The sequence below is a fragment of the Copadichromis virginalis genome, linkage group LG15 (genome assembly GCF_057382275.1).
Source record: "Copadichromis virginalis isolate Kocher_CV1m ecotype Utaka linkage group LG15, C_Virginalis_male_GT1.1, whole genome shotgun sequence".
Lineage (NCBI taxonomy): Eukaryota > Metazoa > Chordata > Actinopteri > Cichliformes > Cichlidae > Copadichromis > Copadichromis virginalis.
Window position 1 is genome coordinate 12,018,849 of NC_140632.1, and position 237,911 is coordinate 12,256,759.

General features: G+C 41.6%; 8 protein-coding genes and 3 non-coding genes across 15 annotated transcripts; 5 read left to right on the forward strand and 6 right to left on the reverse strand.

The window, feature by feature from the left end:
• Positions 1 to 912: 912 nt before the first annotated feature.
• Positions 913 to 54,814, forward strand: akap12b (A kinase (PRKA) anchor protein 12b). Of its 2 annotated transcripts, XM_085431925.1 has the most exons (4): positions 913 to 1,246; positions 31,292 to 31,367; positions 47,285 to 51,613; positions 52,460 to 54,814. In XM_085431925.1, the coding sequence occupies exons 1-3, from the start codon at positions 1,112 to 1,114 to the stop codon at positions 51,607 to 51,609; spliced, it is 4,536 nt and encodes a 1,511-aa protein (XP_085288051.1). In that variant the 5' UTR covers positions 913 to 1,111; the 3' UTR covers positions 51,610 to 51,613; positions 52,460 to 54,814. The 2 variants fall into 2 exon arrangements, with proteins under 2 accessions (XP_085288051.1, XP_085288052.1); XM_085431926.1 differs by lacking the exons at positions 913 to 1,246; positions 31,292 to 31,367 and adding an exon at positions 43,283 to 43,562.
• Positions 54,815 to 55,699: 885 nt separating this feature from the next.
• On the reverse strand, positions 55,700 to 55,992 carry LOC146691899 (signal recognition particle RNA). The gene has a single exon (XR_014915418.1).
• A 438-nt stretch (positions 55,993 to 56,430) lies between these two features.
• On the reverse strand, positions 56,431 to 59,176 carry LOC146691900 (uncharacterized). The gene has a single exon (XM_085431927.1). It carries the CDS (start codon positions 58,971 to 58,973, stop codon positions 56,736 to 56,738), a length of 2,238 nt encoding a protein of 745 aa, XP_085288053.1. The 5' UTR covers positions 58,974 to 59,176; the 3' UTR covers positions 56,431 to 56,735.
• A 2,197-nt stretch (positions 59,177 to 61,373) lies between these two features.
• On the reverse strand, positions 61,374 to 68,649 carry LOC146691901 (uncharacterized). The gene is made up of 2 exons (XM_085431929.1): positions 66,762 to 68,649; positions 61,374 to 63,445 (listed from the first exon to the last, which is right to left on the reverse strand). The coding sequence occupies exons 1-2, from the start codon at positions 68,364 to 68,366 to the stop codon at positions 61,679 to 61,681; spliced, it is 3,372 nt and encodes a 1,123-aa protein (XP_085288055.1). The 5' UTR covers positions 68,367 to 68,649; the 3' UTR covers positions 61,374 to 61,678.
• A 1,883-nt stretch (positions 68,650 to 70,532) lies between these two features.
• On the forward strand, positions 70,533 to 70,604 carry trnaq-uug (transfer RNA glutamine (anticodon UUG)). Its single transcript has one exon. It is a non-coding gene; the product is annotated as a tRNA-Gln (tRNA).
• Positions 70,605 to 74,145: 3,541 nt separating this feature from the next.
• On the reverse strand, positions 74,146 to 74,217 carry trnaq-cug (transfer RNA glutamine (anticodon CUG)). The gene has a single exon. It is a non-coding gene; the product is annotated as a tRNA-Gln (tRNA).
• A 1,454-nt stretch (positions 74,218 to 75,671) lies between these two features.
• Positions 75,672 to 84,135, reverse strand: zbtb2b (zinc finger and BTB domain containing 2b). Its single transcript, XM_085431935.1, has 3 exons — positions 83,580 to 84,135; positions 80,332 to 80,512; positions 75,672 to 80,046 (listed from the first exon to the last, which is right to left on the reverse strand). The coding sequence occupies exons 2-3, from the start codon at positions 80,502 to 80,504 to the stop codon at positions 78,636 to 78,638; spliced, it is 1,584 nt and encodes a 527-aa protein (XP_085288061.1). The 5' UTR covers positions 80,505 to 80,512; positions 83,580 to 84,135; the 3' UTR covers positions 75,672 to 78,635.
• A 4,528-nt stretch (positions 84,136 to 88,663) lies between these two features.
• dcph1 (damage control phosphatase 1) lies at positions 88,664 to 92,415 on the forward strand. Its single transcript, XM_085431936.1, has 5 exons — positions 88,664 to 89,043; positions 89,418 to 89,523; positions 89,617 to 89,858; positions 90,375 to 90,540; positions 90,889 to 92,415. Exons 1-5 carry the CDS (start codon positions 88,985 to 88,987, stop codon positions 91,666 to 91,668), a joined length of 1,353 nt encoding a protein of 450 aa, XP_085288062.1. The 5' UTR covers positions 88,664 to 88,984; the 3' UTR covers positions 91,669 to 92,415.
• Positions 90,951 to 104,984, forward strand: esr1 (estrogen receptor 1). Of its 4 annotated transcripts, XM_085431933.1 has the most exons (12): positions 90,951 to 91,014; positions 95,567 to 95,992; positions 96,856 to 97,064; positions 97,877 to 97,993; positions 98,458 to 98,645; positions 98,737 to 98,890; positions 100,290 to 100,428; positions 101,424 to 101,557; positions 102,790 to 102,973; positions 103,151 to 103,489; positions 104,266 to 104,289; positions 104,360 to 104,397. In XM_085431933.1, the coding sequence occupies exons 1-10, from the start codon at positions 91,001 to 91,003 to the stop codon at positions 103,485 to 103,487; spliced, it is 1,902 nt and encodes a 633-aa protein (XP_085288059.1). In that variant the 5' UTR covers positions 90,951 to 91,000; the 3' UTR covers positions 103,488 to 103,489; positions 104,266 to 104,289; positions 104,360 to 104,397. The 4 variants fall into 4 exon arrangements, with proteins under 4 accessions (XP_085288059.1, XP_085288058.1, XP_085288057.1 ...); XM_085431932.1 differs by having other exon boundaries at positions 104,266 to 104,984; XM_085431931.1 differs by lacking the exons at positions 104,266 to 104,289; positions 104,360 to 104,397 and having other exon boundaries at positions 103,151 to 103,573.
• Positions 104,985 to 106,697: 1,713 nt separating this feature from the next.
• On the reverse strand, positions 106,698 to 237,319 carry syne1a (spectrin repeat containing, nuclear envelope 1a). The gene is made up of 147 exons (XM_085431938.1): positions 237,203 to 237,319; positions 234,957 to 235,018; positions 229,102 to 229,197; positions 228,429 to 228,512; positions 225,955 to 225,975; positions 224,551 to 224,643; positions 223,415 to 223,596; positions 223,121 to 223,317; positions 220,846 to 220,958; positions 219,152 to 219,259; positions 218,634 to 218,771; positions 218,062 to 218,226; positions 217,823 to 217,935; positions 217,439 to 217,607; positions 217,108 to 217,204; positions 215,696 to 215,901; positions 215,116 to 215,280; positions 214,836 to 214,988; positions 211,299 to 211,442; positions 211,037 to 211,213; positions 209,976 to 210,134; positions 209,601 to 209,765; positions 209,291 to 209,425; positions 208,855 to 209,016; positions 208,510 to 208,718; positions 208,325 to 208,433; positions 208,069 to 208,233; positions 207,819 to 207,986; positions 207,482 to 207,646; positions 206,954 to 207,094; positions 206,701 to 206,861; positions 206,259 to 206,415; positions 205,478 to 205,705; positions 205,295 to 205,393; positions 204,964 to 205,151; positions 203,314 to 203,437; positions 203,061 to 203,227; positions 202,760 to 202,913; positions 201,965 to 202,620; positions 201,480 to 201,659; positions 201,215 to 201,368; positions 199,555 to 199,713; positions 198,770 to 198,952; positions 198,577 to 198,678; positions 197,188 to 197,391; positions 196,519 to 196,726; positions 195,749 to 195,861; positions 195,247 to 195,452; positions 194,972 to 195,133; positions 194,596 to 194,875; positions 194,261 to 194,433; positions 192,741 to 193,050; positions 192,460 to 192,624; positions 190,733 to 191,092; positions 189,155 to 189,291; positions 183,902 to 184,079; positions 181,577 to 181,759; positions 181,243 to 181,386; positions 179,860 to 180,015; positions 178,772 to 178,936; positions 177,791 to 177,963; positions 177,468 to 177,621; positions 177,156 to 177,299; positions 176,720 to 176,884; positions 176,203 to 176,520; positions 174,947 to 175,102; positions 172,006 to 172,176; positions 168,699 to 169,025; positions 168,197 to 168,349; positions 167,758 to 167,925; positions 166,680 to 166,856; positions 165,408 to 165,554; positions 164,293 to 164,418; positions 164,008 to 164,184; positions 163,593 to 163,858; positions 163,240 to 163,396; positions 162,732 to 163,130; positions 160,936 to 162,540; positions 160,173 to 160,510; positions 159,907 to 160,051; positions 159,526 to 159,744; positions 157,688 to 157,974; positions 157,253 to 157,418; positions 149,740 to 149,895; positions 149,253 to 149,405; positions 148,527 to 148,709; positions 148,260 to 148,397; positions 147,781 to 147,966; positions 146,936 to 147,058; positions 146,618 to 146,800; positions 145,454 to 145,597; positions 142,909 to 143,139; positions 140,570 to 140,710; positions 138,954 to 139,067; positions 138,582 to 138,743; positions 136,030 to 136,218; positions 135,726 to 135,899; positions 133,772 to 133,963; positions 132,967 to 133,098; positions 132,701 to 132,801; positions 132,404 to 132,554; positions 132,080 to 132,208; positions 131,770 to 131,943; positions 131,387 to 131,602; positions 131,177 to 131,278; positions 130,935 to 131,054; positions 130,649 to 130,849; positions 130,374 to 130,547; positions 130,116 to 130,247; positions 129,826 to 130,022; positions 129,577 to 129,709; positions 128,980 to 129,162; positions 128,742 to 128,891; positions 128,478 to 128,654; positions 128,242 to 128,397; positions 127,995 to 128,150; positions 127,736 to 127,906; positions 127,524 to 127,657; positions 127,220 to 127,424; positions 126,299 to 126,481; positions 126,049 to 126,195; positions 125,792 to 125,946; positions 124,716 to 124,863; positions 124,500 to 124,594; positions 124,164 to 124,398; positions 123,716 to 123,910; positions 122,414 to 122,539; positions 121,069 to 121,224; positions 120,678 to 120,836; positions 120,298 to 120,464; positions 117,435 to 117,597; positions 116,647 to 116,834; positions 116,302 to 116,452; positions 115,581 to 115,763; positions 115,301 to 115,438; positions 114,965 to 115,156; positions 114,132 to 114,450; positions 113,539 to 113,607; positions 113,050 to 113,183; positions 112,428 to 112,554; positions 112,139 to 112,350; positions 111,676 to 111,882; positions 111,148 to 111,276; positions 110,575 to 110,829; positions 110,336 to 110,410; positions 109,758 to 109,816; positions 106,698 to 108,188 (listed from the first exon to the last, which is right to left on the reverse strand). The coding sequence occupies exons 1-147, from the start codon at positions 237,285 to 237,287 to the stop codon at positions 107,912 to 107,914; spliced, it is 26,547 nt and encodes an 8,848-aa protein (XP_085288064.1). The 5' UTR covers positions 237,288 to 237,319; the 3' UTR covers positions 106,698 to 107,911.
• Positions 152,430 to 155,053, forward strand: LOC146691908 (uncharacterized). Its single transcript, XM_085431930.1, has one exon. The coding sequence runs from the start codon at positions 152,616 to 152,618 to the stop codon at positions 154,746 to 154,748; it is 2,133 nt and encodes a 710-aa protein (XP_085288056.1). The 5' UTR covers positions 152,430 to 152,615; the 3' UTR covers positions 154,749 to 155,053.
• Positions 237,320 to 237,911: the final 592 nt, after the last annotated feature.

Below are 237,911 nucleotides of genomic sequence, written 5' to 3' on the forward strand. Positions count from 1 at the left end.
AGCCAGTTCCTCTGCAGCCATACATTTACTTTCCTTCACCATGTATGACCGATCACAAGCTGTCCTCTTTCCCTCTCTATACTTGTCTCTTCCTATCATTCTGGTGCAAGAATAAAGATCAGTGTATGTTGCTTTAAAGCACATTTATATATCTATATCTATCTATATCTATCTATCTATCTATCTATCTATCTATCTATCTATCTATCTATCTATCTATCTATCTATCTATCTATCTATCTATCTATCTATCTATCTATCTATCTATCTATCTATCTATCTATCTATCTATCTATCTATCTATCTATCTATCTATCTATCTATCTATCTATCTATCTATCTATATATCTATATATATATATATATTTGGCAAAGTCAAATCGTGTTCTAGAGTGTAACCAGTGGTTTGCACCTCTTAACCACCTTTTGTTATCTTCTTTTCTCATGTTAGATATTCCAGTGAAAAGATACTAAATGCAAGTTCAAAATTCTGAATGAACCGCATCTTTGATTAAATTTGTCATGACAACAAGGGAAGAGGTCTTAGCTGCACCTCTGAAAATCGGGCTCTATGCATAAAAATGTCTTTAATTCCTAAAAAAAATGAATGCATTTTTGTTGTTAAACCACTTGAATTATAAGTCTGCACTTATGATGTTTGCCACTTCTGCTCAAACTTGTCGGATTTCTGCCCTCGTGTCATTGCTGTGTTTTTAAAATTGCTCAAATTTAATTTACAGGAACAGAACAAAACTAACGGATTAATGCGGCGTGTGAATAAAAGGCCCTTTATCCTTTTAATTACTTGCCCTCCTCTTCCCTCGTTTGTTTATCCTCCATCAGCACCGGCTCTGCTCCTGCAAGGCGTGCCGCTGCACACCGGAGCCCCCCATGTGATACTGACGGGAGATGCAGGAGGTGGGGGCGTCCTGAAAGAGTTTGCCAGTCCCGACGCTTCATCACTCCAGATCCAGGCCACCCCGCGGCGGAGCTGCATCGTACATCGGACGCTTTGGATATTTGCTCCCTAAACACAGTAGTTCTGCTCTGGCTGCGTTTATTGCGGAGGCTTTTTTAGACCGTAAGTAGCCAAAGACGAAAAGAGTTGGCCATGGGAGCACAGAACTCAGCGCAGCAGGACGGGAAGAGCCAGGAGGATGCCTCAGCCTCAGCTTCAGCCTCCGCCGGGGATCTCAGCGCAGAAGTGAAGGCGCACCAGGAGGGAGACAGCGTCCTGGACAGCAAGGTACAGCCGACACTTGCGCCTTTTTAGCTCTGTCACAGTAAACAAGACCCCCCCAGCCCTGCACGGTGAGCAGAGACAGACCCGGTTGCGGGGGGCTGTATCTGCGTCTGCTTCCAGCTGTAAAAGCTGTCGTTTTGTGCATTTATTGTGAGTTTACCTACATGTTTGCAAACATACCTGTCGCCCCCCATCCCGCCTCCCCAGCCTCAAATCATGTGCTTCGCTGTGTGCATGAGTAATGTGCTGCAGCGCACCAGCTCCATGTGCGCCTGACGCTGTTTTTGCTGAGTAATGGCTCGAGTCTGCAGTCCCGCAGTAATAAAACGCCAGCAGCAGCTCAGCTTGGTCCAGGTTTACAGCCACACAGGCCATCGTTTAGTCCCGGATAACGAGCATATTTTTCTTTATAGAATAGGAACTGATTGATTTGACTGTTTTCGGCCAGCTTTTACCGGGAGAAATGACGGATGTGATTCTCACAGGGACCGATGATTGCATAATTAATGTTCCTTTACAGCAAAAATTGTCAAAAGTTATTTTTATACTTCATCATAAACTATTAATCCCAATGTTCTTTGTAATTCCCACATCTTTTTAAAGATGGCAGAAAAACGTAAAAAACAAACAAACAAACAAACCCCCAAACAATTAAAACTAAGAAAATGAAATGTGTTAATAAACAGAAATCTGATAGATACTCAGATTTTCATTCCATAATTTTAAAACTACATGCATTTCAAGAGGTTTTTGGTGATGTTGTTAGTTCAATGTCAATGTTGATGTTAGAGCACTGAAGAAGCACCTGTTTTTATTTTATCTTTGCAAGACAGGAAATAGTTAAAATGCCTGTTATAATGTCTCAAAGCCCAAGGTGCCACCACTTTAACAGTCTTAGACACAAAGATGAAAACATTCAGTTTTTATCTAGCACCAAATCCTCTCAGAGGAAATCAGAGAAGGTTTGGCATTTGTGCTTGAGAAATGATTGATGCGGGAAAATAAACAGGCCCACTGATCAGCTAATTATTTAAACCTTTCCCTTCAAATCAAATCCAATCAAATCAAGCACTTTGATCTCGTGACTCAGCTGTTAGGAGTAAACAGCATTAAAGTGCTTTACATTTCCCATATGCCGGGCAGTTTTCTAACTCTAGTGTCACATTTAAGTCAGATGACACTTCCCGAGTCCCTCTGAAAGTGCAAGACGCTGCCTGCGCAGACAGCAGAGAATTTAAAGATAATGAATGTATTTTTATTTCTTTATTTTTTTAAACTTTTGTTTTGTTTTTTTCCACATTTGAAATTAAAATTATATAAAATATCCCTATTCCAAAAAGCTAATATGCTGTTTTCACTGCTTTAGCCCTGGACCATGCTGGGGTCCAGCTGCCACCACCTGAGGTATCCTGCAAACACTGCACTCTTACCAATGTGTCAGTTGCTCAGTATTGTGTGAATGCATATTTGGAAAGTGCCTACTAAGAACTATTTATGTCTTCACCTTCTGCTCTGTTCACGCCTCACATAACCCATCGGATTTATTGAGTGTTTTATAGATTAGAGGGCAACAGGTTACATTTCGTGGCTCATCTCAGTCTCTTTAAGGTCAGCAGAAAGGTCACATGATACTTTGGGTGGGAGGTGTTGGTGGGGGTGGTGGTGATGGGGGGGAAAGGGGCGGGGGTACATTAAGAATCTAATCCAGATTTGAATCACGGTCGTTGCTTCTTGTTTATTTCCAAAGAACGTCTGTGTGGCGGTTGGACATTTTAGCCTCAAGCCTCGAGCTCTTATCTCAGGCGTCATCATGGATTGCAGTGTTTTCACTTTTATTTCCAAGTAACTGTGGGGACTTTGTCATATGCAATATTTCAAACGTCCCGGGGTGTTTTAGGTACATCTTTTATTCTCTGTGATTTCAACCATGACAGGTTGGAACAGGTTGGAACAGTTTGTGATTCCCACTGACAGTAAATTTCCAGTCATGCTGTTTTGCTGTTTCTACATCAGTAATTACCAGCTAGTATCAAATATTAGTTATTTGTGGAAAAATATGAGAATTTGTAGGACAGACCTTTATTTCTAATTGGAGCAGAGTCACGGATCTTTAAGAAGACTTTTTCCCCCCTCGAAAAAAAGTGAAATTTACTTCCACTGAAAAGAAAACCCATCACATGTCTAAAATGAGAAAAGGAAACATTTTGAGAAAAGTATCAGTTCATTCAATTTCTTCATTCGTTCTTTTGCCAAGAGTTTGTTGGGGAGACCTGGGTGTAGGATGGGTATCGAAAACCGGTTCATGTTGAGAACCGGTTCCCACTGTTTCAATTCCTTGGAATTGTTTGCCATTTTTGCAAACGATTCCCTTATCAATTCCAGTCGCCCCGAATGACGTCAACACGTCATGGCTGATTGGGACCATCATTTACCTGGCAGGAAACATGGCGCCTAAGCGGCTCAAACGCTCAAAAGTTTGATTATACTTTACGAGAACGGATGACAACTTGCAATACTTACAAAGTAGATATTTCATTTAAGGGAGGAAACACTACGAATATGCAAAAGCTCACAAAACACGCGATGACCTTAAATGAATGTCATGTTTTTAATTCCGCTCCGGATTCGTGAATCTCAACCCAGCAGCAGCGGTAACGTTTGCACGTCCTCTCCCGTTAATGCGGCAGGTATTATGTTAGCGCGATCTGCCTTATTACAAAACCTGCCATTACTGTGCATTTAGGTGACCATGATGAGAGAGACAGACAGAGGCTGGCTCAGATGCTGGCAGTTCTCGCTGCAGTCTACTGGTAGCGTCTCCTTTCAGGCCATGATAGACGAATGTCACCGAGCAGTGACTAAGTTTGTGGTCAAAGGCTTGCACAGCAGATGCTCCGATTTTCGGTAAGTGAATGTGTTTAATTGTAGGCAGGGACATTACTGGATATTCTTGTGTAATTGTTACAGAATAATTTATGTTATACTTTGTTATTGCTACAGAAGAATATTTATGTTATTATTTTACATTTACATTTTTTTTCCTGGGGACCCGGTGACACCCCATTGAAGAGCCGTAGGCTGGATCTCTTAAGATCTCACTGTTGGGTTTGTAAGGCCATGTTACTCCTAAATTTCTATCTTGTTCAAAGAGAAGATATAAAATAAAGTTCTAAGCTATTCGACCTTAGTGTTCTCCTTTTTTAAAAATAAGAATCGATAAGAGAATCGATAAAGAATCGAATCGTTAAACAGAATCGAAAATAAGATAAGATAAGATAAGATAAGATAGAACTTTATTAATCCCTCAGGTGGGTTCCTCTGGGAAATTCGATTTCCAAAAAAGCACAGCACCGACAGAAGTCACAGAGTTACAGAATATTATATATATATATATACACACACACACACACACACACACACACATAAATACAGAGACAATATAAATAAAATATACGAAGGGGATAAATAGAATAAATAGGAATAAAAAATAAAAATACAAGTGAATTGCACATTTCAAGTATTGAGGTCTATTGCACTGTTGACTGTTTACAAAAGTATTGCACAAAAGGTATTGCACAGTGAGGTGAAGAGGCACTACAGCTTAGTTGTTCCCCCCTCCTTTGTCCTCCTGTTTCCCCTCCCTCTCCCCTCCAGAGAGGAGTGGGGATCAGAATCGTGAAAATCTTATCAATACCCATCCCTACCTGGGTGGGAGCATATGTTGCTTTAAATCCTTTGTATGCCTTTCAGTACTGATGGTGCCTTTCCAGATGTGCAAGCTGCCCATTCTATAGGCACTACCACACCCCCATATCATCAGAGATTTAAGCTTTTGAGTGCTGATGACACGCTCTTTAATGTGTAGAAGATGTTGCTGTGTTCACGTTTTCCTAAAAGAATTTCACATTTCGATTTGTCTGAGCACAGAACAGCCTAAATGAACTGAAGCCATCTTTCTGTGATATTATATACCATAGATGATGAGATGATCAAAGTCTTCACAATTGTTGAACCTCTGCCAATCTTCAACTCTGAGAAGCTCAGCCTCTACAAGATGCTCTTTTGTTATGTCCATTCATTTTGCTCACCTGTTGCCAAATTAACCCGTTTTTTCTCAAAATAGTTCATTTTCTCAGTTTAAACCTTTGACATGTTTTCTGGTTTCTGTTGTTTTCTTCATTCCCTGATCTGTTACTTTTTTAATAATGTCTTTAAAAAAACTCCTCAAACTAAAACCTTCCTAAAGTTTTTTTTTTTTTTTTTTTTTTAATGAATCACTTGTTTGTCCAGCAAATAAAAATCTCAACAACGGGCACACATAATCTAATTAAAAGAAGCCAGAAGCTAGAGCTTTGGCTGTGTTTTGTATGAAAGTGAGATTTTAAAGACTAAACAAATACTTCCACGTCAGTTAAACTGACAGGTATTTGACCTCTAGTCGGGACTTCAGACGTTTTCTTGCTGTTTTCCTTTTAAACCTGTGTGTCGTCCAGCACAGAGGAGAACCATGACCTTGTCTGTGGCTCCCAAGTATTTTATACTTGAACCAAAAGAAAGGAGTCGCTGGAAAACTGCTGTTTTCTCTGTAAGTGATACACGTCTATCTAAGATGAAAACAGATATTTTAAATCCATTTATTCAGAACAAACATCAGAGTTAGACAAAGCATGTAATCTTTAAGGGTCTATTTTCACGTACATTTGTATAATATGTTGTATTTTAGGGCGAGAGCGGGAAGCGTGTGTGTGCTTTGTTGGTTGTAGCGGTTGGAGCCTTCGTGCTTGATACGCAGTCAATAAATATCCTCCTGACTCCACAGAGGAATGTTAGAAATGTCTCCCTCTCCACCAGCGCCACGGCCCGCCTTGCTCATACCTCTCTGTCTCCTCGACCTCACCAGTGGTATCAAAACGATCACATTACGCTTGTAATTTAAGTAGGTGTTTCCGAGACTTTTTTCTTTTTAACGCAAAAATGTTTTTCTTTAACCCAGCTCTGCTGGCTTTGCTGCTGTTTACATGACATACTCTGTGAACTTAGAGGCTCAAAATAAGAAAATAAACAAGTTTGGCCAACACAAATGAAAAAAATAGTTAAAATGAAGAATCAAAGAATTTAGATTTCACAGTACTACAACTCCTTCTTCTTGTCTCTCTATAATGCTTTTATACATAATATAGCTAGAATGTAGTCTATAGATATAGAATCTGCTGCACTGGATTCTGTTCGGAGCACAACATGTAACCTCCTCTTGTGAAAAACTCCTAAAATATTAAGCCTGAATTTTTAAGAATAAAGATATAAAACCTTGCAAAATTTGGGAATACTTGCTACCTGATGGTCAGTGCATACATTTATGATTAATACATAGAAGCAAATTGTTTAAAGCAAAGGTCTTCTTAGCTCTCTGATTATTTAATATTGATTAGAGTGATTCAGCAATGCCTGGAAAAGTTTCCAGGGGTCATCACCTGGGTCGGGATGGTCATGAGCATCAGATCTTTGCAGGGAAGGATTTCTACAGAGAAAGACCCCTGCAATTTTGCAAACATTATTACTTTTTTCCATGAGTATTTACTCATGGAAAAAAGTAATAATGTTTGCAAAAGTATGAAAAGAAATATAAGTTATGAAATATTAGCATAGCTGAAGTTTAATGTGATGGTACTGTGAGGATTATTCCTAATCGCTATTCTGCAGCTCTGATCTGAAAAGCTATCGAGCTATCGAGCGTGCTGCCATTTAACTTAACTGTGTGATTGTAAGCACCCTGATAGTGGCTGAGGTAACATGTGACCATGATGTGACACCTTTGGGTTTTTGAGGTGTGAGGCACTGTGAAAAACTAAGTGCATCCTTACTGCCTCTGTAGAAATTAAGAGGATAAGTAAAATCCAGGTGCTGATTATCGAATACATGTGTGAGCACCTGCAAAAAAGCAGGATTTCTGGAAATTTGCTGGTCTGGACTAATCAGTTGTGTGTTAACATAATGACATTAGCTTCTCAGGAGCGGATGTCCAAGCAGATCCATCTCAAATTCAGACTGTGCAATACTCAGAGAAACTGCAAAATAAACCCCGTAAGGCTGGGCCAATATTTTAGGCTTGTTTTGAAGAGACAGTACCTGGACACCTCGCACTCACTGAGCTGACCATGTACCAACGTGTCCCAGAGTCCAAATGTGAAGCCGTCTGTCTGACAACAAAATGTTTAGCCGTGCAAAAGGAAAATGATGCCAAGCACAAAAGAATGACTCCAAAAGAAAAGACTCATGACATTGCAATCGCCCAGACAAAGTAAAGACTGCAAACTGATTGAAATGCTGTGGTGGGACCTCAAGAGAGCTGCCAACAAACCTCAATGAACTGAAGTAATGTTGTAAAGAAGTGTGAACCAAAATTCCTCCACTACAGTGTGAGATCCTGATAAAGTCATACAGAAAATGATTCTACAAGCTACTAAACCATACTGACTGTAAGGTGATGATCAGTGGCACTGTAGGCCTCCTCCGTTTAGTGGTGGCTGTTACAGTCTGATGTAGGTTTATTTTACTCCTCTTGGAGTGAAATGATATCTTTTACAGATTAAATCTTTATCATGTATTCCCGAGCTGAACATTCACAAGTATTTGTTAGGCACTTTTCACGGGCACCTTCCATTCAGAGCTCCTGCTTACATGGAAAGTTAATTATGGCACTGTGACCTTCATTTTAGGTTAATGTACAGCCTGACAGTGGTGTCTGCAGAAGACAGTGTTTCCTTGTTATGAGTGTATATCATGGAAACAGTACGGACATTGTTCATAAGGAGAAGGTTTCAGTCTTATGATGATTTATGGGTATGGATTTTAGAGGCCTTTGGACTCGTGAAATTAATGTTGCACTGCGGGATCTCAGTTCTTTGAGCACACTGGAAGATTTCGGTGTTTGTAGGGTTGCTGCTTCAGCTTTAGGACGTTACTGGGCTTGGAGTGCAAAGGGATGCAGGGATCCTGCAGTCAGAATGTATCACAGTGCATGTGTTCTCTTTAGTTTCCTTTTTTGCAGCCCAGTTAAATTGGAGTTGGATGGGAGGTGTCTCTCAATGCAGTGTCAGAGTTGCAAAAGTAAATTCTTATTGTTTTAAGTCGCATGCACAGAGACTTTGAGATTAAACAGAGCAAGCGCACTGCAAATACCCACCTAGACACGAGGCCTAGGATGGGAGTCAGATCCTCCTCCCCTCGCAGAGGCAGCGGCAGGTGACTCCAATGATCCAACGTCATGTTATGTAATGTAATGTGCGCTGATTAAAGCTCGTACGTTCCTGTGTAATGAGCTGCGGCTGATCAGACGCTGCTCTGGCTCTGATTATCCTGTTTGGAGGGAGAGATGAGAGGGAGGCAGAAGGGGGTCAGACAGAAGATCCATTGAGGATGGGCCGGCATGGAGACAAGTGAGGAGCCCCTCTGTGCACCAGGGGAGGGGGGTGAAGAAATGCATTTTGGGTGGACAATGAGAAGAGGGGGCGAGCATGGAGCACAGGGAGAAAAAAGTTTGAGAAAGAGAGAGTTACATGGGGGGCCTGCCAGTGTGACACAAAGCCAGATGAATCAGTCAATTGTGTTCTCAGTCCTCCCTTTGGCCTGATTTTAAAAGGACACTGATGATAGAGGTTGAATGAAAATAGGCTCAGGTAAAAAGAAAGAAAGAAAGAAACGTGCTAAAGACTGTTACTGCCATCACAGGATAATGTGAGTGAATGAACATTGATTTACTTTCCACTCTGCAGTTACAGCTACCTGCTTCATTCAGCAGTTTTATCAACTTTATATTAAGGAAGAAAACAAAGGCACACAAACATTTCAAATTTAGAAGCTTCATCGAGGCAGAAAAAGTTTCAGCACAAACAGACGTTTCACCTCCCCGCCCCGGTGATGACGCCCTTTTAAACACCTGTAACATGTAATGATTGAGATTTTAGTGAGTTAACAACCCTCAGGAACAGTTTCTAGTCCCCACTACCTGGGGATGTCCACCAGTTGGATGTTGGTTTTACTTCAGACATACTTGTTGGTTAAATTCAGATGTAAATAGACTGTGATGGACTGGCAACCTATACAGGGTGTACCCCAACTCTTTCCTAATTACAGCTGAGATACGCTCATGTAACCCTAAACAGAATCAGTGATTAATATAAACAATGCAACAATCATACAGCTTATATATGACATGTGCCTTATATGTCATATGAAGGGTTAGCAATCTACTATCTAAAGAACCATTTTGAGCAAATTTTGATTTAAAATAAAATTCTATAGAGCCATAAAACATCAGTGAGTTTTATCATAAAGGTGATGCACACCATTAAAATTATGCAAGGCATGATTTTATACCACGTTTTTGTGCATATGAGTCAAATAAAAGCCTTCTTAGTGACCTTTTTTTGTAAACACCTGTTCGTACCACAGCTTTGGAGGTTGAGCAGAATAATGAGGATGAGGCTACAGGTGATAGACACAGGTTATCCTACGGTTTATCACATTTTTACAACTGAGGAATCTGCAGAATTACAACAATGACAATGAATTAAAATATTCAAAAACAGCCATTTTTTTACTTCCACGTTAATATTTTGGTAGTTTTTGTTTGTCACAGCCACTGGGGGCTAAATGCACTAAATAGCTTCAGTGTGTTTGGTTGATTAGATATTTGTGTTAAGGAGTATACCTAATGAAGTGACTGATAAGTATTTTATATTACTTTATTATAATATAGGTGCAAGCACAATTAAACTACAACAAATAATGAACCTCCCATGGTTTTTTTTTTCTAAAAGGGAAATCAAATTTAGAAAGTTTTTTTTCCTGCTCTTGTTGAGGTAAACAGGAAGTGTCTCACTTCTAATTGGTCTGTTCTAATTGCTCACACATCTCTCAGATACACTGCCAGATCCATAAAAACAGGCGTGGGTGTTTGAGGATGTGAAAAACCAGGGGTCTTTTGTTCCTCTTTACCCATCAGCACTTGGGGGAAAAAACTGCATTGAAACATTATATAATATTTTTTTTCTGTTTTTTAGTTTGTTTTTCTTTTACTGGCGTCTTTTGTGTTTCCGCCTCTTTTTTCCACCTAATTATCCAATAAGCTGTTTACCCTGCATATCATTAAGCATTTACATCAAGAAATGATTCAAATGAACTGAAACAAATTCTATTAAAATGCAGTTAGTGTCTGCTTCTTCTCATAATACTGAAAACTGTATATTTTTCCCTACAAATCTGCAGTGTACGTGTATGTGAATGTGATGCAGCTAGAAGTAAAATCCACCGAAAGAAGAGAAAGAAAAGTTTTTTGTTTCTTGAAAATGAGATTATTTCTTGATGTGTTCTGCAGTTGCTGACAAATAAAGATACTTTCTACGGGTTCCAACAGCAGGGAGCTCTGCATTTTTAAGCAAAAATATACACCTTCCTGCTGTAACCCTAAATGCGATTTGTATGGAAGCCCATTTCCGCTACTAAAAAACAAACAAACAAAAGTTTCCATAACAGTTAGCAGCGCTGAATCGAAATTTTTAGTTATTTTCTCGAAATTTCGACTTATTAACTTGAAATTTTGAGAAAAGTAACTTAAAATTTCGAGTTAGAGCTGCCAATCAGTAATCCACGTGAATGACATCATTTCCTTGTTACCCGGAAGCTGAAGCACTCAGCTACAAATGCTACAGCTAAGCTACCAGCCAGTCATGAATGCACAAATTGCTGAGTATTTTCAGCGTGGCTTCACAAATGATCACATCTTTTTGTTATTAGCTGAATCACATGCCGTTACTATGAGCAAACGTACTCTCCAAAGCGCCAATTTGTTGCAGTACGGTTTTGAGTGTGCATTGCGCTATATCCTCCCAGGTAGCAAGAAAATGACATCATTCACGTAGATTACTGATTGGCAGAGCTAACTCAAAATGTCGAGTTACTTTTCTCAAAGTTAATAAGTTGAAATTTCGAGAAAAATACGGATACTTTTTTTAGTGGCGGAAATGGGCTTCCATAGATTTGTCTCTAACTGGAATCAAACCAGTGACCTTTTGTTTGCCAATAACCAGAGCAGATAACCACTACATTATGGAGCCTTCTGCAGCTGGGGATAAGCAATAGACTACTTTAGACACTGGAAGCCTTTAGCTCCTCATACTGAAGAACACTTACATTTTAAGTTGATCATAACTAGTACACACCTTGAAACTGCGGCTTTTGCAGTAATTTTAAGACACAAGCAGCTCCCTTATTTCCCAGAGCAGATTCATCCACATGTTTGATTTGACTCAGATTTTATGGCACATGGTCCTCCTGATAAAACCTTCCCTTTTATCCTGGGATTGACTCTAGGAGTACATTACTTTATGCCCCGTGAGGCTTGGGGATCCCCTGGAACTGGGGATGTTTTACATGTGAGATGACCTCTAACCTTTAGGCCATGTTGAACTTAAGGCCACTGCGATTTTTTTGTATATACCCTTATAGTATCAGTTTGAAAAACCTACGTGACTTCCTCCTCGAGTTATCACATTCACGAGATTTTCAGAAAACTTGACCTCTGACCCCATGCGTGTATAATGACACCGCCCATTTATTATTGTAACCATTATAAACACAGAAAAAAGAGACATGGAGCTAATCAGGTGTTGGACATGTTTGCTATTTTGTTAGTGATGTAATTTAAGTGCGTCACCAGAAATAAGAAAATTATTTTATTCACTTTAGACGTTACACTGTTTTTCTTTTCTCCTTTTCTGTGGAGATGGTGGGAGGAGGTTTTGAGAACTGGGAACTGTTGTCTTGTGGTGATGATACGTTATTGAATATCTCAGGTTTGCCCTGCCAGACTTGTCTTGTCCACTGTCCCGCAGGGACCGTTATAGCTACTCTGTCCAAATCAATCATTTTGATTGGACTGATTCTCCCACATCAGCATCCCTAATATGTGCAGCCTTTCAACACTGCTTTGCCCAGTTTTGTGTCTTCATGTGGAAGCAAAGATAAAGCAGAGTGGAAAGCCTCAAGAGTTATTGTCCCCTGAATGCCTAGTGTGTTATATTTGATATATAAATTTTTGAGCCTTCTACATCACCAGAGTGATTTTGTTTTCCTCCAGAAAAATCTAAATAAATTGCAAAAATAAATAAATAAATAAAAATAAATAATGCCAGATGTAGCAAACATGTTGCAAATTAAAACTCATATATGCAATTTAATATTTATTTCATTTAAAAAAACTCCAGATGGTTCAATAATCACTTCATTTTAATGGTTTCAAAATGTTATTTGCACAGTACATTAAATTGATGACTATGCACAACCTTTCACAGTTAGGTTACGATCGTACACATAATATGATTAAAGTATAATTGCTTTACAGGGCCACGCCTATCCAACAATTCTGTTTGCATGACCCAGGGAATGTGATTTGAGGAGTTTTAGTTAAGGCGTTTGCTCTTCTAGCAGTGTCCTTCGTGTGGTGCTCATCGGGCATGAGTCATGTGGTTTTTGCACAGTTTGAAGTCCCTCAATTCAGTTAACATCCCACCTCAACTCCATTAAGAGCTTGCTGGATTCGCTTGTCAGCCTTGCCTCTGCTTTCTTCTTTCGCAGCTTCGTGAGTCATCATTTTATCTTTCCCCACACCTCTGAGCTCATGCTCTGCACAGCGTGGACTTACAGTCGCTTTCTGTATTTTGCTGTCTGCCTCTCAGCCTGTTTGTTGAAACAGAGTGGGGCACAATGGGCAAAAAGGGTGGAAATAGCCCTAAAAGACTATTCCCTTTGATTTTATAACCAAGCAATTATGTTGAAATTCCACAGACATGATCATGTGTAGTCATACACATGTGATCATAGCTCCCCCCCACACACCCTCTCTTGCACTCACTCACCTCGCTCGCTGCCTTCCTTTCTGTTGCTCTTTTTAACACATCCATTTTTCATCAGCTTCGGTCCTGATGCAGCACTAGCTGAATCACGGAGCGCAGTGGAAGACGTATGAGGTCATGTTTTGTGTGTGTATGTGTGTTTCCGGTACCGGTGTGTGTTTGTGTGTTCTGGTGAGAGTCGGGGCATTTGAAGGACAAACAGTGAGTCATAGCCTGTGCACAGCTGCTTTTTCGGAGATGCTCGTGTGGGGCAGTGTGGTCACTGTAATCCTCACAGCTGAGGTGTGCTTACTGTATTAACTCCTATCTTTATTGTAGTCTTATAACACCTCTGCCTCAATCAGATTTAACGTGCTAAATCTGTCAAATGCTCATAATATTTATAGAACAGCCTAATTTTTCATACCAAGATTCGACAAGGTGCTGGAAACATTACTCTGAGACCACATCATCAGATGTGGTGACTGTGGTTTTGAGTAACTCATTGTTATGTTCAAGAAAGCAATTTGAGGTAAAATTCTCACCCTACCAAATGTTGCAGAAATTGAGGCTTTTTTCAGAGCAGGCCTAATTTTTCCGATTATCTTTTATCCATTTTTGAAGCACTCGTGTGATATGTAGTCTTTCCTGTTCTTAGACGTAAGTGGCACCTGGTGTGATCTGTTGCTGTAGCCCATCTGCTTTAAGGTTTGACCTATTCTGCATTCATTTTAAGTTACTATTAAAGTTACTCCTATTTAAGTTACTGTTACCTTCCTATTAGCTCAAAGCTGTCATTCTACTCTAACTTCTAGTCAAGCCATTTTCTCCCAGAGAACTGCCGCTCACTGGATAGTTTCTCTTTTTGTGGGAAAATAGACAGTCCAGCCTAACAATTTAAGACTTCACTTGCACTTATTTAAATTTAAGTCAAGGCAATTCATTTTTATTTATATACCGCCAAATCACAACAACAGTACCTTCAAGGTGCTTTATATCTTAAGATAAACACCCTATAAAGAGAATCAGATGACCCCTATGAGGAAATGACTTGGCGACAGTGGGAAGGAAAAAAACCCTTTTAACAGGAAAAAGCCTGGGAGGTAGGGGAGGCAGCCATCTGCTGTGACCAGTTGGGGGTGAGAGGACAAAGAAAAACAATTTTGTAGCCTATGTCACAAACTAAGGATAATGAAACAGTCCAGCTCCAATGTAGGCGACCCTATTTGCCTAACTAAAGGTGCTGTTAGCCCAAACCATATGCTGAGTACATTAAACTGCCTTACCTTGGCTCTAAATGGGATCTTGACACACAAATGCTGTTACTAAATGATTAGAAACATATAGCAGAAGGTTTTGCTTGAAACCTCTCAAAGTGTTACTATGTAACCACAAACAACCATTCACAGCTTCACTGAGTTGAGGATTGAAATATATCCGTGATAAATGAACGTAACAAGATGAGGAGACCAACACTGAGGTGGTTGTTTTCTTGCCAGAGTCCACCCTCAGTGCTCATCTCGTCATATAATTTCTCTCACATGTGTGTTTTCATTGCATTTAAATCAAATGGCACACTGCAATATGTTAGGAAACTTCATTTAAAAGACCCAAATAAGAATTTTTCTGTCAAGTCAAGCTAATGGGTTAATATCCCTATTAGTGTTAAAGCCGTAATAAATCAGTCAATTGGCTGTAATGTGGAAGGTGTTAGCTCGCAATTACAAGCCCACAACTGTCACTCGTTCATCTTTAAAGCTCAGTGTTTTAAATGACCTGGTCTTTAAAACCGTATCTTATGACCTCATGACAAAGAAGTGGCTCGCTGGAGAACCTTGTGGATAATGTAGCTGCTCTGTGAAGTTTCGCCCTCAAGATATCCATGTCAAATGCAGTCGGACTTGTTGTGGATCTGTGGTCCATACTGGCTCAGCTGTCAGCCGTACAGTGAGCGCTGCTGTTAAAAATGTGTTGCCTCTTGGAGAAAGGAATTGCTATAGGGAAAGAGTCAGAACATGACTACAAGTAACTGGAATTTATCTATTTTATGACAGTACATGGATATTTGGAGATTTTATTTATAGATCGGTAGGTAGGTAATTTGTTTCAAACAAATAAATGAAATTGTAGTAGTCTGAAAGGGACTAGAACAGTAGACGTTTAATACATAAAACCCCCGAAACAAACACAAAGTAAACTTTATACAGACTTCCTATCTCCTCATTGGCTATAGAACTGTTGACATAACAGGTTTTCATTTCCTCTGTACTGATATTCCTCAGTGTTTTAAAGTGATTTTACAGGCTAAACAAAAGAGCAGTTGGACTAAAGCAGTTTTTTAATTATAAATTATAAACTGTAAATGCAAACGTCCTGTTAGCAGGTTTGTGGTGTTAAATAAAAACACTTCATCATATTAAGAAACAACCAAACAGCTTTTCATATTACAATACTGTTCTGTCTGCATGATTTTTTGTGCTTTAATGAATAATAAATGAAGATATTGCCATAGTTTTCACCATTTTATCTTATTTTTTGCAGATTTATGTTTTAAGGAGAAGTTTGTGCTCCTTCTCAGTGACACCCTGTATGAAAAAGTCTGGCCCTTCAGAAAAAGTCTGGCCCTTCAGCCCCCCACTGATGATGTGACCTTGAATGTTGTTTCTGAGCCAAAACCTGGATCAAACTTATAGATATTAACTGGGCAATAATGTAGGAGTAATTTGAGGCCCAAAGCCATAAAAAAACAGTCTGCTTTAAGTGCCTCGCTAATTAAAACCATGTTATGCTTCTTAGTCGTCCTCTCTTCTCATACAGGACTCTGAAGCTCAAATTCTTATCGGACGTGAGACGAGGAGGGTCAGCAAAGAGGCTGGATTTGTTATTTCAACCCATTTAGAGAGGCAGGCCCCTGGGGTCAAACACTGGCCAGTGTGGCCTGATTATGATCGTGTCCTGGGGGGTCTTAACTGCGGCCAGGCTGTTGTTGTTGTTTGGCTCCGTTTGCTGTTCAAGTGTAGCAAGCTGCACAGATGAGGGGGTGGGGATGATGAAAAACAGACAATTTGTGGGAGGTATAGAGACGTGGGGTTAAAAGGTTAGCGATGCACTGATGTAGGTAGAGGAGGGCATCCCGCCCTCGTGTGTTGTCCTGAAACGGCAGCTAACAGGTGTGCGTGTCTCTGCAGCTTTGGTGTCACTCATCGGTTTTTCTTCGCTTTCATCTCCTTCCCATGTCTCTCTCTGTCTGTTACACACAAGCATGCATGGACACACTGAAAAGATTGTGTTCTGGGGGTTTATTTTTATCCCTTTCTTGTTTAATTAATCGAATTCAATGTCCCCGTGGTCCCTCCTCTCACATCATGTATGTGAACCGGAAATTGAATACAGCTGACAGTCACACAGAGAGACTAATGAGGTTTTCAGGGCTGACTGGCAACGGGCAGCATATGCAACAGAGATGTGGTCTTATTATGGCTCTGCAGTTAATCAAATTTAAATTTCAGGCATAATTTTGTCTTTTAATCTTAAAACGTCTTATGTTTATTCCAGTTCATAGTCTAATTCTTTTTTCTTTTTTAAATTTTGTTTATTTTGTTAAAGTTCAAAGAAGAGTTGTTTGTTTGTTTTAATCCAATAATTTCATATAGTCCATCAGTAATCATGTTAAGTAATCATGGTCAACAATAGTTAGAGTTTTTAAGTCATCAGTACCACCGAGCTTAGGCGACGGTGAAGCGTCCATCTGGGATCTGTACCTCCACGTTTCCCAGGAGTCCCCGCTCCCTCCGGAGTGTTGGTCAGATTTGAGGGAGATTTGCACAATAATAATCACTTATTAGATCTTCATCTGAACTGAGCTCTAGGTCAAGGCCATATTTCTTGATTTACAGCCACTTTTCGATCGTGGCTCAAGAGTTGGGAGTTTGTCTTGTAATCGGAAGGTTGCCGGTTCGAGCCCCGGCTCTGACAGTCTCAGTCGTTGTGTCCTTGGGCAAGACACTTCACCCGTTGCCTACTGGTGGTGGTCAGAGGACCCGGTGGCGCCAGTGTCTGGCAGCCTCGCCTCTGTCAGTGCGCCCCAGGGCAGCTGCGGCTACAATGTAGCTTGCCATCACCAGTGTGTGAATGTGTGTATGGATGACTGAATGTTGTGTAAAGCGCTTTGGGGTCCTTAGGGACTACGTAAAGCGCTGTACAAATACAGGCCATTTACCATTTTTCATTTTTACGAGAAGAATTACTCCTCCTCCTTGGGTATTAGTCAGATTTTAGTGAAATGAGATTCATTTGTCCTGGATTTGTCTGTTTGAGAGCCTCCGGGAGGCTTAGTTTGTGCAATACAGCCAGCTAATCACAACAAAACTTAGAACCGTCTTTCTGTACTAAACACAGCCTCTGAATTGTGCCGCATCATGAACTGAATGAGCTGCTTATGTCACTGCTGGTCTGGTTGTCATTCGTTTTAGCTCCTAGAAACCAACAGAGATAGTTTAAATATTTTACAAATTGCAGGTCATTCACATCTCTGACTCCAGGACCACACCCTTCTTTGAAAATATTGCATGTTTGCACAACAGATAAAGGAGTGTTTCAAATAAATTGCAGATTAAAATGAATGAGCACGATAGCATGAAGAAGGGAGCATCCTCTGTGAAGCCTTTATTATGTCCTCATGGTCCAGCCACACCCAAATCCTCAGAGTATTGAGTTCTGTAGCCACAGAGGGACAGGCGGTATAAGCACCTGTCAAAGCCTCGAAAATTGCCTTTGTGGTATAATTTCTGCTACAGTAGGTGTCTTCATCTCCACGTTTTACCCTGATTACAAGATGCTTGTCCTCTTACTCACCCACTCTGCAGTGTTTGCAACACAGAGGACTCACTCGAGGATAAGTGGAGCCAGCTGTTGATACATTTCAGACAATCGTCGGTTGTAACAACGACAGTTGAGTTGTGGAAATTCTTTATTTTCTCTGTTACGTAAACAAACAGTGGATTTTTTTTTTTACCACAGTGAGGTCAGGGACACCACAGCCTTGCTGTGTTTTTGGTAAAGTGGGGCCTGCAAGCTGTAAGTGACATATTTCTCCCTCGACACTAAAATGCAAAAAATTTTGGCCACACATAACTTTATTTACAAAGTACAGAGCATGATGGAGGACTGCAGCTTTATCTGTACTATTATTACTCTAATAAGCTGATTGTGGATTAATGTCATCAGACAAATAAAAATAAGCATTAGATAGTGTTTAATTAATTTTAAATCTTGCTGCTTAGAGCAGGAGGCAAGCCACTGCTGGGTAAGAAATCAGCACTTCAAAAGGGCTGATTTTCTGTATGGTTATCACAGATTTTTAATGTATTTGTTATAGTTGCTGGGTTTCGTCTTATTTTTAATGCCGGAGTCTTAATTTGTCTCTTTGTCACTTCCTGTTTTACTTTGAAGGTTGTTTCCTGTGTGAATTGTTCTAGTTTTACTTCCCCCGTCTTCTACCTTCTTTATTGTCTATGCAACACTTATTACTTTCTCCTGTGTCTCATCCCCCTGTGTATTTATAGTTTATTCCTCTTGTCAAGTCATCCATTTATGCACCCCGTGTTTCTTGTGATTTGGAATACCGCTTTTTTTTTTTTTTTAAATCTCTTGTATGGTTCCTCATGCTTCATTCCTAGTTCCCAGTTTAGTTTATCTGTCTTGGACTTTGACTTTTTTGTCAAATTAAAAGCAGTTCAGTTATTTCCCTCACATGCTTTTGAATCCTGCAACAGGGTCCTCTGACCACCAGACTTAAGGCTGGCCACAGATGACTAAAGAACAATACAAACAGACCAAGACCCCAAAAGTGAAGAAAGTACCAGCCTGGCTGCCGGAGCTCCCAAACACTCGTTTTCTGTCATACAATTTCTGCTCATTGTGCTGAAATTTTGTATAAATTTCCATGAAATGTCAGGGATCCGATTTTTTTCTAACACAGAGTGATTTTCTTTGTACATGTCAAACCTCACTAACTGCTAGCCCAGTAGTACAAAGACTTGATAAAATGTGGGGCAAACTATGGTGAAGGTTTGTATTCAGAGTGAGAGTTGTCCCTCTGAGCTGCAGCTCGCATGTTTCAAAAGAAACAGCTTTTACTTTGAAGGCAAATTGTCGCATTTCCAGGTTGTGATGCACTTTTCACAGTTTCACTACACCTCGGGGAGCAGATGACCAGTGTTTGTAGACAAGTCTGCCACTAACGTGCAAACTGCAGGCGTCCGCAGCAATAAAGTAGCAACCAAATCAATCACAAGGTTTGTGCCAGAAACCAGTCGGTTACTCCCATTTCTCCATTATGACCCAAATGACTTATGAACTGTGTGACTCCCACCCCAATCATTTTCTCAGCAACTCCCATCAACCACCAGCAACCAGTTGAGGAATACTCATTTTCCCCCCGTGACCTGTGATTGCCAGATTGTAACAGGTTGATCTTTAAACCTGGAGCTTTAATCCACTTGATCCTACATTGTCACCGTGATTATCACATCCAAAGTGGCTGACAGGTTAATGTCACATGGTTAGCAGTCACGTGTCTGCAAAACTTCCATACACTAAACCAGGCTGGACCAACTCCAGGCCTCGAGGAACGGTGTCCTGCTGTTTTAGATCTCACCCTGGGTCAACACACCTGAATTAAATGATTAGTTCATTACCAGGCATGTGAGGAGGTAATTTAGCCATTTGAATCAGCTGTGATGGATCAAGGACACATTTAAAACCTGCAGGACACCGGCCCTCGAGACCTGGGTTTGGACACCACTACACTAAACCAACAAAAAAAAGCATTAGCTTGCAGAATTTAAATTAAGTCTAACATTCACATTTTCACTCAAGTTTGACCTGAATGCACTCATTTGTTCTCACACTGTGAGGTGATGAAATCCAAAGCAAGTTTTAAAAGCATATTACTGAGTTTGACTAACTTAATTCTGAACGTCTAAATTATATTTTTTGCAATTTGCAGGTCTTTACCAAACTTAATTTAGACTTTCAGCCAAACACAAGACTGAATGTGACCCTCCTCCATTAAAGATAAAAGAGTAAAAACATTTGGCAGCTACACCATCGCACATAAAAACACACTGGGCCTCTTACAAACATGAGGAGCAGGGAATTATTTCCTTATACAGCTTGTGCCTGTGTGTTTGCTGGGGGGAAAAGTTGACAGATTCATGGTAACGGATGGGTTCCCGAAAGCTGCATTAAATATACTCCAAGTGGCAAACCTGCTCTGTTTATAGAGCAGAAGTGGATGAGATAGCTGGAGTGAAAGAGGGCAGAAAAACCTTTCCACCTTGTAATCCCCAGAAACATTCGACTTACTTAGTGCTTTGCTAGTTCACCTCAAACCACACAGAGGCGCAGGTGTTGAGTTTGAGCACCTGAGCAGAGTTAATGGGATGTGGAATCAGCGAGAGTGTTCGTCTGGGGATCTTGTCAGGCTTTGATCTTTGGTATGTACTGAATGTGGGGGTCAGGGATAATAGTTTGGGGGCTGGCAGGGGTGAAGAAACATGAAGAGAGAAGGAGGACGTAAGCGACGGCAGACATGATGGTGTCATGGCACCCCAGGAACCTCCTGGTGGGAACTGATAGAAATGTCACAAAAAGTACTGGAAATTTTTAAACCCCTGTCTTTATCTTTCCTGTCTCCGTGTTTCCCAGTCACCCCTTCTGCCCGTGTCATCCCCCTTTCGTTTGCTCAGAGACCCTTTCCACACCTCGGAGGTCAGAGGTTGTCGCGTTAACTATCCCGGGCAAAATACGAGTCCACTGGGAGCCTTTAAGCCTGTTATCTCATTCGCCCAGTTTGCTTTTGTGTGCATGTGTCCTTCTGAGAATAATCCTGACATCCCAGCTAGTGTTACTAAACTTCAGCACAGCCATTTACACAGACAGTTAGAAGACTTCTTAATATTTGGGCTATTTAATATTTCCTCTTTACTGCATAATTCCCATTATAATGGCAACAAAATGACCATAAAGGCTGGATGGAGTAAATTTACTGCCATTTCTGCTTTATCCTTACTGTGTGTTATGATTGACGTTTATAGGTACTTTCCTGGCGAGACTGAAAATATTAGCCTACTGTATCTGTTTATTTCTGCAAGGATTTCAAAATGTATTCAGTCCAATAAAAGCTATTTTCATCCATTGCTCGGCTGTATGAGCTGGGTTTTAAGCCGACTTGATATTAACTTGTTGCATAAATTGCAATAGAGCAGTGGTTCCCAAACTTTTTTTGCTGGGCCCCCCTTTGTTTTACAAGAAAAATGTCCGCGCCCCTCCCCCGCACACACGCACGCACAAACACATCCTCCAACCACACACACCCATATTTTGCTACATTGCGGTTTATGTCACACCTCAAACATTTAGTAAATAATTAAGCAAATACAAGTAATCTGCAATAAATTACAGGTAGTAATAAAATAAACTACTAACTCTTTTACGCTACGTCCACACCTACATGGATGATTTTGAAAACGCAGCTGTTTCATCCACATGTAAATGGCGTTTGGAATCACCGAAAACGCAGTTTTTTAAAACTCCTTTTTTGTGTTTACGTGTGGACGAGGAATACAGAGTTCGTCACACAACGTCAAAGGTATGTGCCTTTTTTCACGTCACGCTGTGTGTATTGTTTACACGTGGCTCAAGAGTTGGGAGTTCGCCTTGTAATCGGAAGGTTGCCGGTTCGAGCCCCGGCTCGGACAGTCTCGGTCGTTGTGTCCTTGGGCAAGACACTTCACCCGTTGCCTACTGGTGGTGGTCAGAGGGCCCGGTGGCGCCAGTGTCCGGCAGCCTCGCCTCTGTCAGTGCGCCCCAGGGTGGCTGTGGCTACAATGTAGCTTGCCATCACCAGTGTGTGATTGTGTGTGTGAATGGGTGGATGACTGGATATGTAAAGCGCTTTGGGGTCCTTAGGGACTAGTAAGGCGCTATATAAATACAGGCCATTTACCATTTACATGAGATGAATTGCAGAATGGCAGATAGAGACAAAATACTATGACTATCTTCAGTTTTTACACGCTTACATACACACACGCAGTTACTGTCCCTCCATTTCAGTGGCGTGTCTAGAAAATTTTTGTTGGGGGGGCCAGGTAGGGGCACAGATTTGGAGAAGGGTGGCAGATGTAATTGGCAGATAATGTTAAAAAAAATCTACCAACCATTAACCATAATTCAATAACCCTATAAACCTAATAACCGAATGCGCTTTTAACTCTTATTAGAATGAGATTTTAACCACTACGGTGCAAAGTTTTTAGATACTGCGTTGATAAAGTACAAGAGATACAATCAGTGCTTTGTCAGTGTTTATTCAGCATTCAAGGACAGCAATATTTGCATGGTATTTTTACTGACATATAGTGCACATATGTTTTGGGCAAAACATTTTTGAATATTAAAATACGAACATTTTTAGCCAGTGCCAATGCAAAACTTTATCTGCGTATTAAAAAAAGAAGATAATCTTCTCACAAACTGGTGTTTGATTTTGAAACAGGAAAAAAGTGGGGAAACAAATGAAAAGACTAACATTTGAATGAAACCTGAAAGCAAGTAAATACTTTCTATGCTGCCGTATGGTAAACTTTGGTAATATTGATAAAGAACAACACTGGCTGATGATGAAATACAGTCAGCTGGCATGGGGACACTGCCAGTATTAACCTGCAGGGCTGGACTGGGACAGAAATCGGGCACAGTTACCAGCTGTCAGCTACTTAGAAAAGGATCCTGGTGTTATTTGTCTCTCAGAACCTGTTTCTCCATCACCTGTTCAGCTCTGATGATTCAGTAAGGACATCTCCTGGTTTCATCTTCATGTTTCCCTCTCACCACAAATCCAAACCGAAATCATGACCAGCAGTTTTTACAGCTGTGGCTCCAGCAAACATCAGCTGATACTAGAAATTAATGTTAAATAAATTCTAACAACAGCTGATCAAGCTTAAACGTGCTGCTGTTGTTTACCGCGACATCCGCTGGGTTCCTCTTTCTGCGCCAGAAAGAGGAACCCAGCCGATCAGAAAAGCCGATCAGCTGATCATTGATCAGTTTCATGATTGAAGTAGGAACAGGAGAGGGAGGGGGAGAGAATGAGAGAAGCAGAGGCAGCTGTGCAGCAATAACTCCAGCTTTGTGTCTTTTTTTCATTATAGCGAAAGTACGGGACAAACTGTGTCTCTTCTCAGCTCAATACGAAACGCGTAATATTGTCTCTGAATGAGGGACCATTCCATTTTTAAGGAGCCATTGGCAACTCTACTAACTAAACTTATGAATAAAATAAAGTTCACTATCAGTAACATCATAGCACCCACCCAGCTGTATAGAAACTCTGTCATGCTAGCTAGTACGAATTACTGTAACTGACTGTAAAAAGTCAGCACAACGAAAATAAACTACCCCTAAACTTGGTTTATATCTGACCCAGATAGACTGCAGGTCATAACTTCTTACCTGAAGTTCAGTTCACCTGACACTCGGACTGGCGGCTGCCTCGGGTCTCTCCTCCTGCCTCCCCTTCCCTCATCCACCTGCTGGCCTCTGTGGAAGCTCCGCCATAGCCACCACCAAACAACTGAGTTATTTTTACACATCGGCCAGCATCTGGCCAATCCACCACTCTCATTGTTCATGCCGTTACAAAAAAAAAAAAGTCATCAGCCCACGGGCAAATGCCCGGTATGCCCGATGGCCAGTCCAGCTAGGTTAACCTGCAACCAAATCTGCAGCTCCATACAGCTATGTTACGACTTGGATTATATCTTATAACTCATAACTCTTATGCTAGCTCCCCCCAGTAGCCTACTGTCTGAAATATTCGATGGTTGCAATAATTCTTTAAGTGTTATTTTTTCCTTGGTATTCTAATTTCACCGAAGTTTACTAAACTCAACAAACTTAATATTAATTACAGGGACATTTATTCTCTCCTCATTTTCTTTCGCCGAAAAATTGTTTTCTGCGGTGCTGTCTTTCGTGCTTGGCTCTCCGAGTCCTACCTTTGCTAACCTTATGCTCATAGTGCAGAAGCTGATGCTGTATTCACTTACACTCGGATATCTGAGCTTCACTGTGAAAACATAATCGTACATTTGATATTTGATTGAATTTTATTGTTTTAGCTTCGGGGTGGCACCTGGGGTGGCCAGTCTGGTAGGGGGGGTGGCCTGATCATCATCACCCCAGGCCACCCCGCTGGACACGCCACTGCTCCATTTAGAAAGGCAGAGGCGTCACCGTGTAATTATTTTACATGTAGTTGTTTTTTTTCCTGTGTAATAATATTCAACATAGCTATCAATACATTTTTCAAAAAATGCCTCTCTGTGCAAAATGGGTTTAAAAACATAAACAGCTGTAGGAGTCTGTGATTTGAACCGGGGGAACAAATCGTGGCAGGATCAGCCTGATATTATTTGTATCCCACTGTAACTTTACTGTATAAAGAGCTAACATCTCCAAAATGTCAGGAGTAGTTAGTCATTACAACAAGTGTTTGTGAACTAAAAATCAAGAATGTGGGCTACTGTTTGTCCCTGATTTGAAGAGCCCAGCGTGTGCTCCCAACAAAGGGAAAACCAGTTCTGCAGGGGAGGCCTACCTTGGCACTTGTGCAGGTGAAACCAAAGGGCAGACATGCTTCACCATATTTTCTAGTCTTTGGCTTAGAATGAAGTTGGTTTGGAAACATATTCAGCTATGCTTCATCTCCTGCTTTGCGTTTGTGTGGGCGCCCCGTGCTAGCAGTGTTCAAGCGTTGGTTTTTTTTCCCCTTTCATACCGCGCCCCCCCTGCAATGGCTCTGCGCCCCCCCTAGGGGGCGGGCCCCACACTTTGGGAAGGTCTGCGATAGAGCTTCAAAAGAACAGGTGTTTTCGATTAGACTGTAACAAATCCAGACTATAAACCCAAAAGATTCTGCTGTTTTTCTACATGTGAGCTCCTAAATCAATTTCACCAACAATTCAAGGGTCATTTAACTGTAGACTTTTAGATAACATCCTAAAGACATCCCTGGACTATTTTATCTAGAGATTTAAAGGAAAAAGGAGGGTCATCAAACTTTATTTACAGAACTTAATATCTTAGACTACATGCTTGGTTTTAAGAAGTAACATGCCATTGGTGGCACCCTCTTTTTTTCCCCATTAGCTCCATTCTCCTGCTTTCTGTATAAAGGATATAAATCTCCTCTGTTGCCCTTTGTGAAGTGATTTAGAAGACAGCAGGTTGTCTCTATGCTGGAGCCGATGAGCAAAGGCGCAGCCAAGAAGTAAATGAAAGAGCCAGATAAGAGGTATAGGAAAAAAATAGATAAAATGAAGATAAAAGTGAAAGCACAAAGAAAATCTATTCTGAATCCTTTTGCTTTCACAGACTAATTACAATTTAAATAATTCCTTTAAGCAAACAATATTCAAAATGTTATTCCAAGAGCTTTCCAGGTGTTGGTATGAGAGTGTTGGAGCTGTAATTTGACCCAGCAAACTGTTTTCATTTGTTTCCTGTCTTTGTGCAAGAAAAAACCTCAAGCCAATTTAGAAATATTAAATACCAAGCTAGTTTTGCTGGTGAATTGAACAAACCAGAGTTTGTTGATGCTACTGAGCCAATTTTTTTAAGTTAATTACATGCTCCTTTTTTTTATTCTTAGTGATTCATTAAAAATCGGATAGTAATGATGTAAAATTTGGGTTTGAGTCAACTAACCTAATGGCCTCTTTGCTCAATAGCCTCTCATTAAATTAAATTAACATCAAATTCACCACACTGAAGTAATTATTTTACAAAGCAAACAGTGACCAAATCTTGAAAATAGCTACAGTAATTTTTTAGTACTCAGAAAAAGAGAAAATACACCAAAATCACAGCAATAATTTACTGGGTTGTTTTTTTTTTAAAGTGGCTTTTCTTACTTGTTTTTTGTAACATGGACGAGTGTGTTAACAGAGTTAACAACACACAGCCGGGTTCACAGGACTCTTATCTGAGGATCTGAGCATTGACAGTTTTTCTGGCTGCCACCAACTCTGACTGACAGGTGGACAATTGCAGGCAGGCCCAAGCTTTTGTCCTTCCCAGCCTGGGGAAAAGGAACCAGAGCCTCCCCACTGAGGTGCTAATATAACTAATGGACAAGTCGGGCTCTATTCCCGATTTCTCTAGGAAAGCCCTGAAAAATGACACCACGAAGGAAACAATCTGCTTGGGACAGGTCAGAGGGATGAACTAAAAAAAAATGGGACCAGATTAGGAGAGTGCAGGGAGACTCAATCATCACCTGGAGGGATGACCGACATGGTGGTGTAACCACTTGGTGTACAAGGACAAATGGAAAGGATGAGGACAACAAGACAGGAAAAACAGATTAACAGATTAATTCTTTTAGATTTAATTAATTCTTTTAGATTTGAAATAATGAAGCTGAAGTTTGATCAGAGAAATTTCCTGCAATGTTAAAGATCAGCCAATAGATCCTTGGCTGACATGGTTTATATTTATGGTTTTATTTGATCTGTGATCTTTTAAAGTACTAATCTTTTCTTTTCTGTTAGCAAGAACACCAACTTATGACATATGGCTTCATTATACAGAAGATCTAGATGTACAAAAGTCTCATAATTGCCTCTGAACTCTGTCAATACTGCAACCATGAACATTTCAGTACACTGAACTTTGTTGAATTGGTCAAATATCTTACTTGTTTGTACTGGCTTATAATGAGCTGTGAAATCAGTCATCTGAAAACATGTTTACTTGAAAAGCACAATGCAGTCTAAGTTTTAATCATCGCCCAGCTCGTACAGCAAAGTTCAGTACCTCATCGTGAAGTCATGAAAAATTTGATTCTTCTTTCACTCGTACTAAAACGTTCATCCATCCAGGAATGTGATACTCGAGTGAAAATTTGCCAACCGCTTGTTTGACTTCTCAATTTTCTATACTAGAAGAAAGAAAATTTCTAATCCTTATCTGATTCAAAGGCTGGTCTGATCTATTGAAAAGAGAAATAAATGACTCAAAGCCAACAAATGTGAGTTGTTTTTGGAACTGTGAGGCCTGTTTCACAATATGTGCATCATGCAAGCTGCAATTTGCTGCAAGACATCATTTTTTCCTTTAATTTTGACATCTTTCACCGATTAAAACCCTAACTACAACCAGTGCATGAGCTTTCAAACACAGCTCTCAAAAGTTCCTGGAGTTTCTGAGCAACAATGTCTGTAGGATCCCACCGTCTAGATCTGTGTCTAAGGTTCGCTCGCAAAACAGGGTAAAAAGAGCATTTATACCCCATTCATGTAAAATGAAATCTTCACTCAGTCAAATGCTTGCATGCAGGGGAGGGTGGGGCTGTCATTTTTGTCCTTTTCAAGCCATCAGGACCTGTGATCACATTTAGCACGTGAGCCATCAACTCTCCTCCAACCCTGCGACATTCCCAGGATTCCTTGTCCCCTTCACCAAAATTCCACAGGTCCACTAACACCTGACTCCACCTTCTCCAAATGTTCACGTCCCTTACCCGAACATGGTGGGCAAGGGAAAGTATCCCTAAGAATTTATGCATATTTGGAAAGAATTTGCATCTCATAATTTTGAAATGCAATGAGGGTGGTGGTTGTGGGTGCAGCGTTTCTGGTCATCACACAGGATTAACCTTGCAATTAATGTCTGGATGTCTTTTTATTATCACGTTTCTCTTTTGTTTTTATTTCTAATCACAAACGGTTCAGTTCAGTTTTTACCAAAAACTGCTAATGCTGTCTATCCTTAACTAAAAATAAGAAAGTAAAGTTGATTCATAAAGTGTTTTTCACAGACATATATCCACAAACTTATTATCAAAGTAATAAAAAGTGAGAACAGTCAAGACCCCACAGTTTAGAAAAATAGTGTTAGAGGAGAACTCAGGCTAACAAATAAATTCCTGCCAGATAAATATGTGGAAAAGCTGTTTAATGCCGAGCCAGAGATACCAGCCCTTAAGCCTATTAAGTGACATAGTATGGTCAAAGGCCAACCTGATACCATTAAAAGATCGTCACAGACCTTTAAAAGGGAAGTCTCAGTGGAATTGATGAGGATAAAAAATTGTAATTTACACAATAAGCATCTGAACTGAATTTTTCCAATAATTTGCTAATAAATAGGCTTATTATTACCACCAGAGCTGGCTTCAAGATGAGGTTTATACTGTAGTTCAGCAAAATATTTAAGAAAATTCAATTAAAAAAGTTTGCATTTGATATAATATCTAAAATATTCAAATATTGAAATTTTTCTCTGGTTGGGTATATATACACATGAATGGATGGGCATGTAAAATTTGGGAACATGTAGATTTAATGCAAACAAATGCAAATTCCTATAGAAACCGCAGCGACACTTAACAATCAATTTTAAACTTGGGTTGTCTTTAGATTGGAATTTCATCTACTTTACAAATCTCTGACCTGAACCACATGAGCAAACAGATGATATCTTAGGTTTATTTTGCATCAAATTAGTCTCAATTTTGCTGTTTATGCCTTTTTTAAATCTTACCCAACAATGATGCTAAGCAAGGATAGGGTTTCTTTTTGTCAAGGTTTTTAATGTCATATGAAAGGCAATACTATCTATGTGCATCAGCATGTGACCAGGTAAGGATAGACATTCAGTAATGTCATATTATGTCATATATACATTCTTGAAGATTGAAAATTTTCTTGGTATTAAAGGAATTTTTCTTGCATTTTATTATTGCATTGAACTGAAAGTGAACCGGCCCAAACACTGAAAAGTGGTGTGACGCCTGAGTAACTCTGAATTTCTTTTCGAGTGTTTGGACGCAATCAGTCACCGTTTCACTGCCAGTTGTGCATTTTTTGATGTCTGTCTGGTCAGCATGGTGTGCCACAAAGATCTAAAGACAGACTTCCTGCTCGGGAAAAAAAGTGCACAAGGAATGGCCACATAACGAAATGTCTGCTTATGAAAACAACAGCATGGAAAAAGTAATCTCCTCTTGTTTTTTTCCATGCTGTTGTTTTCTCTTGTCTTGTCTCCTGTGTAATATGATCAGATTTAATTTAGCCCAATGAAAAACATTTGAGAAGTCACATTTCTGTCTATGAATAGATTTGATTATTTTTGCTGTCTAGAATGAGACCGCATAAACTGACAAAACAGCAAGATAAGACACAGCACACATGAATGCATATGTTTACTTGTAGTATTCATGCGGTAGGGTAGCACAGAGTCAGAGAGAGCGAGTAGTAGTAAACACCTCCTTCCTCTCTTACAGCCCCTTTCACCACTTCTAACATGTTCCTGTCTCATGTTCATTTATCCCAAGCAGCCTAGCACTCACAGAGTGATTTCATCTTCCCCTTCCTTTTCTTCAGCCTCTTCCACTTGAGGGATTACACATGCATTAAGCACTTTTTTGTAGCACTTACCAAACCTGCTGAGTCACCATTTACACTTGCAAAAAAAAGCTGCAGTTTATTTGAATTGACCTGCACTGGCAGATGGGCATGATGTCTAACATATCAGAAACCAAAGTAGAGATCTGGTGACTGTGGAGGTCATTTGAGTACAGTGAACTCACTCTCATGCTGAAGAAAGCAGTTTGAGATCATTTAAGCTTTGTGACTGAAGTCAGGCAACCGTTTTCTATTCTTTTCTTGCCCAAATTTGGTGAGCCCATGCAAACAGAGGACAAAGGAGGGGGGAACAACTAAGCTGTAGTGCCTCTTCACCTCACTGTACAATACCTTTTGTGCAATACTTTTTGTAAATAGTCAACAGTGCAATAGACTCAATACTTGAAATGTGCAATTCACTTGTATCTTTATTTTTTATTCCTATTTATTCTATTTATCCCCTTTGTATATTTTATTTATATTTGTTTCTGTATTTATATATATGTGTGTGTGTGTGTGTGTGTGTGTGTGTGTGTGTGTGTGTGTGTGTATATATAACAATTCTGTAACTGTAACTTCGGTCGTTGCTGTGCTTTTTTTGGAAATCGAATTTCCCAGAGGAACCCACCCGAGGGATTAATAAAGTTCTATCTTATCTTATCTTATCTCTTAACTACAGCCTCGGTTTCCTGTTCTTAGCTGACAGAAGTGGTGTGGTCTTCTGCTGCTGTAGCACATCTGCGTCAAGGTTTGATATGTTGTGTCTTTAGAGCTGGCTTTCTGCATACCTTCACGGTAATTTTGAGTTACTTTTGCCATCAACAAGTCACTTCTACCCAGAAAGCTCCTGCTCATGGGATATTTTCTCGTTTTCAGACCATTCTCTATAAATCCATGAGGTTTAGTGCACCTTCATTAATCTATAAACAAACTGTTACAGTCTGTGGTTTTATAGGGAGTTTAACAAATGTTGTGGGTGGTCAGACAGCCTGCTGCCAAGGAATACTTCCAGCAAGCAATTTCTATTGCTAAGCCAGTTGTTGTTTTACATTTCTTCCCATTTACAGATTAAACAAACACTATAACGCTTGATAATTAGAAAGCTTTCGAGGTTTTGGTGGTGTGTCTTTGAGCTTCTCCTCATGCCCAATTATTCCCAGTCTCTATGCTAAGCTACAGAAAGCTAAACGAGTCTCTTGCTGCCCTAGCTTCACAGTGACCACAGACAAAACATAAGCAACATTAAAGAATCTGTAAAGTTTCTTTAAGTTAAGTTTGATTGTGTTACTTGTTGAGTAAATGCTTCCCCTTCTTCCAGTTTTTATGTTAGCTTGTGCTAAGCTAAGCTGCTATATCCGATGCTAGCTTTATGCTTAGCAAACGGAAAACAGATATCTTAAAGATATCATTCTTGTATTTTGCTCGTTTGTGTTGTTGTGTTTGCACATCTCTGTTGCTTGTGGGGCTCGCACACAAGAATTTCACTCGCATGTGCTGTGCCAGTGTGCCTGCACATGTGATGTGACAATAAAAGTGATTTGATTTGATTTGATTTGATTTTAAAGTCGGGAAATATATGTGTATCCACATATGTTAAACTTTCCCTTTAAAGAGAATTAACAGCACTATGCTATATGTGTGAAATGTATTTATTTGTTTTTCTTTGCTGTTCTTTTCAGTCTTTGCAGAAGAATGGACAAATCTCCAGCATGACTAGCCTGAACGGACACTCGGAGGACAACACGCTAGCAGAAGGTGTGTATGCGTGTGTGTTTCTGTATTGCTTGGAGTGTTTATTTACTCTGTGTGTGACTTTGGGAGCTGTTTCTTTGGTGAATGTGGTTAAGCGGTGACCATGTGTGTGGGTGTTTGTGTCTGGGGTTTTGTCCTATGTCTTAAGCAGCAGCAGAAGGTAAGCTTGTTTGTGTGAGGTCTGCTTTCAGTGTGTGTGCGTGAAGAATTCTTGTGTGCAAATGTCTTCATGGCTTTGCATGATCTAGTTGATACTAACCTAATCCCTTTGTCAACACACAAGGGACAGTTACATGAGCTTTTCTCACTGGAGCCGCACACACTCGCTCTTACATGCCCACATACCAAGATACTCCTTTACTCTCTTTTTTCATCTTTAGCTTAGCAGTTTACTGGATTCGAACTGAACTTGCATTCGCTTCTTTTGTGAATATACATATATCTCTTGAAAAATGGCAGAAATCTAACTATTTTGTTCAATAAAATTAAGAGTAACATTTATTTCCCAAAAGAAAATATAAAAATATTGATTGGTAGAAGATTCTTTATACAGAAGTAAGCCTCATTTGTTATTTTCTGACAAATGAGACCTACTAAAGAGAAATGGTTTATTTTGAAAGATATTCTAAGGAAATTGTAAATCAGTTATCTTTTAAAAGCATTAAACAGTAATAAACTGTGTAAATTAGTTTTAACATGTGCATCAACCTGCTCTGTTCATCTCCTGCAGCGCCTGTCCATCACTAAAGCTGCGTTTGTTTATTTTTAATGCTATCTCTATCGTGTCCCGCTCAGTCTGGGATGGCTGCAAGGGCACGTACGGCCTCCTTAAATATTTATCAGGCCATGACCCAGGGCCCAGCACAAAGCAACCTGTGCACTTCATAATATGTTATGGCCCAGGGGAAGGAGTAACCCTACACTACTTAAAACACAGAGATATGTCACATACTACTCTGTCAAATAACTTATTTAATAAGGTATTTAATGAAGCAAATCTGTCCATCCATAGAGTAACCCAATACTCTTCTCAGTGCCGAAGTACAGATTGTATGAGTTGATGTGGCATGTAGACTTGAGCGAGTAATTCTGTTGGGAAAGTAGTTGCTTCTGTGGCCCTGTACTCTAATTTAATCACTATTTGGAAATTTATAGAGCAGAAAAGAGGGTATTCAGATGTTTACCTTATTAGATGTACTTGGGTCGTATGCACAAATAGAAACTGCTGATTAGTTAATTTATTTGTAGAAAACCAAATAATTTAATTTAGGTTAAAATAATTAAATTTTTTGAACACAAGTGACTCGTTTGTTTCTGAAGACCTGATTTTCTAACCCTTGATCTTAGACTTTTGGCTGTAGTCAGTTTAAAATCATCTGTGATAAATGAGGGGTGTCTCTAACAATATACCCTGATTTTTCTTCTTTTTCAAGATTTTTTTTTATTAATTAAGTCTTTAAACTAGCGATTAAGACCATGACCATCAGGAAGGGTACATACTGAAGGTCGCAGATCAAGTGAAAAACTTGGTAATTTTATCCTTAACCTCTTTAAATTTGGGCTTTTTTTAAAGCCAGAGGAGTCACCTTGTGCTGGCCGTTACACAAATTTGCTTTAAAGCACTGCCTTCACCCAGGCTTAAGATCCGTGGTCCATCCTGCTAATTGTTCCAAATTGGAAAGTTAAAAATTTACATGGAGATTCACTTGAACCCAATGCATATATATAATATTTCTTAAAAAAAAGAAATCAAATTTGTCTTTTGTTTGACTTTGACAAAAAAAAACAATGTCTTATTTGACCCCATTCCACCTGATGTTCTCAGTAAGCCGGACCTAAACAAAAAAGACAAAAAACTGAAAACATCAGAGGTTCTGAAGAACTTTCAAGGCTACAGATTAGAAGAGTACAGGGGAGTGAAAGGAAGAGAGTTACACAATACACAGAGAGAGAAGATAGAGGAGCAAAAGGTATGGAAGAATTTCACATCCCAGCAGCGCTCTTCCTCTTGCGCAGCCTGATAAAGGCAGCAATGCATTATGGGAGACAGGAAGAGAAACAGAATCTTTCCGATAACAGCAAAAAACAACAAAAGACTGGATGTAGATCAAAAGACCCGACACACATGCAAACCCACAACCATAATCTCTCTCTATCAGGTAAAACAGAGTGTTTATAGTTAGGAGGCCAGCCCAGGCATGAAACTCCCCAAACACATAACACACAAGCCAGTAGTGTAGTGGCCTCGTTGAAGATGCCTCCTAATATGATAAAAATCCATATGTAGGTGATCAAGAAGCAAAACATATATGTTGGATATATGTTTAGAAATGATATGTTTAGCATATATGTCAAACTCAATTTCCAGTACCTTTGTCAGCAGTCAACACGCATAAACCAGCCACTAACTAAAGTAGTATATAAATAAATAGCATATAAATAACTGAATTCAACCTAGTACCAATTTACTCAAAACTTAGCACAGTATTTGTGAAAGAGCAAATGTGTGGTCTAGTGTAGATTTTATAGGGCCATTATATTTTTATCAAAATGTGATAGGAAATTCTCTACATTTCTATTTGAAAATCTTTCCTTAACCTCCTAAGACCCAAACTCCTCCGTGGCATTCGTTTTTAATTGCTCTTTGATATTTGGGCTGACTGGGACCTGATGAATGTAAAAACAAAGAATTACCCGATTCTTTTTTTTTTTTTTTTTTTACCAAAATTTTGTTTCTGAGAAAAATAAGAGCCACATATGAGGATATTGGTCTAAAATTCCAATAGCACAGTGGCAGTATAACATCCTCGTAAGTGGATATCAGGCCCTTGTAGAGCAAAATTTCGTATTTTGGTCTAAACAACCCAAAATGTGATGTCCACATATGTGGACGCCAGGTCCTAGGAGGTTAAGGCTGCCAGAGGCTTTGAAATTAAGGGTTTTATGACACTATCCCAGGTAGACAGAGAGGAGTTCAATAAATATTGCATGTTTGTAAAGTTCTGAAGAGGCACTCTGAATTTTTGGAGGCAGGAAGATTAAAAATAGGTAAAGAGAGGAAACAACATAAATGATGCAGCTACCGATTACGTAACCCAGTGCAAGGCCTCGACCCTACAAAACTAGCTCCAAATGCATCAACATCACTTCATTTTTTTGTCTCCCCTATCGCTTTTTGTGTACACTTTTTAATTATATTAGCAACAGGATAGATTTTTATGTGCTCTGTTTTCCATTTAGATGTGCATAAAAGCCTGCATGTGTGATTCAGGGGCGTGGATGAGTTAGGGGTGTAATGGGAGCCTAAAGAATGACATGAAGGCTGAGGTAATTCACTGGCCAGAGCATTGAGAGACCCTCCCAGATGGCTCACAGACTCAAAAAAAGAGGACAGATTAAGTTTTGTGGAAGCCTTCAGAAGGAAGATACTGCTGACTGTGTGAGTGTGTGAATGCGTTCGGACATGCCTGTTTATCTGCAGTGCGACCGGACATCATTCGCTGGTCAAATCATCCGTGTTTGTTTGTTACATTCCACCCACGGGACTGGTGGGTGCGGTTCACCAAACTGAAGTCAATTTAAAGAACGCATTCATTAACGTGTGTGTGCGTATCAGTTTTAGATACTTTAAGAAATGTAACTGGATTTAAAGCTTTCTGTCATTCACTTCAGAAATGCTGCTTCAGAAATTATGTTGAAATGTGTTTATAATCATTAGGCTGAGTCACTTCTGGGTTTATAGGTTGTTTAGAAAGACATCACTCTGAGCTTAAGCCATTTGCTTGTTCTGACGTCTTATAGACTAAACAATAAAAGTAGTGGACATGCTAATAAATACCGACAGCTCCTCGTCAGAGCTTAGTGATTGTCGCACAAGGAAAAGTAAAGTAAGCAAAGGTTTTTCAAGTGCTGCTGGTCCCTGCTAGTTCCCTTGTGTCTTCCTGTACTTCGTTTTTTTTTATTACTTTTTTGGTTGCAGGTGTAAACTTTAACATTGTGTTGCAGTCTGGTAGGCATGTGTGTGATCGTGTTTAATGTGAAGCCATGATTTCATCCCAGGATGGGCTTGCTCGGGCTTGGCTCCGGGGAATACATGACTGCGTTGCCAAAATGTTCATCATGCCTGTGGAAGGGACCTCTCCCTCCACTTAAGCTCTGTCTGATCTCTGCCAGTAAAGCTTCGAGTTCCTAACACAATCCAGCCGCTGGATTTCTCCTCTTGGATTCCTGCCCCATATTACTTTTACATTCCAACTGACAATACTCATTACAGTCGACAGTTGTGGTTCAGATGTTTTGTGCATCTTTTTCTACTGCCCTTACAGTACTGGAAGGAATACGTGCGCTCTTGATTTGTACTGTGAGTGCGAGGAGGCTGCAATCCATTAACTTGCCTTGAGATGTCAAAAGGATTTCTCCAGCTACAAATAAAGGAAGATGTCCCACAGGAAAGTGTTAGAGAGGCTGAGTTGTGCAGTTATGACTGCAATTATGTCCATTTGTGCTGCATGTTTTATTTAGTCTTTAGGTATGAAGTGGGTGCTTCAGGGTAGGAGATAATAAGAGAACTCTATTAGAAAGCTGTCAGCTGCTGATCAGGCAGGAGGCTTTTCCCCTCCTAGTCAAGCATAGCTTGCAGCTCATAGGGGTAACAAAATGTTTAATGTTGCAGCTGTTTAACTCTTGCTCAGTTTTAAAAAGTCCACATGATCAGCAATAGAGGAACAGACAGCAATACCCCGCTGAGCACCAATCTACCGATGTTTGTTGGATTTTGGGTGGGTACGTTCAGAATTCAATTCAAAGCTCTGATTTCCTATACCTGCTTTCAGTCATGTCAGCGGCAGGCCTTATTATTGATTCCTAGACTAAAACCTTCATCTTATGACCTTTGAGATGTGAGCAGCTGAATACTCGCCACTTTAAGTTGACATTTCTGTGACATTTTTCTGTGTTCCTGTTTTTGCTTTGTTTTGTTTCTCTCTAACATCCTTAAGCCTGTAAGATAAAGCAGGATTTTCTTGATTTTCATTCCCTTCTTGCCAGGTCACATCACCATGGTAGCTTATGCTGTAAACCTAACCTGGTCTGGAGTTGATTATATTCTAGATTAGAGATTAGCCACCTACTGCCTAATCAGTTCTCTGGAAAATATCATCACCATTGCTGGAAGATCCCGCGGACTCCTGTGTGCAAATTAAAGGAGTGTCTAAAGTTCTTCGGTAATAAATAATGTCTGTGTTTCCCTGTTCATGAGGAAGAAATATAAATTCTTAAATGTAACATTATTTTTCCCCCAATGGCTCCCACCAACAATTCTAATGTTCTATAAGCACAAATATCTGATTCGAAAACTCAGCACCTATTTGAATTCTGCTGGCTTTGTTTGATAACAGCATCAAGGTACCTTTATCAATGCTTAAAAAGCATTGATAAACATGACAAATATGTTTTATTTTAAATTTTCACTGTGTTTACATTTCTACAGCTTATTGCAAAAGTCACACAAAGAGGAAATGTATTATTTATCATTACTTTTGGCTGTTTAAAAAATGATGGTGTAATATGCAGCTGACAGGAAAGTGACCAGCGTCTGGGCTATCTACCAAAGCAGTTTATTAGTCTAATATATATTTTCCATCTACTCTTTTTAGCATCTAAATGCTCAGATATGTGTGCTGGCTATTCCCTGCTGTTGTTTGCTTCCTGCTGAGTGGATAGTGCACAGCTATTTTCATGTTTTTCATTAAAACATGTTTGTGCTATAGCTGGAAGCAGGGTTTATGTTACTACGTTAAAACAAATCTAAAGAGTTACAGAAAAGAGGCTAAAGAACTTAGTGGAGCTGATCGGGGATTCAGTTTGGACTGCTAATTATCAGTATGGTGAAACTGTGAATGCCTAATTTAACATTCAACAAAGATATTTTAATCTGTGATTAAATTAATGTAAAAATGATTTATTAAAGTAGCCTTAATGTACCTTGCAGATGAGTAGAAAATGAGAAAGAATCTTTTTTGCCTCAAAGGTAACCCTCGCTGCACACTTTTAACTCTTAAAATTCCTGATCATTTATTAAAATTCATACAAGAAAACAATCGTAATCGTGTTGTTTTCAAAATCCACCATATTCAAAAACTAGAGCTTTTGAGCCAAACCACAGCATATGAAATGACTAAATTAGGTTGTCAGCTCAGCAGCTTTTAAGTAATAGTCCTCAGTGCACCGGACCTAACAGTTCAGTAATAATTAGATATTTATGGTAGGCTCCCATCAGAGCTTTCAGACCCCCACAGGACCTGCTCGTCTCCATGGGCACTCCTCTCTCATCTTCTCCGGCATCAGGGAACCTAATCTCCCTCTCCCTCCCTAACCTTCTTCTGAAAATGGGCCCAAAATATGTTTGACCCCTCCTCCCCTCCTTCTTTAATGAAATTATCGAGACTCTTCCTAAGCAGTATGTATCCATAAATTATCATTAGTCATTTGTACCTTAAAATTGAGAACAAAATGCTTCTTAAAAAGGTACCAGGAATTAGCCAGTGAGACGAGGTTTTTCACGTGTTTTGGCAGACATTTAGCATAACCGTCTTGGTGCAGGATACCTGATACTTGTACAACTGAGACTACCAGCAGTTGTATCAACAAAAGTCACAAATAATCCAAATTGTTGTGGAATTATTTCCCTCTGTGAGCCGTCTCAAGAAAACTTTGATTTGAACGATCAGTTGAAAGTAAATGTAGGGTTCGGATCAGCATTTTTATACATCAGTCACAGGTAAATGAATATTTGCCAAAAGCTAATGTTAAACAGACACTGGAGTAAGAAAGGAGGATGAGCAACGAGAAAGATCATAAAGGAACCTGAACATGTGAGCCACCTTTGGGTTGAGCAACATTTAGTAATCAGCATTGTGCTTTTTTTGTGGGGGGGTTGGTACACAGCTTTTATCTGGAGTTAGTTTCAATGCACACATTCATTTGAAATGCAGATTAAAGTGAAGCAAAACACACATGAAAGCCTGCATTCTTGTTAAACTGGCAGCTGACGTAAAGGAACACCATTCATCTCCATTCATTTGTAAATGTTGACAGGTTTCAACCTCTAGGAGGAGATCTTAAGATCTCCACTTCTCCGTTTATACATTCCAGTCTGTACTGCAAGACAAGATGATGCATAACAACAACTGGAATGCCAAATTGCTGGGCCAGATATTTCAGGAATGCAGAGGAAAGTGTAGATCAGATGGCAGCTGTTGGCTAAACATACTACTTTGTGAGAACTGTCTCTCCTCGCCCAGATTTATAACCCCCTTTTTGTCTTTATAAAACTTAAGAAAGACCAGCAGTACAGGAAGTGAGCTTAATTGTCTCAAATGTGATATTAGCCAGTTGCGTGCAAGTCAATATTCAATTTAGTGGAGCCAGAAGCTTCTCCCTGATTACTGAAAGCTGTAAACATGACTGTCCCATTGTTTTACAGCAAAACTAAACAAAAACATGGGAGGCATCACAGTCACGGTGTACGCTTCATCACACGACATCACGTAATGTACGGTCTCAGTAAGAAAACGGAAAGCTTGCTGGACAGAATGTGCAGAGGACAGAATGACTGTAACTCGAGGAAATGGGAAGAGGAAACTGTGATGTCAAGAAGTGACTATTTCCTGTCCAACATTCTTATCCATCCCTCTGGCCCACACACAAACTGGGGAAGGGGTGGGATGGGGTTTAAAGTGGATAGAAGAGACTGAGGCGAAACTAGTGGGGTAGGATTAAAGGGGATTGCGGTGTGGATTTGGGGAATAAACTACAGTCTGAAAAGGAGAAAGAAGAATTAAAAAATGTGGAAGGCAGGAAAGTCACTGAATGAAAAAATCTCTCAGATCTTGAGGGCAGTTTCACACACTTGTTGGCCTCGTTTCCCTTTCCTCCAATTATTTCAATATCACCCAATCCAGCCCTTGGAGGAGTATGAGGCACTTTCTTCTGTGCTATCTAATGATGTCACTCACTTATTTACAGTCACCAAAAAGCCCCTCCACCCAGCACCCTAAACCCCCACCCGCCCAACCACTCAGAACCCCTCCTCAAACATTCCTGAACTCCAGCACGTTTTCCGATTTATCGAGATATGCGAGGCATGTACTGCACAGCATAACGTAACAACACAACTGGTCTTTGTTTGTAGTAAAAAATAGAAGTTTTAATTAAAGGAAAAGACACTTGTTGTTTCACCCAACATTAAAGCTATACAACATTTGCATTTCATGAAATATTCAACCCTAACACAGCATATAAACACTGCACCATTTAAATACAGTGCTGTGAAAAAGTAACTGTTCCTCTGACTCTATTGTAAAATCAAAAGTTAACTATGATTGACCACATTTTCTTAAAAAAAAAAGTGAAGCAGAGTAAAAGATATCAAAAAGTAACGATTTAAAGAAACTCAGGAAACAAAAAGTCAGTCTGGAAAGGGATACAAAGTTATTTCTAAGGCTTTGAGACTCGAGTGAACCACAGTGAGAGCCATTAACCACAAATGGAGAAAAGTCGTAACAGCGGTGAACCTTCTCAGGAGTGGCCAGCCTAGGAAAATCACTCCTAGAGCGCATCAACAACATCTAAAGAACCGCAGCCTTCACTTACCTCAGTTAAAGTCAGAGTTCATGATTCAACAGTAAGAAAGAGACTGGGCGAAAATAGCATTCATGGGAGAGATCCAAGGAGAAAACCACTGCTGACCAAAGAGAGCACAAAGACTCGTCGCACATTTACCCCACAAAAAAACACCTTGAAGATCCCTCAACAGTTTTAGGAAAGTATTCTGTGGACTGACGAGACAAAAGTTGGAAGGTTTTAGTCACGTTACATGTTAGAGTAAAACTAACACAGCATTTGATAAAAGAACGTCACACGAAGACTCAAACACGGTGGTGGTAGTGTGATGGTCTGTGGCTGCTTTGTTGCTTTACAACCTGGATGACTTGCTGTAATTGATCCAACCACGAATTCTTCTCTCAACTGGAAAATGTCCAGCTATACGTTTATGTTCTAAAGCTCAAGCAGTTACTTTTTCAGACAGAGGCAGGTAGGATTTAATAAATTCAATCAGAAATTAAAAACTCAGGTTACCTTTGTCTAATATTAAACATTTATTGAATGATCTAAAACATGTAATTGATCTTTTTATACTCCTTTTTATACTTTCCTTTCAAGTTCAAATAAGCAATGTAAAACAATCAGATCCGGGCTTCCCAAATGTAAATACTTTATGGTTTTCTTTGTATGAAAAAACAAACAAAATAATCAAATTCTGTGTATTTGAAGGATTTCTGGCTCCAAACTTGCAGATTTCTTGCTGTTTGTAATTATTGGCCAACGGCAGCTCAGCTGGATTCAAAATTGTAATTACTTTGTGCTCTTAAGTTTATATTAAGGCAAACATAATAGTGCAAATATGTAGTACATTTGAATTGCAGTAGTATCAAGTCAGGCCAGGCCAGCATATTTTGTAGACATCTTTGGCAGCAGGACAAATTTAGAGTTGATTGTTCTCTGCTCTGTTTTTAATAATGGTCATTTTAAAGGGGATAGGGATCTTTCCTTTATTGTCTTCAGTGTTTCCCATACAGTGTAGTCTAAATACAATACGTCTCAGCATGTATGGAAGTCCAGGAATGTGATTGATGTGGATGAGTCACATGAAGGAAGCTGGCAGGGAAAAGGAAGACGTGGTTTGACCTACTGGAGGCACTCTATCTAAATTCCCTTCGGTCTGACTCAGTGTTCACTCAGCACAGTATCCTGTCAAAGCGGTCACTTTGTACGGGACGGATAGTGAAATAACTCTTTAATGAGTCAGTAACCGAATAACTTGGATGATTCAAATAAAGAAAGACTCACTGGTGTGTCTGAATGAAATTCTTTTTAGGTGATCAGCATCAGAATAATTAATCTGTAATGACAAGATTTTCTCACTCTAAACCTGTTATTGCACAGATGGATTAAAGTTATATTCTTAGTTAGAGTTAAAATAAGTCTCTATATTACTATAACCAGATCATGGATATAGCATTCATCAGCAAAAATCTGAAGGTTTAATCCATAACGTGATAATAGTGTAATGCTTTATAACTCTATTTAAGTAAATAAAAGAGAATCAAATGACTAAAGTAAAACTGAGAAATTCTGGAAACCATCTCCTCATATTGAGCTTGATGACAGGTACTTTCCAGCCTTCTTGTGACTGTATTGTTTCTTATTAGGTGTTGGGGAACTTTGGAGGCAAATTTCCAAAATAAATGTTTTCTCATTCTTGCTTGGTAATAGATTTGACGGTTCAGAAAGCTGCAATAGTTGGTGCAAAGGTTCTGAGCTGCAAGTAGGCAGGGCTCTTTTACTGCCTTCCCTTTAAAATATGTTGTCTATATGGCAGTGTATTTGGCAATCTAATAAAAATCATACTGGTCCCTTTACACGTTTTTTTTTTCTTTGTTGCAAAGATGAACTCTGTTGCTGAGCCTATGCAATGATTTCTACAGCTCAAGCATGTCTCTTTTTTAAGATCACAGTTTTCCAGTGTTGATTTCTTGTCTTTTTTTTTTACAATTTGATTGTCTGCAAGCCCAATAACTCCTTCACAACTGACTCAGTTTAGTAAAGCTGATAAAAAACTCACAGGAAGTGGTGTTAGATAAGGAGAAAATAATATTTCTCTTGCCCATGTTCCTTGGTTTGCCTTGGTTTTTTTTTAGCCTGACATTCTGGAGGTTTAAAAGCTATAAGAAATGTTTTTTTCATAGCATATACTGAAAAATCGGAGCCGACTCTTCAATCGTCTCACTTCTGGAGCCGACACTTACCTTGATTGCTTCGGCTAGACTCTATGTCGATTAACTTCCTCTATGTGAATGCTTTTTCTCACACTTTAAACCTCAAGCACATAAACATTTTCGGCGGCCGCTTTCAGACGGTGCTTGATTACTGTTATCACCCATTTGGGGGGCCGGCTAAGGTGGAGTTCACACATTCCTGTGGGACAATGTTAAAGTGTGACAGATCTGATTATGTTGGTATTTACCTGAGGATTTATCTGCATTCCTTGTCGTCTCTCTTGCCCCACAGACAAAAGCCGAATTAAATGTGTCTGTATTGGAGCAACTGAGCCCCATTAACATTCACAGGGGGCAGGCTGGAACTTGATGGCAGTTCCCATTCATGATTTTGGTGCTTTAAATGAGAACATACTTGAGGTCAGTGTACTAAGATGTCTCAATTTCCATACAGTGCAGTTAGCATCCATATTAAATCCTGGATTTCCCTCTGGGTTTCCTCCATCAACATTCCTCTACATGATTGGTGACGTGAGCCACGACACACTGCACGGAAAGCCTGGTGGCCTCCTTAAGAAGTGGAGTAGAGGGGATTCAGGGGGGATGGGGGCGCTCAAGACTGTTTTACAGTTGCTATTTTAGAAATAACATAGCCATGAATACCCACGTCTTTCCTTAAAAGACAGTCATGGGTATTCAAAGGCCGGAGAGGACACCTGTAGAGCGCCCATCCGAGGAAACAATGTGTGTAAAGTTTGCGTCTACGTGACAGTGGGGAGAATAGATGGGACTGGGGTGGGGGTCGCTGGTGGTTTGTACATGTACAATAGTTTTTTGAAGAAGTGGACGACAAAAGCTTCCTCAAAAGGTCACACGATGAGCTCAACTTGTTCAGGCTGGACGCTCAGGTCTGAGGGAGTGTGAGCGGATAAAGGATGAGGAGGAGGAAGAGGTGGGGGTGGTGTGTGTGTGTGTGGGGGGGGGGGTTCATTCAGAACAGCTGAAGAAAGGGAGGTGGGAGGGAGGTAGGGGTGGTCCTAGCATGACATGTGTGTGGGACTATTGAAATGTGTGTGGAGCCCTGATTTCTGTTCATACTGACTGAGAACCACTGGAGGAAAGAGAGAGAGACACACACAGCTTCTGCCCTCTGAGTTAATAATAAGGACGGAGCCAAGTGAAAGAGAGTTAACCTAGTCCGCAGTGAAAGAAATCAACGCTAAAAGGCTACATAGTGTAGGATTTTATAGTTTTGAACTCCAGGTTTTTTTTTTTTTGCATCTTTATTTATTTTTAAAAGTTTTTTGGGAGAAAGGATTTTTTGGACTTCTACCAATGCTTGGAACAATTACGTTAACAGGTAAGGAGAAGGATTGAGTGGAATATAAGCAATTGCATGTGGACACATTCGGTCTTTTTCAGTACAAGATGCAATTATATCAACTTAAACGTGTAAATAAATAGAGGTGTGGCTGCTGGTTTACTGTGCTTGCATGAGATAATGTTTAAAAGTTAAATGTTGTGATTTATGCTTTTGCTTTACTTTGTTATTTGAGGGAATTTCGAAACCTAAAGCATGTTTTTCTTGTACTGTATGAGGGAGTATGGCCAGAGGCATTGTTGTCCTGAGGGTGTGGTTAAGTGAGTATTGTGGTTTGTAGCTTTCCCGACACAGATGAGTGATTTCACTTTGGGTGCTTCCATTGATCACTATACAGTAGAGCCTTGTTTTTTATTAAGTAAAGTAATCCTGTTACACTGTTACAGTCCTTCTAACAAATATTCTAAGTGTTAAAATACTGACCTACTTCCCCTCATCCCAGAGAATACATCCCTCACCAGCTGCCAAACTTCTTAGTGAGGAAATAATTCACACAGACAGCTGACGATTAGAGATGTATAACGATGCATGCACAGATATGTTTTGAAACCTTGCTTTTAATGTGTGTCGTCATCTCAGCCAGCTGCGCTCCGTGCATCCCATCATGTGAAGTGTTTCATTAGATCAGAGTGGGATCCCAATTCCCAGTGGGGTTATTTAACTTAGCCACAGAGGATATAGGGAGGGAGGAGACAAGGGGCCTATGGAATTAATTACATGCCAGGACTGTTCCTTCTTCTGGGACATCTAACCAGGAGATGTTTCAGGCTGGGCAGGGTTGGACTGTTTTGCTTCATGGTGACCCATGGTTTTGGTTTCTATTGTGCGCTGCTGGTTAATTCAGCTTAATTTTGGTTTGTCCTGAGAGGCAATTATGCAGCTGTTGATGTGCCCCACCCCCCTTTGGAGACACTGAGACACTCTGACCACACCTTTCATACAGACGCAGGGTGCAAGACAGAGTCTGTTAGTCTCCTCTCTGTTGGGAGGACAGGGGGCGGGGTTGTCCCTACCTTGGGTTTAACTGACTTCTTTTGTTTTAAGGCTTCAGGTCCAGACTAGGAATTATAACAAGGATTTGCATATATTTTATAATGTTTTACATACTGTATAGAAAGAATAGCTGCTATTCATCCTCCCAACTGACACACCCACCCCCTGCAGAGTGGAGTACATGAACAACAACCAGTTTTTTGCAGTAGTGACAATATTTAATACAAGTGCCTCGCCTCGCCACATGCTCTCACACTCACACATAAACAAAGCCTGTCTCCAGTGGAGAGAAGCATTTCAGCTATGAATGTGTGTGTTTGAGATATGTGACACCCTCTAAAGTGAATTAGAGGGTTGGATGCACCCCCCCCCCCCTCTCTCTCTCTCACACACACACACACACACACACACACACACACACACACACACACACACACACACACACACACACACACACTTCTGCCCCTTCATCTCTTAACTGTCTCCTCCTCACCCCTTGTAGCCACCTCACCCTTCGCTCTCACATTCTTTCTAGTACAGTCGTTACTTTAAACACCCTCCTCTTCCTCCTCCCCCCCAGATAAGAGTTGTGTGTCTAGAGGGGAAAAAAAGAAATAAGAAAAATTATGGGCTGGAAAACAGAGATCAAAAAGAGGGGAGAGATGCCAGTAGTCTGTTAAGTCAGCATGGTTCCTGTTTTATTATCAACGTAGATGCACACTACTGTTGCTGGCCTGGCTTACCAACTGTCTGACCCCTCCTCTATACACATTTACTCGGAAAAGTCTTTACTACATCATTATGCGCTCTATTACTGATTTTCTGTTGCTAGCATATGTAAATTGAATTTGCAAAACGTTTAACATGGGTGGGGTTTTTTTTTCTGCTGGTCTGTTTTGATGTTTTTTGGTGTTGCCTTTCCAGTTTAACAAGGGTGTGATCGGACCCTGAAAATCACACCTACGTGAGAAAGAGAGAGCCCACTGCCATGTGACACTGATGTAATTAAGAAACCACTCAGGCTTGTTTTTTTCTCCCTGTTTCATTCGTGTTTACATCAGCTGGGTAAAGTTCGCAAAATCCTAATAATTTTCAAACTTCCTCGGGGCTCCAGTGTCTCTTGATAAGAGGAAAGCTGACCAACCCCCTTCCTTTATTTTCGGAGGCCAGAGAGGGTTAGAAGACTATTGTGTTTGAATGCGTATGTGCCTTGGGAAGGGGGTGGGTCCCCATCCATCCTGCTGTGGTGGAATTTGGGTCAAGGGGATTGGGACTTATTCTAAGGGGGGGTAGTAGAGGACTGTATTGTTTGTTTTGTGTATGCTATATGGGCACAGGCAAGACACAGTTTAGCTGAGAAAAAAACAAACAAATAAGCATTCTTGAAATCTGCTGGGATTTAAGTTCTAGTTATGTTTAGCGTATCCTAAATTCTTTTCCTAAACATATGGTGAACCGCGTAGCTCACATTCCTCTCAAGTCAAATTCATGCATAAGATATGGGCGTGCCCTCGTTAACAAGTTGGCATACAAAAAAACACAAACTGTTTGGGTTTTTTAAAACCAAAAAACATTCAAGGAATTTGATGACTTGAAATTCATGCCTATAATTTAGAAAAAGGGATGTAGGCGCAGGGAGAGTTGTACATTTTTGTGTGAAATGGGAAAACTGAATTCTGCTTGGAAGTAAATCGTTGATCTGTGAAATATGATTTTTCATGTTTCAAAGGTTTTCCTTCCATATTTTAAAGTCTGCCTTGTTGGTGACTTGCAAGCAAAGGGCATATTTCCCACAGTGTGTGTAGATTGTGGAATGCATATCTGCCCTCCTGTGTAATCATGTAACCTGATATCCAGGCATTAAAGTTCTGGGAATTTGTTTTGAGAGTCTAGGGGTGTTAGATGTGAGGTTTCCCAGACTGCACTGAGATCTGAGGACTCCCTGGCAGGTCGTCGTCACCCCCCACCCGCCACGCCTTCTTCTGTCAAAACACAGAGATGTGGCAGGCGTGTATGCGTATGTGTGTGTTGCATGTGTGGTTTTCATTTCTTACATCATCATGCACCATTTGCCTAGCAAGTGTATCGCTACCAAGAAATCACTCGTGATAATGGAAAGCGTTGACCATCAAAGGCAACTAGATGCTATTTACACGTTGCACAATAGCAGAGTTGCTTTGTAGACTTCTGGACAATAATCTGCAAATTGTTGAAGGATTGCTTGCATAACACTTCCAATCAATTTCCATTTGGGGATCACTGTTCTTTATATTTCTACGTCAAACCTTTTCCTTTTTACGTCAATGCCATTTCTTTGGCATGTTTACGTAGCGAAGGATTAGTGGGAGCAGATTGCAATTTAGTAGTAAAACATGATCTCTGCAAATGCTTTCTGTTTAACTTCTTTTTTCTGCAGATGGGGGTGAGAGTTTTGTTGAAGATATAAAACTTTTTATTGTTTTTACTGGGTCATCTCCTCAGAGATTTTTATGGAATGCTGAATAATTTATGCTGTCTCAGCCAATAATTTGATTTCCTCAACATAACCTGAATTTGTTAAATTGAATATTGCCTATTGTAGCTTTATATCAATGTCATGGGAATGTTATTTGTGATTTTTTTCTGTAGACAGAGACAAGTAGTAAAGTCCAGTGAGAGATTTGATCAACATCTTACAGAAAGTTCTTTCTCTTCTCTTGTGCTCTCAGTTGGCCAGCCAGATGGGGTGTCTGTGGGTCAGAAGGAGGACGCTACTGAGACCATGGACACCATCCAGGATGAAGTGACCCCTCAAGTAAATGGAGAAAAAGTTGATAAAGAGGCCCCCGATGCAAATGATATTTCAGCTGCTGAGGAGAAGGCTCCGGAGGAACAACCTGATGATGCAAGTGAAGTTGGTTTCAAGAAGATCTTCCGCTTTGTGGGCTTTAAGTTCACCCTCAAGAAGGACAAGAGTGAGGAGAAAGACCCTGTGAAGCTCCTGACAGTCAAAGATAAAGAAGGAGAAGAGGGCAGTGGGACAGATGAGCCTGCGAAGGAAGAGGAGGAGAAGGAGAAAGAGAAGGCTCCTGCTGTTGATGAGAAAAGCACGGCTGAAGAAAAGGAGGCTGATGCAGAGGCAGCTGCTGTTGAGGTCACTACAGAAACTGTAAAAGTTGAAACCACTGAAGCCACGCCTGAAGGTGCTGCTGCTGCTGAAGCTGTTGACGAAGCAGTCAAGGAGGAAGGAGCTGAGAAGGAAGGTGAGAGCACTTCACCACCTCAGGAGGCTGCCATGTCCCCTTTCAGGAAGTTCTTCAGTGGAGGTCTTTTCTCTAACCTGCGAAAGAAAGCGAGCATAAAGAAGCCAAAAGAGGAGGAGGTCAACGAGGTGGCTACTGAGGAGGAGACTGCTAAGACCGAGGAAACTGTTACTGCTGTCGAAGAAAAGGAGGTCAAAGATGTGACAGAAAAGGAAACCGAGGAGGAAGTGTTGGAGGCTGCTGTTGAGGAAAAATCTGAGCCCAAGGAAGAGGCAGCGATTACCCCACAGGAAACAAAATCAGAAGATCATCCAGAGCCCGAGGTCACAGCTGAAACCCCTGCTGTTGCAGAAACAACTAATGATGAGGTAAAACAAGAAGAGCAAAAAGCTGAACCTCCCACAGGAGTGGAGGCAAAAGCTCCAACTGAAGTGACATCTGAGGCTGAGCTGCTGTCATCTCAGGAGAAGGCAAAGCCTCAAGGAAGCCCCCTGAAAAAACTCTTCACTGGAGCTGGCCTAAAGAAGCTCTCAACTAAGAAACCGAAAACCAAGAAAGATACTGAGGCCAAGCTCACAGAGTCTGGGGAGCAGGCGGCTGAGCAGCTCCAGGCCTCCACAGAGCCAGCAGAAGCTCCTAAAACTGATAGTGGGCCCTCATCTCCAGAGGAGTCGGGAGAGCATGTTATTGCTGTGGAGGTGACCCAGAATGAGTCTAGCCAAGAGACTGAAGGTGAAGTTGGATCTGATGGAGAAAAGAAAAAGGAGGGCATCATGGCCTGGTCCTCATTCAAGAAACTGGTGACGCCAAAGAAGCGTGTAAAGAGATCATCAGAGAGTGAAGATGAAGCAGCTGCGGAGAAGCCAGCCAAGTCGGCCACCCTGTCCTCTTCTGAGAGTGCTGCATTAGCAGATAAGAGTGTTGAGGAAGAAGCTAAAGAAGATAAGCCCTCTGAGGAAGAGCCAAAGACTGAAACCACTGAGAAGCTGCTCAGCAGCACCGAAGAGCCCAAAAAGAAAATGGACACCTCTGTTTCCTGGGAGGCTCTAATGTGTATGGGTGGACCCAAGAAGAGGGGCAGGAAGACCTCTGATTCCGATGATGATGAGACCAAGATTGAAGAGGAAACACCAGCAACAGCAGAAGTAGAAAAGGAGGGTAAAACAGAGGCTGCAACTGACACTGAAGGTGAACCAGTTTCTTCACCAGAACCTTTGCCCAGCCCCCCTGAAAGAGAGTCTACCTGGGGTACCCTAAAACGCATGGTTATGCCAAAGAACAAGGCCAAAAGTGAGGAAAAGCCTGATGAGTCTGCAGAGCAAGTCCAGTCTGACAGTGAAGCACCAAAAGATGAGTCATCCTTCTCTCTGAGAAAATTCTTCCCAGGACGCAAGAAGAAGAAGGTTGAAAAACAATCTTCCACTGACCAGAGCTCAGGAGAGGAGGACTCTGAAACTCCAGCTGTGGTTCCGCTTTCAGAGTACGATGCACAAGTCGAAGCTGAACCCGAGGCACAGGCAGAACCAGCTCCTGTCCAGATTAAGGTGTCATCTGAAGACAGATCCCCTTCTTGGATCCCAGCCGATGTTGAAGACGCTGCTGATAAACACGATCAGCTGAGTGATATCCCAGAGGAAGCAGAGAATGCTGCTACACCAAAGTCTATAGATACTGACATCGCAGAGGATGAAACTGAGGACCCAGCCATGCTACCTAAACCCCCGGGACGCACAGGTCGCCGACTCTCTGTCGCTGAGGTCAAGCCTGTCGATCCAGCTCCAGCTGCTGAAACCACCCCTGTTCCTCAGACACCCAAGTCAGAGAACGCAGAAGAGGTTATGCAGGGTGTTGAGTCCCAAATCAGTGAAATCCCGTCCCAGACATGTGTGGCTGTAGAAGATGTACGATTAGAGGTAGCTGCTGAAAAGACGGAGCCTGAACCACCGATTGACAGTGCCAAGGCCACAACAAATACCATCCTCGAGCCACATACTCACGATGACGCCATGGCTATCTGCACTGGCCTCGGCACCAAGGAAATCGCCAAAGTAGCTCTGGAGAAGCCTGCACAGCCTCTGGTAGAGACTGTGGCGGTGATCCGTGATTCTCTGTGCTCTGAGGTGTCAGTGGAAGAGTTGGACCCACCTACAGTGGAAGCAGTATTCACAGAAGACCCAGTGTTGACGGCCCAAGTGCAGCTACTAGAACCCACTGAACTTCAAGTTGCTGTTGAAAGTTCAGGGAGTGATGGAACTATTCAAGTTGCCAGCTTGTGTCAAGAACCGGAGATTGAGAAGGTTGGAGTCGTGAACACTGTCACAGAGGAGTCTGAGGTCCTTCAGCCCACCACAGTAAGCGAGAACTCCCCTAAAACTGTGCTAGTCAGTCCCATTGCTCCGACCTCCGAAGCGGTTATCTGCACCCAAAGTGTTGAAGTCTCTGAGGTAACTGTAGAGACCAAGGAAATGGAGCACTTTGCTGCCACTGAAGAAAATATCCCTGTACAAGAGGTGTTTCAGGCTACAGCTGCAGAGATGTCATCAGACATATGTGAAACCACAAAGACCACCATCACAGAAGAGACTGACCCGCCCATTCCTGTAGTTCTTCCAAGTGAGGCGGTTCCTGTTATCATAAATACAGTCGTCCTTGTGGCTCCAGTCAGTGTGGAAGCAGAGAAGGCGGCGGCCACAGAAAGTGCCTCAGAGTCTAAAGTAGCCGATGTTGAACAGTTCAACTCGCAGGAAACCACGAAGGAGGTTGCAAAGACCGCAGAGGCTGCTGCCACCCCAATAGTAGAGACAGTGATCAGTTCACTTGTCTCTAGCGAGAAGACTAGCAAGGCCAGTCTTCTCGCTGGCCTTGCTAAGCAGGCCAGCGAGAAGACAGAGGAAATCAAGGAGGAAGCCCAACAGGTCAGTGAAATTGAGGTTCAGAGCATGGCGATTGCTCAGACTGTCATTCAGGATGCTGTAGATAAAGTTTCAGAAGATGTACCTGAGCCAAAGAAGCCTCCCACTCCATCAGCTGCCATCCCAACACCAGTCCAGGCAATAGCAACAACAGAAAACGAGATCGACATCGCAGCCGACGCACCAGTTGTCACTGAGACCCCTGTTCCCATCGTCTGTGTAAAACCAGTAACAAAGTCACCTCAGCCACTCAACGTTGCCATTCAGGTCATTGATGCTATCCCAATCGAGGTCACTGAGAATCTTGAAGAGGTGGAAAAGAAACCAGAAGAGGGTCAGAAGCAAGATGCAGAGATTAAAGTAAGTGAGGAAACGCTTAAAACAGAAGAAGCAGGACAGGTAAAGGAAGAGAGTCAGGAAAGTGAAGAGCCTGCACAGGTCAAGGAGGTACAGAGCAAAGATCAGGAAGAAGCTCCTGAAAAGGTGGAATCACAATCAGAGGAAACCAAGCCTGAAGCTTCCTCAGAGGAAAAGAAAGAGAAAGTGCTTGAAGTCCACATGCCCATCCAGGTGGTCCTGCAGACAGCGCTTGTGGTTGAGGAACCATCAATCGAAGAAGAGGCCGTTGAAGAGTTCGACAGCAACGGTCCTGCAGCTCAAGACACCAACGCACCACCCAAGAGCAGTGGAAGCGAGAAGCTCCCGGTGCTGGAGGAAGAACCTCAAGCGATAAATGCAGTGGAGGATGCAGCTGGCACATCGGAGGCCGAGAAAACACCGTCAAAGTGTGCAGAAGTGATGGCGCAGGTGATTGAGGTGATCGAGGAGGCTGTGAAGGAGATCGAGCCTGTGTCCACAGAGATCACAGCAGCATCATGAGCAGGTGAGGCTAATCTTTCAGCACTGTTATATTGTCTGTTTGACTGTCTCAGAACTTTAAGTAGCTTCTGTACTAATAGTATCTCAAAACTTGAGATTTTTTCTTTTTAAGCGTAGTTATTTACAAAATTCCTGTGTTGGCCTATCAAACAATCTTCTCATAGTGTTTTTTTTTTTTTTTAAAAACATCAATGGGTCCTGCTTTTATTAGGGAGTAGGGGAGGGGATTTGCACTCTCACCAGATGAAAAAGCTTTTGTTCAGGCTATGAGTAACCAGGGGACCTTTGATATCAAAGCAGGAATGCCGCCATTGACCCCTTCTTTGTAGGCCGGGGTCTTAAAGGGAAGTGGTGTGTGTGTGAGGGGCAGATGAACTTGTGCTGAAAGGCTGATTATGATTCCTCCGCTCCCTCCTTCTGTTTTTCTTCTATCACAGGCTCAGTATGGAGTCAAGAAACCATGTCGGAGTATGCATTTACTAGACTCAATTACAAAGCTTCAAAGAGCAGGCATTTTTCTTTTCAGTTTTAACTGAATTATCCTCTTATAGTGAGCACAGTTTTCGAAATACAGTGTGATGTTACCTGATACGACCAGATACGAGGACAAGGGGGAAACTGGGCGTAGTTCGCTTAAATATGTATTAAGCAATGCAATGAGAGGCTGGACAGGAACAGAAACGGGAGATAAACACAGTAATTCAATATGATGCTAATGCTAATTCAGCCACATTTAACACAGCTTTAAGATGAGATTCGGAAGATTTTATTTCCTAATGTAATATAACAGAAGACAAGATCCAGCCATTTCTTCTTCCTAATATATGTTTTATGTGCTTCTCCACTGCAGCAGAAAGGAGGCGACTGATGCCTGGGAGACGCACTGTCTGGACCAGGACATGAGTGATGAGGGAGAGAAAGAGAGAGACAGTAAGAGACAAAAAGAAGCTGCTCTGGGAGAACATGTTGAGAACGACCTCGGCCATTCCGCCCAGAGAGAAGAGCAACAGCACCGCCATTCTCTCCAGCTGCCCTCCCACCTGTATTCCAACCCCGTCCTGCAGCCCTGTCACCGCAACGTGACGACCCACTGTTGCACCCTCACCCCACCCACTCACTCACACTTTTCACAAACACACACTCATGCATGTCTTCTGCCCCAGAAGCATCCCATCTGGCTTGTAGTCAGTGCAGTGTATCTACAGTGTCCCAGTGACTTTCCATTGCCCTTGTTGCACACCGCAAGAGTCAGCAACCCGGCTGAGTGTGTTTCTGTGCATATGTGCGTGTGTGCGTGTATGTGAAAAGAAGGAAGAGTAAGATGGTCTTAGAAAGTGACGAGATGGATTAATATCCTGTAAATTGTATTTATATCTTGATTATTCTTACTTTCACTCCTAGGTCTTTATTTTTTTCTTTATTTTGCTCTGTTTTGTTATTGTATGGACTTTGTTGCCTGTTTTTTTAATTTCTAATATTAAGCTGTGATATAACAGGTATTTTTGAGCAACATAAGAAAGCAGACTTTAAAGTTAGATGCCCACGTCTACAGTATTTCTTACTAAATGTATCTGGATGATCAGAATTTACCAAAACAAATGTGAAAGTGTTACATAAAAAGTGCTTAGTGTATCACAGCTTTAACTGTCATTTTCAAAGGTTATTAGGATTTGTAGCAAGCCATGGTACAAGTGTTATTCCTCTGGCAGAGAAAACAAGCAGTAGGGGCAGAGAGTATGATGATACTTTTCAGAAATGCATCACGTTTGACTTTTGCCACATTCTCTTGTCACAGTTTGTCCTTCGCCACTCGACACCCCGATCAAAATGCAGCTCAAAGTCGATAAGAAAACAATCACTGCCTGGTTTACTGTAAAAACACATTGTTACTCATTGTTTCATGTAATAATACAATAAAATACTATTAAAACCACCTCATCTGATACTGTGACACAGGCATGCAGTAAACAGTGCAAAGAATATTGATGGCACTTTTGCGCATTCATGAAACACTTGCACTTGTCTGCAGTGTTTAATGACCCTGTTTTCTGACTTTCTCTGTGAAATATGTCTAATTGATGTGAAGCAGTTTAACACTTTCTCTGCTGCACTATATTTACATTTGAAATGAAATTTTAACGCCCTCTGCTGCCTACAAAAAGCACTGCAGCCCATTAGTCTTCACTCATTGGTGTCATTTTCTTTTGAACTTCAGCTATATGTTAACTAAAAGTTAGTAAAATGTGAGATCATCATCGTCCAGTTTTGACTTGATCTGCGCTTGTTCACCACGCATGGTCGCTCAGGGTCAACAAATTGGCACAAGGGAGGATGTGGACCAAGAGGTTGATCAATAAAGCGTGGTACCATAAATTAAAAACAATAGCTCATTTTACTCTTAATTTAAAAGCCAAATCAAGTTAGGATAAATCAGGGAGTCGTGGTTTCCATTGCTCACAGGATAGGAAATCAGTTGCATCCAATTAGATTCCCAAAGCCTCTACTCAGCTACTTTGATTTGGGCATCAAAACTCAAAACCGAGTCAAAAGTCGGGGCCTCTTTTGGAGATTTATTGGCAGATGATTTCTGAATATCTGCGTCATCCCTGTGATGCAGTTTCACCACCAAAGTAATCGCTTTCCTATTGGTCACAACTCCTGAACAATGAATTAAAAGTAAAACGAGGAACCTCTTCAGATGTGAGTTCTATTATCCAATCAGTTTAATTTAGTGGGTGATGCTAGTAGCTCTGAAGGCTCCCCTTTCACTCAGCTTTATTGCCAAACAAGTCAAGGATCAGGAAGTCTGGACCATTATCTAGGTCACCACTTCACTTTGCTTTGACCCCAGAGGGCCTGTTACATTAGTGATATTTGCTTTATTTAAAATAAGTGATTTAAAAAGAAAAAGGCAGACTAAAGACTTTTGCTATTGCAGCATATTGTATATTAAGCATTTAGGGGCACCCGCCCACCTTCAGTCCTCCCTGCTTTTTGTAACACTCTTAACTGTGAACCTGTTAACATTTGTACAGATTGTATACCTACTGTATGTACTTAAATCATATTGTTGTAATATTAACGATTAACCTGCAGGCATTTAGCATAATATTCATGTAGCATGTCTGTTATATTTCCCAAGCTGTTAATAGTAAGGATTCAGAAACTTCTATATTTCATTCAATAAAGTTAGAGAAAAACGGTGTGTAACGTGAATACTTTAAATCATGATGACTCACCATCAGGTAACAACAATATTTAGTGATTATGAAGAGTGCATAAATACACTTTGGTATAATAATGTGCAAAAGTCTTAAGCCACCCCTTATTTCTTTAGATTTTGCTTCCAAGGAGCTGTGTTTTTTAAAGTGGTCTTGAGCAATACTTCTCGAAGCTACTTGAGGTACATTACACCAAGGAAGCACTACTGAAAAAAAAAGGTATGACTACCAGATTGTTGCACTGTGACAGCACCATACCAGACTGAACCCAGAAAAAAATTGTGGGATAAAATAAGACAGATTATAGTTACTAAATGACTACAAATCACTTTAAATTTGAAAAAGGAAAGAAAATTAAAAGTAAAAAACAGAAATAAATGAATACATAAGAGGACAAAAGAAAAGAAAGACTCATAAGAGGGAGAAATTGATTGAAATGATCAAAAACCTCACCTTATGATAGTTCTTGTTTTAAATACAATATTTGAGCGAGCTGACTGGAATTTTCTCGATACTGTTAGATAATAATCACATATTGTTATATTTGTGCCTTTAAAAAAGATAATTCCTCAGTGGACAGTTAACTCCTGATAAACCTTTTTACAAGACAGTCATTCAAATCTGTGGTTATAAGATGCAAATATGAAACCAAAAATTCACCTGAATAAATGTCCTACTTTGAGTTTGTCTCCACCTGCTGGGCGGTGGCATGTTTAGGGTGGAGGATGTAGTTGCAGCTGTCCTGCAGGTGGAGGTGGTGCAGGACAAGCAGAGCAGCAGATTTGTGAGTGTTTTGGACTTGAATTAAAAAGACCAAGACGTGCTGATGAGGCTGCTGTGTGAGGTAGAGACAGGTATAAGGATGTGTATAAAGATTGGGTCTCGCTGTATTGCTCAGGCTGCTCTACAAAATCTATTCACAGGTGCAATCCCACTACTGAGCAGCATGGGGGCTTTGACCTGCTCCGTCTCCGACCTGGGCACCCCTCCTTAGGTGACCTGGTGGTTCCAGGCTCCCCCAGGATCACCATATCGATGCCGAACTTAGTGCGGACACCCAATCGACATAGCCTGCTGCAGCTCAGAGCTCGTGAGCTCAAACGATCCTCCAACCTCAGCCTCCCGGTAGCTTGGATTACAGGCACGCGCCACCGCACCCGGCAAGAAGCAGCTACGTTAACAGGGCTTTTAACTATGTCTGAGGTGACATCATGACACTAACCTGCTGCCCATCATTAGCAAAGTTGTAATGATGGGCAGCAAAGATGAGGAATGAATGGTGCACAATTGTTATATGCAAGTTTTTAGAAAGCTCGTGGTTAACCCAAGGGTATTTTGTCACAATATCAAGAAGAGTAAAGCTTCAATGTCAAGAATAGATAGGAATATAGGGAATTATATATTTTTATTTAAAGACAGGACTCACATGTTTTCATTTCTAGTCTTTAAAACCTGTCTCTATCCATCTAGTATTAAATCTTTCTGGGAAACAAGTATGTATATTATGCACACACACAAACACACATGCAGCTATTACCTATTTCTTGTTTTTATACCTAAGATGAATTATTGTTGAATGAAGACATTTTTCAAACAAATGTAAAATGTGGGCAATTGTGTTTATTGGGTAAAGGAAAAGGCAGAAGGGGGGGAAAGGATAGAAAGAATGAAAGAGAGAGATGAGAGAAAACCCCAACAATCCCCTCTGAGCAAGCAGCAGGCGACAGTGGATAGGAAAAACTCCTTTTAAAGTGAAAGACACCTAAAGGAGAAACCTATGGCAGAACCAGGCTCAGGAGGGGGCAGTCAACTGCCGGGACTGGTCGGGGGGTGAGGGTGAAAAAAGAAAAAGGAGGGAGGGGAAGGGGGGAAATGAAGATGGAATAGAGGTGGAGGAAGACGAGGTTACATCAGGTGAGAAGCAGCAGTGCCCCTCCTCCAGAACCAGTGGAAGCGTTTTTTCTTCTTTTTCAGATACTCTTCCACCAGCACTTTTTTCTCAATGATGAGGGTTTTCAGCTCATCGATTGTTTCTGCGTTTTCTTTCTCAAGTTTGTTGCATCTTTTCACCATGTCTTCTAATTGTTCTTGTTTTTCTTTAAGCTTGTCTTTCAGTTCTTTAACTGTTGCCTCCTCTATTCGCTTTGCCTTGTGCACATCTGTGTGCATGTCTTCCAGCTGCTGGTTTCTCTTCTGGATTTCTTGAAGTCTACACTGCAGGTCTTTATGTGTTTTCTGTTGTTCTTGCTTTTGCGCCTGGATTTCAGTGTTTTTGTACTTCAAGGTCTTAGAAAGTTCCTCAAGTTCGGTATTTTTTCTCAGCATCTCATTGATGCTACTCTGCATCGCTGAGCATTGTTTTTCCAGCTTTTTCTTTTCTTCTTCCAGTACAGTTGATTTGTACTTTGTTTCGTTATACAATTCTTGGAGTGCTTGATTTTTCCTCTGGAGATGAAGTTTTTCTTCTTCCTGTTGTATTTTCTGTTGGTCTTTTTCTTGAAGAAGCTCTTTATTTCCGTGCACTTTTTTATCAAGCCTGATTTGGAGCGATCTGTGTTTTTCCTCCATCTCGTCAAGCTTGGAGTCCATTTCTTTCTGTTTCATTTCCAGTTTCTTCTTGTCTTGAAGCAACTGTTGACTTTTGTGCAGAGTTTTGTCATGTTTCACCTGCAGCGCTTTGTATTTTTCCTCCATGGCTTGGAGTTTGCTCTGCAGGTCTCTCTGCTCTACGGGCTCTTGTTTCTTTTCTTGGAGGTTCTCCTTATTTCTCTCCAGAGCTTCATCAAGCATTACTCGCAAGCCTTCATTTTGTTTCTCAATGTTCCTCAGCTTGCAATCCATTTCTTCCTTTTTTATTTTCTGTTGGTCTATCTTGTGAAGAAACTCTTTATTTCTCTCCAGAGCTTCATCAAGCATCACTTGCAAGCCTTCATTCTGTTTCTTGATGTGCCTCAGCTTGCAATCCATTTCTTCCTTTTTTATTTTCTGTTGGTCTTTCTCGTGCAGAAACTCTTTATTTCTCTCCAGAGCTTCATCAAGCATTACTCGCAAGCCTTCATTTTGTTTCTCGATGTTCCTCAGCTTGCAATCCATTTCTTCCTGATGTATTTTCTGTTGGTCTTTTTCTTGAAGCAGCTCTTTATTTTTGAGCAGTGTTTCCTCAAGAGTTAGTTGCAGCATTTTCAGTTTTTCCTCCAAGACTTCAAGCTGGGAGTCTGTTTCTTTCTCCAGCATTTCTTGTTGCTCTCTCTCTTGAATGAACTCTTTATTTCTGTGCACTGTTTTCTCAAGCTTGATTTGGAGCGATCTGTGTTTTTCCTCCATCTCGTCAAGCTTGGAGTCCATTTCCTTCTGTTTCATTTCCATTTGCTTCTTGTCTTGAAGCAACTGTTGACTTTTGTGCAGAGTTTTGTCATGTTTCACCTGCAGCGCTTTGTATTTTTCCTCCATGGCTTGGAGTTTGCTCTGCATGTCTCTCTGCTGTGTGGACTGTTGCTTCTCTTCTTGGTGGATTTCCTTCAGTTTTTCCAGAGCTTCGTCAAGCTTCTCTTGGAGCTCCTGATTCTTCTTGACCATGTTTTCCTGTTTTATGCTCTCTTTTTTCTCCTTTTGGAGCAGATCTTTATTTTTTTCCAGAGCTCCATCAAGCTTTTCTTGGAGCTCCTGATTCTTCTTGAGCATTTTATCCCCTTTAATGCTCTCTTTTTTCTCATTTTGGAGCAGATCTTGAATTTTTTCTAGAGCTTCATCAAGCTTTTCTTGGAGCTCGTGATTCTTCTTATCTTGGAGAGCCCATTGTTTCTCCTCAATAATACCTTCCCTTTCCTGAAGCTGGTAGGATAATTTTTCTAATTCAGCGCTCTTTCTCTCATTTTCTTCTGTCAGGATCTTAATCTTTTCTCTGTTCATGAGATTTTCCTTCTCCATTTCTTCCAATCGCTTTTCCTCTAATTCCACCTGTTCATCCCAAGGAAGAGAGCTGATGTAAGGGTCTAGGGACTCATACCATGGAATAGAGCTGGGGTCAGCTTCTTGTCTTTCTTGCTCTTTCTGAGACATGTTGGAGTCTGTATACCGTGAGTACGAAAAGTATCCAGATGTTTGAAAATGCTTTACTGGTGAACGTTTGAATGCTGCTAACATAAGTGCTGCAAATAACGGACTGAAAGTTGTACCTCCTCACCCCTATTTATGGATTCAGAAGCCTGTGACATCACAATTCCATAAGCCAATGAGGTTGTCACATGACATTCTAGAATGAGGTCATGTTTTTGTATGAATTTTTTAAATAACATCAACATTCCGTAAGCCAATGAGGTTCTTACATGACTTTTGAATGAGGATAATTATTTTGTGTTAATCGACATAGCCTGCTGCAGCTCAGAGCTCGTGAGCTCAAACGATCCTCCAACCTCAGCTTCCCAGTAGCTTGGATTACAGGCACGCGCCACCGCACCCGGCGAGAAGCAGCTACGTTAACAGGGCTTTTAACTATGTCTGAGGTGACATCATGACACTAACCTGCTGCCCATCATTAGCAAAGTTGTAATGATGGGCAGCAAAGATGAGGAATGAATGGTGCACAATTGTTATATGCAAGTTTTTAGAAAGCTCGTGGTTAACCCAAGAGTATTTTGTCACAATATCAAGAAGAGTAAAGCTTCAATGTCAAGAATAGATAGGAATATAGGGAATTATATATTTTTATTTAAAGACAGGACTCACATGTTTTCATTTCTAGTCTTTAAAACCTGTCTCTATCAGGGACGTGCAGAGAGGTTTAAAGGGGCGGGTGGTCAAAGTTAAAAAGGGGTACATTGAACCATGCTGAATAACAACAACACACATTCATCAAGAATCTAATATGGGAAGGGCAGGGCTGTGTTGATCTGAGACTGTAGACATTAAAAAGTCCACAGGAGAGATGGTAGCTGATTAAACAAGTTTCATGAGATAATAACAAAATGCAAAGATTGGTGACAGCGCTTGGAACCATAAGGCAACGAAAAACTGTGACATAAACTCGGCTCTGCCTGTGAATCACTCTTTGCTTCTCTTCTTCCTTCCTTCCCATCATTTCATATATCACTCTCCACTTGCTGTCTATCTGAGAACAAGGCACAACTTGCTATTGCAATAAACTATAATCTAATTATCCACACCTAACAACTCTTGCACTTAATCTATAATAAAATGATGACAGCAAAATGTTATAGCCCTGCCTTTAGTAGCCTCATACAGCTCCTACTGTTTCCTCCTCATGTCCTTACCAGCCATGTCTGCACAATGTTATATCATGAGTAATATTTTTTTTAAATCCAGCTAAATAAAACACACACATGCACACACAGTGACATTTTAGACCTTCTTCAGAATACTGTATATACTATGGGCATCCTTACATTATTATTTATTACTAGAGCTACAATAATAAAGCAATGAGGAGGGGGAAGTAATAAATATGAAATAATGTATTTATGATGATTCCATTTGTTTCACTATCCACTCTGTGCAGGGCAAAGCTTATTACATTTTTAAACTGTAGAGATACAATCATTTTACTGCTGTAAAATCCAACTTTTGTCTTATTTAAAATATAAATCTAATATAATCTGCTTCTTAATGTATGTTCTTTAAAATACAGCGTGTGTTTTTTAATATATTATAATTATAATAATTATTATGTGGACATGCATATTAGATCGTTTTTTAGTGAAATATAATCCCTCCAGAAAGGCAGGAAATGCCCAGAAACTTACTTTAAAACTAAATATGTTCCCTAAAACGGTGACAGAGCTACAGACCCATGACAGCCTTACACAGGTAGCCAGCAGCTATGACCAGCACTACTTGTGCAGTTAATAAAAGGACAGGTAATGTTTGTCACGCTGTTGCACACACAGCACGCTCGTTTGTTTCAGTTCGTCAGTTGCAACAAGACAGCTTACCAACGTGTATGTAATAAGCTAATACTCCTGTGTGCTACACACTACAGTGTGCGCTGTACACCTACTTACTGGGTTTGTCGCATCAGTCTGTGTCTCTGAGTTAACTTGTGTTTCTCCTACAGCTCCGGACCGCAACAAATGCGCGTGCTCTTTGTGAGCTCGTTCCCGGCTCGTAACCAGCGCGTTCTGCCGTCGAGGGCGATCATTGGTTAAATGTGATCATGTGACTGATGCAAGCCAGATCCTTTTATTTAGCAAAACTATGATTAATAGTTAAATATTATTGTTGAGGGGCACAGACAGGACTCCGCACGCACACACACATAAAATAAATAAATAAATAAATAAAAAAAATTTAAAAGTTGCCTCAACAAAAGGGCACTTTGGGCACTCATCAGGAAAGGGGCGGGTGCTCAAGCCCCTCTAGCCCCCCCCTCTGCACGTCCCTGGTCTCTATCCATCTAGTATTAAATCTTTCTGGGAAACAAGTATGTATATTATGCACACACACAAACACACATGCAGCTATTACCTATTTCTTGTTTTTATACCTAAGATGAATTATTGTTGAATGAAGACATTTTTCAAACAAATGTAAAATGTGGGCAATTGTGTTTATTGGGTAAAGGAAAAGGCAGAAGGGGGGGAAAGGATAGAAAGAATGAAAGAGAGAGATGAGAGAAAACCCCAACAATCCCCTCTGAGCAAGCAGCAGGCGACAGTGGATAGGAAAAACTCCTTTTAAAGTGAAAGACACCTAAAGGAGAAACCTATGGCAGAACCAGGCTCAGGAGGGGGCAGTCAACTGCCGGGACTGGTCGGGGGGTGAGGGTGAAAAAAGAAAAAGGAGGGAGGGGAAGGGGGGAAATGAAGATGGAATAGAGGTGGAGGAAGACGAGGTTACATCAGGTGAGAAGCAGCAGTGCCCCTCCTCCAGAACCAGTGGAAGCGTTTTTTCTTCTTTTTCAGATACTCTTCCACCAGCACTTTTTTCTCAATGATGAGGGTTTTCAGCTCATCGATTGTTTCTGCGTTTTCTTTCTCAAGTTTGTTGCATCTTTTCACCATGTCTTCTAATTGTTCTTGTTTTTCTTTAAGCTTGTCTTTCAGTTCTTTAACTGTTGCCTCCTCTATTCGCTTTGCCTTGTGCACATCTGTGTGCATGTCTTCCAGCTGCTGGTTTCTCTTCTGGATTTCTTGAAGTCTACACTGCAGGTCTTTATGTGTTTTCTGTTGTTCTTGCTTTTGCGCCTGGATTTCAGTGTTTTTGTACTTCAAGGTCTTAGAAAGTTCCTCAAGTTCGGTATTTTTTCTCAGCATCTCATTGATGCTACTCTGCATCGCTGAGCATTGTTTTTCCAGCTTTTTCTTTTCTTCTTCCAGTACAGTTGATTTGTACTTTGTTTCGTTATACAATTCTTGGAGTGCTTGATTTTTCCTCTGGAGATGAAGTTTTTCTTCTTCCTGTTGTATTTTCTGTTGGTCTTTTTCTTGAAGAAGCTCTTTATTTCCGTGCACTTTTTTATCAAGCCTGATTTGGAGCGATCTGTGTTTTTCCTCCATCTCGTCAAGCTTGGAGTCCATTTCTTTCTGTTTCATTTCCAGTTTCTTCTTGTCTTGAAGCAACTGTTGACTTTTGTGCAGAGTTTTGTCATGTTTCACCTGCAGCGCTTTGTATTTTTCCTCCATGGCTTGGAGTTTGCTCTGCAGGTCTCTCTGCTCTACGGGCTCTTGTTTCTTTTCTTGGAGGATCTCCTTATTTCTCTCCAGAGCTTCATCAAGCATTACTCGCAAGCCTTCATTTTGTTTCTCAATGTTCCTCAGCTTGCAATCCATTTCTTCCTTTTTTATTTTCTGTTGGTCTATCTTGTGAAGAAACTCTTTATTTCTCTCCAGAGCTTCATCAAGCATCACTTGCAAGCCTTCATTCTGTTTCTTGATGTGCCTCAGCTTGCAATCCATTTCTTCCTTTTTTATTTTCTGTTGGTCTTTCTCGTGCAGAAACTCTTTATTTCTCTCCAGAGCTTCATCAAGCATCACTTGCAAGCCTTCATTTTGTTTCTCGATGTTCCTCAGCTTGCAATCCATTTCTTCCTGATGTATTTTCTGTTGGTCTTTTTCTTGAAGCAGCTCTTTATTTTTGAGCAGTGTTTCCTCAAGAGTTAGTTGCAGCATTTTCAGTTTTTCCTCCAAGACTTCAAGCTGGGAGTCTGTTTCTTTCTCCAGCATTTCTTGTTGCTCTCTCTCTTGAATGAACTCTTTATTTCTGTGCACTGTTTTCTCAAGCTTGATTTGGAGCGATCTGTGTTTTTCCTCCATCTCGTCAAGCTTGGAGTCCATTTCCTTCTGTTTCATTTCCATTTGCTTCTTGTCTTGAAGCAACTGTTGACTTTTGTGCAGAGTTTTGTCATGTTTCACCTGCAGCGCTTTGTATTTTTCCTCCATGGCTTGGAGTTTGCTCTGCATGTCTCTCTGCTGTGTGGACTGTTGCTTCTCTTCTTGGTGGATTTCCTTCAGTTTTTCCAGAGCTTCGTCAAGCTTCTCTTGGAGCTCCTGGTTCTTCTTGACCATGTTTTCCTGTTTTATGCTCTCTTTCTTCTCCTTTTGGAGCAGATCTTGAATTTTTTCTAGAGCTTCATCAAGCTTTTCTTGGAGCTCGTGATTCTTCTTATCTTGGAGAGCCCATTGTTTCTCCTCAATAATACCTTCCCTTTCCTGAAGCTGGTAGGATAATTTTTCTAATTCAGCGCTCTTTCTCTCATTTTCTTCTGTCAGGATCTTAATCTTTTCTCTGTTCATGAGATTTTCCTTCTCCATTTCTTCCAATCGCTTTTCCTCTAATTCCACCTGTTCATCCCAAGGAAGAGAGCTGATGTAAGGGTCTAGGGACTCATACCATGGAATAGAGCTGGGGTCAGCTTCTTGTCTTTCTTGCTCTTTCTGAGACATGTTGGAGTCTGTATACCGTGAGTACGAAAAGTATCCAGATGTTTGAAAATGCTTTACTGGTGAACGTTTGAATGCTGCTAACATAAGTGCTGCAAATAACGGACTGAAAGTTGTACCTCCTCACCCCTATTTATGGATTCAGAAGCCTGTGACATCACAATTCCATAAGCCAATGAGGTTGTCACATGACATTCTAGAATGAGGTCATGTTTTTGTATGAATTTTTTAAAATAACATCAACATTCCGTAAGCCAATGAGGTTCTTACATGACTTTTGAATGAGGATAATTATTTTGTGTTAATCGACATAGCCTGCTGCAGCTCAGAGCTCGTGAGCTCAAACGATCCTCCAACCTCAGCCTCCCGGTAGCTTGGATTACAGGCACGCGCCACCGCACCCGGCGAGAAGCAGCTACGTTAAGATAAGATAAGATAAGATAACCTTTATTAGTCCCACACGTGGGAAATTTGTTTTGTCACAGCAGGAAGTGGACAGTGCAAAAGTTATGAGGCAAAAATTAGAATACAATAAGAATAAATACAGTACACAACTGTACAGAATAGAATAAAATAAAATACTATATACAGTAGAATAAAATAAAATAAATATACAATAAGATAAAAATAGAATACAAATACAAATACTATATACAACTGAGTAAAAATACAACGATGACAGAAAGGATTATTGCACTTAGTATTATTGCATATGTATGGATGTGTGTGCTTGATCAGTTAAAGTCTTTATTATGGAGTCTGACAGCAGTGGGGAGGAAAGACCTGCGAAATCTCTCCGTCCCACACCGTGGGTGCCGCAGTCTCCCACTGAAGGAGCTGCTCAGTGCTGTCACAGTCTGCTGCATGGGGTGGGAGATGTTGTCCATCAGGGATGACAGCTTAGCCGCCGTTCTCCTGCATGTCACTCACCACCTCCACTGGGTCCAGAGGGCATCCTAGAACAGAGCTGGCCCTTCGGATCACCCTGTTCAGTCTCTTCCTGTCCCCAGCAGAGATGCTGCCGCCCCAGCAGACCACGCCATAAAAGATAGCAGAAGCCACAACAGAGTCATAGAATTTCTTCAGGAGTGGGCCCTCCACTCCAAACGACCTGCGTCTCCGCAGCAGGTACAGCCTGCTCTGCCCTTTCCTGTAGAGGGCGTCTGAGTTATGAGTCCAGTCCAGTCTATTGTTCAAATGAACACCAAGGTACCTGTAGCTGTCCACAGCCTCAATGTCCATACCTTGGATGTTCAGTGGTTGCAGTGGAGAATGCTTGTGCCTGCGGAAGTCTACCACCAGCTCCTTGGTTTTACTGGCGTTGATCTGGAGGTAGTTCAGCTGGCACCAGTCCACAAAGTCTTGGGTCAGACCTCTGTACTCCTTGTCGTCCCCATCAGTGATGAGGCCGACTATTGCAGAGTCATCAGAGAACTTCTGCAGGAAGCACTGGGTGGAATTGTGGGAGAAGTCTGCAGTGTAGATGGTGAAGAGGAACGGAGCCAGAACCGTTCCCTGTGGGGCCCCCGTACTGCAGACGACCCTGTCCGACACACAGCCCTGAGTCCTCACATACTGTGGTTGGTCGGTGAGGTAGTCCAGGATCCAGGTAGTGAGGTGATGGTCCACTCCAGAGTTCACCAGCTTGTCCTTTAGAACCGAGGGAAGAATGGTGTTGAAGGCACTGGAGAAATCAAAGAACATGATTCTCACAGTGCTTCCAGCGGTCTCCAGGTGAGCGAGGGAACGATGTAGGAGGTGAATGACGGCATCAGGGCTTTTAACAGGGCTTTTAACTATGTCTGAGGTGACATCATGACACTAACCTGCTGCCCATCATTAGCAAAGTTGTAATGATGGGCAGCAAAGATGAGGAATGAATGGTGCACAATTGTTATATGCAAGTTTTTAGAAAGCTCGTGGTTAACCCAAGAGTATTTTGTCACAATATCAAGAAGAGTAAAGCTTCAATGTCAAGAATAGATAGGAATATAGGGAATTATATATTTTTATTTAAAGACAGGACTCACATGTTTTCATTTCTAGTCTTTAAAACCTGTCTCTATCCATCTAGTATTAAATCTTTCTGGGAAACAAGTATGTATATTATGCACACACACAAACACACATGCAGCTATTACCTATTTCTTGTTTTTATACCTAAGATGAATTATTGTTGAATGAAGACATTTTTCAAACAAATGTAAAATGTGGGCAATTGTGTTTATTGGGTAAAGGAAAAGGCAGAAGGGGGGGAAAGGATAGAAAGAATGAAAGAGAGAGATGAGAGAAAACCCCAACAATCCCCTCTGAGCAAGCAGCAGGCGACAGTGGATAGGAAAAACTCCTTTTAAAGTGAAAGACACCTAAAGGAGAAACCTATGGCAGAACCAGGCTCAGGAGGGGGCAGTCAACTGCCGGGACTGGTCGGGGGGTGAGGGTGAAAAAAGAAAAAGGAGGGAGGGGAAGGGGGGAAATGAAGATGGAATAGAGGTGGAGGAAGACGAGGTTACATCAGGTGAGAAGCAGCAGTGCCCCTCCTCCAGAACCAGTGGAAGCGTTTTTTCTTCTTTTTCAGATACTCTTCCACCAGCACTTTTTTCTCAATGATGAGGGTTTTCAGCTCATCGATTGTTTCTGCGTTTTCTTTCTCAAGTTTGTTGCATCTTTTCACCATGTCTTCTAATTGTTCTTGTTTTTCTTTAAGCTTGTCTTTCAGTTCTTTAACTATTGCCTCCTCTATTCGCTTTGCCTTGTGCACATCTGTGTGCATGTCTTCCAGCTGCTGGTTTCTCTTCTGGATTTCTTGAAGTCTACACTGCAGGTCTTTATGTGTTTTCTGTTGTTCTTGCTTTTGCGCCTGGATTTCAGTGTTTTTGTACTTCAAGGTCTTAGAAAGTTCCTCAAGTTCGGTATTTTTTCTCAGCATCTCATTGATGCTACTCTGCATCGCTGAGCATTGTTTTTCCAGCTTTTTCTTTTCTTCTTCCAGTACAGTTGATTTGTACTTTGTTTCGTTATACAATTCTTGGAGTGCTTGATTTTTCCTCTGGAGATGAAGTTTTTCTTCTTCCTGTTGTATTTTCTGTTGGTCTTTTTCTTGAAGAAGCTCTTTATTTCCGTGCACTTTTTTATCAAGCCTGATTTGGAGCGATCGGTGTTTTTCCTCCATCTCGTCAAGCTTGGAGTCCATTTCCTTCTGTTTTATTTCCAGTTTCTTCTTCTCTTGAAGCAACTGTTGACTTTTGTGCAGAGTTTTGTCATGTTTCACCTGCAGCGCTTTGTATTTTTCCTCCATGGCTTGGAGTTTGCTCTGCAGGTCTCTCTGCTCTACGGGCTCTTGTTTCTTTTCTTGGAGGATCTCCTTATTTCTCTCCAGAGCTTCATCAAGCATTACTCGCAAGCCTTCATTTTGTTTCTCAATGTTCCTCAGCTTGCAATCCATTTCTTCCTTTTTTATTTTCTGTTGGTCTATCTTGTGAAGAAACTCTTTATTTCTCTCCAGAGCTTCATCAAGCATCACTTGCAAGCCTTCATTCTGTTTCTTGATGTGCCTCAGCTTGCAATCCATTTCTTCCTTTTTTATTTTCTGTTGGTCTTTCTCGTGCAGAAACTCTTTATTTCTCTCCAGAGCTTCATCAAGCATCACTCGCAAGCCTTCATTTTGTTTCTCGATGTTCCTCAGCTTGCAATCCATTTCTTCCTGATGTATTTTCTGTTGGTCTTTTTCTTGAAGCAGCTCTTTATTTTTGAGCAGTGTTTCCTCAAGAGTTAGTTGCAGCATTTTCAGTTTTTCCTCCAAGACTTCAAGCTGGGAGTCTGTTTCTTTCTCCAGCATTTCTTGTTGCTCTCTCTCTTGAATGAACTCTTTATTTCTGTGCACTGTTTTCTCAAGCTTGATTTGGAGCGATCTGTGTTTTTCCTCCATCTCGTCAAGCTTGGAGTCCATTTCCTTCTGTTTCATTTCCATTTGCTTCTTGTCTTGAAGCAACTGTTGACTTTTGTGCAGAGTTTTGTCATGTTTCACCTGCAGCGCTTTGTATTTTTCCTCCATGGCTTGGAGTTTGCTCTGCATGTCTCTCTGCTGTGTGGACTGTTGCTTCTCTTCTTGGTGGATTTCCTTCAGTTTTTCCAGAGCTTCGTCAAGCTTCTCTTGGAGCTCCTGATTCTTCTTGACCATGTTTTCCTGTTTTATGCTCTCTTTTTTCTCATTTTGGAGCAGATCTTGAATTTTTTCTAGAGCTTCATCAAGCTTTTCTTGGAGCTCGTGATTCTTCTTATCTTGGAGAGCCCATTGTTTCTCCTCAATAATACCTTCCCTTTCCTGAAGCTGGTAGGATAATTTTTCTAATTCAGCGCTCTTTCTCTCATTTTCTTCTGTCAGGATCTTAATCTTTTCTCTGTTCATGAGATTTTCCTTCTCCATTTCTTCCAATCGCTTTTCCTCTAATTCCACCTGTTCATCCCAAGGAAGAGAGCTGATGTAAGGGTCTAGGGACTCATACCATGGAATAGAGCTGGGGTCAGCTTCTTGTCTTTCTTGCTCTTTCTGAGACATGTTGGAGTCTGTATACCGTGAGTACGAAAAGTATCCAGATGTTTGAAAATGCTTTACTGGTGAACGTTTGAATGCTGCTAACATAAGTGCTGCAAATAACGGACTGAAAGTTGTACCTCCTCACCCCTATTTATGGATTCAGAAGCCTGTGACATCACAATTCCATAAGCCAATGAGGTTGTCACATGACATTCTAGAATGAGGTCATGTTTTTGTATGAATTTTTTAAATAACATCAACATTCCGTAAGCCAATGAGGTTCTTACATGACTTTTGAATGAGGATAATTATTTTGTGTTAATCGACATAGCCTGCTGCAGCTCAGAGCTCGTGAGCTCAAACGATCCTCCAACCTCAGCCTCCCGGTAGCTTGGATTACAGGCACGCGCCACCGCACCTGGCGAGAAGCAGCTACGTTAAGATAAGATAAGATAAGATAACCTTTATTAGTCCCACACGTGGGAAATTTGTTTTGTCACAGCAGGAAGTGGACAGTGCAAAAGTTATGAGGCAAAAATTAGAATACAATAAGAATAAATACAGTACACAACTGTACAGAATAGAATAAAATAAAATACTATATACAGTAGAATAAAATAAAATAAATATACAATAAGATAAAAATAGAATACAAATACAAATACTATATACAACTGAGTAAAAATACAACGATGACAGAAAGGATTATTGCACTTAGTATTATTGCATATGTATGGATGTGTGTGCTTGATCAGTTAAAGTCTTTATTATGGAGTCTGACAGCAGTGGGGAGGAAAGACCTGCGAAATCTCTCCGTCCCACACCGTGGGTGCCGCAGTCTCCCACTGAAGGAGCTGCTCAGTGCTGTCACAGTCTGCTGCATGGGGTGGGAGATGTTGTCCATCAGGGATGACAGCTTAGCCGCCGTTCTCCTGCATGTCACTCACCACCTCCACTGGGTCCAGAGGGCATCCTAGAACAGAGCTGGCCCTTCGGATCACCCTGTTCAGTCTCTTCCTGTCCCCAGCAGAGATGCTGCCGCCCCAGCAGACCACGCCATAAAAGATAGCAGAAGCCACAACAGAGTCATAGAATTTCTTCAGGAGTGGGCCCTCCACTCCAAACGACCTGCGTCTCCGCAGCAGGTACAGCCTGCTCTGCCCTTTCCTGTAGAGGGCGTCTGAGTTATGAGTCCAGTCCAGTCTATTGTTCAGATGAACACCAAGGTACCTGTAGCTGTCCACAGCCTCAATGTCCATACCTTGGATGTTCAGTGGTTGCAGTGGAGAATGCTTGTGCCTGCGGAAGTCTACCACCAGTTCCTTGGTTTTACTGGCGTTGATCTGGAGGTAGTTCAGCTGGCACCAGTCCACAAAGTCTTGGGTCAGACCTCTGTACTCCTTGTCGTCCCCATCAGTGATGAGGCCGACTATTGCAGAGTCATCAGAGAACTTCTGCAGGAAGCACTGGGTGGAATTGTGGGAGAAGTCTGCAGTGTAGATGGTGAAGAGGAACGGAGCCAGAACCGTTCCCTGTGGGGCCCCCGTACTGCAGACGACCCTGTCCGACACACAGCCCTGAGTCCTCACATACTGTGGTTGGTCGGTGAGGTAGTCCAGGATCCAGGTAGTGAGGTGATGGTCCACTCCAGAGTTCACCAGCTTGTCCTTTAGAACCGAGGGAAGAATGGTGTTGAAGGCACTGGAGAAATCAAAGAACATGATTCTCACAGTGCTTCCAGCGGTCTCCAGGTGAGCGAGGGAACGATGTAGGAGGTGAATGACGGCATCAGGGCTCTTAACAGGGCTTTTAACTATGTCTGAGGTGACATCATGACACTAACCTGCTGCCCATCATTAGCAAAGTTGTAATGATGGGCAGCAAAGATGAGGAATGAATGGTGCACAATTGTTATATGCAAGTTTTTAGAAAGCTCGTGGTTAACCCAAGAGTATTTTGTCACAATATCAAGAAGAGTAAAGCTTCACTGTGAGAAGTGGGATTCAAGCCCACGCCTCCACGGGAGAGTGCAACCTAAACGCAGCACCTTAGACCACTCAGCCATTCTGACATTGCAGTGTCAGTTTGGTGGAGGTTACCACTGTTAGATACTTTGGAAGAAACAAACATTATCCTTCTCATAACACATATAGCAGCTGTTCAGCCATGGAAACGTAGTGCGAATAATCTACAATGTCATCCATACTGATCATTTGGCTGAATACTTTTTGGCAGGTTGCCATGACCTGACAGTTCTCACGTTTTCACATTGGTTCCATGGTGTAGTGGTTAGCACTCTGGACTTTGAATGCAGCGATCTGAGTTCAAGTCTCGGTGGGACCTGCTTTTTGGGAGGTGAAGCCATACTGCATGTCACATAATGATAACTTGTTCATGTTTTTGGTCACCAAGCGGTCTAAGGCACTGCGTTCAGGTCGCAGTCTCCTCTGGAGGCGTTTGTTCGAATATAGCAGCTCTTCAGCCATGTAAATACATACTCCGAAGCTCGTGGCGCCCACTTTCTGTGCTGACTTTGAGGTCGGAAGAGGTTTGGAGCTGTGAGTCAGCAGAGTGTTTGTGACTTTTGCACACAAGCGCACCTCAGCACTCAGATACTCCAATCTGTAACTTTGTGTGGGTTGTAACTGAATTTCAAACAGCTCTTTAGTACCACATAGTGACTGACAAGTGAAGGAACTCTTTAGTGATTGACAAGTGTTTTGTAAAGGCAGACGTCATGGTTAGCTGCTTTATTTTATAAAGCTCTCACAGAAAACACAAGTCATACAGAAATTCAATGTGCCAGAGAAGACATGCAGTATGGTTTCACCCCCCAAAAATCAGGTCCCACCGATTTCACTCCATAAGAGTTTCCTCTTTTCAACACTCTCCCAATTCATCCAGTGACCCTGCTTGGCCAGCGCTATGGCTCTGGCATGTCTTACTGTTTCCTCCTTTCGACACACCTCCTCCACCACCAATTTTTGACGTTCAGTTACAGATGCCTGTTGCCAAGACCAAATCCTTCTCTGCCCTGTTGGACGCGATCCACCACGTCATTATGGCTCAGAGCCGATTTGGCCTGTAGCACAGACGTGGCTGGGGTCCACTTCCTCCCTGTTGCTAGGGTGGGAGCAGCGACCCTCACTATGGGGTCCCGGGAGTCCTTGAGTGACATCTCAAGCCTCACTCAAGGAGTGCAGTGTTGTTAATCCGCTTGAGGTCATTAGCCCAGTTGCCAGGTATCATTGAGGTCTACATTATACCACCGTCCCAGGCTCTTGTTGGACGTCTCTTAGACTGTTGGAATTGGTTCTCCACTGATATAGAATTGCTTGGCTGTCAGTTTTCCTTTTAGGATGGAGATGCTGCGAGATTTACTTCGCTTAAACTCCATTCTTGCCTATTCGATGTTTTCCTGGAGCTTCTGTAGCAATGGCCTAGTACATGGTTTTGTTGTTGTAATGATCGTCATGTCATCCCTGTAGGCTCTAATACAAGAGAGGGGCTAGACCAATTCTTTCCATCATTACAGAAGCCGGCAGAGTGCACGGATAAGGAGTGTGCTACAAGCACGTCTGTGGATACACTAATAAGGGTGTCTCACATAAGGTGCAACCTCAGAAGTGAATACTGCCTACTTGTGAAACGGAACAGAAGTGGGACTCGAAAACACGCCTCCAGGAGAAACTGTGTCCTAATCATAGCACCTTAGTCCGCTCAGCCATCCTAACTCTTGCCAAGTTGCATTGTGGTGACGGTAAAAATTCCAGACAGCTGCTGTTATCGAGGTTATGGCAGAAATGTAATATTTGAAGTGAATGAAAAAGACAAAGAAGGGCTGATGAGGCTTCTGTGGGATGTAGAGTCAGGTATACCTGACATATCAATTCTGTGACAACAACATGAATTGAATGTATAAGATGATATCAGGTGCTGTTTGGAATTTTTAATGTCACATGTCTGTGGTTTTTACAGTAAGAAGAAAATATAACTACTACTAGGATTTTATGTTTTTGTGTGATTTCAGATCAGTTGTGTTAATACAGTATGTCAATGAAAAAATAACTGTAAATTCAGACACGTGAGGTTGTGCTGAAAAGAATGATACCAAGCAAGGCAAGGTAAAAAAACAAAAAAAAAGAGAGACAAAAAAACATTCAAACAAACAAACATTTACACAGTAAACATCTGAAATGATGACAGCCTTTCATATTTTCATACCATCACATGGGAAGGACCAGTCCTTATTTTGGGATAGTTGGAGTAAAAGATAAAGATTGTTTCAACTTGCTGAAAGTTATGACTTCACAAAATCTGGTTTTTAGCACATCAGTGTCAGTGTGAACAAATCCACCCTCTAGTGAATTTTATTACAATTATCTAGAATGTTGTTACATTCTGCATGATTACAAAATCCACTGCTGTCAGGGATGAACAGTGCACAACTCTCATAGTTGCCAGTTTCAAGTGTATTTTGTCACAACAGTAAGAAGTCTCCAAAGGTTGATTCTGTTCATCTGGATGTAGCGTTTTCAGTGGGAGAAACGTCTCGTCACTCATCCAAGTGACTTCTTCAGTCTCTGCTGACTGCAGGTTTCCCCAATCTTATAAACTTATATATTAACTTGTATATTTGCATAATGACTGAAACCAGTCCCCTGAAGGAACAGTGGGCTTGGAGGTCAGTTCCTTCATCATGATTATGCAAATTCTCATGACCATTGATCAACAACCACTGATCAAAGACCCATGAGTATCAGTAAGAAAGAAGTGCAAAGAAACAATTGTCAGAAGTGGGATTCAAACCCAGGCCTCCAGGTGAGACTGCAACCTGAACGCAGCGCCTTAGACCGCTCGGCCATCCTAACACATTGTGACAGCCCACTAGTTGAATAATCCCGTGCAGTTGCTGATTTCCATTCGATATACTTGTATGTTAAGTGCATGTAATAAACAAAATCAAATAAAAACTAATTACAAAGAAAATATATTGATTTAAAAGTTTGTGTTAAATGTTGTAAGTCAGATCGAAATAGAAAGATCAGGTGTGGGTGGACAGGAATGATTAGATGTCAACAACTTGATTGGATGGCCAAAGTGTGAAATGTGACGTCCTGTGAGGGAAGCGTGAAAAAGCGTGATCAGGTATAAAAAGACATTCTGGGTTCTTCCATTTTGTCTTTTGCGAGATGAGCAGTTGGGAAGGTTGGATCTAAGAGGTTCACAGTTGAAAGTTCAAGCAGAGACGCTAGAGGGGGAACCACAGCCCAACCTGTGAACTGGTTTCAAATGAATGCCCAGCTGCTTTCCTGTTGGGTGATTTTCATCAACACAGAACACGGGGATAAATGCATTTTTGGTTCCATCCTCTCTCCTCACCAATAAAATAAGAATAAAATCTGCATTAGCTCAACGTAGTTTAGTCAGATAAGTGTTGTTTACATACATAATTGTTTGGCGACCATAAACATGCACGTGTTATCATCAAATTTTCATGGCATGCTGCTGTTACACATGTTACAGATTTAAAACAAGTGGGGCTTAAAACTTTACTTTGGAAGACATAAATATTATACTTCACAAAACCAAAAGCCATGGAAACCCATACCACGATGCTCATGTTTGTTTGTTTTTTGATGTTAAAGACAGAGGAGGTTTAGTGCTGTACAATTGTTGACTTTTACTCTGTAACTTTGTGTGGTGTGCAACTGAATTTCACACAGCTCTTTAGTACTACTCTTTAGTGATTGACAAGTGTTTTGTAAAGGCAGACGTCATGGTTAGCTGCTTGATTTTATACGGCGTTCACTGAAAACACAATTCATACAGAAATTCAAAGTGCCAGAGAAGACATGTAGTATGGTTTCACCTCGCAAATATCAGGTCCCACCGAGATTTGAACTCGGATCGCTGGATTCAGAGTCCAGAGTGCTAACCATTACGCCATGGAACCCCTGCTGTAGTGTTCATACTGTCAGGTCGTGGCAACCTGCCAAAAAGTATTCTGAATTAAGTAAGACTGGTTCCATCTAAACCCATGCCGGAGGTGGATCAGATGAGAAATAGTATATCCTCATGCGCAATTGTGCAGCCCAATAGTACCACTGAAAGTTAGGACCCTTAAGCCCATCCCTGTCAAATGGCAGATATAATAGAGTTAACCGAAGCTGATGGCGATGATTTTGCCAAATAAAATTGGTAATAATTTTCTTTAAGTTAAGAAAAAGACCTACAGGTACTGGTAGAGGGATATTCTGAAATAAGTAGAGGTCATGGTTATCTGCTTGATTTTATACACCTCTCACTGAAAACACAATTGTAGCACAGTTCTGGTGTGCCAGAGAAGACATGCCAAATGGTTTCACCTCCAAAAAGCAGGTCTCACCAATTTTTGAATTCAGATCACTGGATTCTAGGTCCACAGGTTTAGTTAGTTTGTTAAGCAAACCACTTACAGTAACCACCAATCATTCAATCATAAAGGGGCATAACAGACAACTTGGCAAAGAACCAAGTTTAAACTCCATCTTTAGACACTTTACTAGCAGCCTGTCACAAAACCACACACTTTAGTCTAATTTCTTTACCCGAATCTGTGAAAAATACCAGATATAACACAGTTTGACAGACATAAAACAGCATGTTTGCACAAACAAGGTGATTCCCAAAGAGCTATAAGCTAAACTGTGGTATATCTCAGCATGGTGTGCAGAATGTCCTTAAAAAAATGAGGATGTTTGACAAGCAGAGGACTAAAGAAGACTACATATAAAAACTAGACGACTGAGACATGCATCTGGCTCTTCAGTTGATCCCTCTAATGTTCATTGAAGCCTTATCAGAAGTGATCTTAGTAAAAAGGTGGCTGGCATGAAGCCCTTTTTGAAGGAAAACTGGGAGAAAAGACTGAAGTATTCAAATCAAATGGCCTGCATTTGTATAGCGCTTTTCTAGTCCCTAAGGACCCCAAAGCGCTTTACACTACATTCAGTCATTCACCCATTCACACACACATTCACACACTGGTGATGGCAGCTACATTGTAGCCACAGCTGCCCTGGGGCGCACTGACAGAGGCGCCACAGTAATTTCTGGGTTTCTTGTGTAATTTCTTGTGAAATTACACAAGAACTGGACTTAAAATCAGTGGTAACAAGTCTACAGTTAAAAATTCTTATTCAAATCTTCTACAATGGAACCCCAGAAAGTTCATTCTGTTCATCTGGATGTGGCGTTTTCAGCGAGCGACATGTTTTATCACTTGGATGTTTCACAAAGCGTTTCTCACTGAAAATGACACATCCTTTCTTGGGACTTGGATGATTATGCATTTCTGGTAAATCAGTAGTAGTGACATAAAATGTGTCATCCAGAAGTTCTGCTGGTGGGGAAAACAAGACAAAATCATCAAAAAGAAATGTTTTTATTGTTCTTTCTTCACAGAAAAAAAAAAAGTTTATACAGAAAAGTTACTCACATTCCTGAGAATACAGATTGATCACAGTAGATGTCTGATGGGCACTGGGGGGGACTAACATTGTTTGCAGTCAGGTTTCATGGGTTAGGTTGGGGGGAGTCCTCAGTGAAATTATCATCTCAAAACCAGCAAACGGAAAAGACAAAAAATTTCATCTTCCTGAGACACACAAACACATCCATTCAGTTACAAGACCGATGTGTCTAAAGCACAATTTCAACCTTGGGGAGGGTTAATCTTTTTTTCTCCTTTTTTTTAAGCTGTGCATTTTTCTGTACATCAATGTAGCTCAGAGAAATAAAAGTCAGTAGTACAGCATTTCAACTGCCTCCCTTGAGACAGTCATGCAAGAACCGCTCCCTGTTAGAAGACTGAACATTTGCACTAGTACATATTCACAGACATTTGTGCTTTTATGATAACTAAACTTGACATGAAGACAACTCCTGGCAAAATAGGTCGTTTATGTCATTGGCAACCACACAGTCAGATCGGTATAAATTAACTGTTTAAGTTTGGAAGCGTTCCCCTTCATTCAGGCTGAGCAAGGAGAAACAGCTCCATCTAGCTCATGGGTGGGCTAACTGCATCAAAGCAACAACTGCTTTCTGCTACTCAGGAAGGAAAAACAGATGGAAGCAAATTTTAAGCTGGGGGTAAAAGAAAACTGCTCTATCAACAGATTAAGCATGTTAAACACATTAGAGATGAGCATTTTTAGCATTTTCATTAATTACTAAAATAATGCATTTACAACACGGGCAGTGTAACTTTTGTGTGCCTTAGTTGGCAGTTGTAGTTTCTCCCCATATTTCTAAATTGTTAAATTCATCTCTACTACCACCACAACTATACTGTGTCATGGAGCAAGATAACAGTACGTGCAGTATGCTTCTGTTTTTGTACCCTCTTGAGAAATGGTATGGAAATACTTTAAAAGAGAATACGGGAAAAACTGGAGTAAACTGGAGAAATTTGGAAGCACAGATTCTATTAAAAGTAAAGTAAAAAACGCAATTTTGTAACAAGTAATTTCCTCTTGGAGAGATGTTTACACGTCGCCCTGCACTGACTTCATTGCAATACTTAAAAAAAAAAAAAAAGAAGAACAAATTAAAGATATTTCTACGAGTAGATTTTTAATCACAGTTAAAATAAAGTTCAGTTCTGAAATAGAGAAATGAAAATATACGCTTGTTAACAACTTTATCATTTAATTTACAGCAGTGGAGCTTATTATATTCGAGGATGAGAAATTATGTAAGGAGTAAAAACTTTTCCTAGCTTCACATTTATTCCACACTTATTCAAAAGATGTCTCACAAGTTCCAGTCATCAGTAGTACATACAAAGTGTTTGGATATCCCAAAGAATTGGTGAAAAGCACATTTTATAATTCCATATAATTACATAACCCTGTTACTTCGTATATCTTGCAAACTTCATGTTAATCAAAACTCTTCCTATATCCCACCGTCAGCTTGAACAAGCCCAAAGTTTTTCTATGAATCACAATTGCTGGTGCCACTACTTTTTTCTAATGTGGACAGAACTAAAGAATAGAAAACAAACAACTAAAAAACAAAACAACCCTTCAACTTCCCAAATAAATTCCCTTTTCACAAAATGATTTTTAAAATATATCAACAGTGAGCACTAAGTTGGCAAGTTAAGGAGGCTTAAAACCTAATTTTTAAATCACAGCCTAATTTTTGGAGAAAGATATTTATCACGGTCATCCTTATGTGTGTATTTTTGAAAAGCGATTTTTCAACTAGTATACATAAATCTTTTCAATACAATGTAGTCTTTGTAAGTATAGCAGAGTATATAAAATAATAATAAAAGCGTTACAAACAAATATTATAAGGATTTTTAGAAGATGACCCAGGCTAACTGTAAAGACAAGATGTAAAATATTGTACAGGACAGCCTTCCATCTAGGTATGCGTGTCTGAATGGATCATATTGCTTCTTCAAATCAGAACCTAGTTATTAAAAAGTTATACAATGTCTCACACACTCACACACAGCAAGAAAGATGAGTCGAATCAAAGCAGCACAACTGTAGACAGATGAAATGTGTTCCCTGTGACTTTTTCCTCAGTGGCCAAACACGTATTACGAAAAGAAATTGTGCTTTAATGTGGCGTGACAGGACTGACGCAGGAACCTCAACCACACTCCGCAGAACAGAAAGGAAACTAAATCGTTGCTGAGAATTAATGATTACATGTCGAGGTGTTCAATCTGCCGAGCCCTCACAAGTAGACTAATGGAAGACAAATGTAGTTTGATGCATATTAAGAATCTACTCAAATAAGAGCGCAGATTGTCTCAGGTTTGTGTGCTTTTAGCCGGAAATTCTTATGCCTGATCTGTGAAATCAGCCTCTCATTTATGGACATGTAGAAGCGACTCTACTGTGCACGTCCAGAGGAATTGTTAGAACTTTGCACCTCTCACAAATTTAGCACAGGCAACTCATCTTGCAACATGCTGTCTCCTCCGGAACTGCCTCGGCTTCCTCTTCCTTTTATAGAGAAGAAACTGCCTCACCACAATAGTAGCTCATGAGAGTGTGGTACACCCTAACATGTCAGATATAATACCAATGTGCGCTAACAATTAAATGATAACACAAAACAGTGGTAGTCGAGCCTCAAGCCAAATGTCACGTATTTGATTTTCTTCCAAACAGAGCAAGCGTATTTACTTTAAACATTGTTTTATCGAGCCTAAACACTGCACCTTTAAAAAAATAAAGTTTAAGAGAGCCTCAAACATACGTCACCTGACTATCTTCACCTTTAGCTTACCTATTGAACATAATTTAGATAACACACTTGTTTGTTTGTTTTTTCAAAAACAGGACAGAAGCACAAGCCTTGGCACTATTCTACGAGGATTTCCTCAGTCTTTATGGGTTCTAGTGGGGTAACAGAGTTGGACAAATCTGAGCCTTCATCTTTGGAAAATTCTTCACGTGGGAGCAGCGCACCTGCACCTGAGTTTCCCTGCAGCCCCACTAATCCCCCTTGGGTGAAACACAGATGTCTGATCACCTCATTCGGGCTAGAGAACGTAGTTGCACAAATGTTACACTTGTAAGGCTTCGATGAGCCCATAAACATCGCCTCCATCTGGTTGCTGTCGTCACCTGCAGCGCACAGCTCCATACTCTGCCGGTCCACCATGGTGTATGTGTCGGCCCCCTGGTTTAAGCACACGTGCCGGGCTGCCTGGTTGGCACGGCAAAAGCTCTTGCCACAAGTGCTGCATTTGAAAGGCTTTCCTGTGTGGATGTACATGTGTTCGCGCCAGTGGCTCTTCTGAATAAACTTGCGGCCACAAGTGGAGCACTCGTACTTCCGTCGCTTCACTTCCCGGTCCACGTCTGTGTTCTCCAGGTTGTCGATGTCTGCGATATCTGAAGGAGGAGGCGTATCGGCCTGAGAATTTAACCCTCCCACTCCCCAGCTGGAAGTGGACACCTCTGCTCGAGGAGAGTCTGAATTGGTACCTGAAACAGGGGTTTGCTCACTGTCGCTAATGATCTCGACCGCTGTCGGTGCAACCGAGCCACTTGACCCAGCCTTGTTTCCCTTTAGAACTCCCTCAGCTGGTAAGCCGTGCTCTTTAGTTATGACAAGTGAGAGTGAATTGCTGGGCTCAGTCGAGGTCTGCTGAAGAGCCTGTGTGTGCTGCAGGAGGTGCTCTCGCAGGAGACTTCTCTGGGTAAATCGACTCCTGCAGAGATGGCAGGAGTAATGCTTCCTAAAGGAGGAACTCCGCTTCATTATGCTGGGCTTTACATGGAGGATGGCACCTGCTGACGAACCGTCCGGACTTAGGATATCCATTACCCCGTCCTCAACCATAGGCTTTGCACCACTAGTTGAAGCCTCCATATCTGGGGGTGAGGAAGCTTGCTTTGGTGGTAAGGAATTTGTGTATGAACTAGTAGGCGGCGTGGCTGGATACTTTCCTTCTGAGCTCCCCTGCTCGGTATCAAAGGGTGAAGAGAGATTCTGCCGACTGGGCAGTCTGGCCGACAGCGCAACCTGCTGGTCAGAGATCTGGATGCCATAGAGAGAGGTTGAGAGGTTGATGCTTTGCTCGGGGTGGGAATACACAGACTGGCTTGCCTCCTGCAGGAGTGGATAGGCGTGCAGGAATCTGACCCCCTGCTCCAGTCGTGCAGGGTCTATGAGCTGTGGGGCAAGTTTGCCTGTGTACATCAGGTTGAGGAGGTAGCTGAAGATATCTGGCTGTATGTCCGTAGCCTTAAGACGCACACAGTCACTAAAATACATACAGAATATGGTCAGTTAACATCAAATGATACCTGAGATTTAAAAAAAAAAAAAAAAAAGCAACAGCAAAATGCTGCAACAAGTTTCAGTTTTCAGCAGGAAAGACTCCTGATGTCTGAATAATTAAAAACCTGTAACAAGTTGTTTATCACTTTTTTGTTGTTGTTGTTTTTTCATTTTACATCTGCATTATTCTGTTTGAATGCAAATTGTCATCACTGAGGGACTTCTGAGCTATTTCTCTGATACAACTATTAGTACTCTCCCGCTATACCTGTCTTGGTGAATGAAGAGCATTCTAAAGTAGTTGGAGAAGGCAGCGAGGACAGCTTTGTGGGCTTTGAAGAAGACATCTCCTATAGCCACGGTGCAATCGCACAGGAAGCCAAACTCTCTTTGAGCGTTAAGCTGCTGCAGCAGGATAAGACCATGGTTGGCCAACTCCATTCTTCAACCTGCACAAAGACGCACAAAAACACACACAGACACAAGCGACAGTAAGTTTCCTGTCTGGAAGCAGACCAGAGTGTATTGTGACCACAAAGAGTTAGGCTGATGGTGGAGATCTAACGACCCTGTAAAGGCTAACTTGACGCAACCATAAAGAATCATTTAGTGACACTGGAGATCATTTCTCAAGCAATAATTCACAGAAACGCATGCTTATCAAAGGTATGATTTAGCAAATCCAAACATCTTAATCTGATTGGCTAACTGTATTGAACTCCTGTGGATATTGAGTGTTGTACATTGGTAGACGTGGGAAAAACAAGTCGGCTTCTTATTTAAATTTCATCCAGAACATCAGACGCATGGAAAAAATATTCTTGTTCTGAATGAACTTCAGAGACCAGACACTTTTAATCAATTTTATCCAGACTGACTGGCTGCCTTTGAAGTTTTCAAACTAGCTTTGTACTCAAGAGTCCCTAACTGACTTCTAATGGCAGTCTCAAAAACGCTACCCTGAGCTGATGAGAAAACAACAAAACCTAATCATGAAAATTGCAAAATGTCTAACAAAGGCTGTGTTTCTATGGTGATGGATATATATATCCAGGTATATTTTAACAAAAATACACCTTTAAATTGCATTTAAATTCCTATAACAGGAAACTCATCTACTAGATGTGTGAGAGAGGAACATATACAAAAACCTTTTTTTAATTAATACATAATTCTGAAAAAGGTTTCCACTCAGAATATTTAATGGAGAAATTAAAAATTATATCACCATACTACAAACAAACATTGACACAAAAAAATTTAGTCAAAGGGCCTCAAATGACATCCTGGTAGGTAGAAATTGCATGCTTTTTAAATTAATGTTATGTTTTCCACGATGTTTGAGCCTTTAAAAGTTGGAGGAGACAACCACATATAATATTCAGGTCTGAATAACACATTTGAGCTCTTTTAAAAACTGTGTCCTACGGTGAAAGTGCACTAACTGTTATATACTATATCTGCAGCTCTTGTCTGTGTACAATTAACTTTTTGAAGCACTCAGTTCTGGGTAAGTCCTGGGAATTCAAACTCAAGGAGCATTTCTGAGCTCTGCGGCTTCACCTAACCAATGAGATGAGCTTTTGCTGACCCTAGGTCACCGGAGGACTGAGAGGGCTTTGGGCGATCACATGACCAGGGTTATGGGTGTCGACACACATTCCTAAGACAAACTGGTTCTAGCCCTGTTCAGTAGATAACCATGTGGATCTCCTTGCTACAACAGTTCTCCACATCACGCAAGCAGACAATAAGGGACACCTCACCACTTAACTTCTCATACAGATCAGAATGTGTAGCACCACAAAAAAAGCATTCAAAAGCCCTCCGCACATCTGCTTCAGAGGTCAGAGTGCAAAGAAGCTGGCATTGCAGCACACCAGGAACATGCTAGAGTTTCTGCAATAAAAACTGGCACAGAAGGCTCAGAAGACTAAATCATAATATAGACCACCTTTGATTCTGTCACACGTAATATTAATATACACTAGGTAGATACACCTTGCTAGAATTACAATTCAGCACTAAATCCAACCTCCACCAATGCTAAATTGCTCACTTTTCTTCATTCACAACAGACAGCTTACAGTCAATTACAGGTGAAATGAATGATCACTCAATCAATCAATAATAACTTTTCTTAAAAAGTATTTTGCCCTAATTTGGTCATCATACATTAGACATTAACAAGCTAAAATAACAGTACAGAACAATCTGTGGTTCCAGTTTATATTTCTTCTGCTCTTCTCTGTAAAGATGGGCCCCACTACCTTAAATATCTAACCTCACAATATTACACCATCTATGTCAGTGACGATCTGTGCTTTTTATTCAGAATACCTCACAATTCCAAACCGCCATCATCTCCAAACCATGTCTCTAAAATAAATGGAGAAAAAAATGAACATCCTAATTTTTATGATTTTACTGCTAGGTTATTTTTATCTAGGTGTGCTATAGCTGCGTGTCCTCTTTACAGCACTGCTATATACCTAACAATCAATGAATGGTCTTATTAATAGTTGCCCTGATCCTGGGTACCTACTCTATCACAACATCATAGTTGCTTTTTGAGTACAGTGACATGCATCATGTATGTTATATATCTAATTTTATGTTCACTAGTTTTCGGTTTACAAAGCAGCACAGGAAAACTAAAAGCAACACGACAGAGGCAAATGTTGTCCTTAATAGCTGCTAAACCCACAAGAGAACCAGAAATCATTAATGTATCAGAATCTTCAGTCATTAATTGACTGCTCTTTCTTAATAAATAACCTTTTCACATAGATAGATAGATAGATAGATAGATAGATAGATAGATAGATAGATACTGCAAAAGTATTTATTTCTATATGCTGCGGGTTTCTGCAACACCAGAAATCGCGGTGAGCCTCCGAATCCGCCTATTTTCTTAAAGCAGTCTAATTTGGGGCTTCACTTACGCGATTTTGTAAGATAACAGTACTATTTAACCGCAATCGAGCAACTCGAAAGCCAATAGAGTACGTCTTAATCAATACTAAGTTGTTCGTAACAATGTTGCACCGCCCCCGCTGTGATGTAGACACGTGGAACAGTTACTTCCGTAGTGAGATTCTCCAAAAAAAATACACCGTACAAGTGCCCATGAGGGAAGCATGCGAGGAAGGTAAACACGCTACAGAAATAAAGCATTTCATTACAGAGAACAGAAAATTATACGTCGAGTACATAAAGAAGCCCAGACGGAGCGTACAACACAAGCGCGCTTGGACTGAGTCCTGCCCCTGCCTCAGGTCTCTCTCGGTTGCTATTGCTAGCGCGAGAAAACGGACGTGCGCGCTTGCGCGCGGCCAACACACACATACGAGGAAGGAGAGCGAGCGACGCAAGGGGGATGGGGCTGGTCACGAACGCGTTTCTTTTAACTTCCCCGTGACAATTACAGTATTAGCCGAAGCACACACGAGTAGCGCACTAATTTTACAATACAAGTAAACGAACTGGCTGGTATGTCGCTAAAAATAACCGTACCTGCGCGCTCCTTAAATTGGCGGAGTTTGCCGTGTCGCCGTTGTTTGTTTGTTACCGGAGACTCGTCAGTCCTCTGGGCTCGCAGCAGCTTCAACTGTTCCTTGTAAACGCTGCATTCGTTGGCAGCGGAGAGGGTCGTCCGTCGGTGTTTTCCGGTTAGGGGTTTTACGTTACAATCACATGACTGTGGGTAAAAGCCAGCCAAAAACAGCCGTTGTAAAATCCGTTGAGCAGGGGGCGTTTGAGTTAACGTTAATTTCCCGCACTGTGTAACCGCCGCGAGATCAACCCCCGCTTGCCAGCTTTCTTTTTTTTTTGACAGTCGGCCGAAGAGGTTGAACACAAACAGCCAGCAGCTCCACGCAGTCTGCGAGTTAATAATTGTGCCGCTGCCGTTAACGACACGTAAACATAAAACCAAACTGTGGCAGTGAGTGTCTCTGTGTGTTGGCCATGACTTTTTGGCCACATTACAAACTGCGTTACTCACAGTCGTCTCATGTTTGCATATAAGGTTAAAGTAGATTTTCAACAAGTTAAAGGGCAGTATAGAGATACTTAAGCTAGGCTAACGCAACCGTGCATGTCGGGGGCTGTTGCAGACATCAAATAACGGTTCAAAAGACGAATTAAGATATCTAGGTTTAAATGGTCATTATGATTTTACTTTTGTTTTTAACAGTAATAATAATTAGGGGAGAAATACTAATTTGTTTATTTTTATTTACAACTTTAACACTTAAATAATTTTTATAGTATTTCTTAAATCAGATAAGAATATTAAATGTATTCACACTGATTATTAAAAGATTGCATTGTTCTTTGGAATAAGAAAAGTGGTCACTTTTATGAAGAAGACACCATACTTAATATACCTGTTTAGATTATAATCGAGTAATAATTATATTGCAGTTGAAAACCTAACTGTATGATGATGAATTATATATAACTCAAACATCCACAATCCTGCTGCTGAACTAAAGCATGGTGTATATATTGTTTTGCTGTGCATGTCTATATTATACATAATACTGTCAATATTCCATGCATATACTGTATATATAACTAGTGATCCATCTGTTATTTGTTCCACAATTTATTGCACTCTGCACCATTGCATTGCAAATATAAATCTAAACACACTGTACACGTTGTTATTGTTTGTGTTACGTTGCTGTTGTCTTTTTGTCTATTCTGTTAAGTACATTGAGAACAAAGAGAAAAAAGAACAGCACAAATCCTTGTTTGATTTCATATAAGATAAGAGATAAGAGAGATAAGATAGAACTTTATTAATCCCTCGGGTGGGTTCCTCTGGGAAATTCGATTTCCAAAAAAGCACAGCACCGACAGAAGTTACAGAGTTATACACACACACACACATATATATATATATATATATACACACACACACATATATATAAATACAGAGACAATATAAATAAAATATACGAAGGGGATAAATAGAATAAATAGGAATAAAAATAAAAATACAAGTGAATTGCACATTTCAAGTATTGAGTCTATTGCACCGTTGACTATTTACAAAAGTATTGCACAGTGAGGTGAAGAGGCACTACAGCTTAGTTGTTCCCTCCTTTGTCCTCCTGTTTCCCCTCCCTCTCCCCTCCAGAGAGGAGTTAAACAGTCTGATGGCGTGTGGGACAAAGGAGTTTTTAAGTCTGTTAGTTCTTGTATGTTCTTGTCTGTTAGATCATATACTTGATCGATAAAGCTGATTCTGATTGTGATCACTGTTGGTCTGTTTTGGTTCCAGTTTCTTAAACAAATCCCTTTATCTTTCAGCAAAACAGAATTTCAGAATTCAAGAATCACGTTAAGTAGATCTGTAACACAACTTAAAAGTCTACACTCTCTTTTTATGGTAACTACTTGGTTCCTATATGACTATATCATGTCACATGTTTGGGTAATGTTATATTTAGATATTTTATCAGTATTCTGGCTATTTATTGTCACTTCTTTTTTATTTGTGGAACTAAAGTAATTTCCTGCCACATCTGTAAAAGAGTACAAATAGTAGCAAAGAAACCAACGCTGTACTCTGTATTCTGTAGTGGTAACTTGCCTTGGCAGTGTTATATGTGTAAATTCCTAGTTGCAAACACAGTTAAGGTCTAATATTTCATTAACTTTGTATCACCCAATCACTTGGACACCAACTATAACATTTCTGTTTCTTTTATTTTCAAAAGTTTAATTCCTCAATAAAAAGATGTCCCCTACATCAGTGAAAGTTGCCCAGCAAAGCAAGCTAAAAAATATGTTGCAGAGTTACTTCTTGGAACAGGTTTGGTTGTGATGTCACCAGACATGCTCACCGGTGTGCACCTTAAACTCGTGTTATAGGCGAGACACTTTCCACCTACAACTATGTGATGTGAAAACTCTGAAAATGCATCAATTTGTATAGAGTTCAGGAGGGGGCTTTAAGTTACAGCTGTTACTTTGTGAGCTCAAAAAAAAGAAAAGAAAAAAAAAAACAAATGCATTGGGAAACTCAAAATGTTGGAAGTCTTATTCTGAAAAGTTTTGTGAAGGGGAAGTAGTTTCAGTTGAATTTTAACCAAAACCAGAGACACAGAAAGTATAGGCGGAGCTTTTCACGAGTGTACTTTGGAGTCATGTCAATATTTTGTCATCAGATGTTGTCATCAGCAAGTTGCTGGATGTTGTCCCAGTGTAAACACCTTTTTTTTTTTTCCAAGGCCTGCCATTACTGAGCTACATTTAAGGACACAGGGTTCACAAGGGAGGATGAACCTAAGCAAGTTGTGGCTCTTTGAAAATGCTTGCTTTGCAGGAGGCTGGGTGGAGTCTATTCAAAGGAGGGGATAAAATGGCTATTAGGTGGGACGTAAGGGCTTTTAAGTCTTTGTCCTGTTAAAAAAAAAGGAGAAACAATCTTGGCCATTACTTAAGCTACTCGGTTAATAAAAATGTAGATTTATGGATGGTTCAAAATATTTAACAAGCAAAACATGGATGAAGACCACGAGGACGTCAAGAACAAAAGCATATTTGATTACTGAAAGATGCACGGCAGGGATGTACTGAATGTAGTAGATAAACTGTAAACCACTGGATCACTGTTACTGTTTACAATGAGGATCAATACATTCAAGCTTTATTCTGTGTCATTAGGATAAATGTACTCCTTCCCACGTTTGTTTATATGGACTTAATCTGTCTTAAATTTTCTCAGAACAACTTATTCTTTGCAGTTATTACCGGTTAATTCATCTGCGCTGCAGTAACGTATCTTTTAACACGAGAATGGTGAGATTTGTGCCTGTCCCTGCAGTTTATAGGGGCTTGTCGCACAAACGAAATCCTGCTGTTAAGTAATGCATGGCGTGACTGCGTGTGGGGAGCTGAAACACCCAGCTGAACAAGGCCTTTAACGTTAACTGCCGCCCTGCCCCCGTCCTTGGCCTGTTTTGAAACCGGAGTGGTGAGTCACTGCTCTCTCGGTTTAGAAAAACAGATCCGGCCAGGCTGGGGCCCGGCGGGGGGATGGGAAGCCGGCGATAGATGAACAGCGGAGGTGGACGCAGCTGGACTCCCACTCCCAAGGACCCCGACATCCTGACAACCGCCCGGTCGTGTTCCCATAGTGACCGCGGGGATGATCTGAGAGAAGGGAAAGCACCGCCTGAATTAATTGATATGCGCATCTCTCCAGGCCAGTAATCGTGATAGCAGAGTCAGTTGGCCATGTTTCTCATAAAAGGGGAAGCCCGGATCCCCCCCACCCCACAAAAAAAAGAAAGAAAAACGGACCGACCGCGAATTTACGTCATTAGGCCTACTCTGTTGCCATGTTTTGTTTGTTTTATTTTGTTGTATTTTTTCCTGGAGCTGATCAAACACGACATATACAGTGCATGTTACCCTGTTATTTTTGGTATACCAGAGTCATGTGTATCACAAGCTAAAAAATAACGTATTAGATTTTGTATTCTTTAGCTGTTAGTTTGACTGCTCTTCTGTTACTTGCCAATTACATTTTCCATTTTCGTTAATCATTGATTGGTTGATTTTCGTAACCTTCTTGGCTATACATGAAGGAGTCGTTAAAAAGGGTGTCAGTAGGTCAACTTTTCTCTAAACTTTTCGGTCAATGCTTGTCTGCCGAAAAGTGATTTCCGATTTTTTCCATGTGATCATGTGTTAGTATCTTTATTTACATTAGTAAATACACCGTAGTGAATGTGATTTAGATAGATATTACATAGATAAAATAAAGTCTCTGCATTTGACACCGACTCTGTGTTACTGTGCACATTATAATCAATCAAGTTATTTTTGGTCATTAAAGTATGCTCATAGAACTGTACAATTTCCTCTGCCTTCTTGGCCAGATCTGTCTTGAAAAATAAATTTTTACATTTACGCCATCTCATATAAAAATATTAAGTTGAATTGTTTCATGTTCAGACTTAAACTTTAAAAAAAATAAACAAGTTTTATCTTGTAAGAGCAAGGATTACGTTTTGTTTTTTACCTGGTTAAATAAAGGAAATGTAGCAGTTGCCAAAAAAGATTCGATGTTTTACATGTGCGTGTTTTTGTTTCACATGTTGGCCGGCAAACTAATGAAAAACACAGCTAGTTGTTATTGATGTAGAATTTAGTAAAGGTTTTAAGAAGGAAGAAGAAACAACATATATAACATATTAATATATAACATAACCCATTCATAACTCCTTTTGCCCACATTCTATATTTACTAATATAAGCAAACATATTACACATAAAAAACGACACTTGTATGCATTGTTATTCTTCCACATTTGACAAGGGTCAGAAACAGGAAGTCAATGGAAACCGCAGTACCCAACCCCGCCCACTTCTCCTCCCCTTTTGCCGCCAGAAACCCTTTGGCCTTTTCTAATAGGATGAATGAATGTCTCCATGACAATAGTTTCCCTGGACAACAAGTGATGCTCAGCGTGCTACCTCAGCAGCTCAATGCAACGCGGCAGGCGTACCAACCTTAGAGCCACCTGAGATAACACCAGCTTTGAGACCTTTGATATTTAAGGTAATATGTATTGCTGAAACAGTTGATACGACTTGAAAATGCAGTCTCGGTAACAGTTTGACAGGTTGTCAGCACTGTAGTTTACGTGTTAACCGTTAGATGGTAGTATCGTGTCCCTCACTAAAAGCACAAAGCGCAAGTGGGAAGAAATGTATTTTTTACAAATGTAAAAATATTCTTAGCAAAAATAAGAAGTGAACCCTGGGGCAACCTATCTCAACACGTGACTTCTGCAGAAAAGCAGACGTCACCTTTAACCTCCTAGCTATTCAAGAAACTTTATTGCTGTCCCAGTGCTTTTATTGATAAAGTTTGAATTTGAACCCCTGCTAACATCATGGCGACGGATCAAACTATGCACGGAGTTCCCCCTTCATTGTCTGCCAGAGTGGTTGGGTAGGTTGACAGCTGATTACTTGACTTTATCGCAGAATTTTTAATAACCTGGGGATTTATGTTTCCTTATGAAAATGGTCTCGTAACGTTGGGACGGTAGAGTCCAGACTAGCAATAGCATTAGCTTCCTGCTAGCTGTAAGTTGGCAGTGATGGTGTGTAGATATTCAAGCACAGGACGTTGTTTAGGTCAAACCAGAAATTTTATGGGTAAACAAAGATAAGCATGCGAAGGTAATATCACTCCAGGGAGTATACTTTTTGTATTCCACAAAGAAAAAGCTAAGCTTACAGATGGCTTATTAGCTAGTTAACTTGCAAATCAGTGCTGCAGTATAAAAGGGAGATATTCTTGGTTATATGTTTTCTCTGCAGGTCATTTGCTTATTTGACCGTTAGAGACAGACTACCCACCATCCTGACCAAAGTTGTTGACACAATTCATCGCAATAAAAACAAGTTTTTTGAGGAATACGGAGAGGTAAGACCACGTTCATTCAATTGAGGCAGTTATGAGGTTCACGTTAAGACTTGCGTTGGATTTTGCCGGTGCTTCCCCTTTATTTTCAACCAGGTGGGTATCCAGGCAGAGAAGCAAGCTATATCTCTGCTATCTAAGCTGAGGAATGAGCTGCAAACTGACAAGCCAGTGCTAGCACTGACAGACGGCCTACCGGACACAGATTCCTGGAACCAATACCTAGAGAGGCAGCAGAGACTGCAAGGTGACCAGGAGCCTGTCAGCTGGTTCAAGTCTCCCTGGCTTTACGTGGAGTGCTACATGTACCGTAGGATACACGAGGCGCTCTTGCTCAAGTGAGAAGCATTTATATGTTACAATGGAAGCTACTGTAGATGTAAACCCTGGAATTTTGTAATAACTTTTAGTATATTACTGAGGGATACTTTTATATACTGACAAAACCTTGGTACTGACTGATATAGTGGTGCATAGAAAAACAAAAACACAGTGGCATTGGTTAGTGGATAAATGATTTTGACCATCAACATCAACCTTGAGTTTCACAACCGGTGGACCTTCAGTAAATATGTTCCTCTGCCAAGGCTTGTATTTATCTCTTTGTTTGTTAGCCAGGTTAGACAAAAATTAACACAACTGAATTTCATGAAACTTTATGCAAAGGTACAATAGAAGACAAGGAAGCATCCACTTAGTTGTTGTGTAAATCCAGATCAGTTGCTTTGAAAATCTGAGCTCTATCTTTGGCAGAGGATATGCTCTCCAATTCCCCTTCTCATTTCTTTTTAGATTGTGTTTGTTTAGTTTTTGTTATGATTTCTGTTATGATTTTATTTCTTCTTTTATTTCAGTCCTCCCATCAGTGACTTTGATGTCTTTAATGAGGGAAAGACTCAGAGCTTTACTGAGTCTTCACAGGCTGTGATGTCCTTGTGTACGTACTTGGAGGGCATCAAGAACAACATAGACGAGCTGTCTAAGAATCCGCTGTTTGAGCATTTCAGCAAACTAATGCAGGTCAGTTCAATTTATGTCCTTAAAGCTATACATTTACAAGATTCTCAGTATGTAAGTTACTATTCTTTTTTTTCAATTTTCCATTTGTATTTATTTAAATTATTTATTTATTTATTTAAAACTTTGCTTTTTAGTATTTAAAAGTGAGTGATTCTGGCTACACCTGAGATGAATGGTCCTCTTGTGAATCCTTGTTGTGATTGGTAGCCTAATTTAAAATGAACCCACTAATACCAGTGGGATTAGACCTTCATAACTGCAATAAATGTGGTGCATTAGTTCTTGGAGATTTTATGTTTTACAGTATTCAGTTACTATTTATTGAATACATTTTGTGACTCTTTTAAGGTATCTCTGTGGGGAAACAAGTGTGATCTGTCAATATCTGCTGGCCAAGAGAACTCCCAGAAGACCAGTCCACTAGATTCCCTCTACAGCCTCCTGCCCTTCATCCTGGTGGATGACACCAAAAGGGTATGGTCAGCTCTTATTTCTGCGCAGAGGCCAAGGGAGTCAGGGAAAAACAATGCAGACAGAGTGGACATTGTTCTAGACAATGCTGGCTTCGAGTTGGTCACTGACTTGGTCTTAGCCGACTTCCTGGTTTCCTCTGGCCTTGCACGTCAGATTCATTTTCATGGCAAATCCATCCCGTGGTTTGTCTCTGACGTCACAGCTAAAGATTTTCAGTGGACCATTCGACAGGCCATGGCAACCAATCACAAGTGGGTTTCCAAATGTGGTGTTCAGTGGCAGAGGTACTTGAAAGAGGGAATGTGGTGCTATCATGATCATCCTTTCTGGACACAGCCCCATGAGTTCTGCGACATGGCAGCCGATGCTCCTGACCTGTATACAACCCTGCAGGGAGCAGACCTGGTGCTGTTTAAAGGCGATCTCAACTACAGGAAGCTGACTGGAGACAGGGACTGGGAGCACACAGTAAGCTTTGAAACTGCACTGCGAGGCTTTGGGCCTGCAACGCTGTGCAGCCTGAGGACTCTCAAGGCCAACATTCAGGTTGGTCTGCAACCGGGACAAGGGGAGAAGCTTACCTCCCAAGATCCAAGCTGGATGACTAGCGGCAAGTACGCTGTGATTCAGTTCCACAATCCAAAGTCAGAATAGTAAGGTTCAAATCAGGAACTCACTTTGATGACATGGGTTTAAAAAGAAGCTTCATAAGCAGGCGATACCTTTAAACCACTAGACACTTAAGTTAGGGGAATTGTTAAATGTTGTTTACTAGCACTTCATCAAGTTTGATTCAGAAACGCGCACAATAATTAATACTCAGTAATAATTTCATAAAAAGCCATCTCATATCAAAATTTCACCTCCTACATTTTATCCTACATGTGTAGTAAACCATGAATTTAGTCATACTGTTTACAGGTTAATGCTGTGAGCAATTACTGAGAAAAAATTGAGTATGAATTCTATAGCAGAAACAGTTTTGCATGCAGTTGTGAGAATGATGTAAATCTAACTTATAGTTTGTTTGGGTTTTTTTGTTGTTGTTGTTGTTGTTGTTTTTCTTTCTTTTTTTTATCTTTTTTTTTTATTCAGCTCAGGTTGTTTTACTCCGTGTGATTACAGCGAGTTAAGTTCACCAAAAGCAGATCATAACATTTTTTGAAAATTACATTGTTGTTGGAGCAGTGTAACAATAAGTGGCATGTGCTTGTTTTGCTTAAAATGGGAACCTGGACCTCTATCTCCATAGATAAAAGTGGATGTCTCTTTGCACATTGTCATGTCGTTTGTCACTTTTAGTAATCAACAGGTGATGTTAACTGGATCCCATAGTGCTGCTGGGTGAAAATGTTATTTTGATCATTTGTTTTGATTTAATAAATCACTACTATGACTCTGCTCTTTTTCCTTTTGTCGTACTTTACAAGCAAGAAAAATGTTTTTTGTTTTTTTTTGTATACTAATAGCTATTTTGTAAATTTGTCCATATTAAAATGAATGCATTTCTGAAAGTGCTATAACTAAATTTAAGGATATAATTCCTCCACTGTAACCTTCTTGAATACCACGTGCCAACACAGTGCAGAGTAGCTGCCTAAACTCTACATTATTGTAAGGACTTTACCATTATTATAGGGTCCTTTACCTTACAGTGTGAAGCACCTTGAGGTGACTGCTGTTGTGATTTGATCTTAAATTTGACCTGTATTTTTGGTCTTGCATGTAACAGTGTAACAGGAGAGTTTAATTTACATGTATACACAGCAAAATATAAAGACCCAGTTAACCTTAATGTTAAAACAATGAACAAATACATTTGTAAACACACAATCTCTTATAAGGTAGTCGGTTCACCAGGGTTGTGACTTTAGTCTGTATTTATAAGAGTGTTTTCCTGATGACCTTTCATTTACTCAGGTCGGGTTGGACCAAGAAAAATGGCCAACAAAACAGCTGGAAATGCTGCAGTATGTGCATTACAATTCAGAATGAGCTGTAACAACACTGGCATAATTTAGGCTGCTCTGATGCTTTGTGAATGTGGTACCTTATGAAAATGAGGCCTTATTACTGCAGGAAGCATCTTATCTTGAATCATTTAGGTGATTTAGCTGTTTCATTTCTCACCCTTCATTTTCTTTTCCCCTGGTGTAACAATGTCTTCATTTTACTCTAGGGAAAATAGAAAAAATCATCAGGGCCACTTGTTTTCCACTTGACCTGACATGTCCTGAAAATTGGGCTGTTTACACAAGAAAGATGTACCACAGAGAAAGGAAAATTAGGGCTCCGTGTCAAGTTTTCTCCCCCACTTGGTGGTAGCCATTAATTATTGCATGAGAACATGTTTGACTTTATAAATTTCTCACATAAATTACAACTTGTCTCACTTGAGTAGCAAGAAGACGTGAATTCAAATGGCCCAAATAATTTTTGTGCGTCTTTCTGTCATTGACTCCGAAATCTGTAAACAGTTATTTTTTACATTTGATTTTTTTTATTTTTTATAATTGAAGTCTTTATTTGTTTTTAACATTTCACAACACTAAAACAAACAAAACAACCAACAAACAACAACAGAAAAACCCCCAAAATAAAATATAATAAAAAAAACAAAAAAAAACCAAACAAACAAAAAAAAACAAAACCCAAATCAGTTAACTCAAATCTTTAAGTCATTCCCTTACTGAGTGCCTACACAAACAAACAGTGCAGCAAGCGTACAACATGACTAAAGATAATTGCCCTGACCAAATAAGTTCCAACCATCTCAGCCAAAAACACGTCCCCACGATTTGTCAAAACCCTCCCTATCATCATTAATCCTAGCCAAGAGTTTTTCATACGACACCATTTTCAGTATAGTTTCTTTCCACCTATTATATTCTGGAGGAGACGGTTCCTTCCATACACTGAGAATAACTCGAGCCGCTGCGATAACCCCCACCTTTATAACCACAAAGTCATATTTTGAAACCCCAGGTAATACTGACCGATCCCCTAATAAGCACAGTCTTGGTGACAGGGGTATCATCAAACCAATCCACCTTCCTATTTTGTCCAATACTTTTTGCCAAAAGGGATAAACTTTCCCACATTCCCAAATAGCATGCATAAATGTCCCTGGATCTGATCTACATTTCCAGCATACATTACTGGGACTAATTCCCATTCTATAAAGTTTGGATGGAGTGAAGTACCATCTGTGTATTAATTTATACTGAGTAAATTTACCCCTGGCCTCTCTTATATATTTATCAGAGAATGACAAAATTCTGCGCCAGTCTTCTTTAGAAATTGCACAACCCAGATCCCTCTGCCATATAACCCTCAAGTTTTCACATATCTCTTTTTTTGGATTGTTAAACAGTTTGTAGAAAACCGCTGTTTACATTTGATTTTTATCAACAGTGGTTGGTCGGTCCCTTGGCTTTGTTTTTGTACACATAGTGTTCTGCTTCGCCTGTGATTTGAACGGATAAAGTGATGATTAACTGGTCCATGCTGTGGATCTGTAACTTATATCAACCTTCCCTTAATGGAATGTGACTCAGAAGGTATCTTTTAAAATTTCTCTCAGATTTATTGCAATTTTTAACGAGAAGAAATAAATGTGAAGCATAAAAATGATTATCAATCTCTTCATTGGGGATTGATTGTGTAATTACTCGCTGTCAGAAAGAGATTTGACCTCCTGCTTTGTTTGCTGTGTTATGGTGACCTGGCACTTAAACGCACCACGGTTATCGATTTGGCTGTATCTTTAATTTGTTTATCCTTTTTTTCAAACCTTTCCACTGTTCCCATTGTGTTCAATGAGCTCAACTAAATGCCTGTGAGGCAAGCAGAGCCAGTACATTGTACGGGACATAGGAGGATGCTTCGTTTGTAAGTGGTGAGTAGTAGTATAGTAGTAGTAATGGTAGATTGTGGTTTTCTTTCAGCCTCTGCTGTTGTTGTTGTAAACTGTCCACAGTGATTTCTTTAAATCTCACTGCAAATAGACTGGCAGTACATCACATCTGTCCTGTGCTGCTATCGGCTGAGCAAATAATGAATAAGCAGTCAACTTTTCTCAGCAAAACAGGTGCAACCAGTGACAATTCTTCCATATTACACAAATGACGAGTGGGAACTGTGGCACGCATGAGAAGACACGAGTTGTTTGTGAATGACTATTTTTTCTCCCTCTGTCCCACCAGCCTTTCTCCCTCTCACACTTTGGTGAAGATGTATTAGAAAAGAAGGAGGTGCTTTGCTGACAAAAAATAAATAAAATACAGGAAGAGTTGTTTAAAACTCTTTTTATTTTGTTCTTTTGGAGCTTAGTGACCAGAAGCTGAAGGCAGACACAAAAAAGCTGAATAACAGTGGAGCTTTCAAGTTGTCTGACAAGCTTTGTTGGAGAGAAGAGACCCAGAGAGCAAGTGAGGGGGAAAAAATAAAGAGAGGGAGAGCAACACTCCTCTCCACTCCCCCTCCCAACAAATGGGAGAGCCAGTCTAAATCATGTTGCTTATCACTGCTGTTGTGCTGTGATGTTGCTCAGGCAGAGCCCAGCGCAGAGCAGACAGCCGTGCGGACCAGTACTCAGACCCAGGGACAGCCCAGCCTCCTCAGAGCTGGAGCCCCACTCTCCAACTCGCGTCTCGCCATCGCTGCGTGCCCCCCTCTACGACATGTACCCCGAAGAGAGCCGGGGGTCTGGAGGGGTAGCCACTGTGGACTTCCTGGAAGGGTCTTATGACTATGCCGCCCCCACCCCTGCCCCGACTCCTCTTTACAGCCACTCCACCACTGGCTGCTACTCGGCTCCTCTGGACGCTCACGGACCACCGTCCGATGGCAGTCTTCAGTCCCTGGGCAGTGGGACAACCAGTCCACTTGTGTTTGTGCCCTCCAGCCCACGGCTGAGCCCCTTTATGCACCCGCCCAGCCACCACTATCTGGAAACCACTTCAACACCCGTCTACAGGTGAGGAAATGCAGTTTTTTTTTCTGGTGGAGAAAAGTGACAGGAAAAAAGTGAATGGAATTATTACCCCCTTCTGACACATTTAATTATTTGTCTGGCAATGGCACATCCAGGGCTTGGTTTTGATTGTTTGGCAGTTGTGTTTGTGCAAAAGTTTGGTGATTATGCAAGCGTAACATGATAAGTACAGTCAAAACCAGTTCATCAGGTATGCTGCTTCATTGCGACAGCTGTAGCTGCCTCTATCATGTCTTCATTATAAATTTTAGGTGACTATACCATAAAGAAAGGAATTAAGCCCGGTGTTTTCTGGCATTTATTTATTTAATTGGTGTGTTCTACCAGGGGACAGTAGAACAAAATATTACTGGAAAACTAAATTCAGAATTTGTAATTAGTGAATTATGGCAGTGACATTCAGTTGGGTCCTGTAAATGCCGTTATAACAGAACAATTATATAACCACATTGTTTTTATTCTCTTGCTTTATACAAAACATAACTATTATCTCTGAGGAAAGGATCAAGCTTTGTCCTGGTCTCTAATTCCAGAGATTAAGGACTTTGTTAAGGACCTTGAAAAGGGAACAATACGTAAGAACAACAGACGCACACACACAGTTTGTTTCCTGCCTCAGGTGAAAAATAAAACTCCGCTCCTCCTGTCAGCTGCTGTCGTATTAAAGTCGTTCTGATAAGATTTGATTAATCACTAAATGACTTGCCTAACATTTTCAGGGAAAAGAAAATGTTCCATTTTTTGGCAAAAATATCCAGATGTATTATTTGATTAACTCTGCAACTGAGCTTTATCTTTATGAAAACAAAAGAAATTACCAAATTAAAATTCATGGCGTGTTGCAGGTCCAGCCATCAGCCGGTTCCCAGAGACGACCAGTGTGGTACCCGTGATGAGGCATACGGCGTGGGCGAGTTGGGAGCTGGAGCTGGGGGGTTTGAAATGACCAAAGAGACGCGTTTCTGCGCTGTGTGCAGTGACTACGCGTCTGGATACCACTATGGGGTGTGGTCTTGTGAGGGCTGCAAGGCCTTCTTCAAGAGGAGCATCCAGGGTAGGTAGTCTGTCTGCTTTATCTGTTTGTCATCAGTAGATATAAAAGGATTGCGCTATATTTTGTGAAACACTACAGATCAACTACAGTTGATTAAATTAGGAAACTGTCTAAATCATGGGCTTTATTGTGTCTGTCATAGAAAATAACAGTATTGAAGAACACAGTGCACTAAAGTAATTGGCTTCTTAACTTTGAGTGCTATCAAGCAGAAAAGACATAGTGTCCTGTCCTTCAGCCAAAGACATTAAATATGGGTTAATTTATGACATGGGGAAATCTAAAGAACATTCCTGACAGGAAGTTTGGATGTTGTTGGCTCATTTTACAGAAGTGAACGACCTGTAATGTTTACAGAAAAATAAGCAGCCTAATTGGAGTTGAATACTGTTGGGTTAAAGGAGGAGACGGAGGGAGGACGCATGTCAGAAAGTGGACATTGTGAAACTGAGAGACAATTTAGGTTTCAGTCCATTTATTTATTTTCATTTGTGAGACATCAACTGTTTTCCAAACTCTTTGTGCTGTTGCCCCTATGTGTGCAAACCAAAACTCAGTGTGCTTGGTGTCTGCGTCATGTTTATGATTTGATGCGGTTTGTGCATTGATGCAAAGTCGTGCAATGAAAGAGCGCTCAAGAAGAAACCAATTGTCTCCATGGCAATGACAAAGCCAAGATGCCACGTTTTAATTTGCTCCATCTCAGATTCATTTAGAATGGGGAATAGAGTGCACCTGGCTACTAAATAACCTAAATCTGAACTGCACACTGAAGTGGGTAGCTGAAAGTAATAGATTTTCTTTCATCTCAGGTCACAATGACTATATGTGCCCAGCGACAAATCAGTGCACCATTGACAAGAATCGGAGGAAGAGCTGCCAGGCTTGCCGTCTTAGGAAGTGCTACGAAGTGGGCATGATGAAAGGAGGTGAGGGTGAACACCAGCAGAAGAAAGATTCTCCACCTTTTGCACGTTTTAATTTTTTGTAAAATCGTGTAAAGAAATTCTATTAATAATTTTTTTTTAACAAAAATTACACTCTTCTTTATAAATTTAAAAACTGATTGTCTTGCTGTGGAAAAACTTGGCACAAACATGAGGCTGCTGTTGGATCCAGATAAGCTTGAGACTAACTTTAACATGACCTTGAAGAGATTTCCTCTTAAGGAGTACAACTGCTCAGTCACATTTTTGTTTTCATACTTCCTGAATCACTCAGTAGTCCAAAAGAATCTGCGCATCTGTGGTAAGACGTGGCAAAACATGAAGTTATTTTTGAACAATGTGGGGGAAAGAGTGAAGTGATTTATCTACACACCCGTGACTACTTGTTTGTTTTTTCCCTCTTTTTTTGTATCATGATGTTATTTCATCCTTGGTCTGTCCTCAAGGTATGCGTAAGGACCGCGGACGTGTTTTGCGGCGTGAAAAACGACGGGCCTGCGACAGAGACAAACCAGCCAAAGACCTGCCACACACAAAGGCGCCCCCTCATGATGGAAGGAAGCATGCAACGAGCAGCAGCAGTACAAGTGGTGGAGGAGGAAGATCCTCTTTAAATAGCATACCTCCTGATCAGGTGAGGAAATAGTGAGCATCTACAGCAGGTTTTTATGAAAGTCCACTATCAGGTTTTATTGATTTAGGGGGAAATTTTGATTGTCATCCAGGTGCTCCTCCTGCTCCAGGGTGCTGAGCCTCCAACCCTGTGCTCTCGTCAGAAGATGAACCAACCCTACACGGAGGTCACCATGATGACCCTACTCACCAGCATGGCCGACAAGGAGCTGGTTCACATGATCGCATGGGCCAAGAAGCTTCCAGGTAGGAATTAATCTAAAGTATAGCAAAGAAGAATTTAAAGAAGCAACAATTAAACATTAAGACAAGAGCAGCAATAGACAGTATCCAGAGGGTGTTCATAGAATGGCTGTGTTAGTTTACCAGATACATCTTAGCCTGAAGTCTTCTTTGACTCTTTAGGATATTCCAAGGATCTGGTGATGTTCATCAACAAAAATCCTCTCTGTAAGACGAAGAAAAAATATTACAGCACTGTAATAATTTATAGATTAAATGTCTAACAGGCCCTGAAACTGTGGCTTACATCACAAAATGACAAATGACCACACATAAAATGATCAGGTTTAGTTGTATGTGTATGGCAAAGTGATGCCTTTACGATCTATTTTAATAAAATGTTTCCAGTAATCATGCAAGTGCTACAGTATCCTATTGTTTATTGTTAAATAGTTATAGCACATCAGTCTACAACATGTGCATAAATGTGAGGTCACATGCAAATTATGTGCGCCATTTCTTTGGAGCATCGTGACATCTAATAAAAAATCTTGGAAAAAAATCCCTTAATCGTGCACAGACGTAATGTGTGAAGTTGCAGTCGTGTGTGTGTTGTTGTCAATTTGACTTCTTAGGAAACAGCGAAGAGATGGGAGACCTCTGTAGTAAAAGTACACATAAGCCCCCCACACAAATACAGAGCCATTACAGAAATAGTAGTTACAGTCATCACCTTTGAGAGGATTGTTTGGTCAATCTGCAGGCACCCCATAGAGCCTAAATGCAGTATAAGACACATCACCCTTTTTACATGTGCTCTCACACACACACAAACCTGGCAGGGAGGTTTAAAACCCAGATTTTGAGGCATTACAACCTTGTGTGTCACTAAAAGCCCAAAGATACCCAACTTTAATTGCAAGAGGTTCCAAACATTGTACAGGGGGCACAATGGGGGAGATTGGCTGTAATTATATATGAATTTAACCCAGCTGATTGCCAGCAATAAAGCTTCTTTTGTGAGCAGAGATTGCAGATGATATATTCAAGTAGATTTTCTCTGGCTTAAAACAAGAGTGTGGATGTTTTAGTCATTTTTGAGTGGGTTGAAGGTGAGCAGGAGACATTAATATTCTATTACTTGTCCTGGTTAAAAAGCACAGATATTCTGAGTAGACTTATCTACTTTTTTTGTTTTTAATTTCTGAGTACAGAATAATGGCTGAAACTACTAATGGCTAATATTTGTAGTGAAGATTTTTATTTTGCTTTTATCTGTGAGTCTTCTGGCTAAAGGCCTTATTTTGTTTCAGGACGGATGCTTCAAATGCTCAGAATTGTTAAATCTGCTGGGTGTGGTTGAGATTGCCTGCATGGCATCAAAAATTATCATCACGACGTGCTTTGTATTTTGTGTTTCTAGGTTTTCTGCAGCTGTCTCTTCACGATCAGGTGCTGCTGCTGGAGAGCTCGTGGCTGGAGGTGTTGATGATCGGGCTCATTTGGAGGTCCATCCACTGTCCTGGCAAACTCATCTTCGCACAGGACCTCATCCTGGACAGGTAGCGAGGGATACTTCCCTAATTTTCACCTTGGTATCCTTTCTCATCTCGCTGTCCCTGCTATTCCAACCTATTTCTCTTTCTTTCTCTATCTCAGACACATCTTAAGGGTGATACATCAGCATTGTAAATTTTCCATTTCACACTTTGCCAGGCATTGTGCCATCCCAACATGTCTGTCACACGGTGAAAGACTAATTACATGTTCCCCATGGAGAGGAGAGCAGCCTCTTTCCTACCTGAAATACCCCGTCATCATTACAGTGCTGAGCTTGCAGCCAGGAAAGAGATTTAATCAAACCCTCAATACAAGGAATGATGGAAAATGAAGAAAGATGGAGTGAGAGATGACAGTGAGAGAGAGATAGAGCTAAATGATGAACAGAGAGGACGAGAAAATAGAGATACGGGGGAGACACGGCTGTTTTCTGCTTTGCAGGCACAGCCTGTTCCCTCCATTTCCCGCCATGTTAAGAGTAAACAAGCTGGCCAAAGCACAGTATCTACCTCAGAGAAAAAGAGAGAGGCAGAGACAGATCGAGGGATGAGGGATGAGGGAGACCTGCGGGCAGACAGAGCTTTTACCCTCTGATGTGCCTGATGGTCCCATTTGATTCAAAAGTGTATTAGAGAGTATGATCTCTAAAACCTGGTCCCTGTATGAGTGTCCTCTCCAATTGGACTTGATGACTAAAATGCTGTTGGACCAGGGTTGGCAAATTCCCTCAGCTCTGTGCCATCCAACTTTAACTTGCACTCCAGCCACATTATCCATCTTTCCATCACCTTTCAACTGTGTGGACAAATGGAGCCTTGCAGCCATTCAGTCCATTAGTTGTTTATCTGGTTGCTTGTTTGATAGTTTGATGGTGCTCTTCTCCTTCTGCACTAAAGCGGTGATCTGCTTTTGTTAAAATGTGACTTTTTGGGTAACTTGTGTGATCTTGATATTGTTTTTCTTCCTGCATGACACATTAATTCATTCTGCTGTCCAGGACTGAAGGCACATGCGTCGAGGGCATGGCCGAGATCTTCGACATGCTGCTGGCCACAGTGTCCCGCTTCCGGATGCTCAAGCTCAAACCTGAGGAGTTTGTCTGTCTCAAAGCTATCATTTTGCTAAACTCTGGTAAGACACCGTGTTAACGTGACCTCCTTGTGAAAGCATTTCAAAGAGAGAGAGAGACCAAACTGATACCTGAAAACATCGAAGGACACTTCACAAATAAAAGGATCCGCTCCCTAGTTCATTTATTTATTTATTTTCTAATATCCACTCCGTTTTGTTCACAAGAACGCCACACCAAAGGTTTGTGTATCTGCTCCTGAGAGTAAATATTGAACAGTGTCAAACTACACCCACAGAGGTAAAGCTCTCAGTGCTGCGCAGACAGATTAGGCGAACAGAGCGTTCTGGAGAGATCTGTACCGTCAATAACCAATAGCTGTTCCCATGACAACATGAGACAGCACAGAGGGCTGTGTTTGCCCCGGAGATTGAGGTATTCTATAAGAGAAGTCTGAAATACCAGTGAAATGACACTACTGGCTCAGCTGCTGGAGCGGGATGAACTTTAGATTACTGAGATTGCCGTGCGTCATCTTAAGCATGTGGATCAGATCCTTTTTCAAATAAAAATTTAGACGTTTCTTCATTGTAAGAAAGCTGAGTATTGTTAAGGAAGCTCCATAATTTTCTTCTCGGACTCAACTAGAGGAGCCACGCCTTGATCTGAAACGAGCTGTTTTAGCGCACCTTCCTTTAATGCTGCAGGCACACTGGGGAAAACAGCGGATGAAGACTGCAGCACAGTAACCAAAATTATTGTGGCGGCTTGCAATGATCTCATGATTTTGTCGGCTTTGAAATGGTTGGGGTCCAGATCCTGGACCACTCGTAGATGTTGACGTGTCGCTTTTAAGGCGGCAATAAAACCTCAACAACACGCAGTCAGTCTGCTATCAGTTTGCTACCGAATGGGGTTGAGTCGGCGATGATATGCAATCTGTTTGTGGTAACACAGCAATTATCTTTCAATTCAGTTTTATTTATATCAAGCCAAATCACAACAACAGTTGCCTTTTAAGGTGCTTTATATTGTAAGATAAAGACAAACAAAGCTGTGTGCCTGAGATGACCAGAAATATCTTGTCTCACTGATGACATCATACGGAATGAACAGTAGAAAAAACGAAACCTCTAAAACGGGGCATTTAAGCTTACAGTGACATCCTTATTTAAACTTTTGTGTTTTTTTGTGAATATTGCAAGAAAAACATGTTTGAAAAGATTAGTTCAAGAGAAAAAACGAGCTTTAGACAGAAAGTTGGCAGTGAGCTGATGATGTCTTGGTCTCTTAGGTGCCTTTTCTTTCTGCACTGGCACAATGGAGCCCCTTCACGACAGCGCGGCAGTGCAACACATGCTGGACACCATTACCGATGCGCTCATATTTCATATCAGCCAATTGGGGTGCTCGGCTCAGCACCAGTCAAGAAGACAGGCCCAGCTGCTCCTGCTGCTCTCCCACATCAGGCACATGAGGTAGAACTCAAAACACTGTGAGAAAATTTCTAGTTTCAGTCGCCCTAATGTGATGACGGTAACAGTGTGAGGAAGGTTTTAAACACATTGTAAAATCTAACAGAGACTCTAGGTTGCAGAATGCAGTGTTAGAAAGCAGGTGAGGTCACCATCTCTCTTTGGTTACACTCCCTGCAGCAACAAAGGCATGGAGCACCTCTACAGCATGAAGTGTAAGAACAAAGTGCCTCTGTATGACCTGCTGCTGGAGATGCTGGATGCTCAACGCATCCATCGCCCAGTCAAACCATCTCAGTCCTGGTCCCAGGGTGACAGAGACTCTCCCAACACCAGCAGCACCAGCAGCAGCGGCGGGGGTGGTGGCGATGATGAAGGCACCTCCTCGGCTGGTTCCAGTTCAGGACCTCAAGGCAACCACGAGAGCCCGAGGCGTGAGAACCTGAGCAGAGCGCCCACAGGTCCAGGTGTCCTGCAGTACAGGGGGTCCCATTCCGACTGCACCCGCATCCTATGAAGGTTTAAAGTCATTTTTATGGATGGTTTGTGCAGAGAATTTAAAAAAAAAGGGGTTGGTGAATTAAAGATGGTGGTTATAGTCGAGTTTGCATGAGAGAATATTTATAAATGAGGTGATTTTTATAGCTGTTTAGTGAGAACCTTCTCATTGGAATTGCACAGCAGTCTGAATTTCAGTGCTGTCAGCCTTGTACACTGCCTTTAATGATACCTGTGATTTTCAATCAGCTTTCCAGTACCGCTTATCATTTCCAAAACAGCAGATGTTTAATGTGGTGCTCTGTTAGCTACGGTGATTTCAAACAATGAGCAGCTAATCTTTCTGTTTATTCGACTCGACCAAAGTGCACTTCCTCTGTGATTTAAGAGGCTGATGGGCATTATTTTTTCATATAAAGGAAATAAAAGAGAAAGAATTACGCAGGAAATGATGGTAAAACTAGTTCAAATGAACGTGGAATTCGTTGTGCTTAGATGCCGGTATTGTTAAAAAATAGATATCAGGTAATGTGGGTGAGCGCACCCAATTTTCTCTCAGATATATCTGAGAAAAAATATTTTAGTGATGGCAATTTTGAAGTGAGGAGTGGGAGAGGATGTATCTGTTGAATTTTAAGTTGGCAGAAATTGTGCGATCGAGTCCTAAATATCAGTTGGCTGTTTGTTGGGTAACGTCTGTGTACAGGAGGATTGTTCTCTGTGCTAACCTACGTCAAATCCTTTTTCCTTACTCTCTTATGTGGCCGTCCGTGTTCACTGTGCACGTGTGTGGTTAGCAGAGAGACTACACGCTGAAACAGGTAATAACGGTGTTAAAAAGGAAGTCTCCAAAATGAATATACGTCAACCTAATTTCTGTTTAAATTGCAGAATTTGATGCAGCTGAAGAAATGAAACACCTAAAAGGAAGTTTATCAGATTTTTTTTCTCTTTTAGTTGGCTTACAAATTCCTGAGGTCACGTATTCAAACTGTTTTTGGGTCTGACTAACAGCCTGAAATGGTTTCAACACACAGTGAGGACAAATTTAACAGCCAGCTTGCCAACTTTAGATTAGCTGCAACAGTGCAGTCAGCCTGGGGGTTGTTTAGCCTCTGAATAATTTGCTACAACATGCCACTCAATGTTTTAGGCTTAAAATCTTGCATCAGATTAAATGCACATTTTGGACTGCATAGAGTATACCAATATACGTTACATATTGGTTGCACTGTGCAAAAGTCTTGATTCGACCCTCGTTTGTTTTTATTTTTCTAGGAAAATGAGAAATAGATGCAGGGATTTGTTGGAACCTGTGAAAACAAGCATAAAAATACAGTATATAAGGTAAAAACAGCGTTTGTACAGATGTAATGAGCTTGAAAGTCAAGATTTGCTCTAACCACGTTTATTTTTTAAAGCAGCCTTAACTGGCTTAGGCAAACTTTCTTGTGATTTCTTTAAGTAGTCTTCAGGAATAGTTCTCTAGGCTCATTAAAGGACATTCAAAACTCTTCTTTGAATGTTGGCTGCTTTTTGTTCTCTTGTCTATGAAGACGACCCCACACTGTTTTGATAATTAAGGTCCGGGCTCAGGGAGAGACGCTTTCCAGATAGTATCAATCCCTTATGCTACTTTTGTGCATTCACAATTCCTTCAATTTTGAGAAGATCTCCAACCCCACTGGCTGAAATGCAGCCCCAAAACCCTGACAGAACGTCCACTCACACTCTCTGTTGTTCCTCTCTCCTGACCTTCTCTGCACATATTTAAAATGAATTGAACCAAAAGTTTAAAGTTTGGGTTTATCAGCTCTTTTATCAGAAGGACTTCACTTTCCCTTACTGTTCATCTGCTAATCAGAAATATTACTTCTTCTTTTGTCCTCCAGCTTTTAAGTTTCCGGAATTTTGCAAACCCTGTTGGGATACGCTGGGATACGTTTTTGGGAAATAGCTCTTTCGGAATCACCTTGTTGTTGCCAAAATACTATTGTCTGCCTGCCAAACTGTGGTATTCTTGGTATTTTTGATATATTTGGCAAAAGAAATGGGAACAAATGATGATTAAATCTTTGCAACAGGATGCTAGCAACAAAGCTCAGGGGAGTTTAAAAGTGCTGCTTTGCTAAATTGTCTGTACTGTTTAGACACAGCACTGGTCCATCTCTTGAGTTAGGTGCCTTTTTTTATGCTTAATTGATTTATGGGTTAGTGTTAAAGAAAAAAATATGGTGTGAAAGAACCAATGTCCAAAGAAAAACCGAAAGACCTTCAGAAAGGTCAGAAAACTGAAATTACAAGGAGGTTTGGCTCCTTGGAAGCAAAATATATATAATACTTGTGTACACTGTAGATTAGTGTAAAAATGTCTTGGATGCCCTGGAACTCAGGTCAACACATTTTTTTTTAAACACAATGAGATACGATTTTTCAAACGAGGTTTTAGTGACTTCTTGTTTGCACCATCATTGGCTGTTTCAGTGTATGAGGCCCCGGCTCTGCCTGCTTCCTTCCTTCCTCTTTTTCTCTCTACGTTAATAAAGCCGATGCACACAGCACTCTGCTCACTAGGTGTACCTTTCTCTTAATTTTGTTTGCAGTCACACGGCATCTGATTAACTGCACACAGTCACACTTGGGAAGCAGGGATGAGTCCGTATTTGACACCTTTTGCTCAACTGATGGTTTGCTAGTTGCGTTTTTAACTAATTGTTTTATTAATCCAGTTGCATTTGGGGGACATTAAATGTTTTTACCCAGCCTTTAGTTTGTTGATGCAAAAAATAAGTACTTTAACACAGGAGCCAAGCTGACTCCAGAAAAAAAATAAAATAAAAAAATAAAGCAACTGAATCTGGGATCAAAACACAGCTTCTGTAGCGATAGATACGAGTCTGGCTGCTATTCTGCGTGCTTTCAATGCAAAATGCTGCCAGCCCAAACATGAAATTACCTGCAACCTGTGATGAGTGGAAACTGCAGGCAATTATAATTTATGTTGCCACGGGAGAAGCATTAAAAAAAGAGGCAGCTGCAGATTTGTGTCATTTGAGAGACGTGTGGAAAGCCTCCACACAGGATCAAAACATCAGATTTGGAAGTGTAAATCCAGCCAAACCTGCCTTGACTGTCGTTTGTTTACTGTGCATACAAATAAAAACAACAAGCATTGTTCATCACCGCCTTTCTCCTGACTCGATTTTCTCCAAATCAAAATCCACAGAAGTAAATATTTCATGTTTTATTACTTGCAAAGAGGGTATTCTCCATGAAGTTGGCATTAGCAAACTGTACATACATAAATAACCATTTTCATATTTAATTTTTTTTTAAACAGATTCAGATGTCTCATCACCGCAGAATAATAATCGCAGTTATTACAAAGCACACTATTTCATGTCACAGCCGTCTACTAAAACTACCAGTGATTGTTTGGCCTTCGTAAAAGCGAGAGACTTTCAAGTGCATGCTCAAACTGAAAGATAAAAAAATAACTGCCTGTACTCAAAGGCATTTCAAACAATGATATACAAATGAGAGCTCATCCTCTTTTTTTTTTTTTCATTTTTGTCCCAGTTGATAAAATACTAAAATTTAAAAAAAAAAAGAAAAAAGTACAAGCCTTGGCTTTTGGAGAAAGAAGTCTGCCATCTTGGCTGGAGGGCATCAGTGCAGTACCTTCAGACAGTGCTCGTGTCAGTGCTTTACGTGCAGGTTTTAGACTTCATTTCCAAATTGACAGGCAGGTCCTTCTGAAACGAGTCATCCTGGGGAAAAATACTTCTGCTGACCTGATTCTGTGCGGTTTTGGTCTTTTTTTTCCTCAGTCGATGTTCAAACGTGAGTCTGAAACTAATCTCTTCAGACCCAAGGCTGTAAATAATCTGCTACTCTGACGGCAGGCCTGCTCTTAAAATTTACAATATCCCCCCCACTCACAGTGGGGCTTCAGCTTAATCAATGCTAACAATCTAGTAACAGATTGAACACTAAATAAATAGTAGCAGCACTTGATATAATGGACAAAAATGCACAGTCGACTTTGGCTCCCAACATACAGTATATAAATAGTGCTTTGTTTTTCAACGATTTCGCAGGTTTCTCCAGAAACCTTAAAAATAAAATACTTATTTAAGTTAAAACGACATGAATTTTTTCTCTTTTTTTTTTTCTGGGGGGGGGAGTATCCAGAGTGTTTTTGTTGTTTGTTTGTTTTTTTAAAGGGTTGAGGTGACTCAGGTGAGTGGGTGGGTGTGCAATGTTTTGTGACAGCAGTCTTCATGTCACCTCTGAAATACTTCATAATACATCCCCAGCAAGGGGGAAGAGTTTGTTCCTTTAGGGCACAGGGTGAATAGGAAACATTCACATGAGTCAGTGGAGTCCTTGGCAAAGCAGTAGGTAGATTTAAAAAAAATAAATACAAAAATCAGCTGCTCCTCATATGGGTGGAGGTCCGTTGGTGTAGCGCAGCATGGGATGGAAGGAGCGAGCGAAGTTGTTGGCGTGGTGGCAGCTGTAGTCCTCCTCCGTCATGGGAACCAGACAGGCCAGGCCGATGAGGAGCAGGAGGAGCAAGTGGACGGGGAGCGCTGCCCTGAGGACCCGCAGCAGGAAGGACTTATCCTTTGAGGAGGAGGAGGAAGCTGATGAAGTGACGTCTGAGAGGTCAGAACGGGAGGAAACGCAGCCAGCGGCGCCTGGTGATCTGCTCCGGCTGCAGGAAGACCCAGACAAAAATTAAACACTGCAGAGAGTGGGGCTCAGATCACTAGTTGTTTTTTTTTTTTTTTTTAATTTGTGCTAAAACTGCTTTATAGTGAAAAATGCTCCGACTTCATGAGACTATGAATTAATGAATAATATTGCAGATTCATTTAAAATGCCTGGAAAGGATCTGAATGGTAGGAAATTGTCTCGTTAAGCTTTTCATCTGTCAAACACTCTACTCGTGTCGATTTTTAGCTTTTAGTTGCTAGCTGAAAGGCTTTTAGAGAAAACAAGACATCGGGGGAACTGTGGCGGGCATTTTTCACTGGTTTTTTACATTTTATAGTTTGTAAATCTGACATTTAGAGCATGAAAACAAAATTATGTTGAACGGAAAAATAAGAAAGGATACAAAAAGAGTCACACTCATGTAGAAATTTGCAAACACACAAAACAGGCACTCACTTGCACGTGTAAGACAGCATTCACAGATAATGGACTGCGTCTCACCGTATCACTGTGTGTATGTGTGTGTGTGTGTGTTTTGCTTTTTTGGGGGGGGGGATTCTGGCTTCAGAGCTCACTATGTGAAAGTTCAATGCCACATATCTTTTCAAACAGAAGCAGGAGAAATGCCAAAAGCCTCTCTGGAGATTTCCACTGACAGAGCAAAAACTCTAAGGGAAGAACAGCATGTTCTTACTGCGACCCGTCATCATGGAGACAGAGGGTCAGACAAGCTGACATCCCAGTTTCATTGACCTCCATCGTACAGTGATGCAGCTGTGAGTAGGCATGTGCACGCTGCGCATGTGTGCTTCAAATTATTTGGCCAGGCAATGCCTTCTCCTCTGCTGAATTTCTACTTGGAAAATCTCAAATGTACAACATAAAGAAACTGTGAGGGGAAAAAGCACATTTAGTTTCTCTACAACCCTCATGGGAAGATTAGTTCAGGAGTTTAGGAGACTATGTGGTGTAAAGGGGGTGGGTTTAAAGAGGTCTGGAAAGGAAACGGAGGAGAAAATGGGAGTTAACGTGGAAGGAAGACCAGGAGTTAATGCATCATATCCTGTTGGAAAACTATGAAGGGAATGAAAGAGGAAGGAAAACAAAAAAGAAAAACAGAGCTAAAGGCATGACCGCTGGGGTGTGGGTGGGTAGGTGGGGACAGTGGGGCTCAGAGAGTGCCATCTAGTGGGCGAGGAGCGTACTACAAAGTCAGAAGAAGCAAAATGTGTGAAGGCAATACTTCATGATGCCATTCAAAAAGCAGCAGGGCAAAGAGAAGCAGTGAAAAAAAAACATTTAAAGGAGAAGGGGAGCGGCCTGATGGAGGCGATTCCCCTCTCGTTTAAGAGCCGACAACATGGTCTCGAGAATAAGGGAAGATCATGGAACGCCGGGTTTAAACCTCAAAGCAGCGGATCACAAACGCTGCAATCGAAATAATATGATAAATCTGCCACATCTTTGACGAGGTGATTGTGCCTAACTGAGTTAATAAAAATCATGCTTGTTGGAAAGGTTTGGTTCCACCATCATCCCAAGTTTCTAGAGTCCAGGAGAGAGGTACCTGTGGCGCGGGCTGCTCTCAGGGTGTCCTGGGTGGGCCTGACTACTTTTGCCTCGGGGCTGAACCAGATAATGAGCAGGGAGGGGTAAAAGAAAGAAAACAATGTTTCAGTCAAAGGCAAATAAAGACAAAGCCTCAGATGAGAATAAAAACAACATAAAGAGAGCCATAACATTGCTAGAGAAATCATCATCAATAACCAAAGAGCAGCAGCATAATCAATGACGGTGATTGACTTTTAGAACCAAGAAATCTGGCTTCTCAAAACTAAATCCAGAAAGGTCAAGCCCAAAAAAAACCTCACACGATTAAATGTTTTAGCTGTCATTTACAATAAAAGTTAATATTCAGGTATTTACACATAAATTAAAAATTACAGAAACGAAAAGCCAGGTTTTCTTGTGAGTTTTTTTGCAGATCATTATGATGTGGGGCAGCAAAAACATCTCAAAAAAAGGGAGGTGGGAGGGGTCAACTACATTTTCTTCCACAAACATGTTAGCAGAGCAAAAGAAACAAGTGGAAGGTAATGTGAGCTCAGCCCTCTCCCTTCTGGACATTATGAAGAGAGACATTACCAATCGTTTGCGGGTCTGGCTGGTCACATCTGAACCAGGTGCTGTAGATCTGCTAACAGGCAATGGCGAGCAATCCTGAAAACACCAAAACAACAACATTCGCTCTGATGTTCAGATCTACAACAAACTAATGCCACTAAAGAACTAATGAGCACTCAGTATCATAGAATAGAATTCAACTTTATTGTCATTCCAAATGTCACAAGTACAAGGCATATTTGCAATAATATATATCTGACCTGCTCTGCATCCATGGCCCCCAGTCTCCTCTCCAGCCCCTCCAGATCTGAGTTGACCTCCCTCTGGAGCAGCCTTAGCCTGTTCCAGATCACGTGAACCTTCTCCTGGGCCTCCAGACACTCGTTGCCCTGAGCCTGGGTCCGCTCTGAAGTCTGGGCCAGACTCTGAGGTTTAATGTTGACCAGCAGCTGAGCTGACAGCTCCTGAAGGGACGACACCTTCTGCTGCGAGTCCAGCAGCTCGCACTTGATTTGCTGCAGAACAATAAAGCGGACAGAGGAGTCACCCACACATTAGGAAGAAATTAAGACCTATTGTGCATCCTCAACTTGTTATTTAAAAAAAAAATCAGACAACTTCTAGTTTTCTGTCTCCTCTGACTGTGTTATATAAAAAATTTGGGGGCATCTGCACGAAAGGTGCTACAAGTCTGAACAAATCGACCAAGACACGGAGTCACGTGTGCCCACTTTGTGAAGTAACACTGATCAGTGTAAAAAGGTAAAACAGTCGTATGAAACTCACACCAGGTTAGTCTACTACACACAGAGGCGGTTTTAAGAGAGACATACCATAAGTGTTTTATGATGAGCTCGTAACGTTTCGCGATTTGCTTTTTGGGGGATGGGAACCACCTCGTTCCTCCTGCGGTCAATGTTCTCCAACCATAGCAGCAGACCGTGACTCATCTCATGGAACTCCTGACAAATATAAACAGTTGTTTTTGTTAAGGCTGTCTCTCATGCCCAGTTTCGCAAAAGGAGGAAATAAAAGACTTTTCAATAACAAGATAATTGGTATTTATATATTTTTTAATATATTTAATATATGTGTGTTATATATTCACTGTACACACAGTGAATATATGTGGGGGGGGGGGAGTCTTGAATTTGTTGGATAGGTCATTGAAGAAGCGATAGGCTTCCAGGTGAAAAGAGATTGGCAGAACAGGCAGCGGGTCAGAATTGAACCCAGGCTCCTGCAGTTGGCTCTAAGACACGTGGCTCCCTGCTCAACCGCTGTAGCACCGGATATTTTTACTGCTGTAAATTTGTAGAGCTTAAAAGTGGGCTGCCAAAGTTAGTGTGTGCTTTTAATACCTGGCACTGCATCAGTGCCCTCTGCAGCTCCTCCCTCCAGTCCTCCAGTGAGGCGCCGAGCCGGTCCCAGCGCGAATTCATCTCCTTCAGCCTGTCCCTCAGCTCCCACGCCTCCTCAGAGTCGGGCTCTGATTGGAGGAAGTCAGCACTGCTCAGGTTGATGGACAGGACCTCTGCCTTGTGAGCATCCATCCCCTTCTGCAGCTCCTGTATGGAAGAGAGGTGATTAATTATAGAGTGCTGGAGCAATGAGCCAGGCATCAGAGAGAGGAAGCTGAGAAAGATGTATTTATAGCACAGTGACATGCTGCTTTCTAGTAATCGAAAACTAGTGGAAATACCTAAATGTGAGTGTTTGGGGAAGGAGGAAAATGTCAGCATACTGCACTGGAAGTTTGACAGGTGACTAAATAACCGCAGATTTGTTGGACTTTCTGCAACGCTGCACTCTGCATGCACCCACCTTGAGCTTCTTGATTCTCTGCTGGATGGTGTGTATGTCAGTGCTGAGATCGAGGCCTCGCAGTTGGCTGAGTTCAGCCTCCGAGTGACCGAGCCAAGCCCTCAAGGTCTGCAGATCTGAGATCAGCTGCTGCCACTGCTGCAGGTTCTGTTTGTGTTTGTGCTTCTCACTTAGAGACTGAGCCTCGATCAGCTCCCAGCGCTCAATCACACCTGGAGGGAAAACAAATGATGGAACCACAGCCCACACAGTATCTGCAGTGTGTATGTGTGTGTTTGTGTTTACTGACCGGCGCTCTGTGTGTCTGTGTTGGTAGGGTTGGTGAGTCCCGGCATCTCATCCTCATCTTCGGTCAGCTCTCCTTCTGCTCTCTTCACTGCGTCTATGCTGCTGCGACACTCTCCCATCAGACGCATCTGTGAGGAGAACATGAGCCACATGGCATTTACTGCATTTACATCACGCTTTAAAAACCTTTGTTTAAGAATAAGAAGAGAATTAGGGATAAAAATCCTGCATGTAGCAAGATGCAATCCATTTTAAAGTAACACTGATCATGATTAACTATTACATCACTACTGGACTTTAGTTGGGTTTTTTAGGGCATTTAATCTATCATTAAGATCCAAATGTATGATCTAAACCTTCATATGACAATGTTATAGTTTTTACCATTCATTGTTTGTGTCAGTCTAGTGGTTAAACTATTTCCCTAATGTGCAGAAGATCCCTGCTTTGAGAGCAGAAGGGAACACAAATTCCTGGGAGGCTTTGTGTCAGTGCAAAAGTCTGCACACCCATCTGCTGCTGTGACCCCCTTTAAACAAGGGAGCAGCTGAAAGAAGCTACTACTGCTGCTATTCATCATTTATGTTGCTTTAAGACATCAAACAAACACGAGGAAGACTCACGTAGCCCATGTAAGTGGAGTCCACATCGGGGCTGACCCGGTTGGCAGTGGCTTCTCTCTGCTGGAGGTGATACCGCCCTGCGTCCAAAGCCTGGTCCAGCTGCCTGAGACTGGCCTCCAGCTGGCCTGGCTCACCTGCACAAAAAGCACAAGCAGATCTACATAAACAGAGAAGTAAAAGTTTCAATAACACAAATCTTTATTAGCATGCTTGTGGTGTTGAATGGGGCTGAAATGGCATGCATTAGTCTGAAACGCAACATACCGGCAAGCCATCGCAAACAAGAGCTCAGTTTTATGATATTAGATGTGACACAAATGTGGACGCACACTACTAAAAATGCGGTGGTTATTCAGTGAGTGAAAACTCATGCCTGCATGCAACTATACAAAGATTTATCTAGATGGTTGGACATCCAGCCTGTTTAAAAAACAAAAACAAACGTGATTTAGTTGACGGCATGCGCTTCTAACTCGTGCTGTTTCCTACCAGAGGATGATTTCAGTGTTTTCTCTGTCAGTTTTATATAGGCCTCTGGGCTCTCTGGGATAACTACATCTGGGAAGAGACATACAACAGACACTACTTACAATGCACACACGACTCTGAGGGATCTCTGAGGGATCTCTGTCTTCGATTGAATTAAGTCTTTAACTATTTAACAATGAATTTGTAGTGATTCCAATGACAAGTGTTTACGTGTGAGCTCATTTTGTGCTTTTCTTATTTATAAAAAATATTATAGGTTGTGTTCTTGCCTGCAGACAAATGTCACATGTTAAGCTGCTCTGCTGTAAAAAAAAAAAAAACATGGTACTTTCTAGATATTTATTTATTTTTATTACACTGAATTTAATTGACATAATTGAATCTTTATTAATTTTTCACATCCACCCCTCTGCTGACAGGGCAAATGTGTGATGTCATCCATGCTGTTACTGCAAAACTTTAAACTATTTATTCTATTAAAGTCCTATCCTATCCTATTATATGTATATGTGTATATATGTACTTAAGCAAGTCCATCAAAACTGTTTATTTCTGGGAAATGTTAAATCAAGCTAATCATCCATCAGACCAACCTGATAGTGCTGTGGCAGCCGTCCTCATATACTCATCCTCGTCCTCTTGCCCTTGGCTTCTTTCCCCATTGCCTCGTCCTGAGGGGCTCTCCAGGCCTCTGCTCAGATCGTAGTCGTGGTCCCACTCTAACGGGATGGAGTCCACGCTGGCCGGGGTGTCTCTGCCTGAGCGGTCGGCCCGGACGAGAGCCACAGTGCCCGAGGCTGGACGCGCTGATGTCCGGGGCAAAGAGGAGTCGCTCCACTGCATTTCAGAGAGGTCTCCTCCATCCTCCATGTCCAGCTCTCTGTCTGAACCGTCGAGCTCATCGTCTGCAAGCTGAGTGAGACAGGCGAGACGAGAGATATAGTTAATGTTGCAATTTCAAACTAAAACATGACAGAGTGCAGTTTCTAAGGACTAGGTAGGTGAGCATGTGTATTGAAATGTTGACATCCTAATAATCATGCTCAGTGTCTTTGTCCAGCATGTTTACACCATGTCAGGAGTGTGAAGATGTGTTTATTTTAACATCTTCAGCTCCTGGAAATAAGCAGAAGTGCAACTTGTAAATACAAGAAAACTAAAAACAAAGGAAGTTGCCACTGCAATGAGAGTTCATGCTTCATTTCTGACATTTCAATAGGACATGTTTTTCACATTAATCAGAATTTGCTTCACAAAAACACATCTGCTTGCACTTTCATTCAGACTGTTTGCCACGTACCCTTTGACTCAAATCTGCCCTGAAAGCTTTCTGCATGTGGGGTAGAAAATTCTTAACCTGCTCCTAAATATTGTCGTTAGATGATATTCAGAAATTCGGCAGGCTAGCTTTCTTATTTTTACTTACAGGGAGTCGTGTGAGTTTCTTGTAGTATCTGTCCACTCGTCCGAAGACCTCCTGACAGTATCTTTGCAGCTCCTCCAGCTCCTCCTCGATGACAGCTGCATCCAGAGGTTCACTCTTCTCAATCAGAGCATCACCCTGCCTGAACACCAGCTCGATCTTCCCCGTGTTCAGGTAGATCTCCTGCTGAAACGCCTGTTGAGAAACACGTTTTGTTTTTTTTTTAATTTACCCAAAATTAACTAGACCTGTCAAAAGCAGTTCTCAAGTATTGTGATTTCATCAAACAAGAGAGAAAAGACAATAGTATGCTGCCATGCACTCAAAAAATCGTCTTACCCTGAGCTGTTTGATTTTGGCCTGTACGTCACACTCGGAGAAGTGCTCTATGTTGGTGAGCTGTAGGTCCATCTCAGTCAGCCACACCAGGATGCTGTCACGTGCAGTCTCAAACTCCTCCCTCTGGCTGATGAAGTGCTGTGACAGACCAACAGCCATGCTTTATGATTTCAGATTTTGGATATTTGTTTTCAATAAAGCCAGTGCCCAGAGAAAGAAAAGAAATAAGCTCAATGGCAAGGGTGATTTCAAAAATCTCACTGTCCTCAAAGAAAGCTACCTTTAGCCTGCGTATGACTGCAGCCACCCTCTTCTGCAGGTTGTCCCATCGCCTGTTCCCATCGTGGACCATTTCCCTGAGACGGCAGGAGGAGTCTGTGCGGTTTTCCCGGGCCAGACGACGATACTGCTTGTTGATGAGCTCTAGCTGGGTCAGGAACTCCTGCACCTGACGCTGGAAAGCCTGCAACACACATAAGTCCAGAGGAAAACGGATATATATTACACTACACAAATACACAAAGATTACAGATGGTTATAATGGTTATATATGGTTTAAGTTCAGATGATATATCGAAAATAACAACTCTGAAAAGTGAAAGTCGCTGCAGTCGGCTAAAGACTTGATTCAAAAATAAACTTTGAATCAAAATCCTTAAAAAATGTGAAATTATGTCTAATTAGGCTCTTACATGTCAAATCTAATTAAAATCCTAAAATTTTACAATTCTACTACAATAAATTCTCTGTTCAGCCACAAGTAGGACAGTTGGCGAAGGCTCAGGCGAGTCAGCTAGCAGGAATGTGCACGTGCACAGTGACAGACAGCAGCAGCTGAGCAGACCAGAGCAAACGAGTTTCTGCAATGTGACACTCTTCTTACTTCTGTCTCGATCTTCTCACATCTATCACTGTATTTTAACTGTATAAACACATGCAACTTGTGCAGCCGAGGCTGACCTTTACTCTTTGTTGTGTGAATAAATGTTAAATATGCAAACCTCAAACTTCTTGAGCTCCTCTTTAGCGACGGTATAGAGAACTCCAGAGGAATTAGGCAGGGCTGCTGTTTTTTCTGAGGTCTTGAGCCAATCCTCAAACCTGCTGTAATCATCCAGGAACTTCTGCCACAACCTCCAAGTTTCTTCAATCCTGCAGAGAAACAAGTTACAGTATGAGGGAGGTTGAACGAGCTCACTAAATGTTCTGAAATCAATATTTGTCACTGTATTACTTGTATCAGAGGTGATAGCAAATTGTCATGATTCTGAAGCTGATTGAGGATTTGTTTGAATTTCAACACCAGTGCAGAATCTTGTTGCAAATTAGGCAGAAGATGCACTGACTTGAGCCTCCTCTCCATGGACATGGCGCAGATGTTCCTCCAGCGTCGGTCCAGCCCTCTGGTGGCCTGCTGGATGGAGTCGCACTCAGTCTCAGTCGAGCAAGCATCGCAGTCGTGCAGCAGGACTTCGCACAGGTTCAGCACCGACGCCACGCCTGTGCTGTGTTTCTCTATGTCCCTTTGCAGCTCCTGGAGAACATTCAGAATAATTACTTGATTTTCAGGACCCATCTCATAAAGTTTTCTGAGAGAAAGCAAGCTCCTCTGGCACCATAAATTCATTCAGATAAGAATCAGCCCTCCAGGCAAACTACAGTAAATCCATGTGTAAGATAAGTACGTCTCTGGAAGAGGAACAAGGTTAGTGGGGTCCCAGAATCCAGACCAGATTTAGAGAAGCGTCTTGGCAGGAGGAAGTCTATTGACACCTACAGAGTACTGAACGTAAACAAACAGCTAGAGTCATGCTTTGATTTCCTCATGTGCTTCTGTGTCATTTTCCACCAACTTGCTTTGAGTCATACGGTCCTGCTATAATTAAGTCTTTGCAGAAAAAGACACACATTATACATATCTGCTTCTATGTGTTTGCAAAGGTGCTTATACATCTGAGCATTGCACTGTAGGTTTGGATGACCAATGCCTACCACATGCTGGCCAAGTTCTGTAAATTCAAACAAAGGATGAGCACTTGTTTTCTTTATTCTGTTTTTTTTATTACCTAAAAGGCCCGTGAACACATCAGTAAATTAGCCTAGTAAAATTTACGCGTGTGTGTCTGGTTCCCACCTGCTGTTGGTTGAGCTTCCTCTGAATCTCCTGGTCATCACAGGTGGTGTAGACGATGGGCTTGGACAGCTCGGTCTCAATGTGAGCGAGCCATGACCGAAGGCTGCTCATGTTTTTATCCAACTGCTGTACCGCCACCAGGGTTTCCCTCAGCTTCTTCACCCTGGAACAAAGTCAGAGAAGAAGTCAGTGTCAGTACTGGTACGACTGTAAACTGTAAATAAGGGAAATCTAACGGTTTGCTCAGGTGGGTGACAGCATATAATATAAATAATTAAAAAAAACTGAATATAAAGGAATATGGTGGTAAATTACACAAGCAGGCTTTAAAGAAGGAACTAACCAACCTTAGCATAATAGACTAAATCGAGTGTTATTTCACATGTGAGCAGATTCGAAGCCCATATGACAGCTGGGGACCATTTTGGATCTGTAAGTTCCAGACATTTTCAAACACTGACCCCTGCAATCTAGTGCTGTATATTAGGTGGCATCCAACTACAAGTTTTGTTCAGCAAGTGCAACATTCAGCACCTCGCCCTGCAAAGCAATGCAACCCTGTCTGTATGTCACCACACGGACGCAGTAAGAACGAGCGGCCGCTCTTTGTTGCATAAACATACCGAGGCCCATAATGTTCTAAAAATAGATGCATTTAGCAAGTCTCCTCCACCTCATATAAAGTCCATCATTACACGACTGGCTGCACTGGGGTATGCAACCTGCAGCTGGATTTTGCTTTGCATGGGGTGCTGCATGATATCAGTTGCACACCACATCTCCACTTCCTAAACCTACCGTCACACTTGAAATACTATAGGATAAAACAGCTTGACTTTTTACATCACAGGGAAATAAAGTGAAGAGCTTTACAAGTAACCCTCATCAATGACAGACTGCAAATAATTCAAATAGGTAAACATTTGTTTAACTTGCTTTTTGTATGTGTTTGCACAGCTTCACTGCTTCCATTCGGCCCAGATAAGATGTGAGCCAACAAATGATGCTGCTCTCACATGAACACCAACACACAACTGTCTTTTTGTTTTTAGCCTCCTCCTGAAAAATACCAAGTAGCTAAGACTTAAAAAATATTATTAGCACAAATTAAACCAGATGTGCACTCATGAAGCTAAAATACTTGGGGCAACAAAAACCTCTATATTAGGCACTAATGACCTAATTAAAATATTATTTATATGCACTTCTACAAACGGTAGCAGGAGTATGTCAAAAATGCAACATAATGCATATGATTTACAAGAGAAAACAACATTTTTGAAAAAAATATAAATATAAAATATAAATTGCAATATAAATTCTTAAGGTCATCCTGCCTGCTGACATCGCAGTCGCAATCCAGCAAATCCTCCTCGCTCGTGCATCCTTCCATATTATCCGTACCCAAATCCAAAACCATGGGGGTGCGGGATTCCTAAAGACAATCTTAACCTTAGGAAGTGTCAGTCCAAACGCTCTGTTTCGTCTCTGAGCAGCACATGGGACTTTCTCTCAACTCTGTGTGTACAGAGTGGGAGGGCCAGCAGGTAGTGGCAGGGTGGCACAACTGTGACTTATCAACTGTTGCTCTCCAAGGTTAAAAAAAGAGAAGCTCCAACAGATATGTGTGTGTGTGCTCAAGTGCGAGTGGAGTGACAAGTGCTGCTGTTTCTAAAAAGAGACTTATAGTCAGAGGCATGTGCTGCAGAGCTGGACTGTGCTGGAATATCAGACACACAGAGGGAGTGTGAACAGCAGTAAGGACTGTAAACTTTGCGCTTGTACACGCAACTCGATGGACAATAGGACAATAGTAATAAAACATGGCTTCCACTGAAAAGACAAAATCCAAAGACTATGAAAATGTTAACTTACAACACATTCTGCTCAGTCTGTGAGAGGAACAAGGTCACTCTTCGTGTTTTGTTTTAGCAAAGGAAGGATATAAGAAACAAAGAGTCTGCAGCTGTCTGTGTGAGGTTAGAAAGAGTTCTCCTTTTCCTCCCTCCCCCAGTACAGTCCCAGAGGGGAACTGCCGGAAGACAGCAGACCGGGGCAGCTAGAGGCAAAGTTTGGGCCAGGTCACTTTCAATTCACTAATCCTACGTTGCTTACAGTTCTAGTTTCAGCGTGCATTTTTTAGTACCTTTCATATCAGCACTGAAACATAGTGGAGGAGTGATGAGGAATGTGACCTCTCTCTCAGCTTCACTAAATGAATGCCCCACTGATGCTGGTAAGGAAATTCCTCAGCAGCACTGTGGGAAAATTAATTCCCCACAGGCTCCAGTTCAACTAGTACCTCCTTGTTCCCACTAGGGGCCAGATTTACCACAGCATTAAACTGGGTTTTGGCATAAAAACTGTACTTTTGGTATTTACACAAAAAACACATGACAAGCTTGAGTGAAAGCAATGGGAACTGATCCTGTTGCATGTATTTTTAGGACTTCCTTTCTTTAGGGGCAAAATATAGGAAGGAGAACATATAAATCATGCAAACTGATTTACTAACATTTGTAACACTTTTGCAATTTACTAATTGCACTGATATTTAAAAAAAAAAGCATGTCTTTTTTTGCAATTGATATTGAAATGACAACAGCACAACTTCTATAAATCACCAATAAAACTAACCACACCTATGGGTGCTATTTAGGGACTGCACTCACATGCTAGTTTGCCCCATTTAGTAAATCCGGCCTGCTTCTTATCAGCATTAAAAAACATTTAATTCAACATAATGTCCTGGTATTGTCCTGACACTGAAAACTGTTCAAACTTTAAGACAGCTTGGGAAACCTTTACTATTTAACTTTGTGATTTGGACATGGACCCTTCCTTTCAAGTCTCGTACACCCACCTGGCTGCAATGAGATCCAGCAGGTGTTGCCAGCGCTCGCTGACTTTGTTGAGTTTGTGCTGGATTTCCGTCGCCTTGCTGTCTTGGCTGGCCCTGGCCAGACGCTCCCCCATAACCTGCAGCTGCTGCTTGTTCTCCTGAGCGACACTGATCTCCTCCTGGTAGTCCTGGTGTGCAAACATACATGAGGTTAACACAGTGAGGACTACAGCGGTTCAGTGCTGTAGTTTAGCTGTATTTTAGTAAGTCAAGACTGGCCATTTTCAGACTTCAAAACAAGCCAGACTCAACTCTTTCATTTGTCTGTACTCGATACTTCTGTATCAAAGCATACTCTTTAGTAGTTTCTTTACAAGTGCATTAGACTGTTTTGAAATTACCTTGCGCAGCTTTTCAATCATCTCATCGATACTGATGTCCCCATTCTGAGAGACTTTGCTCTCCATCTGTGTGAGCCACTCACACAGTTCCTTATTCTTCTCATTGAACACAGCCCACTCATTCAACTTCTCGCTCACCTGCTGCCTGCGCAGGGAAAGCTGAGGGGACACGGGTGGAGACAGGGACAAGAGAAGGGGTGAGAGTGAGAATATGTGACAAAAGCAGTATCAAAAGTGAGCATATCAAGAGAAAGAATATAACTGGTGGAAGATGAATTAAATAGAAATTAATAGGATTTTAAAAACAGAAACCAGACTGGAGCAAAGTCCTTAAAAAAAAAGACACAAAAAAATGGCAGACACAACAATGTGTGTGTTTGCGTGGATGTACCTGGTGGCAGACCTCCTCCCACTGGCGCTGTAGCAGCTGGAGGCGTTCTTGTAGAACTGTGATGTCATCAGCACTCACCACGCCCTCCAAAGAGTCTCTCAGCAGGAATAAGGAAGTAAGGTCATCGGTCCAGCCCTCCACGCTGCTCTCCAGCTCCTGCATCCATGACAACGAGAAATTAAGTAGGAAAAAAGAAGCAAGGCAAGCAGTCCCCACGTTCAAATGCAAAGACAGGAGAGAGCATGTCGAGAGGGTTGATTAAAGCAGGAAACACCACAGAGCATGCCTGCTGAAGCTGAGCTGCAGCACCTGCATCCCCCGAAACACTAAGAAAATGCAAAACAGCAAAGTGACAATGAATGTTAGAGGAAGGCGCGGTGCCAAATGCTATGATTCGACATTGGTTTACTGTAAATCCCTAAAATAACAGCAGCGCATTATATTCAATGCAAAAAACAGCTACATTCAAGGCTAATAGCAGATAAGGTAACAGAGGCATCCAACCTTGCATCTCCTCCTCCGTCATTGTGACGGTTTTGCTGTGCTGTAATCATTTGCAGACCCAGAGCATGTCTCCATTACGCAACTCACACACACACAAAAAGGAAGCACGCACACACACACACACACACACACACACAGGGATGCTCTCTCTCTGTCTCATGCGCACGCACCCTCTCTCTCTCTCTCTCCCGTTCTCTTTCCCCACCCCCTTTCTCCTCAGCTGATTCTATGTGCAGCTACTCACACGGTCCTCCTCCTCCTCCACCTCCTCCCCCGAGGAGCAGCCGAGGACGTGTGATGCATGAAACATGACTGCATACACTATTGGGTGGAGATGAAGTAAAAGAAAAAAGAAAAAAAAAGAAAGATAGGGCCTGGGTCAAATTAAAAAAGTATTTAAATTGATAAAGGGTCACTTAAAAAAAACAACAAAACAAAACAAAAAAAAGTTTCGTAAATGACATGTCAAAGGAAAATAAAGCTACCCTGACTACCGCACACAAGGTCACGCAATCAGACAGCAGACTGATAGAAAAGGGCGTTTTTTCTGTTTCTTTTTTCTTTTTTTTGTTCCTGCTCCGTCTGTTTGTCCGTTTATCCCCGCAGATAGATTAAAGAGGTAACGAGAGGACATGCCCGAGTTTGTTGATGTGTGAATGTTTAGACAGAGAGAGAGAGGGGGGATGTGACTGATGAGAAACAGCCAGTAGGATGGAGAGTGGAGAGGATCTACATATCAACACTTTCAGTAAAGCATTAAGCTAAAACAGAAAAATGAAGAATATTTAAAAGAGTGTGTATGTGTGTGCGAGAAAGAGAGAAAGTATCATATTCTCCTCACCTTGCATCTGATTTGCTCTGAGTGCAGCTCCTCATGGTGGTCAGGCAGAGGCACAGACAGCTTTCTCTTGAAGGCCCTCAGCTTCTCCAAAGACACATCTATGCCCTTCTCACATCGCTCCCAGTTCTATGCAAGCACACGCACAGTAAGAATTAGAGCAGAAAACACCCCCCCCCCGACACACACATAACACACACACACCAACTGCAGACCTTCCCATTTGCAGGGAAGTTGCTGTGTGTTCTTCTTGCAGCCATAGCAATGGCATCGCAAGCAGTAAAATGCAGAATACACAATTACAGACTAACAAGGACACACATCACAAGGCTGAAGTCAGACCCCATCACTTACAAATGGCCAACTTAGCTCTGAAGCTCTCAAGTAGCAGCTCGAGAAAGAGTGATACAGCATAAACAGCTCTCTAACAAAAAACAGGGAGGTTCTGCTCCAGAGGACGTGGATTACAGCTATTTTTAGAGACTAAACAGCAGTCCAGTTTAGGATAAAACATTACAGTATTTGGTAAGCAGTGGAGAAAGGCAGCATACCTGAAGCAAGAGTCACAGTAAGAGAAGAGCCAAAACAAGACTAGAAATGCTACAGCAGCTGATTAAGAGCAAACCAGGGAAGACAACACAGATCACAGGGGAAAGAGTGTATGACGAAGACCTTCAATGAAAGAGCCAAAACCCCGGATGTGTCTTTAAACTGCGTCACTTAGTCCCGTTTTAAACAGGGCACTATCACAGCTTCTAAAATCCACCTCGCTGGGTTCAAATCATTACAGCTCACTGCAGTGTCTGCAGTCTGTGTGCGTGCCTGTATGTGTGTGTCTGTGTTTGCCCTGGGCTGGCACTTTTTTTTTTTTAAATCTTGGTGCCATTTTGTGGTGCTTGAGCCTGAGTGTGTGAGCAGAGAGGCTCAGCTATTTATATAAGGACAGAAGAGTGCTCCATCTCTGCACTTCGCTTCTTTTCAGGCCTTAAGGTGCAACGCTGCATAATTAATGTGACAACCTGGCTCCACTGTCCTATATGTACAACTGGGCATGCTCAATAAAGGCTCAGACGGGCCAATGCCCTTCAGCACCCTTCACAGCACCTTTCTACACTGCAGTATGTGGGAAACATGGCTTAGCCTACGTACAAGAAAGACTTGACGTTGTAAAAAACTAACTGCTGTAAAATCACTGTAACAATAACACTCAGGAAAACATGAACCAGATGGTGCTAGCAATCACGAGAGCAGGAAAAGAAAAGTATACTTTATGAAGATTAGTTATTCTCGAAGCTGGCGTCTGACCTTCAGTAAGCCCTGCAGCTGCCTCCTCTGCTGGTCCAGGCGATGGTGGGCATGCCTCCACCTCTCCTGAATCTCCATCAGCTCAGTCTGCAGTGTGGACTCCGCCTTGGCGTCCGCTGACAGCAGCAGACTCCTGCCGGCCTCTACGGTGAGGATGTAGCCTCCTTGCTGCCGCTGAAGCACTCGCTCCCTCAGCTGAAGGAGCAGACATGAGGCAGAGAGTTTTGTTATCAGATCAGGATTTTGATGTTTTTAGGTTAATTTAGTGCTCAATTAAGTTTTGCAGTTTGAAGAGTGAAAGGCTCAGGCTATAAAGTTTGTTTTTACAGTCTTTTTTTTTTTTTTACAGATTTCAAAAGAAAATTTTAAAATATCAGTACAAAGTTAGTATAAAAAGCAAAAGAGAAGATTTAAGTAATGAGGCTGTAAATGTCTTGCTGAAGCTTACCTGTATCTGATCTAGCAGGTTTCTGGCCTGCTGCAGAGCCACTGGTTCTCCTGGCTGATGCACATCTGGATCACGGGTCACTTCCTGTAGCCATCGGAGCAGCTTCTCTGCCATCTCCCGGTAGTTCTGCCACTGCCGAACCAGACTATCGATGATGCCTCGCCGCTGTTGTGCCCGCCTCACCACACCTTGCCACTGATTGCTCAGCAAAGCCAATTTTACACTGAAGTCGTAACTGTTAGCATGGCAAGAGAAAGAAAAGCGTGTTAGCGTCCCTCTGGCCTTAATTTCCCTGAAACTCCTAAAGAGATTTAGCAATTGTCTGCGTGCTTTTACCTCTTATCAACTTGTCCTTGGTCCAACAAACGATGCCCGTCACTTATGATGGAGTAAAGAATCTGCTGTCTGCTGAACATTTCTGCCTGGAACAACTGCACATGCACACATATGAATCAATAAAACACTGCACGCAATCAAAGAAAACACTAAACAGCATAGCAGCAATCCTTTAATGTAACACAAATAAGCTGATATATACAGACAACCACTGACCTCATGGTCTCTCTGTTGCTCCAGCAGACTCTGGTAGTTGCCTGAGATCTCAGCACCTAGCTTCTTCTCAGTCTGAGTCAGGAAATCCATCCAGGCCTCACACTTCTCAAGGAAACTCTGCTGCTGGAGCAACACCGACTGCAGTTTACTGGAGACGAATAGAGCCCTCATTAGAGACATTTACATCACCACAAAGAAGATCACTATAGCACTGTGTAGTCACAACTCTGCATGTTTCTACTATTAAATTCATCAAACATTTACAGTTTTCTATTGATTTTTTATGATATGGCAGGTTGTAATCTAGCATAAGTGAAGGACACATCTCTATCAGTGTCAGTGTAGCATCGTTTCCTTTTTATCAGCTTCTTTATTAAAAGTGTATGACTTTTGGGACCTTTTGTTCCATGAATCAACATTATTATGGATTTCAGATGTTTTCCAGGTCAGCCACTTATTTAATAATGACTAAGTGACTAGTTAAAGACTTAAATAAACACTTAATAAATGACTAACTGTGAAGTCAGACAGTATAAACATCTCAAGTTCAACAGTCTGAATAAAAAGACTTCGCCCATGTTTGTTACGTCCCCTTCAAACATGCACTCCTTTCGATAATATGACTTTGTTTGAACTGGTTGGCGTCATGTCTAAATGCTCGCTCTGGTCACTTTTGAGAGCAAACTCATCAGGTTGGTTCTACATTTACAGATCACTTTAAACAGCATGCACGTGTCACATGTCTCAGAATGCCCAGAATGCAATAACATGAGAAAAAACACTCTAGCACACTTGTATCCGTCTGCCATGCTGTAAGAATGAAGTTCTGACCCCTTGTATTTTATGCCCAGTGGCAAATATTTTGTATGTATCAGAGTTCATATCAAAGAAGCATGAACCTAAAAAGACAAATGCCAAAATGCTTTCAGTAAGACACTGATGAGCTCAGCCATGTTAGGGGTTTCCCACTGAAGTTGTACTGTATAAAAAAGGATCCCCCACAGCAGGTAGTTTGATTTGGCAGAGGTTTAAATTGGAGTCCCTTCCTGAGGCAACCAAAGGGGGATTTTTGGTACCTGAACCTCTCGGTGAGGTGAGCAGAGTGAGTGGCCCAGGCTCTGTTGAGACTTTGAAGCCGTTTAATGTCTCTGTCACTGACTGGTATTCTGTACACCATCTCATTAACACGTTCCAAGTCTGGAGATAGACTGCTCAGCTTCAACAGGTGACCCTGGAAAAGTATTATGTAAGTTAGAGGACACGTGACACATAAAAATATAATGTTAAATAACACATTCAAAACAAATCTTCTAATGTGGACCATTCTTAATACCTTGAGTTTTTCTATACGCGTCTGGACCACATTAAGGTCGGGTGAACCCACTGGGTCCGAATCCTTCAACACTTCCTCAGCCTCCTCAGCCATGCAGATCAGCTTGTCTAGCTGCTCTCTGAAAACCCCACACGTCACAGATCCACACTAGAGACAGACAGGTGATACCGTGTAAATACAAACTCAATGGATTACCAATCGCATACCTTTCTTTAAGGTGTCTTTTTTCTTCTAGTTCCCACAACCCTACCTGCAATACATCCTGTTGCCTGTGCAGGGCGTGCTCTAGTGCTGCTAGGCGATGAGTGAGCGACAAATGGTCGGACTGAAGGGATGCCGCAGAGGAGGAGTCGACTTGGCTCCTCAGTTGTTCTCCCAGTGCTTGCAGCTGCTGGAGGGACTGCTGCACTGCGTCTTGGTCACAAAGGCAATCCTGCAATAATTCAGGAATAATTTTCAGGAAGAGAGAGAAAGAAGCTAGGAATCACTGAATGCCTGCGCACACACATCAGGCATACAAGAATTTATAACCAAAACTGGTAATGTGTTGGGTTTTTATTTGTGGTATTTGTAAGGATTGGAATTTTTGGAAACTAAAGTATCATTTGCCACTGACTACAACAAGTATGAGTGAGCAATAAAAGTGAAGAAACTCTTAAACAGAGTGTAAGCAGCTCTGAATTCTTAACTTTGTCTGGCAGTGGTTTGCATCAGTGATCCGCAGTAAAAAATAAAAACAGTCGGCTTACAGTATTAAGACTGTGTGTCTCTAGACATGCCCCAGTACGGTCCTACAAACCCAGCATGACACCGGGGGAGACCCCTGTAGTGTAAATCAGGGGCCTGTCTTTCCCTTTGCAGTCTCCTTTGAAAAGGCTTTTGTTAGTTGTGTCATGAATCTACATTCAAGCGGACAAAAGGACAGGGTGGTATTCTGCAGTGCTGATAGAAGCTTTGTGAGCCGTCACAGTGAGCTGACAAGCAGTTTAGGAGCTTATTCCCAAATTCCTCAGAAAGGAGATTGAGGGATAGCAGGAGGAATCCTCTGATATATTCTAAGCCACAGAATATGTGGATGCAGTATTAACCTAATGCTAAGCTCAGGCATTGGACGATAACTACAGAAGAGAATGTTTAACATGTCGTGCTCCAGTGTCTCATCTCTGCTTACATTGCAGTCCTTAATCCAGGCACTGCTTTCGTCTTCAGTTATCTCCCTGTCAGTGGCGCTCCTCAGAAGTCGATCAGCACGTTCTTCCTGTTTGTGGACTGCAGTCACGCACTGGCTGTACAGTGACCTGTAGCGCTGCCACAGTCCGAGCAAGGACTTACTGGTCCTTAGCTGCTCTGAGATCTGCTCTAGCAGAAGATTCCACCTGAGGGAGAAAATTTTAAAAAGTGTTATATTCTGAAATCAACTGAGGGTATAGTTGATATTTAAGACTGAAGTCACTCAGAGATGAGTTGTTTGTTACCTGATGTTGACGTCCCGGAGAGCTTTGTTGAGCGTTTCCGCCACCGACGGGTGGCACTCCGTTAGCAGCTGGTGAGTTATGGAGCCAAACTTCCTCAAACTACTTTCCTGTTTATCCATCTCCTCCTGAAGGCTCTAAATGGCACAGGTACCCACAATGAATAAAAACTAGCCACAAATAACAGCGTGCGGTTTATTTTCTGCACTTCTCACCTCTAGACTCTCCACCTGCTGCTGCACGGCCTCCAGAGACCCATTAAGGAGACGTAGCCTGGACACAGAATAACGCCCCTCCATCAGGTAGCCATTTATCTCCTCTGAAGCTCGCCGGTACAACGTCCACTGCTCCAGCACCGACCGCAGGCTCACTTTCATCTGACTTATCTGATAGGAAAAGTGGGAGACGAAATACGTAAGTGTGGGAAAATTCAGAAACCATCTAAAAGTGACATCAGAGATGTGAGAAGCTCACCATGTGGTCCAAATGAGCCCAGGACTGGTTTAGTCCTTTAAGAGTTTCCTTTACAACACAGCAAGCTGCTCCTTTCTTATCCTGGATGAGAGCATTTCCTCGTTCCTCCGCTTTCTCTAGATCCTTCTCTTTTTCCTTCACTAATTCTTCCAACTCCTGTGAAAACAACTTTATTTATTTTAAGCTCATTATTTAAAGAACAAAAACAAAACCAAACAAACAGATTTTTGCGTGAGTGTGGTCCTACCTGACAGTCTTTGAGTGCACTCTGCACCGATGCTACATCCTCTATCCTCTGTCTCTTCTTCAATTTCTCCTCCTGTACTGTGAGCCAGGTTTTCAGTGCTTGAACTCCATTTTCATGCTCCAACCAACCTTCCACAAGTCCTTCTAAAAGCTGAATCTAAAATACAGAACATTGTGGAATGGTTAAGTGACTCGAAAATGGTGAAGAGCAGCTTTTAAGTACACGTTGAGGGCTACCTTTTCCGCAATGAGCCCCTGCAGTATCTGCCATCTTCTGTTCATAGCTCCTAGCTTCTCAGCAAAGTCCGTTTTGTCACTGCGCTTTCCCTCCACATCCTGACTGCTGATCTGCAGCACTGACTGGTTTACAAAGTCCACAGTCAGCTGCTTACACGTCAGATCTATACGAAAGCCCTGTGAAATTAAGAAGACGCATCATGAGACAGATGATGGGGAGCAAAAATATCAATCCAAGGACCGGTGGCATGAAAACCTTTGTACCTTATACTTCTGCAAGTAGTCCTGTACCACCGCTGAGCCCACAGCTGCCATGATCTTGTCCTGATCTTCCTCTATGATGTTCTCCATGAGCGAGATCCAGCTCATCAGCTCTGTGATGGCATGCCGTGATGCTAACTTCTCCATCTGCAGCTGAGGAAAAGAGAAAGAAGAAAAGAAGTTAGAGATGTCCAAAAAGTTATGATAAATATTGACTTTGTAACAGCTGCTTTTCTCAAACCTGGTGGAGCTTCTCTTGTACTACAGGGATACGAGTCAGCAGCTCAGCCCACTGAGTGTCGACTTGGCCCAGCGCTGTCCTCAGGCCAGCCGTGTCCACCCTTTTTAGTCTCAGAAGCTGGTTACCTGTGCTCAGCACTGACGAGCGCAAAGACGACTTAGCGTCCACCTCTTTGGAAAACTCCTACAAGAAAGAGAAAAACAGGAGTTGGATTTCACACATTTGTTAACTTTACGTCATTAATAGGTGTGTGACACATTTTTGCTGCTGATGTAGACATAAGCATTATTAATTATTCTTTTTACAGCAGCACAAGGGATGGGAAGAAAAAGTAAAATAGAGATACATCAGAAAAATAAAAATAAGACAAATAGTGTACACCCCCCCCCCCCCCCCCCCCAAACACTATAGTATGTAAAAATGGTCACTATTTACAGTAAAATGCACAGATTTTTTTTATATGTACATAAATTACAGTGGGAGTAATAATGTATATGCATGTATTTTTAAACAGGGTGTTGGTATTAAACAGTTTGACTGCTGTCAGGATGGAGGACCTGAGTTAATGTTGACAGCCCTAATAAAACCACAACTAACCAGGAAGGCACAGAGGTGGTCTCTGACAGTCTCCAGCTCCTGAGGAACGGTCACCGACTGGGTCGTCCAGAACTCCAGTCTGTCCAGGGCCGACTGCAGCCAGTGGCTCAGCTCTGCTGACTCACTCTGGTACCTGAGATTTACAAACACACAGACTTAGAGGATACTTTCAACATCATTCAGGCTCTAAGTGTCACAAACAGGGTTGCTGAGAGACCAAGAGCGAGGACTGTAACCACAGACCCTTACCTGGTCCAGTGTTTGAGTGTCGAATCAAGGCGGTGCAGCTCCTTGTTGACCTTAGTGGTGGAGGAGAGCCAGTGCTCTCCCAGCTGTGTCAGCTGGTTCTCCAAGTCTGAGCAACCAACAGACAGAAAAAGCTTCTTGCCCTCCTCTAGTACCTGATAGAGTTGGGGCTGGTGCTCAGTCAGGCTGGCTTTAAGTCGCTTTAAGAAAGAGGATGGAACAGATAAATAATCAGTTTATTTAAAAAAGCATATCTGACTACAGCTTTCTGTAAAGTGTGCAAAGACATTCACCTGGTAGAGGCTGATCCTTTCGGTTAGCCTCTCTTCCGTTTCCTCTACCAGACCCACAGTGGGGATGCTACACTCCACCGCCTCCAGCTGTCTGCACAGAGCCTGATAGTCCTCCACGAGTCTGCTCCATGACTGTGAGAGCGAAAGGAAAGTGTATGCTATTTATTTTCATTTTCTAAACCACAAACCACTGCTCTTTGGGATTAAACTGAATAAGACTGCAGTTACTTTTAACCAATAGCTCATTATTATTCCTACCTCCAGAATCCCCTCCAGCTCCACTCCTCTTCTATGGGCCTGTTTGAGCACACTGTGGGCTAAAGCCATGGTCTCTTCCAGGGTTTGACTTTCCCTCTGAGACACCAAACCAGACACTTTACTGAAAAATGTCTGGGTGAGTATCATATGGCATTCCAGACCCTGGAAAAACTCCTGTATTAAAAAGAAAAAAACAACATTTTAAATCCGATTGTACAGTAGAAAAGATAACTAAAACCAATTAAAAAGTTACAAAATCAAAGCCCCCTCCTTACTTTGTGTTTGTCTAGTAACATCTGAACCTCTATGACTGAAGCCACTGTCATCTTTTGGTCAGCAGCCATCTTGTCCTGAGCGGTGTCCACCAGGTCATTAAGGTCGTGCAGTGCAGCTTCATACTGAGCCTTCAGAGACAAACCATGGTTCAAACTACTCCGTCTGGAGCCCACCATGAGCACCAACTCCTCGTATGCATCCTAAAAAGACAAATTAATATGTGACACAGTCCCTGTTACAGTGCTGGAGCATTATGATCACAGTGTAACAGAATGAAAGTATTACTTGTAGTTTGAGTAGCTCCTGATTGGATGATGAGTCTGATTGGAGTCCCTCTGCTTTCGTCTTCAGCTCAGTAACTTTCTGCTCAAATTCCTTCAGGCTGTCTTCCACTTCTGATAATGTCTGTAGAAAATGCAACATATTTACTATAAAATCTGTTTGTAAAAACTCCCTTTAGCATATTAAATCTGCATCTTAAATATGCATCTAATTCTTGTGTATTTGCTGCTGGTGCGCATACATACCTCTATCTGTTTGGATGCAGGTCTGTCTGCAGTTCCGGCCATCTTATGTAGCAACTGGTGTTTGCTTTCAGTCAGGGCTGTGAACAGCAACCGCAGTTCATTCTGGCAAAAATAACACAAACAAAGTCGGGGAATAAGAACAATGATGTTGTAACATCAACAAGATGCTTCACAACCCAAGTTTCCAGTAAAACTATTCAGCTTTAACACCTGGAAAGCTGAATGTTCCTGCAGCCTGTCCCTCATGGCGTCACAGTGCTGTTCCAATGCAGAGTCCAGCAGGCCCATCCTCTCCTGCAGGCCCTCTAGCGTGTCTTCCATCAGAGCTCGCTCTTCACCTCCACACAGCCTGTCCAATCCACCACCCAGCAGATCTCTGCAATTTTTCACTTCTCTGGTCATCTCCTTCAGCTGTTTATTCAAACCCTATACAGGGGAGCCAAACTCAGTTAGTATTATTTTATATTAAAACCTTGAACTCAAGTAAGACAAAAGCTTTTTGTTAATGCTCGAGAACAGCTAGTACTTTTCCTCCTGCTGCGATTTATATGTCAGACTATTTAACATCTTTATTGCTGTTTGTCTTCTCCTACCTCCAAATGTGTGAGCTGTGTCTCTGTGTCCTCAGAGAGCAGCACAGGACCAGCGAGCAGCTGATTCTCAGCAGCATCTAACCAGGACGAGGCAGCTGATACTGCAGCATACAGGTCCTGCTGGATTGTTGCCCCCCCTAAAGATGCTGCAAGCTTACTCTCACTGCCCGCTGCCTGTGAGGGGCAAAAAGATTATGCACTTGATATTTTGAAAGGCATGACTAAAAATAGTTTTGTATTACTGGTTAAAAACATTTTTTATTTTGAGAAACACAAAAGAGAGATTAACATGAGAAAATGTTTGCTTCACCTCCTCTGTGATTCTTTCTAAAGTCTGGCTGCAGGCCTCAAACGAAGCTCTAGGAGAGCAAGAGTCCTGGCTGGTAGCCTCACCTCTGAACACCACGCTGGGACTGGACAGACGGGACCGGTGGAGGACCTGCACACAAAGAACGAAATATGAGAAAGCTCAAGGTCACACTGGCAGCATGCATAACAATACAAGTGTGAAATTTCATCAGTGGAAGAAACAGTATGAACACAAACTTCTAGCTTCTAGTAAGCACATTTATTTAAAGATTTTTAAAACCATTTAATGCATAAAATAAAAATGCACAGTTTCTGGCATGTATACCGGGCTAAGCTGGTCTTGCTCCAGGGAGTTCAAGGAGAGCTGCAGCTTTGTGTTCTGATCATTATTTAGGTTTTCCCATCTCTGTCTCAACTGCTCCAGAGGAGACAAGGTCTCATTCTCCAGCAGCACTCCACCAAGCACAGACACCTCACTGCAGGAAGGAGAGGACGTCATTAGAGAGCAAGGCAACGCAAAAGCTGTGTCGTGGTCAAAATCCCGACTGGAAAAAACAAAATACTCACAATTTTTAAATGTTTTAAGGACGTAAATTATTTTTCAAGATCTTTGATAAAATACCTGTCCCCATTGGGTGTGGTTTGTTGGCCGAGTAACTCCTCTCCAACGCTGGCTACAGACTTGAGCAGTTTCCTCTGTTCAGCGACGTGCTCCTGAAGCTCCTACAAAATATATTACACTTGTGTTCGATTTTATCTATATGAAATATGCACTTTCTTTTTGCAGTGGATTCTAATAAAAGGGGAGTAATAATTACAAATTGCATATGAGACAGTCAGCTTAGGTCTTTCAAATATATATTAGAGTATAAAAGAGCTTCCTCTTACCTTCTGTCGACGCAGGTTGTCGTGTTGCTGCTGCGTGCGTGTTGACCGGGCCTGAGAGAGCCAGTCCTGAACGTTAGGACTCTGGGACAGAGACGAATCTGGCTCACTGTCCTCCTGCTCTTGCAGTGAACCCTGGGACAAAGATGGACATTAGGTATAAGATGTAATTTTGGAATAAGAGTATTTAACAGCTGCCAATTTTTAAGCCAATTTTTAGTAAGCAGAAATAAATATGCCCAACAGCCTAACACATATCTATGATATTTATCATTAAATTATTTTGAGAATGGTAAAGATGAACTAATATTTATTCATCAGAGATTGCTGCAAGCATGTACCTAGAAAGCTTCACTAGCCTTCTGATTTATTATACAGTGATTAAATATCTGAGGATTAATGTGAACAACCAAAAGGGCATGTTAAAGGAGACCAGGAGCGAAAATGCAAAGTGAAACTTTCATGTTGTGTCCTCAGAAACGCACCTGATCGAATACATTTAGTGTTTACATCTGATGAGTCAGCATCCTTTTGTCTAAGCGCCATTGTGAGACACACAGCTGTTGCTGTTTCACAGTGGAAAACAGTGGACTTTTATGAAAGCGCATGAATTAGCCTTTAGTACTTTTTGCACAATGCTAGCATTGACGTCGCAGGCCAATTCAACATAATGCAGCAGAGCAAAAGAAAAGACAAAGAAGCATGGAGGAAGGAAAGCTGGGAAGTGAAAATACACTGGGGTGTGGAGGGTTGATGCAGCCATGAATGTTGAGACAGTAAAGAAATAACATATGACTGCTGATCTCACCTGTATGTCAACTTGTTTGTCCTGCAGCATCTGCTGCAGCTCTAGCAGGCTGTCTTTGAGGGAGCGCAGTTTCAGGGTGAGCTGCTCCGCCTCGCCTTTGGTTTCAGCCCGGCCCTCCAACAACAAGCTCTCGCTATGGACGGATAGCTCTGATAGGTACGACACCTTCTGTTCGATCTCATACAGCATATTCTATTAAAAAAACAGGATTACAGTTGATCAAGCATTAGCATTTCTCATAGGTTTAAGCTGCTCTCCTCAGCTCCCAGATTAGTTTCTTAATAGAAACAGTTTTAAAGAGTCTTCCCTTTTAGACTAAAAGTCCAGAGAGAGCTTGAAAAGGCCAACAATTGTAATGAAGTGAAGAGAGGCGGTAGTTTGTATTCTCTAAGCTTGTATTCTCTTCTTTCACACAGGGAAAGAAGGGCCCTCAGTAGAGATGGGAGGTGATCATGTGCAGAGAATTTTCCACAACAATACAGTGCGCCTCTTATCCCTTAGTTTGTAGCGTCACTCTGTCATTCAGGAGGCAGGCAAAGAAACTGGTTTATCTCCACTTCTGCAAAAACCTCCATAGTGCATTTTAATTAAAATTCTCAAACACCTGTTACAAAGTTTTGCAGGTTTTTTTCTTTTGATGAACAGACCGAGTAAACAACATAATAGAAACTGCTATGATGACGCAATTAAAGCTCAAAGTTTAAAGTTAGGAAAGCATTCGATTGAGAACAGACTGAAGACATATTATATGTGAGTAGTTTTTAAGCTGCTTACATTGTGGTGTGCAGGCATTTAAATAAACAGAGTGGGTTAAGTAAGTTCAACAAAATACTTTCCTAAGGTCTCTGCATATCATACCACATTTAAAAGACGATTAACCAGAAAACTGAAATTTTAAGACACAATTTTTTATCATTATTTAATCTGGACATGAAGCTCAGCATGGTCCAGACCTTTATATGTGCAGACCACACAAAGCATATGTGAACTACAGTTTAATCAGCTTACTGTCTCCCAGCTGCTACAGACACACTCTTTAAAACACTGACTCTCTGCCTGGGGGACAGAGCGAGTATTATAACTTCTAAGAAGCCTATTATGGAGCATCACAAGGCAAATATGTAAACATCTCACAGCTCACATGTAATATGAATGTAGAATATGTGCAACATGAATATTTTAGCATCTAGGCTCTGCCGTAAATCCCCACAAGAAAATATTGAGTTTGACACAGCAGGGAGTTAGATGTGACAGTATTTTTAACATAATAACTCCCCTCCCCACAAAAATTAAATCATGAGCCTGACATGCAGAAAATTCCCAGGGGGCAAATCAAGTAGGACAGAGTATCTAATGGTGACAAATAAGAAAGAACCATGAATTATAAATTTAAACTAAAAGATTGAAAAGCTAGAAGATCTCCAGGGCAACAGGATGGAGGAAATATTGGATGAAATGTTTGAGATATTTGATATAGTACGACAACATGTAGACAGAAGTTAAAAACAATTATTTTTAAACTCTAAGTACGAATATATCACTTATATATATACACCTTTAATAATAATGGACACTAAGATTTTAGTTTTAAATTATTTAATCACAGTGGTACCGTAAAATTCAAATGCTCATATGATGTTAATTATAAACATATGATAATATTGCAAAAATATACATATATATAATTAATTAAGCTCAAGTGCAGTTATGGTTTGTTAGCACCTTCCCCAATTGAATCAATTTTCCATAAAAAGACTCCAAAAACACAAAAACAATGCATTTTTTTTTCTATAGAAATGAAAGTGAATGCAAGCATGAAGATCAGAGAGTCCAAGAAAAAGTACCATTTCTAGGACAGTGAAGCAGCCAGATACTTCAGCCTTTGATAAAAACACAGCAGCATACAAGCTGTCATCCCCAATTTTGTTTCTTTAGAGCAGATTTGGCTTCTCACCTGACAGTCGATGAGCTGCTCCTCCATGTCCATGTCTTCATTTTGGGGCTGAAGGGCAGAGCTGAGAGTGGCGCGAGTGCTGAGCAGCCAATTGTCGAGCTCCTCGGCCTCGCTGTGGTATCGCTGCAGCGCCTGCTCCTGTCGCTGCTCCTCCAGTTGTTCACTTAGTTTCTCCTGTAGAGATCAATGCGACGCATATCTTAAATTCTCAGGTGAGCTCACCAGAATTATAAAGATAAGGAGCAGACATAACATATACAAGCACATGATAAACTAGAAAAAGTATGAGGTCTTGGTAAATCACCTCCAGCAGCTGCCGTTTCCCCGAAGCCTTCATTCGAATGGTGGCCATCCTTTCTCCCAGTACAGTGAGAGTAGACTGCAGGGCCAGCTGTTCCCCAGCATCCCCATCACTCTCTGCCAGCTCCTCAGAGAAGCACATCTGTAGCTCACCAATCTCATCCTGCAGCATCAGGATCTCATCCATCAAAGCCTGAATAAACGGCAATAAGACGTGTGTGAGGATTAAAATGAGAATATACAAGAAAAAAAGAGCCAATGGGAATTAATTAACATATATCTGTAATTTATCATTTCAGTCCGGTTGTTTTCCAAAAAAAATGAAAATTGCGAAAGTAATACCACTATATAAAAGTAATGACAAACACAGTTTTACCAATTATAGGCCTATTTCTCTACTGCCTCAATTCTCAAAAGTTCTAGAAAAACTTTTTAATTCAAGATTAGAAAAATTCCTTGAAAAACATCAAATAATAAATGTTGGTCAGTATGGTTTCAGAACGCAAAGAACCACTTCAATGGCGATAATTGAGGCAGTAGAAGAAATTACTGATACACTGGATAAAAATAAATATGCAGTTGGTATTTTTGTTGATCTCAAAAAGGCCTTCGACACAATCAATCACTCAATTTTACTGGATAAATTGGAAAGATATGGTATTCGAGGGAAAGCTGGTAACTGGTTAAAAAGTTACCTAACGGGTCGGGAACAATATGTTAGCATAGGGCATTACCATTCAGAGAAACTTGGTATTACATGTGGTGTTCCCCAAGGGTCAGTGTTGGGACCAAAACTTTTCAATGTATACATAAATGATATTTTTGATGTTTCTCAAGTACTTAAACTCATACTGTTCGCAGATGACACCAACATATTTTTCAGTAGCGATGATTATACTGATCTTGTAATGACCGTAAACAGGGAGCTACAATTAATAAAAAAATGGATGGACATAAATAAATTATCATTAAATATAAATAAAACTAAAGCAATGTTTTTTGGTAATTTAAAATATAATATAGAATTACCAATTATCATTGAAGGTGTACCAATTGATAATGTGAGTGAAAACAAATTTTTGGGAGTTATAATTGATAACAAAATTTCATGGAAACCCCACGTCAGACACATAAAAACCAAAATTTCTAGAAGCCTCGCAGTTTTGAACAAAGTGAAACAATTCCTTGATAAAGATGCACTTCGTACTCTGTACTGTACCCTGGTTCTTCCATATCTTACATATTGTGTGGAAGTGTGGGGAAATACATATAAAAATACAACTAATCCATTAGTCACAGTACAGAAACGAGCACTGCGTATTATTCACAAGGCTGGTTATCTAGATCATACTCACAAATTCTTTCTTCAGGCAAAGTTACTTAAATTCCAGGATCTGGTTAATTACAATACATCCATAATTTTGTATAAAGCTTTTACTAAACTTTTACCGGCAAATTTACAAACTAGATTTGAAATTCGAGAAAAGGTTTATAATGTGAGAGGCTTTGGAGAATTCAAATTACCCAGAACTCGAACAACCCGTAAAGGCTTTTGCGTGTCTGTATGTGGTGTGAAAATCTGGAACAGTCTGAGTTTACAATTGAAACAATGCAAAAATATTCATAGATTTAAATTTCTCTACAAACAGTTGGTCTGGTCACAGTATACTCAATGATGGGTTTTAGTGTGCTCTGTAATGTCTGTTCTCTTACCATTGCTGGTATGGATTCCAAATAAATAAAAAAAAATAAAATAAAGTGTGCGTATGTATGTACATATATGTACTTGTGTGTGTAGATATATATGTATGTATATGTATGTGTGTTTGTTACTTGTAGTTATTACTGCCTGTTACCTGTGGTAATGCAATTTATAATTTATATATTCTGTATTCAGTTATGAAGGCTCTAATTGTTGGTTGCGAGCTGCCGCTTAGATGCTTGTATGTGCCCGGAGCTGTTGATGGGTCTGTATGCAATGATGGGCGTAGCTGCGGGAAGTTTATTGTTTTTTTTGTTGATGAGTGAGTATAGGGGTGGGATTTAATAAGTTTTCTTCGTCCCACTCCTTTTTCAGGCAATTTTTGTTTTTTGTTTTGTGTATTTTATGTTCAATATAGGTATTTGTTGTGCCTGAAAATGAATAAATAAATGAAATGAATGAAATGAAATGAGAAGAAGAGGCTGAATAGAAGATGGTGTGCCAGCAGTGAAAGAGGGTGTGCAGAAACCTCTTGACAGTAGTGTTGCAAAAGCAAACTGTTTCTCTTAAAGCCGTGATGTTGGCATAGCAACGAAGAACAGTGCCATGCAGTCTGTCCAACCATTGCCTTGCCCCGTGCAATATTAAACCCCCGAGTCGTACTCTGTTTCCCAAGAGCTCGCTGGTCTATACCATCTTTGTGAGGATGTCTCCCATGAGCCTTACAGATTACACTTCATGTATTACACTACTACTTTTACACTCTTTATCTGCACTACATTATGGTTCCTTTATCCCTTTAGAACACACATGAGCACATTTCCCCTAATACCACCCCCCCACTCAGCTCTCACCTGGTGTGCAGCCATCTGGCTCTCTGGAGTCTTGTTGGGCTCTAAGCCCTCATTCAGCGCCCCCTCGATGGACTCCATCTTAATGGAAATAGATTGGAGGGACTCCTGATAGTGTTGCTGCCGCTCCAGAGCCTCATATAAGCTCTTCTGTTTCTCACTGATCTGAAAATATGATGACAAAGTCAAGCTGTCAGACATGGCAGTGTCGGTCTGAGGTCACTAAAGCTTCAGGCCGGAATTTGGGACAACTCGTGCCTCGCTCAGTATGCTAGGAGACAAACTAATCCTGAGTTTGTTATTGTGTTTGTCTAACAGTAACACAAACAATAAAAATAAATAAATGTGTTGAATTAAAGTGAAGATGTGACATACCACATTCTTTAGCGTTTCCCAGGATCTCTGCAGGTCATCCAAGTTAGCAGCACTGCTTTCCATAGATGGGTCGTACAGTTCCTGAAGAGGTACTCGGCTTAGTGTACCTCGACCCTGTGAAACGAGGAAAAAGTAAGTGTGGGCTTCATTAGTGTGTCAGAGTGATGTACGCTATTGATGGGAATAGTTCTTTGGGAAACCTTTGGGCTTACATTTACAGCATAAAGTCTATAAAAAGCCTAGTGGCACACTTGGCCTAAGAATCTGAAAGTTTTACAAAAACTTACTTTTAAAATGTTTTTTTCCCAGACGTGCTTAAAAAGAGGCAGCTAAATGTTATAACTTGATACTACTTTACCTACTAAAATGCAATTCAACATTGCAAATAAAACTGGTTGACCTTGAGTCGGGTGTCTCTTGCTGATACAGCTGACGTTACTTTCTGTTCTTGCTGGGAGAACAGAATGAAATCCCTCCTTTCTCATGTTACTCTCTCACAACAAGAGAGAAGCATTTAGTTTATGTCATATATAAGTTCAACATTAACGCCTTTCTAGCACACGAGAATTTATGTGCGTTATACATAGCAAAAGATGAATTTCAAATAATTACATTTGTTGTATGAAATATGTCTCTTATGTGTTCTATGTATTCTCATAAATTGACTTTACATGTTAAACAGTCACCTACATTGTCCATTTTCAGAACTCATCTTAAAACACATTTATACCCTTTGGCTTTCGACCCAGTATGAAACACACTGATCATGGTTGTTTTTATTCTATTATATAACTGAAGTCAATATGTCATGAGTTAACAGTAATAGTAGTTCTCTTTAATTTTAAAATTAGGCTGCCCCCATAATCATATCCTGCCACACAGTGGGCATGGGTCAATCCTAAGGCAGATTAACTTAGATCTGCTGCTGCATTTCCCCCACAGCAACAGTTAGTTTAAATTCCCACATATTTCCCAGCTGTCTTTGAACTTGTTTTTTCTTTCAATATTTAAGTGTAGAGGCACATAACAGGCCACTAAAACAGCATTTTAGATTTTACAGCTAAAATAAAAAATTTGACCTTTGCTGTTTCTCCCAGCACAACGAGTGTTTCTGTTTCACTTCTACATCATTCGCGGTCACAGACAGCACAAAAAGCTACTTGATGACACCTCAGTTGTGTGTACAAAAATGGGAATGGCAAACAAAACTTCCATCAGCAAAGTAAATATGCAAACAGGAGGCCAATTTTTTTTAAAAAAAAAAGGAAAAGCGGGTAAAATAAGCGCAGCAAATCTCCAGCTCTCTCAAACATACTGTGTTAACAGTGATGATGGTGGGGTGGTCACTGTAGGGTGGTAAGTTGGTTTGTTATGGTGGTGATGGTGAAGAGAAGGGGATGTATTTACCTTACGTCAAAATTTTGCCACATATTCAATATTTTTTAGCTTTTGCATTTTGCAACATTTGAAGCTTTAAAGATTAAAGTGTTATCTTCTAACAATGATGGTGATGACTGAACGTTTAAAGGTGCAAAACACAAAGTGGCAATAGGGAAGTTGAGACCATCAGGTAATACTGGTCGGTTTGGAGTTTTCCAGGGTGGGATTTGCAATACCTGGTTAAGAGCAGCTTCAGCGTTAGCCCCCGGAGAGGGGGAGCGGCAGGCAGGGGGAGAGGAGACCTCGCTGTTGGTACCCTCCTCCCCTGACTCCTCTGTCACAGGGGAGAGGAGTGTGTGGCAGCGGCCGGCTGTCATCTGACCACACATACACGCCGCAAAGAAATGAAACGCACACATCAAAAGAAGCAGGTGAAAGAAAAAAGGAGGGGGAGCCAAAAAAGAAAACAACCAGATCAAAGGGGAGAGGAGACAGAGAGGGAAAAATGAGGAGGGAGAAGAAGAAGAAAAAGCATAAAAATTAATGGGGAAGTGCAGGTTAGCCAGATTGAAGTGGCAACACATACTGCTTGATTAATTACATAGTGAGTAATCAAATAACACAGAAAGGAGACCCATTAGCTCACATTAATGACACTGATATGCCTCACTGAAATTCTTCTGCCGTAACACAACATTAAAGAGCATTGCAGAGGTAAAAGTCTTTGCTGTGTGAGCAAATGGACAAACATTAGATTCCACTGGCAGTGAAGTAGTTGCTTGGATTCTTTACAGGATACATCAGGATAAAGGAATGGCCCTCACCAGGAAGCTGAGAAATCACACACACACAATGTACACAGTGATTGCTCACATCACACATGAACCCATACATGCTGTAGAGTTAGTACACACATATACAACAGGAAAAGGTTAAAGTAGTCCTACAGACAGTAAGAATAAGGTCTCTGACAGAAAAATCCAGCAGTATCAAAGCTCAGACTCGAACAAAGCATGGCTAGCATCTCTGTTAGCATGAGATAGCTAACAGAGACAGGGACTGGTGAATACAGCAGCAGCTGTCCTAGAAGTAGCACTGTTGTCAGTGTGCTTGCATGCTTCAGCAGAGGCAGAGCTGAAATGCGAGCCAAACCCTACTGGGCTGCTTTTTGGCAATGCGATGCAGACCTTAGTCTACTGACTCAGGACCTTCGGAGGACTGTTTCGCGGGCTTTATGATGCAATGCAAGGCAACTAAGAGCATTAGCACACCAGTATGTGTGGGAAACTGTTTGGTTTTACATTGTGAGGTTCGCTTGGTAAAACCACTGCTGTAACAATGACAACGTGCAATTTTAAAAATATCAGTAATCCATGCGTGACAGTTACCATACACGGAAAATGACAACGTTTAAACATACACACAAAAACACACACACACACACACACACACACACACACACACACACACACACACACACACACACACACACACACACACACACGCAGTAATATCCTGTTTCCTGGCCTGCTGAGACGAAACACACCACAAACAACAGTAGTACACCGGGAAGGCTCAGAAACCTGATTCAGAAACAGACTGAAAGGAAGTGGGGTGGTTACTAGTGCTAACTGTATGAAAAATAAATGATTAAGATGAGGGCGACAGACAGGCTCAGGCTAACATTAAGTGACAAACAAGGTACCAGTGACACACCAGAGGAACCTAAATAACATACAGAATTAATAAAAAAAAAAAAAAACCTATTCAAAACCTTTTACAGTACTACTTCTTTGCTGTAGTGGGACAAAAACTTCCCACACACAGCCGGATTTATAAAGAACTATTTTCACCTACAAGAAGAAGGAGTCAGCAACAGATGGCAATGCCCTCACAGGGCCCTGAGCTCAACATCAGTGACTCCAGGATTACACGAAGAAAGAGCCTAAATCCACAGAGCAGGTGTGGAAACATCTTCATAAGGGAAGAACCCACCTGGGTGCAAGTGTACCAGCAAGAAGTGGTGCTGTTTTAAAAGGCAAGGTTTTACACCCGCCCCAACGACCTTTGAACTTGAACTTTGAATTAAAACATAATTGGTGACTAAAAATATTCATGCCACTAGTTTAAAACATGTTGCGTAGCACTGTATCCTTATCCAGCTGTTACGTAGGCCTGAACAGCTGCACGTGAGGGAGGGCCTGCTGTTCAGCTACTTCTGTGTGGCTCATTATTATCTTGTAAATGAACTGCACAGTCATAACTGTTACCGTGACCTTAATAGTGGAGAAGAAAAGGTTTGCAGATCTAAAAAATCTAATCTTAAGTGATATTATCAGACATGCATTAATGTGGTATAAGTCAAGGGTAACTAACCTAACTGGAGTTTTGTTAAATGAAGCACATAGAAACCTTAAAGGCCCCACTGGGATCCTTGGAGTCACTTTGGCAGTCAGTGGTATGTGCAGAAAGGGAGAGATGCTACAACTTATGCACACATGCACACACATCCTTGTAATGTCTACAGGTCTATGACTGTATATCCCCCCCAAAAACCAGAGGTTTTCCCACTCACCATGACTACAGAGGGGTGTGCTGGAAGCTGCTTGGCGTCAGCTGTGGTGGTGTCTGTCACAGCGCTGGGAAGCTCCTCGTCACTCAGTTCATCCATGCCGTCTGAAAAGCCCTCCACCTCGCTGACCGTCAGCAGCATAGTGGCGTGTTTGGCCTTCACCGTCAGCATCTTGCACTTGGAGTGGAGCGAGGCGATCTGCTCCTGGTAGCCACGGATCTTCTGGGCTAACTCCTGTCAAAACATTCCAAGCAAACAGAAAACACCACCCCCAGGATCAGGAGAGTGTGGCTGAGTCCACACCACAAGATCAATAGTTCCTGTTTAAATAGGATCCTGTGAAAGTGGGTGGCTGAGTTGGATCAGCCTTGAATGTGGTGCCGGTCTGAGAGGAGTAAGCGGAGCAGACGCATTCTCTTTGGCTGTCTTTGGTGTAAGTGTAGAAAGAGAATAGCACCGCCTCACTCTCCTTTTTTCCTCTCTGTCTTTCTCACTCTCTCTCTCCTCTGTATCTCTGAGCCAATCGGAGCAGCACAGAGGCGGGTGACTCAGATCAGCGCTGAAGCTAAGACAGGATGTTTGGTTGAAGCAGAGACCATAGCAGAAATACTTCAAAATCCCTCAGACACTCCCTCTGCTACACATACACAAATGGCAAGGAAAAACAGGAAGTGATCTCACCGAGCTGTACCCTCCCCCTCCCTTGCCTGCTACTGTCGTTCTCAGCCAATCCCTTGGGCAGATTACTTCTAACAAAAGGGAGCTGAAGGAGAGAGGGAGGGCGTCTGGAGGAAGAGTGACAGAAACGGTGTCAAATTACAAGTACGCTAATGTGCCAGCGGGCCAGCCCATCTCTGCCTTCCTCCTCCACCCCTCTTTTCACCCTCTGTCCCACAGATGGTCATTGCACTGATAATCAGGTCATGTGACTAAAGGGGACAGTGGAGTTGCAACTCTCTGCTGAGCTTAGAGATCTAACTTAGACATAAAAGTGCTGGCATGCCAGGCTGCTCTGCTGCGACAAAAGTGATTACAGGGTTGAGAAAATATCTGCAAATATCTGCAACACCTGGGTTAATATTTTCCAGGCAGTCAAACATTGGAGTAAGATATAAATCTGCCTGAACCGTGCAGCAGAAATTAAAACGTAATAAAAGAAAAAAATGTTGCCTGTGGGGAGACACGATGTTTCTCTGCAGGTCTTTGCATCTGCACTCCCCCTTCACAATCTCCTTCTCGGCATGGGAGATCTAACATACTCAGCAAAGTGAAACTGCAGCAGAGGCTCAAATCGCTCAGGTGAAAACCATCTAACTCTGGCATCTGTCTATGCAGATTATATTTACATGCACCATCAGATAAAACTAGGAATGTGCGTGAGTTGGGCTTGTAAAAGCACCACACAACATTTTCTCTGGATTGCTGTTTGGGAAAATGCATGCTTTGATCATGTTAAAAGGGAGATTAAATCAGATGTTTTAAACTGGGATTTAGGGGGAATGATGGAAAGGGGTATTAATTGACCATTTATTTTTAACCAGGGTCCCTTGATGGCTGACAGCAAGGAGGTTTTGGGTTTGAATGTGCAGATTGACTTGCATCTAACTCCCACAGTCCAAAAACATGCATGTTAGGATTGGTCTAAATTGACTGTAGGTGTTTATGTGAGCATTGTCGACTGCCTGGCCTGTCTGTTTGGTTTAGCTGAGGGAATTGCCTGGGTGGAGCGTACAGAAGGAAGCACATGTGCATGCTGTGAATTCCCTGGACTACACACCTCTGTGCCATTCTCAAACAGGTGTAATAAGACAGACAAGCATTTGTACTGAAGAGCTGGAAGATTAAAGAACAATTCATGTCCAACCTAACCACTTTGACATTTGTGTTCTCACACTAGATTTACTCAACAATTTCAGGGCTCTATAGAAGCAGCTTTTGCTTATACTGAATGATGCAATGAAATGATAGAATTATAGTTTGAGTCATTTTAGTCAGGCTTTCCTAAGGCTAATTTAAGATATATGATACATTCACTGGTGCCACAACTTCTGCTTTTTGCCTCTGTGCATTGAAACATAGGACAGGAAACATAATGACTCAAGTTCTCTGTTTCTTTCACTTAACTCTTTGATGTTAAAAATACTGACCTCAATAGAAATGTCTGAATGTCTGAGGCATCAACTAATTTTTTAAGAGTCACACTCAATTTGGTTTACGGCAGAAGACTAAAATGTTGTTCTAGGAGCAAATCTTGTAGGGAGGGCCAGTGAAACCACTGTACAGAAGTTTAACCACACAATCCCTGAGAAATATATAAATATTAAAAAGCCAAAATTTCTATTCTACTTTACATTTTCCAAAGCCATTCGGATGGGAATCTTTGCAGGGCCAATTCTGGCCTTATTTTTGACAACCTTGGATAAGACAATCATAAAGCTGCATTTTATTGATAATGTTGATGATTTGGGGGTTACATGTTTATCACCTACACACTGCTGTTCTAATAAACCGAACAGATAAATGACAGAAAGTAAGGAGACCCTCATACCTCGTGGTGGTGTATCTGAGCCTGAAGTTCCTGTATATTATTAGTGGAAACGGGCCGGTCCTGAATGATCCGATGAGCTTCTTCAATTAATCTCTGGAGGTTCTTCACTTCCTGTTCATACTGCTCATACTGCACCACGGCCTCCTGTCAGGGCGTTAAGGTAAAATGAGATGAATGAAACTGTATTTACTATATAGATCCCTGAAGGAAATTATATTTTCCCTTCCCAATCTTCGCAGGAAGTCAAGTTCTAAACTTTTACGTTGACTCTCATATCCATACGCAGTAACTGGTACTGAGCATGCTCATTATATTGTTGGTAAGCTCTTATTAGACAGAATAAGCTGTATTTTTCATTTGCTGATATTGAAATAATGCAGGTGTGTGAGAGCTAAATTACCACGATTAGAATATTGTGATTACAAAGATAGATGTGAATGTAAATGGTAAATGGACTGGTTCTCATATAGCATTTTTCTACTCTATCTGTGCACTCAAATCACTTTATACAACTTGCCTCATTCACACATGCACTTTTTTCTATGTTTTTTTCTAGTTATGTGCTTTCTATCTATCTAGCAACTTGGGGTTAGTATCTTTCTCATGGATATTTGGACTGGATCAGCCAGGGACTGAAGAACCAACCTTCCGATTAGTAGATGACCGAATCAGAAGGTCTGTGTATCAAAATGTTTTAGACAGCCTGTCACAAATTTGACCTTGAGCCAGAACAATGTGCCCACATGGGAGATGAACTGTTTCAGTTCTTGTTAAACATGATGTATTTGGTTCAAATGGATTGACTGATTTATTGGCTGACAGTCACTTGCTTCGTCCTCAGGGCTAATCTTCACTACAGTTGGCCTCTGATGGGGGCTTAAAGAAAACACAGACATTCCTGAGAAGGCTTGTTGAAACACTACAGAGCCCAGGTTTCAGAGCATCCACTCTTCAAAGCAATAACTCTTCTCATCAGCTGAAATTTCAGTGCTACTTTTAAGCGATAAAATACTAACAAAAACAATGCAACTGAAAAAATATATAATTTTGATAGTAGGGTTCTTATCACAAAGGCTGATAATGTAGTGTTTCTTGTCTCTGTCACTATGACTTTATATCTAACAGTTCATCAACAGCCTTCATAATACTCGGGCTGCCTTTTACCTGCAGGATGTTGCACTGCTGGATTGTGGTGTGTTGCACTTGGCTGGCTTCTTGCTGCAGAGTCTGAGCTGTGCGGCAGATAGGCAGACTGGCCACTACCTCCTCTGGCAGCCGGAGGGCGCTCTGACACTGCTGAACAGCAGCTACTTGCTGCTTAAAGCCCTCCATTTCCACCAGCAGACGCTTATTGAAAAGCAAAGAGGTTGATAATAAGACGGGAGATAGAAATGCTAGATGTATATCAATGGACGCTAATTTAAATGACATCTGCAGACTGACTGGACACAAGCTGTTTGCCAGTATTATGTTTGTGTTTACCTGTCTCTGTGTCAACTGCTCTCTGAGACTGAGCTTGTTAAGTTCAGGGGAAGCAAGTGTGGCCTGTATCTGATCTACAGCAGCATGGAGGCTCTTGACCTCCGCTTCCAGACGCAACATGTCCTGAGGAGAGATACAGACATAACAAATCAAGGGAAAGTATATGTGGGCAAAGATACAAGATAGAATGTAGCTTCTGTACACAGCAGTAATCAAACCCACATGAAAACAGATTTTTAAAAGTATCAAAGCTCCTTTGTGGATATCTAATGCTGCAAATGTTTTTTTTTCCCTCAGTGCAGTTTGAATGATGAAGATAGTGGTGCCTCTCGCTTTAAAATGTATTCATTTGCAAATTCTAACTGACCTTAATGTGCATCATTGGAAAGAAACTAAATTACAAGTCGCTACAAATTAAACTCGTGCTCTGCAATCTAGACCCAGAAAAAAAATCTAACTCACAAGAGGAGTTGTAAACAGATTTCCAATGCACAGTGTTATTAGCAACAATCAGCAACAGACTGTCGTCTGGGAAGCAGCTGCATGGCAATCAGATTAGCGTAACAGATTACTGCTGCACACGCTAAATGAAACAGTGCCTTCCATTATGATGGAGTAATCTGTCGTGAATGACCATAAGGGGGCACTGTTGAGTTGTGGCTAAATTATAATTGACTCAATTTGAAAGGATGTGCACATGCTCTTATGCAACAGAGTGTGTGGAATTATAAAATGGTAATAGCCACAGTTTTTTTGGCAGCAATGGAGATGATGTGATCACGGGAAGACTGAGGCAGGGGGGTACTGCATAACTCCTGTAATGCTTTCTTAAAAGTGTCATGTACCTTAGCTGCATCCTGCAGACTCTGGAGGCGAGTCTTGGCAGTTTGCTGCAGCTCTTCTGTGCGTCTGCTGAGGTGTTTCACCCGCTGGCTCCACCCCTCTGTCTGCAACACATCCGCCAGCTGCACCTCCCTCTCCCCCATGGCCTCCAAGTCACCATGGAGACCTCGACACTCACGCAGTAAGGCCTGCCACCAAATGAACGCAAATTATAAGTCAAGGAGAGGAGTCTTCTCGGGTGTGCAGTTATACTAATTAAGGCCGGTCGACATAGTGTAGAGCATGACGTTTCACCGGAATTTTAAAAACTCGGTGCATCTAATTAGCTTCAACTTTGTGGGGTATCCACAGCTCCAGGATTAATATTTTGGAGGAAGAATAAACATGGATTTTAATAGAACCCATTCATCTTACACAACAGCAGCTTTAGGAAAACTTATAGCTATTCACAATCCCTGCTGGCAGCGCCATTAAAGCTCACCTGGTGTGCTCGAATTTGCTCCTGCAGCTGGGACGCAGAGCTCCAAATGATATTACCGGTGACCAGAGCCTCAGCTTTCTTTGTCCAGCTCAAAATGAATGCCTTCATGCCCTGATATTCCTCCACCTGTCTTTCTGCCTGCTCAACAGAAGACCACAAAGTCAGAGCAAATAATACAAAAACTACATTTAATATAATAATATTTAAGAGAATTATATGAAACAAATCATTTGGATGGCACACTGAACTGACTGCCCCCCCCCACACCTTCTTCAGTCTGTTGGCTCTATCCTGGACCTGCTGCGAGGTGTGGTGCTGCACCTCTGTCAGTTTGGCTACAGCATCACCCAGCTGCTTACACAGGAGAGGGTTCTGCTCCCCAAACTCCTGCACAGCCACTCCCAACTCTGCCAGAGAGCAACCGCAGGATTCACACTCCTCAGAAAGAGCCTGGAGAAGGGAGGAGAGGAGGGGGTGAAAAAAAACGGAGGAGAAAGGAGGTGTAAGGAGGGCAGAGATTAAAGAAAGGGAGTTCATGAGCGAGGTAAAACTAGATTTAGAGTTTATTTTGAACACAGTCAGGATACATTTCAAGTAACACTCTCATCCTAAAAGCAGTAACTACTTAATTGTGACCCACAGCTTTAAAAGCGTATGAATGACAAGTTGTGGTTTTATAGCTTTCCTGGCGAGGAGCAGTGATTAATTACTAAACCAGAGGCATGTGGGATGTGCTCAAACTGCTCCTTTAAATGAATTTTAACTCCAAAGTTTTTTTTCTACAAATGAGTGAGGGAAGAAACATGCTGGGGAGACAAGAAGAAGAACAGGAGGCAAGGGGCTCAAACTCCCATCTGGAATACTCCTCTCAAAAGTGGGTCACTGTTGAAGCCAGAACTCAATTCACTCATTAACCTCAACATCTGCAAAATGAATAGCCGATTTAACAGGGGTTAATTGCTTGCTAATTAGTCAATCTGTCTGTTTGATTACTTTGGTGTCTTCTTTGGCCTCCTCCAGGTCGGCACCCTTGTCTTCCAATTTTAGAGCAATGGTCTTCAGCTTTGCCTCGATGTCCTGCAGTCGGGAGCTGAAGTCCTCTTTCACATCTCTGGTCTGCTGCACCTCCCTTTCCCTTGCCTGCACCTGAAGTGGATATCAGAAACACACACAATGTTTGTTTAACATCCCTTTTTGGCTTTTTGTTAGTGGCAGAGAAGTTACAGATAGAATATGTGTGAAGAAAGAGTTGCAGACAACATCCAACACAGAACTTTTGTGATTGTGTAATAGAGCCTTAACAATTAGACCACATAATACCTTAGAAATACACAGTTAAAAAAACATAGGTCAAATACTAACATAAACCTCTTGACAAGACTAAATGAATGTTAAACAAATCAGTGTCATATTTCATTGATAATATTCATACATGCATCATTATTAGAGTCAAATAATACAATAAGTAAAATGAGCTTACCTGATCCTCAGCAGATCCGAGAGCCAGCGCCACCTCAGCTAGCTGCATGCTGAGTTCAGAGGGCAGGCCAGCTTGGAGGTCCTGGTACTTTGATTGCTGCAGCTCTGTCATCCGCTCCACACTCTGACGTCTGCTGATCACCTCACCGTGTGCCGTCTACAAGGCAAAGTGTATGACATGAATGTAACATACGAGAAGCTGCACTTGATGAAATATACATGGTTATAATCAAGCTGAATGATCAACAATTAATCAAAAATTAAACTCCCGTTATAGCTTGGTCTTGTTTAACTTAACTAACTCATTTAAGTGTATAAATCTTTGTCAGGGAGTTAAACTAACTTCATGGAGACAAAGCAGTGATCCACCAATAGCAACATTTCATTATTGGTGATTTCACTTTAGAAATTGTTTGGGTGTTTTTTTAAATTTGTAATTATTACATGAATGACTACAAATCCCTTTTTATCATTTTTCCATTAATCTATCTATTTTTCACCACTTATCTGGCTCTTGGTCACAAGGTAGCAGACTAAGCTCTTCCAGCTCCCCCGCAGGACACCAAGGCATCCTCAAGCCAGCCGAGAGGAATAACCTTTCTAACTTGTCATGGGTCTGCCTCAGGGACGTGCAGAGGGGGGGGGGCTAGAGGGGCTTGAGCACCCGCTCCTTTCCTGATGAGTGCCCAAAGTGCCCTTTTGTTGAGGCAACTTTTAAATTTTTTTTATTTATTTATTTATTTATTTTATGTGTGTGTGCGTGCGGAGTCCTGTCTGTGCCCCTCAACAATAATATTTAACTATTAATCATAGTTTTGCTAAATAAAAGGATCTGGCTTGCATCAGTCACATGATCACATTTAACCAATGATCGCCCTCGACGGCAGAACGCGCTGGTTACGAGCCGGGAACGAGCTCACAAAGAGCACGCGCATTTGTTGCGGTCCGGAGCTGTAGGAGAAACACAAGTTAACTCAGAGACACAGACTGATGCAACAAACCCAGTAAGTAGGTGTACAGCGCACACTGTAGTGTGTAGCACACAGGAGTATTAGCTTATTACATACACGTTGGTAAGCTGTCTTGTTGCAACTGACGAACTGAAACAAACGAGCGTGCTGTGTGTGCAACAGCGTGACAAACATTACCTGTCCTTTTATTAACTGCACAAGTAGTGCTGGTCATAGCTGCTGGCTACCTGTGTAAGGCTGTCATGGGTCTGTAGCTCTGTCACCGTTTTAGGGAACATATTTAGTTTTAAAGTAAGTTTCTGGGCATTTCCTGCCTTTCTGGAGGGATTATATTTCACTAAAAAACGATCTAATATGCATGTCCACATAATAATTATTATAATTATAATATATTAAAAAACACACGCTGTATTTTAAAGAACATACATTAAGAAGCAGATTATATTAGATTTATATTTTAAATAAGACAAAAGTTGGATTTTACAGCAGTAAAATGATTGTATCTCTACAGTTTAAAAATGTAATAAGCTTTGCCCTGCACAGAGTGGATAGTGAAACAAATGGAATCATCATAAATACATTATTTCATATTTATTACTTCCCCCTCCTCATTGCTTTATTATTGTAGCTCTAGTAATAAATAATAATGTAAGGATGCCCATAGTATATACAGTATTCTGAAGAAGGTCTAAAATGTCACTGTGTGTGCATGTGTGTGTTTTATTTAGCTGGATTTAAAAAAATATTACTCATGATATAACATTGTGCAGACATGGCTGGTAAGGACATGAGGAGGAAACAGTAGGAGCTGTATGAGGCTACTAAAGGCAGGGCTATAACATTTTGCTGTCATCATTTTATTATAGATTAAGTGCAAGAGTTGTTAGGTGTGGATAATTAGATTATAGTTTATTGCAATAGCAAGTTGTGCCTTGTTCTCAGATAGACAGCAAGTGGAGAGTGATATATGAAATGATGGGAAGGAAGGAAGAAGAGAAGCAAAGAGTGATTCACAGGCAGAGCCGAGTTTATGTCACAGTTTTTCGTTGCCTTATGGTTCCAAGCGCTGTCACCAATCTTTGCATTTTGTTATTATCTCATGAAACTTGTTTAATCAGCTACCATCTCTCCTGTGGACTTTTTAATGTCTACAGTCTCAGATCAACACAGCCCTGCCCTTCCCATATTAGATTCTTGATGAATGTGTGTTGTTGTTATTCAGCATGGTTCAATGTGCCCCTTTTTAACTTTGAGCACCCGCCCCTTTAAACCTCTCTGCACGTCCCTGATAGAGACAGGTTTTAAAGACTAGAAATGAAAACATGTGAGTCCTGTCTTTAAATAAAAATATATAATTCCCTATATTCCTATCTATTCTTGACATTGAAGCTTTACTCTTCTTGATATTGTGACAAAATACTCTTGGGTTAACCACGAGCTTTCTAAAAACTTGCATATAACAATTGTGCACCATTCATTCCTCATCTTTGCTGCCCATCATTACAACTTTGCTAATGATGGGCAGCAGGTTAGTGTCATGATGTCACCTCAGACATAGTTAAAAGCCCTGTTAACGTAGCTGCTTCTCGCCGGGTGCGGTGGCGCGTGCCTGTAATCCAAGCTACCGGGAGGCTGAGGTTGGAGGATCGTTTGAGCTCACGAGCTCTGAGCTGGAGCAGGCTATGTCGATTAACACAAAATAATTATCCTCATTCAAAAGTCATGTAAGAACCTCATTGGCTTACGGAATGTTGATGTTATTTAAAAAATTCATACAAAAACATGACCTCATTCTAGAATGTCATGTGACAACCTCATTGGCTTATGGAATTGTGATGTCACAGGCTTCTGAATCCATAAATAGGGGTGAGGAGGTACAACTTTCAGTCCGTTATTTGCAGCACTTATGTTAGCAGCATTCAAACGTTCACCAGTAAAGCATTTTCAAACATCTGGATACTTTTCGTACTCACGGTATACAGACTCCAACATGTCTCAGAAAGAGCAAGAAAGACAAGAAGCTGACCCCAGCTCTATTCCATGGTATGAGTCCCTAGACCCTTACATCAGCTCTCTTCCTTGGGATGAACAGGTGGAATTAGAGGAAAAGCGATTGGAAGAAATGGAGAAGGAAAATCTCATGAACAGAGAAAAGATTAAGATCCTGACAGAAGAAAATGAGAGAAAGAGCGCTGAATTAGAAAAATTATCCTACCAGCTTCAGGAAAGGGAAGGTATTATTGAGGAGAAACAATGGGCTCTCCAAGATAAGAAGAATCACGAGCTCCAAGAAAAGCTTGATGAAGCTCTGGAAAAAAATAAAGATCTGCTCCAAAAGGAGAAAAAAGAGAGCATAAAACAGGAAAACATGGTCAAGAAGAATCAGGAGCTCCAAGAGAAGCTTGACGAAGCTCTGGAAAAACTGAAGGAAATCCACCAAGAAGAGAAGCAACAGTCCACACAGCAGAGAGACATGCAGAGCAAACTCCAAGCCATGGAGGAAAAATACAAAGCGCTGCAGGTGAAACATGACAAAACTCTGCACAAAAGTCAACAGTTGCTTCAAGAGAAGAAGCAAATGGAAATGAAACAGAAGGAAATGGACTCCAAGCTTGACGAGATGGAGGAAAAACACAGATCGCTCCAAATCAAGCTTGAGAAAACAGTGCACAGAAATAAAGAGTTCATTCAAGAGAGAGAGCAACAAGAAATGCTGGAGAAAGAAACAGACTCCCAGCTTGAAGTCTTGGAGGAAAAACTGAAAATGCTGCAACTAACTCTTGAGGAAACACTGCTCAAAAATAAAGAGCTGCTTCAAGAAAAAGACCAACAGAAAATACATCAGGAAGAAATGGATTGCAAGCTGAGGAACATCGAGAAACAAAATGAAGGCTTGCAAGTGATGCTTGATGAAGCTCTGGAGAGAAATAAAGAGTTTCTGCACGAGAAAGACCAACAGAAAATAAAAAAGGAAGAAATGGATTGCAAGCTGAGGCACATCAAGAAACAGAATGAAGGCTTGCAAGTGATGCTTGATGAAGCTCTGGAGAGAAATAAAGAGTTTCTTCACAAGATAGACCAACAGAAAATAAAAAAGGAAGAAATGGATTGCAAGCTGAGGAACATTGAGAAACAAAATGAAGGCTTGCGAGTAATGCTTGATGAAGCTCTGGAGAGAAATAAGGAGAACCTCCAAGAAAAGAAACAAGAGCCCGTAGAGCAGAGAGACCTGCAGAGCAAACTCCAAGCCATGGAGGAAAAATACAAAGCGCTGCAGGTGAAACATGACAAAACTCTGCACAAAAGTCAACAGTTGCTTCAAGACAAGAAGAAACTGGAAATGAAACAGAAAGAAATGGACTCCAAGCTTGACGAGATGGAGGAAAAACACAGATCGCTCCAAATCAGGCTTGATAAAAAAGTGCACGGAAATAAAGAGCTTCTTCAAGAAAAAGACCAACAGAAAATACAACAGGAAGAAGAAAAACTTCATCTCCAAAGGAAAAATCAAGCACTCCAAGAATTGTATAACGAAACAAAGTACAAATCAACTGTACTGGAAGAAGAAAAGAAAAAGCTGGAAAAACAATGCTCAGCGATGCAGAGTAGCATCAATGAGATGCTGAGAAAAAATACCGAACTTGAGGAACTTTCTAAGACCTTGAAGTACAAAAACACTGAAATCCAGGCGCAAAAGCAAGAACAACAGAAAACACATAAAGACCTGCAGTGTAGACTTCAAGAAATCCAGAAGAGAAACCAGCAGCTGGAAGACATGCACACAGATGTGCACAAGGCAAAGCGAATAGAGGAGGCAACAGTTAAAGAACTGAAAGACAAGCTTAAAGAAAAACAAGAACAATTAGAAGACATGGTGAAAAGATGCAACAAACTTGAGAAAGAAAACGCAGAAACAATCGATGAGCTGAAAACCCTCATCATTGAGAAAAAAGTGCTGGTGGAAGAGTATCTGAAAAAGAAGAAAAAACGCTTCCACTGGTTCTGGAGGAGGGGCACTGCTGCTTCTCACCTGATGTAACCTCGTCTTCCTCCACCTCTATTCCATCTTCATTTCCCCCCTTCCCCTCCCTCCTTTTTCTTTTTTCACCCTCACCCCCCGACCAGTCCCGGCAGTTGACTGCCCCCTCCTGAGCCTGGTTCTGCCATAGGTTTCTCCTTTAGGTGTCTTTCACTTTAAAAGGAGTTTTTCCTATCCACTGTCGCCTGCTGCTTGCTCAGAGGGGATTGTTGGGGTTTTCTCTCATCTCTCTCTTTCATTCTTTCTATCCTTTCCCCCCCTTCTGCCTTTTCCTTTACCCAATAAACACAATTGCCCACATTTTACATTTGTTTGAAAAATGTCTTCATTCAACAATAATTCATCTTAGGTATAAAAACAAGAAATAGGTAATAGCTGCATGTGTGTTTGTGTGTGTGCATAATATACATACTTGTTTCCCAGAAAGATTTAATACTAGATGGATAGAGACCAGGGACGTGCAGAGGGGGGGGCTAGAGGGGCTTGAGCACCCGCCCCTTTCCTGATGAGTGCCCAAAGTGCCCTTTTGTTGAGGCAACTTTTAAAATTTTTTTATTTATTTATTTATTTATTTATTTTATGTGTGTGTGCGTGCGGAGTCCTGTCTGTGCCCCTCAACAATAATATTTAACTATTAATCATAGTTTTGCTAAATAAAAGGATCTGGCTTGCATCAGTCACATGATCACATTTAACCAATGATCGCCCTCGACGGCAGAACGCGCTGGTTACGAGCCGGGAACGAGCTCACAAAGAGCACGCGCATTTGTTGCGGTCCGGAGCTGTAGGAGAAACACAAGTTAACTCAGAGACACAGACTGATGCGACAAACCCAGTAAGTAGGTGTACAGCGCACACTGTAGTGTGTAGCACACAGGAGTATTAGCTTATTACATACACGTTGGTAAGCTGTCTTGTTGCAACTGACGAACTGAAACAAACGAGCGTGCTGTGTGTGCAACAGCGTGACAAACATTACCTGTCCTTTTATTAACTGCACAAGTAGTGCTGGTCATAGCTGCTGGCTACCTGTGTAAGGCTGTCATGGGTCTGTAGCTCTGTCACCGTTTTAGGGAACATATTTAGTTTTAAAGTAAGTTTCTGGGCATTTCCTGCCTTTCTGGAGGGATTATATTTCACTAAAAAACGATCTAATATGCATGTCCACATAATAATTATTATAATTATAATATATTAAAAAACACACGCTGTATTTTAAAGAACAAACATTAAGAAGCAGATTATATTAGATTTATATTTTAAATAAGACAAAAGTTGGATTTTACAGCAGTAAAATGATTGTATCTCTACAGTTTAAAAATGTAATAAGCTTTGCCCTGCACAGAGTGGATAGTGAAACAAATGGAATCATCATAAATACATTATTTCATATTTATTACTTCCCCCTCCTCATTGCTTTATTATTGTAGCTCTAGTAATAAATAATAATGTAAGGATGCCCATAGTATATACAGTATTCTGAAGAAGGTCTAAAATGTCACTGTGTGTGCATGTGTGTGTTTTATTTAGCTGGATTTAAAAAAATATTACTCATGATATAACATTGTGCAGACATGGCTGGTAAGGACATGAGGAGGAAACAGTAGGAGCTGTATGAGGCTACTAAAGGCAGGGCTATAACATTTTGCTGTCATCATTTTATTATAGATTAAGTGCAAGAGTTGTTAGGTGTGGATAATTAGATTATAGTTTATTGCAATAGCAAGTTGTGCCTTGTTCTCAGATAGACAGCAAGTGGAGAGTGATATATGAAATGATGGGAAGGAAGGAAGAAGAGAAGCAAAGAGTGATTCACAGGCAGAGCCGAGTTTATGTCACAGTTTTTCGTTGCCTTATGGTTCCAAGCGCTGTCACCAATCTTTGCATTTTGTTATTATCTCATGAAACTTGTTTAATCAGCTACCATCTCTCCTGTGGACTTTTTAATGTCTACAGTCTCAGATCAACACAGCCCTGCCCTTCCCATATTAGATTCTTGATGAATGTGTGTTGTTGTTATTCAGCATGGTTCAATGTGCCCCTTTTTAACTTTGAGCACCCGCCCCTTTAATCCTCTCTGCACGTCCCTGGTCTGCCTTGAGGCCTCCTTCTAGTAGGATATGCCCAGGAGGAATCCTATTCAGATGTCTGAACCACCTCAACAGGCTCCTTTCAATTGGGAGAGTAGTGACTCTACTGTGAGCCCCTTCCAAATGACCACTGTTCTTACTTTAAGGAAGAGCCCAGAGACCCTTCAGAGGACATTCATTTTTACCACTTCCATGTACTATCTCATTGTTTTGATGACTACTAACAGCTTGCTGCCACAGGTGAGGGTAGGAACATAGATAAACAAGTAAATCCATAGCTTTACTCTCACACATTCAAACATAATCACATCTGTTAATTATGTTAATACATTGTATTTGTGTCTAAACAAGAAAAAAAACACCACTGAAGTCAGACTATGTTTGCTTTATGTGTGAGACTAGTAAGTCCTTTACCTCTAGCTCTTGCAGCAGTGAATCCAGGTCTGCAGTGGGACTCAGCAATAAACCTCGGGTGTCCTGGATCCAGCCTTTGACTAAGCCTAGCTCTTTCTCAACCTCCTCTCTCTCCCTCAATTCCTGATGCACCTGAGTCCTGCTAGCCCGCACCTGCAACACAAGGCTGACAAGACAAGGAAGAAAAAGATCAAAATAAACAAACACATTTCGGTCTGAATGGGATATTTATTACATTTACTATAAACAAATTTAAGTGGTAAAAAGCAGAAACTCTTTTTAAAAATGAAGATAAACTGAAAAGTAGCCCCATTATCCTTGTACTAGGAGGCTGTAAAACAACTTAAATATCCACCTACCTAAGTTGAACAATTATAGCAATAATCATTATGAGTATAAAGTGGCTGTCAGCAGCCCCAGCAGCAGTCATCTCACCTGTCATACTGCGCCTGCATGCTCTGGATCTCCTGTGAGCACGGCGTCTCCTTGTGTCCGTTCTCAGTGCTTTTCTCCATCACTTCCACCTTGTCATCCTCTCCCCTAAGACTGCAACTTTGTTGCCCCAGCAGAGCCAGTATGGACTGCTCCCTCTCCACTTCCAGACTGAAGGAGTCATGGTACTCCAGGAGACTCTGAAGCGCCGCCCTGGTGGCTGCTTTCTCAACCGTGCTGTCTGGGACACGACCGTGGAGGTCTATGGACACCGATCGTACCTTCTCCATCTGAGGGACAGATGTTTATTTACAGAATTATTCTCCACATTCAGCTTCATGTAGAGCTTGTGGGTTTAATAAAGGGGCTGGGAGACATAATTACTAACATTTTTGTCTGTTTTCACTTGTGATTGCTGCCAGTCTACTTTATGTGGGACAAGACTTTGTGATAGTCAAAGGAATCAGTGGACAAAGAGGATGACATCATGCCCAGTTGAACAAAGGGGCCACAGAAAAACAGTGGACAGCAGGAATGTGCCACATATGAGGAAGTGACAGTTACTTACAATATGACTTCATTTCCTTTTTTAGGAAGAGTGTCTTGTGGGTATTTATGGGAAACAGAGAGCGTTCAAACACAAATTAGGTCAAAAGGCGGGAAAACACTCCATGACACAGTGTTTTGGCAGAAGGAAACAACTGGCCTAAAGCCTGGAGTTACATCACTGCACACCAACTGGTGTTCAGCGGTTACTGTGTTTGACCCAAATTTGCAGACGCATTTTTGCAGAAGGTTAGTAAGTAAAGTCATATTTTATTTACAAAGCACCTTTATAAATAAAACAAAACACTAAAACATCAAAACAAAAAGTGAAAAAGTGGGTGGACCACAGCATTCTTAAAATAAACAGGGACTTAACTGGACGCCAGTGAAGGGTTGATTATAGAGACCACACAGGGACAGACTGAAGACTTGTGACGTACTCGGGTCTGACTTTTGCTTCAGCCATAGCTAATGCTTGTCTTACCTGAACCTTTATCCAAACCTAAAATGTCCCATATTCTCTGCAAGTTTCCGGACCGTCAGAGTGGGACTCTGGTGATTCAACATAAAAGCCACACAATAACAGAAATAACCTAACTGATCAAGCTGAGGCAGATCAGCCTCTTCTGTGTTCGGCAAAGTATGAGTGTTTTTATCAATGGAGTCTGGTGCCTTTGACAGCAGAATAAAACAAGTCTTCTCTTAGCAAAGGCCATCACATATCACGTAAAGCAAAGAAGTAATAAAATAAACACAGCCCACTCTGAAAATAATATTTTTTATATGATCCAGTTAGTTTCCTTGCTACTCCTGTCTGCTTCACCAACCTGGCAAAGTACAAACTATCATCCACTAAAGCTAATAAATCGACCGTGCACAAGGTTCTGATACAGCCACACTTAAAAAGAGTCTGAGTTGCGTGCTTAACTAGGACTTTCACATTCACCTAAAAGAAACCGAGCAGTCAGAGAGTAGGATGTGTTGCATTTATTAGCTATATGTCTATAATCATTGATCATCCAGTTTTCAGTGGTTTATAAAACTAGAAGGTGGTCTAGTTGTGGAGAGTGCTAGAAAAATTACGGTGACAAGGAAATTTATACTTTTTACATCTTCAAGCTAATAAAAACACATTTTCATGATTTGGGACCTTAAAGTAAACCTTTTCCCTAAAGGTTTACTTCAGCGATTTACAGTGTGGGGACCTGCTCTTTATTCCCCAGAAAGCAGGCCAATACGTGAGGACCACCACACCAATAACATGCACAAAAACCCACGGGTAAACTGTCTCTTACTTTCTCATTGAAGTTCCTCCACTCTCTAGCAGTGTCCTCCAGTGCCCTCTCCTGGGCTCGGGCCACACTGCGGAGATGGGTCCACCGTTGCCATAGCGACGACACAACGTGACTGGTGATAGCTTTGCTGGATTCAGAGATTAATTGCTCCAGCTCTGCTGCTCTTTCTTTCAAAGCATTCAGAGGCATTTCCAGCAGGTCAACATGCGCCACCAGTGACTAGAACCAAAAGGTTATAAGAGATACGACACAAAGCTGTTTAATAAATATGTTCTCCTCAAACATATCATGCAAAACTAAAAGATACAACCCCTGGGAAAGGCTAGATCATTTCTGTAATTTCTAATACAGAATCTCTTTTTCTCTGACACAGTGACCCACCTTGTATCTTTGACACTTGTCTTCTGCTTGGTGGGCGCTTACAGCTTTAGCTGTAGTGAACATGGCCATCCTGCCCTCTGAATCATTCATTTGCTCAACCACGGTCTCTTTCTCACGTTGGAAGGAGCTCCACAGAGCTGCACATCTAAGAAACATTCAGATTGAACATCAGTGATGGGTGACATAATAAAGAAACTATGCACAACATCATTTTAGGTATATGGAATAAATATAAACTGTATATGTATACTTGATATAGCACACACCTCTCCAACACTTCTCTGTAAGTATCCACTTGCTGTTTGACTTCGGTGCTTCTTAGCTGCATTGTGTTTACTTTTTCTCTGAGCCCACTCATCACTCCTGCCTCCAGAAAATCCACCAGCAAGGGATCTAAAGTCCCGAACTCCTGTAAACCAGTTTTGAAGTTTTTTTCCTTAGCTAAAATTTCTTCCAGATCCTGTGCACAGTCTGCTTGGTTTTCGAGCTCCACCCCTGTGGTGGCCCTCTGAAGCAAAGCCGCAGCGGAGTCTAGCCATTTCTGCATGGACTGCAGAGATAAGTGGTGCCTCTGGACCAAGGAAAGCGCTTGATCCACAGCCAGCTAGAATATGCAAAAGGTGATTTAATTAACTTCTTTTTCTGGCCTCCCACAAGATTTTATCTATGTAAATGAGTTGATAGAGAAGGGCACAGTTTAAACATTAAACCACATTTTTGCTGTTAATGTGTAAAAATGTCCTGTTTTTAAACTTACCAGTAGTCTTGTTTTTATAGAAGAAGATGCTAAGGATATATTTGAAATGTTTTAACCTCCCCAAGTTGATTAATATTAACAGTGAGGGAGGACATGACACTGAAAGTAACATTTAGAACTTTAAACCATGAATGATGGCTCAGGAATACTGTGGACAATAACTGAGGCAGTCATTTCCAAATGTATATCAATTACATTTAGTGCAACGTCACAATACTATCAGAAAATAGCTATAAGGTGAATTAAAGCAATCAACAAACATAATTACATACTTGTTTTGCACAAATTCCTTGTTGGACTTCATCTCCCAGCCTTCCCAGCTCCTGCAGTTTCTCTTCTACATGGGAAGGAACGGTTGCTTTCCTGCTTTTGTACTTTTGCTTTTCTCGTGCACCCAAGACATCAACGACCCTCAGTCTACTTTTCACTTCTTCCTCCTTGATTTTCAGTTTCCGCACTTCCTCGTGTATCCTCTCAATTTTGACCTCTGAAAAGGTCAAAGGATCCTTCGTTTTGTCTTTAACCGTCCTCAACCACTCGAACACTTTCTCAACAGCTCTTGTGAAGTCTTCATTTTTTGCGACTGTCGTTTCGCTTTCTTCAACGAAACGCTTAGCGTCACATCGTAAAGACTGCAGCGACTGGAGCTGCAGACTAGTTTCCTGAAAGGCAGCAGCATCAGTCGTAAGACAAAGGTTTTGCATCTGTTGGTTGCATTCTTCAGCCTGAGAGTTCACTCCATCCAGATTTTCCAGCAGTAAATAAAGACTTGAGATTTTATCTATGGCACTTACTTCTTTGTCTGATTTCAATTTCACCAGCTCCTCTTTAGCAGACTGTAACTCTGAGTCTAACTTGGAAAAAACTACTTTGTGTTTAGATAGTATTTCCAAGCAATCATGTAAGTGTTTGATCTTCTGATCAATTCTCCTTTTCAGTGTGTTGTGGAGACTCACAAGCTGCTGTGTCTCCTCAGCTCTGTAGTGCTGACCTTTACTGAGGAAACCCTCATTTTTCCCGTGCAGTTCTCTAACAGCAGGGCTAATATGGACTAAACTTTCATTTATATTTCTGTATTCATTAACTAAACTAACAACTTCCTCCTCTTCAATACTGATAGTCTGCTTCTCCAGATTGTCAAACTGCTCCTGAAGCTCCTCCAGTGCATTACGAGTAATATCAAAGAAAGTGCAGAACTCTTTCCGTTCTAGGATAATCTGTTGGACCCTGTCTTTCTTCTCTTTGGCTAGAGCTAGGATGGCATTGTACTGCTGTGGCAGGGCATTGAGCCGCTCATCCAGGTAGCAATGGTCGATCTCATTCAGAGTAGGGAGGATCTCCTGACCTATTCTTTGGACAATAAGAAGGAGGTTCTCATACTCGGAAGCTTGTTCTAGGACATTTTGATAATTGGAAAGCTGTGACTGCAAATCCGAGCTATCATCAGCAGTGCTTAAATTGATTTCCGGAAATGTTATGTCATCTGCTTGTCTCAGCCACTGACAAGTCTTGTCTAGGTCAACCTGGAAGTACTTCCTGGAGGTCAAGGCTTTCTCTAAGGCTGCAAGACGCTGGGTAGTCCTCTGGAGAGCAGTTTCAAAAGCAGACTGTAGCTCCTCAAGTCTTGCCAGCGTTTCTGCTCTCTCTTTGTCAGTGGCATCTCTCTCCAGATCGCGGCCTTGTACCCAGAGAGATGCCAGCTCCCTCTGATAAGCTCGTAAGCTGCTCTGAACACCTCGACATCCAGCAACCTGCTTTGCCAGGTCCTCAGGAAGAAGTGCTATGTGGTCATCTATCAAGGCCTTCCTCTCCTGTTGCTGTATCCAAGATAATGCTCTCCCCAGGCCTTGAAGGAACTGTGTCCTCTCTGTGAAGGCCTGAGAGGAAGACAGAAACATCACAATTTATTTATAAATGGACTTTGGCAGGATAAGCAGAATTTATTTCTTGGACTACCTGGTTTTTCTTTGGGTCTTTTTTTTCTTTCACCAGACTAATAGCTCAGGATATAATTAGCCCCTTTAAGGCATAATTAAAATGTTATCTAAATCATAAGTCCAGCTGTTACCTTACTAAGGTACTTCCTCCTTTGGGCAACCCGAGCCCCGAGAGCCTCCACTTCAGTCTGGGCTTGTTCAACGAGCTCCTGCAGGCGTCTCTTTTCACTCAGTCCCAGCCTGGAAGCCACAGCTTGAGCTTCCTTCACTGCCTGACCGAGCAGCTGCTGACGGGCCTCCAGCTCTACACATACGCTCAGGTGGTCAAACAGGAAACTCTGGGCCAGATCGGGGGGTGGGCTGGTTTTCAGGGCAGAGGTGAGGGCAGGCCGCTGCTCCTCCACCCACTCTCTGGCATCTCTCAGCTGATTTTCCACTCGGGCAAGATCCTCTAGCATCTGCGCAGAGTCCTGGATCTTCTGCTGAATCAGCGATTCCAGCTGTGCCCAGCGCTGCTCCAGATGACCCACCTGATGAAATACAATATTTCCAGAAAATGTGTCAATATTACTTCGACCGTGTGATCATATTAGCATATTGCTGGACACATACAGTTATAGAAAAAAATAATGTCCTCACCTGTTGTTTGACCAGCTCCTTGTCTAGCAGGCTAAGTCGAGGCAGGATAGCTTGTCTCTGGTCCCTCAAGTCTTCCAGAGTTTCTCTTTGCTCCTCTAGGTCACTGGCGAGCTTCCTGAGTGCTTCTAGATGCTCACTTGTACTCTCTGTGTCAGCCCTAGTAACATATATACATGAGTTAAGGGACATCAGGGATATAGTAATAAAAATGTAAACTTTTGTCTCTATTGCGGTAGAAAGACTAATGAAACTATGTTGTGTATTCATATATATAGCTATTTCTGTATATACATAAGTGGATGCCATGCAGAGAATGACATTACAGCCTTGATAAAAACAAAAAAGTCTGATACCTAGCAAGGTAGTCCCATTCCCTGGATACTTGATGGAAAAGTTCCTCTACAGCAACAACACTCTCCTGGTACTCTCCACTTCGCTGCATGTCCTCCCCCCGCAGGGCTTCCAGCTCTTCAGCCCGCTGGCCCAGGTCCATCCAGCTTTTCTTCAGTCTCCTTATCTCCTCCAGGGCAGGAGAGACCTGTCCGTCCATCAACCTGCCGATGGCTTCATGCAGACGTGTTACCTCAGATTGTTTCTCCTTAATCTGCTGCAGGAACTCCTGGAAGAAAGATAAGAGTTGGTTTCTGGGATTATTCTGAGCAGCAACTCAAATTGTATGATTTTAGCTAAAAGAAAACTCTTTGAAAAATGTAAATGTAAAAAAATGTAAAAAAAAAATGTAAAAAAAGTAAAATAGTAAAATCTAACCTGGGCCTTGTCCAGCTGGTTCTGTGCAATCTTAGGCTCCAGCTCTGCAGGTCTCCTGGTGAGGTTCTGAAGCTGCTGCTCTGTCTCTATTAGCTGGGTCTCCAGATCTGCCTTCTGCTCCTCGATGTCTCTCCAGCTGTCGGCTACCTCTTCACAAAGCAGCATACGCTCCTCAATCTAGACACAACAATAAAGTGCAGTCATTTCACGATGGGTATATGAGCTATAAACATGCATGCTGAAACTTGTACTCTTTTGCTTAAAAGCTTCTTAAAGTGAACTGACCTGCAGTTTGACCTGTTGGATAGCTGCTGCGGTCTCCCTCACCCTCGGCTCACACAGGTCACACGTGGCGCACACAAGCTGGAGGTAAGTGCCAGCCTGCTCCTGCAGAGCCCGCTCCTGCTTCACCTGTTTGTATATAGCTGTCTATTAATTTTATTGATTTTACTGGTTGGGCATATTATATCCTCACTACATCCTCTCTCACCACGTTGCGGAGCGTCATTTACCTGGCAGGAAACACGGCGCCGAAGCGGCTCAAACGCTCAAAAGTTTGATTATACTTTACGGGAACGGATGACAACCGGGCAACTTGCAATACTTGCAAACAACTTGCAATACTTGCAAAGTAGATAATGAATGTCATGTTTTTAATTCCGCTCCGGACTCGTGAATCTCAACCCAGCAGCAGCAGTAACGTTTGCACGTCCTCTCCCGTTAATGCGGCAGGTAAATAATCAACTAACAGTGCATATTATGTTAGCGCGATCTGCCTTATTACAAAACCTGCCATTACTGTGCATTTAGGTGACCATGATGAGAGAGACAGACAGAGTCTGGCTCAGATGCTGGCAGTTCTCGCTGCAGTCTACCGGTAGCGTCTCCTTTCAGGTCAGGATAGACGAATGTCACGAGCAGTGACTAAGTTTGTGGTCAAAGGCTTGCACAGCAGATGCTCCGATTTTCGGTAAGTGAATGTGTTTAATTGTAGGCAGAGACATTACTGGATATTCTTGTGTAATTGTTACAGAATAATTTATATTATACTTTGTTATTGCTACAGAAGAATATTTATTTTATTATTTTACATTTACATTTTTTTTTCCTGGGGACCCTGTGACACCCCATTGAAGAGCCGTAGGCTGGATCTCTTAAGATCTCACGGTTGGGTTTGTAAGGCCATGTTACTCCTAAATTTCTATCTTGTTCAAAGAGAAGATATAAAACAAAGTTCTAAGCTAATCGACCTTAGTGTTCTCCTTTTTTAAAAATAAGAATCGATAAGAGAATAGATAAAGAATCGAATCGTTAAACAGAATCGAAGATGGAATCGAAATCGTGAAAATCTTATCAATACCCATCCCTAATACTTACTTTATGTATGTATGGTTACTAACCTGCTGTAAAGCCTCCTCGAGGCTGAAAGAAGGATGTGTAGGAGGCTCTGGCTCTTCTGACACAGAGTTCAACCACGTCTGGCACTGCTGCAGTGTGTCCTGCAGACTCACATGTCTCTGTAACTCATGATCCAGACTCTGATACACCTGTAATACAGAAGAAGCTAAATATAAGTGCTCCTATTGACGCACCTCTGCATGGCAAACCATTTAAATGTTTTCTGTTTTACCAACAGTAGCAGAATAAACACATGCAAGAACACGGAGTGAAAACAACGAACTGTTGGTAGACGACACAGTGCTACAATGCTTTGAAGTCAAAACCTATGGCCAAACACAATGACAGATTAAAACCCAAATGATTAGGCAGTTTTTCATTGTTATATTTAACAGGTGTTGAATGTGGAGGCGTCCATGCCTTCCAGGGGAGAGCGGAACAGCAAGGTCTGATTGACAGTGTTAATATGAGAACCCGAAAGAGAGGAATAACGGGGGGCAACTACTGGCAAAATGCCCAATGTATTTGGCAAAGGCTAGAAGGCTGGCATGGTGGCAAGTGGCAGGCAGGATATTAGAGTTGTGCTGCGCTGGGACACAGTTGGCAGCCATCGTAACACTTGAGGCGCAGTTGTAGAGAAGCCAGCAGTGTAGTGGTAAAGTGTGGCTGGATCACACAATGCCAGATTGGATGTGTGAGTGGTGGTGGAGGTAGTGTCTTGGGAGGTGAGCTATGATGACAGAACAGACGATGCCAAAATGACAGAGTGGGGCTGGATTATGGGGGCTCGCCAGATTCGCTGAATGGTGGTGTGTGATCATTTTTGGCTCAAGCATGAAAAAGTGGAGCTGACAGGGGATACACGGAGATTAATATGGCGAGATTGAGTTAGTGATTTTGGCCGGTGGGGTCTGTCCGCATACGGCTGCTGTTGAGCTCCACTTTGGCAGCACTAATTGGTTGTGCCCTCTACGCTGGCAGTAAAGGGCTGTCTTAAGAGATGGGTTTAAGTGTCAGAATGATTTAGGATTAAGTTGCTGTCTAATCTGTTGGAATATTAACGGAACTGATATCTAAACCATGCGTTTCTGTGCATGCACGTCTCGTCCAAAGGACATCCAAGAATTACTTCATGAATGTGTATTAACCATTTCACTGCTCCATAGACAGACAGACTATCTGTCTTTCTCAGCTTCCCACAACTCCCTCCCTTCTCCTCCACGTTCCCTCCCTCCCTCCCTCCATCTCTCCATCTCCTCCTCCTCCTCACTCACTCTCTGCGCTGTGCTGCAGATGGCAGAGTAGCTGTCTCTGGTGCCTTGCTGGTGTGCCTGGACCTGCTGTCTCAGCCTGCTCTGCACACGGTCACTGCAGCCTTCCATCAGGTGGTCTCCTCGCTCTTTCAGGCCTGCCAAGCGATCCTCAAACCCTGCAATTTCCTCCATGATGGCCTGTGGAGGATAAAGTAACCACGTAGGATTTTATGAGAGAATCTCCAGTGGAGATATAATAGCAGATGAGCTTGTACATTTGTGATTTGAGCAGAGTGACCACAAAGAGCTATTAAACTGTCTGGATTAAATGATGACTAAATCCAGCATCTGTTAAACATTTAGACTGAACCTACTAAAAGAAAACATTTCATTATTAATATATTACTTATGGTTTCATGTCCAAAGCAAAAGTCTGATATTTTTCCAAATTAATTGTCGTAAAATTCACTATTATTGCCAAACCCAAACACCATGCCAATCACTTATGCCCAGCAAAATGAGGTCTGAGCAGTATATCGATGGGAGACACTGGGATAGCCGGACGTTCCCCAGAAGGGACTAGTCCCATCCGGGGAACCCCAAGGATCCCCAGAAGGGACCAGATGTGTAGGGGGGAAAGCAACAGTGGTCCCAGTGGTAATTGGAGCACTAGGTGCAGTGATTTCCAAGCTAGGCAAGCGGCTTGAGCAGATCCCAGGAACAACGTCTGAGATCTCTGTCCAGAAGAGCGCAGACCTAGGAACCTCAAGCTCCCAGGCCTCTGGCAGAGGACCCAAGCTTCAAGGATAAAGACTGCCCGCTGGGGTAAGAAGGGAATTATATATATATGTATATGTATATGTATGTGCCCATGTGTAAAAGAGGCATAAGTAAAATTTATTGAGAAGACAGTAACCCTGGCATCCTATATGCAACAAAACCCTTTCAAATGATGATGACACTAACATCAAATAAAACAAACATCAAGTAGTAGTACAGGCCACAGGGGATCATTTTTGTCCCCCAATTAAGGCGATTTGTCATTAAATACAACCAATAAGTCCAAAAACAGCAAAAGTGAAATATTTTATTTGGGTACCTTGTGTCTGGCCAGCTGTTGAGTGGCTGCCTCCAGGCTGCCGCTAATACTGGGATCAGGGGTCACCATCCTGCTGGACATCTGCAGCAACCAGCGCTCCACTTCCTGGAGTTCGTTGTGGTAAGCTTCCTGTTCCTTCACCTGGCCTTCCAAATTCTCCACATGAGCCTGGGCCACACAGTTCACAGACAAACTATACTGATGACAATGCATATGCAACAGCTGGGCAGGAAAGCTTCTTTGACACTGAGAAGCAACAGTGTTTTGTTTTTTATCAGAAGCTAGTTTTACACAACTTTTTAGAAACATCCACATGCATGTACATGCACTTAATTTATGTGAAGCTGATTCCAAAGTTGCTGCTCTGCCTGCATGGAAAGTACATTAGTTTGTCCTCTTTTTCAAAAAGAACTACTGTCATCTGTGTACAGCTTCTCACCAAGGCAGTATTACAAAGTCCAGTGTAGTCCTTTTGTAGTTTGCTTATTTTATCTCGAATGGAGGGGTAGTGGACAGAGGAAAGTAGAGCGTCGCCCTTTTCCAGCACTGACTTGATGGCTCCATCATGGGACTGAACCATCTGCAACAGAGCCTAAAACACACAAACAGACAAGCTTTATCTTCAGTATCTTCCGCACAATAGGGTATGCTATGTGGCGTTAGATGTTAAGCTTTTTTTTTAATCTAGTTTACTATTAATAGGGTTTACTTATTAATGCCAACTGCTGTTAAAGCAGCCAATAAGCATCTGTCATTATGACTCTGGAAAATGGTCAGCAATTATTTAAAGCAAATCTACTTTTAAAGTTAATTTTCAGACATGCAAGGTCACTCATGTGGTTCATTATGCTAATATTAGTCTTGCTGAATTCGCCAAAGAGAAAAAAATCACTTAGTGTAAAATTAATCCAGATGTCCCCCTCACTTTTTTTATACTATACCTTATACTTAGTCAGCTGTGCTCTGCGTTGATACAGCTCAGCCTTGGGCTCCACTGGCGTACGAAGCAAAGCCTTGGTTTCCACCAGCCACTGAGCCTGAGCCTTGTACCGGTCCTGGAACTCCTTAGCTAGCAGTAATGCCCGCTCAAGGAAGCTGCGCTCCTGCCTGAGGCCTCCGGCTAACTCCTCCAGCTGGGAAAGACGCGCCTCTACTTCTCCTCCTAAACTTTCAGCTGCAGATTCATTCAGGAAGCCTGCCGCCTGTTCTGCTCGCTCCCTAAGTGATTTCAGGAAGCTGTGACCGTGCTGGAGCTCAGACTGGAGACTCTGGGAGAAAGAGAAAGCATGAATAGAGCTCACCATGGGTCCTGCTACTGTGTTATCACCATTGCTTGTTACTAACTGACCTTCAGCCAAGGCAGTTTACACACTACTGAATGAAAGAAAAGAGTAAATCATCCTCTTGGATAAAATAGATTTATATCATAGCTTCACTGACTTTGAGGCTGGCATTCAATACAAGATCACTGATTCCCTTGTCCTTCACCTCCGGTGCTGTCCCAGTCACCCAGACAAGCCTTACAGTGCATTTGAAAAGCTTTGAACTCATCGGGTAGGCTGACACCTGCATGGTGCGATGTGGAGAGGACTGGGAGGTCATGTTGGGGAGAAACCACAGTGAATAATATGAAAGGAGGACCCAATTATAACAGGCCCTTAACAGGCACAAGTAGCTGCAGGGTTTCCAGGGCAACCATAACATGCCACACACACACACACTCACACCTCCACTCTATGGGATGCCATCTAGCTTTCATCATCAGTCTGTTATTGCCTCTCACTTCAGCAATCCCGGATCTCCAGCTATGGCTGTTGGTAATATAATATAACAAGAGCCGCGTCTGTCTGCACACGTCCATGCTTCCCGCTTAATGTGATGCTCCAGGCTCGCTCGTCACTCGAGTAATGGCGTTCACGCTTTATGGCTTTAATGAGCGACACTGACTACATTTCAATTTCATATAGTTCTCTGTGTTTACCAAGAGCTAAAAGAAGAAATCTGCAGTAATTGCAGTTACAGCACTTTAGATTTAGTGCTGAAAAACTCATTATTGCCTCTTCATCTCACACCTGATATCAGTTTTCCATCTTAGCAGCAGCGGTGGTTGTTTACATGTTGAATTAAAGTTGCAAGATTTTGTTCTTCCAGAATCTGAAATAATCAGTGACTTCACTTAAGAGAATGATCAGAATTTGGTGCTCACAATCTGTCTTTGCATCAAATAAGTTATCAGCGTAAGGTTTTAAACTTGCATAGGCTCATATAATTTAATAATTCTACGGCTTCCATATAGCATAAGGCAGTACAGTCTTGTGAACAATGTATATCAGGTCTTAAAGACATCATGCCCTTTCTGCTGTAGCTGTCTTATAGCACGTCAACCCAATTATCCCAGTCAAGTTCCTTGTCCACCTGCTGTAACTGGTGATTCTGCATCAGTGCCTGGGCTCTTTTATCTACTGCACTGCATCTACTATGGATCTGCCAACCATGTTTAGCAGTTACATTACCTACTAGAAGGGGAAGGACATTACAAAAATGACCCTTTAAGCAGTTTAGCAGTCTCTGCCGTCAGTGCATGAAAAGCAGCGAAACCACAGAACAGAAGGAGCATGTTTAATTCTGCATAGCTCAAAATTTTGTTCAAATTAATTAAGAAGCATATGTCAATTTCTGTGCTAAACTAAATGCATTCATTATTCCCAGTTACAAATATGGAATTAAAAAATGGGGCGATTTACCTTTACCTTTGGGGAAAAAACTCTGACTGTGTGCATCAGAAACCATCAGGGACTCTGGGGAGGATATGACCTTGAACATTTATGAAATGCGAATGAAATTAAAAATTATGGAGGGAGGAGAAAGGAGAGGGGGGGGGGGGGGTGCTTATTAATGAGAACCAACCCTTTTCTATTTTGCATTTTGCCTTGTTTACATGTTTGTACGAGCCAGTCATTTCAAAATAAATCTTGTCAAAGAAAACTACAGAGACGCTTCAGTTGAAGGGGACAAATTAAATTATATGTTACATTCTACATGATCACGATATGTACAATGAATTCACAGCACGTTTACAACTGAGGTAGTCCATCATTACTGTATGACTCACACTTTGACAGTATCAAATAAAGTCCAAATCCAACTAATGGCCCTTGACACAACTATTGATTACTGGTCTTTGTGTCGATGCATAATCATCCCTGCTCACTGAACAGCCCTGTAGCTCTCACTGCAGGAGATGAGCAAGCGCTCGTGTGTTATATGCAGTGCTGGAAGGACACATGTGGTGGCAGCATGTCTTCAGTGCATACGCAGAGACAGAGCATCGATCCCAGACACGGATTACTGCAAAGACTGCACCAGATGATCTATTGTAAACATCTATGTTTGGTGTGCGGGTGTGTGTGTGTGTTAAGGCTGTTCTGGATGTATGTGAAGAAGACAAAGAGAAATGAGATATAGCGATGGAGAAGTAAAAAAAATGCGCGAGGACTCATGGGTTTGCTGCAGCTTGTTAGTTAGCACTTTGGATGGGTTTTATGATATGAAACGAGTGTTTGAGGAGAGAAGTGTGTGTGTGTGTGTGTGTGTGTGTGTGTGTGTGTGTGTGTGTGTGTGTGTGTGTGTGTGTTGAAGCAGTAAGGGCACTGCATCAATTACAGTGTCTGTGCCAGCAGGCTCCTGACACCGGCGCTTCTTCATCCTCTTACACACAGTGGGAGGTCTCCCCCTGTTACCACGCTTCCTCTAAAGCAGCACCCGCTTTGTCTTCATAAAGAGCCGATCGATACACACATTCTCACCCAATCCTCTACACACTCGATTTGAACTATGCCAGGCAAACTATAGTGGTGATTCTCTTTTTACAGTGTGTGCATTTCTGAGCAGGGCTACCTCCCTCAAAAGCCAATTTGATGAAATGAACATAAGAGAAAGTGCTGCAGTCATTTTCTCTTAGGTGAGAGCGCTGTCCAAATATTATACGAACAATGAACGCTTTTCAAGTTTTACAGGAAGCCTATGCATATTTTACCGGCCATTTTGCAGCTGCCAAAGAAAACTGCACAAAGGATTTGTTTGCTGGCTTGTGAAATTGGATTCATATGAGTTTGTGCTCAAATTCTTTGACATAAACAGTTCAGGGAGGTGCATTAGGTGCACCGCTGCACCTTCTATCCAAATGCATCACTTTGGGTCTAAACCGTGGAGGTTTAGAAATGTAACAGTGAAACTAAATAAACATACCTCTAGTTTTTTCATCTTCTTCTCCATGGCCGCCTGGTCTAGAGGTTCAGAAGTGTCAGTTAATGCTGTGAAGCTTTTCAGAGTCGAGCCAAGCCACTCGGTGAAGGACTTGCAAAGATTCTCTGTCTCTTCAATGCTCCTCAGCTCCTCTTGTAGCTGTTTGATGGTGTCCTGAAAGTAGATTAAATCGAAGGTCAGAAGAAAAAAGTTCCAGAAATGTTAAGTTTGGATTTTTAAGGAGGATAAATATCTTACTATGATACATAAAAGCTCTGTCTGCCTGAAAACTCTGTCTAGACGATCAGGAGATGAGCAACCAAACTTGGCACACACATAGATCTGAAACCCCTGAAGGGACTTATCGAAATCAGATACTATGATATCCATCATGTTGCCTAGCAATGGGCTAAAAATACCTATTTTTTCCATTCATGCACCTATAACGTTATGTTAAAGTATGTTTCTTCTTCTTTCTTTTTTTTACCACAGCATCTACCCTATATCCACAAAAGGTGAATTATGGATGGCTTTTAATTACCTGTTTTTTAGTCTTTATTGACTTAAAACCTTATGAAAGCATCCTATTGGAACATCTAATTTATATCCCAAAAAGTTGAATTATACATGGCAAGCAACAGGCTAAAACCACCCATTTTCGTCATATAAATGTCTTAAACCTCCCTTTCTTTCATAAACAACATTAGTCCTTCCCGGAAATATTAAGTCGACTGCTGTAGGTCAAATATAAATTGAGGATAAATGACAAAAACACAAACAAAACAGATTTCGTGTTTCATATGTCAGAATTATTGGTGAGACTCTTCAAAGTCTAACATTATATTTCTTTGGGGTAATTCTAGAAAACACTGCCTGTATCCTTTCCTTTTGAAGGTGTGATTTTTGCCCCAGCAGCAGTCTAACATTAGTCACCAAGGACCACAAGCTCTCTGATCAGCCATCAAAACAGAAAATATCCGTTTCCCCTCTACTCTTTCATCTGCTCAGTGTCAATAGCTTCACTACAAGGAGGAGTGGGTTTTTATGCTTTTGACGCATTATCCACTTGACTGATATTCTGAGTCGATAACACCGTGAGGATGGAGAGGGTTTCTTGCAGGTTTTGACACATTATTCACTCAACTTGCAAATCCTGTGGTGAGGAGCTCCAATTAGCTGATAGTGCTGAGTGCACACCTTTTCTGACTAGCCAGAGGTAACAGCTTCCCACCTCAAGCCCATATGGCCCACACTTCACACGGTATAATTACAGGCATCCACAGTTTGAGAGGGATGTTATGTGTTTGCATATGTGTGTAGGCACGACTGTAAAGTATATGCATATGTGAGACAATTTTAGCAGGAAAGGAAGGGTGTGGGCTGTACGGAGGTGGAGAAACAAAAGTGAGGGAGTAAAGGGGGACAAATGCGCACATACGCACACTCAGATGTGTTACTGAAGGTGTAAAAAAAAATCAATGCAGTGCAGGCAAAGCTTTTCCACTCCTGGTGCAGGGTGTGAGATTGCTTTCTGTAGCGTTTAATTACAGCCTTAGCTCCAGACCAGCAGAGCCCCATTGATTTTCCTTTAGTCCCCCCCCCCTCAACCCAGAGGAGAAGACAAATAGAGAGGCTGGATCTGAGTATACAGAACAACCCCGGCAGGGGTAACACGGATAACTCTCAAAGCTACTTCAATGGGGTGTTACAGAAACAAAGTCAAAACTCTCCCAGGAGTAAATTCCACAGTGAGGGAGAACAATCATGTGTGAAAAACACACTGTGGGAAGAGACCCCAGAGGCAATGCATGAAAAATTCACATTTTCTAAAATATATGATTGAGATGGTAACGCAAATTTTTTTTTAACCTGCAGCCAGCTTGTTTTTAATTCTTTTTATTTATTAAACTCACAATGACACCTAGGTCTTGTTTACACATTTACATATCAAGGCTGGCAGTGTAGGCAATAGGGTGGATCCAAAGAAGCAGGTAAGAAAATCTGGTGAAGTGTTTTAAAAAGCTGTGATGACAATGGAGAATTAGAGGTAAGCAATGTAACAGATACAGTCACCAGGCATGGTGGCTCTGAGAAAAGAGCAGCTGAAATTGAGCCTTTATGAATATTGAACAAATAAGGAAAACAGGAACAGGTGAGACATTTGTGATTTATACTTCTGCAGCGGTAATGAAGCTATGTGTAGACAGAATGCTGATTGGTTCAAACTCTGCTTGAACAGGAAAGGCAGTGATAATAATAAACCCAGAGTAATAAACATCTGAATGGAAGCACAGACAATGGTTGCTTCTGATGCTCAGTTTTAGTTCACTGCAAAGAACTTCTTTGACTATTATGACTTCTGATTTCATGGCTGCAAGGGCGACACTGAAGGAACAACTTTAGCACAAACATGAACAAAAGCAGTCCACATTGTAGTACGCTGATTTTTCTACACTGCCCTCAAGTGACAGCACACATCTACAACATACTGATGTGGGTTGCAAAGCTCAGTGTAACACCTGCACGCTACAAAAGCAGTACCGTGCTGGGAGCTTAAGTGGTCGGGGTAAATCAGGTGAAACCGAGATGGAAGCAGAATCTGTGAGTGAAGAAATGCATGAACTGTGCGCCCAAAGGCAGAAATATAAATACATGCAGGAATGTAGGGCCTTTACATTACAATATCTTGAGGGGACTGTGTTTGTGAAATGGTGTTAAATAAAAACAAACAAACAACTGTGACATCACACTGTTCCTGAGTACATTTGGAGCAACAGAGGAACAACTGGGTTAGCAACACCACAAACGCTGAAAACACCACAACAAACCCCTCATGTGGCTCACTGTTAAATAGATAAAGGATCTCTGAAAATGCAAAGCACCATTAACTGAATATAAAGGCAATATTATTATATTAAACTGCAGATAATCAAGAGCGCCAAACCTGTATGTTGAGCAGCAGGGAGTGGTAGCGGGCAGTGAGCTGAGTGGCCGTAACACTGATACGACTGCTGATGTAAGTTTCCTCCAGAACCTCCTGGGCTAAAGATGAAAGTCCATCGACTTCACTCTGCCGTGTGAGCACTGCCTCCAGACACCCCTGATCACAAGGGACACATAAGTTTTAATATTTTAGTTACATACTGCCAAAGCTATAGATGATTTATATGTCAGCAAAGTTCATTTAAAAGCCAGGTGTCAGAAAACGCATTACAAGCAAAACAATATAGGGCCTAGAAGGACAGAAGGGTGTGTGTGTGTGTGTGTATGGGGACCAAAAATTGGAATTTTACTACACTTGTGGGGACCGACAGCCCTTATGGGGACCAAAATCCCAGTCCCCACAACTTTGAAGGCATTTTTGAGACTCAAAAATGGAGTTAGTGGACACTTAGTGTCAGGGTTGCAATTGGGTTAAGGTCAGGTTTAGGGTAAGAGTTAGGTTTAGACTTTCTTTTTTGATGGTTAGGGTAAGTGGCTAGGGAAAGCATTATGTCCCACAAGATATGAATCCCCAACGTGTGTGTGTGTGTGTGTGTGTGTGTGTGTGTGTGTGTGTGTGTGTGTGTGTGTGTGTGTGTGTGTGTGTGTGTAAATGCAAGGAAGGAAAATACTGAGACTCTTTGGCATCCTGACAGTGGCAGGAAGCATGCTCCAGAGGGAGGAGACCAAGTATGGGAAATACTGCTGTTTTATTTGAAACATGACAAAGTGATGCGCTGTAGTATAAAGTGACACAATGCTTCACAGCTTACTGCATGTGTGGCTGTGTTTTTAGGTTAGTTTGCTTCTTCTGTGTCCTGAAATGTAAATCACGAAACTGTGAGCTTGATATTCTTCTGTTTGGTTTTCAGTATAACCAGAAGGTACCTCTGACTGAAGTGACCAGTGAAATAAAAAAAAACATTTGTTGAAATATTATTAAACTATGGTATTCCATATGGTGGCTGGGATGGGCTCCAGCCCCTCCAGCGACCCTGAATTGGATTAGCAGAAGAAAATAGATGGATGGGTATCGCTAAACAATTTCCTGGCTGGGGGAAGTAGCTTCCTGAAGTCTCTACATCCTGGCCCCCAAAAATAAATTCTTCTAATAAGACAGTATGTTGTTCCCTTTTGAGCTTTACAGTGTTGACAGTTGCATGAAATATCAAGGGCCTGTATCTTATATGGACTGCAGCAATCAGGCCTCTTTCTCACCTGGAGTTTCTTCAGCTGAATCTGCTTGGTGGTTGCGTCTGACCTCCGATTACTTCTGATATTAGCTACCCTCTCCATCTCCTCCAGCCACTGTGCCAGGCTCAGGAATTTATGTCCCATCTGCCTCAGTCGGGTCAGCATTGAGTGCAGCTGGCCTTGAGTCTCCTTTAGACGGCTCTGATAGGCCGCCCACTCTCGCTGAGCGGTGTCCAGGGCTCGGTCCTCGATCTGAGGTATACCCCAGGGGATTACTCTCTCTCTGCTGGTGAGCACAGCGGAGAGTAAGGCTTGGCCATTTGAACAGTGCTCCTGCAGGTTCTGTGAAGAAAATGAAGAGTCAAGAACAAAGTAAATACTGGAGGTCACTGAAGACTTAAAACATTTAGAAAGGGTTAGGTGTTAGGTGCTTTACTTTTGAAAAATACGACTATGCGTAGGCAGGGTTAAAAGTTTGCAGCTATTCTCTTCTCTGATCATAACCATATAGAGTTGACATAAAACTCCACAGTGTTTCTACCTGTAGCTGCTGCAGTGTATTCTCAAGTGTATCCACGTTTCCCTCTGGATGGGACAATGAGGCCAGAGAGGCCTGCTCCTTCTCCAGCCAGTCCTCAAACACATGTAACCCCCTTTGATACTCTTGATGCACCAGCACCAGCTCCTTGGCCTTGCTGACTGCATTCTGCAAAAAATAAACAAGACGCAAACATTAATGGATGAAAGCAGTTCAAGCTCAAAGAGAAATATGTGTAATGATTTTACAATAATTATTAGGCAAGTCAGTAAAATTTTCAACAAGTTCATGCCCTTCAGTATTTTGGGGAATATAATTAATAATAATTAATTTCTGAAAAAGCATGAAGCAAGCTTTTAAAGAAATACACTCAAACTATTCGGTTATTATTCAAATGCCTGCAGAGGAAAAAATGAAGCCGTATGTTCTGAGTAAGCACCTTAGCCTTTTCTTTGAGGGAGTTGTATCTACACTGCAGCTGCTGCACCTCCTGCTGTGTCGTGTGGTGTTCAGTCATATTGGAACCCTTTGTGGCAATAGTCTCCAGAGGACTGCTATGACTCAGTACTTCCTCATAGAGAAGCTGGAAAGAAAGGAGAACCCATAGATCATTGCAACTGGGATGCTCTGAGGTATAAATGTAACTGCATGAATCTAAAGCGGATAAATGGCTAAAATTTTAATTAAATTAAAATTACAGTCAGGCTAATCTAAATACAGAGTTTGGATAGTCTACAGTGGCATTTGATACCTTGGTCTTTCCCAGGTTAGCAGTCTTGTCTCTCATCTCAGAGTACTGTCTGTCTGAGCAGCTAAGCGTCTCTTCAACCCGATCCATCCACTGCATAAACTGACCCACGTCCTCTTGATAGCTGGTCCACTGCGACAGAGCACCTTCCAGCTGACTGTCACCATAAATAAGGCAAAGTTAGCACAGAGGGAACAAACAAGATTCTGAACAGCTAAATCTAATAATCCCTTTAACCTTTCAACTAGCAGAAATCCATCAAGGGAAACTAGGCAGTTCCCAGTCCCATTTATCAAAGACTGACAGATTAATTGCCCCATGCTCACCTTTTACACTGGATTGAGGCAGACAGCAGTGAGTCCCACGAGTCTTTGAGGTCTTGGATCTGTTTGCGAATCACCGGGACTCCCTCAGCTGAAGTGTTCCTCTGGACTGCCTCTCCCCGCGTCAAGAGCATTTTTAGCTGGATCTCCCTCTCCTGACGGGCAGTTAGTAAGGCCTACAGATAGAGGTGAACACACAGACAGAAAATAACTCTCTAAAGGGTAAAATGCATCTCGCCCTGTTTCTTTCTAAACCATTAAAATAGATGCAACATATCTACAGATAAAACTTGTGTCAAGTCAGAAATCTGCAGTTGCATGGTTTGTAAAATAAGCCTGTGTAATGTTTACTTCTGAAAATTTTAAACACAATATCTCAGTTACAGGGAGGGCTCAGTCACACAGGCCTAGAGACTGGTCGGCAACAGGGCAACACCAGTCTCTATTCTAGTCGGTGGAAGCTGGAGGTTTCCTGCTGTCGCTGGGTGAAATCACTTGTAAAGATGGTGCTGACTGATAACCTTCTTGTGATTGCTTTGGTCACTAACAGATTGCTGCAATCCTCCGTTTCTTGCATGGAAACTGACTTATCTGCCAGCACTCTACAACTTCTTGGTAGGTGGCTGTGAAATTGTGAAGCCTGTGACGCAAACAAGAAATGGAGAACCTTGTCTTGGTTTCAACGGTAAGGCATTACTTTCACGGCTTATTGTTTTTTTTTTAATTACACTGCTGCTTGGTTGTTGGTTGCAGCTGTTTGCTGGTAATTTGGTATCTTGTGTGCAACATGCAGGGGACCACAGCAATCTGTACAGCTCTCCGCAACAAATTTAATCAAGCTACAGCAACCACACGCCAACTTAATAGGGAATACTCATTTTTGTTCCTAGCGGCCAGCAAAGAAAAGTCTTGCTAGGAAAATGTGCATGAATGGACTTTTTGTGTATCCCTTTAAAGAACTCCATCCATGTCTTCCTTCCTTACTTCAAGTTGTAACATCCGGTCCTCCAACAAGCCCTTGTCTGTAGTGGTGGAGATGCAGGTGTTGAGGACCCGCTGAGCCTCACACACCCAGTCCTGGAGCTCTTTCAGTCCTTCAGAGAAAAGGCGGTGTTCCCCTACAATGCGCTCAATCCTGGATGCCTTGTCCTGTTAGATATTAAAGTAGAGTAATGTGACTATACTCCTCAAGTCTTTCCTTACCAAAGAGTTTAACATTACACGTGTTTCCAGTGAACAACAACAGTTTCTTCATATTTTTCTGTGTTCGTGTTTGAAATTACAGCCTTGTTTTCCCAGATAGACATCTCTAGAGACTCTCCCACCCACATGTTATAGCACAAGAAAAAAAAACGCATTGTGTTTTCAGTCATCACTCATACATCTGCAACATCTGTGGATCTGCAAAGCGCAGAAAGTAAAAGCTTCAATAACTGGTGGCAATTTTTGAAGTGTTTTCATTCCTGTTTCCACGTCTAGGATGGAAGAGGACCTAAAAATAGCACTTCACTGGCTGGCCAGCAAAGTAAATAAATCCCATTCATCATCGCCGGGGTACTCTCATTGTCCCGAGGTAACAGAATGGTGCTCTGTGGTCAGCGTAATATTTTGTTCTGTGATGTATCAAATTAATCATACGAGTGCGACCACTTTAATGAGAGCTCCACAAAGGTCAGCTTCTCAAGCAGTGACACATTTCAGCTGTGACATTTCAGAAGTGCTTTAGTGGATAAAGGTACGCTGCACAGTCTTGGCCCTTTTATGCTGATGAGGCTGCAAGCACAAGGGCGTTTTAGAGGTAAGAGAGATTACTGAGCTCAGGTAAATTACTCTGGGAACCAGGTCTTCCCTTGGAGACATGACTAATGTGCAAGGGGGCAGCAGTCCATGACACGGCAGATCATACAACAAAACAGCGAACACCACAGCTGGACAGAAAGCTCTTTAGTGTTTATCAAGAGCACATGGGTTAAGCAAGGCACATTTCAGCACACTGTAGCAGTCTGTGATAGAAGCAGAGCATAAAGAGAGGAAAGGCTAGAAATAAGGTTACAAGGCGTGAGCGGTGTTACCTTGGTTAAGTTGCTGAGGGCTAGGTATTGTGCTGACAGCTGAGATACTCTGTGGACGAAGCCCTTTCCGGCTGCTTGTCCCTCCCAGAGTCGATGAGCTCTTTCCCTCAGCCTGCCCAGCTCTACCTCCTGACACGCCATCTCCTCCAGCACACACTAAGCCGATGTGAAGCAGGCAAGTGGTGGAAAAACAGAGACGGAGCAATTGGATGTTGGTGAGCGCAGGGTACAGAAAAAGTGATGGGTTGGAAAGTATGGTTGTGTGTGAGCACCATTAGAGGTGAAAATGAAACAACAGAAAACATAACATTTTTCATGACAGCAGAGACACGAGGCACAAGAAGCGCAGAGGAGGAGGGATATGGGATTAACATGTCACAAGTACACACTAGAGCACATCAAAATACATGGATAAAAACAGAGGAACACGAGCATCAGCAGTATTTCTCCTGATGTTCACTTTTACATATAAATGCTGTTATTAGGTTAGACACCACAGCAAAGAAGAGGCACAGGAGACACGGCTGATAACGTAATCCAAAGACGGGTTGTATACATGTTAAAGGGTAAGGAGGATTTTCCCTACATGAGTTCAGAGACTGAAGCCTGTGTGTTTTATTGTACTTCAGGTGCTGTGGGAAGAAATGTAATTGCTTGCAGGGACCAGACAAAAGGCAATGACGAGAAGTGCTACAGTGGGGGACAGAATAAATATAAAAATAGCAACAATGATACGAGCAGAGCTTTGAGATGGGTTTGATTTTTTTTTTTTCCTTTGTCAGTTTTATCTTTTTTAACGCTTCATGCCTGTCTTCCCTTTTTGTCTCTGCCAGACGTGGCAGAGGCTGTTATCGCATTCTGAAAAAGGCCTTTTAGCCACGCAGTGCTTCAGCTTTGACAGAAGGAGAATTAATTAGATTTCTGGACTTTTCTTCTGACTATTGTGTCAAGACGCAGCTCTATTTTGATCCAGTGGTGCTCGAAAAATGTAATTAGGTCCTTCTCTTCTCCCCAGTGAATTGAAATTGTACTTCAGGGATCCATATCTGATGGAGAGCTGACTATTTAGTATCCTTGGAAAATCTACTTAATATTCAATTTGCGGTGTAATGACAAGGTTTATTTGAGTGAAGAGAGGAAATTAGAAAACATCAGTGAGAGCAGCTGAGAAGAGAAATGTAAAAGGGGCAGCCTCACTAACGTAATGCAATTTAACAGTAAATGGACCCTACAGTATTGATTAAAATGTCCTGATGTACTGCTACAGGGGTGGACTAACAGATTGACCCTTCATCAGCCACAATAACCGCAGAAGTAATGTCATTGTAAGAGGACTGTAATGTCCAGGGAGAATCATGAGCACGACTGTGGGCTTCACAGTACCTGTAGTTTGCTGAGCTCCTGCTTCTTGGCTGGAAGGTCATGTAGGCGAGCACTGCTCTCCTGAACTCTGACCTCTGTGCTGTTCAGCCATTCCTGCAGAGGCTCAGCACTGGCCTCAAACTCTGTCATCTGGGCCTGCAGGTTCTGCAAATGTGAAGTAACTTGTTAAATACACCTTTTGAGGTTCTGAATTTGCACAAACTGTACAAATATCAGAGAAAGTGAGCACTCTGATAAAAAAATGAAACTAATGATTGCTTGCTTTCTTGCACATTAAATACACATTGATGTAATTTTGCAGCCATCTGCTAAGCACGGAAAACAATGCACCAACCTTGAGAGCATCTTCTCTCATTTGCAGGTTATTCATCAGGCTCTTCCAGTCTTCTCTCGCATTTGCCACCTTGGCCTTGATTCCCTCCACCCTGTCCTTGGACACTACAGCCATCAGCAGCTCCCCACTGGCTCCTACTGTACTAAGCCTGGCCTGGCCATTCTCCCTGTCACTCAAGAACTCCTAAGGGGATACAGTACACAGACAAAGACAAAGGAGCAGTGACTATTTAACTGAAGCACGCACACAAAGGGAGAAGGGTGTGAAAGGAGGGGAAAAAAAGACTGAATGACTATCCCAAACTTCTTCTTTTTTTGCCTTTTGCTGCAGTGCCTGACGGGTAACAAAGCCATTCTCTACATTGTCAACAAATTTTCTCTCAAGGTCCCAGAATGTGACCCTACATTGTGAAAAGCAGTAATTACATTAGATGAAGTCATTACTAATTCTACATGCATATGAAGAAGTGGCCTGACCCACAGACGCAATAACAGATAAGGGAAGTCAATGAGCCTGAAATGTGTCTGCTTTTTTTTTTCTTTTTTACAAAGCGCCTTCATACACACCCACCGGCAATGTACACACACATATTAGGATAAACACGCATATGCAGCATGCACACACACAGACACCCCTCCCTCTGAGCTGAGCCGATGACAGTAGCGCAGCAGGGACCACTCCACCATCTGTGCAGTCAGCACATCACTTACACACACTATCTAGCTTCAGCCTCCTCAAAACACACACACACACACACACACACACACACACACACACACACACACACACACACGGTAAAGTAAAAGGCACACACAAGAAAAGAAAGTCTCCGTCACCGTTTCGCTCTCTGTGTTCTACATTCATTTACTTGCTCGCTCTTTTTCTTTTCCACACTTGCTGTCTTTCTCACCCTGCCAGTGTAACCGTATACCACCAATTAAGCATGACACAATGGATACCCCAGCCCCTCCCACGCTAGCCCTCCTGGAGGTCAGCCATGTGGAAACATTGTTCCACATTCCTCACCAAGTCAATAATAAATAAAACATGATTGCCTCTCTAGTCAGAAAGTATGAAAATCCCTCTCATCCAAAAAACTAGAAACTTCTAAAGGAGCAGACTTTGCTAAACCCCTGCAGAGGATTTCCAGCAAATTATTTTGTCAAATAACCACACGTTGCTTTGCCATTTTGAACTCACTCTCCCTGACCACCTAACTGTTGATTCACTGCTTCGTCGATCATCTAAGAGCTCCAAAATATGGTCTGAGAATGCAGAGTTTAGAAATAATAGCACATTGCTTGATAGTAATGCGGTGCATGGATGTGGGGATGTCCACCTTCACAGACAAGCAGCTGACTATTAGCCAGAACCCTGCGGTGCTCTGAAGAGGCTGCCAGACCTGCCAGAATTTCAGAGACTTCTCAGAAAGAGAGACACACAGATATTTTGAAGAGAAAGGCTGAGAGACCCCACTGTGGAGCTTTCTCTTATCTCTTTTGGCTATGAGCCCATTTCTAGCTTATCCAGGCTACTGCAGGTCCCATCACTCCAACAAGCCCACCAGCAGACACTCAACAGTGGGCATGTTCACACACGCTTCCCTTTGAGCAAACATCCAATGAAAGAGGATTGATTGTTTAACTACTACATCTTTTGCTTTTCTTTGTAATACCATATTGTTGCTTAGCCTGCCTCTATGGAAACAAAATAAAAAGCGAGAACCAGTCTGTAATTAGCAAGAGTGGATTTAAGTGGACTCAAACTGATGCAAGGTTGCAGCTTCTCAAGGAGCAGACAAATGGCTTTTATGACAAGAAGCTTGTTAATATCATCACCCCGAGAGGCAGGAAAAGTCTGGTTTATGTAAGTGAATAAATGACACTCCCTACCTCTACTATCAACAGACACTCACAGAAGCAATCTGCCTGTAGAAAAAATATCATACGGCCACACTGGCTGGCAGCTCCGAGACATCAATATGAATGAGCACAAAACAAGTTATTGAAAATGTTATTTCTCAAAAGACTTGACTACAGTAATATTTAGTTACGTTTCCATCCCCAAAAAACTGCTTGATATGCTGGTATTACTTCAGTCTGCCCTGGAATAATATGACAAAAATGTGATTAAATCTGTGATTAATTCCTGCATCAGGTAAGTCTGTCTTGGAAAAACACCTGTGCAAAGAAGACAATGAACTTCAATTTTACTACAGTTATATGTCCCCTTAAAAAACACATGCGCATACACACACACACACACACAGGAAGAATAAATTTTTTTTTAGCTGTACATAAGGGTTTTGCAAATTATATCCCTTACCTGAATCCTTTGCAAAGCAGAGGAGGCCTCTGTGACAGTCTGTGGCACATCAAAGCATTTGGCAGTGCTGATTTTGGCATTGACCAGCCACTGCTGGAAGTCTCTAAGGGCTGCACGAAACCTTTGCTCCAACAAGCGCTCCTTATTTTGACATTCCCTGGATGCACGAAGACTCAGACTGCAGGAAAGAAGAAGAAAAGAAAGAAAAGGCCTCATTTAAGTTGTTGTTCATGGGTTGAAATCTCCCGTGAGAAATGAACAAAGAAAGAACGAAGCTACAAACAGAGGAAGTGTTTACTGCCCATGTGTCCATCAAAACAAAGGAGACACGTGCTGATGCTCTGATACTGTCCAGACTGTACTCACGTCATGGAGGATGAGCCAGGGATGAGAAATGGGCAGGTGGAGAAGTGGGTGAAGTGGAAGGAATGAGCGCTGGGGCAAAGAGGGAGAGCGGGGGGATGGCGCTAAGGGGCACTGTGTGGGAGGGGGGTTGAGAGGCAACATATGACTGGGGCAAGAGTTCACATGGGTGACAAGATGGAGGGAACGAGGCACGACAGCTTGATGCTATAAGAAAGAGATGAGATGGAGGAGATATGTGAGGAAGCGGTCACAGCGAGGCTTGACAGAATATCAAAGGTACACTTTCAAATTTGGATTTTAGGAGAATGAAGCTTTTCATCCAGAGGAATTTTTCTGCTATTAATATATTAACCACAAGGTACAGCAGGTATGTAACTGAAGCATAATAAAATCACTTGTTGAATGAGACTGAGATTTGAAGCTTTAAAGGATAGCTAAAAACACAAGAAACCATAATAATCTAAAGGGATGCACAAACAGAACACACAAAATGAAAATGTCAGCGAAATTTGATGACAACTCCTAACTTTACGGAGCGTGATAATAAATTTACAGCAGCTCAGGAGGTAGATTGGGTCGTCTACTAACTGGAAGGTTGGTGGTTTGATCCCTAGCCCCTGTAGTAATTGTGCTTAAGTGTCCACGGGCAAGATACCGAACCCCAAAATTTCTCCCAATCCATCGACTGCAGTCTAAGTGTGTGCATGATAGTCAGAAAGCACTTAAGGGTACAAAATAAAGATCTTTATGAATGTGTGAATGAGCCTTGGTGTGTTGATTTAGAGTAGAAAAGACCCAGCAGCAAAAGTACCAGCCCAGTGGGAGCGGATGTTGTTGATTGGCACATGAGGGGGTGGGAGACCAGCTGTCAGCTACAAAATGATCGGCAATGAGATTTTTTATTTTTTTTAATTTGTTAATGGTGCTTTGAGTACATCATGAGACCAACAATCAGTTATGTGTTTTTATAACCAGACACAATTCAGGTATTTTACCATATTAGGCAATTTAAAAGTATAAAATGGCAACAACAAAAAATTTATTTCAGATTCAAATCTCCAGCATGACGCACTACACAACCACCCGTCTTCTTGACCTCCATACTCCTTCACACACTTCTGCTCAGTGCTCCCTGGCACTAAATTTACATAACCAAATTGTGAGGTGTGTTATGACCAACATAGATACAAGTTCATATATGGATAAGCTATATGTACAACCAGCAGAATTATTTTCTTTCAACTCTGGGATAAAGAAAAAAAATCTATGTACATGTAGTTTCATTCAAAATAGATTTAAACATGATGTAAGACAAAAAAAAGAAAAACAATTACTGGATTTCACACATTGTGGGGAGTGTGTGAAGGTTAAAGGAGGAAGGGGGAGACGTGGATGACAGCAGGGAAATAAGGTTACTTATCAGAAATAGAGGTATGAAAAACATGGCAAAAAACACATTGTCCTCATGTAGCATCTCAATGCACTGAAACACGCATTAAAGTCAGGCACAGACACTCTTGAGCTTTAACGGTGTGATGAGGGCATGAAAGGGTAACACAGTGGGGATAGCACGGGTGTAAAAGAAGCACTTTTTCTGCTGTGACAGACAAAATCTGGCATGCGGTATAAAGAGGAGGTGGGGCGGAGGGGAGTTATAGCCTTTTCCTCCTCTCCTCTGACTCCTTTTTTTTTTTCATTCTGTCTGTGCACTCTTCTTTCTGCAGCGCTTAAATGCAGGACAGGTGCAAAGAGCGCACAGGCCAAGTCTATTACAGACTAAACAGCCAAACGAATAAGGAAAGGTGGTGTTTTGCCAATCAGCAGTCTACGCCAATTAGCTGCCAAAGCATTTCCAAAAAGCTGACCTCACTTAGATTGTCTGCCAGTAAATCTTCAGAGAAGCAGCAAATAAAGGAGATCATTTGCGCTACGGTAGAAGTTTACACTTGTACATGAATGCGTTGAATGTGCATGGCTGTGTGTGTGCATGCTCTGTTGTTCTTTTGAAAAGGCACTGCACGGTGCGTTCACAAACAAGTGGTGCTCATTGAACACGGGCTCACTTGAGGGTTTAAAGCAGGCAATTAGAGCTCAGTAAAGAGACTAAAGTGGGTATCAGTGTGAAGAAAACGACCTTCCAAAAAATTGTAATTTCCCTAAAAAATTACACTCGGCGTTGCATAAAATTAAACTGGGGAAGGACACAAACATAGTCAATAAGTGGAAGTGAGGGAAGACGGTTAAATGTCGCTTAGCAACTGGTGACTCTGTTGTTGTCCGTCACCTTTCCACCTTCACCTGGCTGATACGGACGTCAGACCTCTGTGTGTTATTGCGACAAGCGCGCGACAAGCGCGCGCGCACACACACACACACACACACACACACACACACACACACACACACACACACACACACACACACACAAAAGAGCTTATAAAACATAGCCCTGGCTTTTGAGCTGTAATTAAGGAGAACTTTCCTTTCCTGCTCTTGTTATTGTGTTATGGAACAGCTGTTTTTAAGACTGTTATATGGAATAATGTGTGACATCAACAATAATTATGAGCACAGGTTTAATTGAATCATTAAAATGACACATTTTTATATAATATGCCAGTTAAAAAGTATGTCAGGTATCTGCAGAATCACATACTTGTACAGTAATAAATAGCAAATAACTTGTTTATACGTTATGTTGCACGTTGCATCATAATCACTTGATCATCTGTATTAATCACAGGCTTTTAATAAAAACTGTCTAAAGGATAAGGTTGGCTAGGTTGTTGACTAATAGCTAATAAAGCTTCTCTTTCTCCAATGCCTCAATCAATTATGGAGTACCTCAGGATTTGATTTTAGGTCCCTTTTTGCATTATGTGTCCGTTAGGCTTTATTTTTCACAAGTACAATGCATCTTTCAAATGATAATCCAATGTCACACAAATATTTTAGGATGTGTATTTCTACAGAAAAACTGTCTTCATCTAAATGACACACAGACAGCTGTGATCATTTTTAGCTAGCCATTTAGGACCATTAGCACTAAACCTTTAAGCCCATAGCAAAAGTCTTGGTATCACCTTTGACCTTGCACTTAAACCTAAATCGAATTAATTCACTTCCGCTCTCTATAAACAGATAGCTACAGAAGAAAATGCAGACTTTTTAGGCAAAACACAATTTCTTTAACATTGGAAGTGTCTTGGTTTTACTCAACGTAATCATACATGCATGCCTCCACTGCAGAACGTAGTTCTAAAGTTCAAGAGCTTAAAAAGTGTGGCCATGTCTATCAAAAAACTCGGATCAGATGATTAGAGAGGCCAACTGCTTGAATAAGGTCTCACCAGGTCTGTTATGTACACAGGGAGCTACCCATAAAGGCAAACTAGGCAGACAGACATGGCTAAGCATCCCTTCTCTCACTCATATAAAGAGTGTTACAAACAGTTTATTCTCCTCGAGGATGGATTTTTGACCCTTTACTGCACCAGCCCTCATCTCATCATGCAGCAGTTGCAGAATCCTGCAGTGAGACTAACTGGTAGCAGATAATGAAAACACATTACACCAGTACTAAAATCCCTGTACTGGCCACCTGTCAGATTGATTTTCAGAACCTAATGTCCTCTACCCAAGCAGTAGGTCTCAGATCCCCAAAACAACTGCTTTTAACTGTTCCACTAAAATAACAAAAATCCCGAAATGATTGTCTCTAGTTTGTTCCTGTGACATTAATATTTCAGTCCTCACCCTGTCATTGATGTGTAAACATGGTCCATATCTCTCAACACTGTCTGATCTTATGAGTCGGTTACTCCATAACATATATTACACTCACTATTTACAGCCATTCGTCTTGTTATAGTGGGTCTGGGTCGTACCATCTCTCCAGGAAGGCTTTTTCACAGGCTCCTACCAAGATTTTAAACAAACATCTGTCTTCTCTCAACACAATATTTCCTGCTATATCACCAAAATGCAACACCAGAGATGATCCTGTATATATTTTAACAATAAATAAATGAACACTCTCCCAAAACTGCACAATGCCAGGGCAGATCCAAAAGACATGAGAATGGTTTACATTTATCACATTGGCTTCAATATGGCTTTGTTAGAGAACACTAGAAATTTATGTTTAATATTGGGGGTGACAGAGAATTTTATTCAACCCTTCCAACAGTTTTCTCTCAAGCTACATGATGATGTAGTAGATTGCTGTGTTCTCCATACAGGCAGCCATTTATCTTGAGAAATATACACACCTAGTTCTTTTTTGCCCATTTCGCTTTAACATAATGTGCTGTATTTCCTTTCCTCTGTTGGTACTATGCAGATATTACTCTATATTTCTTTAAATTGTAGATTCCTACTATGGTTGGAGAATGGTTGCATAATGTTAAATTTTGTTCCATCTCCTGAAAACTCATAAAATTCCCATCTTTTTTTACTGTACACAGTGCTGTTATTCCATTTGGTATCCATTGTTTCTCATCTCTGGTCCAAAGTATCTCCAGGTTCTTCCTCTAATTTATATTTTTGTTCTATATTAAACCACAGTTTTCATATAATCTGTGTGATAACGTCTTCACTTTTGAGAAAACCTTTTACTTCATCTCCAGTGTGACTCTGAATTTCCTTTCCTTGAGCATTTGTTTGGATAACTTTGTTGGCTTTTAGGTTAGGAAGTTCAAGTTGGGGCCATTTCTATCTACATTTGAAAAAAGCAGCTTTTGGCCTCATCATACAGACTTGAAGCAAAAGGCATCATGAATAAACTATAGTTAATCAGTCAGTGTTTCGTTTTACATCCACAAACACTCCAAGGAGTAATTCTCGCTCACCCACATCACATCACTACAGCAGAAATGTTCCTCTCACCTGTTGTGCTGTTTGATTAGCGCCGTGACCCGGTCTGACTGTGAGCCGAGGTCTCTGGAGTATCGCACCAGGTCATTCAGTTGGCCTTTCAACTTCTCCGCCATCGGCTCGGCGCTCTGCAAGCCCTCCAGTATATCCTAAACGGCACAAATCAGACACCAGCTCAGTGTGTGTGTGACAAGGAAACACAAGCACCCAACGGATCTGCATGACACCCTCCAATAAGTCCGCTCGCATTCCTATTCACACCCTGCCTCAGTCGTTTTCGCTCTTCTCACATTCAAACCGCGCACACAGACGCTCAAACACATACTCACAGTGCTGCCTGTACAAAAGCATTGCTGTTCCTGGCGGAGTGTGGCAGGAAGGAGCTGTGGATAACGGTCTCCAGCTCGCCTCAGCGTGCCTCACATTCTGCACTCACACAGTCATGAAATCCTGTCCCATGAAATATGTACAAGCTCTCTCTCTCTCGCTGTGTGACTCTCACTCACTCTCTGACGTATGACGATTAAAACAACCCTCCCTCCCTGCTCCTGTGGACTCGCTGCTCCCGTCTCCCTCTTCTCCTTTCCTTTCCTCGCTCCCTCCTCCTACGGCGGTTCTACTTCTTTCTCTAGCCCACTCTCTCGCTCTCTCCTCTTTCTCTCTCCCTCCTCCCACTCCCTCCACTTATTCCCTCGCACACATTTTTCCTCCCGATGACTCTCTCACGCTCTCTCCCTGTGGAATTCAGCTGTCAGCCCTCACAGATGTAGAATTGGTTCAAACGCACACAAACAAGCGCGTAACGAAAACAAGGCCGGACACAGGAAACAGGCTGGAGAAGGAGGAGAACGAGAAGCGGAGGAGGGGAAAGAAAAAAAACCCAACTCCTCCTCTGTTCTTTAACAGCCCCAAATTGAGGAAAACCGGAGAAAGGCATGGCTGAAGAAGCCCGGAGGGGAAATATAGGGCTGAACGTGTTGGCACGGCCTTGACAATACAGAGAAATTGTCACACTGTAAACATCCTGTGGAGGTTAGAAACAGAGCAGCAGGGGAGGTGAGGAGCACAAGCATCTAAGAAAGAACCCCTGCAGCCAAGAAGGACATCTCAGCACACTTCAGTTCAACCAAGTTGGAGTATAGGCAGGAGAAACAATGAGGGAATGTTTGGGAGGGAGAGATAGTGGAAAATAATGGTTAAAAAAGACAAAGCGGGGAGGGGTAGAGGGGACAGCACGGAAGACAGAATGAGCAGGAAACCAGGGGAAGTGATGGGATTGTGGCTGTCACTTGTTCATCATTCCAGTAAAGCTGATTTACAAACTAATCTGTTTTTAGGATTTACAAATAGAATGGATAATTACTGACAGAGAAAGCAGGGCTAATTGCAGAGGGTCCTGTGTGTGTCTGTGTGTGTACTTTGTATTAAACAATGCTAATCATAGGACGGCAGCATAGCCGCTGTCAGCTTTCACCCACCCCAGCGAGTTTTTATTATTGATGCTGTTTTTTTAAATGCACCATTGTGAGAAAATGAACAGATAATAATTCAGGCTCTCTTGTCATTATGTTTATTTAAATTCTATAGTACCTTAGCCAGCTGCCATCCCTCCACGGCCTCCTCGCCGTTACTCTGCCCTTCAGCTTTAACCAGCTCCTGGCTCCACCCCCTCAGACGTCCATCAAACACTTTTAACTCTTCCTCCAACTGGGCGGTCAGACGGTTATATTCCTCTTCGGAAGCCGCGGCAGCGGACAGGGCCCCCTCCAAGCTATCCCGGGCCCTCAGAGCGGCCCCTTCCCATTGCTCCAGAGCGTGGGACAGCGCCCCCAGCTGTCGATCCATGGCCTCGCAGCCTCCCGCTGCCGTGTGCTCCGCTGTGGACGCTGCGCTGCGACGTACCCGGCTGAGGCGGTCGCGGCCCTCCAGAAGTCGACACTCCACACGCTCCTGGAGAGATAAAGAGGGTAGGTAGGTAAGAGACAAAGTTGCTACGGAAACTGTGGCTAAGGAAACCGCAATCTCTGGCTGTGCTGGTGTCTATTTAAAGCTACCGTATAGTGTTTTCATCAGATGTCCCCTGCTTCATCACCTTACATGTTTATATCTACTTCTTTGATTCTGTCAGTGCACCAGTTATTCTGATTTGCTGTATTTTTAATTTCCATATCAGTAATATCGCTCTGTTAGTGATTTTTTTTCCCTCTCCTTCCATCTTCACCTCTTACTCTCTAAGGGAAAGCCAGGCAGATGATGTGAAAAACACTTGAGTGTGATGCGATAGCAGTGAGCTGATAGAGGGATTAAAAAGGGAGAAGATGGCTATGAAGATCAACCTTGACACTAAATAAAAAATGAAAACTAGCTTGTGTACACAAGACATCATATCTCCTCTTCTACTGTAATGCTTCACACAGCATAGCTCTGCTGACACACATTTATAATGTGATAATTAGTACCCATGTGTAAAATTTAAATGCAAATCAATTTTTCCTCACATATTTTCTCTCCTCTGTAATCACAGAGTTATCGAGCAGGGAAAGATTTAGCATTAAATTCATTGCTCCTTTTCTTTTTTCCTTTTACACACAACCATAAACCATATTATACTGCATTGGCAGTAAAATGCATCATGAGAGATTGAGATATTTGGCTCTGATATGGGAACAAGCTGAGAACCAATTCCAATTCCCCGCATAATTTGCTCTCCTTCATAGTGAGAATGTATTCATCAAATGGGTTCAGATAATTCAGCAATCAGTTATCTTCGCAAGAATTGGGTGTGGATTAAAAAAAACAAAACAAAACAAAGAACAGCACACACATTTCAAGCATGCAGAAGAGCCAAAGACAAAGTATTCTTAAATAAGTTAAACATTGCTTCCACACAAGAGTCGCTGATACTGCACTGAGAATCATTATGTCTATATTGGGTTTAAAGAGTTAATCCTTCTTTAATAGATGTGTAATTAGTGCCTGTTACACATCAATTATCCCAACAAATTCCTACAAGATGTCCAGCCAAGTTTTAATTCTCAAATAATCTAAGTTTATAACTAAAAGACAATTTAACCAACATGTACCGCATGCTGTTAACATGGAGTGGCTCAAGAGATTTCAGATTATGTCAAATAAATTTTAGATTGTTTAGCTGATACTGTTTTAGCATCCGTGTACTTGTGTTTTCCCTACAGTTTTATCACTTAATTTATGTGGGCTGAAATAATCTGCAACTCTTTATGATTTGTCCCCGAAAAAGGGCCGTAAGCACAGAATGGAAATGCTTGAGGTGACTAACAAATGTTTGTCTTCCTTACCCTAACTTCTGACAGTTTCTTTTTGATGGATGTGGAGTCTCCTGATGTGTCAGACCAGTGCTGTAGCTCCTCCCCTGCAGTCATTAGCCAATCAGTGAGCTCTCTAACGGCCTCCAGGTAGTTCTGGTGCTCCAACACCACTGCCTGTGCCAGACGTACTCTCTCCTATAGAAGAAACACAAAATGTGTACACGTTATATTACCGAAAGCCTTGATCAAGGTGAAAGAGGTTGATGGTCATCTACATTGTAAATTAATAAATAAAGGCAGATGTTTTGTACCTCCACCAAAGCTGTGAGGTTGTCAAACTGCACCTGCAGCTGGGTGCGAGCACCATGGTTAAAGCTGGCATCACCAGTCTTCTTGAAGAGTTCTCTGGCTTTTTCCTCCAGTGTGGACAGCGCCATCTGGTGGTCTTCTAGATCAGCCAGCAGAGCACGGAGTCTCTCCAGCTGTGAAGCTTTTTCTCTAGGTCCTGGCTGAGGGGTGAGAGGGGCACACACCTCCCGCTCCACAACCTCCATCCAGCAGCGCAGTTGGGCGGCACTCTCAAGGTATCCTCCCCACTGAGACACAGTCCACTCTAATCGACTGGAGACAGAACAGTAGATCTCTCATACACTTTTACAAATGGTGCAAAAAATAAAAATAAAATAAAATAAAAAAACAAACACATGAAATCTTTTATAACTACATGTGTAGACTGCTTAATTTAAATCTTGGTGCATAAAAATCTTTTCACCTTTTTACTCTCCTGTACATTTGCAGCATTGCAGAAGAAGCACAAACTGGCAGTAATACTGGCTTATAGCCTTTCTCCCCTTTTATCAGGAGGTTCAAAACACACAAGGACACAGACACACACCCATAATTTTCCTTGCCATCTGTTACCCCTGCCTGTGCAAATAGTGCCAATATCCACATACTCACACACACCTCTAATTCACCTGCTACCCCTCGCCTCCTGTTATCCCTCTCCCCTTTCAACACAAACACACCGCACGTGTGACCCACTGTTTGCCATCCACCATTTAGTCCCTAATGGGATCAATTTTTTTTCTAGGAGGGGCCATAATTGGTCAATTAGACATACACACACAAACTGATGCACATGCATGCCGTCACGCACGCACACAAACACACCCGAGAGCACATACTAAGACACATCAGTCACAGTTGGAAAATGAGACACATACTTCTCATTATTTATTTAACCTAATGGTAATTAACAGCACCGACACATCAATCTGTGGTGATGAAAATAACCTGTTCCTAAGAGAGAAATTTTTTTTTTGGCAAACAGAAACATCCTCTCTTAAATGTTCATGGGCAAATGTTTCAGTGGCAGAGAAATGGGGATTGACTGGCATTTATATTGAGCTCATCTAGTCTCACTGACCAGTCAAAGTGCTTCACTCTACAAGCCAAATTTATCCACACATCCATACAGTGCTTTTTGAATTTTAAGCACTTTATCTGCATCACATCCATGGCCAATTTAGAACCAGGAATTAGCCTAACATGCATATTTTTGCATACCTTGAGGAGTACTCAGAGGAAACCCACCCACGCACAGAGAGAACATGCAAACTCCACACAGAAAAGCCCCGGTTAGGGTTCAAACGTGGAAACTTCTTGATGTTAGGTGACCGTGCTAACCAAAGTGCTTTATCCAAAAGCATACATGTATTCTATAACTGCATGCAAAATTTGTTAAAGGTAGGAATGCTTCTTTACTCATTAGATTATCATTTGTAGTTTATAACAAATTGCAGGTGATACTTAAAGTGAGTAGTTGTACCTGTGGCAACTCATGGCTGTCACAAGCAGTGTAGCCCATGCGTCCTCCAGTTCCTGCAGCTGAGAGCGAACCACTTCCTGTCCGGCGGCGCCATAGCTGCGCAGGGCGAGCTCACCTTTACCCATTGCCATATTTAACTTGACCTCACCCTCTCCCTTCAAAAGCAGGATATCCTGTGCAAACAGACATTCAGAGTAAAAAATAAAAATAAAAAATATATAAATATATCTTAAGCAAACAGCCCCCTCTTGTGTTCACTGGAAAAACTAGATTGTAATAAAGGTGAATTACCTAAATAAAGAATACATGCAGATGTAGTCTTGTTGTCCTCTCACCTGCACCGTCTCCAGCCTTTGCTCTAACTGCTCTTTGGTCCCCATCGTGCTGTCGACTGTACCCAGTCGCTCCTGGATCTCCTCCAGCCAGGCCCAAACCCCCTGGAGAGTGTCTCCAAAAGCCTGGCTCTCCTTGCAGCCTCTGAGCCTCTCCCTGGCTGCCTTCAGTAGGGCCTGGTGCTCCATCTGTAGCTGGCCTGTTACTCTGACCTCTCCTCCTGACCCGCGGCCTGCCTCAGATAGAGCCTGGGCTTCCTGGCAGAGTTGCTCAATAGATTCCCTTACAAAAGAAATTGATATATTATTGTTCTGAATATTCAGTAACTTATGCTGTGACATATATAGCATATGGCCACAGACACCCTCATATACAAACCTTCTTTCTGTCAGTTCCTTATGGAGTTGCTCCATCCTCTCCAGCTCTTCTGTGGTGTCTGGGGCACCTTGCTGGCTTTCTCCCCCAAGAACTGGCTCAGCCTTAAGACTGAGATCCATCTGCTTCAGCCAGTCTCTTATACCCTGCACGCAGTCGTCAAAACTATGGGAAAAGAGGGGAAGGAAGAAAAAAAAAGAATTAATGAGAGCCATATTTCTATTTGATTCAAATTCGTTTGTATAAAAGCAAGAAATAACCATAAATGAGGGTGTTACTTTTTCAGAAGGCCAACGCTCTCCTCCAAGTCCAGCTTGCTCTGATAACAACCATCCAGAAAGCTCCTCCACTCTCGCTGGCAGGCAGAGAGGTTCTCTTGAACCTGCACTGCTCCAGCTTTAGGTAGGTGGAGCTGGAGTTTCCCAGCCTCTTTAGAAACCTGAGAGAGGCGTTCCTCACCCTCTGAAATCCGCTGAAGTGATACCTGTGAACATAGGATGCGTCTCTAAATAAAGAGCCAAAATCTTCAGATCGGGACTTTTTTGTGTGTTTTCATCCATTTAAACAACTCAAAGTGTTTATTATTTACAAGCCCAGTGTAACTTATGACTTATACTAATAAATTATGTGGAAGGTACAGATATATGTTTCTAAAAATACAAATTGTTTATACTGTAGCATGCTCATATCAAAAAGTCAACCTCCTTAGAACTTTTAAGTGGAATATGCACTTCATAGCCCTTACATCTGCACAGAGAAAAAGAGCAACAAGTAACGTACCTTTAACCTTTGTAACTTGGCTCCTAGGAGGACAACATCTCCTGACGGGTTAGAGCATTCTTTCAGCTCCAACTTGAGAATCGCTAGCCAGGATTTGAAGTCTTGGACAAGCTCTGATTGAGGGAACAGGAAGAAGAGATGAGTTAAAAGCTGAAGAAACATACAGCGACAAGTCGAGGAAGACGGATGTGTTGCAGATTATGGCAGAAAAAACATTTTAAAGTGAAGAAACCTGAAGAAGAAGTGTGAGAGCAGGCAGTGTGTTAAGGCAGATGGAAAGTGTGGGCGTGTCCACGCTATGGAGTGCTAGGTTGCCTTGGCAACAAGCCCAAAATGAGTCCCTCGAGAGCAGATGTGACGAGAGCGACATTACTCTCCGAGGCACAGGTGTGTGTCGGCGCAGTGAGAGTGCACCAGTGTACCTGACAGCATGTGTGTCAATGGAGTGTGGGCTGTAGTGGGCGGATTGAGTGCGCTCTGGGGAAAATGTAGGATAATCAACAGCAAATCTGTTGCACTACTAACACGAACAAATGGCTCTGCTTCGTGTAACAGTGCAATGTTTGATTGGGTGATTATGGCATTTTAAGTGTTATTAAAAATTTTAATTTGTCCTCATCAGGGAATAAGTTATTGCGGCTACTTACTATTACTGATAGATAAGATCGCTCGGTGCATCAGAATGAAGAAGAATTAAGCACCTTTTGTAAATTAGCTGATACATCATCAACGCCACAAACAAAATCTGAGCAAAACTGATGATCGCTTACCGTTGAAATGGAGCTGCAGACCGTCCTGCAGGTTTCCTCTGGTCTTGGCACAGCGTTGGGAAACGGTCTCGGTTCGTTTGGCAATGGAGGTGAGATCAGACGAGAGGCGTGACAGCTCCTCAGAGGGATGCGATCTGCACAGAGCAGTCAGGGCATCTCTAGCCGAGTCCATGTCTGCCCTCTGCTGCTGCACGACACTCTGCAGGTCCTGGAAATGGACCACAGTGAGAAATTATGCAAATAATTCTGCACGTTTATAGCTATGTGCTCTGTATGTGTTGTACTGTGTCTATCCTGCAAATGTGTCCTAAGGCAACAGTCTCTTCTAGCAGAACAGATGCTGATCTGTTGCTGGTTTGACATCTGTCCTCCAGAAAAGCATCACTAATCAGGACAGGCGTTTTCCTTCAGGAATCAAAATTCTATGATGTAAACATTTCTTTCCTTCTTAAAGGAAAGAACACCTACTACACCGCCTATGGTGCTCAGATTTTTATTAGGGAAATACTTTTGAGGAGTTTCCTGCTAGAATAACAATAATTAGCACATTATGATTAGTTCCTCTAACTAATTAGGTAATAAGCTAGTTGTAGGTGTGTAAATAAAATAAACTTTGTACAGTTTTTTGTGAGTTTTTCTGTCTTACTGAAGGAACTGATAATGCCATACCTTAACAGTGCCAATGTCTTCAGGGGAAGTAGTTTCGGTGAGGTCCGATAAGGAACCCTCGACTGCCTCCAGCCGCTGGGCCATCTGGGACATGAGGTCCTCCAGTCGCTCTTTCTGGAAACTGAAGTAGGTCAGAGTGTGCTTGGCCTGATTGTACACCTCCTCAGCATGGGCCATTTTCTTCCTCAGATCTGATTGCAGGACCTGACGTGTGAGAATCAGTTTTAGTCACATTTAAACAACACAAGAGTATGTTTAATTATTGGTCCAGTACGGTTTCATAGATTTGATTTACGGTTTCATAGATTTGTGACTATAAGTTCCTCCTGAGTAGAAGGTACAGATACTTTATTTGTCTTCAGCTCAACTGAGAGCGCTTATTTGTAAAGTTTAAGTCAATCAAGAGGCAATTTGGAGCAGAAATTCTAGGAGTAAAGCATGAACCACATAAATCAGATGAAAGTAAATTACACAGGGATCAAGGACCATGGCTTTGTCCAAGATCACAGAGGGATTTATCACTATTTTGTTTGTTCCCCATTTATAGGGCCAGGGCCCTATAAATGGGGAAAAAAACTGATGCACTCTTCCAGGCAGCCAGCAACAGGGGGAATTAGTACTCCTGCAGAGGACTGAGGAAAGTGGAAGGGAGAGGCAGTATAGCATAGCAAATTAATTGGAAGAATAATGAAGATAAATGTGACTTCTGTAATGTGCTGTACTATGGTAAGGAGAGACGGCCACGAAAGAGACCCCGAATTAATAGAACGGTTATTTATAAACAAGAAAAAACTGAGAAAAAAAATATTTTAACCACAGGTGTCATAAGCTAAAAATAAATAGGTAAGTCAATAAATTGTGTTGTAACGTACATGGGTGTAAATATGCTGTTTACACCACTACAAAACATGTTCTAAACACACACAGCAGAGCTTGACTGACACACTAGTACTGCCCCTTGGCTACAGCAATTAAATGGCCCCTCCTTTTATCTGCCACGGCTGTCACCTAATCCTCCTGATGTGTCTCTGTCACATAATCCTGCCGGTTTTGCTGCATGTACATTAATGCACTGAGCTTCTGCACACCGTCTAACGTTTATAACTGCTTAGCACTCTCAAATGTCCCTCTGAAGCTCTTACTGGTAACACAACAAGAGCACAACAGCAGTGGCAACAGGTGTAGATGAGAGGAGGAGGGTTACTGGATGCAGGAAGACTGAACCAAGGCGCAAAAAAAAGGTTGTCAGCACTGGATGTTTCAGTGTCTACTTATTCTATACGCGAAATCTGCACATGATCAGAGAAGAAGTCTGGGTTCCACATATTGTGGTTTTAATCTTTGATGAATAATACCTTGCATTATTTTTCTCTTCTCCTATACATTTACCTGCATTTGTAATGGGATTTCCTGCAGTTTGGCTCGAGCCTTCAAATCTGCCACTCTCTCCTCCAAAACATCCAGCATGTGCTCCCTCTTTTCAACCTCCTCCTATGAATCAAAGTGCAAGACAATGAAATAACATTCACCGTCATCTGAGCAAACATTCATTTGCGCACACTTTCACGCAGCGTACTCTGACCTGAAAGGACGCAAGCTGGGCCTCTGTCTTCTCCTTGTCACTGAGACTGGCGACAGCGTCAGTTAGATCAGCGATGGATCCACTGGTCCACTGGTTGATGTCATGCTCTGCGGCCTTGAGGTCATCCCAGAGTTTCACACAGTAGCCTAATCTTTCTGTATTGGTTTGTATTTTCTCTGCGATCTTAAAAGAGAAAAAGAGAGACCAGGACACTATGTGAGGTATGTAAGAGAATAATGCATCTCAATCAAGAGGAGAGGAAGGCCCACCTCCTTTGTGTTTGGCTTTCTCTCTGTAACAGGGGATGTATGCTTTACAGGGAGATGGAAGAAAATCGCTGCCTAATTAGTCTGACAGATGTGCAAGTGAGAAGCGAGAGAGAGAGACAGAGACGCAGATAACCTGTCTAGACTTATTTATTTCTCTGTCTCATTTCGACAGCTGAGCAGACAACAACAACTCAAAAGAGGAGAAAATGTAGATAAAAGAAAAGAAAAAGCAGAGAAAAAATATAATTGAAAAAAGTGACGGTGCAGGTGTTCAGCAGAGATGAATGTTTTTTTATACTCACACAGATTTGTTCATACCCTTCATAGTTATTATTGTACTTCAGGCCCAGACTCGGGGAAAACACCATTTATAGTTTATGGATTTTTTTTCAGTTTTTTATTTAGATGTGGAAAATTCTGGGAAACTTTTTGATGTTACAAAAATATTTCACTTCAAAACACCTGAAATAACAGAAAGTCAGTATTGTGCATTTATCTTTACTAAAGACTACTCACCGCCAGCCACTGCTCTCTAAGTGTCTCTGTGTCTCTCTGGATGGAGGACATTTCACAGTTGGGAACCTTCTCCAGCTCCCTCTGCAGGTCCTCGACCGTCCTGATGAGCTGGTCCATGTCTTCCTGTTTTTCTCTCAGTTCATCTTTTATGGCTTTATGCTGAAGAGAACACAGCAAGGGAAATGGCAACAGGAGGGAGAGATACTGTTCAGTGGGGAGGTAAGTTTCTGAGATTTGGTTTGCTAAATAAATATAAGACAAGTTTCTTCTTCCTCCACCTCCTGTTTTTTTCTAATATACAATAAAAACAGTCAAACCACAGAGAAAGCTGTGAAACTTTTCAGACTAATTTCCTTGATGAAAACAGATTATTACTCACTTAAAACTCATTGAATTACCAGAAAATGACACTAAAGCTGATTTTTCTTCTTAGCTCATAAAAACATTATTACATAAGTTTTCATACAAAAAATAAAATCATACTTGGATCTATCATATCCGGTTTTAACAGTAGTAGATATTTTAACTCATTATAGTAGGTAAAATCACAATCAATAAACACTTTCGACCATCAAAAGTTCCAACAAGTCATAACAATGAAAAAAAAAAATCTTTGAGAGGAATGGATACTGTCCTTTTTGACTCCATAACAAGGCTCACAATTAAAGTTACCAATTTGATTGCTATATAAATTACTACTGTATAAATTCTTTAAAATTAACAATAGGTTCATTTCATGTTAGCTCATCAAATCCCTCACACCAATCAATAGATCTTCTCAAAAACATCTTTTCAAATGCTTTTCCTAGTAGCCCTTTTAAAAATCGTGCTATTAAAAAACTACTTAAGCATGGCATTCAATTGTTATTAAGTATCTGGTAGTATGGCTCTATGAACATGAGGATAACTTAAGCTAACATACAATGATGTAACTCCAATCCCCGATGCCAGATCTGTGGAAATCATAATTTTGAGTTGATGAACTGATGTTTGTTGATAATTTCTCATATACAGGGCACATCTTTTTAAAAAAAAAAAACCCAGTCCAAATCAGGTGAAAGGTTTTACAGAGATTACAGATCGAATATGAAACCCCTACCACAAAACAAAAACCCACATTTAGACCCAACTTCAGTATAATTTCTTCAGCCATGACACCATGTACAAAATATAAACTCACTTAATTAGAAGAAGCAGATTTCTCTTAATATTATATATTATATCCCAAATTTCTGATGATCATTTTTCACATTTTGTCATTATGAGTTTTATAAGGCACTCATTTTTATGTATAGCAGCCAAAGACTGTTTTGAAAGCAGAGCAAGATGTTTTCATTCAATTTATCCACCCTTCACAGCCAAGTTTTTTTCTGGCCAAGAAGAGAGCATGTGTGCTGGGTACCTTTGCAACTATCCCTAATCACAAAGTAGATTGGTAGACCTATAAAAAATTGAAGCACCTGGGTCAAGTAGTTTTCTAGTTAGTGGATTTTTTAAATGTCCCTCATCCCTTGAATTATTTCTTTTGTATTTATTTAGAGAAATTACTTTTCCTTGTATATTTTTCCCCAAGCAATTCTGTGATGGTCATTTTTTTTAGTCTGATGCACAGAAATGTAATAATTCAATACTTTTCTGAGAATAAACATAAACTACTGACTTGCGTGAAAGTCCTTTTGGCTTCCTGAGCACTGTGGTTGTGGTCGGGCAGATTGTGAGCGACGGCCTGAGCGCTCTCCATGAGTGTGGTGAGGATCGACTTCAGGTGGTGGAACTGGCGAAGAAGATCTAACACAACTCCACTGTGTTCCTGACTGCATGTTAAAACAAATCAGAAAACGTCAAATATATTATTTTTTTTAAAGCAGGTGGTAAAAGATGAAAAAAAAAAAAAACAGATGGGTGAGAGAAAATTAATCTCTTACCTGTTGATGATTAGCGTCCTGACGTTATCCCAGGCTGTCTTCACCAGAGCTACCTCCCTGAGTGCTTCTCCTGCCAGCTCACTGTCTCTCTGGGCCAGCTGGTTTCCCTTTTCTTCTAACCACCGTTGCGAGTGCTGCAGGGACTGGAGCTCATCCTCCAGCTGGACAAAGAAACGCATCCTGGGAGAATAGATGCAGAAGAAAACAATGGAGATTAGTAGCCTGCTTCCAACATATTACATCTCAATTTCCAGGAGATTAAATTTGTCTGCCTGTATGTTGGCTTCTGTAATAGACAATAGACTCTGGCATACAGTAGATCTTTGAATCAAAGGTTCATAGTAGGCAGTAGAAATGCAAAAAGTAGGAATGAAGCAAGGACTGACAGCATTATTACTACTGAAAGCCGACATTACCAACTGTGCTGATACTATGAATACTGATATATTTACTGGGCTGAAGTGTCAAAATTAAAATGAACAAACCTGTTGTGAAAGGCCTGTACAGAGCTCTCTCTGATGCCCTCCTGTCTTGCATCGTCCAACAGTTTCTTCAAATTCTTCATCACTTCTTCTCTTCTCTCTCTGAAGGAGCTCCACAAAGCCCCTAAAGCATCCGCTTCACTTTGTCTCCACCCCACACCCCTCTGCACCTCCTCCAGAGCCATTGTCAGGGCCACCGCCTGTCCTCTGCAAGATGTTCTTCCCTGAGGATGGCTGGCATCTTTAGATCCCCTCCACTCTGCTCCACACAGGTGCAGATGTGCTTTACTCAGCTGCCCATCTAACCCGACAGCTTCAGCCTCTAGTCGGGCCACTTCTTTAGCCACCTCTCCTATTTCGCGATGCAGCTCTTCAGCTTTGGAAGGGTCCCAGCTCCCTCTGCCCTCCACAGCCTCATGAAGGCGACGCACGGCCTTAGCAGCCATTTTATGCTTCTCGAGGAAAGTGTTTAACTCGGTCAGGCACTCTTTACGAAGCAGCAGGAGACGTTGGGATTCACTGAGAGGTTGCAGGCAGTCCTCTCTCCATGCCTGGAGCTGCTCTTGGGCCTCTGGGGTGGAAGAGCAAAGCAGGAAGGACTCTTTTTTATGGAGAGTCTCTCTCAGTGATGCATTCTCCTGTAGCTGTGCCTCATGCTCCTGCAACACGATTGTTCAATTAGACACATTTATGTGAGCTCCAACAGCAATTGATGCAAACTTGTTTACTAAAACTGCTCCAATATACATACAGCCTATAAAGGACATCAGTGCTGACAGCAAGTTATTGATCTCTCACCTTCAGCTTAATAAACACAGCCTCAAGATCAGCAATATCAACCTGGGAAGAGCTTCTCAAGAGAGACAGGAAGTTTTCACTCCACTGGGTAAGGGGCAGCAGTGCCTGATCAAACTGCTCCAAGTGCTCCAACTGCAGCTTCAACCGCTTTATCCTAAAAGTGAGGGTGGGAAAAGCATGGACTGAGAATATGGAAGTGACTGTTTTAAATGTAAATTTAAAAAAAAATGCTAGGATCCATTCACATACTGTAACCCAGATGTAAATAAGCTATATCATAATCAATCACCCTAAAAAATACCTGCGTAATATGCTGTTCTTCACAGAAGCGCATCTCTCCTGTAGTTGTGTGAGATCATCACTGAGCTCCTGGATACGAGCTTCGGGTGCCGTGGGGTACAAGCAAAGGCCGAGATTCACGAGACCCTGAAGGAGAGTCTCGTGTGACACCGTCTCTACCTGCATTTCCTGGATAGGCATATCATCAATGCAAATTAGATAAAATAACAAAACTTTCTTGTAGAAACAAATACAGAAAAGTAAAAAGATTTTACCTGCACATTTTGTAATTCATTCCTAAGCTTTACTTTATCTGCAGAGAGCAGTTCGGTGTCTGGGCAGCACACAGACTCACACCTGTCCAGCCAGCTTTTCATGGACAAATTTTCCTTTTCATATCTGTAGATGCAGATGTTGCATGTATTAAAATCAAGGAAAATATAAGTTGCATCCCCTTAGGACACACACAATTACAAGTTCACTTTTTTTTTTTCTTAAATCTGACCAAACCCTAGTATCAGTGACAAGGTCATAATGGGGCAACCATATCTTCCCAGTGCACCCAGTGCTGGAAGTAATCCCTTATACATATACCTGCAGGATACAGGATGAGGCTAACTGCAGAGACACTAAGCCGAACACACACACAAACAGACACACATAAACTCTGCTGAAGTTTAGTGGCAAAAACATAATTGAGTTCATTTCAAAAAGAGTCACCGGCTGGGTAAATAAAAGGAAGCGCTAAAGCTTGGGCAATTTAAACAGCCAGCATGTGGCTAGATCATTATTTTCTCCTCACGCTTAAACAGAAAAGAAACAATCACTCCGGTGAAGGACTATTGTGTGACAAAAGAAAGCGATAAGAAAGCATATAATTAGAATAGAAATGCACTGGCTGACAGGGGGACAGACAAGATCTCGCTCTTCCACATCACACTAAGATGAGAGACAGATTCAGAGGAATAAAGAGGAAACTGGCACAGAGAGAAGCAGAAACAGCACATGCACAATAGAAGGGAAAATGGCATTTGCTTATTCAACTGCAGGTGTGTGCTAATGGAGACTACAGATGTTTCTCAAAAAATGACTCATAACATATTTCTCCATTTTTATAAATGTACTTTTTGATTTTATGGTTTTTTTTTTCAATGTGGCAAAATCTGAAATATTCAAACAGGCCTGTTGTAGGTGTTTATCTATACGGCACCAAATCACGACAACAGTTGCCTCAAGGCGCTTTATATTGTAATGTAAAGACCCTACAGTAATACAAAAGTGTTGAAGGGACACATACACCCGAAACCCTGCTTTGGGCCATACCAAAGCACAATAAACTCTAAACACTAAACTAAATGGATAAATCTTCACACATTACAGTGAACAGTGACTCATGCCTTCAGTTTAACAATTAACACTATTTTCTCATTGTCTAGCATTTGTCTCTTCTATCCCAGTCAAACACTGACTTTTTCCTGTACTAATGCTATTTTTCCAAAAGGTCTAGGACACTGGTATCAACATAAGAGCCCGGGGCCAGAATTGGCCCGGCAATTTCTCCAATCTGGCCTGCTGGGACAGCTTTGGAAAACATGAAGGAGATGATATATTTTTAGACTTTTAACTGTATTTTTAGATGTTTTGCAGCTTTTCCTGCTGTTAAAGACCTCCCCACAGTGATTTTTATTACCATTCATATTCAGTAATAGATAAACAAGCAAATGACAGAAAACTTTATCGTGTAGAAAAACTAAGATATGCTGTTGAAATTGCACTTCTTTATCTTTTATTAATATATAAAAGGGAAATAAATGTGTAGTTAATCAACTTTACACTAACACAAAGTTGATGTGGCCCTCCAGACAAAATGAGCTTGACATCCCTGGTCTAGGACAAAAGCAACCACATTTTGCAGTTTATTGTACCTCTGCCACAGAGCTAGAAGGCTCTCTAACATAGATTTCTTTTCTGAAGCCTTTTCCATCAACTCTCTCTGCTGCTTCTGGAGGTTAGCCACTTCTTCCTCCAGCTGGCTGCCCTCTCCAAGCCTTTTTGTGGCCGAACACAGGGCCATAAGCCTGGGCTTCAGAAGCTCAACAGTCTGGCAGACCTCCTGGGATAAACACAAAAATACTTGTTATCAACTGCACATTAAGTAAACCCTTGAAAATACAACATAATAACATGGTGCCACTCTGAAAAGGAAGCCAGTGATACTTATTCATGTATCAAAGAGGTGCCAAGTTGTGCTCTTACAATGTGATCCTGGAGGGCTTTGTAGGTCTCTAATGATGATACGCAGCATGTGATCAGACAGTCCAGTTTTTCATTCAGATCACTAACTGTTTTCTTAACCTGATAATAAAAATAAAAAAGTCCGTTTGTATTGTGTAATAAAATACCTTTAATAAAAGTCATAAATTGTGTGATGCTCTAAACCTGTTCAAGGTTATCATTGCATCTCTGCCTGTAGGAGGCGCTCTGGTTGAGCTGCACGCCAAGCTGCTCTGCTCTCCCCTTCAGCTCTTCCCAGTATTGTCTCGTCTGGTTAAGTTGCGCCCGGATGCGACCGGCCTCTCCAGAAGTCACAAACCTGGACAGAGCCTCGCAGTCGGCCTCCATGAGGACAAGAACCGCCTTTCTCTCCTCTAAAGCTTCCCCCACGGCCTGGAGAGATGCAATAAGAGAGGAATTCAACGAGGGAACGCATACAGGAAATTACGACGATAAAAGATCGCTCTTTCAAGAAGAAATTTATTTTCAAACTGAGAAGAAAAAAAAGGCAGATGATGGCAGTATCCTTTTTTTTTTCTAAAAACCATCATGAGAGTGACAAGTCTGGGATTAGGCATGCCAAGATTATATTTTATTAAATATGATCAATTTATTTCCTTTAAATTCCAGCCTCTGCTACAGCACTGACCCAATTTCCCTTGGGGTTAGATTAAAATTTAATCTCATTTCATCATAATCTTAATCATTTTGGGCCACAGTGATACTGTAAACTACAGACACAAGACCAGACAGCAATGTGACTCCAGTTTAACTGAAGCAACCAAAAAATATGATGAGTATTTACTTGTGAAGATATAAAAAATATTTAAGGAGTTGTGTAAAAAGTGTGCAGTGAACTGCCTCACCTTTGACTGACCTCCAATTGGAAACCTTGTGATCAGGTATACAATGTAATGCTGTGATAGAAATATAGACCTGCACAAACCTCTACAGCGCTGATGTGTTTGTCTAAAGGATCAGAGGAGGAGAAAATGTTGACAGCGTCCAGCTCCTTCTGTTTCTGATTGATCCAAAGAAAGAAGGCCGCTGATTCACTGCTGAAGCGCTCCCACCACACAAATATCATCTCCAGCTGGACAACACTGGGACACATGAGATTAGGCAACAGCCCAAGGTCAGAATATTGGAATGAAAACAAACAACCAGACAATAGCATGGATGCAATTTGCAGGTGAATGCCAGACAGACATCATATGTTGGCAAAATACAATTTCACATTTTGATACTTTAGGTTTTTTCAGACTAATATCACAAGTTAGTTTTTACACTTAAAGCTCATTATTGGGCACTCGTAAAACTGCCGGTTAAGGCCCGTACCACATTTCAGACCTTTATTGCATGTAATAGAAGAAAATAGTCAGACATACTTCTTGTTGAGGTGGTCTTGAAGTTGTGCGATTGCTTCTCTGGTGGACTGCGCCTGCTGCAGGAGAAGAGTCTGAGTCTTCGGACCAAGCTGAATGTCTTCTGCTTTCTCTGAGAGGAGATCTGCTCGTATAGAGTACTCCTCGACCTCCGTGAAGAGTTCCTATAGACCGAAAAACAAGCAGTTACACAACATGACCAAATACAGGCTAATAAATCAGAATATGAATGCATGCACGTTTTGCACATACACACCTTGTTATGCTTCAGTTCAATTTTCAGGCTGTCCAAGCAGTTGAAAAGGAGTTCCTTGTGCAATTCATTGTCAGTATTGCTGATGAACCTCCAAACTGTTTCTCTTTCTGCTTCGAAACTTTCCCAGGAGCTCAGCGTTGCCTTGAAGTGACAAAGAAATGAAAGAGTAACGTTAGTAGGTACACATTCAGACCTGATGATAACATGCACTATTTATACAAAGGAGATGGGCACTGTAATATTTACTGCCATTCTCCTGATTTCATCTGTAAGCATAGGGTATTTTACGACAGCAGATGATCTGCTGTCTTAAAATACACCGACATTTACTTTTAATTTTCTGATCAATTCACGGATAACGACAAGTGTACAAAGAAATCACAAAGTAACAAACAAAATTAACGTGCAGGATAACAGTCAGCAATAGGCTAATCAATTATCACAGCGGGAATGTGTGTGGATGATCAATGACACTCACACGTGCAAACACCAGGGCGCCGACATGAGAAAAATCTTGGCTCTGCCTACCTGCAGACTTTGCTCCTTTGCCCCTGATTTGTGGTCAGCCTCACTGAAAGCTCCTTCCAGCTCCCGTAGAGATTGACTGAGCCCCTCCCCTTTCTGCAGCTGGCGGCAGTGGGACACCAGAAGCTCTGCCTCTCTCCTGTTAGCATGCAGGTGCTTTAGGTGTTGCTATAACACACAGACACAAAAACAACATGCTATTTTGTGAGCAACCTTGATTTTGCTTTGCCTTGCTCAAACCATTCATAATGTAAACTGTTAAACAGTTAAATTAAATACAAAAGAGACTTTCAAACATGGAAACCAAGTTGTTACAAGTGCATTTGTACTAAACAAATACCTGGTGAATAAGGTAAAGTTGTTTGGCTTCCTCCAAACCCTCAGCATCCAGGATTCTGCCTATCTGCTCCTCAGCCTCTTTTCGGGCCCTCAGAACCTCCTCCAGAGCACCATGAATCTCGTCCCTCAGCTCCTCATACTGGAACATGGCAGAGCCCTCATCACCCAGCTGTGGCAAAAAGGTCATTGGATTATTTTTTGATGAAAATTTTCAGTACGGAAGAGAATATTCAGCACTTATCCTGGAATACCTGACAGAGTGAAGAGTAAACTGCCCGCAGGTCAGTTGAGAGTTTAGCCAAGGCTGCTCTTTGCCTTTGGACTTCCACTTCAGAGCTAACTTCAGACAGCACAGCAAGGCGGCTCTTGAGCCACAGCAGACTCTCCTCTCGAGTATCCACTGCTTCCTGTAGTGCCTGGAATTGATGGAAGCACTAGATGTTAACTGAAGTTGAAGTATAGCCTAATCTCAGTGCCTAAAGCAGCAAATGTAGCCCACTAGCTCACCTGAACAGCAGCATCAAGTTGCTCCTGATGACGGGAAGTTATTGCTGTTCCTCTTAAGAGCCTCATTTGCCTTTTTTGAGATGAGAGCCAATCAGAAAGCTCGCAGAACCTAAAATAAAAATGGACCACTGAGTTCTGCATTTGCTTTAAATCACTTTAAATCTGTGCTTTTTGCCCATCTTTACCTCTCATTCCACTCTTTCCATTTATCAGGGTGCTGCTCCAGCTTGAGGTGGGTGCTCTTTATCTGCTCTGTAACCTCTTCTACGGCCCTTCTAGTGCAGTCAAGCATTCGATACGCTTGGTCGTTGTCAGGCAACTTGTAACACAGATCCTCCATGTTTCTAATCCTCCTCTCGCTCTGAATTAAAGGTTTGCGTTCCCTGAAGAAAGTCTGAGGAAGAAGAAAAAAAAAGAAAATTAAGATATGAGAGGCTCCCGAATGTCAGTGATAACAACATTAAGTGATTTTGTCTTTCTCTGATTTTCAGTTCTATCTGTTTCAATTTTCCACTAAATCCGAGACTCACTCTGTGCTCTTTGATCACTCGCTCGCTGGTGCAGGTGCCAGACAGGGCTTGCATTTCTCTGTGCAGCTCTGCTCTGCAGTCTTGCAGGATCACAGCAACTCGGCTTCGCTCCACATCCACCTTGAGACGGAGTAGGTGAGATGGTACCTCGCTCTGCATGTCCTGTAAAAAAGATGGAGATGAGACAAAACATAGCAGACCTGAAAGCTACCCTTAAGTGTCACATTGTATCTGTCACTGATCAAAAGTTCCCTGGAGTGGCTGCAAATAAACACAGAGAGGGTTGCATTTTTATCTAACCAGGTTAATTGGAACCAGACTGGAGGGACTCTATTGAAGCCAAAGGTTTTCCTGGTTAAGTTAATGAAGTAGTGCTTATGCGCCTCAAGAGGTGTACAGTAATTAGTGAGAGTGGTAAACCATGGTGACCTCTGACCTTCCAGAGTTTGTGCAGCCTGCGGACAGTTTCCTGCAGCCCCTGTTGCTCCTCCTGTGGCAGGATGTCCGTGAGCTCATCACACGCTTTCAAAAACACGCTCAGCACCCGCTGGTCCAGTTGTCCAAAGAAATCCTGTAATGTAAAATAAAATAAGAGTAAACACGACACAAGACAGAGTAAAAGTTAAGTCAAGAATGTTAACACTCTACCCGTTTCCACTTAAAAATGTAATTAGAAAATAGAAATGCCTCTGCAGATTAGCCGCAGCTTTCACAGACATGCTTAGAGGTTAGAGATTTAATCTTACAGTGTGTTTCTTTAATAATTCCTCAGCATCTCCAGTCTCTCTCAAGCAGCCCTGAGCTTTCTTCAGCACTCTCTCCAGCTCTTGTCGTGATTCCTCAAATCTCCTCCTCAGGGAGTTGTTGGCCTCTTCCTGCCTTCTCCATTCTCCAACCTCCTTTAGCAAAGCCTGAGAGGTTAGATAGTAGTAATACAGTGTAATTACATTATTTGTCCTACAAACAAATGAACAGTAACACACATGGTGGGTAAATCTAATCTGCACGAATCCCTTGTGTTTTTCTGATGTCTGTGTAATCTCTATAGTATAATCAGTATTGTGGTTTCTGACTGGCATTCTGGTATGCAAATGCATGTAATGCATAACTGTAATACTAACCTGTGCCGAGCCCTGAATTTCAACAACTCTCTTTTGCAGCAACGATATGTCGAAGTTCCTGAGCACCTTACTGGTGGAGAGCGCCCTCTGCAGAGAGTGGTGGTTCCTCTCAATCACCGATAAACATCGTTTACAGCTTTGCTGATGGTTTAACAAATCCTGTCACAAAAGGGGAGACAAGAAGTTTAAAAAAATTACTTGTGTTTCCAATATCCATCCATCTGTCCATCCATTTTCTTATCTAGCTATCCAATTTAGCGAGGCAGCGTGCACACTGGACAAGCCGACAGTCCCTGAACTGGATGAGTGGAAGAAAACGGATGGATAGACTTTTACAAGTTTGGACACAGTGTAAATTGTAAATAAAAACAAAATGCAATGACTTGCAAATGTCATAGACTCATATTTTATTCACAATGGGACACAGAAAATATTAGTTTAACCTGAGATAATGTTATCATTCCATGAAAAATATGAGCTCATTTTAATTTGATGGCAGCAACGCATCTCAAAAAAGTTGGGAAAGGGGGTGACAAAAGTAAGTGGTGTTAAAAAAGAAACAGCTGGAGAAACACTTTGCTATAATTAGGTTAACTGGAAACAGGTCAGTAACATTACTGAGTATAGAAAGAGCATCTTAGAGATGCAGAGTTCCCCAGAAGTAAAGATGGGAAGTGGTTCACTGCAGAAAACTGCATCTAGAAATGACACAATAATGCTCCTCAGAGTAAAGTAAGCACATATTTTAAGTAAGCAACATTTCAACACAAATATCTCTTCTTTCTACCCCTTGAATTTTCATAAGAGGCTCATTGCTTTGAAGACGTTTGAGGGGAGTTATTATTTTCTGTCAGCGTGCATCAGATTTGAATATAAAAGAAGGGAACAATAATACATAAAAGATACAGCAACAGGACTGTAGTGTTATAAATGCAGATCACTGCTTATGGAGCTGGCAGCTCATATCCATAATAACTGTGAAAAAATAAAAATAAACTGAAAAAAGAATAAAAACATATCTAGTAAGCACTTATTGTAAATTTAACGTGTTCGTGTCTGACCTGCCACTTGTATTTTTGCTGGGCTTGTGCCTGTGACTCTGGGTCTCTCGCAGCAGAAGTGATGCGACTCGCTCGCTCCAAGGCCTGGTAAAAAGTGTTGATGTGTTTCTCCATCTCCTCCAACAGCGGCAGAAAGGCATGACACTCCCGCATCAGAGATGGGCACCGCTCTCTCACCTGAACAGATACAAAACGGACCGCTTAACAGTGAAAAAATGTATTAACTTAAAAGGCTTTGTGTTTACCCTCAAATGAGACTCACCTTGCTTAGTTGACCTTTGACTGTTGCCATAGTTGCCATGACCCTGGTTGCCTCATCCTGTGGAGCATCCTTGGCAAGGAGCTGAGCGCTGCGGGCAGCCAACTTGTATTGTGTCTCCATAGCGACAACCTTTTGCTTGGTATTCTGCGATGTGACGTGCAAGGGTAAAGGGTCATTTCATACGTTCTTAAAGTGAATGCACTGCCATCAAAGCTGTTTTAGTAATAAAAATGCTGACATCAATAAAGCAGTGACTTGCAGCTTTTAGTAACACCTTATCAAAAACGTATGAGAGTAAAGCCGTTTTCGCACATTGAGTGCAGATGTGAAATCTCACTTTATCGTGATTCAAGCGTGACTTTATCTGATTTGTCTCAGGCGAGGAAGAGAGCTCGAGCTTCAATTCATGTTGACCTGAGCCAGTGACATTATTTACTGCAGTCATGAACATTTCTAAGCATTAACTGATGAAACTGCATTTATGGGACATAAATTCTGGACGCTCTCAGATCAGATCTTTAGCTGCCTTTAACCACCACAAAGTCTGACAGATATCTGGTGCCATGCATTAGAGTACAGAGAAGAAAATTATCCGAATTTCACAGTGAGTGGGCGTCACACAAGCTTACTTCTGTTTGCTCTACCCAGATAGTACCATTGCCAAGACCAAGGACAGCATTGCCAGCATAGTGGGAATGCATCTAAAATAGACTATGGTCTGTTGTATGTAACTAATTCTCAGACAAAGTCTGAAATACAGTCATGTCAAAAAGGAAGAATATCAACAGGAAAAACTCAAGAGCAGCTTCTAAGTCTCTACAAGCTTCAGTTAGCATGTGAAACGTTAAAGTTCATGACAGTACAGTTAGAAAGAGAATGAACAAGTTTGCATGGGTTGCCAGGGGAAAGCTTGTTCTCTTTTAAAAAAGAACATGGCGGGATCGCTTAGGCTTGCAAAGTTACATATGAACAATGTGCTTTGGACAGATGAGACCAGAGTGGAGATAGTTTGTCATAAAACACAGCTTATTTGCAAGCAAAACACCTGACACCAGCTATTAAGTGTGGTGGAAGAGGAATGATTTGGGCGTGCATTTTACAGCCACAGGATCTGGGCACCTTATAGCCATTAAGTCAACCCTGAATTCCTCTGAGTAACACATTCTTGGCTCATGCAACAGGACAATGATCCCCAAGCACAGCAACAAATCTAAAATAAAAGGACTGAAAAAGAAACTGTTCTAATGGCCCAAGGAACAGAACACAACCCCACTGAAATGCCGTGTTGGGACCTTAAAAGGTGTACCGACAAATACACACCACAAACAATTACTTCAATTTATTGCTGCTAAAGTTAGCTTATAACAGGATGACACAGAGTCCTGTTAAAAGTCCCTCTTTAACATGGAAAAGAGAGTTTACATGTCTGAAAATGGCTTGGAAGGACTTGAAACAGTTACGTTTCACCTGCTGTTGGTGTGTGGGGCAGCTGTGTTCCTAAAAAGAGCTGTGATGACCATTCTCTTTGAAATCACATAAAGCTAAGAGTAAAAAAAAAAAACTCCATCTAGTTCCATATTTGAAACTTTGGCCATGTTTAACATGAGTATCCACCATGAGTAACAGCAAATAAACACAACAGGAAAAGAAAGAAAGAAAAGAAAACGCATATTAGGTCCACTTCAGAGTCAGGCTTGTCATTCTCGACCAGCTTAAGAAAGAACAGATTTGAAACAAACTCTAAGCGATGTGATCAGGGATGGTCTAATATAAAGTACAGTGGGGCAAAAAAGTATTTAGTCAGCCACCGATTGTGCAAGTTCCCCCACTTAAAATGATGACAGAGGTCAGTAATTTGCACCAGAGGTACACTTCAACTGTGAGAGACAGAATGTGAAAAAAAAATCCATGAATCCACATGGTAGGATTTGTAAAGAATTTATTCGTAAATCAGGGTGGAAAATAAGTATTTGGTCAATAACAAAAATACAACTCAATACTTTGTAAAATAACCTTTGTTGGCAATAACAGAGGTCAAACGTTTACTATAGGTCTTTACCAGGTTTGCACACACAGTAGCTGGTATTTTGGCCCATTCCTCCATGCAGATCTTCTCGAGAGCAGTGATGTTTTGGGGCTGTCGCCGAGCAACACGGACTTTCAACTCCCGCCACAGATTTTCTATGGGGTTGAGGTCTGGAGACTGGCTAGGCCACTCCAGGACTTTCAAATGCTTCTTACGGAGCCACTCCTTTGTTGCCCGGGCGGTGTGTTTTGGATCATTGTCATGTTGGAAGACCCAGCCTCGTTTCATCTTCAAAGTTCTCACTGATGGAAGGAAGTTTTGGCTCAAAATCTCACGATACATGGCCCCATTCATTCTGTCCTTAACACGGATCAGTCGTCCTGTCCCCTTGGCAGAAAAACAGCCCCATAGCATGATGTTTCCACCCCCATGCTTCACAGTAGGTATGGTGTTCTTGGGATGCAACTCAGTATTCTTCTTCCTCCAAACACGACGAGTTGAGTTTATACCAAAAAGTTCTACTTTGGTTTCATCTGACCACATGACATTCTCCCAATCCTCTGCTGTATCATCCATGTGCTCTCTGGCAAACTTCAGACGGGCCTGGACATGCACTGGCTTCAGCAGCGGAACACGTCTGGCACTGCGGGATTTGATTCCCTGCTGTTGTAGTGTGTTACTGATGGTGACCTTTGTTACTTTGGTCCCAGCTCTCTGCAGGTCATTCACCAGGTCCCCCCGTGTGGTTCTGGGATCTTTGCTCACCGTTTTCATGATCATTTTGACCCCACGGGATGAGATCTTGCGTGGAGCCCCAGATCGAGGGAGATTATCAGTGGTCTTGTATGTCTTCCATTTTCTGATGATTGCTCCCACAGTTGATTTTTTCACACCAAGCTGCTTGCCTATTGTAGATTCACTCTTCCCAGTCTGGTGCAGGTCTACAATACTTTTCCTGGTGTCCTTCGAAAGCTCTTTGGTCTTGGCCATGGCGGAGTTTGGAGTCTGACTGTTTGAGGCTGTGGACAGGTGTCTTTTATACAGATGATGAGTTCAAACAGGTGCCATTCATACAGGTAACGAGTGGGGGACAGAAAAGCCTCTTACAGAAGACGTTACAGGTCTGTGAGAGCCAGAGATTTTCCTTGTTTGAGGTGACCAAATACTTATTTTCCACCCTAATTTACGAATAAATTGTTTTCAAATCCTACCATGTGAATTCATGGATTTTTTTTTCACATTCTGTCTCTCACAGTTGAAGTGTACCTCTGGTGCAAATTACTGACCTCTGTCATCATTTTAAGTGGGGGAATTTGCACAATCGGTGGCTGACTAAATACTTTTTTGCCCCACTGTATGTATGTAAGTGTAGGTGCCCATTGAAAATCTAAAGTATCATGATGCTGCAATGCCACCAGCTTAAAAAAACATTACTGACAGGTTGTATTTTTACTGTCAGGCTATATTATCTTTTACATTTGATAGTTAAACTGACAGTTTGCTTTCCTCACCTCCACATCCTGAAGAAAAGCCCTAACACTGAGGAAAGAGACTTGAACAGGAGCATTGAGTTTGGCTTCGGCAGTGTCCAGCAGCTCTTTCAGGGCCCAAATAGCCTTCAAGTGTTCTTTTCTCCACTTCTCCAACTCATCTGAATGGGCATACTGCAGCAAAAAAGAAGCTAATTACACTTTACACTGAGAAATGAATCAAACAGAGCCAGCACATATGTTTTGACCCAATTCTGTCTTTGTCTGACAGGCAGTATTTTTAGATGTTTTCATTCATTACTTGTTTGACTTTGAGGAAGAGGTCTCTCCATCGCCCGTTTAAAATGAGTAGCTGCTGCTTGAGATCAAGTGACACTGTCTCGTCACACGTTTCAATAAGAAAATTCCCTGCATCGTTCATGGCCGCATGCTGATCCATCCAGTGGCTGAGATCCCTGAAAAACTCCTGGAAGACAAAGAAATTAAGAGAAACAAAGAGCGAGTGTCAAAGAAAGAGATGAAGAAAGCTAATCAAAAAAGGAACAAAGAAAGTGATTCAAAGAAAGAAACAAAGGAAGGACAATAAAAAAGTGGGGTAATTAGATGTCTAATCCTAGACGGAGATGTGAGTCTGTGTAACCATGGCAATGCAACAACAGGAATATCCTCAGCGGCTTGTTGAAGGATCATTTGATACTTGAGTGGAGACTCCTAATAAGCTTCCACATAAAAAAACTAAATTCTTCAAAATGGCTTGATTGCTACAATTAAATCTGAGTCCATCAAATAAATGGGTGTATGAACAGGCTCCTAATCTGTTCACAGAAAAAATAAAGTAAAAAAATCAAAGGCTCAGACAGTATTAAGATCTAATCTCATACCCGTTTTGTGTTTTCTGGCTGGCTCAGGGCTTCCTCTGCATCTTCCAGCCAGGCCTGCAAAGAGGCCACAGTGGAGGTGTACCTCTCCCAGTTGGACAGCACTTCCTCCAGCATGCTCCTCACGCTGCGCACTTCCATGGACAGACTCCTCCACTGAGTCACCACCTCCCGCATAAACCTGCGCACTCCCATCTCGCCTTCATCCACTGGAAGAGAGGTAAAGTTTAACAAGAATGACAGCTACCGATAACACCACCATTACCTCTGATTCTGCTGCCGCTAATAATGTCACTTATTCACAAGAGTCAAATGGAAAATGAAGCACTGAAGCAGCTGTTTTGAAGCTGCAGCTGTACCTTTTATGTCTGTGTGTGCCTGATGACTTTCACTGCTTTGTTTCACATCACCACACTTTGGCAAAGGCAGGGGAACACTCGATAAAGCAAAAGGAGGCACACGCTTTTGCAGAAAACTCCCTGACCCCAAAAACTCACTACAAGGAGATGTATCATCTGTGCTTGTGCTACATTCTTAGATGCAAACTCTCTAGTTGTTAGAGTATGTGCAAAACAATGGCATAAAGACGCACATCAGATAAACGCAATGCTTCTAAAATGGGAGACAAAAAACAGATCAGTACCCTAACCCTTTTCCTTATTTTTCTCAGGCAGCCAATCAGAAACCACGATGCTAACTACAGTACCAGCAGGACCTGCTGCATTTCATTTGTGGGGTCGACCAATCAAACCTCAGATGTCCTGATTTCTCACCACACCTCACTTCTCTGCTCTGCATACCCTAAAGCAATGCAACCCTGAAACCTAATGAAACCAGCAAGCTAGCTCAGTTTGCGCCCAGAGACCTGCAGAAGTGGAGCAGCCCCCCAACTAGCAAATGGGGTCGTATTCCCCACTGAGAGCAGAGAGTGGAGGAACCTCATTTAGCTGTAGCCTGCAGACTCTCCTCCTCTATCAAATTGTGAAACCAGTCAGGGGCAAACTGAGCTGCTGGCAGGGAAAGCCTCATTGGTTAGTGAGTTGTTGAAAAGGGAAATAAAGTTGAAATATAGTGAACAATTGAGAGATACTGATCTCAGCCAGGATACACTGGAAGTATCAGATCAATTTCAGATTAAAGTTCCATTATTAAAAGGATGAGAATGCATTGGAAATGTGACATAATAATGATGTTCCCAATCAATGAGCAGGACTGCTTTAATGCATTGTTGGACATTTTATGTGATTCTGACATCATCGCAATAAAGCGCCTTTCAGATTACTGTCTGGCAGGATATTGATAAACATTTCCCAGACTTCCCGGGAGAATTACTGAATTACTTTATTATAAGAAAGTGATAGGATAATAAATGCTTATATATACATATAGTAAATATTACACCTTGAGCTACTCACCTGAGCTGTCAGCACTCACATAGGCCTCTGCAGACAGTTTCAGAGACTGGAACAACATCTCATAGTTTTCAAAGAAACGCTGCTTCTCCACAAATGACTGATGAAGACAGATTCCAAAAGAAAATGTTATTAGATGTGAAAAGCATCTTAACAGATACACAGAAACAGAACTAAATATCTTATACATGTGCTATGTAATGGTAACTATCCTTCATCAACCAATAATTATTATACAATATACAAAAATTTATTCAAAATTAAAAATCCTTTCCACATAAGCATGCAGGTGAACCCTGAAGATCAAACTACACAAATCAGAGACTGAGCTTACGATATAGCTGTGAAGCATCAGTTCCACAGATTCCTGTTGACCATATTTGATGATCCAGGACTTTAGTTTGGACTCAGCCAGACTGAGGAAGGCCTGCATGTGATGTTTGTTCTCCAGAAATTCCATTTTTGCTAAGTGGATGCTAGAAGATGTAGAGATAAAGTTCATCCTAAAAAAGACACAGTTCATACAGGGACATCAGACCTATACCTCGACCTTCTCATACTGCTGCTTTCCCAAAAAGCAAGGTTGTGAAAAAAAACACACCGACTGAGGTGCCAAATTTCTTTCAAATAATCTGTTCTTATCAGAAAAACATTACCACGAAGAACATTAATTTTGTATTCTGCACTTTCAAGAGAGACTAGCAGGAGTTTTGTTTACCTCTCAGCCATGTCTTGGAGCTGGTCTGGGGGAACAGGCACTCCATCAACACTTCTGTCTTTATGGATTCTCTGAAAGACCTGCTGGTGACTTTCCAGGCTCTTCAACACATCCTGTGCAGAGTACACCGAGTAAAGATATGAAAACAGACATAAAAATGTATTTATACATTCTGTGTTCATTCTAATAGTATGTTTGATTCTCACACTCTATTGTGCTATGTATGGCTCTGCACTAACCTTGTGCTGCTCCAGAGCTCTATGCACAGTGCTGGCTGTGATATCATGTGCCTGCTGGATGGTTATCTCCTGCCGCAGAGCTTCCTCGGCCTCATGCAGCCATGCTCCCACTGTGTCCAGAGGAGCTGGCAGAGACCTATCCAGCTGAAGATGCCAGTCCAGTAACTAAGATGGATAAAAACAGACGATGTCTCCTGAAATAATGACCTCATCACACAAATAATTTAATTTTTAATTTCTATAAAAAAAAGAAGGAGACACTAAGTCATCAGCTCTTTATAAAAAACACAACTTGTGTTAGCCCAAATAAGGTAAAAGGAAATAACCTTAAACGATAAATCATCATACAAGCTTAAAAAAATGGCTGATTCTCAGAGTTGCTGGCAAAGCACAAAATAAATTCAAATTATGCCTTCTGAAGTCCTTATGTATGAATTAGAACATTGTAAACACTCCATCAACCTCCAGGAGTAGCTTTAAATATCTTTAGATATCACTTTTTCTGAATGGAAAAAAAATGCTCTGTGTACAATTCTGAACAGGAGGCGAGTGGGTAATCCCGCTGCTCTCACCCTTTTGGAGATCCTTTCCCAGGCCTGTTTGACCAGAGCCTGATCCACAGTCAACATCCCATCCCTCTGAGTAGACTGCAAAGCTCCCTCCACCTGCTTCCTCCTCATCTCCAACTGGACACGCAGACTTTTGAACAGCTGAAAAGCAAAAATCATTGACTCACAGCTCTTTATCCTCGATAAAAGGATGATAATGAGTGTTCTCTCCCTCACAGGTCATACCCTTTTCCCATTTGCATCTTATCAGATCCTCATATGTTCTACCTTTAAAAACTGTCCCTCTATCTGGCTTTAGACTTTCCGAGCTATGCAATGACAATGAGGATATCCCACATGCTGCTGAATATGGAATGTATCCCGAGGCTTGGTGGAATAAGCCAGATTGACTGAAAATATGACGGCTGCTGCCTGATCCCCACAGTCTAATACCACTGATTAAGCTAATAATAGGAGCGTCTGTGCCCAGTGTGCCCAGTTTAAACACACCCCGCCACAGACACACACACACTCACACTAACCTGGTACTGCTGAGCAAGACTGCCCTCAGTCTCCTGAGCCTGTATTGCATCTCTCTCCAGCTGGTCGAGCCACATCCTGAGCTCCCTCAGGCTCTTTCGCTGCTCTCTCTAGGTGGCCGGGATCATGCAGGAGTGGCAGAGTGAACGAGTAGGAGATTGGGAAATAAAAGAAAAGAGGACAGTGCACCCAAAAAAAGGAGGAAAGAAAAGAAGACAGAGTGGAAAAAGTGATTGACCGGGATGAAAAGAGGAAAGAAGGGAACAAGAAAGCAGAGCATGCACGGTTAAACATGTGTTCCCCTAATCCTCTGTGTCTCCCTGCAGGACAAAACGTCAAAAACCCACAGCTGCCAACAACACTCAGCTTAGACAGGGTACTTTGTCTAAGACCCCCTACGAACATTTCATTGGATTTTAAATAAGCATGACGATAATGCGATGCTGCTAAAAAGCTTGTGCGATAGACCATTCCGTTTGAGAGCTGTTCAGTCTGAATCTATTCACTTGTACCACCCCTCCTGAAGGAAGCCCCAACTTTATTCTCTATGACAGCTCAGAACATGGAAGTAGATCAAGTTAATTCTAAAAGGAAACAGTCTGCCATATTTTACTCACCATCATTCTCTAAATATTTTCTACCCAAGTGTTTATGCTTCTGTTTATTTTTTAAATTCACGCTTTGTCACAGCTAATTAATCTCCCGTGCAAACACCAGGCAGTAAGGAAGAACAAAAAACCCTATCGGTGCTGTAAAACAGCAAAACACGGTGTGACATACATCTGGACACAGCAAACAATAAAAAAGGCCAACCTCTATTCACAAGCTTTCCATCAAATATGCTGTATCAGTGCACACTGCCGATGCCAGAGGCCTTCATTGTCATGCTAATGGGACCGAGAGCCAAAGCGCTCAGTGGTAGCATTCATAAATGGTAATATCACATCTTATTATATTGGACTTCCTTCCGTTATCATGGCTTAGAAACCCCGCGGCCCGAATATCACATCAGGTTAGATAAAGAGCCAATATTAGGATACAGGCTTTATTTTGACATGAAAAATCAGTGTTTAATCCCATTCTTACAAAGTACAGTAGGGACTGATACAGCAATCCAATAGAGGAGGCAGAAAAATGTGCTTTAATCAAATTTATATGGAAACCATGAATGATCATGGGTGGTAATTGCATTGTGTTGGAGGAAATTATTGAAAACTCTCCCCTGGGAACCGAAGTGGCTAAATAACCTACCTCCAACATTTCCTCTATATCCCGAGGTGCAAGATCATGCTGCAGAACAGAGTCCAGCACAACAACCACAGGAAAGCAGTCACCATACAAACGCACCAGAGAAGAAGACAAAGAGCAACACAAAGAGAGAAAGATGTACAAAAACGAAACACAGAACAGACAAGACACTGCAGCAGCTCGTTTCAACCTACTTTAAAAACTAGATAGCTTCAAGTCATTAAATAAGAGATTTTAACTAAATTCTGAATCAATTAAATATAAAATTAGACAAGCAGATTTTTCTTTTCCCCCTGAACCTTGAACATTGCACTTTGATAGCTCAAAATGATTATAAATAATACACATACAAACATACAAATACATATACAAAAGACAAACATTCACTATGCAGAAAGAGAGAAGATGATCACAATGACAGGCTATCGAGACCGAGACAGCCGGTTACCTCTACTTGTAGCTGTCCCTCGGAGCCGCTCTGTTTTCGTTCTGGAAGATGCTTCAGGAATTGGGCTACATATGTCATGACAGATTTCTCATCTGGCTTTTCTACGTCGACATCTGAGACGGGAACCAAATAAATAAAATCAGAAGTCAAATAAGCTGGCTGTAAATTCTTCAAGTTTTCTCATAGAGAAAAATATCAGCCGCTGATAAGAATCAGCTTGACTGAAGGAGACAAGCGGGCATCTCAAATAAAATCAATTTTCACCATTTCAGATCAGTGTCCAAGTTTTGTTTGGGGGTTCCGCCATGCTGGATCTCATGGCCTAATGCACCTTAATTATGCTGATGTCAAGCTTGATTTGCTGGAGTACATTTTGAAGGGCAGGCATGAAGGGGAACAGATGGTGTCTGGCAGTGAAAGTGAGATGCACATCTGATGCAAGGACTGACCCAGTACTGTACAGTATTTCTATTCTCTAAAACTTGCCTTGCAAACATTTCCGACAGTATTCATGCCCCATGGTAGGCAACTGTCTCCTCAGTCTTGTGTCTAGTTTAACTTCCCCCTTGTTATCTCGTCATCTTGATTTAACTGAGCTGTATTTTGGTATCCTTCTGTTTCTACTCTCCTTGATTACCTTCATGCGTATAAATAGTCCTGTATGGTTTCTTAGTCTTTGTCATAACATTTGTTTACCTGTCCTTCTGTTCCCCCTGTCTGTTTTCAAGAAGCTTTTTAGGAATATGTTTTATATTTTAGACATTTGGGGAGGACTACTTTTGGGTCCTTCTCCTGCAAATCGTAACAGAAATTTGGGTTTAATGAGTAAACATCCCCTTGTACTGGTGAAAGCCGGGGTGGTGGTGACATTGAAACACCACGCAGCAGAGGAAGAAGCATGTTAGAGGAAGAAACAAGACATTTTTCAGCTTAGGATGTGTTTGGTATATGTAGGTGTATAATGCACCATGGCTTCAGTGGACTGCCTATCTGCCTCTTTACTGCATTAATCTGTATTTTGTAGCAGAGAGAATCCAGTCAGCGACCTAAAATATTATTTTAGGTCGCGACCAAATTTTTTAATGGTGCGACTAAAAAACATATTAGGTTGCACCGGTGCGACCAACTGTTTGAGTAACAAAAAAATAAATAAATACTCTGCAACTCCGAACGTCTCCGTGTGGTCAACAGCAGACACACATTATGCCCCTATCGTGGTCTAAACCAATCAAAGATAGTCAGGGGCGGGACCTCTCTGATTGATCGTGGTCCAGATATTCATGTAGTCCGTGTGTATGTTTGAAAGTGCAGGGCAGGTGGATAGAGAGAGGTGAGTAGCTTGAATAAAGCGATATCGATTCATTAAATCCTGAATCGACTTTTAAATATAAATGTCTTTTTCCAGGTAATTTTCTCAGGCTAAAGCTCACAAAACTATTTCAACAACCACCAAACAGCAAATGAGAGCAGGTTAACGGACTCCACACGGCATCGGGGCTGAAAGCCGACAGCTCACTGATTCTGATGTGTCAGGTCTGCGCTGTGTTTATGTCTTTTCTGCACTAGATTCTGAGCGGCCTCTCTCCAACCAAAATTCACTGAACCAGCAGCAAAAGAATCAACAAACTACGCTTCACATTTGATAAACATCGTCATGAATTCTCTCTTACTTTTGCTATTTTTTGCTCTACCACGATAAAAAAAATCACACTTCATGCACAGCTCTCTCTCTCTCTCTCTATGTACTTCAAGAACAGTTTTCCATCTCAAATCGTGATAAATGCACTGCCCAAGTGTCCCTTCTCCCCATTGCCTTTCAGCGGCAGGCAGCAGCAAACAGGTGCTGGTCGTCAGAGGAGGCCGATGTGATGATTAAGTTTAACATTGTCTACAATATTGCCAAAGAGTGCCAAAGCACTTTAAGCACAAGCACAAGATTATTAGTTAATCATTTACAAATCAATATTGTCTGTATGGACAGCAATCCCGCCCCCCCCAAAAAAAGTGCACATGTGAAACTGCGGTGTTAAGTGAAGCGGTTGAAAAATTTGGGTGTGCCTAACTTTTGCACTGGTGCGCCTAAGAAAAAAATGTAGGCGCACCAGTGCAACCATGGCAAAAAGTTAGTCTAGAGCCCTGTTAAGACAATAAAAAGAAATAAAATACATAGTAATTTTATGCCTACTTGTAGGTTTGTTGCTGGTCAGGCTCAAGTTTGCTTTTGATAAACTTAATGACAGAGTCACTCTGAAATGCTACTGGAAATGTTATTTACCCTCTGGCTCAAGAAGCTGTGGAATCCCTAGCTCAGTCTCGGCCAACAAGAAGGCTTCATGAAGATTTTCCCGATTGGGCCTTCCCCATACTCGCTCCATGTCGACAAGATTAGGCCGGAGAGCATTGATTACCGCGAAGAATGCTAAACCAGTACGCCAGCTGGGGCCAAAGTCCCTCACCTCAAGGCTCAGACTTCTAGAAAGGACAGAAAATTACAAGGTCACAGCAGAGAAAAAACAAAACATAACCTACAACCTGCAGCAACACTTGACCATCAAATCAGACTTCATACTTGGTGGCTGTCTGCTGGACCCATCTCAGTAATGCCTTTCTGGCTCCACCCTGCAGAGGAGGAAGAGTCTTCTTTTTGACGGGTGGGCTGGTGATCTCAGTGCTGCTGGTGGAGCTGTCCAGTGAGGAGGTGCTGCTGGACACGGTATGGAGTGCTGGTAGGCTACTGGTTAACTCCTCAATCTGGAAGCAACAGAATACCAACTAAAGTCAGGCTTAGCCACAGTTAGTGATTCAACTGCGTTTCTCCCTGTTTATCATGCCCTGTGTTGCTCTGCTCTCCGGCTCCTTCAGGTTTGTTACTTTGGTTCTTAGTTTTTCCCAGTTTAGGTGTGCTCCAAGTTGTTTGCTTAATTATTAGATCTTGTGAGTGAGAATCTTTTCCTAACAACCTTATAAGGAATCGTGTCTGCAAATTAGCTGTGGCTTTAATCCTTGTATACATCAGCCGCATTTTACTTAAATATTATTTTTTATCTGTGGTATCATTATATCATACTTTATTTATTGAACAAAGCAAAAATTGTGAATCTGTACGAATAGAGTCAACGGACATATTTAAGCAAGCATGTAAATTATTATATTGGGAGCTCAGTCTGATAATATCCTATCAGGCCTGCGGATGAGCCACAGTTTCTGTTCCCTAAAGTCAGCAGACTCAGAAAATCCATAAATAAAACAAATCAATATGTCAGTAAGTGAAAGTGTACATTTACTAGTGCACTACATTTCCTTTATTGAATATCCTTATGTCTGATGGAGTAGCAGGCATTTATGTGTACTGATGCTGCTACCAGAGTGGAGTATTAAGTTCTGATTTATTCTCTGCATGTCTGAATTACCTGAGGCAGATGCTGTTTATTTTGAGTGTAAGTACTTTTAAAGATCAACTTATTTTTTATGTCCCTTAAGCTTAAATTGCTCATTTTTTATATATATATAACTAGAAAAATACACATCTGCTCTCTCTGCAAACTGGATATTCTCAGCCATGTTAGCTGTCAGGTTAAGGTTCTTGTGGTGAGCAAGTAGTAATATTCACATCATGTTTTTCTTCTCACTGTTTTTCAAAAAATAATGCTGAATTATGTGCATTGAATCTGATGATCTAATCGCACTAATGCTGCAAAAAGTTACCTGGAAATAGAGAATGATGGTCCACACCAACCCCAGGACAATAGATGGCCGTCCATCCACGATGTCTGTTGAGTTGATGTTCACCAACTTGATCTGTGTCCAAACGCAGCAGCATTAAACTACACTATTAGAAGGTCTAGATATTTCCAGATCGCAGACTAATCTATCATTTTTTACTATTACCCCAATAAGCTAATTTTATTCAGAAAGTTAACAATAAAGAGTGTAATGTACAAACACTGCCCAGCCAAAAAAAAAGCAAAAAAAAAAAAGCTCAACATCTGGATTTAACCAACCGAAAAAGTAAGCGCCATCCATAGGATTTAAGAAGATTCAAAGCGTTTATTGTCATGTGTACCAAGAAAAAGCATTTCTCTGTACAATTACATTCTTTCTCTGCTGTCCAATTGCTTGGGTGTAACTGATGCTACGACTAGCTTCTTGTTTCATAAACAACGATATCCTATCTCATGACTTAAACATTCATCCTCAAGAAAGAAATTATGTAGCTGGAAAAAATCTTGTTTGTGGTCAGAGATCACTTAAATATTTGGTGAAATCAAATATAATGAATAAATAAGTCTACTAGTGAAAGTAGAAGATTTTCCTTATACACAATGTGAAGGAAACTGATGGGATTAGGACTAAACAATTGTGCAGGGTAAAGAAAACCACTTATCAGTAGCTTTAGTTTAGTTGGGAGCAAACGGGTTGAACTCTGGAACAATGGAAAAAGTATTATGATTTGGGGTTGCTTTAGTTGGTCTGGTTCAGGAATGTTATGTGGCCAAAAAATACATGGGGTCAGCAGAATCTACTTAATGACCAGATAAATGTTTTTAAAGATCAAAATGGCAGGATTCAAAGAGGGCACCAGTGTGAAAGAGTTGTCCAGGGAGCATCATTTTCACACATGGGTTGATCACCACAGACTTTAAACCTTAACCCCATTGAGAATCTTTGGGATGTGCTGGAGAACTGATCAGACTCTTCTAACATCAATACAAGATCGTGGCACAAACATAATGCATTTATGGACAAAAATAAATATTAGGACATTCATAAGATTATCTAAACCATACCACAGCAATTAAGTCAAATGAAATAAAAGAGCACGTGACTTTTTGGCCAGGCAGTATGTTCAAGTCCTACTGCGATTGAGAATCTCTTTTTCAATAGAGTGATGTAAAAGATAAAAAGCTGCACGAATACTAACGTTACACACATTAAAGCAGGTGAACTTAACATCCAGATTGAGAACAAAACAGCCACAGGTTCAAGCTAATTTCAGTGCATCTTTAAGAGAAATCACATGTAATCATCAGAACTCCTGCATGCAGATGTTTCTGACACAATTTATCAACATCACAAAGAAAAAAGTAGAGCAATGTTATGAATACTGACCGGAGATCCTCTGTACGCAGACTGGAGGCAGATGGAGGTGGAACAGGAAGAGGAGGAGGGGGAGAAAGATAATTCATAAGTACTGGAGATGATTGAAAGCAAACGCCTGATTGACTGTGAAAAGGCAGATACTGTAGCATCTCTGAGGTGAGATAACTTGAGTGGTTGGCTGAGAGGAGAGATCTATCACTACTACACAGGCAACAGGGATTATATCCAGCAGAGATGGACACAGAGAAAGGGAGAAAGGGGCCGAGTGGAGCAAGAAACGAGAGAGAGAGGAGGCTGTATCTTGTGATATGATGAAGTATTGTATATTATCACATAGAGGGTTGTATTACTGAGGCGCCGCAGCACAACAGGTCATCTAATGGTAATACCTGCCACTCCACACATGTGAACAAGCATGAAAAACGAGATTGGGGGCAGACGAGGGCAACGTGGGGAACCGTGGGATAGTGACTGATAAGAACATATGCAATACATGGTGTTATATTAAAAAACACAGCAGGTTATCCTGGCAAATCAAAACAGTAATGCAAGGCTGGAGTGGTTAACAGAGGTATAGCGTGACCACACTGAAAACACACCAGTATAAAATGACAGCAGTAAGCATATACAGTAGCAGTAGTTGTGTTTCTTTGGATAAATTGTACTAAACTCTAAATAGCAAAACTAAAAAGTTGTGAAGCTGCGTAAAACGCTAACAAACTATCCATCCATTTTCTAAGTTGCTTATCCAGTTCAGGGTCAGGTAAACTGGAACCTACCCCAGATGTTTGCATTCAAGGTGGGGTAAACACTGGAGCGGTGACCTGTCCATCACAGGTAACCAATCATCTAAATTTATTATATTAATAACACGTCAAAGGCAACATGTTAAATCATGAAAACCAAATTCAACCATTTTTTTTAATAATTTGACTATGAGTTCTTCTTTTATTGTTTAAATATTTGACACTCAGTTTTTTTACTCCTCGCCGTCTGTACTTTAGAAAGTCTCAATCTCTCCGTGGCACTCGTTTACATCCAATTATTACTCATTAAAATAATAATTTATTACTACATTTTTTTAAGAATCTTATTTCTATGTGCATTTTGTTGCCACAGTCCAAGGTTTTGTGAAACTTGTTGCTGGGATCGAAATCAAAATGAGAAAATGACCATGGTGGTGTTTACTACACCATCAGTGATGACCCCAAACCCTAACTCTTCATTCTAACAATTCAATTTAAGGGAGTCATGCACTGACTTGTGCAACTATCTCAGAGTTTCTTACAGGCTGTGGTATGTACTATGTACAGTTACAGCCGACATAACAATTTCAGGATCTGGCAACCCAACCCAGTCGTTTTCCCTAACCATAACCACAGCTTTCAATGACTAAACCCTAACCAGAGACTTTATTAACTAACCCTAATCACATGATCTGAATGCCTAATCTGTGTCAGTTAGAAATATGTTTTTTTTATCCCTGACTGTCAAGAACAATGTTTTAAAAGAAGTGAAGGGAATATCGTCATAGGTTCAGGGTCATCACCGATGATTGGGGTCTGATTTTGCATCCAGTTTTCATTTACATTTTAGACAGCTTCTCTACTTTCCCAGAAGGGAGGCTTTACATCACAGGGTTTCAACAGTTTCCAAACATCAGTAAACATCATTACACCAGCAAACACTTACTTTCTATGACACAGACACGAGACACAATCGCGGAGCAGACATGGGCAATCTAAAGCAAAATGTAAATATGCTCTGTGTGTACATCAGCTTCACACACAGAGAGCATATTTACGTTTAATTTTCATCTCTCCGATTTACGCAGCAGAGTGCCCACTGATGTCTCATCTCCAGACAGCAGATTACTGGTTTAGGATTTACAGTTTTAACCCTGTCACACTCGAGGAAGACAAGTCAGTGTCCCCGCAGACGTCAGCTCATACTCATGGCTTTATTTATGTATATCCAAGGACGAGCCAGGCGACACTTTGAGAACGTTTTACTAATCTCATGGAGGGGCAGTTGATGCATTTAGATGATTACATTCAAAACCATATTGAGCGTTTTTTCTGATGCAATTCTGCCAATGAAGCAGAGAAAAGGAATTTGCTAAGTGCTAATAACATGGAGTGCAGTAGGTGTAGTGGTAATCAGCTGAAGAGAGAGAGACATTCTTCTCCATCTCTTAGAGGGAGCCAAACAATTAAATGTAATGAAGTAGTTAAGACAGAATTACATTTAACAAACAAAGTCTTTGTGGAAATATAAATCGAGAGAATCTACTAATTTCAGAATACCCAAAGGATGTGGGAATGTGAAGACAATGAGAGGCGAGAAGGAAAGAGAAGCGGGTCACACGAGGTCAAGATTCAATATTTGCGCCCACAAGGCTCCAGATGAGCAGGGAGAGGAGCAGGAAGGTTAAGAAAAAAAGAGAGAAAAAAACACATAAAAAGAAGGCGGCGAACTCTTACCTTTCTACCCTCAAGGAATTTAAGAGCTGTACCAATGTTGGCGACCCAGTGGATCCTTTTTAGCTTCTTGCCCTGTTCACATGGCTGGAAGGAGAAGGGAGAACAATGGATATGGAAAGGAAGCAAGAGAGATATTGAGAGGGAAAGAAAACGGGAGGGTAAAATGTATCAGTACATGTATAAGAAATTAGCACAGTTTAAACAGACAATAAAGCATAGATGAAAAAAATATAGCATAAACGTTTTTGAAATAATGAGACTCAGAATTCCAATCAAAGACTATAAACAAACGGATCAATAGGACAGAGGCAGATTAGACCTTAGGCAGTATTGGTCAAATGTAATCCTCAAGCCGTGTGTGTCTTTGTCTGTGTTTGTGAACTCTGATCTGTCCTTGTTAATCTGGGCTTTCCCACTCAATTCAAACATCCTAATAAAAGTCAGTCAATAGGCATTTCCATATAATTCTGGCTCATTTCACATTCACTGCATTAAGTCTGCAGCCCACTGGACAAACAAACATTCAAAAATTATTGTATTTCTCTTTTATTGCATCAGCCTGAGCCGGTTCAGTGTGAGAAAGTAGAAAATATAATCCAGAGAGATCAGAGGAGAGGACGTGTTTGAAGCTTGTAGCCAAATCCCATGATGTAGAAATGACCCACAGGCTCACCAGCTTTTGTCCTGAAAGGACTTCCAGCAAGGCCAGCAGCATCACACCATCTTTTATGTCCTCAAAGAGATCGGTCATCACCAGGGGAGGGACATGCTACAGAAGAAAACACACACATCATATGAAATAAGTAAACTTAAGTGCAATGCTTAAACTAGAAACATTGTGGTTTTTAACATTGAGAAAGACTTGAAAACACTCATCTGAAGGCAGGTGCATACTTTATAATAACACAATTTTTCCAGGCAAGATATTTCTAAACAAGCGACTGAATTTATGTAACTGTTTGTGCAAAAAAAAAAAAAAAAAAAAAAAAGAGGGGGGGGGGGGGGGGGATCACTGTTTACATAAGTGTTTCATGTCACACAAAGCTTTCCCAGTTTTCTTGGAATGCAAAGAGTCAGGATTACAGAGCTAATAGGTCTAGCAATGTACAGAAAACTTTGAGGTAAGAAGTATTTTTCTGCACATTATCCCCCACAAAGCTGCATAGTGCATACATAACCCTAACATAATACATATGTTAAACTGTAAGACATTCATTTAAACTTGTGGGACATGGATAAAGGAAATCTTCATAAAAAAACTGTGCTAGGAGCCCAAACAGAGTCTGGTGGTGCCGTGTATTACTGACAGCTGGATTCATCCATAAGCGCCGGCTCAGAGGACTCTGAACGGCTTCTTCAAATCCTAAAATATGCTGATGATTTCAAACTGTATCCTTCCCATTGACTTCCTCCCTGACCTGACACAGACTTCCAGACTTGAGGAAATCCACATATCTCAGTTTTTCGCCGCCGCCACATCAAGGATTTCTCTTAAAGCACAGTCACATGCTGGGGCTGAGGAGAGCTTTAGAGGGGAGGGGGAGCTTTCAGACGAGCGAACCATTCACAGGGAGATTAGCAGCAAAGGGAGTGAGTGAAGAGAGGGAAGGCAAAAAGTAGAGATGTGCGCAAGAGTGTGTGTGCAGCCAGAGTGAAAATATATATACAACCCCAACAAAGTGAAAATGAGAGAGGGGTTTAATTGAGTAGAAGGAGTGGCAGTGAAAAACATGACAGAGGCAGAGAGAGACAGGACACTAACCTCACGTCTTTCAAATTTAATTAGCAAACGCAGCAGCGCTTCTCACTAATTCCTCTTCTAACGTCGTTTCATGGCTTTGGATATTAGGGTTTTCAGACAGCACTTGTGCCCGTATCATAGCCTGACAGAAGAAGCACTTAAAAAAGATCCCATTCAGAGGGATAAATTATACCATGAGCTAATTGAAGCCAAATTTACCTATTTGTTCATTATAATCCCAAAGCTAATGAGGAAATTTCAGACTAATTACAAAAAAAGAAAGTAATATTCATTCCCTTTGCTCGGCAACATGCGGTAAAAAAAATAAATCACGAACTTAATGAGCTAATTACACATGAGCGTCTGGGTCGTAATTGATTGTGAGCAGAGGAGTTTGAGGATGTGCGTCTGTCTGTGCTCTCTTGTTATTCCCCTGGTACATTTGACTGGATCCCAAAAGATCAACAGCATGAAAGACACAGAAGGGGGCAGAAACAAAGAGAACACTTAGAGGTTTCAGTTTGAGCTGCAATACATCCAGTTTGAAGGGACAATAAAAACTTGAAGCCTATTGGCAAAGTCTTTTTAGGATGATGGTATTCTGACAGGGAATTATTGGCACATAAAATCACTCATGTAGAAACATTTCAATTAAAATCATGCAGGACTTGTGCAAAGTCAGCACTGTCATCTCACAGCGACGGGGTTGTGGGTCTAAATACATTGGCTGGGGCCTTTCTTGTTGTCATTATCAACTGTGCTGCTGACCATGTGGAGTCTTACAGGATGCAGAAATGTGGAGGCAAACCGAGCAATCTTAAATGAACTGTTTATTGGCTGGTTGCAATAATCCAAAAAGGGGAACATCAAAAAAATAAACTACAGAAACAAAAGGTTGAACCAACACTGGGGCAAGGAGAACAGACACTGATCAAAGACAAGGAGAGAGAGCGTCTATATACACACAGAAGAGCAATCGGGGAAGTGGAAACAGCTGGGGACACAGCTGTACTAAATCGCAGTAGACGAGACGATGGAAACAAACTAAGCAAAGGACAGCTCTAAAAATAAAACAGGAAGTGGGACAACTAAAAAGAAGGACTAACATACATTTTGGACTTTTAAATATATTTTCATGAATTTACAACTTGTCGAGCAGATAAAGACCTCATCCTTCACCATTCATACTAATATGTAATAGACAAACAATTAATGTCTCTTTTTAATTTAAATGCCTGGAGTTTTTTTAATGTGTTAACAGAAAAATAAATAATAAAAACGATTCACTTTATAATTACAGGGCAATTTAGGCAATAAGTTACCAGAATTTTTCTGTAATTTTACATATTTACTTCTTAGAGTTTAAGCCCAAAGAGTCATGCTGGCACATTTCCTGCATTTAATACAACAGTTTTCTTTATCATGAAGAAAAACAGAGATACTGTTGAAATAACACTTTTTTATATTGAGACATCTCAGGGATTAAATGTGTAGTTAAACATCTTTACACTGATACAAATTGTTATTTTTTTTTACCTGTCTGACCCACTTAAAATCAAAATGGGTTGTATGTGGTCCACAATGTAAAACAAGCTTGTATGACTCCTAAACACAAGTATGAAATGAAATGAAATGAAAGAAAGCAACACTGCCGTTAAAAAAATAAAAATAAACACAACTTAACAATTTAAGAGGACACCACAAGCAGAGTTAGCTGATTGAAATTTTTAATACTTTGAAAAACATAACAGCAGCTTAGTTAGCTGAAGCACATGCCACATGCCATGATTTGCTGTCTCTGAACTTCATGTGCACGGGATGTATCACCCTCTCCCCTCGCTCTAACCCGAGAGTAAACACCAAGAGAGGAGCTGGGAGCTTCATTTCTCTTCCTTCTTTAATCTCAAAGAACACTTGCTTCACTGATGGCTGAACTAAAGCTGTTTTCCCGGGAAAACGCCTGAAAGACGGCGAGACCTCCGCAGTTCACACTGGCCACTCTGTAATTAAGCTTTAACCTTCTCAGAAAGGATTTGTCAGAGTGGAAATTTGGGGTCCGCTGACTGAAACCCCTCCACATGTGTCACTCCACGACCGGGTGCAACATAAAATACACTGTGAGGAGAGCAATTTTGCAAGTTGAGTGTGACTGCTGTGTGGGTCTAAACGACATCAACCTTTATCTAAATGAAATGCACCCCCTGGAAAAATACTACCTTGCAGCTCTCTTATAGTTCATATCTTTGGCGAGTTAATCTGGTGAACTAATGAGAGTCATTCATCTTCTGTATAAATTACCAGCTCCAATACATCCCCTCTCATAGAAAGTCTTTGTCGGAGCCCGTAAGACTTCTTTTGTTATACCTGTGGAGTAGTAAAGTGAGGGGGAGGGCGGTGATAGCAAAAGGAAGCCCTCATGCTATGGCTCAACTCACCTAACGATTAATCACATACCTTTAGGCGGTGAATTAAAGACCTGTGATAACTGGAGTGGCCTAATCATCTGCATAGCCAAGGGCAGGATTTATCCCTGTGAGAGTAAAGCTAAACCAACTGTTAAAGCTTCTCTGTCTTCTATCCTCCTGTCTCACTTTCACACTACTTTTTGCGTATGATTAGCTATTCTTGTGATAGTGAGTCCATAAGATACCACATAATCTCTACTAGTCTGCAGAATGATGACTTCCAGAAATGGCTCTCTTTATTTTTTGCACCACCTTTAAGTTGGTGAACCTTTACCCCCTGCTCATCACAACGCTCTTTGAAAATTCACCAAGCCGCTATGACAGCCAAGACATTTTTAAGACAAATATAGGCCAATCAGTATCACTATGGTAACGTCAGGCATCAGGTGGAAGTGTAAGCAGCTTCGTGATGAGCGAGGAGAACATCACATACGTAATTTGATCAAGTCGGCAGAGGGAAAAGCATGAGGAACAAATATGGTTTTCTCTTCCAGTGGAAGTGTGATGGTATGACTAATCTATTAATTACCCGAATCCATTAATTAAGGCAAATTTAAATGGAATTTTAATGAAGTCTCCGGGATCTTTGTTGGATCAGTTCATTGAGTTTTTAGTGCATGAGTGTTGATATAGCAAAAATGATCTTTTTCCACTTTAGGTTAAAAGATTAGTTAGACATCCGGCCTTCTTGCTGAAAGCTATGTGAGGAAATAAATGCCAATCTTTGGCTCTTAGAGTAAATATAGAAGTAGGACAAAGCAACAACCTCGGGGATGAAAAATGAGCCCATTGCTGAAGTGTCAAAAATTACAGCCCTGTGAATGGCCACTTGAAACTGCAAAAAGAGGTCAGTCTCCCTGGACTCCTGTGTTAAAAATGGTCAGCTTTAGACAGCTAAGGTTTTTTTTTTTTACGTCCACTTATTTATTTATTTTAGAAACCACCTGGTTTAACTGTGTTTGTAAATGTATTAAAATTAAGACACTGGCTGCTTTGGCACTGTCTCCTAGGCTTCACATCCCTGAATCGATACATATCTGGACTTTTTTTACTGTCTGAAGAGGAGGGATAGTGGATATATTGAGCAAAGGATGCTGAGAATGGAGCTGGCAGAGAAGAGGAAAAGAGGAACCTCAGAGAAAGTTCATGGATATAGTAAAGGAGGACATGCAGAGGGTTGGTGTGGCAGAAAAGGATAAAAAGGATAGATGATCTGTGGTGATCCATAAAAGGAGAAGCCAAAAAAGAAGATAAGCTACTAGATCTACTCATCTACATATTTATAATGCAAATGTGGGATATGTGTTCATTTTCTCAATTTACTCATCTGACCAAAAAAATGTTGAACTACCCCCTCAAAGCTTCGTGGGAATGCCTCTCCAAAATGTTCAATCACAATGAAATAACAAAGGGACTGCAGCTCTGGTCAACTGCAGGCTTGATAAATAAAGTATGTGGTTATACCTTGAATCTTATAAAAAATTCACAGCATTTAAATATTGGGCTGTGTGTGTGTAATTTTCTGCTGGCACAGTCCTGAGACGTGCTTATTTAATATTACGTCACGGTTTATTCCCTTCTGAGTGCTCTTCAAATGAATTTTCAGCTCCACGTCACCGCAGTTCAAGAACTCCACAGCTGTCGTAATCAAATAGGGAACCTTGAGAGGAGCGTCACTGATTGGAGTAACACTTAATTGTGTTGCACTGTGCCATATTTGCCTTGTCTGCCCATTCCTGACATACCATTTAAGCATTAATGAGCGAAACTGATGAGCCTAACGTAGTATAATGCAATAATTACAGGCCCCTCAGCATGCAGTAGCATCAAATGTGTTTGTTTACTATAAGGCAAAGACATATTGTCCACTGAGTGGACAAATGAAGAGCATGCTTTAATGAAAAACTCTTATCCTAAACAATCTAAATTGGCCCATATTGAGATAGCGAGATTACTAAAATGTAAATTAATGACTCTAGCTTGCAGGGGGAAAAGACATACAGTGTATTAAATGCTGTAATATGAAATAGATAATTAGAGTGAGAGTAAATCCTTGCTAGTAGCTATATGAAACTGACAGAATAACAAGGAGCAAAAAAATCATGCAAGAATGAAGGACCGTGTGTGGTCTGAGCTGGAACAAGCAGTCCCATGACCAGCTCTTGGAAAATGTCAGCGCATGCACACAGGATGTAGTAAAGTCACTCACAGTGGAAAAACATGGAGATCGGGGAGTTTTAAAACAAACACCAGCACCAGCTTTTGTGTAAATGGATAACACAATGCTGGCACTAGCAGGGAAACACAACCAGACTTTCTTACCTTTGCCAAGTGGGAGTTGATCCATTTTGTGAATGTCCTTTTCTGCACTGCTTCCTGCTCATCTGTAAATCAGAGCCCAGAGCATCACTATTAGTCACGCGCAATAATAAACAAAGAAAGGATTAAAAACACAATCTTCTCATTGTTTATTGTGAGAGTCGCTTGGGTTTCTGATGCTGGATGGCTGCCTCTTGTTATCTCTGATAATCTTCCTGTCTCTCTAATGTGTCAGTCACACCAAATCATACCTTACACTAATGTACAAAGAGAAGGCATTTGACATTTACAGATGGCATTTTCATTATCTGAACTCCTCTTGCTGAGGACAGAAAATTGTGCTCTCGAAAATGCCCTTTAAATGATAGGAGGCCGGTGGTTCTCCCTCTTATCTGCCATGTTCTAGTCATTTCTGAGTACAGTTTAAACATGAAATCTGGTGCTCTGTTCAGGGCTGTGATCAAAATACACAAACGCGACATTACCCCAAATGCATTGGTCTTGTTTATGGCAGCTAACGTAATGAAGGCCCTTTTGGAAAGACCCAATCAATAGTATACATGTCTGCTGACAATGTCCCCTAAAAAGGCACTTAACCTGAATGAGAAAACCTAATAAATCAAGCATATATACAATTTTCTGTGCATTTATAGTATGAAAGTGTGTGTGTTCTGCTGGATTTTTACCAACTAATGTATAGTTTATTCTTCGTGATATCTTGTGTCAGCAAAATTCAATGTTATGTGCAACCCATGTATTAAAAAAATTGAACATGAATGAGGTTATCTCAGAGAAATTAATGTGCAGCTGCTACACTTATACCATTAGAGTGTACAAAACCACACAATCTACCTGGGATTCAAAGCATCCCATCACGCGCATGCAACTGATGTTTTTGTGTGTCCCGTCTTTGCTGCAGAGCAATATCCTTGAGATAAGCACGTTATCAGCGAGAAAGGACGTCTGACACAGTGCCTTCCTCTACCTTAATGAAATATGCTGACGCCTTGATTGCACTCAAGTTGGTTAGTGTGTCACTGGGTGCTGTGGACAGACGCTAAAGGGAAGAGGTGTGTCTGTGTCTGAGGGAAGGTACCTTTCATACATAATGCATATACACTCACACATAGTCATACGTGCCACTGAGCAGCTTCCTGCTCTACAAATTAATCTTTTGATTGGGTCCAAGAGTAATCAAATATTGATGGGCGGTAATATTGGATGAGAATGGGGAAAGATGTTCCCTCCCTCCACATTCTTGAGCAGGAACATGCGTGACGGAGAACAGGCCTGCATGTGCGTGGTGCCAGCCTCTCAGTCTCAGGGACGAGGTGACTTTGAACCTGCCGCACAAACGCAGTCACTCTTAAGCACACACGCTCATCTTCTTTCAATATAACAATGGGAAACAGCCATCCTTTGCAGCAGCATTTTAACACACTTGATTACCTTCTGTATCACTTGTCTCATACACAGTCCCTGATTTCTCACAGCGAAGATCACCTTAACAAATTATCATTGATATAGTCAAGGAAAAGAATGCAAACTTGGTGCAAACAAAGAGACCAGTTGTCAGACATCTCAGAGTATTTCCTTTCTTCTCAACAGTATAGACTGATAATGTGATTTATCCAGAGACAAGCTGGCAGACAGAATGCTGAATATGTGATATCCAAATGAGCAGAGAGGCAGATAGCCACAGGGTCAGACAGAGAGATAAGGAATCAAGCATTTTGACAGTCAGCCCTCTGTGCTGTGACACCTGCAGTGAGTTGTTACTTGTCTGCTGGGTATGCTTGTTTCACCAGCTGTAGACCTCCACACACACACAAACACATGCACACACACACACACACACACACACACACACACACACACACACACACACACACACACACAGGCTCACTCGCTGACTCCGCCAGTGTGGAAACGCCCCCTTCAGACGTCTGCCCATTTCACTTTATTCACACACTCACAGCTTTGACAAAAAAACAAAAGCATCCTTCAGGGAACTCTTTGGAAGAAAACTGCACTGCAAAATGCACACAATCATTCATAGTTATGCACACACACATACACATATGTCCAGCAGGCACGTACGGTCCATGCTGCAGTGCCGTTCTAAATCACACACCCTACACACATGCAAAAATACACATTTTGTGCACTTGCTTTCTTTTTGGAGTCTCTATCTGTCTCAGCAGGACACACACATGCACACAGCCGCGCACACAAACTGCCCCACTTACCCCGGAGGTATTGGTAGAAGCCCGCCACCAGGTTGAGGGATGTGTTCTTTTTCGGGGAGGCTTCGCCCCCTACTTGCCGTGCCATCTTGTAACCCGGATTATGCCTCAATTTGTGCTTGTTTCATGGGGGCACTGAGAGGACATCAACGACCACCTCTGGGAGAGGTAACACTTGCCCTTGCTCCTGCCCTTGTTGCCCACCCCCCTTTTTTTCGGGGGGAGGTGTCTTTAAAGAGCTCCCTGAAGCACCGGACCTCCTGGGATGACAGCAGTGGAACTGTTGCGCTGAGGTAAAACAGGGAGGAAAGAACCACCCTCTTGTTTCGCCTGTCGCCCTTTACGTTTTGCCGTCCTCTGTCCTGTCCTGCAGTAGCGGGCTGCAGACTCAGTCAGACTCAGTGGTTTTCCTGCCTGTTAAGCAGCTTGGGAGTGTGATGCGAGAGTACGCGTGATGCAATGACTGTTTGTGTGTGTATGTGTGTGAGAGAGTGCTGCGCAGTGCCGGCTTGCCTCAGCATCAATCTTTTTTTGCTTAGTCTCCCTCTCTCTCTTCCCCTCTCATATCCTCTCTACCTGTGTCCTTCCCTCCCACGTTTTCTCTCTCTCTCTCTCTCTCAATTTTTCGCTATAGGCTGCAGGAAAAAAAATTACTTCCCTCCAATGGCTAGCCAATCAGAGTGCGTGGGAATGAGTGATGTCACAGTAGCCC

Coding starts and splice junctions, on each gene's coding strand:
- akap12b (XM_085431925.1), top strand. CDS start 1,112: ATGGGAGCACAGAACTCAGCGCAGCAGGACGGGAAGAGCCAGGAGGAT. Junction 1,247..31,291: donor ACAGCGTCCTGGACAGCAAG/GTACAGCCGACA, acceptor TGTTCTTTTCAG/TCTTTGCAGAAGAATGGACA. Junction 31,368..47,284: donor GGACAACACGCTAGCAGAAG/GTGTGTATGCGT, acceptor TTGTGCTCTCAG/TTGGCCAGCCAGATGGGGTG.
- LOC146691900 (XM_085431927.1), bottom strand. CDS start 58,973: ATGTTAGCAGCATTCAAACGTTCACCAGTAAAGCATTTTCAAACATCT.
- LOC146691901 (XM_085431929.1), bottom strand. CDS start 68,366: ATGTTAGCAGCATTCAAACGTTCACCAGTAAAGCATTTTCAAACATCT. Junction 63,446..66,761: donor ATCTCCAGAGGAAAAATCAA/GCACTCCAAGAA, acceptor CTCCAAGATAAG/AAGAATCACGAGCTCCAAGA.
- zbtb2b (XM_085431935.1), bottom strand. CDS start 80,504: ATGGAGTTGGCCAACCATGGTCTTATCCTGCTGCAGCAGCTTAACGCT. Junction 80,047..80,331: donor CTCTTCATTCACCAAGACAG/GTATAGCGGGAG, acceptor TATGTATTTTAG/TGACTGTGTGCGTCTTAAGG.
- dcph1 (XM_085431936.1), top strand. CDS start 88,985: ATGGCGACGGATCAAACTATGCACGGAGTTCCCCCTTCATTGTCTGCC. Junction 89,859..90,374: donor CACGAGGCGCTCTTGCTCAA/GTGAGAAGCATT, acceptor CTTTTATTTCAG/TCCTCCCATCAGTGACTTTG. Junction 90,541..90,888: donor ATTTCAGCAAACTAATGCAG/GTCAGTTCAATT, acceptor GACTCTTTTAAG/GTATCTCTGTGGGGAAACAA.
- esr1 (XM_085431932.1), top strand. Junction 95,993..96,855: donor ACTTCAACACCCGTCTACAG/GTGAGGAAATGC, acceptor GGCGTGTTGCAG/GTCCAGCCATCAGCCGGTTC. Junction 98,891..100,289: donor ATGGGCCAAGAAGCTTCCAG/GTAGGAATTAAT, acceptor TTGTGTTTCTAG/GTTTTCTGCAGCTGTCTCTT.
- LOC146691908 (XM_085431930.1), top strand. CDS start 152,616: ATGTTAGCAGCATTCAAACGTTCACCAGTAAAGCATTTTCAAACATCT.
- syne1a (XM_085431938.1), bottom strand. CDS start 237,287: ATGGCACGGCAAGTAGGGGGCGAAGCCTCCCCGAAAAAGAACACATCC. Junction 205,706..206,258: donor AACACATCAGCGCTGTAGAG/GTTTGTGCAGGT, acceptor GCATCTCTCCAG/GCCGTGGGGGAAGCTTTAGA. Junction 177,300..177,467: donor CTAACCTGGGAAAGACCAAG/GTATCAAATGCC, acceptor CTTTCTTTCCAG/CTTCTCTATGAGGAAGTACT.